General features: G+C 46.1%; 3 protein-coding genes across 10 annotated transcripts; 1 reads left to right on the plus strand and 2 right to left on the minus strand.

Moving 5' to 3' along the window:
- Positions 1-13,944: 13,944 nt before the first annotated feature.
- LOC149437435 (solute carrier family 22 member 7-like) lies at positions 13,945-48,750 on the minus strand. 3 transcript variants are annotated; one of them, XM_089660922.1, is made up of 10 exons: positions 48,285-48,737; positions 44,611-44,714; positions 42,879-43,033; positions 39,684-39,852; positions 38,801-38,924; positions 37,188-37,294; positions 31,611-31,825; positions 29,371-29,473; positions 18,170-18,376; positions 13,945-14,667 (listed from the first exon to the last, which is right to left on the minus strand). In XM_089660922.1, exons 1-10 carry the CDS (start codon positions 48,660-48,662, stop codon positions 14,478-14,480), a joined length of 1,752 nt encoding a protein of 583 aa, XP_089517048.1. In that variant the 5' UTR covers positions 48,663-48,737; the 3' UTR covers positions 13,945-14,477. The 3 variants fall into 3 exon arrangements, with proteins under 3 accessions (XP_089517048.1, XP_089517050.1, XP_089517049.1); XM_089660924.1 differs by lacking the exon at positions 48,285-48,737 and adding an exon at positions 45,303-45,371; XM_089660923.1 differs by lacking the exon at positions 18,170-18,376 and having other exon boundaries at positions 48,285-48,750.
- A 42,075-nt stretch (positions 48,751-90,825) lies between these two features.
- Positions 90,826-241,159, minus strand: TTBK1 (tau tubulin kinase 1). Of its 6 annotated transcripts, XM_089660925.1 has the most exons (17): positions 241,065-241,149; positions 196,935-196,961; positions 187,280-187,303; positions 159,239-159,397; positions 157,282-157,429; positions 147,768-147,841; positions 144,046-144,186; positions 140,283-140,387; positions 135,994-136,059; positions 135,722-135,814; positions 131,978-132,103; positions 123,756-123,910; positions 122,401-122,620; positions 120,877-121,049; positions 118,247-118,781; positions 98,242-99,758; positions 90,826-92,345 (listed from the first exon to the last, which is right to left on the minus strand). In XM_089660925.1, exons 2-17 carry the CDS (start codon positions 196,947-196,949, stop codon positions 91,922-91,924), a joined length of 3,975 nt encoding a protein of 1,324 aa, XP_089517051.1. In that variant the 5' UTR covers positions 196,950-196,961; positions 241,065-241,149; the 3' UTR covers positions 90,826-91,921. The 6 variants fall into 6 exon arrangements, with proteins under 6 accessions (XP_089517051.1, XP_089517054.1, XP_089517055.1 ...); XM_089660928.1 differs by lacking the exon at positions 196,935-196,961 and having other exon boundaries at positions 241,065-241,155; XM_089660929.1 differs by lacking the exon at positions 196,935-196,961 and having other exon boundaries at positions 241,069-241,112.
- A 22,920-nt stretch (positions 241,160-264,079) lies between these two features.
- On the plus strand, positions 264,080-276,673 carry DNPH1 (2'-deoxynucleoside 5'-phosphate N-hydrolase 1). The gene is made up of 3 exons (XM_089660934.1): positions 264,080-264,284; positions 272,866-273,048; positions 276,504-276,673. Exons 1-3 carry the CDS (start codon positions 264,095-264,097, stop codon positions 276,623-276,625), a joined length of 495 nt encoding a protein of 164 aa, XP_089517060.1. The 5' UTR covers positions 264,080-264,094; the 3' UTR covers positions 276,626-276,673.
- The last annotated feature ends 11,685 nt before the right edge of the window (positions 276,674-288,358 follow it).

A 288,358-nucleotide genomic window follows, 5' to 3' on the forward strand; every position in this document is an offset into this window, starting at 1 on the left:
TTGGGCAAGGACACAGGGGCCCCATGATCCCCTATTGCCCGGGGGCCCCATGAGTTGTCAGTCTGCCCCTGCTGCTCATATATAAACATGTAAAAGGTGTAAAAAAACAACAGGCAGAGGGCAATAATTAGATGTTTTAATGTGTATTTTATGTATTTGTTTTTTGTATAATGGTTGTTTTAACATGAATCCTTGATTCACCTTGCAATTGCACCTATGGTTGGACTTTGTACAAGCCACCATTGTGGCCTTTGAGTTCTGGAAAAAATATTATAAGAAACCTATATTGCCTACATCATTTCTAAGTAAAACTCTCACTTTTGTGGTACATTTGAGATCCCCTTTCCCCTCTCCAGCTTATGGTGACTTATTTGCTTATTGCCAGACCAAAGTATTGTCACGGGTGGGGCAAGATAGGTGCCATATGTACATAAGTACTCTCAGAAAGTCAGTATATTTGTATTACATTGCTCAATTTCACTTTGACCACATTCTATGCCTGTTGGATCTTGATTTTGGCCTTTCTTGATACGTAACATTTCTTTTCTTGCTTGTGCTGTTGGGGAATGGCCTTCTTAAAATCAGATAATCCAGGGCTTAAAATTGCAAGGCAAATATTCGTTTTGCTAAGTGAATATTAGTAAAGTGAACAACCAATGAGTAGGATATTCCTTTACAAAAATGTTTGCATATTATCTGGCTGATTAGTCTCTTTCATCCTTAACAAGTGACAATAAACTACAAATTTACAGAGCTACTATCTTTACTTTGTAACCACGGAAAGTCATGTTTTACAATCAATTGCAGTGCTAGGAAAAAGAAAAAAAAGAGTCAAGTATTTTCAATATTAAAACATTTGTACAAACATGAGTTGTCAGTCTGCCCCGCTCCCTACTTAACACTCCACATCCACAGGGACAATCATTACTTCCTGCATTCAACCACACTACTATAGCCGAGGTTGCTAAACTTTTTTCTCACGCACACCTAACCTCGTGCCCCCTGGACCCTGTTCTGTCCCAAATGCTATGGTCACCCTCTAGCTCTATCCTACACTTTCTAACTCACATCTTCAATCTCTCCCTCTCTTCCAGCATCTTCCCCAATTCTCTACAACAGGCACTAGTGACCTCCATAGGTAAAAAGCCCTCACTAGACCCCACCAACCTTAACAACCAACAACCCATCTCCTTACTCCTGTTTTCCTTCAAACTCCTTGAACACCTGGTCTACAAAGAGCCGAGCAACCACCTCACTGAGAATAACCTTCTTGACCTCCTTCAGTCTGGATTTAGCTCTCAGAACTCCATGGAAACTGCTCTCTTCAAACTTACAAACGATCTATTAATGGCTAAAACCAATAGGCACTATTCTGTACTTCTACTCCTGAAGCTCTCTGCTACCTTTGACACAGTGGATCACTTGTTCCTCCTAAAAATACTCTACTCCTTTGGTCTCCGTGACTGTGCTCTTTGTTGGTTCTCATCCTACCTATCCCACCACACCTTCAGTGTCACTTACAATTCTATGTCCTCTTCCTTTCTCTGTTAGGGTTCCCCAAGGTTCTGTTCTGGGACCCCTCCTATTCTCAATCTATACCTCCTCTCTGGGTCAATTGATTGCCTCCCATGACTTTCAATACCATTTCTATGCTGATGACACCAAAATCTCTTTACTCCTCAGCTCACTCCATCAGTCTTCCCATATATCACTGATCTACTAACAGACATATCAGACTGGATGTCACACCACTTCCTGAAAATTAATCTATCCAAAACTGAGCTCATAATATTCCCTTCCCTACGTCCCTCTTCCACTGACTTCTCTGTCCAAATTAACGGCTCAACCATCAACCAGTCCCCACATGCCAGGGTGCTAGGTGTAATCCTGGACTCTGAACTATCCTTTCGGCCCCACATCCAATTGCTGTTCAAAGCTTGCTGCCTCAACCCCTGCAACATCTCCAAGATATGCCCCTTCCTAACCAATGACACCACAAAGCTTCTGACTCACTCCCTGGCCATCTCCCACCTTGACTACTGCAAATCCCACCTGGCTTACCTTTGCATAGGCTATCCCCCCTAAAGTCTATTATGAATGCTGCTGCCAAACTCATCCATCTTACCAACAGTTTAGTGTCTGCCACCCCTCTTTGCCAGTTCCTCCACTGGCTCCCGCTCACCCAACCAATAAAATTTAAGATACTTACAACAATTTTTAAAGCCATCCACAACTCAGCCCCAACAAAATCGTTCCCTTCATTCCTCCCAAGACCTCCACCTCTCTAGCTCTCTTGTCAACTCCTCCCATGCTCACCTCCAAGATTTCTCCAGAGCCGCTCCCATCCTCTGGAACTCCCTTCCCCAATGTGTCTGACTATCTCCATCTCTGTCCACTTTTAGATGATCCCTGAAAACTCTTCAGAGAGGCCTATCACCTAACAACTGTACATGTATTTGGTCCGTCATCCCATCCCCAACAGCTATTACCTTTTGTATCTCTCAACCCTCCCTCTTAGATTGTAAGCCCTAACGAGCCCTCTGAATCCTCCTGTATTCATTTGTACTGTAATTGTACTGTCGGCCCTTACGTTGTAAAGTGCTGCGTAAACTGTTGCCGCTATGTAAATCCTGTATGATAATAATAAGGGACAACTTTTCTAGGGGGTTCTTTCTCTCTCTCTGGACTCTTGTCCATAGGGAAAATGTGTTATACTCTCTCTTCCAGGGGTTCCTGCCCATATGGAGAGAGTGCTGAGCTCTCTCCCTTCGGAGTTCCTGCTCTCAGGGGTCCTGTGCTGAGCTCTCTCTTTCTCCTGGGCTTGGGGTTGGTTTGCAGACTTCTCTCTCCTAGACTGCTGCTCATAGGGATGGTGTGCTGAGCTCTCTCCCCCTCCTGTGTTCCTGTCACTAGGGTTTGTATGAGGGCTCTCCCTTTCTCCTGGGCAACTGCTCATAGGAATGATGTGCTGAGCTCTCCTCTACCTCCTGGGCTCCTACCCATCGGGATAATGTGCTGAGCACCCACTCTCCTAGATCCCTGCTCATAGGGATGGTGTGCTGAGCTCTCCTTCCTGGACTCCTTCCCCTGGGGATGGTATTATGAGCTCTCTCTTTCTCCAGGGCTCCTGGCCATAGGGACCGTGTGCTGAGTTCTTTCTCCCTCCTTAACCTATGCCCATAAGGATGGTGTAGTGAGCTCTCTCTCCCTTTTGGGCTCTGGCTCACATGGGTTGTGTGTTGGATGCATCTCTCCTTCTAAAAATATATTATAGAAGTAGTACCATGGCATTGAGTACCTGTGTACTCCCCCAGTTAGAGAAAGCTGAGGAGTGACTGGATGAGTGAAAGGTGAACACACTACCTTTCTCAGCTGTCATGCCTTAGGAGATACAGTCAGGTCCATAAATATTGGGACATCGACACAATTCTAACATTTTTGGCTCTATACACCACCACAATGGATTTGAAATGAAACGAACAAGATGTGCTTTAATTGCAGACTGTCAGCTTTAATTTGAGGGTATTTACATCCAAATCAGGTGAACGGTGTAGGAATTACAACAGTTTGCATATGTGTCTCCCACTTCTTAAGGGACCAAAAGTAATGGGACAATTGGCTTCTCAGCTGCTCCATGGCCAGGTGTGTGTTATTCCCTCATTATCCCAATTACAATGAGCAGATAAAAGGTCCAGAGTTCATTTCAAGTGTGCTATTTGCATTTGGAATATGTTGCTGTCAACTCTCAAGATGAGATTCAAAGAGCTGTCACTATCAGTGAAGCAAGCCATCATTAGGCTGAAAAAACAAAACAAACCCATCAGAGAGATAGCAAAAACACTAGGCGTGGCCAAAACAACTGTTTAGAACATTCTTAAAAAGAAGGAACGCACCGGTGAGCTCAGCAACACCAAAAGACCCGAAAGACCACGGAAAACAACTGTGGTGGATGACTGAAGTATTCTTTATCTGGTGAAGAAAACACCCTTCACAACAGTTGGCCAGATCAAGAACACTCTCCAGGAGGTAGGTGTATGTGTGTCAAAGTCACCAATCAAGAGAAGACTTCACCAGAGTGAATACAGAAGGTTCACCACAAGATGGAAACCATTGGTGAGCCTCAAAAACAGGAAGGCCAGATTAGAGTTTGCCAAACGACATCTAAAAAAGCCTTCACAGTTCTGGAACAACATCCTATGGACAGATGAGACCGACATCAACTTGTACCAGAGTGATGGGAAGAGAAGAGTATGGAGAAGGAAAGGAACTGCTCATGATCCTAAGTGTAGCAGGCTCCTTGTACAAGAGGATTCAGAAGGAATCACATGTTCAGCAGTCGGTCCTTTCTCTCTCTCTCTCCTATTTGTAAAACCTGGGCATTCTGCCAAGTTCATGACTCATCCACTACACAGCAAAGAACGCCGGGAGAGGGAGGGAAGCAGGAAGTGAAGGGGAGAACAGAGAGACACAAGGCTGGAGAAAAGACAGGGACATGTGGAGCCCGTCCAAGCAGAGGAGGAGGCACTACAGCACCCAGCGCGGATAGAGGGACCCTGCTGTGTGTTCAGAGTCTAAAGAGCTGTCCCCCTGGAGAGAGTAAGACACACCATTTACACTTTGCATATAGACTGGGACATCCGCACCCCACTGCTGGGATCTCACCCATCCGTGGCCCTGTGCAAGCCACAGATCTCCCTGCCTGCTTTGCCCCTCACCACCAGTGTAATTGAGACTGTCTGCCCCGGGGACTGACACATACTGGGAGATTGCATTCTGCGACTGCCCCTGGTCTTGGGGTGCTTTGTGTTGCGTTTAGACACTGAGGTTTGACCCTCTCAGCCCAGAAACTTAGTGAAATTGGATGTAACCCACACCAGCTGAAACTCCAAGAAGCCTTCAGCTGCTATTTACTTCATTGTAAGGACTAAACGTGCACCAACTAGAGCTCCACCGTTACAAGGACTAGAGTGGGGGAATCTGGCTTAGTAGCCTTATTAGAGGTACCTCTTTATTGCATTCTGTTCTGACTCTGAGGTGATTTTTGGCTAACGCCCCTCAGAAGCAGAATCATACACCGGTGTGGGTAATACATTTCATTGATAGAGTATAAGTAAGTTTATTTGTTTGATATCAGTTGTATTCTGCTTAAAGTGCAACTCTGCCATCCGGAGACTCTTGGCTGTGAAGCCCTCTAGTGGCAGACCAAATTTACTGCATTGCATAAAAGAAGAAAAGTAAGTTTTGAAGTTGAAAGGGGAACCCCACCCCTCTGCACTGCATTTCATTCTCCATAAAATTGTTCTTGTTTCATTTAACCCTGTGTCAGCAAATTTCTTGGCGGGGTATTTGCTATTCATTACCAGTTGTGCCAGAGGGATTGGGTTTGCTTAGGGTTGGATCTATTGAGCGCAGAACCCATAATATATTCCAGCTTGTCCCAAGGGGCAGTGCTACACGTGGGGGCTCGTCTGGGATTCTTGCTGCTCAATTACCCAACAACCACTCAAGCAGTGCCCTATACCAACTCCTAAGATGGACGTCGCAGCCGCGACCAAGTGGTGCAGCAGGGAAAATGCTTGCCCAGAACGGAGTGTAGTGGTCGAGTTCCCCAGAGAAATGGGGACCGAAGAACAGATTACCAAGATAGTGAATGCACTACCCACAGAGGGAAAGAAAACGTGGGTGATAGATGTGATACCCGCCTCAGACACCACCCTGGCATATGCCCTGCTAGAGTGGAAGAAGGGGATCCCTGACAGTTTCCAAGGAGCCAATATCCAAACAGAGGATGGGACAAGGCTCCAGTTACTTCAGTTGAACACCCCCGGGCCTAGTTGTGCAAAACCTGAGAGGGAAGAACCCCTGTCCCAGACACCTCTAGCCACCATAGGCCCGGAATTCCTCACTGCATTGGGGGACTTAATGTTTAAATGCCGCAAAGACCCCTCTCCATACACAGGGATGTATCGGAAGCTCCGATTCTTCTCGGGTAGGCAACCAATACCTACCGGGGAGGATGGCTTTGAAGAGTGGCTAGACCAAGCCATGCAAGCACTAAGTGAATGGGACATTCCTGAGGCCCACAAGAAACAGAGGATTACGGAGAGCCTAAGGGGCCCTGCATTGGAGGCCATTCGCAACCTAAAACTTAGCAAACAGGATTGCACTGCTCAGGACTATCTAGATATTTTACAAGATGTATTTGGGCGTACTGAAAAGGCTTCAGACCTCATCTATCAGCTAGAGCATACCTACCAAAATGAAGGGGAGAAACTCTCCAGTTACATGGGACGTCTAGACAAGATAATATACCAAATTCTGCTAAAAATGGGAATAGGCCCTGAAAGAGTAGATGAGGTTTGGGCGCAACAAGTCCTACGGGGAGCCAGGCCCCTAGACCCCATTGCTATTCTATTACGAACTCGGCGAGATGGTGGCCTCCTGAACTATCCAGACTTGATCCGGACTGTGAGAGAGGAGGAAGCCATGTTGGATGACAAAGAGAGACAGTCAGACTCTGTTGTAGGGGTCCGGGTAGTCAATGTGGGAGGTGACACCCCTGAAGTTGAACTCCTTAAGACTCAGGTGTCCCAACTAATGGAGATGGTGACCTTACTAATGGCAGGACCGTCGGGTTTAGCGAGAGAGACGAGAGCAGTTTCTGAAAACCTGTCAGGAGTTGCCCCAACGCAAGCAACTAGTCCCACCATTCAAATGATCTGCTTTAATTGTGGAGGGACCGGACATGTCAGGAGAGTCTGTCCGAGCCCCAGGAAGCCTGAAGCTAAGCGCCAAAAACCGGCGGAAAACTTCAGAGGGCCCTGGTGAAGGAGCAACCCAGGGACCCCACCACCGTAGCTAGCTCCACTCAACCAAGTAAAAGGGGGGCGAGGAGAAAATCTGGTCCTATCCAGAAGGACCCCGCCATCTCTTACAAACAGCCTAGGGAAAATGCCACTTCACCTCAGGGAGTCAGTGCACACCTCAAACCTGGGAGTCAACCACGGCTTAGGCCGAGCCAAAACTCCCCCAGGAGGGGAGTAAGGATAAGAACTGCAGAACAGAAGAATACGGCTACCTGTTCACCACTTCCTGAGAATTTAGTGGGACCCTCCCCTGTCGTCCCGATTCAGGTAGAAGGGATTTATACCAGGGCTCTTCTGGACACCGGAGCCCAAGTAACCCTTCTGTACCGAGACTTCTATGACAAGCATCTGAAGCATTTGCCATTGCAGAAGCTGGAAGACCTGGAAATATGGGGCATAGGAACCCAGAAGTTTCCCTATGATGGTTACCTATCGGTCAGACTAACTTTTGATCCTTCCATGACAGGGAAGGCTGAGACTTTCGAAGCCTTAGCCGTCATCTGTCCCCGGCCGCCTGGGGCCAATAGGAGTCCCCTAATCATAGGGACCAACACCAATCTCATCAGAAGGCTGTTGGCGCCATTGGTCGAAGAGCCCAATGATCAACCCACTTCTGTACATCCCATGCTGAGGCAAGCATATCAGCGCCTGGTACAAGAGAGGAGAGGCCCAGCGGAAAGAATAGGGAAGATATGGCGCCTGGATCAACATGAGAAGGTGCTACAACCCGGAGAGGTGGCGTGTTTACAAGCATCAGTCAAATTGACCTGGAAGCAGCCAGGCCCCTTCATTGTCCTTGAGGCTGGTGGCTGTGAAGAGAACACAGGAGTGGAGATCTTCCCGGAGGTAGTGTCAACAAAAGCGCTACGGAGGAGCCACGGAAAGGTTTCGGTCAGTGTTCATAACCCAACTGCTGCCCCAGTGAAAATCCCAGCTCGGGTGCTGTTAGGACATGTGGATCCTGCAACCCCAATCTTGCCCACTGAGCTAGGGGACGGAAGAGAGAAAGAAATCCCTGTCGATGCGTTTTACCCAAGGAACACCCCCCTTTCCCCGGAATGGAGAGAGAGAGCGAAGAATCAACTCCTAAGGTGGCGGGCTGCATTCTCCAGAAGTGAGTTCGATGTGGGGTGTGCAGAGAGTGCCCATCATCGGATTCGGCTTCGAGAAGACACCCCATTCAGGGAAAGGGTTCGACGAGTTCCATTGGGAGATTTGGAAGACCTGCGTGAGCAATTGGCAGAGTTGAAGAGGACAGGCATCATCAGAGAGTCCCGAAGCCCATACGCCTCTCCGATAGTGGTGGTCCGGAAGAATAACGGATCTTTGAGATTGTGCATCGACTACCGGACGCTAAACCGAAGAACTGTTCCTGATCAGTATACCACCCCCAGGATAGAGGATGCTTTGCAAAGCCTATCAGGGGCAAAGTGGTTCAGTGTCCTGGACCTGAAGAATGGGTATTACCAGATCCCCATGCACCCGGAAGACCGAGAAAAGACAGCGTTCATAACCCCAATAGGGTTCTTTGAATTTGACCGGATGCCTCAAGGTTTGTGCAACTCTCCAGCCACCTTTCAAAGGCTGATGGAGAAGACGGTGGGTGACATGAATTTAATTGAAGTACTGGTATACTTGGACGACATCATTGTGTTCGGGAAGACCCTGGAGGAACATGAGGAGAGATTGGAGAAGGTGCTCAAGAGACTTCATGATGAGGGACTGAAGTTGTCTTTGGAGAAGTGCCAGTTTTACCAACCCTCGGTCAATTACCTGGGTCATATCGTATCTGCCGACGGAGTGGCCACTGACCCCAAGAAGCTGGAAGCTGTCACCTCATGGCCAAGGCCCACAAATGTCACAGAGCTTAGATCTTTCCTGGGGTTTTGCTCCTATTATCGCAGATTCGTCCAGGGCTTCGCTCGGATAGCCCGCCCACTCAATGAACTGCTCAGAAACGAAGAAGACAATGATGATGCAGATCTTTCTAGACCTGCGAAGCCAGCAGTGGGACCCAGGAGGCCTAGGGAATCTATTCAAGGACAATTGACAACCCAGTGTGAAGAGGCCTTTGAACGGCTGAAAAAGAGTCTAACCACCGCCCCAATCCTGGCCTATGCAGACCCAGCCAAGCCGTACGAATTGCATGTGGATGCAAGTAGAGATGGGTTAGGGGGAGTCCTCTATCAAGAACAGAATGGATGCTTGCGACCTGTCGCCTATGTGAGCCGGGGTTTGGCGTCCGCTGAGAAGAACTACCCCACCCACAAGCTTGAATTCTTGGCCTTGAAGTGGGCAGTAGTGGACAAACTTCGAGATTACCTATATGGAGCAGAATTCGTGATAAAAACAGATAATAACCCCCTCACATACATTCTCACTACAGCTAAGCTGGATGCTGCTGGCCACAGGTGGTTAGCTGCCTTATCGGAGTTCACTTTCAGCCTCAGTTATCGGCCAGGGATTGGGAATAGGGATGCAGATGCCTTATCCCGAAGACCTCACTGTTCCAAGGATTCCCCAGAAGAGTGGACTCAGGTGCCCTCTGAAGGGGTACGAGCCTTATGCCAAGGAGTGGAACACCGAAAAAGAGGTGGGTCCAGGGCAGAAGACATTGGGATTTCGGCGTCTGGCGTTCCCAGGTGTTATTGCAATGTCACCCAGGTTGGGGGTGAAGGCCTGCCCAAACTTTCCAGGAAGGATCTGCGAAGAGATCAGTTGGAAGACCCCCTCTGTGGCCTAGTATTGAAGACTTTAGAAAGCAAAAGCCCTGATGTGCTTCTTACATCGTCAAGGGAGGCCCGGCGGCTACATCGTGAGTGGTCTACCGAAGGGGCCCCTCTGATGATCCTGAAGAGAAATGGCAGCTTATTTTGCCCGCAAAACACAGAGAAACGGTGCTGACTGCTCTCCATGATGACCATGGCCATCTGGGACCAGAAAGAACCTTTTGTTTGGTAAGAGACCGCTTCTACTGGCCCTGCATGCGGACAGAAGTTGAAAGTTACTGTCACTCCTGCATCCGATGTATTCAGAGGAAGACTCTGCCTCAACGAGCTGCCCCAATGGGCCACCTTCAAAGTCAGGGACCCATGGAGTTGGTGTGCATTGACTTCCTGTGCCTGGAGTCAGATCAGAGTGGACAGGGAAATATCCTGGTAGTGACTGACCATTTTACCAGGTATGCCCAGGCTTTTCCTGCTAGAGATCAGTTAGCATCAACTGTGGCAAAGATTTTAGTAGAAAGGTTCTTTGTGCATTACGGACTACCACAACGTATCCACTCAGACCAAGGGAGAGATTTCGAGAGCAATCTCATCAAGAGACTCTTGAGTCTACTAGGCATCCAAAAGTCGAGGACTACTCCATACCATCCTCAGGGAGATCCTCAGCCAGAGAGATTCAATCGTACCCTCCTGAATATGCTCGGGACTTTGACTTCAGTGCAAAAGCAACACTGGAGTAAGCATGTAGCAGCCATCGTACATGCCTACAATAGCACTGCCAACGATGCTACAGGATACTCTCCTTAACGGCTGATGTTCGGCCGGGAAGCCCGACAGCCAGTAGACTTGGCTTTTGGAACCTCTGTAGACCATACCTCTGCAGCTTCCCATAGAGGATATGTGGACCGCCTAAGGAAAAGCCTGAAGATTGCTTATGAGAAGGCTCAAGCCACCTCAGACGCCAGGGGTCAGAGAAACAAAGAGAACTTTGATCTCAGAGTGCGAGTACAGGACTTACAATCTGGAGACAGAGTCTTACTGAGAAATCTGGGTATCCCTGGAAAACACAAGTTGGCTGGTCGGTGGCGATCAGAGCCCTATGTCATCTGCAAACAATTGCCTGGATTGCCAGTTTACCAGATTCGACCGGAAAAGGGTGTTGGCCTACTCAAAACCTGGCACCGCAACCACCTTTTGCCTTTGTCAGATGCAGTCCGTCTACCATCACAATCTGATCCACAGTCTACCCCCTCAACTTCTCAGAGGACTAGACCTGTGACCAGGTCACAACCCACACCACCTCCTGCAGATGAAGAGGACAGTGAGAGTGAGGAGGTAGGGACAGATTTGCTGTGGCCATCTGACATTTCCGAACCCACCATTCCTTCTTCCACTGGAGTGACTGACGTAGTTCCTCTTAGGCCAGAGGCTCCTGAATTTGTGCCTCAGGCCCAACCTGCAGAAGACTTGCAAGAACCTGAAGACTGGTGGTCCATTGTTGATGAGGGAGAAGATGTGGAGGAAGCTGAACTGGGAGAGACAGAGAGCGTCGAGCAAGAAGCGAGGGTTGATGAGTCAGTAGTGTCAGAACCAACATCGGAAGCAACGCCAGAACCATTGCTAGAGCCCAGAGAACAGAGAGAGCGTAGAGTTATTCAACCCCCAAAGAGACTGACATATGATGTGTTGGGTGAAAACTCTGAGGAAGTAGTACATGCTTCTCAAAGGAATCTCGTGACGCCTGGTTCTCCTACAGCAGTTTCGGTAGAGAACAGCCCCAACTCACCCCCTGGCACATCTGGTTGGGCCATTCCCATTAGTGTGGCCTATGGGCAGGACAATCCTCACTCTGCTACATGGTGGGAGGTTCCTCTGCCAGATTCTTATGCAAGTGTGAATAATTTAATTTCCTGTGTGTACTAACTTTGCTTTTTCTCCGCGTGTATATACAAAGCATGTAACAGGTTGTTTTTACTGCTGTCTTTGGAGGACCAAAGCTTCTCTGGTGGGGGGAGTGTGTAGCAGGCTCCTTGTACAAGAGGATTCAGAAGGAATCACATGATCAGCAGTCAGTCCTTTCTCTCTCTCTCCTATTTGTGAAACCTGGGCATTCTGCCAAGTTCATGACTCATCCACTACACAGCAAAGAACGCTGGGAGAGGGAGGGAAGCAGGAAGTGAAGGGGAGAACAGAGAGACACGAGGCTGGAGAAAAGACAGGGACATGTGGAGCCCGTCCAAGCAGAGGAGGAGGCACTACAGCACCCAGCGCGGATAGAGGGACCCTGCTGTGTGTTCAGAGTCTGGTGAGCTGTCCCCCTGGAGAGAGTAAGACACACCATTTACACTTTGCATGTAGACTGGGACATCCACACCCCACTGCTGGGATCTCACCCATCCGTGGCCCTGTGCAAGCCACAGATCTCCCTGCCTGCTTTGCCCCTCACCACCAGTGTAATTGAGACTGTCTGCCCCGGGGACTGACACATACTGGGAGATTGCATTCTGCGACTGCCCCTGGTCTTGGGGTGCTTTGTGTTGCGTTTAGACACTGAGGTTGGACCCTCTCAGCCCAGAAACCTAGTGAAATTGGATGTAACCCACACCAGCTGAAACTCCAAGAAGCCTTCAGCTGCTATTTACTTAATTGTATGGACTAAACGTGCACCAACTAGAGCTCCACCGTTACAAGGACTAGAGTGGGGGAATCTGGCTTAGTAGCCTTATTAGAGGTACCTCTTTATTGCATTCTGTTCTGACTCTGAGGTGATTTTTGGCTAACGCCCCTCAGAAGCAGAATCATACACCGGTGTGGGTAATACATTTCATTGATAGAGTATAAGTAAGTTTATTTGTTTGATATCAGTTGTATTCTGCTTAAAGTGCAACTCTGCCATCCGGAGACTCTTGGCTGTGAAGCCCTCTAGTGGCAGACCAAATTTACTGCATTGCATAAAAGAAGAAAAGTAAGTTTTGAAGTTGAAAGGGGAACCCCACCCCTCTGCACTGCATTTCATTCTCCATAAAATTGTTCTTGTTTCATTTAACCCTGTGTCAGCAAATTTCTTGGCGGGGTATTTGCTATTCATTACCAGTTGTGCCAGAGGGATTGGGTTTGCTTAGGGTTGGATCTATTGAGCGCAGAACCCATAATATATTCCAGCTTGTCCCAAGGGGCAGTGCTACATAAGCATACCACCTCATCAGTGAAGCATGGTGGTGGTAGTGTCATGGCGTGGGCATGTATGGCTGCCAATGGAACTGGTTCTCTTGTATTTATTGATGATGTGACTGCTGACAGTCACTCTGAAGTGTTTCAGGCAATATTATCTGCTCATATTCAGCCAAATGCTTCACAACTCATTGGACGCTTCACAGTGCAGATGGACAATGACCCAAAGCAGACTGCAAAAGCAACCAAAGAGTTTTTTAAGGGAAAGAAGTGGAATGTTATGCAATGGCCAAGTCAATCACCTGACCTGAATCCGATTGAGCATGCATTTCACTTGCTGAAGACAAAACTGAAGGCAAAATGCCCCAAGAACAAGCAGGAACTGAAGACAGTTGCAGTAGAGGCCTGGCAGAGCATCACCAGGGATGAAACCCAGCGTCTGGTGATGTCTATGTGTTCCAGACTTCAGGCTGTAATTCACTGCAAAGGATTTGCAACCAAGTATTAAAAAGTGAAAGTTTGATTTATGATTATTATTCTGTCCCATTACTTTTGGTCCCTTAAGAAGTGGGAGGCACATATGCAAACTGTTGTAATTCCTACACCGTTCACCTGATTTGGATGTAAATACCCTCAAATTAAAGCTGACAGTCTGCAGTTAAAGCACATCTTGATCGTTTCATTTCAAATCCATTGTGGTGGTGTATAGAGCCAAAAATGTTAGAATTGTGTCAATGTCCCAATATTTATGGACCTGACTGTAGATACCAAGACTCCATTAAAACTTGACTCCCTAAGGATCCAAAGTTTACGATGTCTGCTACTTGCCAGCATAGTCTGTGGGAATGCAGAGACTATCTGGATGAGGATCAGAAGCCAGCCTACATTATGACACAGAATGTGAACAAGATATCTTGTGTCCTTCACCCTACTCCCCATTTGGAGTATAGCCAACCAATTGATGATTTTCTACAAGTTTTCTGCAAACTGACTGGCACTCAAGATATTTCTTCTAACACCCAGATAAGACTCAGTCCTGAGGTGATGTGCCTGGAAACTACAGCAGAGTAAGTGGAGTGGGATATCCCAATGTGGCCTATTATCCATCAGGATCATGTTCTTCATGGTCAATACCATTACACATTTTTTAAATCATTAAATACAGCCAAGCAACAGACAAATTAATAACCAATATGTATTTATTGTTTGTTTTTACCCAATTAATAGTATGCAAACGTATTTAAAAAAAGAACATAGACTCGTTTCTGAATAGCAGAGCCTCTGGTGCCCCGAACCTCCCCAGCAAACCACATGGGAAACCCCAACGTCTGGGGGCAAACCAAACCAGTTCCCACCCTCCACCTGCTTTGATGCAATGCTCAGTAACCAATCACCAGACATGAACACCCCCACATGTGAGACCATACCCTGCTAAATGCAAATATCTACTATTAAAAATATTGGCATATTACCCCGTGAGGGCAAAACTCCAGATCAGATACAGTGTAGGGCAACTGACTGATGGGCTCTGTATGTTCGGTTTTACTTGTATTTTCTAACCTGACCAATAATAGGAATGTTGGGACTTCTTCTCACGCCTCTGACAGCGCCATTCCCCAGCGTAGGGGTCGGAGTTACTATATGCTTCTTCTATATACTATACTTCATCTTTATAATGGTGAACACGATAACCGTGAGATGAGAGTTTTTCTGGTCATGTCCGCAGTGCTGGCTCATCACCATGAATGGGTGAGGAGAGGTTGGTGAAGGTAGAGCTGGTGGGAGGTGACAGGTCCTCGTTGTCCGGGACAGGTGGACATCTAGCATTGACACTTTCCCCGTTCTCCAGTAACACCTCTTTGTGTGCCTGCAAGCCATTGAGATGGATGGTGGGATCCCCAAATCTGCCGAATGATAATAAAATAAGAGTCATATAACATCCGAAGAGATGCAAAATTCAGACTGGCCAGATAGAAAAGAGACAAAATCCAAGGAAATGAACCCCCCACCTGATGTTTGCTGTCACTAACAATGTATGCCGGGACTGAATATGAAACAGTAACATGGGTTTTCTCTTCTAGGACATCACCAACATCTTGCTGGTGAGAGATGACCACACATGTTATGATTTGATTGTACAACCTCCTTTAGATGTACCAAAACTATAATACTGTAAAAAGTAATAACTACTGTATATGAAATGTGGTCTCAATACCCAATGAAGAGGAAATTCCTTCCTGTGTCCTCCTGTCCTGGTGACCTACATTCTTCTCATTTTCAGGCTTGGTGTCATAGGGACAGAAAGTGAAGTGGAATCTTTCCTGTAAGGGCATTAGCAGCAGACAAGATGCCCTTTGTTAATAAAAGTGAACCTGAAGTGACGTCATCAAACATTCTAAAATAACGTATTACACAGCAGTGAGTACCATGCCATGCCAGGACCAGGGGCGGACTGAGCATTTGGAAACTCGGGCACTGCCCGAGGGCCCGTGGTCAGTAGGGGGCCCCGTGAGATGCCCCTGGTACCTTTTTCATAGGCTTTTTGAGTTTGGGCAAGGACACAGGGGCCCCATGATCCCCTATTGCCCGGGGGCCCCATGAGTTGTTAGTCCGCCCCAGGCCAGGACAGACCTTTCCATGGTGATTCCCGCAGTGCTCCCACAGCATCAATCCTCTTTTAGATTTTTTTCTAAAAAGTATCCAGAAAAGTTCTGAATTTTGGCAGCTGGATCAGAGAAGAGGTGCTCCAAACCGTAGATGGAGCTGGAGTTTACAGAGCTCAACTGCTGCAGGCACTCTGGAGCCATAGCTACAAAAATTTGAGCACTGCAATCCATATGTCATTATTAAATTTTTACTAAACCATCAACAGTACAATCAGTCTGTAGATGCAGTAAAGCGTGCTTGTTATACTCACTGTGGAACCTAAGGGGTTAATCCTCTGCACTGTGTAAAAAGGCTGTTTGATCCTGTCTTCTCTGATCCTCCCCTTCTACTGTCCCCAATCTATCTGATAGTACAGAGCCTTGAGGGCAAGCTGTACATGCTCAGGTTGGGGTGTACTGCTATTGAGGTTTTTCTAATTCTTGGGAGGGTGCATGTGATCAGCACAGGGCCAATCAGCGCTATCCAGACAGAGGGTTAGGGGATATGCAGCCTCATAGGACAATCAGGGAAGAATGATACAATCAGGGAAGAATGATACAATCAGGGAAGAATGATACAAGCTTTAACCAGTGCTCTGCTGGGCACTGATAGAAGTCACAAGACTAAAAGTACAAACGAAACCAGCTCTCAAATCTTCATGCAGACTAGAAGGAATTCTGAATGTCAAACGTTGAAGTGCAGCCCTTCAAAGATCGGGAATCTTGGTACTGGTGAACAAAAGCAAACAAGGGCGCACTCTCATTGTGCATTACCGTGGTACACCATGTATTTATTAAAAACATATAGATATACTCACAAACCAAAAGGGAATAAAAACAGAGCAGGTAGTCCGTAATGACAGTCCAATGGAAAACTAGATGGGATAATCTAACGCGTTTCGGGAGACGAACTCTCTTCTTCAGAGCCAAACTATAGACCTGCTGATCCAACATATATAGGCCAAAAAATGGTAAAGAGGACTGAAAACACAACCCCCCCCCTTTGCACACATGACTGCCCAATCAAATATAAGCCAATCAAAACCACCTCCAGCAAAAAAAATAATAAAATAATCAAGTGTATATTCCGAGAGATAAATAAATAATAATGATTAACAATAATAAATAATGAATGAATGAACTTTACTCACATATAATGCCAGAGGATACATAGATGAAGGATTTGTACAATGGGACTCAGGCCAGAATTTGTAATATACTGTATCACGAGGTGAACTAATGCTAGCATGTGGTAATTGATGTGTGCCCAATAGAATAGCGTGGTGTCTGTGCTACTGGCATGAGTCCCATTGTTCATTCATTCATTCATTATTTAACTATTTATTATTGTTAATCATTATTATTTATTTATCTCTCGGAATATACACTTGATTATTATTTTTTCTTTTTGCTGGAGGTGGTTTTGATTGGCTTGTTTCTGATTGGGCGGTCATGTGTGTGTGTGTGTGTGGGGGGGGGGGGTGTTGGGGGGTTGTGTTTTTAGTCCTCTTTTCCATTTTTTGGCCTATATATGTTGGATCAGCAGGTCTATATTTTAGCTCTGAAGAAGGGAGTTTGTCTCCCGAAATGCGTTAGCTTATCCCATCAAGGGTCTAGTTTTCCATTGGACTGTCATTACGGACTACCTGCTCTGTTTTTATTCCCTTTTGGTGTGTGAGTATATCTATATGTTTTTAATAAATACGTGGTGTACCACGGTAATGCACGATGAGAATGCGCCCTTGTAAGTCACAAGCCTGCTCCAACTGCTGATGAGAAAAGGTATTTCGCAGTTTATATTTACTAAAATAATTTCTATGTCCTGTGTACATTGGGAGACCAGATATAGTGAATGCAGGGTCCGGGGAGAGCGGATATAGTGAATGCAGGGTCCGGGGAGAGCGGATATAGTGAATGCAGGGTCCTGGGAGAGCGGAAATAGTGAATGCGGGGTCCGGGGAGAGCGGATATAGTGAATGCAGGGTTCGGGGAGAGTGGATATAGTGAATGCGGGGTCCGGGGAGAGCGGATATAGTGAATGCAGGGTCCGGGGAGAGTGGATATAGTGAATGCGGGGTCCGGGGAGAGCGGATATAGTGAATGCAGGGTCCGGGGAGAGCGGATATAGTGAATGCAGCGTCCAGGGTTTAGTAACACTTTAAGCTGACCATACACCAGTAGAAAATTTTTGAAAATGTTCAGTTTCTTGAATATTCGTTTGATTTTCTAATGGTTAATGGTGTCAAATTGACATTCATTTTCAACAGTAAGGTAAACATAATGGACATTTTTTCTCAAATAAAATTGTAACTGTGCATATTGGTTTTGTACTGAAAAAAATTGTACATATTGTAGTGAGACCTGTTTATTACATTTGGGATTCCACTCCAGTAGCAGGTCTGGATGAAATGTTTAAGCCTTTTAGGCCATCTTTACCTAGGAGCAGGGGCGGACTGACGTATTACACAGCAGTGAGTACCATGCCATGCCAGGACCAGGGGCGGACTGAGCATTTGGGAACTCGGGCACTGCCCGAGGGTCTGGGGTCAGTAGGGGGCCCCATGAGATGCCCCCGGTACCTTTTTCATAGGCTTTTTTGAGTTTGAGCAAGGACACAAGGGGCCCCATGATCCCCTATTGCCCAGGGGCCCCATGAGTTGTCAGTCCGCCCCTGCCTAGGAGACTGCAAACACCGCCTTTAGCTCTGCACAGAACAATGCAGACACCACAATAACATCTCATCTTCAAGTGACATGGGTACCTGTGCAGCTCTACGTCCTGGATGGTCTCCGGCAGCTGGAGGTGAGAGGTCTCTGTTAGGAGGAAAGCCGCTATACCAGACACCAGGGACATAAGGCTGAACACCACGGGGGGAAGGAAGAGCCAATTATCTTCCAGAAGAATGACCAGAGGGGCCAGAGAGCTTCCCAGGCGGGTCATAAAGGAGCAGAACCCAAGGCCGGTCTGCCTGTGCGGAGAGAGGAGAGGTGTCAGCATTTCTGAGATCTAAGGATGGCACATACTACATACAGCAGATCATGGTTGGTGGAGAATGATGGTTGCTTGGACTGTGCATAATATTTATGCGTTGTGTCACTACACCTTCCTTCTTCTCTGTAAAGCTGGCTCATTTACTTCGTCCTTTTTCTGGGCAGGTTCTGTTCCTAGGATAGCTAAGTCAACTTTACAATTGTCCCTCTCTTGGAGGCAGGGGCAGACTGACCATTTGTAAACTCGGGCACTGCCCGAGGGCCCGGGGTCAGTATGGGGCCCCATGAGATGCCCCTGGTACTTTTTTCATGGGCTTTTTTGAGTTTGGGCAAGGACACAGGGGCCCCATGATCCCCTATTGCCCGGGGGCCCCATGAGTTGTCAGTCTGCCCCTGCTTGGAGGGTTAAGTATTGCCTTGCTTTCAGAAATACTACTGGGCACATGTACTGTTCACGGTGCAATGGTGGTTTTCTCAAATGGTCAATTTGGAGGCAGCCATTCTAGGTTCATATTCGGCACTGAGCAACTTGGTGTGTCTGGGCCCTAGATCTATGCTGCACATGGCGCTTTTGATGCGCATCAAAATCCAGGTGTGGGGGCAAGTGATGGCAGTTATTGGTGAGTCCAGTACTAGCTCTCCTCACACTCCATTGTGGGCCAACCCCACGATGCCCTATTTGCATTCTATACCTGACCCTGGTGTGTGGGTTAGATTTGGTATAAAAATATTGAAACATATTATGCCAGCTGGGCAGCTATTTCCCTTTAACAGTTTCAGGGAAATTTTCCAACTACCCTCATGTATGTTCTTTGGGTACCTGCAGTTACATGATGTACAAATGCAATTCCCCTCTGGTGACTCTGGTTTCTTATAAGATAGAGATGTTTCTTATTACTAGTAATGCGGATAGGATCCTCTCTTCGTTATATCTCTGAATTTGTAGTGTGGGTACTGCTAAGGTGTCTCACTTATTTCATTCTTGGAAGAGGGAAATTCCCACATTAACTGAGGGGACTGGGATGAGGGGGTCCAACATTACATTCTCACAGTTATTTCAGCTAATAACAGATTAATGTAGCTAAACTTTATCCATAGGGCATATTACACCCCTCACCTCTCAACTCCTCTCTTGGATTTGCCCTACGCCAGGGGTTCCAAACTCAATTATATTGCGGGCCACATCAGCACTGTGGTTGACCTCAAAGGGCCGGTTGTATCAGTATGAATTGATGTCCAGAACACCCCACCCCCTTACCTCAGATGTGAAGAAACCCCCCACCATAAGAAGTCAAGAGTCCATCACCCTCCCTTACATCGCAGTGCACCTCCTTACGTTGTGCTGCTGCTGGGAAGCAGCTGGGGGCAGAGGTGGGAATCAGATGGTGCAAGATCTGGAGGAGGATCAGAGGAGGGCTAGAGTCAGCTGTCAGAGTTTGCTGAATGCTGAGACCAAGGGAAGGCGGAGATGAGGGGGTGCTACACAGGCTCCACAGAGAGGCGCAGGATCTGTAAGAATTCTATCCTCCTCTCTGAGGGCGACTGCTGAGACAACATGGAGGCTGAGACAAGAGGGGTGCTGCGGCTGCAGTAGAGGTGCAAGGGCCACATGAAATTACCTGGTGGACCGGATTCAGCCCACGGGCTTTGTGTTTCACACCTGTACCCTACGCAGTCAGCTAGTTGTCCTAAATGCATACAGGATGTGGGTATGTTCGTTTCTATACATAGTATGGTCATGTCCCCTTACACCCTGTTCCAAATTATTATGCAAATTCTATTTAAGTGTCACAAAGATTAAATATTTTGTTTTTCAGTGTAACTCATGGATGGCATTGTGTGTCAGGGCTCTTTTGATCACTGAAAACAATCTCGGACACCTGTGATAATTAGATTGGCCGGTGAGCCCAATTTAAGGAAAAACTACTAAAGGACGGAGTTCCACATTATTAAGCAGAGCACCATTTTCAAGCAATATGAAGAAAAAGGATCTCTCTGCTGCCGAAAAGAGTGAAATAGTTCAATGCCTTGGGCGAGGTATGAAAACATTCGATATTTCACAAAACGTCAGCGTGATCATCGCACTATTAAGAGATTTGTGGCTGATTCAGAGCACAGACGGGTTGGTGCAGATAAAGGCACATTGAGGAAGATTTCTGCCAGATCCATGCATCGGGTCAAGAGAGCAGCTGCTAAAATCCCATTACATAGCAGCAAACAGATATTTGAAGCTGCTAGTGCCTCTGGAGTCCCACGGACATCAAGGTGTAGAGTCCTCCAGAGTCTTACAACTGTGCATAAACCTTCTATTCGGCCACCACTAACCAATGCTCCCAAGCAGAAACGGCTGCATTGGGCAGAAAAATACATGAAGACTAATTTTCAAACAGTCCTGTTCACTGATGAGTGCCGTGCAACCCTGGATGGTCCAGATGGATGGAGTAGTGGATGGTTGGAGGACAGCCACCCTTTTCCAACAAGGCTGCGACGTCAGTAAGGCAGTGGTGGAGTCATGTTTTGGGCCGCAATCATGGGAACCCCTTTAGGGTCCCCGAAGTTGTAAAGATGACCTCTGCAAAGTATGTGGAGTTTATGACTGACCACTTTCTTCCCTGGTACAGAAGGAAGAACTATGCTTTCCGTAATAAAATCATCTTCATGCATGACAATGCACCATCTCATGCTGCAAAGAATACCTCTGCATCAATGGCTGCTATGGGGATAAAAGGAGAGAAAGTCATGGTGTGGCCTCCATCCTCCCCTGACCTCAATCCTATTGAGAACCTTTGGAGCATCCTCAAGCAAAAGATCTATGAGGGTGGGAGGCAGTTTACATCCAAACAGCAGCTCTGGGAGGCTATTCTGACATCTTCCAAACAAATTCAAGCAGAAACTGTCCAAAAACTCACAAGTTCAATGGATGCAAGACTTGTGAAGCTGCTATCAAATAAGGGGTCCTATGTTACAATGACGTGACCGGTTCAAATGTTTAAAAAGGTAAAATGTTGTTAAAAGTTTGATTGAAATAGCTTTTGATTTCAGTAAATATGCTGCAAACACAACAAATGTAAACAGTTCTTTACAATCTATAAAGTGTTTTGAAATTTACTGTGCGGAATAATTTGGAACAAAAATCCTGTTATCATTAGGAGGTTTGTTCAATAAAATGTGAATTGTACTCTTATAGTTGTAACATGAGAATTATGCCGTCTGTTATTTACATCAATTATTTTGGGAAATGAGAAAAATATAATTTGCATAATAATTTGGAACACGGTGTATTTAGGGCTCCTGGATGGAAGTGGTGGCTGATATAAATACAAAAAACCCTTTGTGTTTTATGCTAGGCAGACTATTCTTTCTAAATGGAAGTAACCTGATAACCCTACTGTCTCCCAGTGGAGATCCCTGATCGACTCATCCCTACCTCTGTATAAGCTCACATACATAGGCCGTAAGTGCCACAAAAAGTTTGATAAAATCATGGCTCACTGGATGGAGGCTAGGACTCTGACACTTTGGGGTTTATTTACTAAAGCTGGAGAGTCCAAAATCAGACTCCCTTCTGCATAGAAACCAATCAGCTTCTAACCTCAGCTTGTTCAATGAAGCTTTGGCAATGAAACCTGGAAGCTGATTGGTTTCTATGCAGAAGGGAGTCTGATTTTGGACTCTCCAGCTTTAGTAAATAAACCCCCTTGAATCTTTGACATTGGGCCTGTTTGCTTAAAATGTAGCTGAAGCAGTACTTACTACAGTGTGGTATGGTGTGGCAGGGTGTTCAGAGCTTTTTGGGTGCCCCTATTTTAACATTCCTGAGAGGATAATTTGGTTCCAGTGATGGTGCCCCTGCTTTTGTTTCCCTTTCCCTTCCAGGCAACCTTAACCGCCTCCTTTTCCTGTGACTCACATCTGAGATGCTGGTTGTCCTAATGTTTGCAAAGGCTAACAGTTGTTCCCCTACTTTTGAAAGGTGGGGCATCTCCTCACGCTAAAGCAGATTAGTCTGAGGGTTTTAGGATATGGAAGGTCAGGATTTATAGATGAACCAGGGGCCAAACTTGCATTTGGATTTGGAATCTGAGGCCTGGGAGTAGTGAAAACGACAGATGATGATGATGATGATGATATCCAAGGCAGCTCCAAAGAGATGTCCCTCAAAGGAAGCTTTTTTTTAATGTAGGTTCTGCAGTACAACAGTTAATCCAAAGAGTCCTCATCCTAATAGGAGGCCAATCGGGGAGATGAGATGGAAGTTCCCCAAAAATCTGTCCACATTGTAGTTTAAGGCCGCAGGCATGAGCACGAGATGCTCTTTGATCAAGGGATTCACTGCCATAGTGGTCAGGTTTTTTCTAATGGCCCTAGCCTAGTCAGCTAGGGTCTGAACAACTAATGTCACTGCCAAAACAGGTTGCAATGCAGGTGCTGTCAGAGAGAACAGTGTTCTAGCAAGGGTCATCTATTGATGGGATCCATAAAAACAGGTGCATCCTCCACAGGGCTGGCCAACTCTTTGTTAAGATGGGATACTGCAAAATCCACAGAGGGGGTAGTCCATTTTTTTTTTTTAAAACAAAGTTCTCCTTAAATGGGTACAAACCAGATATACGTTTGGGATGGACAAACATCTTGTCAGAATTCCTCCAGCTACCATAAAGGAAGACTGAGAAGAGAACAGCGGGTTTACCAGAAAGATCTCTCTTAGGAGCGATAAAAGAGCCTATTCTGGGGACAGCACTGGTAGAAGCTACAGGCCGATCTTCAAGTTTTAAGGAATTGTGAACTACTGCAGTGGTGTCTGTAACAGCGTATACCCAGAGATGGACGCGGTTCAACCATTTTGGTTTCAACCTCCATCTTGGCAAAGGGGTTAACTGTCCTGACACATATATTTCTCCCTTGTCCTTCCACCCCAACCCTCCCTCTCACTGAGAGGAGACATCTGGCCAGTGTGTGTATGTGTACTGTTTATGGGTCACTGGCCGGCCAATGCATCTCAGCTAGGTGCCGAGCTGTCTGTGAAAGCTGTATCCTTTCTCACCTAGGAAGAGATAGGACCAACTTTCCCAAGAGAGCTGGAGTCTCACTGGCCAAAGTACCTGTGTAATTTCACACCTCGTGAAGGGATAGCAGAGCCTTCCCAGGAGTTGAAAGGGACTCTGAGCTAATAAACCTAGCTCAGCGTAGGTGACAGAATTAGATGAACACTTCTCAAATCAATTTTTCCCTTATGTCTTATATCTTGAAATATGAGAGACTTACATAAAAAACGGACACCTCGTCAGATGGCCAATAAGCAGGCAAACAGTTTGATGGGTCACTCGCTTATCTCGGACCATCAGGGAAGCCGAAACATAGAACTCGTGAACCATGCAATATATTTCTTAATTCATATCTAAATAATCCTCAGACTTGTCTGCATAATAATATACCTGCGGGTGGACTGTCGCTTGTGCAGATTGAAAGTTATGGACCAGAATATGAATTATGAAAGATGTGGGCTCCAGTTTAGGGTTCCTCCTGACGATCCCTCCCTAAACAGGGGATTGGTCTTTTACTTCAGGACCACCCCCTGCTGGGAAACTTTAAAGCAGGCCGTCAAGCCTAGGAGTAGTGAGTTGAAGAATTCTCCCATCTTTACCATCGTAACATAGGGAGATCAAAAAGCACCCTTCTGCTCAGAAACGTGATCTGCTTACATCCAAGGCTTAATGGCAAGTAACTTAACCCTTTAACTTCTCCCTGTTCCTTTGCTGTGCTATTTTCTATATATATATATATATATATATATATATATATATATATATATATATATACATATACAGTGGGGATCGAAAGTTTGGGCACCCTAGCTAAAAATTTGTATTAATGTGCATAAAGAAGCCAAGGAAAGATGGAAAAATCTCCAAAAGGCATCAAATTACAGATTAGACATTCTTATAATATGTCAACAAAAGTTAGATTTTATTTCCATCATTTACACTTTCAAAATAACAGAAAACAAAAAAATGGCGTCTGCAAAAGTTTGGGCACCCTGCAGAGTTAATATCTTGTACTGCCCCCTTTGGCAAGTATCACAGCTTGTAAACGCTTTTTGTAGCCAGCCAAGAGTCTTTCAATTCTTGTTTGAGGTATCTTTGCCCGTCTTCCTTACAAAAGTCTTCCAGTTCTTTGAGATTTCTGGGCTGTCTGTCACGCACTGCTCTTTTAAGGTCTATCCATAGATTTTCAATTATGTTGAGGTCAGGAGATTGTGAAGGCCATGGCAAAACCTTCAGTTTACGCCTCTTGATGTAATCCCCCGTGGATTTCGAGGTGTGTTTAGGATCATTATCCATTTGTAGAAGCCATCCTCTCTTTTACTTCAGCTTTTTCACAGATGGCATCAAGTTACCATCCAAAATTTGCTGAAATTTTATTGAATCCATTTTTCCTTCTACTCGTGAGATGTTTCCTGTGCCACTGGCTGCAACACAACCCCAAAGCATGATTGATCCAACCCCTTGCTTAACAGTTGGACAGAGGTTCTTTTCATTAAATTCTGTGCCCCTTCTTCTCCAAACGTACCTTTGCTCATTCCGGCCAAAACGTTCAATTTTAACCTCATCGGTCCACAGAACTTGTTTCCAAAATGCATCAGGCTTGTCTATATGTTCATTTGCAAAGTTCAAACGATGATTTTTGTGGTGAGGACATAGAAGAGGTTTTCTTCTGATGACTCTTCCATGAAGACCATATTTGTACAAGTATCTCTTTATAGTGGAATAGTGTACCACAACTCCAGTGTCTGCCAGATCTTTCTGGAGGGATCGTGCAGTCAAACGTGGGTTTTGAATTGTTTTTCTCACAATGATGCGAGCTGTTCTGTCTGATATTTTTCTTGGTCTTCCAGATCTTGCTTTAACTTCCACTGTTCCTGATGACCGCCATTTCTTAATTACATTCCAAACAGAGGATATTGACATCTGAAAAAGCTTTGCTATCTTCTTATAGCCTTCTCCAGCTTTGTGAGCGTCAACTATTTTCAGTTTCAGTTTTCTAGACAACTGCTTAGAAGAACCCATGGTGCTGATTGTTGGGGCAAGGTCAGATGAGTCTGGGCATTTAAAACCTTTGAGATTGACATCACCTGGTCTTCCCAGACGATGATTGAGAACAATCCATGACACTGGCAGGTCTCAGCTTTGTAAAGGGGGCAGTGCATGCTATAAATTCTGCAGGGTGCCCAAACTTTTGCAGATGCCATTTTTTTGTTTTCTGTTATTTTGAAAGTGTAAATGATGGAAAAAAAATCTAACTTTTGTTGACATATTATAAGAATGTCTAATCTGTAATTTGATGCCTTTTGGAGATTTTTCCATCTTTCCTTGGCTTCTTTATGCACATTAATACAAATTTTTAGCTGGGGTGCCCAAACTTTCGATCCCCACTGTATCTTAGTTACTGTCAGGGACCCCAGATGTGTCCACTATCGCGCACGGGTCTGCGTATGCGTGGTATGCCCGGCCGCACTAGCGTGCGAGCATTGGGACCTGGGCACCTGCAACGGCAGTTGCGCATGCACACTTGCAGACGCGTGCCTGGCACCAATCAGGGTGCAGGGCGCCCTATTTAAAACAGGTCAGGTCTGTGCTCTAATTGCCGTATGGTCTTACCTGTATCCTGTGTTCCTGATTTAAGATTGCTTTGTTGCCGACCCTGCCTGACCTTGATGTGCTGATTGTTTCCTGCTCTGATCCCTGGCTTGCCTGACCATTCTCCTGTCTAATCCCACACGTTTTGATCTCCTGTTACCGAACCCGGCTCGTGACCAGTTTATCCTTCTGTCTACTGTCTTGTACCGTGCTGCCTCCACCGCTACCAACCCGGCCTGTACGACTCTGCTCGTTCTACCTCCTTACATCAGGCTCTCACCTGCTATACACCTCTGGCAAGCGCTTCTACCACAGCTGGGTGCACCCAGGGGCCGCGACCTGCTTTCGGCCTGCTCCAAGTCCATCCCCACCATCAGGGGCCATGGTCAACAAGCAGGTCAGGGATTAGATTCCGCGCCTTGGGGAATCCCGGTCTGTGGAACGCTAGAGGCTACTGCCGGCAGGTCCCTAACAGTTACATCTTCCCTGTAAATATTTTTATTGCATCTGTTTGACACTTTTAGTAATAAATCTCTCTTTCTGAAAGTGTTGAACTCTTTCTATAGCTCTTAATTGCAATTTACGAATCCCTGCCTTTAAAGAGAAGCTACTGTTTGTTTTACCCCTCTGTATAACAGGCCTGTATTATGACCAGGTTATGCATTATATCAACCATCATAGTGTTATAGCTGAACGCCAAGTTTCCTCTTTCTCTGATCAAAAAGGAGGTGGTGGCAGTGTGAAGGGGTTAATTGCGTAATTAACCTGACTCAGTAACAATCGATTCAAGCTGCTGGCACATCGATCGGTATCCATTAGCTGGAAAATCGTTGTGCAGGGTGCAGCTGGGTGTGGCATTTTTAAGCAAGTCACATCGCGGTTGTAGATCGGTTAGCCCTTTGGTCACAAGTTTGGTGAGAAGGTCTGGGGTCTGACGCCGCGATCGTGACAGTGCCTGAAATAGTCTCTTTGATTTGGGAGTACTGGCAGAAGTCTGGGACATCTCTGGTGTAGGTTCGTCCTTTAAGGACTTAAAAGACTTAGCATCAGAGTCTCAGTGGCTAAAGACTCAGAGCCTGATGGCAGATCAGACAGATTCTGCAGGGGAAGGCATTGAAGCATGCTTTTGGCCTCAAAGTCAGCACTTAAATGTTCTGTTTGGACAACGAACTCATGCAAGACTACAGTGAAATCCTCCCAGGATAGAGCTGAGGAGGCGGCCATGAGGAACACTCTGGGGATAGCACAGAATCTAGCATAAGGCAAAATTCCAAACCATCGGTGTCAGGCATCTCAGGGGATACACAGTAGGCAGTACCAGTTCTGTGTAGAATCAAACATGTTGCACTGCAAGGTCGAACGCCAAGTAGCTCAAGGTACAACGCTAGGACTCACATACTCATAAACTTGGATGCTGGGTAGCATTTAGGCGTTTATGCTGCAAGTAGCTAGTGTTGGTTATGTATTGAGATGAGGCACTGAGAAAAACAAAAACATCCTTCCTGTACAGCTAGTATATCATTAGAGTGCCCTCTATAGTTCAGAGTGCATAATACATGCTGTTGCACTTCCAAAACCTAGGTCATTGTAGGAGGGCAACAAAGATGCCACTTGTGATCAGGAGCAGCAGTGGGAAAATGCTTCCTCAATGATGAATGATGGGTCTGCATGTACGAGATATTCCACCCGCTGGATGACGTCAATGCTCAATACCTCAACGTGAATCCCTTTTGGGATAAGAATAATGGAAAGAGAGCATCAAGAATCAGCAACAGGGATGGCCAAATCTGTGTAGCTACACCCAGACCATATATATTTAAAGTAAGATGTATTAATAGTAATACAGAAGATGCCCAAGTAACAGCAAACAGTAAACATGAAGATATAAGTGAACCAACAACCCAGTGACAAAATACCTAACTAATTGACCTAACAGAACAACAGAAATCCTAACTATCAAACTAACTATATACAAATAGGGAACACAGGAAAGCAGGGTAAAACTGGAGAAGAAGGGAACATATAAGAAGGGGAAGCCAAACTGGGATCAGGAACAAGGTAGAGTAGGAACAAGGTAGCAGGGTTCCGGATAAAGATACAAAGTAGAGAGTATGATAAAAAAGCAGAAACGATATAGCGGCTAGCAGTATCTGGTAGCAAACAAAACACTGGAGCAAGGTGTATCAGCAGAAGAGGGACTAAATACCCTCCAGTAGCCAGCATCAGGTAGCGACTGATTACTGGGATCTGCTGGCTGCTGGGTGACATCTACTTGTGGACATAGAACTATAACCTTGGGAAGAACAGTTCCACCAGCAGGTGATCTAGGTCCTGACAGAGGGAGATTTAACAACGCCTATCAGTGCTAGCAATGGGGCAATTTCTGGTGCTCAGCTTGCGCGGCCTACTTACAAGGTCAGTCTTCAGAGACAAATTCATGCTAATGCAATGCCGGCGGCTTGGGACCTCAGAAAAGCACATAGGGTTGCCACCACATTCCTTTAAAACTGAACACATATTAATTACACAGGTTCAGTGGCTGATTAAGGTGGTAATTAAACTCACTTTGTACCTTTTCTGCATTAAATTAGTCACAGAACCTATGCAATTAATGTGTTTGGGTTTAAAAGGTACAGGTGGCAACCCTAAAAGCACACCCTTGCTAACATGGTACACTCAGGACTTGAAAGCACCACAATGGAGAGCCTAGTGTCGAAAGCAACATTTCAATGTAATGTCCAGTCTGGTGGAGTCGGGTGGAGTCTGGGTATGGCCCTCAAAGTCAGCATTAGGAAAGGCCAGTGCAGGTAGCTGAATATAGAGACCAGCTCAGCAGCGATGTAGTGAGCAATCTTGATTGAAGAAAAAATATCTAGTAAAAAATTTAAAATTTTCACAGCAAAGAAACAATGTCCATCCTCCCAGGACACTAGCAAAAAACTGAGGCATGCAGGGAGTAGGAGTGGTTATCCTGGGCTTGCCACTGTTCATTCCTTCTATAGGTGGCAGAATAACCCAACAGTCTCTAAATTCCTGTGTCCCTCAATGGATGGGAAACAAACAAGGATTCTATTGAAACAATGACATTTGTTTATGATACGCAGAGCACATAGTAAATTAAATGTCATCCAGTTGGGGTTCATTGTGTATGGTAAACAGATATTTATATATTTCCGATTCTGTATGTACTGTTCCATTTTCTCTATTATCTTGATAATAAAAGTTGTTTGGATGTATTTTCTTTCTGGGAAAATCCAAAAAAGATTGCAGAGAATGTTCCTCCCAGCCCCTGCCCATCTCCCTAATACTGTCCTGATGCAGTGTCAATGAGTTACCTGATGACGGTTGGGTAGAGTTCGGCGGTAAAGAGGAACGCGGTGGTAAACGCAGCTTCTGAGAACCCTTTTCCCAGGGTGGCCACCAGGGTTTGCCAATTACCTGAATCAAAGGGGAAAAAAAGCCAATATGTGCCGAAATGAATTACGTAGGATGGCAAAAGCAGAAACAATATAACGGCTAACTGGTTGCAAACAAAACACTGGAGCAAGGTGTATCAGCAGAAGAGGGACTAAATACCCTCCAACAGCCAGCATCAGGTAGAGACTGATTCCTGGGATCTGCTGGCTGCTGGGTGACACCTGCTTGTGGTCATGGAACTATAACCTTGGGAAGCACAGTGCCACCAGCAGGTGATCTAGGTCCTGACAGAGGGAGATTTAACAACGCCCATCAGTGCTAGCAAAGGGGTAGTTTCTGGTAAATGAAGCTTCTGAGAACCCTTTTCCCAGGATGGCCACCAGGGTTCGCCAATCTCCTGAATCAAAGGGGGAAAAAAAGCCAATATGTACCTAAATGAATTACATAGAATGGCAAAACATATTTAATTTTGGATAGCATGGAGATGGATTAGAACGTCTGCCAGGTTTTGATTGCTGTCTGTGCCCATGTTAGGGAGATTCCCTCTCTCTATTTGTCCTTTTTTTAACATAATTGAAAGTGAAAGTAGAAGAAACCCCCAAATTTTGGGTTGTTCCCAGAACAGGAATAGAGGGGAAATATTCCAATGGGGACAACCAGGGATTCCCTCATTTTACAGGGAATTCCTCTCACATCCTATTGTGGCTAAGGGACAGAACCTGAAAGGAACTCTCCTCAATGGGACACAGATAGCAAAAAAAAATAAAACTGACGGGGGTTATAGCTTTCTCTTACTCTATTAAAATTTGTTTTAAAAAAGTGTTGCCTTTAGTTCTACTTTAACCACTTGCCGTCCGCCTGCTGTTTATAAACGGCAGGACGGTGGCACTCCAGGGGTGGCTTGCCGTTCATAAACAGCACCCGCCATTTCTAGCTGTGCGCGCTCCCTGGGAGCACGAAGCACCGCGATCTGGTGCCCGCTGTGTCCTCTGGACACAGTGGAACACCGATCGTTAGACGGGACCTCTGTGTGAGGTCCCGATCACGTGATCACTGATTGGCCAATCAGTGATCACATGCAAAGTAGTAAGGAAGATATGACTTGTGACATCATTGCTTACTACGTGTGAAATCTGTGAATGATCACAGAGGTCACATGGTACAAGGCTAGTCACAACACCCTTGTACCATGTGACAAGCTGTGACCAATCACAGCTCACTCAGTAGTTCTCAATGGCTGCAAAAATGCAGACAGAGAGAAAGAGAAATGATTGCTTTTACATCCTATATGGGTGTAAACGCAATCACTGTAAAAAAAAAAAAAATCTTCATCACCCCCCACAAGTAGTACAGTGTCACCATGGTGACAGTATGTAAAAAAAAAAAAAAACATAAATAATAATATAAAATAAGTAAAATAAAAATGGAAAAGAAATGTTTAAAAATTATAATTTTTGGTTATAAACTAATTTGGCTTTTTTTTTTTTTTTTACTAAAAAGATAACAGAATACATTTTGGCCAGGATTTATGATGAAAAATTATTTGCAAAATTTTATAAGAAAAATTTCAAAAATTTTGGACTTTCATTTACATAGCAAAAAAAAAAAATCCCAGTGGTGAATAAATACCACCAAAATAAAGCTTTATCTGTCTCAAAAAAATGGTACAAAATGCATATGTGTACAGTGTTGCATGACCGCACAATTGTCATTCAAAGTGTGATAGCGCTGAAAGCTGAAAATTGCCCTGGACAGGAAGGGGGGGAAGTATCTGGACTGGAAGGGGGTGAAAGTGTCTGGACTGGAAGGGGGTGAAAGTGTCCGGACTGGAAGTGGTTAAGGTACCTACTGAACCTACTGTAAAATGAAATTCCACTGCAAGGTGGCACATGCAATCATGATGGTGCATGTTACATGTGACTCGAATGATGTTGCCTGATGGGGTGGAGCACTGAAGTTACAAGGCAAGGTGCAGCAAATGATTATAATTAGATAACATGGCAGGCTGGTTACCTGGCAGGGTGGAGCAGATTATTATAATTGATTGCATGGCAGGGTGGAGCCCAGAGTTATAATAAGTTGTACAGTATATGGTAGTGTTACACACAGTTGTAATGAGATTACATTCCAGGGCGGAGAACACAAACAGTGCAGTTACCTATAGGGATGAGGCAGGTGAGGGCGATACAAGCAGCGGTGATGATCAGCGATCCTCCTTGGCACATCTTACGTCCAATTCGATCCAGCAGCAGATAAAGGCCAAGTTTGGCCGGAAGCTCAATTGCCCCAAATATGAAATGTGTGAGGAACGGACTCTGCCCGAATCCAGTGACATGGAAACTGATCCCGTAATAGCTGAACGCCACACCGAACCTGCCGAGACACCCCTGGGAACTGAGTGGGGGGGACACTGACTGAGCAGGACACCAACTAGGTGGACACTGGTGGAGGAGAACAGTGACTGAGGAAGACACCAACTAGGTGGACACTAGTGGAGGAGAACAATGACTGAAGAAGACACCAACTAGGTGGACACTGGTGGAGGAGAACACTGACTGAGTAGGACACCAACTAGGTGGACACTAGTGGAGGAGAATATTGACTGAAGAAGACACCAACTAGGTGGACACTGGTGGAGGAGAACACTGACTGGGAGGACACCAACTAGGTGGACACTGGTGGAGGAGAACACTGACTGAGTAGGACACCAACTAGGTGGACACTGGTGAAGGAGAACACTGACTGAGTAGGACACCAACTAGGTGGACACTGGTGGAGGAGAACACTGACTGAGTAGGACACCAACTAGGTGGACACTGGTGAAGGAGAACACTGACTGAGTAGGACACCAACTAGGTGGACACTGGTGAAGGAGAACACTGACTGAGTAGGACACCAACTAGGTGGACACTGGTGGAGGAGAACACTGACTGAGTAGGACACCAACTAGGTGGACACTGGTGGAGGAGAACACTGACTGAGTAGGACACCAACTAGGTGGACACTGGTGGAGGAGAACACTGACTGAGTAGGACACCAACTAGGTGGACACTGGTGGAGGAGAACACTGACTGAGTAGGACACCAACTAGGTGGACACTGGTGGAGGAGAACACTGACTGAGTAGGACACCAACTAGGTGGACACTGGTGGAGGAGAACACTGACTGAGTAGGACACCAACTAGGTGGACACTGGTGAAGGAGAACACTGACTGAGTAGGACACCAACTAGGTGGACACTGGTGAAGGAGAACACTGACTGAGTAGGACACCAACTAGGTGGACACTGGTGGAGGAGAACACTGACTGAGTAGGACACCAACTAGGTGGACACTGGTGAAGGAGAACACTGACTGAGTAGGACACCAACTAGGTGGACACTGGTGGAGGAGAACACTGACTGAGTAGGACACCAACTAGGTGGACACTGGTGGAGGAGAACACTGAGTAGGACACCAACTAGGTGGACACTGGTGGAGGAGAACACTGACTGAGTAGGACACCAACTAGGTGGACACTGGTGAAGGAGAACACTGACTGAGTAGGACACCAACTAGGTGGACACTGGTAAAGGAGAACACTGACTGAGTAGGACACCAACTAGGTGGACACTGGTGGAGGAGAACACTGACTGGGAGGACACCAACTAGGTGGACACTGGTGGAGGAGAACACTGACTGAGTAGGACACCAACTAGGTGGACACTGGTGGAGGAGAACACTGACTGAGTAGGACACCAACTAGGTGGACACTGGTGGAGGAGAACACTGACTGAGTAGGACACCAACTAGGTGGACACTGGTGAAGGAGAACACTGACTGAGTAGGACACCAACTAGGTGGACACTGGTGGAGGAGAACACTGACTTAGTAGGACACCAACTAGGTGGACACTGGTGAAGGAGAACACTGACTGAGTAGGACACCAACTAGGTGGACACTGGTGGAGGAGAACACTGACTGAGTAGGACACCAACTAGGTGGACACTGGTGGAGGAGAACACTGACTGAGTAGGACACCAACTAGGTGGACACTGGTGGAGGAGAACACTGACTGAGTAGGACACCAACTAGGTGGACACTGGTGGAGGAGAACACTGACTGAGTAGGACACCAACTAGGTGGACACTGGTGAAGGAGAACACTGACTAAGTAGGACACCAACTAGGTGGACACTGGTGGAGGAGAACACTGACTGGGAGGACACCAACTAGGTGGACACTGGTGGAGGAGAACACTGACTGAGTAGGACACCAACTAGGTGGACACTGGTGGAGGAGAACACTGACTGAGTAGGACACCAACTAGGTGGACACTGGTGGAGGAGAACACTGACTGAGTAGGACACCAACTAGGTGGACACTGGTGGAGGAGAACACTGACTGAGTAGGACACCAACTAGGTGGACACTGGTGAAGGAGAACACTGACTGAGTAGGACACCAACTAGGTGGACACTGGTGGAGGAGAACACTGACTGGGAGGACACCAACTAGGTGGACACTGGTGGAGGAGAACACTGACTGAGTAGGACACCAACTAGGTGGACACTGGTGGAGGAGAACACTGACTGAGTAGGACACCAACTAGGTGGACACTGGTGAAGGAGAACACTGACTGAGTAGGACACCAACTAGGTGGACACTGGTGGAGGAGAACACTGACTGAGTAGGACACCAACTAGGTGGACACTGGTGGAGGAGAACACTGAGTAGGACACCAACTAGGTGGACACTGGTGGAGGAGAACACTGAGTAGGACACCAACTAGGTGGACACTGGTGGAGGAGAACACTGACTGAGTAGGACACCAACTAGGTGGACACTGGTGGAGGAGAACACTGAGTAGGACACCAACTAGGTGGACACTGGTGGAGGAGAACACTGACTGAGTAGGACACCAACTAGGTGGACACTGGTGAAGGAGAACACTGACTGAGTAGGACACCAACTAGGTGGACACTGGTAAAGGAGAACACTGACTGAGTAGGACACCAACTAGGTGGACACTGGTGAAGGAGAACACTGACTGAGTAGGACACCAACTAGGTGGACACTGGTGGAGGAGAACACTGACTGAGTAGGACACCAACTAGGTGGACACTGGTGAAGGAGAACACTGACTGAGTAGGACACCAACTAGGTGGACACTGGTGGATGAGAACACTGACTGAGAGGACACCAACTGAGGGACACTGACTGGGAGGGACACTAACAAGAGGGGACACACACTGGTAGACACCAACTGGGGCAAGACTAACTAGGAGGACACTAAGTAGAGGACACCAACAGGGGCAACACTAACTAACAATTAGGAAGTATAAAACCTAACTAGAGTGAATATATATATAAAGTGCAGCGCTAAGTAAACAAAGTGCAGTAATAATCAGAAAAATGCTTATAAATTAATGTCCATGTAAATTAAATAATTGAATAAATCCACAAGAATAATGTTCATTGAGTGTCCATACAGACAGGAAGTTCCATGTAGGAGGAAGCAGAGAGGAGACGTTGCTGGAAGTGGCAGCAGAGGAGAATCTGGACAAGGAGGATGCGGTTCACTAATTGATTGTTATAATGACGTCCTTGCCGGGCGATATTGGTGTCTGTGCTGCTGTAGTGGCAGCAACTAACTCTGGGAGTTTGCAATTCACTGGGGGGATGGTGGTGGTTATTCACTATTGAATGATACCGTCTACAATCAAGCACACTCCTTTAGGGCGGTGGATCGACACTCATTGAACATTATTCCTGTGGCTTTATTCAGTTATTTAATTTACATGGACATTTATTTATAAGCATTTTTCTGATTATTACTGCACTTTGTTTATTTAGTGCTGCACTTTATATATATTCATTTACGTTGGGTTTTATACTTCCTAATCGTGTCAGCTGCTTTACTTTTGGCAGTCAGCATGGATATATTCTTGTTTTCATATTATTTGACTAACTAGAGTGACACTGACTGGGAGGGACATTAACTAGGAGGTTACCAATTGGGGGGACACTTAGTAGGGGGGCACTGATGGAAGGACAAAGACTGGGGGGGGGCACTGACTGGGAGGATACCAATGGGGGGGACTGACTGGTGGGGACACTGACTTGTGGGGCACTAACTGAGAAGATACTGTTTAGTAAGACACCAACTGGGGGAGAAGCAGTTACGGTGGAGGCAGCAAGGCCAGTGAGTTATCAGATGGGAAAGGTCCGATGAGCAATCACCATAAAACCTAACTCCACTAACCATCACAATCTCATGTCTGTGGTTTGTGGCAGATGACCCCCCAGCACAAAGCTCTTTATGGGACATTTTTGCATGGGTCAACCAATCTGCCCTATCACTACTGCCCTTGTCCAGATAATCTGCCCCAACACTACAGCCCTTGTCCATATAATCTGCCCTAAGACTACTGCCCCACCCAGATAATCTTCCCCCAAACTACTTACTGCCCTTGTCCAGATAATCTGCCCCAACACTACTGCCCTTGTCCAGATAATCTGCCCCAACACTACTTCCCTTGTCCAGATAATCTGCCCCAACACTACTGCCCTTGTCCAGATAATCTGCCCCAACACTACTGCCCTTGTCCAGATAATCTGCCCCAACACTACTGCCCTTGTCCAGATAATCTGCCCCCAAACTACTGCCCTTGTCCAGATAATCTGCCCCAACACTACTGCCCTTGTCCAGATAATCTGCCCCAAAACTACTGCCCTTGTCCAAATAATCTGCCCCAACACTACTGCCCTTGTCCAGATAATCTGCCCCAACACTACTTCCCTTGTCCAGATAATCTGTCCCAACACTACTGCCCTTGTCCAGATAATCTGCCCCAACACTACTGCCCTTGTCCAGATAATCTGCCCCCAAACTACTGCCCTTGTCCAGATAATCTGCCCCAACACTACTGCCCTTGTCCAGATAATCTGCCCCAACACTACTGCCCTTGTCCAGATAATCTGCCCCAAAACTACTGCCCTTGTCCAAATAATCTGCCCCAACACTACTGCCCTTGTCTAGATATTCTGCCCCAACACTACTGCCCTTGTCCAGATAATCTGTCCCAACACTACTGCCCTTGTCCAGATAATCTGCCCCAACACTACTGCCCTTGTCCAGATAATCTGTCCCAACACTACTGCCCTTGTCCAGATAATCTGCCCCAATACTACTGCCCTTGTCCATATAATCTGCCCCAACACTACTGCCCTTGTCCAAATAATCTGCCCCAACTCTATTTCTCCTGCCAAGATAATCTGCCCCACCTCTATTGCTCCTGCCACGATAATCTGCCCCAACACTACTGCCCCTGCCAAGATCATCTGCCCCAACACTACTGGCCTTCCCCTTATATTATCTTCCTCCTTCATCACTGCTGCCCACACTCAGATAATCTCCCCCAATTTCTACTGCCCCTGCCCCCAGATATTCTGCTCCATCACTTTTGCCCCCCTAAATAATATGACATTACTACTGACCCTACCCCTACCAGATAATCTGCTTTACCACTACGCCCCACCCCCAGATAATTTGCCCCATCACTACTGCCCCCTCTCATACACACATCTTCCTAGATAAGTGGCAGCATTTACCACCAACAGCTACAGTACATAATTTTAGAAACTGCCTAAACAACCCATTCAATTTATATCCTCACTGTGGGACTGGGGGTGTGGGGGAGGTATGCAGGGTAACAATGATAGAAAGCCACGCTGGAAGAGGCGTCACGGCACATACCACATGATCCCCAGACACAGCGTGTTCTTCCGCAACTGCTCTGTCCTCACCAGATCCCAGAAAGTGTATTTCTGACTCTCCGTCACCATCACCGTCTTTTGAAGGACCTGGAGGGACAACAAGTCACTGTTGATAGGGCTGACATTTGTGTCCCCTTGCTAGATGGGGTCCTGGGGAAAGGAATTCAAGGGGCACAAGTTATATTGAGCTCTCACACAGTAACAGTAAGTAGTGCCCTAAGATCTGATTTCATGCAGCCTGTTTATTCTGGCTCTGCTTCTCTTTGGGAGCACTCTGGCAATCTACTGGATTGATTGAGTGCTCCCAAGGACAGGCAAACACAGAATGAGCAAAAAGTAAAAAAAAAATCCCTGTTTCTGTCAGTGCTGCTTTATTCTACTCTTTCACTTCTGGTGTTCTGTAGACTGTTATGGTCAGATAACCCCTAATAGGACATTAAAATAATATGGAATATGGGATGTAGTGATGGAGTTTGGGGTTAGATCATGGATGAGGGCTATGGAAATGATCAGAAAATGTGGTGTTTCATCTCTAATGAAGGATTGTAGACCTGTGTGGTGTATATCGCCTTAAGAGTTCCTTCCTTCAGAACAGGGGTCACCAAACTATCTAAGCAAAGGGTCAGTTTACTGTCCTTCAGGCTTTATGGGGGCTGGACCGTGCCCAGTGGGTGTAGAAAATGCCCCTGCATCAGTGCCCCATCATTGGTTTTAATGGGAGGAATAGTGCCTCATTGTTGATATTAATTATTATTATTATTCAGTATTTATAAAGCGCCAATAGTTCGCTAAGCGCTGTACATTACAAAGGGGGACAAGAACATGTGACAGAACAATAACAATACAATGCAAAACATGAGGGGATTGAGGGCCCTGCTCCTTGGAGCTTACAATCTAGAAGGGAGGTGATGGTGGCACAGGAGGAGATAGCTGTGGGGGATGGAGTGGTAGGAAGAGTGGAGGAGGTCGGCAAGTTAGCAGGGGCTGGGGTAGGCTTCCCTGAAGAGATGGGTTTTCAGGGTGCGCCTAAAGGAGAGGAGAGTAGGTGATAATCTGATGGGTTGGGGCAGGGAGTTCCAGAGGATGGGTGACACCCTGGAGAAGTCCTGGAGGCGGGCATGGGAGGAGGAGACCAGGGAACTAGAGAGAAGGAGGTCTTGTGAGGAGCGGAGTGTGCGTGCTGGGTGGTACTTGGATATTAGGTCAGTGATGTAGTTCGGGGCAGTATGGTGGACGGCTTTGTACGTCAGTGTTAGGATTTTGAATTTGATCCGTTGCGCAATCTAAAGCCAGTGGAGGGATTGGCAGAGGGGGGTGGCGGAAACGGAGCGGTTGGAAAGGTGAATGAGTCTGGCAGCCGTATTCAGGAAGAATAGTGCCCCATTGATGGTTCAGTAGGGAGAACGGTGCACCATCATTGATGTCATTTGATGGAATAGTGCCCAAGGGCCAGATAAAGGCAATCAAAGGGCCACATCTGGCCCCCGGGGTGATGTTTGGAGACCACTGATTCGGAGTATTAGGCATTGTTAGTAAGGGAGCAGGTAATGGTGAGAGCCCTTTCCCCATTATCAGCCTGTGTCGAGGGTTTACCTCTGGAGAGATGTTTGTCTTGAAGTTTGGTCTTCCGTTCATCTCTGCACATTGGGACAGGTATCTGTGAGCTCCGATAGCATCTTGTTTGGTCAGAAGCCAGCGTGCAGATTCTGGGACCCACCTACGAAGAGAACGATTATTCGTTATATTTCTGCCCAATCTCTTCCAATAGCGGCCCTTTTTCCCTCTCGCATTATGTATCAGTTTGGGTTCACACTACACCAAAAACCTCCCCCCCTTGTAATTCCCACTAGACACGTGCGACTTGTTTTGTTATGAATCAAAATTCAGACAAAACCTCCCTTATTTGGAGATTCAGACGTATTCGTAATGAATTTCAATGAATCTGAAAAAAATTATATCTAAACAAATGATATGAATTGAAATTCAAAAATTAATTTGAATTCGAAAAGGAAACCCTGAAAAAAAATACAGTAAGGGAAAAAAGGCAAAAGAGATGATGATTCCTACTTAGGCTGCTTTATAGAATATATTATAATAAAAAAATAAAAGAATAGAAAAGAACAGAACAGAATAAAAGAGAATAATAGAATATAAAAGAATAGAACAAAATAAAACTGAATAGAATAGAAAAATAGAACAGAATAAAATATAAAAGAATAGAATAAAAAATAAATAGAATAAAACAGAATAGCATAGAATATAAAAGAATACAATGGAAAATAGAAGAGAATAGAAAAAATAGAACAGAATAAAATAAAAAAGACGAACGAATCTGAAACAAAATACATGTTTCTGTCGTGCAGATCTCTAATTCCCAGCTGTCTGTGCTGAGTCTGTCCAGAGCTGGGAAGAGTTAGGATTTCATTGCTGTCATGTGGGCAGATAGTTGACCTGCACAAAAGCACCACATACTCACCACCACGTTGCGATACCAATCAGGCAGGGGGCAGAGGTGGTCAATAACAGCCATCGCCAATCTCTTATCAGATAGGCCAGGAGCGCCAGGATCATGTAACCCACTGTCCACGAGAGAGTACTGATGGTGCCACAGAACGTACGATGAGCCACATCCGTCCACTCCAACACTGAGCAGAAGGAAATCAGAATACAATCTATTCAATAATGTCCACAGATTAGGAAGAGCCCAAGAAGGAACAGCTAAGGAGGCCACAGAACAAAGCTAACTTCAAGGTCTCTGCTTACCACATTAGGCCTGTATAGAGGAAATGTCTTCAAGCCTAGATAATATAAAGAGAGAGGAGTACTCCCTGTCTGTATTACATAATACTCCATGGTCCTCTTCTCCTTCTACTATGGCTACTTCTTTATAGCCCCTTCTTTTATCTCTCATATGGTCCTCTTACCCCAGTTCAATTCTCCTCCTGTCATCTGCCCCCCTTAATATCCCAGCTCCTCTTCAACCATTCCTCCTTGGGTAATTTCCACCAATCTCCTCCTTTATGTTCTCCAGTCCATCTCTCCATTCCTGTTCTCTCACTCCATCTCTGTTCTGATATTCTGCTCCTTGTGCCACACTTCCCATGCTATCTGATCCATCCCTTGGTGCTCCTGCTCCCTACCCATCTATAGTCACTGCTGTCCACCTTCACCTAACATATGAATGTGCCCTATGCTTCCACCTGGACTGTTCATACTTGTGACTCCTATCTTTGTACATTTATATCAGAGATCCAAACAGTTCCTTTCTGGAATCCACTGATGGAAATGGTGGAGTCAGAGTCCTGAGTGAAATGTCATCTGACATTTAAGTCCATTTTGTGCTATGCTCCACCCCTTTATTCATAGGATCCCCCTTAATTCAGTGTGTTGGCTGGTGCAGAATGTGAACCTTGGAGTAGTCTGTCATTGCTGCCAATGGAAGGGAGGAGCTTATACATGACTCTTTGCACCCTGCTGCCCAAAACAACCCCTCACACAAACACCCAGGAAATCTGAAAGCATGGGATCCCTTACTATATATTAATGGGCATTTCACATCTAAGTGATTTCTAGTTTTCATAAATTTTGAAATAGCAAATTACTGTTTAAATATGTAGCACCCTCCTGGACAAGTGCTAGGTTAGGTAAAGTTAGTTCTTGGGTGTGACACAAGTGACTTTTGGGGGTGGGGGGACCTCTGTATCATCTTCCCAAATTCTTATGTTTAAGTGACCCTGTGCCTGTTAGGGTGCAGGGTGTGTATGTGAATGTCTATTGTGTATTGGTGTGTTGTCCTTTGTTCTCGGCCACATGGCTGTCTATTGTCCTTTTGCCATGTGCTGCCCCATTGTTCTGAGTCTTGGTTGGATGGGGAGGGGTGATGTGTTTCCTGTAGCCCTCCCCACTGATGGGGTGGGCTGATGATGTGTTTCCTGTAGCCCTCCCCACTGATGGGGTGGGCTGATGATGTGTTTCCTGTTCCTGGTTGTGTTTCCTCGCCCTGTGTATATAACTTGTTATGTGTGTAAAATAAAGTAGTTGACTTCCTGTTTTAAGAAGAGTCGGGTGCTGTCTATTTCCTGAGGGATTTCAAGGGTGTGGTCCGTGGATGGTGTTCGGACAAGGAAGCTGCGGTATAACGGAATATACCCAAGTGTGGTCTGGGGTCCGGTTCCGTTACATTGGGTCACTGTAATCACTTGAGTTGCAAGTGATTATTTTGGTCTGTTCTGTGTCTCACTAGCTGCAGAGTTGACTGCTTACCCTTGTCTGTCTGGAGGGTTCTGGAAGACAGTGGACTAGGAGAACCCAATGAAGACAATGAACCAAAAGCGATTTCTCCTGCGCTCCGGGACCCAGGCCGGTGGTGAGTAGATGGAATCAAAACTGCAGAAAAGCAACCACCGGAATATACAAAGTCGTGCAGCTCCAAAACAAGGCTGGGGAAGCCCGAAGAAACTGTGAAGTGAAACAACAAGCTCTGAGGAAGAAGGCATGACCTTCGAAACGCGTCAGCTGTACTGAGTGCCTACCCCCATGATGGGATTCGTGCTGGCCTCTTGCCTTTGAAGTCCCTTGGTGGACTTACATGCCTGTTTTTATTCGCTGTTTGTGAGTACCATTCTTTTATGAAATAAATTTTGGTTACTGAGGTAATGCACAAGGTTGGTGCGCTTCTTGTTGTTTCACTTCACTGGGAGTATGAAGAGCCATGGACTTTGAACAGAAGGGCTCTTGTCCTAGAGGAGGAGATCCCAACCTGGAGGGCTGCTTCCCTTCTGTGCAGTTCTGCAATACTTCTATTGCTCATCGAGGTCCCTGCTATGCTAGCTGGGGAGGGGCTATACTGCTGAAATTAGTTGGAGCTGACAGAGGACGTCTTGTACAGGATCTGGTGTGAAGAATTCACAGGAGAGGTGTCTGGAAGATATTGGAAGGAGGCATCCAATTATCCAAGGACATTAGTGAGTTCAGACCAGTGTAAGAGATCCCGCTGTGTGCTGCTACTATCCATCTTGCGTTAGAGTCAGCATTGCTTAAAGGGGACATTGTTCATGGTGTCCTAGTATAGCTCAAATATTTGTTGCTGCTTGGACTGTGCTCAGATTCGTCAGGAGGAAGATTAGGGTCCTTCGGTTACTTCTTAATATTGCTAGAGTATTCCACAGTTACCCTTTACCCATCCAAGTTCACATTCTGCAATAAAACATCGAAAAAGCATACCCCTAGACTGATTACAGAGTCAAAAGAGTGACTGTGTTCTTGGCTGCTGGTACATCTACTGGGAAAGAACCTTAAGACCAAATCAACGGGCCCTTTAGGGGGTGAGCACTACAAATACAAGATTCTTGACAATTAAAATTGAAAATTAAAATCTGATAATTAAAGAATTACTAAAATGTTGTACCGATGTCAGATTAACTAGTACATTGTAATCTGGAGATCCAGGGTTAATTTTTATCCATTGTATTTGCTGCCTGAAAAACTCTGTCGCAGTAGTGTCTCTTTCTCATACTGTATATCTAGTCTTCCATTTAAATCCAATTCCCAGCAGGAGAAACAGCAAATGGAAATCCAGATTAGTCACCACATCAATGATTCACATGTACTAAAACTGTGATGGAGCTATGGAATAGAGATCACACCTTCTAAGAGAGAATGGAGCTCATACCTAGAGTTAAAGAGACGAGAGTTAGTCCCATCAGCCCAATTCCAGTCAGCAATCTGCACAATGAGAACATAATATAGGATATAGAGAATGCCGACATGACCCCGAATATGGCGCTCACCAGGAACGACAAGAGCAAAATCTTCTTACGCCCAAACCTGTGAGAGGAAGAGTCACAGATCAATGGGTCAAAGTCACCATAGGTCCAGGCACAGACATTTGTCATCAGGCCAGACAAAGTCAGCCATAACAGTTTAGAGACAAGGTCCTTTGGCATCCTAGGTAAAAAGGACATAGTACACCCCACCCCATCTCCCCTTTTCCAGATTTCTGTATACAATAAAAAAATTAAAAGCGCCCCAGACCTAGTCATCAGCATTGTGATTTACTATGATCTCCTATGACCCACCATGACCTGCTGTGACCTAACACTTGCCATGACTATGACTCACTTTGACCTGTCATGACTCACCTTGATGTTCATCTGCCATGACCTGATGGAACCTGCTATGACCTGTTATGATTCACCTTGACCCAGGGGTGGACTGACCATTCGAGCACTCGGGCACTGCCCGAGGGCCCAGGGTCAGTAGGGGGCCCCATGAAATGCCCCTGTTACCTTTTTATAGGCTTTTTGGGTGTGCTTTGAGTGTGGGCAAGGACACAGGGGCCCCATGGTCCCCTATTGCCCGGGGGCCCCATGAGTTGTCAGTCCGCCCCTGCCTTGACCCCATATATTCTGTTATGGTTCACATTGACCTGCTGAGACCTGGTGTTTCAACCTCTGTCCAGCCTGAAGCCCTTCTGAGAAATTTCAGTTCCCTACTCCTGACCAGCCCACTCTAACTTTTCTGGAGTTCAAAGCATACTAGAAACTTTCCTGCTGCACATTTAAACATACACAAATGGTTGAGGAACTTTCTTCCGGGATGCTATCATTTCTCTGACTATACCAGCAATGGGCAAACTACGGCCCACGGGCCGTATACGGCCCGGCGGACCTTTTAATCCGGCCCGCGGAGCGTGATACTGTCAGGATGGCTGTCAGGATGTGTGTAGGCGGGGCAGCGTGACGAACGTGAGGGGAGCTAGGCTCCTCTCACAGTCCGCCTTGAAGACCGGAACGGCGCGGGAACACGGCGAGAGGAACGCGCGGAGCAAAGGTAAGTAAATTGACACAGGGGGGACTTGGGGACTTAATATGAGGAATGAATTACTATATAAGGGATGAATTACTATGGGGGATGAATTACTATATGGGGGATGAATTACTATAGGGGATGAATTACTATATGGGGGATTAATTACTATGGGGGATGAATTACTATGGGGGATGAATTACTATGGGGGATGAATTACTATATGGGGGATGAATTACTATATGGGGGATGAATTACTATATGGGGGATGAATTACTATGGGGGATGAATTACTATGGGGGATGAATTACTATGGGGGATGAATTACTATATGGGGGATGAATTACTATGCTTACTATGGGGGAATATTACTATACTTACTATGGATGACACATACACATCATTCATCTACTCTTGGTCCGGCCCCCAGGTCCAATATATGAACCCATTGCGGCCCTCAAGTCAAAAAGTTTGCCCACCCCTGGACTATACTATTACCTTCTCACTGAAACTCATAGAGGATGCATGGTACTGGGCTTCTTCTGAGGACCACGCCAGACAGACACAAGAAGTGATCACCTGTACTGTCATCTCACCTGTCAGACAGGAATCCACAGGTGAGGGATCCAATAGTTAGACCGATGAAGAAGAATGTGGCGGCCGCTTGATTTAACCATTTCCTATCACACACCAGATCCCACTGCAAGAGAAAGACAACTATGTTATATCATCCACATGTAATTAGATGTCCCAGAGAGTTCCCTGAGGTTTGGTTGCTTTAGTTGCACTTTTGTGGAGATATTGTGTTTTATTGTGGAATCATTGTGTGCTAATTATGGCTGCCGTGCTGAACTAGTAAATTCTGGGAAGCAAGGGTTAACACTGTTGGACAGGTTTTCCTGAATTTCTCAGGAAGAGTACTGCCCCCTGATTGGGATCACTGAGTACCCTGAGGGTTGGACTGTTCAGGATGTAGTCGCCACTCTGTTGCTCTGCACCCCCTTGTGGGAGCCCACTTGGGGTTCCAAGGGGTATAGATTACAAGGACTCATAGCTATCACTTAAGGATAATCACTACCAAGTTATGGATTTACTGCCAAAAATGAACTCTTGCCTTTTCTAAGGACTCGTATGGATTTAATGTACTTTCTCGGCTGTTAAAGGTATGACTACCTCATGGGACAAAAGGGAACACCAGGGTCACACTAAAGGGCACTGAGGGAAAATTTGTACAGGGCTATGTGTTAAAGATTTCTATAAGAACTGTTAATTTGTTACTTTTACTTACTTCAGTATAATATCTTTTTTGTTCATCTAATCTGTCTTGTATGAAGTCATGCATGGCATTCCAAAGAACACGGCTTACAATAGAGAAAAAGAATAGTTAGAGAAGATACAGTACAAAGGTCTAAAAGCAGGGAAGCTGTCCTAAGGAAGCTATATCGCCATTGCTAATGACTTCCATACTTGTGCACAAAACAGAACTTCACTCTCTCCATCAACATGGACTATTTGTAATCCTTACGCTGCTAGCATTAGTAAATTGATAAGAAGGTATGTCATATTTACTTGTTTTAATTTTTTTTTACATTTCTTTAGTCATTTCCTGGTTTCCACACCTAGGCATATGATGTCATACATCCCGGCAGTCTTCAGAAGTGGAGGGAGGGCTCTCAGCTCAGCCTATGCCTGAGCTAAGAGCAGATGGATTCCAGGAAGTAAATGATACATGAATCATTTGCCCTTATTCAAGTAGGCCACTGCTAGAAATGCTAGGAGGTGTTTTTCAAGGTGATTTCTCAGCAAAATAAAGCATGGAGACATGGATGGATGGGGGAGTTGGCTTTGAATATTAAAAATGAATTAAATAGCTGTACAGTTCCACTTTAAGCAGCCAACCAGCCAGGAAGTGGGTGACATGGAAAGGGTGATGAAGACTCTGGTAGTGAAGGGATGTTATGCTTGCCCACTTCTCTAATGGCTGGTACCCCACATACTAGGACTGATCTTGTGGCACGGGGCATCTAGGGACTTAGCTTGGGAGTCACAAGTGAAGTAGTGAGGCTTCGGAAAGGAGAACAAGCATGGGTTGATTAGAAGTGTGCTGCCTGTATCTATTAGCAACATATGGATCGATGTCAATGAGAGTGAGGTGATGGGATTGCTGGGTTGGGGGAGAGCAGTACATACTCCATGGTACTTGCTCATAAATGCTGCACAACTAAAAAGAGAGAGTGTACTGTGAGGTGTAACAGGAGCAGGGGCGGACTGACAACTCATGGGGCCCCCGGGCAATAGGGGATCATGGGGCCCCTGTGTCCTTGCCCAAACTCAAAAAAGCCTATGAAAAAGATTCCAGAGGCATCTCATGGGGCCCCCTACTGACCCCGGGCCCTCGGGCAGTGCCCGAGTTTCCAAATGGTCAGTCCACCCCTGAACAGGAGTTATGTCTGCATTGAGTATAGAAGTTTGGCCATGGATTACAAAGAATTAACAGCGTTAACATATCTGAGGAGTCTCTCTTTTAATCTAGAGCACTGCCTTAACACCGATTTCATGTGACCACAGCCTCTGCCCACCACTGGGGGCACTAGCAAGATCTCGCCCTGGGTTCCCTATTGGGGCAAGTTTATCCCTGCACATACGTAGGCACATTCACAAACACTTGGCGGGGTGCCCAGAAAAGACTCAGATCATCAGATTTTTCTCATCAACAGACACTGAATGTGGCCCCCCGGGAAGGACCCCTTGTTAGACTCATCTATAGACGTGAGACAGGGCCCCCCAACAGACTCATTTCATCCACAGACATTGGAAAGAGGCCACAGGAAGATTCCCTCAGTAGACTCGCTGTATTGCAATTGGGAAGGGCCCCTCGTCAGACTCCTCTCATGCACAAACACCACCCAGCCTCCAGGAAGGGTCCCAATCAGACTCATCTCAGTCCCTGGACAGTCTTCAGGAAAGACCCTTGAATAGACTAAACCACAGACCCTGGACAGTACCCAGTAAGGACCCCTCATCATACTCCTTTCATCCACAAACACTAGACAGTCTCCAGGATGGACTCCTATTATCCGACCCATCTCAGCCACAGACATTGGATGGTCTCCAGGATGAGCCCTAATGGAAAATTCCTCAGACACTGCATATTACCCAAGAAGGATGCTTCATCAGACTCATTATTATCATCATAAAGCCTCCAGTCTGCTTCATGAGGCTGGGGTATATCTGCTGTATAAGGACTTGCTTGTATACAATGCATACAATGTCCCTTATAAAGGAGGATAAGACTATTCTGTCCTGTGTGTCCAGCTAAATTCTGTAGCCAGGTGATCTCCAAGATGTAGGTAGTTGAAGCCCAACTCCAAGCAAAGCTTTCCTTTTAGCGCTGTAGTCAGGAAGGTCTCTTCTCTATCCAATACTCCATATATCTGGGGCAGCAGAGTAGCTAAATGGTTAGCACCTCTGCCTAGCAGCACTAGGGTCATTGGCTCAAATCCCAATCATGACACCACCTGCCTGGAGTTTGCATGTTCTCCCTGTGCCTGCATGAGTTTCCTCTGGGCACTCTGGTTTCCTCCCAAACTCCAAAGACATGCTGGTTGGTAAATTGGCTCAAGTATGTGTATGTATGAATGTGAGTTAGGGATCTTATATCATACACTCCTTGAGGCTTAGGAACTGATGAGAATGTACAATATATATATATATATGTAAAGCACTGCATAAATTGAAGGTGCTACAGGGGTTGCAATTGCAACCCGGCCCCATGCTACATGTGTACACCTGGATAGGAGGAGCAATGTATAGGAACCAATCTCTCCATGTTCCTCCTGCAGTTTTGCCACTGGGCTCACAGGGAAGGTCCCCAGCCAGGAGTCAGAGAGCCCTTCATGGTTTCTTGCACCGGGGCCCTAAAGGTTCTAGTTACGCCACTGGGTGCTATATAAGTACCTGTAATGAATAAATTAATAATATCTGGAATTGAGCTTTTATTACAACTACAAACACATTAACCACAGCACAGATTTGACTTCCTGATTATCTCTCCCTCCACCAACAGCTCCCATTTTCCCAACTGTCTTTGTTCCAGTCCCCCTACCCTCATTCCCTGCCCCACTATTATCTCATTCTTCTCTTGTGAATTGTATATGGACATAATTGCACCATTCATTTAATGTTTGTTGGTTGGTTTTGGATATGACGACACATGGCATTTGAAAATTATACAACATACAGTATTTTACATGATCAAAAAAGTTTTTACCTGAGTGACCGTGGTGGAAGAGAAGGTGGACCGGTCATACTCCCAGCCCTGGTCACAGCTCTGCACATCAGATCCATTGATGGTCTCTTGGGATCTATTGAGGATCAGGTGAGACTGTGGCTGAGGATACATCTTACAGGAGCTGAAGGTTCCATCTTGGGCCTGGGGAATGTTGATGATCAGAAGGTCCTCTTGGCTCAGGTTCCCAGGGTTCCTCTGGGTAGAGATGGCACAGTGGTGGGGCGGTACTGCTGAGATGAAGATATGTAATAAGAAATGGAGTGGAAGAATGATACGGGGAAGGCAGAGGATCAGGAGAATGACTATCTGGAATTTTCCAAAAACACCAACTTCTGAGAGGACATCTTCAAACCTCATCCTGCAGATTTCAGGGGGGAAGTCAGAATGCCACCAATAGGAGTTTGTGGAAACATATGAAAGAAGTTGAGGCGTGACTATCAGAAGCAGATCATCCCAAAATAATTGAGTTTGTGTTCTTAGAAGCTCTCATCCACAATATTGTCTTTATTTAATGCACACTGGCAGCACTTAACTCATTTTCAGTAGTAAAAGGCTGGAGAGTATACATGGGTCATGGGACCTCCACTGTACAACACAGCACCACATTGTTCACTGTAGGGATGTGCAGCACTATAGCGCATAAAGGCTTCAATCTAAGCAACCATTTAGGCTGCATTTGACAGTGCAATGCCACATTGACCGTAGGGAAACTGCCAATCAAATCAACAATCCGATCATGGCAATATTTAAGATAGTTCAAATGGTTTTATTCATCCTTAAATGTTTTGAGTGAAATAAATGCTTAAAGGGATATTAAACTATCAGTTTTTTTTCCAGCAGCTAATTTAAAGTTGACATCCAGGCTAAACCTAAGCAGTCTTAAAAATACTTCCCCCCTCCAACACCTATGCTAACTAAGTTACCTATTTTCAGCTTGCTCCAGTCTGGTCTTGTGACTCGAATCCTCTGTGTCAGTCAATTGCGGGTGCAGGGGAGAGGAGGGAGTGCCAACAATGGGTGGGCCATAGAAGCTAGGGTTGCCACCTCATCCCTTTGAAACCGAACACATATTAATTACAGAGGTTATGGGGCTGATTAAGGTGGTAATTAAACTAACCTAGTGCCATATCTGCAATAAATTAGCCTCATAACCTGTGTCATTAATATGTGTTTGGTTTTAAAGGGATGAGGTGGCAACTCTAGTGGAAGCCTATGGGAGACATCACTGCTCCCAGGCATGCCCAGCCATTGTTGAGCGCTCTCCTCTCCTGGCTGAAAATAGGTAAGAATATACACTAAATTGCCAAAATTATTGGGACGCCTGCCTTTACACGCACATGAGCTTTAACGACATCCCAATCTTAGTCCGTAGGGTCTAATACTGAGTTGGCCCACCCTTTGCAGCTATAACAGCTTCAACTCTTCTGGGAAGGCTGTCCACAAGGTTTAGGAGGGTGTCTATGGGAAGGTTTGACCATTCTTCCAGAGGCACATTTGTGAGGTCAGGCACTGATGTCGGCCAAGAAGGCCCAGCTTGCAGTCTTCACTCTAATTCATCCCAAAGGTGTTCTATCGGGAAGAAGGCCAGTCAAGTTCCTCCACTTCAAACTCGCTCCTCCATGTCTTTATGGACCTTGCTTTGTGCACTGGTGCACAGTCATGTTGGAACAGGAAGGGGCCATCCCCAAACTCTTCCCACAAAGTGGGGAGCATAAAATTGCCCTAAATGGTTTGGTATGCTGATGGCTTAAGAGTTCCCTTCACTGGAACTAGGGGGCCAAGGCCAACCCCTGAAAAACAACCCCACACCATAATCCCCCCTCCACCAAACTTTACACTTGGCACAATGTAGTCAGGCCAGCACTGTTCAAACCTAGGCACATCAATCGGATTTCCAGACAGAGAAGTGTGATTTGTCATGTCTCCACTTCTCTAGAGTCCAGTGGTTGTGTGCTTTACACCACGGCATCTGACGTTTTGCATTGCACTTGGTGATGGAAGGCTTGGCAGCAGCTGCTCGGCCATGGAAACCCATTCCATGAAGCTCTCTATGCACTGTTGTTGGGCTCATCTGAAGGCCACAAGTTTGGAGGTCTTTAGCTATTGACTCTGCAGACAGTTGGCGACTTCTGCGCACTGTGCGCTTCAGCATGCACTGACCCCGCCCTGTCATGTGACGTGGCCTACCACTTGGTGGCTGAGTTGCTGTTGTTCCCAGTTGCTTCCACTTTGTTATAATCCCACTAACAGTTGAGCGTGGAATATTTAGTAGCCAGGAAATGTCACGGATGGACTTATTGCACAGGTGGCCACCTATCACAGAACCACGCTTGGAGTCACTGAGCTCCTGAGAGCGACCCATTCTTTCAAAAATGTTTGTAGTCTGCATGCCTAGGGGCTTGATTTTATACACCTGTGGACATGGAGGCGATTGAAACACCTGAATCCAATGATTTGGAGGGGTATCCCAATACTTTTGGCAATATAGTGTACATCATTCTTACACAGGTTCATCGGCGTAGATGTTAGGAGAGGGGATGGAGCATTTTTAAGTTAGGTTTAGTCACAAATGACATAGACCTCCATTATGGAATTGAAACCCCTGCCAAGTTTTACTTCCTTCCTCAGAGAGATCTACCCTCACCTCCTGTCTGGTAAAAGGTCAGCAGGACAGGAAGTATGTTGAAATTTGTCCTCTCTGTCAAGCAACCAATACAGCTGACGCTCATTCATGTTCAAATAATGCTCATCCTCGTGCAGCTAATGCTATGTTCCAGCATACAGGCAAGTTCAGGCCACTAACCAACATGCGCTGACATGTCTATGTGTGCCAGCATGCATCTGCACACACATCCACATGCATTGGCACATGCCCATGCACACCCAATCCTGGGAATGGTGCCAATCTGTCTTTTTAAAGGTGGCCCTGATGTGTGCTAATTTCTGGATGTTCTTCAGCTTCACCATTACCTTTTTTCCTGTGCTGCAGCTCTTGCTGACTGTCCTCCCTTTCCTGACCTGGCTTGCTCCTGACTTGCTCTGTGGATTCTGGATACTGATCTCAGCCTGTCTCTGATGACACTCTTCCCCAGGGGCGGACTGACCATTTGGAAACTCGGGCACTGCCCGAGGGCCCGGGGTCAGTACGGGGCCCCATGAGATGCCCCTGGTACCTTTTTTATAGGCTTTTTTGAGTTTGGGCAAGGACACAGGGGCCCCATGATCCCTTATTGCCCGGGGGCCCCATGAGTTGTCAGTCCACCTCTGCTCCTCCCTCTACCTTGGTACTGACCTCGGCTTGCTGCCTGACTACGCTTCCTCCTGCCTTAAAAAATAAGTTCACCTTAAAAAAATATTAAATGCACACTTTTTGGTAGGTAAAAAAATGTGCATTTATTATTTTTTATTTGGAACCTGTAAAGCATTGCACCCACAATCAGCAGATGCCATGCAGGACTCCTGCAGACTTGTCAGTGTTTCTGTCTGCTCATACCTCATACAGACAGGCAGATACAACCTGACCGGAAGACAGAATGAACTACCAGAGCGCTCAACAGCACCATGGTAGTTCACTGAGAACTACAAGCCAACAGCCACAGAGGCTGTCGGTAGTTGAATATATAAAAAAATATAAGCGAGCACATATAATGAGATCTTATAGGTAGTGTTATGCCTAGTAGTCGTTAGTACTGTAGGGTATAGGTAATAATTTATATATTCATAAATTCACACAAAAAGAGAGTATAAAAGCAAATTCAAAAAATATGTTAAATTATGTAAATGAATGAATTACGGATAAATGTTCAGTCTGCAGAGGTCAGGGGACACTGGGCAAAAGGAGCAGAACAGTCACACAAAGTCCTGCATTAACTTTTTTTCCTGTGCCTTAGTGGAAAGAAGGTCTTAGTGCTAATGGGAATCCAATTTAGGTGTCAGGAATCTGGCTTCATCATGGAATTTGAAGGCTGCTGGAAAATAACTCAGCAGGGCTTCACTGTGAAAGAGCACCCCAAAACCCCCAATCATGTGCCTACAGAATTTGAGGACACTGGGAGATAAGTCAGGAGAACTGAGAGATGAGCCCAAAGCTCCAAGAGATGGGACTAGAGTAGCTGACAGATGGACCAGAGATAATAAAAGATGGACCATGGGTTGTAGTAGGTGATGGAACCAAGAGATAGACCAGAGGCACTGATAGATGGAACAGGGGCACTGGAAAATGGATCAGAGGTAGTGAGAGATGGATCAGGGGCATGGTAAGATGGAGTAGAAACACTGAGAGACAGACTGAAGGCACTGAGAGATGCACTGAGGGTACTGAGAGCTGGACTGGATGCACCAGGGACTTACTGGAGGCACTGGTATGAAGGCACCGAGAACTGAACCAAAGTTTATTAATGTCTATAAAAAACAGAATATATTATACACCACCATAACAGGAAGAGTGAATGCCATTGATTGTCTTATGACAATGGCACTTTAAATGGTTGGGATATATTAGGCAGCAAGTGAACATTTTGTCTCTGAAGTTGATGTGTAGAAAGCAGAAAAAATGGACAAGTGAGTGACTTTGACAAGAGCCAAATTATATTGGCTAGAAGACTAGGTTAAAGCAACTCCAAAACTGCAGTTCTTGTGGGATGTTCCTGTTTTGCAGTGGCCTGGACCAAGAGTGGTCCAAAGAAGGAAACTGCCAAACAAGAGTCATGGACAGCCAAGGCATATGGGTCCGAACTAACAGATAAGCTACTGTAGCTCAAATGCTGGTTCCAATAAAAAGGTGTCAGAATGCAAAGTGCATAGCAGTTTGCTGTGAATGGGGCTGCATAGCCGCAGACCAGTCAGGGAGCCCATGCTGACCCATGTCCACAGCCAAAAAGCTCCTACAATGGGCATGTGAGACTAAAGTTTTTAATTTGTGGATGGTAGGGTGCATTGTTGTCACTTACCTGGGGAAGAGGTGGTACTGGGATGCACTATGGGAGAAAGCCAAGCCAGCAGACATAGTGTGATGCTTTGTCTAGTGGAGTCCATGCCTCGATGGGTCAGGGCTGTTCTGGTGGCAAAAGGGGGACCTACTCAATATTAGTTGGTTGGTCATAATTTTATAGCTGATCAGTGTATATGTACATAGATAGTGTCATGTGATTTTTCAGATACACACACCTATTTGTTTCAAACAAGCTCCAGTTTCTCATCTGGGGAATTTACTGAGGGCACTGATAGGTGAAATGGAGGAACAGAAAGATGAGCTGGGGGCACTGCAAGATGGACTGAAGACACCAAGAGATGGAGTAGGTGCACTAAGATGTACCAGAGGAACTGAGAGATAGACGGGGGTACTGAGGGATGGACCAGGGGTAACAAGAGATGGACCAGAAGTACTAAGACATAACTGAGGCACTGAGAGAAAGACTGATGGAAATGAGAATGGAACCAAAGGCACCAAGAAAAGGATTAGAAGCACTCAGACATGGACCATTGACACTGAATGATAGATGAGAGGCACTAAGAGATGGCACCAAAGGCTCTGGGGGACAGGCTAGAGGCATTGAGAGAGGGGTCCAGAGGCATCAAGAGAAGGTCTGGAAGCACTAATGCATGAGAGGCAATGAGAGATAGACCTGAGACAAGAACCGGAGACACTGAGAGATGAACCAGGGGCACTGAAAGATAAACCAGAGGCACTTACAAATGGATCAGATGTACCAATAGATGGACTGAAGACACAGAGACAGACCAGAGGCATTGAAAGATGGGTCCACAGGCACTAAGAGATGGTCTGGAGGCATCGAGGCATGGGAGTGATAGACTGCAGGCACTGAGAGATGAACCAGAGGCACCAAGAGATGGCCTGCAGGCCCCACAGATAGACAGAAGGCACAGACAGATGGACCAGAGGTACTTAGAGATAAATTGAAGATACCAAAAAATGGACCAGGGGCCCTGACAGGCAGACCAGACACACTGAGGGATATACCAAATACATTAAAAGATAGTTCTTAGGTGCCGAGAGATAGAGTGGGACGGGGGCACTGAGAAATCAACCAGATGTATTAAGAGATGACCTGGGTCCAACAGATGAACTGAAGGAACTGAAGGATAAAGCCTCAGAGAGCCTGAGAGATGGACCAGATGGACTGGAAGCAAAAGGAGATGGATCATGAGCGCTGAGAGCTTGATGAGAGGCACTGAGAAGTTTTGGCAAGAGTAGAAGATTACCAACATCGAAGAGTGATAGATAATGAGTGACAGAATGTAGAAGAGGGGAAAAAAGCAAGTACACTGAGGTCAAGAGCATTAAAAATGAAAAAGTAACCAGCAGATTTGTACCCATCTGACTACATCCCTTCACTTCAACATTGAAACTTTCCATCAACCATGGAAAATGCAGACATTTCCATGAAAAGATCTCACTAGGGCATGAACCCCCTTGCTTTCCACAGACTTGTGGCAGTTGCATGACATAATATCAGTTCTTGTCTAGATGATGCAGATAGTTTAACCCCTGACATGCTGAGCATTGGCTGCTGATGAATTGGGACATTGCTCTGAGGACAATCAGTGTCACACTACCATAATCTGATCATTGGGTGGAAGCCAAATGTCATAATCAGTTCATTTTATGTGGCTACAGGGAAGAAACATGGACAGATTATCTCCTGTTCATAGGATTCACACACATACATAGGGCACTAGCAGCCAATCAGCATGTGAGATGGGATGGTACATGTTTGCATGGACGGGGAGCAGAACATTTTTTAATGATGAATGAGATCTACCATCACGTAAAGATACACATTCCTCCACATTTCTTTATAAGTACCAAGACAGATTTTTGTGTGAACATTCGTATGAAATTTGAAAACAATTTTGTACCAGAGCATTCAGAGACCCTCATGAAGTCAACTGTTTTTTTCTTGAAGACCCTTAAACCTTTCATCTGGACGTGCTACTTCCCAAATGTATTAACTGATTTATTTTCTTGCTTCTGAAAGCACCAAAGAATTATGCAAAGCCAAGCTGATTTAGATTTCCAAGTATATTTTTGATCTATCTATCCATTCAGTTGTATCTGACCCTCGGCGATTGCATGGACCGTCACTCTTAAGTGACTTTTTCCATGAATTCTCTTAGCAGTTATTTTACAGGGTGGGTTGCCAGGTCTTTCCCCAACCCCCACCATGCAGGAGATCCCACATGGCCAGGGATGAAACTAGGACAATTTAGACAGGAGCCAATTAACCTACCAGCATGTCTTTGGAGTGTGGGAGGAAACTGGGGTACCCGGAGGAAACCCACACAAGCACAGGGAGAACATGCAAACTCCATGCAGGAGGTGCCAAGGTTGGGAATTGAACCCATGACCCAATTACTGCAAGGCAGAAGTACTAAGCCACCGTGCCACCCATATTTTTGATACTTCTTATATTTTCATAGCACATTACAGTAAGTACGATTTGTCCCAGCTAGGGACCACATTAAGGTCTTGTTTACGCTTGTGGTTGGGGGGATGGTAAAAACATGTGGTTGAGCCACCTTTTTACTACCTCCTCCATGTTAAGCTGCAAAATTAATGGACGGGGTGCACAAATGGTGCGGCCGTGACACTATACATTGCAGTGCGGTAAACCACTCCTTGTCAACTTCCGTGGGAAGAACTGCCCCTGAACGCAACCACAACGCAGTCACCCCACAAAATTGCACGTGCACAATGCACGTCGTTAAGGGGCAGGGGCGGACTGACAACTCATGGGGCCCCCAGGCAATAGGGGATCATGGGGCCCCTGTGTCCTTGCCCAAACTCAAAAAAGCCTATGAAAAAGGTACCAGGGGCATCTCATGGGGCCCCCTACTGACCCCGGGCCCGAGTTTCCAAATGCTCAGTCCGCCCCTGGGCAGTGGTTTGGGGTTTTAGGGCATATGAGATCCCCCCCGTATCCTGCCCCCAGCACACACACTGGTCTCTTCCCTGTATTCCACCCCCAGAAGACACATTGGTCTCTCCCCTCTATACCACCCTTAAGACACACATTGATCTTTCTCCTTTATCCCACCCGCAGCAAACATATTACCTCAGTTTCACACTGCTGTGAAAGCACGCCAAAGAAGGCCTTTTGCTGCAGTTTTAGAAAATGCACCAAAAACACACATCCTAATAGAAAGTCTATGGAAAACCGTGGGTTAGCGGCACGAAAATCTTGGGTGCATCAGCGATGCAGCCAAACCTCAGCACAGCAGTGTGCTTTGTATTAGGAAGCGTGTTTTTGGAGCATTTTCTGAAAGCGCACCAAAGAAGCCCTTTTACTGCGCTTTTAGAAAATGTACCAAAAATGTGCAACCTAATAGAAAGTCTATGGGAAGCCGTGGATTAACCACACAAAACATGCAGGTACACCTGTGCTGTGTTGTCCCCTGTATACAATCTTTAGGACACACATTGGTCTTTCCCATGTATACCGTCTTTAGAATACACATTGGTCTTTCCCCTGTATATACTGTCTTTAGGACACACATTGGTCTTTCCCCTGTATACCGTCTTTAGAATACACATTGGTCTTTCCCCTGTATACCGTCTTTAGAATACACATTGGTCTTTCCCCTGTATACCGTCTTTAGAATACACATTGGTCTTTCCCCTGTATATACTGTCTTTAGGACACACATTGGTCTTTCCCCTGTATACCGTCTTTAGGATACACATTGGTCTTTCCCCTGTATACCGTCTTTAGGATACACATTGGTATTTCCCCTGTATACCGTCTTTAGGACACACATTGGTCTTTTCCCTGTATACCGTCTTTAGGATGCACATTGGTCTTTCCCCTGTATACCGTCTTTAGGATACACATTGGTCTTTCCCCTGTATACCATCTTTAGGATACACAGTGGTCTTTCCCCTCTATACCATCTTTAGAATACACATTGGTCTTTCCCCTGTATACCGTCTTTAGGATACACATTGGTCTTTCCCCTGTATACTGTCTTTAGGACACACATTGGTCTTTCCCCTGTATACCATCTTTAGGACACACATTGGTCTTTCCCCTGTATACCTGTCAAGGTCCTACCTTTTCCCAGAGGTTATGTTACTCCATGTGCTTGCATCCATCTTGGATTTCTGCTGAGCATGATGGGAATCTTTTATGCCTTCAGGTCTCTGAGGTCCATCCCCCAGAGGGGTGTGGCTGAGTACATATAAGCCTAGGATCTGCACATGCTCTTTGCACTTATGTCTTTGTCTTGCTACAGCTCTGTGTATACGCTCGTGACTCTTCTGGTATTTTGACTCGGCTTGTGACTAAGATCATTCTCTGTGTTTCCCTTCGATCTGACCTTCCGTTGCTGAACCCGGCCTGTGACCTGTGATTCTCTGTCTACTGTTCTGTACTGTTTTGTCCCGTTGTTGTTGACCCGGCTTGCCTGACTACGCTATTGTCATTCTCACCAGCTACACGCCATTGGCGGCGGCCATTACCGCAGCCGGGGTGTCTCGGGGGCCGTGACCTGGTTCCTGGCTGCATCAAGTCCATCCCCACCATCAGGAGCCCTGGTGAAGGGCAGCCTGGGACTTAGACTCCGCGCCCTGAGGTACTTCGGTCTGTTGGTGGTGGTTTGTTGTCAGCCAGTGCGTTACCCTGCCACTAGGCCTACCTGTCCGTTCCACAGCCCTGCCCTGACATTACACAAGTGCCATGAATCCTGACGGTGCAGGTACGCCTTCACTTCCAATGTTGGTCGCCAGACTGAATCAACAGGATCTCCTGTTGGATCAGTTCGCTCAGGCGTTGCAAACTCTGCTGGCACGCACCGCGCACCTTACTCCTGGTGTTATTAGGCCGGTTGTCACTCCGGTGGTCGCTCCCGCTGCTGTTCCGCTTGTTGCGCCTACCGCCGCGGCTGCTGCGGCACCCAGAGGTATGACTGGTTCAGCCCCTCTTCCACGGCGCTTTGGGGGTGAGCCGAGTCAGTGTCGTGGGTTCCTCAACCAGGTGGGGATTTACTTTGAATTAATACCCCACGCTTTTCCGACTGAGAGGTCAAAGGTGGGTTTCCTAATATCGCTACTCTCAGACAAGGCATTGGCCTGTGCGAATCCCTTATGGGAGAGGAATGACCCAGTGATTCACGAGTTTTCCGGTTTTGTCGATGCCTTCCGTAGGGTATTCGACGTACCGGCTCGCTCCGCCTCGGCTGCCAAGCTGCTCATGTCTATGCATCAGGGTTCACGGACCGTGGCCGAGTACGCCATAGAGTTTCGTACCCTGGCAGCAGAGGTGGGTTGGAACAATGAGGCTCTGGTGGCTGCGTTTTCTCAGGGTCTTTCTGATGCATTGAAGGACGAGATCGCAGCCAAGGAATTGCCTGTGGAGCTGGAAGCACTAATTTCCTTCCTGATCCTGATTGATACCAGGCTCAGGAAGAGGCCTTCACTCAAGGAACGCCTGCGGAGGCCTTCAAATCGACTGGCACCTGCGTTTTCTGTCCCACCCATTCCTTCCTCTCCTCCCACGCCTCCTGGGGATAGATTGTCTGGTGGTGAGCCCATGCAGCTGGGGTTTGCTCGCCTTTCCGAGGGAGAGCGGGCCACTCTGCGTCGGGAGGGTTGCTGCCTGTACTGTGGTCTTGGTGGGCACTTTCGGCAGTCCTCTCCGGTCCGTCCGGGAAACGCTCGCACCTGAGATCCTGTCGGGGACAGATCTTGGGTGGAGTCTCCTCGTCCCCGGCGTTCCGCAGAGATAAGCCACTGATCACCGTTGTCCTCTCTTGGGCGGAGGGCTCGGTGACGGCCCAGGCATTGGTAGATTCTGGGGCCGGTGGGTTGTTTATGGACAGCTTGTTTGCTGCCCAGCACTCCATTCCCCTGCAGGCTCGAGTTACCCCATTGGTTCTCGAGGCGATAGATGGCAGGCCCCTGCAACCACCGCAGGTTACCCACGAGACTATGCCAGTTGAAGTAGCTATTGGGGCTGTTCACAGGGAGTTGGCCTGTTTCCAGGTGATTTCTTCTCCGCACTGTTCGGTGGTTTTGGGGTATCCCTGGCTCCAGATGCACAATCCAACCTTCAATTGCCAAACTGCCGAGATTCTCTCGTGGTCTCCACAGTGTGGGGCCGGGTGCATCCGTGGGCCGGTTAAGGTGTTGTGTGCCTCCTCGGACTCTGCGTTGCCCACTGATTATGGGGAGTACCAGGACGTGTTTGATAAGGTACGCACTGGTGCCTTACCTGCTCATCGTCCTTACGACTGCGCCATATCCTTGCAACCCGGTGCCACTCCTCCACGTGGCAGGGTGTATCCTCTCTCGGTTGCGGAGAATAAGGCCATGGAGGAGTGCGTTGTGGATGCGCTTTCCCGGGGGCACATTCGTAAGTCTACTTCCCCAGCAGGAGCGGGCTTTTTCTTTGTAAAGAAGAAGGGTGGTGAATTGAGGCCTTGCATTGATTATAGGGGTCTCAATCGAATCACCACTAAGAATGCATACCCGATTCCCTTGATTACTGAGTTGTTCGACCGCCTTAAGGGGGCAACAGTCTTTACCAAACTTGACCTTAGGGCGGCGTACAACCTCGTACGGATCAAACAGGGGGATGAGTGGAAGACCGCGTTTAACACCAGAACCGGTCACTACGAATACCTGGTGATGCCCTTCAGGTTGTGTAACGCGCCCGCAGTTTTTCAGGAATTCATAAATGATGTCCTTCGTGACTTGTTGCAGCAGTGCGTGGTAGTTTACTTGGATGACATCCTGGTTTACTCTGCCTCCATGGAGTCCCATATCCAGGATGTCAAGCAGGTGCTGCAACGATTACGTGAGAACGAACTTTTTTGTAAACTTGAGAAGTGCGAATTCCATCGATCCCAAGTTGCCTTTTTAGGCTACATCATTTCTGCGGAGGGATTCTCCATGGACCCTCAGAAAGTTTCGGCGGTTCTGCAGTGGCCTCGTCCCAATGGTCTTCGGCCCATTCAGCGCTTTTTGGGTTTTGCCAACTACTATCGGAAGTTCATCAGGAACTTCTCCACGCTGGCAAAACCTCTCTCAGACCTAAACAAGAAGGGCAGTAATCCTCACGAGTGGCCATCCGAGGCCATCGTAGCTTTTGAGGCTCTGAAATCCGCCTTCGCTTCGGCTCCGATACTGTCTCATCCCAATCCTGGATTGCCCTTCGTCCTTGAGGTTGATGCATCCGAGACGGGAGTAGGCGCTCTCCTGTCTCAACGTCGGTCGCCCGATGGACCCCTACTTCCCTGTGGGTTCTACTCCAGGAAGCTTTCCTCTGCAGAGTGCAACTACCAGATTGGAGATAGGGAGTTGTTGGCAATCATTCTGGCTCTCAAGGAATGGAGGCACCTGCTCGAGGGCTCCGCGGTTCCGGTCCTCATTCTTACCGATCATAAGAACCTGACTTATCTTTCAGAGGCCAAAAGATTGACACCCCGTCAGGCCAGATGGGCCTTGTTCTTGTCGCGGTTCAACTATGTGGTCTCCTATTTGCCTGGTTCCAAGAATGTCAGGGCTGATGCATTATCGCGGCAATACTCTGAGTTGTCCAGGGAGGACTCTGAGCCAACCTCGGTCATACCTCCTGATCAGATCCTGGCTGCCATTCATACCAGTCTGACTTCTCCCCTTGGGGAGCAGATTTTGGCGGCTCAAACTGACGTTCCTCCCGAGAGACCGGAGGGTAGATGTTTTGTACCCGAGGGGTTGCGCACCCGTCTGCTGCGTACCTACCATAACTCCAAAACTGCCGGGCATCCGGGGAGGAACCAGTTGTCTTGGGTCGTCTCTCGGTTGTTCTGGTGGCCAACTCTACGTGCCGACATCGCCTCTTATGTAGCGGCATGTTCGATCTGTGCCCAGAATAAATCTCCACGGCATCTTCCAATGGGTCTTCTGCAACCCATTCCCAATGGGGAGCGTCCTTGGTCACACCTGGGCATGGACTTTATTGTAGACCTCCCTGTGTCTCGGGGTCATTCGGTCATTCTCATGGTCGTCGATCGTTTTTCCAAAATGTGCCATTGTATTCCACTCAGGAAATTACCAACAGCGCAAGAATTTTTCGCCTGCATGGGTTGCCCAAGGTGATTGTCTCGGACCACGGGAGTCAGTTCGTGTCCAGATTCTGGCGCGCCTTCTGCTCCCAGTTGGGTATTAGTCTCTCCTTTTCTTCAGCCTACCACCCGCAGTCCAATGGGGCTGCGGAGTGTTCCAATCAAGCCTTAGAACAATTCCTTCGGTGTTATATCTCGGACCATCAGGATGATTGGGCCAATCTCCTGCCTTGGGCAGAGTTTGCCAGGAACTCTGCGGTCAACTCCTCCTCCGGGATGTCCCCCTTCATGGCCAACTATGGGTACCAACCCGCGGTATTACCTGAGAGGTTCTCACCACAGGACATTCCGGCTGTGGAGAACCATCTTGCTGCCCTGCGTTCTTCATGGGGGCAGATCCAGAGGGCTTTGAGGGACTCGGCTCAGCGTCAGAAGTTCCAGGCTGATTGCAGACGGTTGCCCGCTCCTTCATACCAGGTCGGCAATCGGGTGTGGTTGTCTACTCGTAACCTCAATCTTCGGGTGCCCACACCAAAACTAGCTCCCCGTTTTGTCTGTCCTTTTCGCATCCTCCGCAAGGTGAATCCGGTGGCCTATGCCCTTGCCCTTCCACCTGGGATGCGGATCTCCAATATCTTTCATGTATCACTGTTGAAACCTCTGATCTGCAATCGCTTCACTACCTCTCTGCCTCGGCCCCGTCCCATTCGGGTTGACGGTCATGAGGAGTATGAGGTGAGCCGCATCCTGGACTCTCGATTGGTGTGCGGCCGATTACAGTTCCTGGTTCATTGGCGCTGTTATGGTCCCGAGGAGCGTTCCTGGGTTCCTTCCGCGGATGTCCATGCTCCTGCCCTCCTTCGCGCGTTTCATACCCGCTTTCCTCAGAAACCTTTTGTTGAGCCGCGGAGGGGGAGGGGCCCTTGAGGAGGAGGTACTGTCAAGGTCCTACCTTTTCCCAGAGGTTATGTTACTCCATGTGCTGGCATCCATCTTGAATTTCTGCTGAGCATGATGGGAATCTTTTATGCCTTCAGGTCTCTGAGGTCCATCCCCCAGAGGGGTGTGGCTGAGTACATATAAGCCTAGGATCTGCACATGCTCTTTGCACTTGTGTCTTTGTCTTGCTACAGCTCTGTGTATACGCTCGTGACTCTTCTGGTATTCTGACTCGGCTTGTGACTAAGACCATTCTCTGTGTTTCCCTTCGATCTGACCTTCCGTTGCTGAACCCGGCCCGTGACCTGTGATTCTCTGTCTACTGTTCTGTACTGTTTTGTCCCGTTGTTGTTGACCCGGCTTGCCTGACTACGCTATTGTCATTCTCACCAGCTACACGCCATTGGCGGCGGCCATTACCGCAGCCGGGGTGTCTCGGGGGCCGCGACCTGGTTCCTGGCTGCGTCAAGTCCATCCCCACCATCAGGGGCCCTGGTGAAGGGCAGCCTGGGACTTAGACTCCGCGCCCTGAGGTACTTCGGTCTGTTGGTGGTGGTTTGTTGTCAGCCAGTGCGTTACCCTGCCACTAGGCCGACCTGTCCGTTCCACAGTCCTGCCCTGACAATACCGTCTTTAGGATACACATTGGTCTTTCCCCTGTATACCGTCTTTAGCATACATATTGGTCTTTCCCTTGTATACCGTCTTTAGCATACATATTGGTCTTTCCCCTGTATACCGTCTTTAGGATACACATTGGTGTTTCCCCTGTATACCGTCTTTAGGACACATATTGGTCTTTCTCCTGTATGCCGTCTATAGGACACACATTTGTCTTTCCCCTGTATACCGTCTTTAGGACACACATTGGTCCTTCCCCTGTATACCGTCTTTAAGACAAACATTGATCTCTTCCTTGCACTATATCACCCCCAGCACAGTTTCTCCCCTCTATCCCAACCCCAGCAACCGTATTGCTCTCTCCATTGTATCCTGCCATTAGGACACACATTAGTGTCTCTCCTGTATTCCACACCCAGTACACACATTGCTCTGTCCCCTGTATTTCACCCCCAGCATATACATTGGTCTCTCTCTTGTATATTACCCCAACATACATTAGTTTCTTCCCTGTATCCAAACCCCACCAACCACATTGCTCCCTCCCCTGTACCTTGCCATTAAGACACACATTAGTATCTCCCCTGTATTCCACCCCCCTGCACACACATTGCTTTCTACCCTGTATCCCACCCCTAGCACAGACATTAGTCTCTCCCCTGTATATTACCCCCATCACACACATTGGTCTCTCCCCTGTATATTACCCCCAACCAGGGGTGGACTGACAACTCCTGGGGACCCCGGGAAACAGGGGATCATGGGGCCCCTGTGTCCTTGCCCAAACTCAAAAAAGCCTATGAAAAAAGGTACCAGGGGCATCTCATGGGGCCCCCCGCTGACCCTGGGCCCTCGGGCATTGCCCGAGTTTCCAAATGGTCAGTCCGCCCCTGCCCCCAACATACATTTGTTTCTTCCCTGTATTCCACCCCAAGGACATACATTAGTCTCTCCCCTGTATCTCACCCCCAGCACACACATTGCTTTCTTCCTTGTATCCGACCCCTAGCACACACTGTGGTCTCTACCTTGTATATAACCCCCTTGCACACAGGTGCTGTATACTGGTGGTGTATCTCCTGGGGTGTATGCGATCGGTCTGCATAGCCATGTTTTTCCAAGCCTTCTCACTTTCTCCATGTAATGGCCGATTATGGATTTGGATACCAACATTTTATTTCCCTACCTAACATACAACTACTGCTAAAAGGCAAACACAGCGGAGAGCTGCTGTGTTCTTTCCCAGTGACAGTAGTAGAATATAGTATGGATGGCCTTAGGGGCTTAGGATGTAGACCACCCTGTAACAGATGGTTGCACGCTCTACTTATGGACCTTCTTAAAAACATATAGAATTTGTTCCTACCATACTTCATTTTAATTTTCCTTTCTTCCTTTACTTGGTGCCGGTGACGAGAGTCACTTTGGGTGGGGGGCCCATGGAACACAGCTCGTTTTGGAGAGGTGGGGAGACCCCTATCTCAGCTCCCCATATCCCTCTTATGTGTAAATCACCCTGTGCCTGTTAGGGGTACAGGGTGATCTGTCCTAATATTGGGGTGGGGGGTTGTTGATTGTTTAATGTCATGTGGTTGCATCCCATTGTTCTATTGTGTGTCTTGCTTGGGAGCAAACTATTATGGGATGTATGTGTTTATGTGTATCAGCTTAGTTGGGGGGGGGGGTCACCAGCAGCCCTCCCTCCTTATGGGACTGTCTGCTGGTGTGAAGTTTGAATACCTGTATGTCTCTTGTTATTAAATGTAGATTGCCCCGCCCTGTGTCATTATGCAGGGGGAGGGGGATTGTCCCCTGAGTGTATATAGTTTGTATCTGTGTTCAAATAAACTTGTTATCACGTACCTGGTGATGGAGACCAATGGAGAGAGGGCTTCCCTTGCGACTCAACTGAGAATGGGACAGCAGGAGTCAGGACCAAAGTTGCATAGGTCACCTGTAGGAGTGCTGGTTGGTGGTCCACTCAGAAGCACAGCTGGTGCATGGAGATAGGTCTGCAGACAAGAGGCGCCTGTGCGTGGTGTGCAAGCCCTTCCGGGATTTGGATGTTTACTGGGTAGTCGGTTCAAGCCAAGGTCAGGTACCAGGTGGGAATTAGAGCCGACATAGTCAGATGGAAAAGCCAAGGTCATTCACAGAGGAGCGAGAGAGTATCCGTAAGCCAAGCCGAGGTCAGATCAGGGGTAAATCAGAATAGACAGGTCCAGGAGCAAGCCGAGTCGGTAACAGGAAATCACAAGACAGAAACACAGGAACCGGAAACAGGGCACGGGGAGCCAGAGATCATCTAGCAACCAAAGGAAGTGATGAGCCTCCTTATAAAGGCCGTCTGGCACCAGACTGAGGCTGATGTGTACTCCTGCGGCCATGTAGAGTATTGGCAGAAATGCCAGATCTTCCAGAACTCCTGCCGTGGACAGGACCCTGACACTAGTCTACCTCCTGGTTTACTTCAAGACTGGTGTCGTCTAGTCTTGTATGGCCGGCTGTGATGTCTGTTGTCGGATGAAGCGGTATTCTAACGGAAGTACTCAAGAGCAATCTGGGTCGGTTCCATTACAGTGCCCTTGATATGTGCGTTTCCACAGTCACCATGGAGTAAATACACATCGTGGATGCAATTCCACACCCCCAGCTGCTTTTAAACTCTTGACTTAATATCTCCTGAGGAAGTGGTCTTGACTGCGGAACATATTGAGGAACCTTGGATCCCTCCGACAGTGCATCCCTCGACATCTGGAATAATCATCATAGCTTGATGATATATTTGAATTTAGGACCAATGATCTATAGTATATTAAGGGGGACCTAGTTATATGGAGGAAGCATTAGCAAATGTTTTGTTTTAGTCTAAATCAGTGGTATTCAAACTTTGGCCCAAGGGCCAAATGTGGCTCTTTGCTTGCCTTTATCCGGCCCTTCAGACACTATTTCTCCATCAGTAAACTGTGATTTTATTAAACTGATAATTATACTCACAAACAATGAAGTAAATCAAGCATATAGGTCCTCAAAGAAACTTTAGGAGTGTAGAACCAGTGCAAATCATATCACAAGGGTAGACTCTCAAATTAAGGCTGACGTGATTCGAAGGGGGGTCCCTTCTTCAGCAGAGCTCTGATGAAGAAGGGACCCCGTTTGAAACGCGTCAGCTTACTTTGAGAGTCTACCCTTGTGAGGTATACCCTTGACCCCTTGAGTATAATTCTCAATTTAATAAAATCACAGTTTACTGAGGTAATGCGCAAGGTTGGTGCGCTTTCTTTTTGTTTCACTTTTCAGTACTGGTCGGGCTTCCCCAACCTTGTTTAGAGCCACACAACCTTCCATGCATTGGTGGTCGAATTTTCTCAAGCTCTGTTTCCATTCCTCCACCCTTGCTCTGGGTCGTAGAGAGCAGGAGAGGCTGTTTCTGTTTCCACTATTTCTCCATCCATTGACACCAACGATGGGTCACTATTCCTCCCACAGACACCAATCTAGGGGCATTGCTTACATCCACTGACACAGAGGCATTTTCTCCTTCCACCAGGCAAAGCCAAGTCCCCTGCAGTCTGAAGGACAGTAAACTGGCCCTCTGTTTGGAAAGGTTGGAGGCCCTTGGTCTACTGTAATGATGCTTCTTATCTATGTGTTGTTTCCTTAAAAGCTTTGTGAAATTTTACTTATATGTGTGTGTGGTCCTTGAGGTGCCAATAAAGTCCACTTGCTTTTTTTGAGTATCTCTGTTTCCTATTTCACCCCCAGCACACACATTGTTCTCTCCCCTGTATCCTGCCCTTAGGGCACACCTTGGTATTTCCCCTGTATCCCACCTCCAACACACATATTGGTCTCTACCCTGTATCCTCCTTCCCCCAGTACACACATTGCTCACTCTCCCATATGCACCATTCAGCACACACATTGGTCTCTCCCCTGTATCCCACCCTCGACATACATTGGGCTCCTTCCTGTACCCCACCCCCAACACACACATTGTTCTTTCCCCTGTATCCCACGCCCAACATACATTGGGCTCCTTCCTGTACCCCACCCCCAACACACACATTGGTCTCTCCCCTGTACACCACCCCCAACATACATTGGGCTCCATCCTGTACCCCACCCCCAACACACACATTGGTCTCTCCCCTGTATCCCACCCCAACATACATTGGGCTCCTTCCTGTACCCCACCCCTAACACACACATTGGTCTCTCCCCTGTATCCCACCCCAACATACATTGGGCTCCTTCCTGTACCCCACCCCCAACACACACATTGGTCTCTCCCCTGTATCCCACCCCCAACATACATTGGGCTCCTTACTGTACCCCACCCCTAACACACACATTGTTCTCTCCCTTGTATCCCACCCCCAACATACATTGGGCTTCTTTCTGTACCCCACCCCCAACACACACATTGTTCTCTCCCCTGTATCCCACCCCCAACATACATTGGGCTCCTTACTGTACCCCACCCCCAAAACACACATTGGTCTCTCCCCTGTATCCCACCCCAACATACATTGGGCTCCTTCCTGTACCCCACCCCCAACACACACATTGGTCTCTCCCCTGTATCCCACCCCAACATACATTTGGCTCCTTCCTGTACCCCACCCCCAACACACACATTGTTCTCTCCCTTGTATCCCACCCCCAACATACATTGGGCTTCTTCCTGTACCCCACCCCCAACACACACATTGGTCTCTCCCCTGTATCCCACCCTAACATACATTGGGCTCCTTCCTGTACCCCACCCCCAACACACACATTGTTCTCTCCCTTGTATCCCACCCCCAACATACATTGGGCTTCTTCCTGTACCCCACCCCCAACACACACATTGTTCTCTCCCTTGTATCCCACCCCCAACATACATTGGGCTTCTTCCTGTACCCCAACACACACATTGTTCTCTCCCTTGTATCCCACCCCCAACATACATTGGATTCTTTCCTGTACCCCAACACACATATTGTTCTCTCCCTTGTATCCCACCCCCAACATACATTGGGCTTCTTCCTGTACCCCACCCCCAACACCCACATTGTTACGTCCCCTGTATCCCCCCCCAACATACATTGGACTTCTTCCTGTACCCCACCCCCAACTCACATATTGTTCTCTCCCCTGTATCCCACCACAACATACATTGGGTTCCTTCCTGTACCCCACCCCCAACACACACGTTGTTCTCTCCCTTGTATCCCACCCCCAACATACATTGGGCTTCTTCCTGTACCCCACCCCCAACACACATATTGTTCTCTCTCCTGTATCCCACCCCAACATACATTGGGTTCCTTCCTGTACCCCACCCCCAACACACACATTGTTCTCTCTCCTGTATCCCACCCCAACATACATTGGGTTCCTTCCTGTACCCCACCCCCAACACACACATTGTTCTCTCTCCTCTATCCGCCTTCAGCACATACACTAGTGATGGTCTCTCCCCTGTATTAAACACCCAACACACACGTTGATCTTGCCGCTCATCTCATACCGCACTCCACTAACACCCGGTGCCCATCACATACTTCATTTATCTGTCACCCGGTGTCCATTACATACTGCGCTCATCTCCCATCCTGTGTCCGTCACATATTTCACTCCTTTGCCATTCTGCATCCATCACGTACCTCATGCAGTTTTCATCACATACTGTACTCTTCTGTCACCCTGTGTCATCTCATCTATCAACCTGCATCTGTTATATAGCACACTCCTCTCTCATTCTTTGTCTATCACATAGCCCACGTTTCTCTCACCCTGTACATCACGTGCCGCACTCCTTTATAACCCTGTGTTCATCATATTATGCACTCATCTCTCCCCTTGTGTCCCTCATATACCACACTCATCTCTCAACCCATGTCCCTCACATACAGGGGCGGACTGACAACTCATGGGGCCCCGGGCAATAGGGGATCATGGGGCCCCTGTGTCCTTGCCCAAACTCAAAAAAGCCTATGAAAAAGGTACCAGGGGCATCTCATGGGGCCCCCTACTGACCCCGGGCCCTTGGGCAGTGCCCGAGGTTTCCAAATGGTCAGTCCGCCCCTGCTCACATACCATACTCATCTCTCCCCCTGTGTCCCTCACATACCATACTCATCTCTCAACCCGTGTCCCTCACATACCACACTCATCTCTCCCCTCATGTCCCTCACATACCACACTCATCTCTCCCCTCATGTCCCTCACATACCACACTCATCTCTCACCTCGTGTCCCTCACATATCACACTCATCTCTCAACCCGTGTCCCTCACATACAAGGGCGGACTGACAACTCATGGGGCCCCCGGGCAATAGGGGATCATGGGGCCCCTGTGTCCTTGCCCAAACTCAAAAAAGCCTATGAAAAAGGTACCAGGGGCATCTCATGGGCCCCCTACTGACCCCGGGCCTTAGGACAGTGCCCGAGTTTCCAAATGGTCAGTCGGCCCCTTCTCACATACCATACTCATCTCTCACCCTGTGTTCCTCACATACCACACTCATCTCTCCCCCCGTGTCCCTCACATACCACACTCATCTCTCACCCTGTGTCCCTCACATACCATACTCATCTCTCACCCCGTGTCCCTCACATACCACACTCATCTCTCCCCCCGTGTCCCTCACATACCACACTCATCTCTCACCCTGTGTCCCTCACATACCATACTCATCTCTCACCCCGTGTCCCTCACATACCACACTCATCTCTCCCACCGTGTCCCTCACATACCACACTCATCTCTCCCACCATGTCCCTCACATACCATACACATCTCTCAACCCGTGTCCCTCACATACCACAATCATCTCCCCCCCATGTCCCTCACATACCACACTGATCTCTCCCCGTGTCCCTCACATACCACACTCATCTCTCCCCCCTTCTCCCTCACATACCACACTCATCTCTCCCCTCGTGTCCCTCACATACCACACTCATCTCTCCCCCCGTGTCCCTCACATACCACACTCATCTCTCCCCTTGTTTCCCTCACACACCACACTCATCTCTCACCCTGTGTCCCTCACATACCATACTCATCTCTCAACCCGTGTCCCTCACATACCACACTCATCTCTCACCCTGTGTCCCTCACATACCACACTCATCTCTCCCCCCGTGTCCCTCACATACCACACTCATCTCTCACCCTGTGTCCCTCACATACCATACTCATCTCTCACCCCGTGTCCCTCACATACCATACTCATCTCTCTCCCCGTGTCCCTCACATATCACACTCATCTCTCAACCCGTGTCCCTCACATACCACACTCATCTCTCCCCTCATGTCCCTCACATACCACACTCATCTCTCCCCTCATGTCCCTCACATACCACACTCATCTCTCCCCCTGTGTCCCTTACATACCACACTCATCTCTCACCTCGTGTCCCTCACATATCACACTCATCTCTCAACCCGTGTCCCTCACATACAAGGGCGGACTGACAACTCATGGGGCCCCCGGGCAATAGGGGATCATGGGGCCCTTGTGTCCTTGCCCAAACTCAAAAAAGCCTATGAAAAAGGTACCAGGGGCATCTCATGGGCCCCCTACTGACCCCGGGCCTTAGGACAGTGCCCGAGTTTCCAAATGGTCAGTCCGCCCCTGCTCACATACCATACTCATCTCTCACCCTGTGTTCCTCACATACCACACTCATCTCTCCCACCGTGTCCCTCACATACCACACTCATCTCTCCCACCATGTCCCTCACATACCATACACATCTCTCAACCCGTGTCCCTCACATACCACACTCATCTCCCCCCCGTGTCCCTCACATACCACACTGATCTCTCCCCATGTCCCTCACATACCACACTCATCTCTCCCCCCTTCTCCCTCACATACCACACTCATCTCTCCCCTCGTGTCCCTCACATACCACACTCATCTCTTCCCCCGTGTCCCTCACATACCACACTCATCTCTCCCCTTGTTTCCCTCACACACCACACTCATCTCTCCCCCCGTGTCCCTCACATACCATACTCATCTCTCAACCCGTGTCCCTCACATACCACACTCATCTCTCCCCCCGTGTCCCTCACATACCACACTCATCTCTCCCCCTGTGTCCCTCACATACCACACTCATCTCTCCCCCTGTGTCCCTCACATACCACACTCATCTCTCCCCCTGTGTCCCTCACATACCACACTCATCTCTCCCCGTGTCCCTCACATACCACACTCATCTCTCCCCCCTTGTCCCTCACATACCACACTCATCTCTCCCCCCGTGTCCCTCACATACCACACTCATCTCTCACCCTGTGTCCCTCACATACCACACTCATCTCTCCCCTTGTTTCCCTCACACACCACACTCATCTCTCACCCTGTGTCCCTCACATACCATACTCATCTCTCAACCCGTGTCCCTCACATACCACACTCATCTCTCCCCCCGTGTCCCTCACATACCACACTCATCTCTCCCCCTGTGTCCCTCACATACCACACTCATCTCTCCCCCCGTGTCCCTCACATACCACACTCATCTCTCACCCTGTGTCCCTCACATACCATACTCATCTCTCACCCCGTGTCCCTCACATACCATACTCATCTCTCTCCCCGTGTCCCTCACATATCACACTCATCTCTCAACCCGTGTCCCTCACATACCACACTCATCTCTCCCCTCATGTCCCTCACATACCACACTCATCTCTCCCCTCATGTCCCTCACATACCACACTCATCTCTCCCCCTGTGTCCCTTACATACCACACTCATCTCTCACCTCGTGTCCCTCACATATCACACTCATCTCTCAACCCGTGTCCCTCACATACAAGGGCGGACTGACAACTCATGGGGCCCCCGGGCAATAGGGGATCATGGGGCCCTTGTGTCCTTGCCCAAACTCAAAAAAGCCTATGAAAAAGGTACCAGGGGCATCTCATGGGCCCCCTACTGACCCCGGGCCTTAGGACAGTGCCCGAGTTTCCAAATGGTCAGTCCGCCCCTGCTCACATACCATACTCATCTCTCACCCTGTGTTCCTCACATACCACACTCATCTCTCCCACCGTGTCCCTCACATACCACACTCATCTCTCCCACCATGTCCCTCACATACCATACACATCTCTCAACCCGTGTCCCTCACATACCACACTCATCTCCCCCCCGTGTCCCTCACATACCACACTGATCTCTCCCCGTGTCCCTCACATACCACACTCATCTCTCCCCCCTTCTCCCTCACATACCACACTCATCTCTCCCCTCGTGTCCCTCACATACCACACTCATCTCTTCCCCCGTGTCCCTCACATACCACACTCATCTCTCCCCTTGTTTCCCTCACACACCACACTCATCTCTCCCCCCGTGTCCCTCACATACCATACTCATCTCTCAACCCGTGTCCCTCACATACCACACTCATCTCTCCCCCCGTGTCCCTCACATACCACACTCATCTCTCCCCCTGTGTCCCTCACATACCACACTCATCTCTCCCCCCGTGTCCCTCACATACCACACTCATCTCTCCCCGTGTCCCTCACATACCACACTCATCTCTCCCCCCTTGTCCCTCACATACCACACTCATCTCTCCCCCCGTGTCCCTCACATACCACACTCATCTCTCACCCTGTGTCCCTCACATACCACACTCATCTCTCCCCCTGTGTCCCTCACATACCACACTCATCTCTCACCCTGTGTCCCTCACATACCACACTCATCTCTCCCCCTGTGTCCCTCACATACCACACTCATCTATCCCCTCGTTTTCCCTCACATACCACACTCATCTCTCCCCCCGTGTCCCTCACATACCACACTCATCTCTCCCCTTGTTTCCCTCACACACCACACTCATTTCTCACCCTGTGTCCCTCACATACCACACTCATCTCTCACCCTGTGTCCCTCACATACCACACTCATCTCTCCCCCCGTGTCCCTCACATACCACACTCATCTCTCCCCCCGTGTCCCTCACATACCACACTCATCTCTCCCCCCGTGTCCCTCACATACCACACTCATCTCTCCCCCCTTGTCCCTCACATACCACACTCATCTCTCCCCCCGTGTCCCTCACATACCACACTCATCTCTCACCCTGTGTCCCTCACATACCACACTCATCTCTCACCTTGTTTCCCTCACATACCACACTCATCTCTCACCCTGTGTCCCTCACATACCATACTCATCTCTCAACCCGTGTCCCTCACATACCACACTCATCTCTCACCGTGTCTCTCACATACCACACTCATCTCTCATCCTGTGTCCCTCACATACCATACTCATCTCTACCCCTGTGTCCCTCACATACCATACTCATCTCTCTCCCCGTGTCCCTTACATACCACACTAATCTCTCTCCCTGTTTCCCTCACATACCACACTCATCTCTCACCCTGTGTCCCTCACATACCACACTCATCTCTCCCCCTGTGTCCCTCACATACCATACTCATCTCTCTCCCCGTGTCCCTCACATATCACACTCATCTCTCAACCCGTGTCCCTCACATACCACACTCATCTCTCACCCTGTGTCCCTCACATACCACACTCATCTCTCCCCCCGTGTCCCTAGCATACCACACTCATCTCTCCCCCCGTGTCCCTCACATACCACACTCATCTCTCACCCCATGTCCCTCACATATCACACTCATCTCTCACCCTGTGTCCCTCACATACCACACTCATCTCTCACCCTGTGTCCCTCACAGATCACACTCATCTCTCCCCCCCCCCCCCGTGTCCCTCACATACCACACTCATCTCTCCCCCCGTGTCCCTCACATAACACACTCATCTCTCACCCTGTGTCCCTCACATATCACACTCATCTCTCCCCCCCCCCGTGTCCCTCACATACCACACTCATCTCTCCCCCCGTGTCCCTCACATACCACACTCATCTCTCCCCCCGTGTCCATCACATACCACACTCATCTCTCACCCCATGTCCCTCACATATCACACTAATCTCTCACCCTGTGTCCCTCACATACCACACTCATCTCTCACCCTGTGTCCCTCACAGATCACACTCATCTCTCCCCCCCCCCGTCCCTCACATACCACACTCATCTCTCCCCCCGTGTCCCTCACATAACACACTCATCTCTCACCCTGTGTCCCTCACATATCACACTCATCTCTCACCCTGTGTCCCTCACATACCACACTCATCTCTCACCCTGTGTCCCTCACATACCACACTCATCTCTCACCCTGTGTCCCTCACAGATCACACTCATCTCTCCCCCCCCCCCGTGTCCCTCACATACCACACTCATCTCTCCCCCCCCCCCCCGTGTCCCTCACATAACACACTCATCTCTCACCCCGTGTCCCTCACATATCACACTCATCTCTCACCCTGTTTCCCTCACATACCACACTCATCTCTCACCCTGTGTCCCTCACATACCACACTCATCTCTCACCCTGTGTCCCTCACATACCAAACTCATCTCTCACCCCGTGTCCCTCACATACCACACTCATCTCTCACCCCGTGTCCCTCACATACCACACTCATCTCTCCCCCCGTGTCCCTCACATACCACACTCATCTCTCACCCTGTGTCCCTCACATAACACACTCTTCTCTCCAACCCGTGTCCCTCACATACCACATTCATCTCTCCCCCGCGTGTCCCTCACATACCACACTCATCTCTCACCCTGTGTCCCTCACATACCACACTCATCTCTCCCCCCGTGTCCCTCACATACCACACTCATCTCTCACCCTGTGTCCCTCACATAACACACTCATCTCTCACCCTGTGTCCCTCACATACCACACTCATCTCTCACCCCGTGTCCCTCACATACCACACTCATCTCTCACCCTGTGTCCCTCACATACCACACTCATCTCTCACCCCGTGTCCCTCACATACCACACTCATCTCTCCCCCCGTGTCCCTCACATACCACACTCATCTCTCACCCCGTGTCCCTCACATAACACACTCTTCTCTCCCCCCGTGTCCCTCACATACCACACTCATCTCCCCCCCCCCCGTGTCCCTCACATACCACACTCATCTCTCACCCCGTGTCCCTCACATATCATACTCATCTCTCCCCCCCCCCGTGTCCCTCACATACCACACTCATCTCTCCACCCCCGTGTCCCTCACATACCACACTCATCTCTCACCCTGTGTCCCACACATACCACACTCATCTCTCACCCCTTGTCCCTCACATACCACACTCATCTCTCACCCCGTGTCCCTCACATATCATACTCATCTCTCCCCCCCGTGTCCCTCACATACCACACTCATCTCTCACCCTGTGTCCCTCACATACCACACTCATCTCTCCCCCCGTGTCCCTCACATACCACACTCAACTCTCACCCTGTGTCCCTCGCATACCACACTCATCTCTCACCCTGTGTCCCTCACATACCACACTCATCTCTCACCCCATGTCCCTCACATACCACACTCATCTCTCCCCCCGTGTCCCTCACATACCACACTCATCTCTCACCCTGTGTCCCTCACATAACACACTCTTCTCTCCCCCCGTGTCCCTCACATACCACATTCATCTCTCCCCCGCGTGTCCCTCACATACCACACTCATCTCTCACCCCATGTCCCTCACATATCATACTCATCTCTCACCCTGTGTCCCTCACATAACACACTCATCTCTCACCCTGTGTCCCTCACATACCACACTCATCTCTCACCCCGTGTCACTCACATACCACACTCATCTCTCACCCTGTGTCCCTCACATACCACACTCATCTCTCACCCCGTGTCCCTCACATAACACACTCATCTCTCCCCCCGTGTCCCTCACATACCACACTCATCTCTCACCCCCGTGTCCCTCACATACCACACTCATCTCTCCCCCCCCCGTGTCCCTCACATACCACACTCATCTCTCACCCCGTGTCCCTCACATATCATACTCATCTCTCCCCCCCCCCCGTGTCCCTCACATACCACACTCATCTCTCCCCCCCCGTGTCCCTCACATACCACACTCATCTCTCACCCTGTGTCCCACACATACCACACTCATCTCTCACCCCTTGTCCCTCACATACCACACTCATCTCTCACCCCGTGTCCCTCACATATCATACTCATCTCTCCCCCCCGTGTCCCTCACATACCACACTCATCTCTCACCCTGTGTCCCTCACATACCACACTCATCTCTCCCCCCGTGTCCCTCACATACCACACTCATCTCTCACCCTGTGTCCCTCACATAACACACTCACCTCTCACCCTGTGTCCCTCACATACCACACTCATCTCTCACCCCGTGTCCCTCGCATACCACACTCATCTCTCACCCTGTGTCCCTCACATACCACACTCATCTCTCACCCCATGTCCCTCACATACCACACTCATCTCTCCCCCCGTGTCCCTCACATACCACACTCATCTCTCACCCTGTGTCCCTCACATAACACACTCTTCTCTCCCCCCGTGTCCCTCACATACCACACTCATCTCTCACCCTGTGTCCCTCACATAACACACTCTTCTCTCCCCCCGTGTCCCTCACATACCACATTCATCTCTCACCCCGTGTCCCTCACATATCATACTCATCTCTCACCCTGTGTCCCTCACATACCACACTCATCTCTCACCCTGTGTCCCTCACATACCACACTCATCTCTCCCCCCGTGTCCCTCACATACCACACTCATCTCTCACCCTGTGTCCCTCACATAACACACTCATCTCTCACCCTGTGTCCCTCACATACCACACTCATCTCTCACCCCGTGTCACTCACATACCACACTCATCTCTCACCCTGTGTCCCTCACATACCACACTCATCTCTCACCCCGTGTCCCTCACATACCACACTCATCTCTCCCCCCGTGTCCCTCACATACCACACTCATCTCTCACCCCGTGTCCCTCACATAACACACTCTTCTCTCCCCCCGTGTCCCTCACATACCACACTCATCTCTCCCCCCCGTGTCCCTCACATACCACACTCATCTCTCCCCCCCCCCCCCGTGTCCCTCACATACCACACTCATCTCTCACCCCGTGTCCCTCACATATCATACTCATCTCCCCCCCCCCCGTGTCCCTCACATACCACACTCATCTCTCCCCCCCCGTGTCCCTCACATACCACACTGATCTCTCACCCTGTGTCCCACACATACCACACTCGTCTCTCACCCCTTGTCCCTCACATACCACACTCATCTCTCACCCCGTGTCCCTCACATACCATACTCATCTCTCCCCCCCGTGTCCCTCACATACCACACTCATCTCTCACCCTGTGTCCCTCACATACCACACTCATCTCTCCCCCCGTGTCCCTCACATACCACACTCATCTCTCACCCTGTGTCCCTCACATAACACACTCACCTCTCACCCTGTGTCCCTCACATACCACACTCATCTCTCACCCTGTGTCCCTCACATACCACACTCATCTCTCACCCCATGTCCCTCACATACCACACTCATCTCTCCCCCCGTGTCCCTCACATACCACACTCATCTCTCACCCTGTGTCCCTCACATAACACACTCTTCTCTCCCCCCGTGTCCCTCACATACCACATTCATTTCTCCCCCGCGTGTCCCTCACATACCACACTCATCTCTCACCCCGTGTCCCTCACATATCATACTCATCTCTCACCCTGTGTCCCTCACATACCACACTCATCTCTCACCCTGTGTCCCTCACATACCACACTCATCTCTCCCCCCGTGTTCCTCACATACCACACTCATCTCTCACCCTGTGTCCCTCACATACCACACTCATCTCTCACCCCGTGTCCCTCACATACCACACTCATCTCTCACCCTGTGTCCCTCACATACCACACTCATCTCTCACCCCGTGTCCCTCACATACCACACTCATCTCCCCCCCGTGTCCCTCACATACCACACTCATCTCTCACCCCGTGTCCCTCACATAACACACTCTTCTCTCCCCCCGTGTCCCTCACATACCACACTCATCTCTCCCCCCGTGTCCCTCACATACCACACTCATCTCTCCCCCCCGTGTCCCTCACATACCACACTCATCTCTCACCCCCGTGTCCCTCACATACCACACTCATCTCTCACCCCGTGTCCCTCACATATCATACTCATCTCTCCCCCCCCCCCGTGTCCCTCACATACCACACTCATCTCTCCCCCCCCGTGTCCCTCACATACCACACTCATCTCTCACCCTGTGTCCCACACATACCACACTCATCTCTCACCCCTTGTCCCTCACATACCACACTCATCTCTCACCCCGTGTCCCTCACATATCATACTCATCTCTCCCCCCCGTGTCCCTCACATACCACACTCATCTCTCACCCTGTGTCCCTCACATAACACACTCACCTCTCACTCTGTGTCCCTCACATACCACACTCATCTCTCACCCCGTGTCCCTCGCATACCACACTCATCTCTCACCCTGTGTCCCTCACATACCACACTCATCTCTCACCCCATGTCCCTCACATACCACACTCATCTCTCCCCCCGTGTCCCTCACATACCACACTCATCTCTCACCCTGTGTCCCTCACATAACACACTCTTCTCTCCCCCCGTGTCCCTCACATACCACATTCATCTCTCCCCCGCGTGTCCCTCACATACCACACTCATCTCTCACCCCGTGTCCCTCACATATCATACTCATCTCTCACCCTGTGTCCCTCACATACCACACTCATCTCTCACCCTGTGTCCCTCACATACCACACTCATCTCTCCCCCCGTGTCCCTCACATACCACACTCATCTCTCACCCTGTGTCCCTCACATAACACACTCATCTCTCACCCTGTGTCCCTCACATACCACACTCATCTCTCACCCCGTGTCACTCACATACCACACTCATCTCTCACCCTGTGTCCCTCACATACCACACTCATCTCTCACCCCGTGTCCCTCACATACCACACTCATCTCTCCCCCCGTGTCCCTCACATACCACACTCATCTCTCACCCCGTGTCCCTCACATAACACACTCTTCTCTCCCCCCGTGTCCCTCACATACCACACTCATCTCTCCCCCCCGTGTCCCTCACATACCACACTCATCTCTCCCCCCCCCGTGTCCCTCACATACCACACTCATCTCTCACCCCGTGTCCCTCACATATCATACTCATCTCTCCCCCCCCCCGTGTCCCTCACATACCACACTCATCTCTCCCCCCCCGTGTCCCTCACATACCACACTCATCTCTCACCCTGTGTCCCACACATACCACACTCGTCTCTCACCCCTTGTCCCTCACATACCACACTCATCTCTCACCCCGTGTCCCTCACATACCATACTCATCTCTCCCCCCCGTGTCCCTCACATACCACACTCATCTCTCACCCCGTGTCCCTCACATATCATACTCATCTCTCCCCCCCCCGTGTCCCTCACATATCATACTCATCTCTCCCCCCCCCGTGTCCCTCACATACCACACTCATCTCTCCCCCCCCGTGTCCCTCACATACCACACTCATCTCTCACCCTGTGTCCCACACATACCACACTCGTCTCTCACCCCTTGTCCCTCACATACCACACTCATCTCTCACCCCGTGTCCCTCACATACCATACTCATCTCTCCCCCCCGTGTCCCTCACATACCACACTCATCTCTCACCCTGTGTCCCTCACATACCACACTCATCTCTCCCCCCGTGTCCCTCACATACCACACTCATCTCTCACCCTGTGTCCCTCACATAACACACTCACCTCTCACCCTGTGTCCCTCACATACCACACTCATCTCTCACCCCGTGTCCCTCGCATACCACACTCATCTCTCACCCTGTGTCCCTCACATACCACACTCATCTCTCACCCTGTGTCCCTCACATACCACACTCATCTCTCACCCCATGTCCCTCACATACCACACTCATCTCTCACCCTGTGTCCCTCACATAACACACTCTTCTCTCCCCCCGTGTCCCTCACATACCACATTCATTTCTCCCCCGCGTGTCCCTCACATACCACACTCATCTCTCACCCCGTGTCCCTCACATATCATACTCATCTCTCACCCTGTGTCCCTCACATACCACACTCATCTCTCACCCTGTGTCCCTCACATACCACACTCATCTCTCCCCCCGTGTTCCTCACATACCACACTCATCTCTCACCCTGTGTCCCTCACATACCACACTCATCTCTCACCCCGTGTCCCTCACATACCACACTCATCTCTCACCCTGTGTCCCTCACATACCACACTCATCTCTCACCCCGTGTCCCTCACATACCACACTCATCTCCCCCCCGTGTCCCTCACATACCACACTCATCTCTCACCCCGTGTCCCTCACATAACACACTCTTCTCTCCCCCCGTGTCCCTCACATACCACACTCATCTCTCCCCCCCGTGTCCCTCACATACCACACTCATCTCTCCCCCCCGTGTCCCTCACATACCACACTCATCTCTCACCCCCGTGTTCCTCACATACCACACTCATCTCTCACCCCGTGTCCCTCACATATCATACTCATCTCTCCCCCCCCCCGTGTCCCTCACATACCACACTCATCTCTCCCCCCCCCGTGTCCCTCACATACCACACTCATCTCTCACCCTGTGTCCCACACATACCACACTCATCTCTCACCCCTTGTCCCTCACATACCACACTCATCTCTCACCCCGTGTCCCTCACATATCATACTCATCTCTCCCCCCCGTGTCCCTCACATACCACACTCATCTCTCACCCTGTGTCCCTCACATACCACACTCATTTCTCCCCCCGTGTCCCTCACATACCACACTCATCTCTCACCCTGTGTCCCTCATATAACACACTCATCTCTCACCCTGTGTCCCTCACATAACACACTCATCTCTCCCCCCGTGTCCCTCACATACCACACTCATCTCTCACCCTGTGTCCCTCACATAACACACTCACCTCTCACCCCGTGTCCCTCACATACCACACTCATCTCTCACCCCGTGTCCCTCACATATCATACTCATCTCTCCCCCCCCCCCGTGTCCCTCACATACCACACTCATCTCTCACCCCGTGTCCCTCACATATCATACTCATCTCTCCCCCCCCCCCCCACGTGTACCTCACATACCACACCCATCTCTCACCCCTTGTCCCTCACATACCACACTCATCTCTCACCCCGTGTCCCTCACATATCATACTCATCTCCCCCTCCCCGTGTCCCTCACATACCACACTCATCTCTCACCCTGTGTCCCTCACATATCATACTCATCTCTCCCCCCCCCCCCGTGTCCCTCACATACCACACTCATCTCTCACCCTGTGTCCCTCACATACCACATACTCCTCTATCAGTGTGTCCATCACATAATGTACCCGTCTCTCACCCTGTGTCCCTCACATACCACCAGAGGTGTAACTAGAACCTTCAGAGCCCAAGAAACTATGAAGGGCCCCCCTGACCCTCTCCCTTCCCTCTGAGTCTGGGGACCTTTACTCCAATTGAGGTCCCTTTATAACAGCCCCGCAGCAGGAACATTTCACATGTCCTGCAGCACGCCCCCTTCCTGCCGCTTTGGTTGCCACCTTTTCTTCAAGCCAAACCCAAACACTATAGTAGCGCATGGAAAAATTTTTTGTGAATAAATAAAATTTCTAATCATACGGATTTCATTACAAGAGTCCACAGAGTCCCCCTTTACACTGGAATCCACAGAGTTCCCCTTTACTATACATCTGAATCTGCAGTTTCCCCTTCACATCTGAAACTGCAGAGTTTCCCATTTACATTTGAAACTGCAGTTTCCCTTTACAGCTTAATCCAGAGTTCCCCTTTACATCTGAATCTGCAGTTTCCCCTTTACATCCGAATCTGCAGAGTTTCCCCTTTACATCCGAATCTGCAGAGTTTCCCCTTTACATCTGAACTCTCAGGGTTCCCTTACACTGTAAAGGGTCACTCTACAGACTCTGGTGTATAGGGAGAACTCTGGGGACTCTAATTTAAGGGAGAACACTGAGAACTCTGATGTAAGGAGGGAACTCCGATGTAAGAAGGAATTCTGCAGACTCTGGTGTAAGGGGAACTCTGATATAAGGGGGTCTCTGATAACCAGAGCCCCCACTTACATAAAAGTTCCCAGCACTCCCATTTAATCAGGGTTTCTAGAGCCCCCCTATGCCAGAGTCCACAGAGCCACCCACCATCAGAGTCCACAGATCCTCCTACCATCAGAGTCCACAGAGGCCCCAACCACCAAAGTCTTCAGAGCCCCCCTACATCAGAGTCTGCAGTGCCCCCTACATCAGAGTCCACAGAGGCCCCAACCATCAGAATCTGCAGAGCCCTCCACCATTAGAGTCTTCAGAGCCCCCCTACATCACAATCTTCAGTGCCCCCCTACATCAGAGTCTGCAGTGCCCCCCCCATCAGACTGCACAGCCCCCTATATCAGAGTCTGCAGAATTTCCACTTTCACTGTAAGGGAGATCAGTGTAGACTCTTGAGTGTAAAGGGAAGATATGATTTAAGGGGGGGGGGCCTGATGTAAGGGGGATGCTGTAAAGGGAAACTCTGATGTAAGGGGGTCTCTGCTCACCAAAGCCCCCCCCCCCCCCCACAGTGTTCCAACCCTGGTAGTTCCGCTACCACACTCCTCTATCACCCTGTGTCTATCACATACTGCACTCCTCTCTCACCTTGTGCCTATCACATACTGTACTCCTCTCTCACCCCGTGTCTATCACATACCGCACTCCTCTCTCACCCCGTGTCTATCACATACCGCACTCCTCTCTCACCCTGTGTCTATCACATACCGCACTCCTCTCTCACCCTGTGTCTATCACATACCACACTCCTCTCTCACCTTGTGCCTATTACAGACTGCACTCCTCTCTCACCTTGTGCCTATCACATACTGCACTCCTCTCTCACCCTCTATCACATACCGCACTCCTCTCTCACCCTCTATCACATACTGCACTCCTCTCTCACCCTGTGTCTATCACATACTGCACTCCTCTCTTACCTTGTGCCTATCAGATAGCATTCCTGTCTCACCTTGTGCCTATCACATACTATACTCCTCTCTCACCCTCTATCAAATACCGCACTCATCTCTCACCCTGTGTCTATCACATACTGCACTCCTCTCTCACCCTGTGTCTATCACATACTGCACTCCTCTCTCACCCTGTGTCTATCATATACTGCACTCCTCTCTCACCCTGTGTCTATCATATACTGCACTCCTCTCTCACCCTGTGTCTATCACATACTGCACTCCTCTCTCACCCTGTGTCTATCACATACCGCACTCCTTTCTCACCCTGTCTATCATATACTGCACTCCTCTCTCACCTTGTGCCTATCACAGACTGCACTCCTCTCTCACCTTGTGCCTATCACATACTGTACTCCTCTCTCACCCTCTATCAAATACCGCACTCCTCTCTCACCCTGTGTCTATCACATACTGCACTCCTCTCTCACCCTGTGTATCACATACTGCACTCCTCTCTCACCCTGTGTCTATCACACACTGCACTCCTCTCTCACCCTGTCTATCACACACTGCACTACTCTCCCAACATAGTGCAGAATTACTAAAACTGGTTTACCCGTACATAGTAACCAATCAACTTCTAGTTTTTTTTCCTCTCAACCTGTATCTATCACATACTGCACTCATCTCTCACCCTGTGTCTATCACATACCGCACTCATCTCTCACCCTGTGTCTATCACATACCGCACTCAACGCTCACCCTGTGCCTATCACATACCACGCTCCTCTCTCACCCCGTGTCTATCACATACCGCGCTCCTCTCTCACCCCGTGTCTATCACATATCGCACTCCTCTCTCACCCTGTGTCTATCACATACCACACTCCTCTCTCACCCCGTGTCTATCATATATCGCACTTCTCTCTCACCCTGTGTCTATCACATACCACACTCCTCTCTCACCCTCTATCACATACTGCACTCCTCTCTCACCCTGTGTCTATCACATACTGCACTCCTCTCTCACCCTGTGTCTATCACATACTGCACTCCTCTCTTACCTTGTGCCTATCACATACTGCACTCCTGTCTCACCTTGTGCCTATCACATACTGTACTCCTCTCTCACCCTCTATCAAATACCGCACTCATCTCTCACCCTGTGTCTATCACATACTGCACTCCTCTCTCACCCTGTGTCTATCACATACTGCACTCCTCTCTCACCCTGTGTCTATCATATACTGCACTCCTCTCTCACCCTGTGTCTATCACATACTGCACTCCTCTCTCACCCTGTGTCTATCATATATTGCACTCCTTTCTCACCCTGTCTATCATATACTGCACTCCTCTCTCACCTTGTGCCTATCACAGACTGCACTCCTCTCTCACCCTGTGTCTATCACATACCACACTCCTCTCTCACCCCGTGTCTATCATATATCGCACTTCTCTCTCACCCTGTGTCTATCACATACCACACTCCTCTCTCACCCTCTATCACATACTGCACTCCTTTCTCACCCTGTGTCTATCACATACTGCACTCCTCTCTCACCCTGTGTCTATCACATACTGTACTCCTCTCTCACCCTCTATCAAATACCGCACTCATCTCTCACCCTGTGTCTATCACATACTGCACTCCTCTCTCACCCTGTGTCTATCACATACTGCACTCCTCTCTCACCTTGTCTATCATATACTGCACTCCTTTCTCACCTTGTGCCTATCACAGACTGCACTCCTCTCTCACCTTGTGCCTATCACATACTGTACTCCTCTCTCACCCTCTATCAAATACCGCACTCCTCTCTCACCCTGTGTCTATCACATACTGCACTCCTCTCTCACCCTGTGTATCACATACTGCACTCCTCTCTCACCCTGTGTATCACATACTGCACTCCTCTCTCACCCTGTGTCTATCACACACTGCACTCCTCTCTCACCCTGTGTCTATCACACACTGCACTACTCTCCCAACATAGGGCAGAATTACTAAAACTGGTTTACCCGTACATAGTAACCAATCAACTTCTAGTTTTTTTTCCTCTCAACCTGTATCTATCACATACCGCACTCCTCTCTCACCCTGTGTCTATCACATACCGCACTCATCGCTTACCCCGTGTCTATCACATACCGCACTCATCTCTCACCCTGTGTCTAGCACATACCACACTCCTCTCTCACCCCGTGTCTATCACATACCGCACTCCTCTCTCACCCCGTGTCTATCACATACCGCACTCCTCTCTCACCCCGTGTCTATCACATACCGCACTCCTCTCTCACCCTGTATCTATCACACACTGCACTCCTCTCTCACCCTGTGTCTATCATATACTGCACTCCTCTCTCACCCTGTGTCTATCACATACTGCACTCCTCTCTCACCCTGTGTCTATCATATACTGCACTCCTTTCTCACCCTGTCTATCATATACTGCACTCCTCTCTCACCTTGTGCCTATCACAGACTGCACTCCTCTCTCACCTTGTGCCTATCACATAGTGTACTCCTCTCTCACCCTCTATCAAATACCGCACTCCTCTCTCACCCTGTGTCTATCACATACCACACTCCTCTCTCACCCCGTGTCTATCACATACCACACTCCTCTCTCACCCTGTGTCTATCACATACCGCACTCATCTCTCACCCCGTGTCCATCGCTTACCCCACTACATTCTCACCTTCTGTCTATCACATATTGCACTCCTCTCTCACCCCGTGTCTATCACATACCGCACTCCTCTCTTACCCCGTGTCTATCACATATCGCACTCCTCTCTCACCCTGTGTCTATCACATACCACACTCCTCTCTCACCCCGTGTCTATCATATATCGCACTTCTCTCTCACCCTGTGTCTATCACATACCACACTCCTCTCTCACCTTGTGTCTATCACATACTGCACTCATCCCTCACCCTCTATCACATACTGCACTCCTCTCTCACCCTGTGTCTATCACATACTGCACTCCTCTCTCACGTGTCTATCACATACTGCACTCCTCTCTTACCTTGTGCCTATCACATACTGCACTCCTGTCTCACCTTGTGCCTATCACATACTGTACTCCTCTCTCACCCTCTATCAAATACCGCACTCATCTCTCACCCTGTGTCTATCACATACTGCACTCCTCTCTCACCCTGTGTCTATCACATACTGCACTCCTCTCTCACCTTGTCTATCATATACTGCACTCCTTTCTCACCTTGTGCCTATCACAGACTGCACTCCTCTCTCACCTTGTGCCTATCACATACTGTACTCCTCTCTCACCCTCTATCAAATACCGCACTCATCTCTCACCCTGTGTCTATCACATACTGCACTCCTCTCTCACCCTGTGTCTATCACATACTGCACTCCTCTCTCACCTTGTCTATCATATACTGCACTCCTTTCTCACCTTGTGCCTATCACAGACTGCACTCCTCTCTCACCTTGTGCCTATCACATACTGTACTCCTCTCTCACCCTCTATCAAATACCGCACTCCTCTCTCACCCTGTGTCTATCACATACTGCACTCCTCTCTCACCCTGTGTATCACATACTGCACTCCTCTCTCACCCTGTGTATCACATACTGCACTCCTCTCTCACCCTGTGTCTATCACACACTGCACTCCTCTCTCACCCTGTGTCTATCACACACTGCACTACTCTCCCAACATAGGGCAGAATTACTAAAACTGGTTTACCCGTACATAGTAACCAATCAACTTCTAGTTTTTTTTCCTCTCAACCTGTATCTATCACATACCGCACTCCTCTCTCACCCTGTGTCTATCACATACCGCACTCATCGCTTACCCCGTGTCTATCACATACCGCACTCATCTCTCACCCTGTGTCTAGCACATACCACACTCCTCTCTCACCCCGTGTCTATCACATACCGCACTCCTCTCTCACCCCGTGTCTATCACATACCGCACTCCTCTCTCACCCCGTGTCTATCACATACCGCACTCCTCTCTCACCCTGTATCTATCACACACTGCACTCCTCTCTCACCCTGTGTCTATCATATACTGCACTCCTCTCTCACCCTGTGTCTATCACATACTGCACTCCTCTCTCACCCTGTGTCTATCATATACTGCACTCCTTTCTCACCCTGTCTATCATATACTGCACTCCTCTCTCACCTTGTGCCTATCACAGACTGCACTCCTCTCTCACCTTGTGCCTATCACATAGTGTACTCCTCTCTCACCCTCTATCAAATACCGCACTCCTCTCTCACCCTGTGTCTATCACATACCACACTCCTCTCTCACCCCGTGTCTATCACATACCACACTCCTCTCTCACCCTGTGTCTATCACATACCGCACTCATCTCTCACCCCGTGTCCATCGCTTACCCCACTACATTCTCACCTTCTGTCTATCACATATTGCACTATGTTCTCACATTGTATCAGTCTCATTCCACACTTATCTGTCCCCTGTGTCCATCACATACTGCACTCCTCTCTCACCCTGTGTCTATCACATACCACACTCCTCTCTCACCCTGTGTCCATCACATACTGAACTCCTCTCTCACTCTGTGCTCATCTTATACCACTGGCAGGGCTGGAATCTGAACCCACGACCTCTGCTGAATCTGACAGTAGCTCTTCTTGTTGATCCACCTGAGAGGTTGGACAGCTCCCTGTCTCATCTCTTAGAACAAGCTTGCTTTGTCTCTGGTGAACCCTGAACTCTTTCCTTATTAAAGCCATGTCTCTGCACTTTCTGATTTTCACGTTTGTGCGCTCTTTAGCCAATATCTTGCTGTTGTGCGTCCCTGCAGCTGTCCTATCTCCACTACCACTCGTTACCAACCTGTCCTGTTCCTCCATTATGCTTCCAATTAATCCCAACCTGCAACTACTTGGGACTGACCTTTGGCTTGATGATTACACTTTTGTTTGATCCCTACCTACTATATCTACTGCTGGACCCTCACTCCTAATGAGGACTATAACCTGGTACCAACACGCAGCAAATCCCATCTCCGTGATCAGGAGCTCTGGTGACTACCGGTTCGTGCTTAGACCCCGCACTTTGGGTGAGCCCGTGTCATCTGCCAGGGTGGCCTGCCTGTGTGTGTAACCAGCTGGTTGGTGGAGGCCTCTCTACTTCTATAGTTATTGGTCTCCGACCCTGAAAACCACATTCATCTCTCACCCGACCCTGACAACCACATTCATCTCTCACCCGACCCTGACAACCACATTCATCTCTCACCCGACCCTGACAACCACATTCATCTCTCACCCGACCCTGACAACCACATTCATCTCTCACCCGACCCTGACAACCACATTCATCTCTCACCCAGTGTACATTAAACACAGCACTGCTCTCGCCTAGTGTCTATCACATACAACACTCCTCTCTCACTCAGTGTCTATCACATACAACACTCCTCTCTCACCCAGTGTCCATCACATATACAACACTCCTCTCTCACCCTGTGTCCATCACATATACAACACTCCTCTCTCACTCAGTGTCCATCACATACAACACTCCTCTCTCTCTAAGTGTTCATCACATACAACACTCATCTCTCTTACTGTGTCCATTACATATACAACATTCCTCTCTCATCCAGTGTCCATCACATATACAACACTCCTCTCTCACTCAGTGTCCATCACATATATAACACTCCTCTCTCACCAAGTGTTCATCACATACAACACTCCTCTCTCAACAAGTGCTCATCAAATACAACACTCTCACCCAGTGTTCACATACAACACTCATCTTTTATACTGCGTCCATCACACATGCAACACCCCTCTCTCATCCAGTGTCCATCACATACAACACTCCTCTCTCACTCAGTGTCCATCACATACAACACTCCTCTCTCACTCAGTGTCCATCACATATACAACACTCCTCTCTCACCCAGTGCCCATCACATACAACACTCCTCTCTCACTCAGTGCCCATCACATACAACACTCCTTTCTCAACAAGTGCGCATCAAATACAACACTCTCTCACCCAGTGTTCATCACATACAACACTCATCTTTTATACTGTGTCCATCACATATGCAACACCCCTCTCTCACTCAGTGTCCATCACATACAACCCTCATCTCTCATACTGTGTCCATCACATACAACACTCCTCTCTCACCTTGTGTCCATCACATACAACACTCCTCTCTCACCTAGTGTCCATCACATACAACACTCCTCTCTCATACTGTGTCCATCACATACAACACTCCTCTCTCACCTAGTGTCCATCACATACAACACTCCTCTCTTACCCAGCATCCATTACATATACAACACTCTTCTCTGACCTAGTGTCCATCACATACAACACTCCTCTCTCACCAAGTGTTCATCACATACAACACTCCTCTCTCGCCAAGTGTTCATCACATACAACACTCATCTCTCTTACTGTGTCCATCACATATGCAACACTCCTCTCTCACCTTGTGTCCATCATATACCACACTCCTTTCTCACCTTGTGTCCATCACATACAACACTCCTCTCTCACCCAGTGTCCATCACATATACAACACTCCTCTCTCACCCAGTGTCCATCACATATACAACACTCCTCTCTCACCCAGTGTCCATCACATATACAACACTCCTCTCTCACCCAGTGTCCATCACATATACAACACTCCTCTCTCACTCAGTGTCCATCACATACAATACTTTTCTCTCACCAAGTGTTCATCACATACAACACTCATCTCTCATACTGTGTCCATCGCATATACAACACTCCTCTCTCACCTTGTGTCCATCACATACAACACTCCTCTCTCACCTTGTGTCCATCACATACAACACTCATCCCTCACCCTCTATCACATACTGCACTCCTCTCTCACCCTGTGTCTATCACATACTGCACTCCTCTCTCACCCTGTGTCCATCACATATACAACACTCCTCTCTCACCCAGTGTCCATCACATACAACACTCCTCTCTCACCCCGTGTCCATCACATACAACACTCCTCTCTCACCTTGTGTCCATCACATACAACACTCCTCTCTCACCTTGTGTCCTCACATACAACACTCCTCTCTCACCCAGTGTCCATCACATATAACACTCGTCTCTCACCTTGTGTCCATCACATACAACACTCCTCTCTCACCCAGTGTCCATCACATACAACACTCCTCTCTCACCTTGTGTCCATCACATACAACACTCCTCTCTCACCTTGTGTCCTCACATACAACACTCCTCTCTCACCCAATGTCCATCACATACAACACTCCTCTCTCACTCAGTGTCCATCACATACAACACTCCTCTCTCACCCAGTGCCCATCACATACAACACTCCTCTCTCACCCAGTGTCCATCACATACAACACTCCTCTCTCACCCAGTGTCCATCACATACAACACTCCTCTCTCACTCAGTGTCCATCACATACAACACTCCTCTCTCACCTTGTGTCCATCACATACAACACTCCTCTCTCACTCAGTGTCCATCACATACAACACTCCTCTCTCACCCAGTGTCCATCACATACAACACTCCTCTTTCACCCAGTGTCCATCACATATACAACACTCCTCTCTCACCCTGTGTCCATCACATATACAACACTCCTCTCTCACCCAGTGTCCATCACATACAACACTCCTCTTTCACCCAGTGTCCATCACATATACAACACTCCTCTCTCACCCAGTGTCCATCACATACAACACTCTTCTCTCACCCAGTGTCCTCACATACAACACTCCTTTCTCACCCAGGATTCATCATATACTTTAGTCCTTTTTCAGAGACAGTCAGAGAGTCCAGCTCTTAGATAGCAGGCTTTATTTGATGACATAATGGAATGATTTCATGTAATAAGAAGCATTATATAGTATGCTCTTCCCCACAATCTGTGATGCTGTGTGAGGCGAAGAGACCTCCAGTCCTCCATCGGTCTGTGATACCTCCCCCATGACATGCGTGTGGGGTCGGCTAGATACAGGTGTGGGGCTTATACATTCTGGTTGCAACGTGTAAACAGATTGGTTGAGTCCTTGGACCCCATAAAACCTCTGCTCAGTTCAAGATCTTTTCATTCTAGAACATGAAAACTCCCGAATCTGAAATCACGGACACATTGTGCTGCGCTATGGTATATTGAGGTGCTTTCTAGTTAACAGTGTGGTATGTGTGCAATGGTCACAGCTGTGTTTTCCCATCTGCCCAACCAAGCTCTGGAACTCAGCCGTCTCCTATATATCACTGCCTCCCCACAAAAATAGTTACAAAACTTTTGACAAGGCAAAATGACCATTGGGACAATTTTATAGTGCTTGTTCTATCATGTCAGAATTTGGGGTACCCCTGGGTCATGTGACTCTATACATTAAAGCCCTGTAATGTCTTTTTTTTATGTCTGTATGCATAGCATTAACACATACTATATATTTATAGTACACCAGCGTACGTAAGGATTATGTTTAGTAGTTTCTTGGCGCCAGTAGAAGCCTTGGAATACAATGACTGGTGGGAGTAGACACGTGAGGTCTACTCCCGAGAAGTCTTGGGGTGAGACCTTGCCAAGGCAATGACGATATTACCGTCGAATGATGATTGTGTCACTGCCCTTTAGCTGGAGATCTGTAGAGTCCGAGTTTGCGGCTTCGCTCAGTGGATTAGGGCGGATAATCTATAGTGCTTACAGGCATTCGTTCAAAGAAATGTTGTAGATACACCCAGCCTTGCCAAATCAAAAGAAAAAGAAAATGGCTGCACCCTGGCTAGAAATGCTTTCCTGCTTGTGGGATCCGTCTCTAGCACGTGTGTATTGCGTATTACGGGTTGAATGAAGCACAATGTTCCCTGACTGAGCCGGAGCGACGGTAGATTTGGCTCTTCACCGGATTCTGTGCCGCCGCCCATTATCTTCCCGATCCTCTGGCGTCACTAGTGCCCTGCTGTGCTTTGGTCGCCAAGTTTGGCACTTGGACCTTCAGTCTCTGTCCCTTCCTTGTGACAGCAGGGGTTGCTGGGCACTCTCCCGGGACCTGCGCTCGGGCCTGAAGTTTAGGAGGAAGGTGTACTCGGGAAGTTGTGGCAACTGGTCTTCTCTGTCGGGATGGAGATGGGCTTTCAGTTCTGGAGAGGGACTGGCTATGAGGAGAAGCGCTGAGTGTTCGGGAAGGGACCACTGGGCTTCTTGGTGGCCCACGGCTGACCCTCCTTACATTGGTTCTCGAAGGTGTAGGACTGGAAAGCGGGGGTAGCCGCATATGAAGTGCTTTGGGTTTGTGGTCAGGAGAGAGGCCAATGGCGGCACACGTGGCTGCTCGTGGAAGCGGATACCTAAAATGAACATTGAATGATGTAAGTTGAGAGACAATGAAAAACCGCACCGACAACAGATCATATACCGTGTGAATAGAAGTTACAGGTCCTCTCTCTTTTCAACAATGAAATTCAGACAAAATCCATTTTTATATTGAGACCTACAGGGGTTAGACAAAAAAAATGGAAACTCTACATGATCTGCAGGTGTGGAATGGCCTGTTTCTCGTTGAAAGTGGAATTTATGTAACATTCTTTTGCTTCCTCTGTGTGAAAAAAATGACTGCAGAGCTCAATCTTAGTCCTGTGAAGACTGAGATTGAGCTCTAAATGGTTTACAAATGGATGCCATTTACAACCATGCACATACTAATGAGGATGTGATTTAGTGCCGGCGAACCACAATTTCACACTCTATTATATGTGGCTCACAAGTTACTCTTATTCATATAGTTTGTGAGATTGAGCTCTGCAGTCACTTTTGCAGAGCTCAATCTTAGTCCTGTGAAGACTGAGATTGAGCTCTGCAGTCACTTTTGCAGCAGTTGTTTTCTTATTTCAGGTCACAATCCTGTGCAATGTCCTTTCGTTTCTTTCGCTCCGTTAACCACGTCCGCCGCACTTATGCAATATCAGACGACGTTTTCACGGAAACTGTATATAACCTTTGATACTGGACCTCGCCACACGGCAAATAAATCGGCAACTTCAGTCACAGAGAATGTTACATCACTTCTGCTTTCATCACCAAACATACTGTCATTTTCACACCTGGAAATTATATAGTGTTTCCATTTTTTTGTCTAACCTCTGTATCTTTCCTATTCTTTGTCCATGGTACTTCGTACACCTATTCTATGCTTAGTACAGATAACCTCTTTTATGGTGTAAAGTCTTCAGGAAAACATAGAGAAGACAACCTGATTCTGCTGCTAACGACAAGTCTATATGACAGAGCAGGGGCGGACTGACCATTTGGAAACTCGGGCACTGCCAGAGGGCCCGGGGTCAGTAGGGGGCCCCATGAGATGCCCCTGGTACCTTTTTCATAGGCTTTTTTGAGTTTGGGTAAGGACACAGGGGCCCCATGATCCCCTATTGCCCGAGGGCCCCGTGAGTTGTCAGTCCGCCCCTGTGACACAGAGAACAATATAAAGAAGGTAAGATGTCGCCTTCAGGGTCCCCTCACATGCCTTTTCCATCTTTGCCAGAGCCAGGAACCCTGAAACATGTAATGAGAGGTTATATTGATCAAACTGAAGGAACCACTCTGGTCCAACCTTAGTACCTTTACCTGGCGGCATGCTTGCTCCAGGTCAAAGGGGGTTACTTACTAAAACTCGAGAGTGCAAAATCTGATGCAGCTGTGCATGGGAGCCAATCAGTTTCTAACTTCAGCTTGTTCAATTAAGCTTTGACTATAAAGTCTGGAAGCTGATTGGTTGTTATTCAGAGCTGCACCAGATTTTGCACTCTCCAGTATTAGCAAATAACCTCCCAATGTCTAACAAGGTAGTTAAAGCGGGGCTCCACCCAAAAGGGGAAGTTCCACTTTAAGCATTTGTCCCCCGCTCCCCATTAAGGATTGGCACCTAGGGGGAGCGGATACCCGAATTTGACAGATACCCGCTCCCACTTCCGCTGCAATCGCCTAGGCCAGGGGTAGGCAACCTGCGGCTCTCCAGCTGTTGCAGGACTAAAGTTCCATCATGCCTCTGCAAGTCATAGCTGTAACTGTCAGTTTTGTAATGTTGCAATGCCTCATGGGAAATGTAGTTCCACAACAGCTAGAGAGCCGCAGGTTGCCTACCCCTGGCCTAGGCGATCGGAAGCGGAAGTTGTCCTCCCCTCCCTCCCTGTAGTCTTCTGGGCGGACTGACCATTTTGAAATTCGGGAACTGCCCGAGAGCCCGAGGTCAGTAGGGGGCCCCATGAGATGCCCCTGGTACCTTTTTCATAGGCTTTTTTGAGTTTGGGCAAGTACACAGGGGCCCCATGATCCCCTATTGCCTGGGGCCCCATGAGTTGTCAGTCCGCCTCTGAGCCAGTTATCATTTTATTCATTGTATTGTGACAGCAGTGGATGCCACTGTCAGAATACAACGCCCATCCACCTAGTCTGTGTCAATGAACGAATCGGTGTATATTCCTTCGTTCAGCCTGTCTAACCATTTAGGGCCAGCTTTAGGATAAAGAGGAAACTCACCCTGTGCATGTAAAAAAATGCATTAAAAACAGCAAAGACATCCTATACCTATGCTGCAAGTATGAATGCTGTCCATGTTTCTATTCATGGGCTATCAGCCTTTGAAGTTTTCACCTGTTTCTAGTGACACCAAGGCTCACATGGTGTCACTCAACCCCTTCTTCAAATTCTCTACCTTTGATTTGTGCTGTGGAAGGAGGTAGTCAGGCACAGTAGCAGAGATCTTTTATTTGAGGATGTAATGCTGAAGTGGCTTCAGGGCACCTGTCCCAAAGCATGATGGAAGCCTGCCAGGGCAAAGAATCCAGGCCATAGACTAGTATATGGTGTCAAACTGGCGGCCATCCAGCTGTTGCCAAACTACAAGTCCCATGAGGCATTGCAAGATTGACAGTTACAAGCATGCCTCCCAAAGGCAGAGGCATGATGGGACCAGGGGCGGACTGACAACTCATGGGGCCCCCAGGCAATAGGGGATCATGGGGCCCTTGTGTCCTTGCCCAAACTCAAAAAAGCCTATGAAAAAGGTACCAGGGGCATCTCATGGGGCCCCCTACTGACCCCGGGCCCTCGGGCAGTGCCCGAGTTTCCAAATGGTCAGTCCACCCCTGGATGGGACTTGTAGTTCACCAACAGCTGGAGGGCCACAGTTGCCCACCCCTGACCTAGGGTGATTTGCATGCAAACGCAGTCTGCCAAGGAATGCCCACTCCTCCAGACTGACCTTTGCAGTTCAAGTCATTTTGCTATTTGTATAACTCCTCCTAAGAGCCAGGCCGCTGTTTGTGTCAGCGCTGAGGACCTTTGAGAGAAGTACTGAGGCAGGGTGCTGCAGGGGCGGACTGACAACTCATGGGGCCCCCGGGCAATAGGGGATAATCGCAACAGCTGGAGGGCCACCAGTTTGACACCCCTGCACTACTAGAATGTAAGGTGCATGCTGCTGCGCCAGGTGGGTCCACCACATAGTCCTCTTCACCTCCATTGTATTCGGGTGCAAGCACCGCTCGTCCAGCCATGCGGAACATATGCAATGGGATCCAAAGGGCTGCACACTTGAAAACGGCTTTCCACTGCGGGAGCAAGGAAACACCATCAACGCGTTTCGCACTACTAGCACTATTGTCAGGGCAGGAGCTGAGGAACGGACAGGCAGGCCTAATAACAATGTAACGCACTGGCTGACGACAACCACCACCCACAGACCAAAGTCCCTCAGGGCGCGGAGTCTAAGTCCCAGGCTGCCCTTCACCAGGGCCCCTGATGGTGGGGATAGACTTGACGCAGCCAGGAACCAGGTCGCGGCCCCCGTGACACCCCAGTTGCGGTAATGGCCGCCGCCAATGGCGTGTAGCTGGTGGAAAGGACAATAGAGTAGTCGGGCAGGCCGGGTCAACAACAACGGGACAAAACGGTACAGGACAGCAGACGAGAATCACAGGTCACGGGCCGGGTTCAGCAACGGAGGGTCAGATCAAAGGAGAACACAAAGAATGGTCGAGTCACAAGCCAAGTAAGATTCCAGGAGAGTCACGAGAGTTAGAACAGAGCTGTAGCGACACAAGACACAAGTGCAAAGAGCATGTGCGGACCACAGGCTTATATGTAATCAGCCACACCCCTTTGGGGGATGGACCTCAGAGACCTGAAGGCATAAAAGATTCCCACCATGCTCTGCAGAAATCCAAGATGGATGCCAGCACATGGAGTAACATAACCTAGGTAGGACCTTGACAACTATTAGGGCAAAACGCATTGACGGTATTTCCTTGCTCCCGCAGTGTCTACTGTCGCTGTATGTGGCGTTTTAATGATCATCAATAAAGTGGAAGCCGCTCTCAAGTGTGAAGCCCTTTGGATCCTTTTGCATTTGTTTCACTGGTAGAATTTTTAGTATGGACATTTGTGCGAAAATTCTCATCAGAACATTATTAGAACATTCCTTCACTTGTAGGGCAGGGGGACCTCACAAGGGAATCTCACAGTTCCTTGAGAGGTTAATACTGTTTAATAAGATTTTTTTTGGTTCTAACTAGCTGGAGTGTGCTCGGGAATTTTTGTGTTCTATCGGGCAGAAAGTTTATGAATAGCTTGGTGTTGCACCTGGGTGGGGAACATCTCTCCATTCCGAATGCTCTATGGATGTTTTGGTGGAACAGGACTGGCTTTTTAGAATGGGACTAAAGCCAACCATACATTCGAATTTCAAAAAGAATTTTCTTTCCAAAGTCTTTTCTAAGAATTTTCGTTCGAATTTCGCATCATTAGTTGGGCTACAGCAAAGGCCGATTTTCGAGTGACCAGCGAATTTGAGTGATCGGGCATGTTGGAAATTTTTTAACAAATTTCTCATCAATGATGGAAGAATCATTCGAGAAATGTAATTGAAAAAGAAATGAGCGTGAGCTGTGACCTGGAAAGAAACAATTCTTGGCCACGAAAATTCTTTTCTGTACCAACAAAAGGTGAAATTAAAGGCTTGGTTGGTTGAATTTTGAAATCAATGGTGGCGCCATCGGATTACAAAATGCACGAATTTTCAGATTTGCTAAAGAAAATTTGTTTGGAGTTCAACCAGGGGCGGACTGAACATTTGGAAACTCGGGCACTGCCCGAGGGCCCGAGGTCAGTAGGGGGATGAGATGCCCCGGTACCTTTTTCATAGGCTTTTTTGAGTTTGGGGAAGGACACAGGGGCCCCATGATCCCCTATTGCCCGGGGGCCCCATGAGTTGTCAGTCCGCCCCTGCTCCTGTTACACCTCACAGTACACTCTCTCTTTTTAGTTGTGCAGCATTCATGAGCCAGTACCATGGAGTATGTACTGGTCTCCCCCAAACCCAGCAATCCCATCACCTCACTCTCATTGACATCGATCCATATGTTGCTAATAGATACAGGCAGCACACTTCTAATCAACCGATGCTTGTTCTCCTTTCCGCAGCCTCACTTGCCCGGGGGCCCCATGAGTTGTCAGTCCGCCCCTGACTTCAACCCATGTATGGCCTGGATTAGGCTGGCCATACACTATACAATACAATAAAAGCCAGCCATACCCGGGTCGAATTCCAAAATAATTTTCTTTCAAAAATATTTTCTGATAATTTTCTTTCGAATTTCGCACCATTGGTGGGCCACAGCAACAGCAGAGTTTCGAGCGACCATTGAGTGATCGGGCATGTTGGAAATTTTTTGAAACATGAACAAATTGCTAATCAATGATGGAAGAATCGTGTGAGAAATGTAATTGAAAAAGAAATGAGTGTGAGCTGTGAGCTGTGACCTGGAAAGAAAAAATTCTTGGCCACGAAAATTATTTTCTGTAGCAACATAAGGTGACATTAAAGGCTTGGTTGGTTGAATTTTGAAATCAATGGCGGCGCCATCGGATTACAAAATGCACGAAATTTCAGATTTGCTAAAGAAAATTTGTTTGGAGTTCAACCCGTATATGGCCTGGATTAGGCTGGTCAAATTACGCGGGTCAAATTTCGAAAATCTTTTCTGAGAATTTTCGTTTGAATTTCGAGTATAACATACTTCATATACAGACTGACTTTACTGTTGTGTGTTTAGTAACATGGTAAGGGTCTAATTTTCAAGTCTGAGCGGAGCCTACCTTTACCTTTATCCTTATCATATATTCGGTCATGATATTGCTGTACATATTAAATCTGTGGTGTTACAAGACCTCCCGGAATTTCCTTACCTCTGTGCCACTGCAGGTTCTTTCAGCTTGTTGACAGTTGCAGAAGGTGGGAGCAGAGAACGCATATCCTTTATGGGGGTGATGGGACGAGGGATTCTGCTTCTTGCATTACATGTCATCTCTTCCTTCCTCATGGAGATTGCTTTTTCCTTAACCATTTTCCTTGGGATGGAATCATCTGACTCATGTGTGTCTTCCTCAGATCCTGTGGTGGACAGTGTTTCTGATGTTCTCCTTCTATCATCACTAGAAGACGCAGAAGATGAGCCTGCTGAGGCCAGCCTCTGCAACCGAATCTGCCTCTTCTCCATCACAAGGCGTGCTAGGTCTATTTGCTTCGTTCTCTTGTGGAACCTTTCTTTGGCAGAATTTGACATCGACTTATCTGATCCTGTATCTTCCTCCGACAGGAAGACAGGAATACGACTTCTGAAGCGAACCCCCATAGCTTGGGTCACAGTCTTGCTGGTGCCAACATCAGCTTCATTAAGGCGATCGGTGGAAAGCACAATCTTTTCCTGCTCGTCATCTTTGAACACAAGGTCTGCGGCGTCCTTCCCCAACAGCTCTTCAGACTCACTAACTCCATTAGCAGCAAGTTGGTTGTCCTGAAACTCCGCTTCAAAGTTTACGTTTATCGAGACTGCGTAGCTGTCAACTTCGGCTGTTTCTACAAAAGAGTTCATGGTACCAATATCTTTCTGCACAGCAAACTCTTCAGATTCCTCCTCAATAATGGGCTCATCCAACTGCCCATGGATGGTACTCTCCTCGAGCCTCATCAGCTGCCCAGTGGAAGACATAACATTTAGGTGTGTCTTTTCAGCAATGTGAACAAATGTGCGTTCAACTTTGGTAAAAGGGGAGGAGGCGGTGGCGGCGGCAGCTGCGCTTGGTGGTTTTGGTTCTGATTTCAGAATGGAAGATAAAGTCCCTGGCTCAGAGACATCTAACTGACTGCCAGTAGGCTGGGGCTTCTCCCCTTGGGGGGTCAGCGCATTGAGAGTTCCCAAATCAACGTCCGGCATCAGTTCATTGGTAACCGGTGACTTTTTCATGTCTCCAGGGGAAAACAGTACTAAGGTCTTTGATCCTTCTTCTAATTCTAGGTCATTCTCTGCTGTGGAAGCTCTGCCTTTGGAATCCTTTTGATCATCTGCTAGTAGTGTAGAGGGAGCCCCTTCCTGACTGCGTTCTGTGCTCTTCTGACTGACATCGCTACTTGACCCACTATGGAGATCGATGTCCTCGCCTAGAAACTCAACCTCTTCTTCCTCCTCTTCTGTCTCTTCCTCAGCCTCCTCCTCCCTTGGGTACTTGCCATTGATGATGATGTGGGGTTCTGGGGGATGCATGGCTGGCAGGACCACACTGGAGAAGTCCACCTTCTTTATTCTGTGAGGAACACGTAGCATTTCCTTACTATCAGAAATATCTTTCTTGAAGTCTTGATACGACAAATTTAAAGGCACCACCTTGGGCATTCCACTAATATCAAAGTGCTTCAGGCTGAAGATCTGTGAGAGGAAACAAATGAAAGACCACATGATGGAAGAAGAAATGTTATTTTACCAAACTATAACATGCAACAAAGAACCCTGGAATCTGGAATTTTTGTGTGTGCTAAAGTATAAAAATGGATGAAAAACACTAATCGTTCACTTTATTAGGTACACCTTGCTAGTGCCAAGAAAATCTCCCCCACACCATGACACCACCACCACTACCAGCAGCCTGAATCATTGATACAAGGCAGGATGGATCCACCACACCATGACACCACCACCACCACCAGCCTGAACCGTTGATACAAGCCAGGATGGATCCACCACACCATGACACCACCACCACCGGCCTGAATCATTGATACAAGGCAGGATGGATCCACCACACCATGACACCACCACCACCGGCCTGAATCATTGATACAAGGCAGGATGGATCCACCACACCATGACACCACCACCACCAGCCTGAACCGTTTATACAAGGCAGGATGGATCCACCACACCATGACACCACCACCACCAGCCTGAACCGTTGATACAAGGCAGGAAGGATCCACCACACCATGACACCACCAGCCTGAACCATTGATACAAGGCAGGATGGATCCACCACACCATGACACCACCACCAGCCTGAACCGTTGATACAAGGCAGGATGGATCCATGCTTTCATGCTCTTTACATCAAATTCTGACCCTACCGTCTGAATGTCGCAGCAACCAGTCTGCCCATTCTCCATTTAATCTGCATGGCAACACTTTCGATATACTGCCCAATCAACACAAAGGTAAACACAAGAAGCTGTAAAGCTGAACCATGAAATAGGGGTGTCTCCCTCTAGCTTTGCAGAGTAGTGTGAATCAGAAGGCTGACTGAACTGAATTACAAATTTTGACAGTAAAACATTTTACACATATAGAGAAAACACTGACGGGTCCATGGTGCATTAATATTATTTGTGCTGGGAGGTGGGGGGAGGGGGGAGAAGAAGATTTGTTCTGGGGGTTGGATTTGTGCTAGGGAAAATTTGTACTGTGGGGGAGGGATTAGAGGATTTGTACTGGGAGGTGGGATTTGGGGGGTAGAGAACTTGTGCTGATGGGCAGGAAGGTTTGGGGAATGAGAAGATTTGAGCTAGAAGGGGGGATTTGGGGAGGGGGAGGATTTGTGCTAGGAGGGAGAATTGGGGATGAGGGGATTTGTTCAGGAAGGTCGGATCTGGGGAGGAGAGGATTAGTGTTGGGAGGGGGCATTTGAGGGTTGGATTTGTGCTAGGGAGGATTTGTACTGGGGGGGATTAGGGAGTGGAGGATTTGTACTGGGAGGTAGGATTTGGGGGGGGGGGGGGGAGAGATAGAGAACTTGTGCTGATGGGCAGGAAGGTTTGGGGAGTGATGATTTGTGCTAGAAGGGGGAATTTGGGGAGGGGGAGGATTTGTGCTAGGAGGAGAAATTGGGGATGAGGGGATTTTTAAGAAAGGTGGGATCTGGGGAAGAGAGGATTAGTGTTGGGAGGGGGGATTGGGATTTGTGCTAGGTGTAATTTAGGGGGAGATGATTTTTTCTAGACATGTATGTATGGTATGTGAGGATTTGTTCTGGTGGTTGGATTTGTGCTCAGGGTGAGGATTTGGAAGGGAGAGAAATTGTACTGGGGAAGGGGGGGGGGGTGTTGGGGGTAGTGGATTTGTACTGGGAGGTGAATTTGGGGAGGGGGGCTAGAGAATTTGTGCTTGGGGGGGGGGGGGATTTTTGGAATTAGATTTGTGCTGATGGGCAGGAAGGTTTGGGAAATGAGCATTTGTGCTAGAGGGGGGAATTTGCAGAGTGGGAGGATATCTGATAGAAGGGGGAATTGGGAATGAGGGGATTTGTTCAGGAAAGTGGTATCTGAGGAGGAGAGGATTAGTGTTGGGAAGGGGCATGGGGGGGGGGGGGGATTTTTGCTAGGTGTAATTTAGGGGGGAGATGATATTTTCTAAACAGTGGTATGTGAGGATTTGTTCTGGTGGTTGCATTTGTGCTTGAGGTGGGTTGGGGGGGATTTGGAGGGGAGAGAAATTGTACTGGGGATGGAGGGGGGGGTGTTGGGGGTAGTGGATTTGTACTGGAAGGTGGGATTTGGGGAGGGGGGCTAGAGAATTTGTGCTGGGGGGGGGAGATTTTTGGAATTAGATTTGTGCTAGTAGGGGGAATAAGGAATGGGGGGATTTGTGCAGAGAGGTGGGATTTGTGCAGAGGGGGATTTGGGGAGGAGAGGACTACTGCTGGGAGGGGAGGGGGGTTTATGGAGAAGAGTATTTGTGCTAGAATGTGGGATGTGGGGGAGAAGAGGATTTGTTCTGGGAGGTTACTCTCCCTGCACTCTGTACATTATATACACCTGCCCCAAGCATGTTGACCACTGGGTACTCCTTACCCCTGCACTCTGCGTATTCTGTAATCCTGACCCCTTCACTCTGCGTATTCTGTAATCCTGACCCCTTCACTCTGCGTATTATGTAATCCTGACCCCTGCACTCTGTGTATTATGTAATCCTGACCCCTTCACTCTGCGTATTCTGTAATCCTGACCCCTTCACTCTGCGTATTATGTAATCCTGACCCCTGCACTCTGTGTATTCTGTAATCCTGGCGCCTTCACTCTGTGTATTCTGTAATCCTGACCCCTGCACTGTGTATTCTGTAATCCTGACCCCTTCACTCTGTGTATTATGTAATCCTGACCCCTGCACTCTGTGAATTCTGTAATCCTGACCCCTTCACTCTGTGTATTCTGTAATCCTGACCCCTTCACTCTGTGTATTCTGTAATCCTGACCCCTGCACTCTGTGAATTATGTAATCCCGACCCCTTCACTCTGTGTATTCTGTAATCCCGACCCCTTCACTCTGTGTATTCTGTAACCTGACCCCTTCACTCTGTGTATTCTGTAATCCTGACCCCTTTCACTCTGTGTATTCTGTAATCCTGACCCCTTCACTATGTGTATTCTGTAATCCTGACCCCTTCACTATGTGTATTCTATAATCCTGACCCCTTCACACTGTGTATTCTGTAATCCTGACCCCTTCACTATGTGTATTCTGTAATCTTGACCCCTTCACTGTGTATTCTGTAATCCTGACCCCTTAACTCTGTGTATTCTGTAATCCTGACCCCTTCACTCTGTGTATTCTGTAATCCTGACCCCTTCACTCTGTGTATTCTGTAATCCTGACCCCTTCACTCTGTGTATTCTGTAATCCTGACCCCTGCACTCTGTGTATTCTGTAATCCTGACCCCTTCACTCTGTGTATTCTGTAATCCTGACCCCTTCACTCTGTGTATTTTGTAATCCTGACCCCTTCACTCTGTGTATTCTGTAATCCTGACCCCTGCACTCTGTGTATTCTGTAATCCTGACCCCTTCACTCTGTGTATTCTGTAATCCTGACCCCTTCACTCTGTGTATTTTGTAATCCTGACCCCTTCACTCTGTGTATTCTGTAATCCTGACCCCTTCACTCTGTGTATTCTGTAATCCTGACCCCTTCCCTCTGTGTATTCTGTAATCCTGACCCCTGCACTCTGTGTATGCTGTAATCCTGACCCCTTCACTCTGTGTATTCTGTAATCCTGACCCCTTCACTCTGTCTATTCTGTAATCCTGACCCCTGCACTCTGTGTATTATGTAATCCTGACCCCTGCACTCTGTGTATTCTGTAATCCTGACCCCTTCACTCTGTGTATTCTGTAATCCTGACCCCTTCACTCTGCGTATTCTGCAATCCTGACCCCTTCACTCTGCATATTCTGCAATCCTGACCCCTTCACTCTATGTATTCTGTAATCCTGACCCCTTCACTCTGTGTATTCTGTAATCCTGACCTCTGCGCTCTGTGTATTATGTAATCCTGACCCCTTCACTCTGTGTATTCTGTAATCTTGACCCCTTCACTCTGTGTATTCTGTAATCCTGACCCCTTCACTCTGTGTATTCTGTAATCCTGACCCCTTCACTCTGTGTATTCTGTAATCCTGACCCCTGCACTCTGTGTATGCTGTAATCCTGACCCCTGCACTCTGTGTATGCTGTAATCCTGACCCCTGCACTGTGCGTGCCGTGCACTCTATACACTGTATTATACATTACATTACCTCTGACCAAGCAGTTTATTGCCTTAGCAGTTGCTGGCTGCTAAGCAGTCCCTGACTATTCGAATGAAGTCCTTTGTGAAGGTCGGCTCAGACAACGTGTTGGATCTCTGTCTACATTCAGTGTATGCAAAATCATATGTAATGAAATAGTTTGTTAAAAAATGATGAGGCGCTGAGGTTCAGAAATGTCTGTGAGACTCCCGCCGATGGCGCAGTAATTAAAGCATATCTTACGGGTTCAAAAAAGAAAGCGTTTGTTTTATTTAACCATTCCCCTTTAAGCCCCTCCCACTGTTAGCATCATTTGGCCACGCCCATTGGTGGCTGCAGCACACTGAGCCTATTGCATTACTTCTCTACTTGGGGTGCCCCAAAGGTGCGCCAGGTCTTGTACAATCCTAGGAACGCCCCCCCGGCTGAGACATACGTTTTACTTTTTAAATGACACCAGTTGGAAGCAGTGTGTCTGCGGTACTGGTTCTGGGAAGGTGTTTTTTGGATCATTCCAATGTGTGTTGCAGCCTGTACACTTTTTTTTTCAGGCAGCTGCTACAGAACCAAAAACCTAAAGTGGACCCTGCGCTTTAGGCAAGGATTAAAGTGGACCCTGCGCTTTAGCCAAGGATTAAAGTGGACCCTGCGCTTTAGCCAAGGAATAAAGTGGACATTGCGCTTTAGCCAAGGATTAAAGTGGACCCTGCGCTTTAGCCAAGGATTAAAGTGGACTCTGCGCTTTAGCCAAGGATTAAAGTGGACCCTGCGCTTTAGTCAAGGATTAAAGTGGACCCTGCGCTTTAGCCAAGGATTAAAGTGGACTCTGCGCTTTAGCCAAGGATTAAAGTGGACCCTGCGCTTTAGTCAAGGATTAAAGTGGACCCTGCGCTTTAGTCAAGAATTAAAGTGGACCGTGCGCTTTGGCCAAGAATTAAAGTGGACATTGCGCTTTAGCCAAGGATTAAAGTGGACCCTGCGCTTTAGCCAAGGATTAAAGTGGACTCTGCGCTTTAGCCAAGGATTAAAGTGGACCCTGCGCTTTAGTCAAGGATTAAAGTGGACTCTGCGCTTTAGTCAAGGATTAAAGTGGACCCTGCGCTTTAGTCAAGAATTAAAGTGGACCGTGCGCTTTAGCCAAGGATTAAAGTAGACCCTGCACTTTAGCCAAGGATTAAAGTGTACCCTGCGCTTTAGCCAAGGATTAAAGTGGACCCTGCGCTTTAGCCAAGGATCAAAGTGGACCCTGCGCTTTAGCCAAGGATCAAAGTGGACCCTGCGCTTTAGCCAAAGATCAAAGTGGACCCTGCGCTTTAGCCAAGGATTAAAGTGGACCCTGCGCTTTAGCCAGGGATTAAAGTGGACCCTGCGCTTTAGCCAAGGATTAAAGTGGACCCTGCGCTTTAGCCAAGGTCTGCTTATTCTATGTGGGCCCACTCCCTCTTCTTCTGGGGGGGGGTGGGGAGGATAGTTAAAACATATACGAGGTGATATCAAAAAGTTTTGAGACTAGTTTTGTAACACACCAACAGATGGCAGCATAAAGCTGCACGCACAGTCACAGGGAGCACCGACCTTCATAAGTCAGTGTGCCAAAAGACATCGTCCTGCGTACATCAGGAGCTGTGCAACTGGTGCTATTCTGACCACATGCGTTACCACCAGCAGACGGCAGCATAAGGCTGCACGCACAGTCACAGGGATCACCGACCTTCATAAGTCAGTGTGCCAAAAGACATTGTCCTGCGTACATCGGGAGTGGTGCAACTGGTGCCATTCTGACCATGTGCTTTACCACGTCTGCTATTGTATCATGGACAGCAAGTAATAACAAAGAGCAAACTTGGATTTCTGTGTGAAACTGAGCAAATCTGCCACAGAGACATTTGACATCATTCGGCATGTTTACGGCGATGCGCAATTAGTCATTCACTCGCTTCGAGAGCGAAAACACATCACTGGAAGACGGCGAGAGATCAGGAAGGCATTTAATAAGTTCAACCCCCGAAAATGCCCTTTAAGCGAAGAAGAAGATCCAGCTCCAAGATCACCATTTTGACAATATTGAGGAGATCCAGTGATTTGCCCTGTTTCACTCAGAATTTCACGTTTGCTCTTTGTTCTAACTTGCTGTCCATGATGAAATAGCAGACGTGGTAACGCACGTGGTCAGAATAGCAACAGTTCCAAATGTCCCAATGTACACAGCACAATGTCTTTTTGCACGATGACTTATAAAGGTCGGTGCTCCCTGTGACTGCGTGTGCAGCCTTGTGTTGCTAACTGCTGCGTTTTACAAAACTAATCTCAAAACTTTTTGATACCACCTTGTACTTACGTTTTCCCAACATATCTAGTGCAGGGGATGAGGTTATCTTCCCAGTGATTAAATCTTGGGGAATGCTGAGGACCACAAACTTCGTCATTGCAGGATAGTCTTCTCATGAGATTTGGGATACTCATCATGACTTGTATGGAGGAAATCTTGTAAAACATTGGGACAGTATAAACCAAAAGATCATGGGGAGGGGGCCTAAAAGCAAACAAAAAGCCTCCACTGAACCATTATCCTAAAATGAGGTATGTTTTGGGAGTTGTGATGTAAGCGAGTCATACATATACCTCCTGTTATAGGAAGACCCTATTGTGCTTTACACTCGTCCAGTGGAGGTCTTTTGGTCCCTTTAACCCACCTTGACCATCACCGGTTTGATTATACGCTCAGCCTGTTCCGCAGATCCTTTAAGGACTGGGTGGGCATATGATGCTTACTCTGCTTCTCTCTCTTCAAACTCCCAATCATATACTGATTAGGAGCCCTTCATTTATATACAGTGAGGAACAGAAGTATTTGACCCCCCTGCGATTTTGCAAGTTCTCCCACTTAGAAATCATGGAGGGGTCTGACATTCACATTGTAGGTGCATTCCCACTCTGAGAGACAAAATGTAAAAAAAAATTCAGGAAATCCCATTGTATGATTTGTAAAGAATGTATTTGTCTCGCACTGCTGAACATAAGTATTTGAACACCTAAGAAACAGCAAGAATTCTGGCTCTCAAAGACCTGTTACTGTGCCTTTAAAAAGTCCACCTCTACTCCACTCATTAATCTAACTTAGTAGCACCTGTCTGAGCTCTTTAAAGATACCTGTCCACCCCACAGTCAGATGCCAACTACTACCATGGGCAAGACCAAAGAGCTGTCAAAAGACACCAGAGACAAAATTGTGGACCTCCACAAGGCTGGAAAGGGCTACGGGACAATTGCCAATCAGCTTGATGAAAATAGATCAACTGTTGGAGCAATTGTTAGAAAATGGAAGAAGCTAAAGACGACTGTCAGTCTCCCTCGGACTGGGGCTCCATGCAAGATCTCACCTCGTGGTGTATCACGGATGATAAGAAAGGTGAGGAATCAGCCCAGAACTACAAGGGAGGAGCTGGTCAATGACATGAAGAGAGCTGGGACCACAGTTTCAAAGGTCACTGTCGGTAGAACACTACGCCATCATGGTTTCAAATCATGCATTGCACGGAAGGTTCCCCTGCTCAAGTCATCACATGTCCAGGCCCGTCAGAAGTTTGCCAATGACCATCTGGATGATCCAGAGGAGGCATGGGAGAAAGTCAAGTGGTCAGATGACACCAAAGTAGAACTTTTTGTTCTAAACTTCACTCGTCGTGTTTGGAGGAAAAAGAAGGATGAGTTGCATCCCAAGAACACCATCCCTACTGTGAAGCATGGGGGTGGTAACATCATGTTGCTCAGCGACAGCCCCGAAGCCTGACAGATCTAGAGGAGATCTGTGTGGAGGAGTGAGCCAAAATCCCTGTTGCAGTGCAAACCTGGTCAGGAACTACAGGAAACGTCTGACCTCTGTAATTGCAAACAAAGGCTTCTGTACCAAATATTAACACGGATCTTCTCAGGTGTTCAAATACTTATATTCAGCAGTGCAAGACAAATACATTCTTTACAAATCATACAATGGGATTTCCTGAATTTGTTTTTTAATTCTGTCTCTCAGAGTGGGAATGCACCTACAATGTGAATTTCAAAACCATCCATGATTTCTAAGTGTGAGAACTTGCAAAATAGCAGGGTGTTCAAATACTTCTGTTCCTCACTGTATTACTGGATGTAAGGCAGCTTCCAGTGGTCCCATGGCATGTACCATGTTGTGTCTGATTACTACTCCAGATTGTGGCTCAGGTTTTAATGGTTGAGCCCTGTTCAGTATTGTAGACTCACTGGCAGCTTCATGTCCATAGTTTCATCAATGATGGTGGACCATTGTAGACCAATATGATACATGGGATCTGAACACAACTGGTAACAGTAATGAGACCAATTACCCAATATTCACATACTGATTGGGAGCACTTAGCTCACATATTACTGGGTATAGGGTAGCCTTCAGTGGAGCCATGGCATGTGCCGTATTGTGTCTGATGACTACTCCAGATTGTGGCTCAGGTTTGGATGGTTGGGCCCTGTTCTGTCTTGAAGACTCACTGGCAGCTTCATGTCCATAGTTTCATCATTGATGATGGACCATTGTAGACCAACATGACATATGGGATCTGAACACCCTTGGAAACAACAATGAGTCTAATTGTGGGAAATGTTTCAGCTAAGAACTGTCTGTATTACCAGCAACCAACCAGATTGTCGACAAACATGACACATGAAGGGTTATTTACTAAAGCTAGAGAGTGCAAAATCTGGTGCAGAACTGCATAGAAACCAATCAGCTTTCAGGTTTTATTGTCAAAGCTTAAATGAACAAGCTAAAGTTTGAAGCTGATTGGCTACCATGCACAGCTGCACCAGATTCTGACTGCACCAGTTTTAGTAAATCTACCCTATGGGATCTCAACACCCTTGATGACAGCAATGAGTCCAAGTAAGCAATATTCATATAGTGAATGGAAGCACTTCATTCACATATTATTGGTTGTAGGGCAGCTTCCAGAGGTCACATTGCATGTACCATGTTGTGTCTCATGACTACCTCAGATTGTGGTTCAGGCTTGGATGGTTGGGCCCTGTTCAGTCTTGTAGACTCACCAGCAGCTACAGGTCTATAGTTTCATCACTGATGATGGACCATTGTAGACCAACATGACATATGGGATCTGAACTCCACTGGTGACTGCAATGAGCCCAATAATGCAATATTCATACCGTATACTGACTGGAAGCACTTCAGTCACATATTACTGGGTGTAAGGCAGCTTCTGGTGGTCACGTCATTTATTGTGTTGTGTCTGATGACTACCTCAGATTGTGGCTCAGGCTTGGATTGTTGGGCCCTGTTCAGTCTTGTAGACTCACTGGCAGCTTCAGGTCTATAGTTTCATCACTGATTATGGATCATTGTAGACCACCATGACATATGGGATCTGAACACCACTGGTGACTGCAATGAGCCCAATAATGCAATATTGATACAGTATACTGACCGGAAGCACTTCATTCACATATTATTGGGTTTAGGGCAGCTTCTGGTGGTCCCATGTCATTTATTGTGTTGTGTCTGGTGACTACCTCAGATTGTGGTTCAGGCTTGGATGGTTGGGCCCTGTTCAGTCTTGTAGACTCACCGGCAGCTTCAGGTCTATAGTTTCATCACTGATGATGGACCATTGTAGACCAACATGACATATGGGATCTAAACACCCTTGGAAACAACAAATCTAATTGTGGGAAATGTTTCAGCTAAGAACTGTCTGTATTACCAGCAACCAACCAAATTTACCCATTTATTCTCCAGTTGGAATATTCCTGTGCAAGTTTGAACAAGACAATTCCTACTGAGACGTGCTGAAGAGTGATGCATTATGTGAATTTCACATTATCCAATGGTTCACATATATGACATGTGTCGATCTCAGGCATCATACGTGTTCGTTCTCCGTAATCACATGGGATTAGACCTGGTTTGGGTATCAGTCACACACTCAGTAATTTGCAATCTTTTATTATTGCATACAATACATTTCCCTTTCTGTGTCTGTTGACAATCAGACATTCACTCTCCTCTGTTATAGTTCTTCCGTTTCCGAAACGATTCCTCATTTAGAACTTTGGATATTGTAAAAAGTCTACTAAATAATTTACAAATTAAAAAAACGATAAGTGTGTAAATCCCCATCACATGGCGCTGCAGCCTGGGGCGTGGGGGTGGACACTTTACTGCCTGTGCAATAGGATGTGAGCACCAGAGAGTGGCAGCCAATCAGAATCCACACCACACCCTCAGGGACACCGCATCATGTAGATCTTCCAATAGGAACGTAGCATGCACAATACTTTCAAAGACAGTCACGCTGACAGGCTCATTATGTTGCCATAGAAACAGCACAACTTTGGAACGTTCCATTCAGCCACATTCTGTTGGGGGGGGGGGGAGTGGGGATACTAGCTCACAGTTTAACTTCAAGTGCACAATTTTCATCTTCCATTAGACCTTGATATCTAAGAAATTCAAGTTATCGAGTCAGGGGCACGTATATAAGGTTATGGCTGTCCACGGATTACATTGTCATCATGCCACGTGGCGGCCATGGCACTAGAGGCCTGTGCCACTAACACGACAACTCAACAGCAGCAGCATCAATTTAAAGTGAAAGCTCAGTGAGGGGAGAGGTGGATAACAGACACGGTCTCCCCTCCTCGTGTGAGGTCTGCGTGTGTATTTCGTCATACAACATATAACATTCCGGAGGCAGCGCAATTCCACGTCCTACAGACAGTCCACGGGAAAAGGATCCCGGGATCTCATCCTCCCACCGTGGGCAATATAAACACACACAGCATATAGCAGTACTAAGTATCAGTGCAAGGAGCTACGTAGAATAATAGGGAGGGGTTATATGGCGTGGTGGGAGGGGTGATATGAAATTATAGGAGGATGTATAGAGAATAGGGAGGGGTTATATGGCGTAGTAGGAGGGGTGATATGAAATTATAGGAGGAATTATAGAGAATAGGGAGGAGTTATATGGCATGGTGGGAGGGGTGATATGAAATTATATGAGGAATTATAGAGAATAGGGAGGGGTTATATGGCATGGTGGGAGGGGTGATATGAAATTATAGGAGGAATTATAGAGAATAGGGAGGGGTTATATGGCATAGTGGGAGGGGTGATATGAAATTATAGGAGGATTTATAGAGAATAGGGAAGGAGTATATGGCATGGTGGGAGGGGTGATATGAAATTATAGGAGGAATTATAGAGAATAGGGAGGAGTTATATGGCATGGTGGGAGGGGTGATATGAAATTATATGAGGAATTATAGAGAATAGGGAGGGGTTATATGGCATGGTGGGAGGGGTGATATGAAATTATAGGAGGAATTTTAGGGAATAGGGAGGAGATATATGGCATGGTGGGAGGGGTGATATGAAATTATAGGAGGAATTTTAGGGAATAGGGAGGGGATATATGGCATGGTGGGAGGGGTGATATGAAATTATAGGAGGATTTATAGAGAATAGGGAAGGGGTATATGGCATGGTGGGAGGGGTGATATGAAATTTAGGAGAAATTATAGAGAATAGGGAGGGGTTATATGGCATAGTGGGAGGGGTGATATGAAATTATAGGAGGATTTATAGAGAATAGGGAAGGGGTATATGGCATGGTGGGAGGGGTGATATGAAATTATAGGAGGAATTATAGAGAATAGGGAGGAGTTATATGGCATGGTGGGAGGGGTGATATGAAATTATAGGAGGATTTATAGAGAATAGGGAGGAGTTATATGGCATGGTGGGAGGGGTGATATGAAATTTAGGAGGAATTATAGAGAATAGGGAGGGGTTATATGGTATGGTGGGAAGGGAAATATGAAATTATAGAGGGAATTATAGAGAATAGGGAGGGGTTATATGGCATGGTGGGAGGGGTGATCTAGAATTATTAGAGTTATAAAGAATAACTGGGAGGTGTTATATGGTGTGATAGGAGGGGTGATATGAAAATATAGGGGGAATTATTTGGAATAATAAGGAGGGGTTATATGGCATGGTAGGAGCGGTAATATGGAATTAAAGGAGGAATTGTACAGAATAATAGGGAGGGGTTATATGGCATGGTAGGAGGAGTGATATTAAAATATAGGAGGAATTATACGAATATGGAGGAGTTACAGGGGTAATATAGGGGAGTTAGAGGGGTAATATGAAATTATACAAAATAATGGGGGGGGGGGCTATATAGCATGGCAGGACGGGTGAAATGGAATTATTTAAATTATACAGAATAACAGGGAGGAGTTATATGGTGTGGTAGGAGGGGTGATTTGAAATTATAGGAGGAACTATAGGGAATAATAGGGAGGATTTATATAGCATGGTAGGAGGGGTTATTTGGAATTATATGAATCATACAGAATAACAGGGAGGGGTTATATGGCATGGTGGGAGGAATATTATGAAACGAAAGGGTGGAGTTACATAATGTTCGAGGAGGGGTTATATGAAATGACAGGGAGGAGTTATATGACATTGAAGGAGGGGATATATGAAATAACAGGGCGGAGTTATATGACATTGAAGGAGGGGATATATGAAATAACAGGGAGGAGTTTTATGACATTGTGGGAGGAGTTGTATGAAATAACAGGAAGGAGTTTTATGAAGTTGTAAGAGGAGTTATAAGAAATAACAGGGAGGAGTTTTATGATGTTGTAGGAGGAGTTATATGAAATAACATGGATGAGTTATATGACATTGTAAGAGGAGTTATATGAAATAGCAGGGAGGAGTTTTATGATGATGTAGGAGGAGTTATAAGAAATAACAGGGAGGAGTTTTATGATGTTGTAGGAGGAGTTATATGAAATAACATGGAGGAGTTTTATGACGTTGTAGGTGGAGTTATATGAAATAACATGGGAGGAGTCATATGACATAGGAGGAGTTATATGACATTGTAGGAGGGGATATATGAAATAACAGGGAGGAGTTATAGGACATTGTAGGAGGAGTTATATGAAATAACAGGAAGGAGTTATAGGACGTTGTAGGAGGTGTTATATGAAATAACAGGGAGGACTTATAGGACAATGTAGGAGGAGTTATAGGATGTCGTAGGAGGTGTTATATGAAATAACAGGGAGGAGTTAAATGATGCTGTAGGAGGAGTAATATGAAAAACGGGGAGGAGACCTCACGCAGCATTGGTGCTAATGATGGAAAGCTCCCATTGGATAGGATGTCTACAAGGGTCTGTACAGAAGGACACCAGAGAACTAGAACTATTGTTTAAAAGCTTACTTTCCTTCCTGATCTTCCCTGATAAAAAGCTGAAGTAACACCCAAGCTCCACCCAGAATAAGGACCCCGGTGGCAGTGGGCAGGTCCAGACCCTTCACTCCACCTGTATGTCAGTGATAAATGAGCCTAGGCACAGGGGAGAACTACAAATCCCTGTGTGCTTCCTACCCATGCTGCGACCTATAGGTGAGCAGGCTGCCCAGATCTGCTGCAGCACAAGGCTTAGTACTGCTCTATGCTGCGGCTCGTTCCTTTCCCAGAAGACACCTCTGTATTGAGCCCTTTGTTATATTTAGGGCCTCCTTTGCATTTCGGGGTTTAGCGGGTAGGCACAGCGGGGTTGCTAGTATGGGGGCAGGCAGGTGGCGCAGGCTCAGGCGGTGGGGCATGCAATTCCTGTGCTCCGCCAGGTCTTCCTTCTGCAGTGCAGGTAGTCTCGCAGAGACCAGAAACTGAAAGAAGACAGCAGTCTCTCCTATTGCATGTGGCGCTGGCTTGGATCCACAGTTTGACAATGTCATCCGCTCAGCGTAAAAAAAAAAAAAAAAACTACGGTGCAACAACATGAAGCGGGCAGGTCCCATCGTCCCCTCTGTGTGGTGTCAGTTCCGGAGGATATGCTGAGACTGTGGTGTAGAAATGCCCCCGGCAGGGCTCAGTGCTGGTGAAGGGATGGTGGAGGACGGGAAGGGTTGGACTGAGGACTTTGGAGTCTCCAGGGATCGGCCACACACAGAGCACTCTGTGCAAGCAGAATGGAGCAGACTCATAAAGGGTTCGTTCTCTTCACCAACATGGGGATGAGAGAGGTTTACTGTGGGTGGGGGAGGAAGGGAGCAGAACTTTGCTGGGTACCTTGAAGAGGCGGGAAGCTCGCAGATGTCTTCAGATGGTTATATTGCATTTTAGATTCCAGGCTCTCGGCTACCTGATCATGGCTGTCCCTCCTCTGGCCCTTCATGCCTCCAGCCGTGGCACAACTATGTTTTGTGTGTGAAGCGTGCCCACACCTGTTGGAGCTGGGAGCGGGAGATGCGCAGCACAGAGGGCACCAGTCTGTGGTTGCCAGCTGGCAATGGTGGATGGCGACGGTGAGGCAGGCGTACGGGACTGCTCTCCGCGGAGCGGCTGCGCTGGATGAAGGTGCCTGTAGGATGTGGATAATGTTCTGTCTCCAGAGTTGAGGATGAGAAGACGGAAGACGCCAGTCTACGGAGGGGGCTGTACCTCGGCAGGGGGTGCTGGGAAAGCCTGTCCTCCTCCAGCTGAAAAACATCAAGAAGAGCGGAGGGAAAGGAGTCAGGCAATGTTGAGACTTGCTTCCTGCTTCTAGCTACGTGTGGCGTTAGTGCATGCTGTGGGCGTCTTCGGGGAGCACCCCCGTACCATGGGCCTGCACCACCTGCCCCTTCCCAATGGGCCTCCCTTGTGGAGGAAAATAAAGCTGTGTAGTTGGGAGGCTCTGAGGAACGGATTTTGCGGCAGTCAATATAAACCAGTTTACACAGTGCGGAAGAGATAAAGGTGGAGCGACACGGAACTGCACAGAGAAGTCAGGATGACTACATATTACAGGAACCGGATGGACTGTGCACTGGAGACACAAAAATCAGAATTAAAGAAAATGCCAGAACCCACCTGACCCACTGCAGAGGTGACTAAATGCTACTAAGGTCATCAAACCCTCCGCCATAGTCAACATACTGCTGAGGCTGCACTATCATCAAGGCTTGGTTCACACGGGCTTCAGCTTGTATAACAGCAGTGTGAACAGCAAGCCTTGACAAAACATGTACAGAGCTGTCAGCAAGCATTTTTGAAGCTATTAAAGCACCAGATTGTAAATGTTGAAGACAGATCTTAATGGGAGTGCTGACTGCCACTTTATGCAAGCTGCTAGCAGGCTTCAGCAGGAGTGTTGAAGCTTACTAGCAGCTTGCTTAAAGTGGCAATAAGCACTCCTATTAGGATCCTTGTTCAACATTTATAAACTGGAACTCAATGGTACTTTAAAAGCTTCAACAAAGCTTACCAAAAGCTCTGAAAATGTTTTATCAAAGCTTGCTGCTCACACTGCTCCTATACAAGCTGAAGCCTGTGTGAAACAGGCCAAACTTCCCAGTGTCACTAGTTTATATACCCAGGGTTCAATATACTCAGTGAGAACTACAGCACAGCGATGCAGGGTGATGGGGTCATTCCTGGTGCAGGGGGTCAAACGGGGTGGAGGAAGTTACGCTGAGTGAAGAGGGTCACCCTGGGTGCAAAGTGTCCTGTGGAGTGGGAGGTGTCACATTGAGTGGAGAGGGTCACCCTGGGTGGAAGGGGTCAAGCTTAGTGGAGGAGGTCATGTGACATGGAGGCTTGCACACCGCATTAAGTGGGTCATAACAGGTGAAGGGGGTCATGCCGGGTTGATGGGGTCACTCTGGGTGGAGGGGGGTCACATTGGATGAAGTGGGTCATACCAGGTGTAATGGGTCATTCCGGATTGAACTGGTCACCCTAATTTGAGGGAGTCACTCTGGATGGGAGGGTGACTCCAGGTTGAGGGGGTCACTTCAGGTGGAAAGGGTCACTACGGGTGGCAGGGGTCACACTAGAGTCTCTGGCTAACATGCAACCAATAACATGACGCGCACTTTTCTAAGTACAAATGGCGCTGTACGCAGTACATACTACCAGCCAGGAGCACCTTTCCCTCTCTAATGTTTTACATACAGAGAAGAAAGTTATTTAAAAATCTAAGAAGTCAGAACTGGAAGAATGCCAGAATGTAGAGACCAGTGTCCCTGATAGATAAAAAAGTAATACTATAAAATACTGCACCATAAACAGGCTGAATAATAATGATCCATTGTATAACACCCCAACTACAGATCCATCTGTCTCATAGCATCCACATAGAGAAACACTCCAGCCTACCATTCCCCGACTACCATGAGGGTTGGTGAGATGAGAAAGTAGACACTCTTCACGTCAAGCTTCTTCTATTCAGAATTTCTAAAGCTATCTACATCACCAAACCCATTTCCAAACTGCAACCCTAATCACTTGACTGCAGCCCTGATCACCTGACCGTAACCCTGATCACCTGACCCCAACTTTGATCACCCAACTGTAACCCTGATCACCTGACCGCAACCTTGGTTTCCTGACCACAGCCCTGATCACCTGACTGTAACCCTGATCACCTGACCCCAACTTTGATCACCCAACTGTAACCCTGATCACCTGACCGCAACCTTGGTCTCCTGACCACAGCCCTGATCACCTGACTGCAACCCTGATCACCTGACCCCAACTTTGATCACCTAACTGTAACCCTGATCACCTGACCGCAACCTTGGTCTCATTACCACAGCCCTGATCACCTGACTGCAACACTGATCACCTGACCCCAATTTTGATCACCTAACCAAGGCCCTGATCACCTGTCCCCAATCTTGATCACCCAACCATAACCCTGATAACCTGACTGCAACCTTCATCTCCTGATCACAACCCTGATCACCTGACTGCAATCTTCATCTCCTGATCACAACCCTGATCACCTGACTGCAATCTTCATCTCCTGACCACAACCCTGATCATCTGACTGCAATCTTCATCTCCTGGCCACAACCCTGATCACCTGACTGCAACCTTCATCTCCTGATCACAACCCTGATCACCTGACTGCAACCTTCATCTCCTGGCCACAACCCTGATCACCTGACTGCAACCTTCATCTCCTGATCACAACCCTGATCACCTGACTGCAACGTTCATCTCCTGATCACAACCCCGATCACCTGACTGCAATCTTCATCTCCTGACCACAACCCTGATCACCTGACTGCAATCTTCATCTCCTGACCACAACCCTGATCATCTGACTGCAATCTTCATCTTCTGACCAAAACCCTGATCACTTGACCGCACTCCTAATCACCTGACAGCAATCCTGATCACCTGACAGCAACCCTGATCACTTTACCACAACCCTGGTCCCTGATTACATCATGTGATCATCCCTACAATCTAGCATTACTACCATCTGTGCTTGAGATATGATTGCCCCTCCTTGTTCCCAGCATACCTGGCTCTCCCCTTGCTATCCTGGTGGGTGACCTGTAACATGACATATATGGTGCAGAGTTCAGGCTTCTCCTGTATAAATACGTATAGCCTCTTCCTATTTATCTCTGGTGGTTTTATATCTGTAATGGTACTCTAGGGCAAGATGTGATATTTCATCGGCATTCTTTCCAGTCCTGACTTGTCCTTTTCTGAGACGACCCATGTACCCAACCTGTTCAATTGCTTTTGGCACTACTCAAAGTAGAGGTGAAAGCATATCCCTGTGTGCCAGAGTATAGGGGGCAGGCCTGTGCTATTACCAATCCAGAGGGCTAATAAATGTAAAGAAGAAGGGATAGCCGCTACTTCCATCCAGCCCAGGTGAATAAACGATAAGTAGCGGCCTCAGCCTATGTGTCTCCACCAAACCAGGCATTCTGATGCATTTCGTTCTGCCCACCCTATGACTAAGCCCGGGTGGGTGGGGCCAAATGCATCAGGGAGCGTGGTTTGGTGTAAACATGTACGGTAAAGCTGCTCCTTATCATTAATTCACCTGGGCTGGTTGGGAGTTGCGGCGATCCCTTCCTTTTTACAACCCATGTACCCAACTTACACCTCAAACTCCACTGTACATGTAGGAACTCCCAATTGGCTTCTCATTTCATTTCTAGCACTCTGCCCGTGGACTGAGCTCCTCCTACGTCCAATATGTTTTCTGCAGCCTAAAGAATAGAATACTTCTGGCCTGGTGATTACATCACTATGCAATAGCAGCTGGTAATACTGTGACCACTCTCCTGTGCAGAAGTCCTAAATTGATGTGTACAACCTACAGCGATGGTGTGCAACCAGCAGTTCTATCAATAATGGTACCCATCTCACACTTTGGTCAGAATTAATAATAATCTCCCTTGTGCATCTGGCATAACGAGTCTTTACATATGTAGGTGAACATGCAGTTATGTTAGGTGTCATATGACATATTTTCCATCATCTCTTGACTTACCTGTCTCTGAGGTCCGCTGGGGTCAGACTCCCTCCTCCGTTGTCGTGATGCCGAATGGGAGTGTGATGGACTTGCAGGTGGAACATCCCCTCTGCCTTCAGAACCTTCATGTGGGGAGGAGGGCTCTTCCTCCGCTACAGTCTGCATGGTTCGAGGCCGAGCTTCATGCACTTTAGGCCTCACTGCACCATCTCCGCCCACAGTCTTTCTCCTCTCCTCCCCATCATCCAAAGGCCGGAGCTCCTCAGGCTCTTCATCTGTTGTCCCCGAGGTGGTTGGTTCTGCTCCTGGATGGAAGTCCTTCAACTCAGTCTCTTTGTCTATGATGACCCATTCCTTACTGTCAAAGTCCTCCTCCTCAGCAAGTGGGACCGAGCGAAAGGCATTACTAAGGGCTTCATGTTCTACCGATGCCGAGACTTCCATGCGGCCACTAGCTTGCCGGTCAACCTGACCCGTGTCAATGGACAACATTTGAGCAGGCTGCGATGAGCACGCCTGGCGAGATGGAGAAGCAGGGAGGTCCATGCGGGATCTGCAGGGCACAAATTACAGATGTAATTCTAGATACGTTTTATGCTACATAATGTTCAACTTTGTTAAAAGCTAAAGACCTGTCTTTTACAAACGAAATTCGGTTTATTTTATGATGATCAGTCAGTTATAAATGAAGAGGAAAACAAAACATTTCTATATCCACCTTTCCATAGTGATTGACAAAATGACTGCACAGGGCCTCTGATAATGGGGTAGCACTAGCCCTTCTGTATTGGGCCCGGGACCCATCAGTTTAAGAAGGGGACCTGGGCAGCTTTAGTTCCCCCTCCCTGTGGCACAGCTGGCTTCTCCCCCTCCCCCTGTTGCCGACCTGTCAGGTGCTCCAGGGGGAACCACAGGGGGATCGATTTCAAAAATTGACCCACCCCCTCCAATCACCCCTCTCCTGTCCAAGATCCTAATTGACAACTTTGATCCTCCCTCTTTTCTCCATGTGTTTACCATGCTTCAGTTTGTGAATGAACAGGGAGGAGAGGAGAGGAGAGGAGAGAAGAGGAGAGGAGGAGAGAGGATAGGAGAGGGGAGAGGAGAGGGGAGGAGAGGGGAGAGGAAAGGAGAGAATGAGGAGAGGAGAGGGGAGAGGAGAGAGAAGAGGAGGGGAGAGGAGAGAGGAGAGGGGAGAGGAAAGGAGAGAATAAGGAAAGGAGAGGAGAGAATCAGGAGAGGAGAGGAGGTGAGGGGAGGGGAGAGGAGAGGAAAGAGGAGGAGAGGAGAAGAAAGAGGAGGAGAGGAGAGGAAAGGAGAGGAGAGGAGAGGAAAGGAGAGGAGAGGAGAGGAGAGGAGAAGAGAGGTGAGGGGAGAGGAGAGGAGCGAGGAGGCGAGGGGAGAGGAGAGGATAGTGGAGAGGAGAGAAGAGGAGAGGAGAGAGAGATATGAATCTCAGACTGAGCCTTTAGACTTCCTTTGCCGAGGAAGATGAGTACTTTGGCTATTGGTGGCATCCTTGATGAGGGGATCCAGGGCAGCCCCGAAGAGGCATTGTCCTGTGAAGGTCATACAGAACAAACCACTTCATGCATGCGGCCTCTGCAGTCCAACACATTAGCCAAAGAGTCCTCCTCATGTACATGGATAGGAGCCTCCTATAGGAGATGATGAGGCAGGAGACCTCTAACAACTTGTCCACGTAGTAGCTCAGAGTTGCAGATGTATTCCACACACTGTAGGACCAAGAGTTTAAGGGATCACATCCTTTCAAATAACCTTGGATCAGTCAGCCAGGGTTTGACAGATCAATGTCATGGCCAAGACCCATTGCAGTGCACCAGAAGGTGGGCAGTAGAAGTAGACTGAGGATCAGAATTCCATGTGGCTCCTAAAAGCAGGAGCAGCATCAGGAAAATGAGCACGAAGCGTGTGTTACTCCACTCAGCGGATGGAGCCAGTGCTCAATCCCTCAGCCTTAACCCCTTTCCCGATAAAACCAGCAGTAATGGGAATTACTGTCCAGCAGTGCAAATAGTGAGGAAGCTCCGGATGCTTCACCCAAACAGCCTACTCAGGAGAGTGTCTTCAGAGACAGGGAAAATGCTGAAGCAATGCTTCACACCTAGCTTGTTACCAGAATGGGAATTGTGAAATGCGGAACTCATTGAAGCTCATATTCCAGGCTAGTTTTGCAATGTTTGGTCCAGCTGGGTCCAGGTATGACACTTCAACGTCAGGCTTAGGAAAGGCCAATACAGAGAGAGCTGCATACAGAGAACAGCTCAAACACTGACGCAGCAGAAATCTTGAGTGAACGAAGAATTTGAAGGAAAAAACAGGCAAAAACAGGTTAGATTTTTCTCAGCAGAGCTGAAGAAAAGATGTCCATCCTCCTAGATCACTAGCAAAAAACTGAGGCATGCCGATAGTAGGAGGGGTTATACTGGGCTGGCCTACAATGTATTTTTTGCCAGTGTCTAATCTTTCTGCAGGCGGCAGTATAACACAAAAGTACAAAATTTCTTGTCCATCAATGAATGAGAAAGAAAATCAATTGTAAGGTGTATATAAAGAAGCTAAAGGGCACTGGCTCTGCTTGATCTATGGAAGTCAAATCCCTATGTGTCAATGCTGTGGACTCCTACCTCCTCTCTGGAAGATCAGCTCTTTCTGCTGTAGATAGCCGTTCGGACTCAGGACTGTTGACGCGCCGGTAATGAAGAGAGCGTGCCTGTGTAGTGGGGGACTCGGGAGGAGCCCGGACGGGTGAGCTGGGACACCCATGCCGGCTGTGATCGTCTTCCATCAGGCACTGTGTCTGCAGAGGGAGGAGACCACATTCATTATTACACCCTGAGGATTTCTATCATTAGAAGCTCATGCAGTCACAAAATCTGAAACTAAGGATAGCAGAATCGCCTCACTTCAAGAACAATATCTGGAAATGTTTTCTGAAGGATCACATGATACCATCTCTGTATTTACCACATTGACAACTAGCTTTCATTCTATTGGCTCTGGGGGATCACATGACATCAACTGATGGCCAGCCTTCATTACAATGTCTCTGAATAGTCAGATGACATCACAGGATGGACAAGAGTCACCCTAATAGGGGTAAATGATCACATGACATCATCTGATGGCCACCATTCACTATGTCTCTGAATGATCACATGACACCACGGGAAGGTCAAAAGTAAATATAGGGTTCCTCCTGCGCTTCTATATGGTGATCAATATGTAGATAAGCGGCTTCATGCTATGGTGTACCTCTGCATGGTTTTCAGGTGTGCCAAGATGGCGTCCACGCCGGAAGTACGTCACCGCGTATCGGAACTATGTCACCGCGTACCTACGCGTTGCGTCACCATCGTCACGTGACTTCCTCAGGGTGCCTGGGTTCACTGAAGTTTTTTTAATTGCATTTTATATGTAAGCACTTGTCATTTTGTTTAGGAGATTTCTCCCCTAATTTAGGGATTCACGGATGTTTTGCACCAGTCTGTGTGTTTTTTATCTGTAAAATCCCTAGTAGGGATATTTTTGGAGGGTGGTTATTGATGTTATTATTGTTTTTTCACTATATGAGGTCCTGATTGAGGACCAGTTTGTTATTTCACGTTGCTTTGCACTACGTTTTTTGTGGCACTAATTAGATCCTTATTGGATCATATCACAATAGATTTGCTCATCTGCATGTTTATTTCTTTAATTTTCATATTATTATTATCACATATTTAGGTATATATATTTTTATTTAATATTTATTAGCACTACACTATTATTATTATTGTTACCACAGGAAGGTCAGTGGTTACTAATGGGGGTGAATAATCACATAACATCATTACATTGCCAGCTATGCCTACATTGGCTCTGACATTACACCATGGTCATCATTCATCGTGTAATCGCACGTCCTGGAAGGAGAACACGTTCCTTAATAGCTGCGACTGTACATTTGAGACTTCTGATTTGCACATTAAATTTACAGCATTTGTTAGTCGGAGAGGAGGGGAATAGCAGTTATTAAAATCGAGTGTATAGTATAGCCTGTATGCAGGTTGGGCTAGTAACCAAAGTCGAATTTACAGACCTCTCTAAATGGCTCTGGAGACAGGACCAAGAAAAGCACACTCTGAGCCGGCCCGTTCCTGTCCCCGTACCTTACTGATACTGATTCTTAGCTTATTCCGATTCACATCTGTCTCCTCCCAGACCTCGGTGTCATTGAAGCCCGTGTTGGGGACCTGTCCGGTGAGGTCTGCCGGCCGGCCGGGAAGGATGGGAGGGGCATTCTCCTGGTCGCTCAGGTGCTCCCCTTGTAGGACATCTTCGGTGTTCTCCCTCAACAAATCCCCTGGCACTGGAGTCACATTCACCACCCTGCATTCAGAGACAACAAGAGGTTCATTAAGATGACTACGTCTGAATAGTTGCAAAGATGGCAACACATATACATACATATGAGCAATTACTGATGACCGCTAATTATTCTCCCATTATTAACCACCTCTGTCCGGCCATTGTATATAAATGGCTGGACGGTGGCAGTGCAGGGTCGGGTGGCTGTTTATAAACGGTCTCCCCGCACCCTGCTTGTGCGCGCTCCCTGGGAGCGCGCAGCACCGTGATCCGGTGCCCGCTGTGTCCTCTGTGCGAGGTCCCGATCATATGATTGCTGATTGGCCAATCAGTGATCACATGCAGAGTAGTAAGCAAGATGTCACTTGTGGCATCATTGCTTACTACATGTGAAATCTGTGAATGAACACAGAGGTCACATGGTACAGGGCTATTCACAACAGCCTTGTACCATGTGACAAGCTCTGACCAATCACAGCTCACTCAGTAGTTCTCAATGGCTGCAAGAATGCAGCTAGAGATAAAAAGGAATGATATTCATCACCCCCCACAAGTAATACAGTGTCATCATGGTGACACTGTACTGCTAGGGTGACAGTATGTAAAAAACCCCAAAACATAAATAATAACATAAAAAAATAAAAAAAGATGTAAAAAAAAATGTTTCAAAATTATCATTTTGGTTATAAACTAATTTTTTGTTTTTTTACTAAAAAGATAACAGAAAAAATTTTGGACAAGATTTATGATGAAATACTATTTATTTGCAAACTTTTATAAGAAAAACATTTTTTTTCAAAATTTTTGGACTTTTTAATTTACATAGCAAAAAAAATAAAAATCCCAGTGGTGAATAAATACCACCAAAATAAAGCTTTATCTGTCTCAAAAAAATGCTAAAAATTCATATGGGTACAGTGTTGCATGACTGCGCAATTGTCATTCAAAGTGTGATATCGCTGAAAGCTGAAAATTGGCCTGGACCGGAAGGGGGTAAAAGTGTCCGGACTGGAAGTGGTTATGACTGTAGGACAAAGACTGTACCCATCTGTTTACTTGTTTTTCATTGAAGGTTTAGTGGGGCAGTTGACTAGATTAGTTGATTCCCACTCAGAGCAAGAAGACAAAAATGAGGAAAAAAAGACAAAAATCTCACCCAAACATGGCAGCTGTCTGCCGGGTGTTCTGCTGCGGTGGGGTGGAGGTGCTGGTAGACAGTAGGATGTCTGTTCCACCCTTCTCCCAGTCAAAGGCCTCATTCTCTGTGATTCCTCTCTCTTTCATACTGTTCTCAAACACAGACATAATCATCTGCAAAGGTACAAAAGGTTTCATTACACTCCGGGAAAAATATACATCACAGCACGTTCCTCACCAAAAAACACCGCTCTCTGTACATACATGTAACAAGCATGTACATCATTTGTAAAGATACACTTATGGTGCGAACACTGCTGCCAGTCTGTCTGTACGTCTGAAAGTGATTGTAAAGTATCTTTATATATATATATATATATATATATATACATATACACACAGTCAGGTCCATAAATATTGGGACATGGACACAATTCTAACATTTTTGGCTCTATACATCACCACAACGGATTTGAAATGAAACGAACAAGATGTGCTTTAACTGCAGACTGTCAGCTTTAATTTGAGGGTATTTACATCCAAATCAGGTGAACGGTGTAGGAATTACAACAGTTTGCATATGTGCCTCCCACTTGTTAAGGGACCAAAAGTAATGGGACAATTGGCTTCTCAGCTGTTCCCTGGCCAGGTGTGTGTTATTCCCTCATTATCCCAATTACAATGAGCAGATAAAAGGTCCAGAGTTCATTTCAAGTGTGCTATTTGCATTTGGAATCTGTTGCTGTCAACTCTCAAGATGAGATCCAAAGAGCTGTCACTATCAGTGAAGCCATCATTAGGCTGAAAAAACAAAACAAACCCATCAGAGAGATAACAAAAACATTAGGCGTGGCCAAAACAACTGTTTGGAACATTCTTAAAAAGAAGGAACGCACCGGTGAGCTCAGCAACACCAAAAGACCTGGAAGACCACGGAAAACTGTGGTGGATGACCGAAGAATTCTTTCCCTGGTGAAGAAAACACCCTTCACAACAGTTGGCCAGATCAAGAACACTCTCCAGGAGGTAGGTGTATGTGTGTCAAAGTCAACAATCAAGAGAAGACTTCACCAGAGTGAATACAGAGGGTTCACCACAAGATGGAAACCATTGGTGAGCCTCAAAAACAGGAAGGCCAGATTAGAGTTTGCCAAACGACATGTAAAAAAGCCTTCACAGTTCTGGAACAACATCCTATGGACAGATGAGACCGACATCAACTTGTACCAGAGTGATGGGAAGAGAAGAGTATGGAGAAGGAAAGGAACTGCTCATGATCCTAAGCATACCACCTTATCAGTGAAGCATGGTGGTGGTAGTGTCATGGCGTGGGCATGTATGGCTGCCAATGGAACTGCTTCTCTTGTATTTATTGATGATGTGACTGCTGACAAAAGCAGCCGGATGAATTGTGAAGTGTTTCGGGAATATTATCGGCTCATATTCAGCCAAATGCTTCACAACTCATTGGACGCTTCACAGTGCAGATGGACAATGACCCAAAGCAGACTGCAAAAGCAACCAAAGAGTTTTTTAAGGGAAAGAAGTGGAATGTTATGCAATGGCCAAGTCAATCACCTGACCTGAATCCGATTGAGCATGCATTTCACTTGCTGAAGACAAAACTGAAGGGAAAATGCCCCAAGAACAAGCAGGAACTGAAGACAGTTGCAGTAGAGGCCTGGCAGAGCATCAGCAGGGATGAAACCCAGCGTCTGGTGATTGCTATGCGTTCCAGACTTCAGGCTGTAATTGACTGCAAAGGATTTTCAACCAAGTATTAAAAAGTGAAAGTTTGATTTATGATTATTATTCTGTCCCATTACTTTTGGTCCCTTAACAAGTGGGAGGCACATATGCAAACTGTTGTAATTCCTACACCGTTTACCTGATTTGGATGTAAATACCCTCAAATTAAAGCTGACAGTCTGCAGTTAAAGCACATCTTGTTCGTTTCATTTCAAATCCATTGTGGTGGTGTATAGAGCCAAAAATGTTAGAATTGTGTCGATGTCCCAATATTTATGGACCTGACTGTATATACTTATGTTATACTTACCTGCTCTGTGCAATGGTTTTACATAGAGCAGCCCTGATCCTTCTAGGGTTCCCCGCCGGTGCTCCTGACTCCTCCTGCCTTCTGAGTAACCCCACTAGCAAGCCACTTGCTGGGGGGGTACTCCTGCAAGCTCAATAATGCATCTATTGACACACACAGTGCTGCTCATCCCCACCCCCGCCACTTGGTTTGACTGACAGCAGCAGGAGCCAATGGCTCGCACTGCTCTCACTGAGTCCAGTCTGATGCTCTCGGGCACAGCGCTGGATTAGGATTGGGCTCACATAGGTATTTAGGGGGGGGTCGGAGCTGTACCTAAAAGATTTTGTACCTTAATACCTTTACCCTTTACAACCACTTTAACTGTCTTTTGATGTATCACCCTCTATACACTGTATATGGGAGATTTACTAAAACTGGTGCACACAAAATCTGGTGCAGCTGTGCACGGTAGCCAATCAGCTTCTAACTTCAGCTTGTTCAATTAAGCTTTGACAATAAAACCTGGAAGCTGATTGGTTATTATACACAGCTGCAACAGATTCTCGGTGCACCATTTTTAGTAAATCTCCCTCCATATGATCTACTGTTGTGTCCTCTGATGTATCACCCCCTGTACACCTCTACTAGTCTGCCTGTTCCTCTTTCCTGTACTCCAAATTATCACCGCTTGTACACCTCTAACAGTCTATCAGTACCTCTCTCCTGTCCTCCAATGTATTGCCCTCTATAGGCTGCTAATAGATTATATGTTCTTCTGTCCTCTGATGTATCACCCCTTGTAAATCACGACTAGTGTGCCTGTACCTCTCTCCTGTACTCTGAAGTATCACCCCCTGTACACCACTACCAGTGTGCCTGTACCTCCCTACTATACTCTGAAGTATCACCCCTGTACACCACTACCAGTGTGCCTGTACCTCTCTCCTGTACTCCGAAGTATCACCCCCTGTACACCACTACCAGTGTGCCTGTACCTCCTTACTATACTCTGAAGTATCACCCCTGTACACCACTACCAGTGTGCCTGTACCTCCTTACTATACTCTGAAGTATCACCCCTGTACACCACTACCAGTGTGCCTGTACCTCCTTACTATACTCTGAAGTATCACCCCTGTACACCACTACCAGTGTGCCTGTACCTCCTTACTATACTCTGAAGTATCACCCCTGTACACCTCTACCAGTGTGCCTGTACCTCCTTACTATACTCTGAAGTATCACCCCTGTACACCTCTACCAGTGTGCCTGTACCTCCTTACTATACTCTGAAGTATCACCCCTGTACACCTCTACCAGTGTGCCTGTACCTCCCTACTATACTCTGAAGTATCACCCCTGTACACCACTACCAGTGTGCCTGTACCTCCTTACTATACTCTGAAGTATCACCCCTGTACACCACTACCAGTGTGCCTGTACCTCCTTACTATACTCTGAAGTATCACCCCCTGTACACCACTAACAGTCTATCAGTACCTTTCTCCTGTCTTCCAATGTATTGCACTCTGTACACCGCTAATAGATCATATGTTCTTCTGTCCTGTCCTCTGATGTATTACCCCTTGTACACCACTACATGTGTGCCTGTACCTCTCTCCTGTACTCCGAAGTATCACCCCTGTACGCCTCTAACAGTCTATCAGTACCTCTCTCCTGTCCTCCAATGTATTTCCCTCTATAGGCCGCTAATAGATCATATGTTCTTCTGTCCTCTGATATATCACCCCCTGTACATCACTACCTGTGTGCCTGTACCTCTCTCCTATACTCCGAAGTATCACCCCCTGTACACCTATCAAAGTCTATCAGTACCTTTCTCCTGTCCTCCTATGTATTGCCCTCTATGCGCCGCTAATAGATCATATGTTCTTCTGTCCTCTGATATATCACCCCTTGTACACCACTAACAGTGTGCCTGTACCTCTCTCCTGTACTCCGAAGTATCACCCCTGTATGCCTCTAACAGTCTATCAGTGCCTCTCTCCTGTCCTCCAATGTATTTCCCTCTATAGGCCGCTAATAGATCATATGTTCTTTTGTCCTCTGATATATCACCCCTTGTACATCACGACCAGTGTGCCTGTACCTCCCTACTATACTCTGAAGTATCACCCCTGTACACCTATAAACGTCTATCAGTACCTCTCTCCTGTCCTCCTATGTATTGCCCTCTATGCGCCGCTAATAGATCATATGTTCTTCTGTCCTCTGATGTATACCACTACCTGTGTGCCTGTACCTCTCTCCTATACTTCAAAGTACCCCCCCCTGTACTCCACGACCAGTGTGCCTGTACCTCTCTCCTATACTCTGAAGTATCACCCCCTGTACACAGGTCTATCTGTACCTTTCTCCTGTTGTCTGATGTAATACCCCCCTGTACACTACTACCAGTCTGTCTGTACCTTTTTTCTGTCCTCCAGTGTATCACCCCCCATACACCACTACCGCTCCATACTCTGGCTCTCTTGGAAACCCTGCCACGTTGGTGTTTGTTGCTTCCACTGTGTGGCCGTTTGTGGCCTTTGTCTCCCTCTGAAAGGTCCTGTGTCTGGCTTACCTCCCCTAAACTTGGTTCCTTTGAAGGGGAGGGTGGTATTTAGACCTTGTATGTGGCATCCCCCCAAGAGTCAGCGGTTGATATATGTGTGACAAATGCTGTGATGCCTCCATGGTGTCCCTGATGAAGCTTTGAACTGCGAAACGCTTCAGAACAGACCAGTGGAATATATCAGCGTCTATTCCATCTATGCATTTGTATTGTTTTTAATCTCATGTATCAAAGCCCTTGTAACTCAGGTGTGGTGGTTATGTATCATTCCACCATTCCTAGGTATCATTGGGCAGCGCAGTGGCTAAATGGTTAGCACTTCCGCCTGGCAGTACTTGGGTCGTCGGTTCAAATCCCAACCACAGCACCACCTGCCTGGAGTTTGCATGTTCTCCCTGTGCCTGCGTGGGGGTCCTCCGGGTTCTTCCCACACTCCAAAGACATGCCGGTAGGTGAATTGGCTCCTGACTAAATTGTCCCTAGTATGTGTATGTATGAATGTGAGTTAGGGACCTTAGATTGTATGCCCCTCAGGGGCGGGGACTGATGTGAATGTACAATATATATGTAAAGCGCTGTGTAAATTGATGGCGCTATATAAGTACCTGAAATAAATAATTCCACCATTCCTTTTAATGGACTTGAATAAATATTGTTTTATTAAATTGTCTTGTTAGTACGATGCCTTTAAAGTCCCCTATTTTTGGAAAGTAATTTCCTTTTTGTTGTCCTGGTACTATTTGGGGTGTGGCGTTGTACACCTATTCCCTGAGACGTGGTAATACTTTTTGTCCAGTTTATCTGTACCAATCCCCTGTCCTCCAGTGTATCACCCCCTGTACACCACTGCCAGTCCATCTGTAAACTCTCTCCTGCCCTCCAGATGTATCGCCTGCTGTACATGACCACCAGTCTGTGTAAATAAAACAACTACGCATTTACCGCCCTTTATCTAAAAAAGTAGCTACACCGATAAATTTAGAAATACACCATAAAGGCAGACGTGATACCTACAAAAGAAATCAAATGTCATATATACCATATCATTCAAATATTAAAGTATAGAAAAATACAGATAGTAGCGAGCGCTCATATAAGTAGCGGCTGGAACACTGAAGGAATCACACAATCCTCATATCAAAGTACTAAATAAATAATAGTGCAGCGCTGTCAATCATAAAAGTTCAATAATAAAAGATGCAAATAATATATATCCAAAAACAGCATCAAAGATAAATTAAAAAGGATGTAAAAGTTCAAATAAATCATCAAGTATGCAGCACCCGAAAGACACTTCCTCTGCTGTAATACGTATCACTGGTGAAGAAATAACAGAAATGCGCACTCACCGACCGCGCATAAAGGAAGCGCATGTGTATAATATATCCGTGGTATTAGATGGCACCGGATGGACAGCAGGACCCTCTCCAGGAAACAGATCATCCAACTTGGGTGAAGGAATGCAGCAGGACTCAGAGGTCTCCCTTAATGCCGGATAAACAGCCCTAGAGTAAAATGGCCGCCGGACCTCCTCGTGGTCCCGGTGGCATATGACGTCACACGTGCTGTCGGCTCCTCCTGAGGCCTGTCGTGCTACGGCACTTCATCATAGGTGTTGGCCTCCCCTCTGATAAAGTGCCGTAGCACGAAAGGTCTCAGGAGGAGCCGACAGCACGTGTGACGTCATACGCCGCCGGGACCACGAGGAGGTCCGGCGGCCATTTTACTCTAGGGCTGTTTATCCGGTCGGTGAGTGCGCATTTCTGTTATTTCTGGTGACCGGGGGGGGGGGCAAAGTGATTCCCTCAATTTGCAGGAATTTCCTCTCTTCCTGTTTTGGCTATGGGATAGGAAGTGAAGGTAGATACATTCAAAAGGACACAGGTGGCAAAAAAAAAAAATGACAGTTTATAACACTCCTTTACTCCATCCAAAATGCAAAAAATGTCTATAGTTCTGTTTTAAATATTATACATATATAATGTTACAAAGTAGGGAAAAAAATCCAGAACAAGATCTGAATAAAAAGAAAAAATGGGAGAGATTTAAACTAGTGCAAACAGAATTTGCTGCAGCTGTGCATAGTAACCGATCATAGTTACATAGTTAGTCTGGCTGAAAAAAGACAAATGTCCATCCAGTTCAACCATAGAAACCATTTTCATCCGACCCAATCCGACGGATGGAAGGGGAATTGGATCCCCATCCGTCCCTTTTTGATGGAGCAGATTGAATGTCGGTGGGTGTAAACGGACACATGTCTCCATAGAGGAGAATGGAGTCTCCGATTGGGTTCACCTGAAAAACGGGCAGGCAGACTCAACTGGAACGTCTATGTGAAAGAGCCCTAAGTTACCCCCAGAGTGTCCAACACCCTGTCCATCCAGTTCAACCATTAAAAAAAAAAAGTTATAATCCTACACCCACAGTTGATCCAGAAGAAGGCAAAAAACCCGGCAAAGCACGATCCAATTTTCTCCTGCAGGGGAAGAAATTCCTTCCTGATCCCCCGAGAGGCAATCGGATATTCCCTGGATCAACTATAAATGTTATATCCAGTTATATTCTGTGTATCCAAGAAAGAATCCAGGACTTTCCTACAGCAATCCACTGAGCTGGCCACAACCAACGCTGGAGGGAGTCTATTCCACATTTTCACAGCTCTTACTGTGAAGAAACCTTTCCGTATTTGGAGATTACATTTCTTTTCCTCCAGACGTAAAGATTCTAACTTCAGCTTGTTCAATAAGGCTTTGACAATAAAACCTGAAAGCTGATTGGTTTCTATGCAGAGCTGCACCAGAATCTGTTTGCACCAGTTTTAGTAAGGCTCCTTTCACATGAAGCGGATCCGCTTGCTCAGTGGGGGATCTCTCCACTGAGCAAGCGGATGCCAGCTCTGTGTCCACTCCGCTGCTGCAGAGCAGACACAGAGCTGCTCGCTCTCCTCAGTGGGTGGTCGGATGAAAACTGACTGTCTGTCCATTTTCATAGTTACATAGTTAGTCTGGCTGAAAAAAGACAAAAGTCCATCCAGTTCAACCATAGAAACCATTTTTATCCGACCCAATCCGACGGACGGAAGGGGAATTGGATCCCCATCCGTCCCTTTTTGGTGGAGCAGATTGGATGTCGGCGGGTGTAAACGGACACATGTCTCCATAGAGGAGAATGGAGTCTCCGATTGGGTTCACCTGAAAAACGGGCAGGCGGACCCAACTGGAACGTCTATGTGAAAGAGCCCTAAGTTACCCCCAGAGTGTCCAACACCCTGTACTCTGACATGTCCTTCTTTGATGATGGTGTTGTAATATTTGTGCTTTACAATTGTGATACCGACCTACAACCTATAAGAATCACACTCACCAGAGATGCAGACCCCCCCCCTACTTCAAGCTATAGGTAGGTCAACTGCACCTCCGCCATATAGGATGGAAGCACTAATCAATCCCCCACACATAGCAACATACCCCTCTTCTCCTCCATAGATGATGACATTCTAGATAAGCCCACATACAATGGAGACTCCAAAAAATATATTTCTATTCAATTTCCAGAAGTAGGAATCCTCAGTAGCCTACTGTCTATCAGTACAGTACCCCATGGGTGGCTAAGGCACCAATACCTGATAATCGGGCTTGGTGAAGTAGTCCAGAGAAGATATGTGCTCCAGGAAGAGGTGGAACTCGGAAGGCATGTGTTTCAGCAGCATTCGATGGTCATATTTCTCCTTAATCATCCCTACTTGTTCCTGGGGAGCGGAGAGAGTGAGTAGTCACACTGTGGGGATCATTGTCACAACATACAGGTCATACTGGGCAGCACAGTGGCTAAGTGGATAGCAATTCTGCCTAACAGTACCAGGGTCGATTCAAATCTCACCAGCTGCACCACCTGCATGGAGTTTGCATGTTCTCCCTGTGCCTGCGTGGGTTTCCTCCGGGTACTCCGGTTTCCTCCCACACTCCAAAGACATGCTGGTAGGTGAACTGGCTCCTGTTTAAATTGGCCCTAGTATGTGTATGTATGAATGGAGTTAGGGACGTTAGACTGTAAGCTCCGAGGGCAGGGACTGATGTGAATGTACAGTGCCTTTTAAAAGTATTCATATCCCTGTTTTTTTTTGTCGTAAGCCCAGCACCCTATGAGGATGTGCATAGCACGAAACGCGTCAGTGGGGCTACAGTATCTGAACATCTAGCCACCGCTGGTGGCCATCCTGAATTTTATATGGTCAGTGCCTCTTTTCTTTTAATCTTGATTTGTTTTGCACCTGTCTTGATGGAATAAAGTCTTCTACGGTATCACACTATGTGGTGTCCCTTATTGGGCTCTCTTTATTGAATCTGCCTTTAAAGGGACCCCTGACGGTGGTGCGCATCAAGGTTTTCTGAGCACCCTATCCAGACGTGACCAGAAGGTGTACAAGATCCTGACCCTATTTGGAAGCAGATGACCTGTGTTATACCTCATGAGACAGGCTAATCTCATATGCGTGTATTTACGCACGTGTGGTGAGTGCGCAATTTATTTATTTATCATCTGCCACCCCGGATTAGTTCTCCAAGCAACATCATTGGGATCATATCAGATCCTCAGGTGGGCTGTGTTCAATTGGGACATTTTATTCACATATATCCACTTTGTACACCACTAGGTGACATATGACTTTGCACAGTATTTTGGATTTTATACGTTTTATTGCTTGTTATGCTGCATAATATGTTCTAGCGCTGCACCTGATACTTACATATCCCTGTTTTTGTCGGCCAATAGAACAATTGCTCAGGCATGGAAGCGCCCGTTTGTCCCTCTTCAGGGGGTGCGGGACCGTATGACCACTGTGATGCTCCATGAACAGATGTTGAGTATTTGTAACGACTCCCAATGGAAATTTTTGAAAATATGGGAGCCGTGGTTGCAATATGCCCTTCCCACGCTCCCCCCGGCTAGTCTAAGGTTGTGATGTTGCTCGGTATTGGCGTTCCCGGGCCCCAGCTCATGGCCTTGTCAACGATTTCTGTTTGTTTTTGGTGTGGCGGTGGATAGCTGCCTTAGGTTTGAGTTATTGTCTGTGTCAGGAGCGGACTGACAACTCGTGGGGCCCCCGGGCAATAGGGGATCATGGGGCCCCTGTGTCCTTGCCCAAACTCAAAAAAGCCTATGAAAAAGGTACCAGGGGCATCTCATGGGGCCCCCTACTGACCCCGGGCCCTCGGGCAGTGCCCAAGTTTCCAAATGGTCAGTCCGCCCCTGGTCTGTGTTATACCAATGTTTTTGTCATTTATTAATAGCCCTGCGTGGTGCTCTGCTGCTGTTAGAGCGCTGTTTTCTTTATTTTCTTATGTGCCATTGATAGCCCCTGTGTGGGCATGTCTTGTTGCTCCTTTTTTTAAAAATGTTTATAAACAAATAAAAATCATTGAAATACAAACGTATTTATATCCCTTTAAATTTTGTACACTTTGTGTCGGTCTATCACATAAAATCCCAATAAAATACATTTACATATTTGTTTGTAACATTACTATTTTTATTATACAGGATTTATATATTATTATTATTATAATAATACAGGATTTATATATTATTATTATTGTACAGGATTTATATATTATTATTATTATACAGGATTTATATATTATTATTATTGTACAGGATTTATATATTATTATTATACAGGTTTTATATATTATTATTATTATAATACAGGATTTATATATTATTATTATTATTATACAGGATTTATATATTATTATTATACAGGATTTATATAGTATTATTATTATACAGGATTTATATATTATTATTATTATTATAATACAGGATTTATATAGTATTATTATTATACAGGATTTATATATTATTATTATACAGGATTTATATATTATTATTATACAGGATTTATATAGTATTACTATTATACAGGATTTATATATTATTATTATACAGGATTTATATATTATTATTATTATACAGGAATTATATTATTATTGTTATTATACAGGATTTATATATTATTATTATACAGGAATTATATATTATTAATATTATACAGGATTTATATATTATTATTATACAGGTTTTATATATTATTATTATTATACAGGATTTATATATTATTATTATTATTATACAGGATTTATATATTATTATTATACAGGAATTATATATTATTATTATTATTATAATACAAGATTTATATATTATTATTATACAGGATTTATATATTATTATTATTATTATACAGGATTTATATATTATTATTATACAGGATTTATATATTATTATTATTATACAGGATTTATATAGTATTATTATTATACAGGATTTATATATTATTATTATTATACAGGATTTATATAGTATTATTATTATACAGGAATTATATATTATTATTATTATTATTATACAGGAATTATATATTATTATTAAGGTCTAAGGTTTTATATATTATTATTATAAAGGATTTATATATTATTATTAACATTATTATTATTATTATACAGGATTTATATATTATTATTAACATTATTATTATTATTATACAGGATTTATATAGCGCCAACAGTTTGTGCAGCACTTTACAATATAAGGAAGACAGTACAATTACAATACATTTCAGTACAGAAGGAATAGGAGGGCCCGGCTCGTGGAATCTAAAGGAAGGGGATAAAATGTGAAAAATTTCAAGGGGTATGAATACTTTTTCAAGGCACTGTACAATATACGGTATATGTAAAGCACTGCGTAAATTGAGTGCCATATAGGTACCTTAGGCTAAGTTCACATCTGTGCGGGTGGTGCAGCTGCAAATCCGCATGAACATCCGTGCAGCCGCACCACCCGCACAGATGTGAACCTAGCCTAAGGTACCTATATAGCACTCAATTTACGCAGTGCTTTACTTGATTTGAATGGACTCCCGTGCCCCGTGACATGCAGGGAAGAAGTCCCGGCACTTCTTCTGAAAACGCAACCTCGGTTCCCAGTGCGGTTGCGATCTCCAGTGCGGGCGGCGTGCCATTAGAACTAATGGCACCCGCCCGCGGGTCCGCATTCATCTGTGCCGGTGGTGTGGCTGCAGATCTGCACGAAAAATCCGTGCATCCGCACCACCCGCACAGAGGAATGCGGACCCGCGGGCATGTGCCATTAGTTCTAATAGCACGCCGCCCACACTGGAAATCGCAACCGCACTGGGAACCGAGGTTGCGTTTTCAGAAGTGCAGGGACTTCTTCCCTGCGTGTCACGGGGCACGGGAGTCCATTCAAATGAATGGGCTCTTATGCCCACGCAAAACGCGGGCTGCATATATGTGAACCGGGGGGAAATAAATATTGCATGAAAGCGTGGCTCAGCTCTTACCTTGTCTTTGATCTTTCTCCATGGCAGCTGACCAACTGCAAATTCCACCAACATATAAAACAGGGACCACAAGTCGTCGTGTCTGCCCATCTCCTGCAGTCGGAGAAAAATATGAATGTTGTGAGACACTTAGGAAGGAGTAGAGAGACACAACCAGATGACGGAAGGATCTTATGAGCTCCAGCAGAAGACCAGGATCTCGGCGTGTGCGTTCATTAGAAGAAACGTGAATGGGCCACATCCACATTATCGACATTCCTGCTGTGACTTACCCTGTTCTTGTGTGCATTGACAGACGCATAGCGGACTGTTCCTCTGAATCCAGCGACATTGCGGGGCTGTCAGGGAGGAAGACACAAACACTCAGAGAAGGTGCAGCTCACATTCTATCCATTCACTAACAGCTTTTTAACCACTTCCCGACCGGCCGTTGTATATAAACGGCCGGACGGTGGCAGTGCAGGGGAGGGTGGCTGTTTATAAGCGGCCTCCCCACCCCCTGCTTGTGCGCGCTCCTATGGGAGCGCGCAGCACCGCGATCTGGTGCCCGCTGTGTCCTCCGGACACAGTGGAACACCGATCGTCGTACGGGACCTCTCTGCGAGGTCCCGATCATGTGATCACTGATTGGCCAATCAGTGATCACATGCAGAGTAGTAAGCAAGATGTCACTTCTGACATTATTGCTTACTACGTGTGAAATCTGTGAATGATCACAGAGATCACATGGTACAGGGCTATTCACGACTGCCTTGTACCATGTGACAAGCTGTGACCAATCACAGCTCACACTTTAGTTTTCAATGGCTGCAGGAATGCAGCCAGAGAGAAGGAGAAATGATTGCTTTTACAGCCTCTATGGGTGTAAAAGCAATCAGTGTACAAAAAAAAAAAAAAATTTCATCACCCCCCACAAGTAGTACAGTGTCACCATGGTGACACTGTACTGCTAGGGTGACATTATGTAAAAAAAACCAAAAACATAAAAAATATTAAAAAAAACAAAAATGTAAAGGAAAATGTTTAAAAATTATAATTTTTGGTTATAAACTAATTTGGGTTATTTTTTTTTTACTAAAAAGATAACGGGATAAATTTTGGCCAAGATGTATGATGAAATATTATTTATTTGCAAAATTTTATAAGAAAAACACTTTTTTTCAAAACTTTTGGACTTTTTCGTTTACATAGCAAAAAAAAAAAAAAAAAATCCCAGCGGTGAATAAATACCACCAAAATAAAGCTTTATCTGTCTCAAATCTTTTTTAAAAAGATTCATATGGGTACAGTGTTGCATGACCGCGCAATTGTCATTCAAAGTGTGATAGCGCTGAAAGCTAAAAATTGGCCTGGGCAGGAAGGGGGTGAAAGTGTCCGGCCTGGAAGGGGGGGAAAGTGTCCGGACTGGAAGGGGGTGAAAGTGTCCGGACTGGAAGGGGGGGAAAGTGTCCGGACTGGAAGGGCGGTAAAAGTGTCCGGACTGGAAGTGGTTAAGAGTTTTTTTCTTGCCTTCCTCTGGATCAACTGTGAGTGCCGCAAGGTTCTGTATATGAAGATTATTAAACTTGAAGGACTTTTTCAATCTTTTTTTTTTGTCTTTTTTTTTCAATCTGTAACTACATATTTACAGGTCCACTAATTGTTTTTCTTCCTATCATCTCTGGTATCCCAACAGCCCGCTGCCCATCCGACCGTACGGAAAATTAGAGTGTGAGTAATGAGATGACTGCGGTCCTCAGGACTTGGATTAAAAGACAAATGAATCCTAATCACTTATAACGAATAAAGATATAAACTATGTAATGGAGGAGAATGAAAGAATTTATAAAATCAAATGAATTTTAGCAAATAAAATCGAAGGCTGCAATGCTTGATGTGGAATAGAAGACCCATCGCAGTCCATTGTTACAGGGTTTCAGCCTGTGCTGACGGGTGACAATGCTGCATCGTTTTCTGTTTTCTAATGTCTTATGTACAGTAATCAGCGATGTTATTATCGGTTCAATGTGGTCAATCGTTTACACGTACAATAATCACCAGTGTCATCATCCGTACAATGTGAGCACATGATTGGTCAATTGTCCTACAGGTATACCTATACCCAATGTCGTTAGTAGCACAATGTAAGTACACGATCGGCTGTTCATCCTACACGTGCAGCAATCACCAATGTCATTATTAGTACAATGTAAGTACACGATCGGTCGTTCATCCTACACGTGCAGCAATCACTAATGTCACTATTAGTACAATGTAAGCACACGATCGGTCGTTCATCCTACACGTGCAGCAATCACCAATGTCATTGTTAGTACAATGTAAGTACACGATCGGTCATTCATCCTACACGTGCAGCAATCACCAACGTCACTATTAGTACAATGTAAGTACACGATTGGTCATTCATCCTACACGTGCAGCAATCACTAATGTCACTATTAGTACAATGTAAGCACACGATCGATTGTTCATCCTACACGTGCAGCAATCACCAATGTAATTATTAGTACAATGTAAGCACACGATCGGTCGTTCATCCTACACGTGCAGCAATCACTAATGTCACTATTAGTACAATGTAAGCACACGATCGGTCGTTCATCCTACACGTGCAGCAATCACCAATGTCATTGTTAGTACAATGTAAGTACACGATCGGTCATTCATCCTACACGTGCAGCAATCACCAACGTCACTATTAGTACAATGTAAGTACACGATTGGTCATTCATCCTACACGTGCAGCAATCACTAATGTCACTATTAGTACAATGTAAGCACACGATCGATTGTTCATCCTACACGTGCAGCAATCACCAATGTCATTGTTAGTACAATGTAAGTACACGATCGGTCGTTCATCCTACACATGCAGCAATCACTAATGTCACTATTAGTACAATGTAAGCACACGATCGATTGTTCATCCTACACGTGCAGCAATCACCAATGTAATTATTAGTACAATGTAAGCACACGATCGGTCGTTCATCCTACACGTGCAGCAATCACTAATGTCACTATTAGTACAATGTAAGCACGCGATTGATTGTTCATCCTACACGTGCAGCAATCACCAATGTCATTGTTAGTACAATGTAAGTACACGATCGGTCATTCATCCTACACGTGCAGCAATCACCAATGTCATTGTTAGTACAATGTAAGTACATGATCGGTCATTCATCCTACACGTGCAGCAATCACCAATGTCACTATTAGTAAAATGTAAGTACACGATCGATTGTTCATCCAACACGTGCAGCAATCACTAATGTCATTATTAGTACAATGTAAGTACACGATTGGTCATTCATCCTACACATGCAGCAATCACCAATGCCATTATTAGTACAATGTAAGCACATGATTGGTCGTTCATCCTACACGTGCAGCAATCACCAACGTCACTATTAGTACAATGTAAGTACACGATCAGTCATTCATCCTACACGTGCAGCAATCACCAACGTCATTATTAGTACAATGTAAGTACACGATCGGTCGTTCATCCTACACGTGCAGCAATCACCAAAGTCATTATTAGTACAATGTAAGTACACGATCGGCTGTTCATCCTACACGTGCAGCAATCACCAATGTCATGATCAGTACAATGTAAGAACACGATTGGTCATTCATCCTACACGTGCAGCAATTACCAATGTCATGATCAGTACAATGTAAGAACACGATTGGTCATTCATCCTACACGTGCAGTAATCACTAATGTCATTATTAGTACAATGTAAGTATATGATCGGTTGTTCATCCTACACATGCAGCAATCACCAATGTCATTATTAGTACAATGTAAGCACACGATTGGTCATTCATCCTACACGTGCAGCAATCACCAATGTCATGATCAGTACAATGTAAGCACACGATTGGTCATTCATCCTACACGTGCAGCAATCACCAATATTAGTACAATTAGCACAATGTAAGCACACTATCAGTACAATATGAGCACATGGTTGGTCAGTCATCCATCACGTACAGTAATCACCAATATCCTGCTCAGTACAAGTGTCTATTTGGTAGTCAGGCTGTGGTTGATGTCCACGAGGCTCCCTGTGTGTGCCGGACGTCAGTCTCACTCATCAGGCAATCTTCACCCTCTCACACACATTGCCGATGCTGCTTTCAAATGACTTTTTTTCTTTTATGTTTCAGCAAATTAATACAACTTTCAGGACACGGGATGCAAAATACCTCGAAAAAACTGCCAGTGATAAACATTTGCACCCATTGTAGCAAACATTACGAAATACAGGATGAAAAGAACATAAGAAAAAAAAAACAAAATCATGGAGGGCGGAGACTCACACTGCGCATCCCAGTCGCCAAAATTAAACGGCCGCACAATGGCTCGAAAAATAAACTGAAAAACAAAAAGAACAAAATGATGGAAACAAAATTCAACAACTTAAAATGATCAGTAAAATGACCTGGAAGGAGAAGATCACTCACACATATGGAGCTCACGTGAAAGGGTTACATGACAGGAGGATTCTACGGATATACCTGCCCCCCCCCCCCTCCTCGGATCACTTACCGGCCGCACCTCGCCTGTGGTGTTGGTATACTGCCGCGCCAGGCCAAAGTCCAACATGTAACACTTTCTGTAGGTGGATGGAAGTCGCCCCATGGCAAAGTTCGACTGTAGAGAAAGTATGCCAAGAAATCAGGATTACACCCGAGTGTGAGAACGGCCATATGTGTCCTCATGGAAATGCACCTACACCTAGTACCTCATCTTAGACCCAGTGATGTCATCACTGGGTCTCTATGCTTCTCAATGCAATGCAGGCAGATCCGGCTGGTGAGGGAACCAGCAGGGTGCTGTACATAGCTTTCTAAAAACATCACAGCACCCTGCCTCAGTACAGCAGGCTGGCTCTTAGGAGGAGTTATACAAATATCAAAATGACTTGACCTGCAAAGGTCAGTCTGGAGGAGTGGGCATTCCTTGGTAGACTGGGTTTGCATGCAAATCACCCTAGACCAGGGGTAGGCAACTGTGGCCCTCCAGCTGTTGGTGAACTACAAGTCCCATAATGCCTCTGCCTTTGGGAGTCATGCTTGTAACTGTCAGTTTTGCAATGCCTCATGGGACTTGTAGTTCTACAACAGCTGGAGGGCCACAGTTGCCCACTCCTGCCCTAGGTAATGCCCACATGTAAGACTGTGTCCATGATTGAAATAACTAAAATCCAATCAATGAAAGGGGCAGGTTAGGGACAGTCAGGCTGGAGAGAAAAGGGCTAGATGATGCTTGTGGTCCTCCAGCCAGGAAAGGATCGCACTGGATCAGACATACAGTGAGGAACAGAAGTATTTGAACACCCTGCGATTTTGCAAGTTCTCCCACTTAGAAATCATGGAGGGGTCTGACATTCACATTGTAGGTGGATTCCCCCTCTGAGAGACAGAATTTAAAAAAAAATTCAGGAAATCCCATTGTATGATTTGTAAAGAATGTATTTGTCTTGCACTGCTGAACAGAAGTATTTGAACACCTAAGAAACAGCAAGAATTCTGGCTCTCAAAGACCTGTTACTGCGCCTTTAAAAAGTCCACCTCTACTCCACTCATTAATCTAACTTAGTAGCACCTGTCTGAGCTCTTTAAAGACACCTGTCCACCCCACAGTCAGTCACACGCCAAATACTACCATGGGCAAGATCAAAGAGCTGTCAAAAGACCCCAGAGACAAAATTGTGGACCTCCACAAGGCTGGAAAGGGCCAGGGGGCAATTGCCAAGCAGCTTGGTGAAAATAGATCAACTGTTGGAGCAATTGTTAGAAAATGGAAGAGGCTAAAGACGACTGTCAGTCTCCCTGGGACTGGGGCTCCATGCAAGATCTCACCTCGTGGGGTATCACCGATGATAAGAAAGGTGAGGAATCAGCCCAGAACTACAAGGGAGAAGCTGGTCAATGACATGAAGAGAGCTGGGACCACAGTTTCAAAGGTCACTGTCGGTAGAACACTACGCCGTCATGGTTTCAAATCATGCTCAAGTCATCACATGTCCAGGCCCGTCTGAAGTTTGCCAATGACCATCTGGATGATCCAGAGGAGGCATGGGAGAAAGTCATGTGGTCAGATGAGACCAAAGTAGAACTTTTTGGTCTAAACTTCACTCGTCGTGTTTGGAGGAAAAAGAAGGATGAGTTGCATCCCAAGAACACCATCCCTACTGTGAAGCATGGGGGTGGTAACATCATGCTTTGGGGGTGCTTTTCTGCGAAGGGGACAGGATGACTGCACTGTATTAAGGAGAGGATGAATGGGGCCATTTATTGTGAGATTTTGAGCAACAACCTCCTTCCGTCAGTCAGAGCATTGAAGATGGGTCATGGCTGGGTCTTCCAACATGACAACGACCCGAAGCACACAGCCAGGAGAACCAAGGAGTGGCTCCGTAAAAAGCATATCAAGGTTCTGGAGTGGCCTAGCCAGTCTCCAGACCTAAATCCAATAGAACATCTTTGGAGGGAGCTGAAACTCCGTGTTGCTCAGCGACAGCCCCGAAACCTGACAGATCTAGAGGAGATCGGTGTGGAGGAGTCGGCCAACATCCCTGTTGCAGTGCAAACCTGGTCAGGAACTACAGGAAACGTCTGACCTCTGTAATTGCAGACAAAGGCTTCTGTACCAAATATTAACACGGATCTTCTCAGGGGTTCAAATACTTCTGTTCAGCCGTGCGAGACAAATACATTCTTTACAAATCATACAATGGGATTTCCTGAATTTGTTTTTTAAATTCTGTCTCTCAAAGTGGGAATGTCCTACAATGTGAATGTCAGACCCCTCCATGATGGCAGGGTGTTCAAATACTTCTGTTCCTCACTGTACGTTCTCCTCTACTTGTAATTACTGCTCCGTGGCTGTGTGAGGCTCCATGCACACGCTGGTAATGTTAGCTGTGTAAAGTAAAATGTGAGTTTATCAGCAATTTTTAGTATTTCTTTTTTTATACCAAAAAAAAGAGTAATTTTGTTTCCAAAAAAAAAAGAGGGTTTTTTTTTACAAAAGAGAGAGGGTTTTTTTACCCAACAAAAGAGAGGGTTTTTTTTTACCAAAAAAAAGAGGGACACCTATGCAATCCGATTCTAGTGCGGACCAAAAAAAGGGTCCTGCACCTTTTTGGTGCGGGTGTGGTGTGATTAGAGTCATGCATAATGTATGGCTCTGATCGCACCGCACATAAATCGCAGGTTCAGGTCAGGTTTAGATCAGGTTCAGGTCAGGTTTAATTCAGGTTCAGGTCAGGTTTAGAGCAGGTTCAGGACAGGTTTAGAGCAGGTTCAGGACAGTTTTAGAGCAGGTTCAGGTCAGGTTTAGAGCAGGTTCAGGTCAGGTTTAGAGCAGGTTCAGGTCAGGTTTAGTGCAGGTTCAGGTCAGGTTTAGAGCAAGGTGAGGTCAGGTTCAGATCACGTTTAAAGCAGGTTCAGGTCAGGTTTAGATCAGGTTCAGGACAGGTTTAGAGCAGGTTCGGGTCAGGTTTAGATCAAGTTCAGGACAGGTTTAGAACAGGTTCAGGACAGGTTTAGAGCAGGTTCAGATCACGTTTAAAGCAGGTTCAGTTCAGGTTTAGATCAGGTTCAGGACAGGTTTAGATCAAGTTCAGGACAGATTTAAAGCAGGGTCAGGATCAGTTTCAGGTCAGGTTTAGAGCAGGTTCAGGTCAGGTTTAGAGCAGGTTCAGGTCAGGTTTAGATCAGGTTCAGGACAGGTTTAGAGCAGGTTCAGGTCAGGTTTAGAGCAGGTTCAGGTCAGGTTTAGATCAGGTTCAGGACAGGTTTAGAGCAGGTTCAGGTCAGGTTTAGAGCAGGTTCGGGTCAGGTTTAGAGTAGGTTCAGGACAGATTTAGAGCAGATTCAGGTCAGGATTTTATCCTATTCACAACTGATGACATGTACGATTTAGAAATGGTTCCCATAGAAGTCAATAGCCTGTAATCTGCACCTGAACCGGACCGCACTGCTCAGAAATCGGACAGGACTATTTTTCAATCCACACTGAAACTGCACTGCCAGTGCACTGGACATATGTGAACAGGCACCATAGGAAGCAATGCTGTTTCACATGCCATGAGGATTGGATGCGGTTCAAATCGCATCCAATCCACATATATGTGAACTGGCACTAAAACACAGGGAGGTTTTCAGTTAAAGTAAGTGAAGGTAAACTAAATGTTAAAGATAAATACTCCTCAAAATATATAATCACTGAAAATATTTCCCTTCAGTGTCCCCAGCTGGAGAGAAGAAATGTTCTCCACCCTTATTTGTAGCATGGCTCTCACCGGTTTAATGTCGCGATGCAGGAAGCCCACAGAATGGATGGAATCTATTGACTCCAGGATCTGCTTGCCAAGGCGCAGCGTGGTGCTCATGGTGAAAGTGCCGCGAGGTTGACTTCTGCGCAGGTCTGCCAGATTCCGACCCTGGAATGAGAAGATGAAGCTGGAGTTCAGGGCCTAGCCTGTGCGGTGTCTCGTCTTTTGTGACATCACATGACCCAGCATACTTCTGCACCCCCGGGGGTTGTATGACTGACATTATACCCCACTGATAGCCCTGCATTACAATGGAGGCTCAGAGGTGACACCCTGCAACTCCAGACAGCTCCTATCCTGACAACAATGTCATTCCCCACCCATGGCTCTGCATTACAGGGAAGGTTGACCTCCTTCCATCCCACAGGTGACACCCTGACACTCCAGACAGCTCCTATCCTGACAACAATGTCATGCCCCACCCATGGCTCTGCATTACAGGGGAGGTTGACCTCCTTCCATCCCACAGGTGACACCCTGCCACTCCAGACAGCTCCTATCCTCCTGACAACAATGTCATTCCCCACCCATGGCTCTGCATTACAGGGGAGGTTGACCTCCTTCAATCCCACAGGTGACACCCTGCCACTCCAGACAGCTCCTATCCTGACAACAATGTCATTCCCCACCCATGGCTCTGCATTACAGGGAAGGTTGACCTCCTTCCATCCCACAGGTGACACCCTGCCACTCCAGACAGCTCCTATCCTGACAACAATGTCATACCCCACCCATAGCTCTGCATTACAGGGAAGGTTGACCTCCTTCCATCCCACAGGTGACACCCTGCCACTCCAGACAGCTCCTATCCTGACAACAATGTCATACCCCACCCATGGCTCTGCATTACAGGGGAGGTTGACCTCCTTCAATCCTACAGGTGACACCCTGCCACTCCATACAGCTCCTATCCTGACAACAATGTCATACCCCACCCATGGCTCTGCATTACAGGGGAGGTTGACCTCCTTCAATCCTACAGGTGACACCCTGCCACTCTACATGACTTCTATGGTCCTAAAAACAATATTATACCCCACTCACTGCTCTGCTTACAGTGGGGGCACATCAGTGACACCCTGCTGCTCCACACGGCTACTGTCCTGCTAACAATATTATAACCAGCAGCTCTGCAATACAGTGAAGGCCCAGCTCCTTCATCCCACACATGTGCCACCCGGCAGGGCCCATGTCCTGCTAGGAACAGTATTACTGCATTATAGTGGAGACTCATAGGTGACATCCGGTCATTTTACATGGCCGCCATCCTCCTGACAACAATATTATACCCCACCCACTACGCATTGTTGTTGAGGCTCATAGGTGACAACCTGGCACTCCACATAGCCCCTCTCCTCCTGACAATATAAACCCCACCAACAGATCTGCATTACACCTCCCTCCCTGCCACCCCACATAGCAATCATCCCCGGAAAACGATATTATGGCACCACCAATATGCTGTGTGTGGGATCTGGAGAAGAGACACGAAGTACATCCCAAATGTCTGGAATGTGGCCGACAGTTACTGAAGGAGCGGGATGTACGAGGCAGAATTAGGATCACACCCCATCCAATAATATACCTATAAATCAGCACCATACTGTAGTTTGTAGCATGTACTGTATATTGAGCATGTGTATCCGCCACCCTGGAGTACCTGTAACTGCCATTATAGCGTGTATGTTCAGTATGTGTACCTGACACCCTGGAGTACCTGTAACTGCCATTATAGTGTGTATTCAGTATGTGTACCTGACACCCTGGAGTACCTGTAACTGCCATTATAGTGTGTATTCAGTATGTGTACCTGACACCCTAGAGTACCTGTAACTGCCATTATAGTGTGTATTCAGTATGTGTACCTGACACCATGGAGTACCAGTAACTGCCATTATAGTGTGTATTCAGTATGTGTACCTGACACCCTGGAGTACCTGTAACTGCCATTATAGTGTGTGTATTCAGTATGTGTACCTGACACCCTGGAGTACCTGTAACTGCCATTATAGTGTGTGTATTCAGTATGTGTACCTGACACCCTGGAGTACCTGTAACTGCCATTAAAGTGTGTGTTTCAGCATGTGTACCTGACACCCTGGAGTACCTGTAACTGCCATTATAGTGTGTGTATTCAGTATCTGTACCTGACACCCTGGAGTACCTGTAACTGCCATTATAGTGTGTATTCAGTATGTGTACCTGACACCATGGAGTACCAGTAACTGCCATTATAGTGTGTGTATTCAGTATGTGTACCTGACACCCTGGAGTACCTGTAACTGCCATTATAGTGTGTGTATTCAGTATGTGTACCTGACACCCTGGAGTACCTGTAACTGCCATTATAGTGTGTATTCAGTATGTGTACCTGACACCATGGAGTACCAGTAACTGCCATTATAGTGTGTGTATTCAGTATGTGTACCTGACACCCTGGAGTACCTGTAACTGCCATTATAGTGTGTATTCAGTATGTGTACCTGACACCCTGGAGTACCTGTAACTGCCATTATAGTGTGTGTATTCAGTATGTGTACCTGACACCCTGGAGTACCTGTAACTGCCATTATAGTATGTGTATTCAGTATGTGTACCTGACACCCTGGAGTACCTGTAACTGCCATTATGGTGTGTATTCAGTATGTGTACCTGACACCCTGGAGTACCTGTAACTGCCATTATAGTGTGTATTCAGTATGTGTACCTGACACCCTGGAGTACCTGTAACTGCCATTATAGTGTGTATTCAGTATGTGTACCTGACACCATGGAGTACCAGTAACTGCCATTATAGTGTGTGTATTCAGTATGTGTACCTGACACCCTGGAGTACCTGTAACTGCCATTATAGTGTGTATTCAGTATGTGTACCTGACACCCTGGAGTACCTGTAACTGCCATTATAGTGTGTGTATTCAGTATGTGTACCTGACACCCTGGAGTACCTGTAACTGCCATTATAGTATGTGTATTCAGTATGTGTACCTGACACCCTGGAGTACCTGTAACTGCCATTATGGTGTGTATTCAGTATGTGTACCTGACACCCTGGAGTACCTGTAACTGCCATTATGGTGTGTATTCAGTATGTGTACCTGACATCCTGGAGTACCTGTAACTGCCATTATAGTGTGTGTATTCAGTATGTGTACCTGACACCCTGGAGTACCTGCAACTGCCATTATAGTGTGTATTCAGTATGTGTACCTGACACCCTGGAGTACCTGTAACTGCCATTATAGTGTGTATTCAGTATGTGTACCTGACACCCTGGAGTACCTGTAACTGCCATTATAGTGTGTGTATTCAGTATGTGTACCTGACACCCTGGAGTACCTGTAACTGCCATTATAGTGTGTATTCAGTATGTGTACCTGACACCCTGGAGTACCTGTAACTGCCATTATAGTGTGTGTATTCAGTATGTGTACCTGACACCCTGGAGTACCTGTAACTGCCATTATAGTGTGTGTATTCAGTATGTGTACCTGACACCATGGAGTACCAGTAACTGCCATTATAGTGTGTATTCAGTATGTGTACCTGACACCCTGGAGTACCTGTCTGTTTGTCTTTAGTAAAGCAACACCATAGTGTTCACCTTCAGTAGGTGTCCCTGCCCCCCATATGGGTAGCTGCCATTATAATAGGTCCATGCAGTATATGTACCCGAAACCCAGGACTACCTGTAGCTGCATCACCACATAGTTAAACTTCTCATTTCTTCCACAGCCGATGAACCGGCAGACGTGATCCTTCCCTGCAGAGACACAAAGACCCAACAGTGAGGAATCAACAGCCAGGAAATAGGCCCCCCCGGCCCCACACACTGAGAATGTTTACACAGCTTTTATGGAAGAGAAGCCTGAGGATCAGGCTGAGATCACACCTCCATCAAACAGGGATGAACAGCAGTGCAAATAAAAAAGCATATCATTTATTTATTATTTATTACATGTACTTATATAGCGCCATCAATTTACACAGCGCTTTACATATATATATTGTACATTCACATCAGTCCCTAACCCTCAAGGGGCGTACAATCTAAGGTCCCTAACCCTCAAGGAGTGTACAATCTAAGGTCCCTAACCCTCAAGGGGCGTACAATCTAAGGTCCCTAACCCTCAAGGGGCGTACAATCTAAGGTCCCTAACCCTCAAGGGGCGTACAATCTAAGGTCCCTAACCCTCAAGGGGTGTACAATCTAAGGTCCCTAACCCTCAAGGGGCGTACAATCTAAGGTCCCTAACCCTCAAGGGGTGTACAATCTAAGGTCCTTAACCCTCAAGGGGCGTACAATCTAAGGTCCCTAACCCTCAAGGGGTGTACAATCTAAGGTCCCTAACTCACATTCATACATACACCTACTAGGGACAATTTAGACAGGAGCCAAGTAACTTACCAGCTTGTCATTGGAGTGTGGGAGGAAACCGGAGTAACCGGAGGAAACCCACACAGGCACAGGGGGAACATGCAGACTCCAGGCAGGTGGTGCCGTGGCTGAAATTCAAACCAACGACCCGAGTACTGCCAGGTGGAAGCTCTAACTGAAGAAGCAGAGGAGGTTGTACTCCGAGTTCCTGGCTGTCCTCTGGCATCCTCTGGCTTCAAAACTTTGATACTCAAGTAATTTGCATATTTGTTCCATATTAGAGGCTCAAAGTACAGCAGCCACACAGTCAGCAATACAGCCAGGAAGATGGGATTTTCTGGAGCCTGAATCTGTCGCTCAAGTTCACCTTAAAAGAGAAGTTTTGGGGGGGGTTCCCGCAAGTTATACTTACCTAGGCGGGTGCAGCATTCGTTTGATGCTGAATCTGTCCCCCCCCCCGGATCTAAACGTAAGAACTCAGCGATCACATGACCGCTGATGGCTGAGTTCCCACCGTCGCTGTGAGCAGAGAGCAGTGACTGTCAAGTTACCGCTCTCTGCTCTGCGCACCCCTCCTGCGCTCACTGGCTGTGGAGGGGGCAGCTTCCTCAGGCTCTAAGCAGATTGCTGAGGGGCTGAGCCAGATGCCGCTCCAGACTCTGGGGTGGATCCCGGACTTTAAATTCGGGGTCTTTCCCCAGCCTGGACCGGCTGAATGACATCAGCCGACAGTGGGATTCAGCCCGCTGTCATCTGAAAACGGGTCACAGGAGTGCAGAACGATCTGCACTCCTGTCATCCACAGGAGTGCAGCCAAAAGAGCTTCGGCTGTACTTCTCCATCAAAGTATTCCTGTAGGGCTCTGTATACTGTACTCTTCACTGTATGTAGTCTATCTGTATACTGTATACTTCACTGTATGTAGGCTATCTGTATACTTCACTGTATGTAGGCTATCTGTATACTGTACTCTTCACTGTATGTAGGCTATCTGTATACGTCACTGTATGTAGGCTATCTGTATACGTCACTGTATGCAGTCTATCTGTATACTGTATACTTCACTGTATGTAGGCTATCTGTATACTTCACTGTATGTAGGCTATCTGTATACGTCACTGTATGCAGTCTATCTGTATACTGTATACTTCACTGTATGTAGGCTATCTGTATACTGTATACTTCACTGTATGTAGGCTATCTGTATACTGTACTCTTCACTGTATGTAGGCTATCTGTATACTGTACTCTTCACTGTATGTAGGCTATCTGTACTCTTCACTGTATGTAGGCTATCTGTATACTGTACTCTTCACTGTATGTAGGCTATCTGTACTCTTCACTGTATGTAGGCTATCTGTACTCTTCACTGTATGTAGGCTATCTGTATACTGTATACTTCACTGTATGTAGGCTATCTGTATACTGTACTCTTCACTGTATGTAGGCTATCTGTATACTGTACTCTTCACTGTATGTAGGCTATCTGTATACTTCACTGTATGTAGTCCATCTGTATATTGTATTTCTCACTGTATGTAGGCTAAGTTGGGCTGTGTACCTGTTATACAAGGGTTTTTTTTCTCTCCCTTTTTGTTTAACCTCCGTGGCGGTATGATTATTTCAGATTTTTGGTGCTCAAAGCGGTACCATTTTTTTGCATGGAAATATGTATTTTTTTATTGTAGGCCTGTAATTTAGGAGTAACTCCCTGAAATCTGTCTGAACAAGAGTCTAGTAAACATCCCGGGTATGATAAAACTTGAAACACGAAATCATAAATTATAATTTAATAAATAATCATACAAAAATAACAATATAATAATAATAAATGTAATTCAATAATATAATCAAACCAAAAACACTGAAATGTGAAATAGAGCGCCAAGTTCACACATCGCTGAGCAAAGTCGCAAAATTGTTTTCAGTGTCTGATGAGGAATTTCCCCCACGAATTCTGCAAGTGGTTCTGATTTACTATCGCTGTTCTCTAGCCGGTCTAAAACCGCTTTTGACCTAAAGGGACGCTTTTTGGACGCCATGGACGTTTCTCAGTTTCCAGGCAGAAAGAACAGTAAAAATGCAGGCAGGGCGCCGGACAAAGCACTCGGGACAAAATGTATGTGAAATGGTTTGATACAGGAATGTTATACTATGTAATAATCATTTAAAAAAAAAAGTCATTTTTTAAAATTTTCAAATTTGCCGGAATTTCCTGGCGCCCGTATGTCCCGACGTCACAGGGACAGGAACACAGAAGCCGCATGCCGGCATCAGCCGGAGGAGATGGCCGGGGACGCTGCAGGGGACGCATCGTGGGAGCGAAGGACAAGGTAAGCGCTGCAGTGAATCCCTGAGCAACGGCGCATGGTAAGCCTGAGTGTAGCTCGGGGGGGTTACCGCTTTTGGTACTGAAACTTTACCCCCAGCTACACTCGGGAGTACCGCTAGGGAGGTTAATAACAATAAAAATATACAAACATAAAATCTGCTGCGCTGCCTCTCCCAAAAACAACTTAAAATGATTAATTAAATAAACGAATGGACTTCCTTTGTTTAGTATGGAGTTCATTTATATATTTAAAATAGTTTTTTGGGAGAGGCAACGCAGCAATTTTTATGTTTGCACTCACACATTTGTTCACCGGTATACATTTGTGATTTTGCTAGCAGCAGCCAGTCTAATTGATCAGTCCTGTGCGCAGGTTATACTCACACATCTTTAAAAATATCTTTTAAAAAAAAGTGTTCCTGTAGGGCAGTGGTTCTCAACCTTTCTAATGCCGCGACCCCTTAATACAGTTCCTCATGTTGTGGTGACCCCCAACCATAAAATTATTTTCGTTGCTACTTCATAACTGTAATTTTGCAGTGGGAGGACTAGCGCCCCATCACTGATGTCAGTGGGAGGAATAGTGCCCCATCATTGGTATCAGTGGGAGGAATAGTGTCCCATCATTGGTGTCAGTGGGAGGAATAGTGCCCCATCATTGGTATCAGTGGGATGAATAGTGTCCCATCGTTGGTATCAGTGGGAGGAATAGTGCCCCATCATTGGTATCAGTCGGAGGAATAGTGTCCCATCATTGGTGTCAGTGGGAGGAATAGTGCCCCATCATTGGTGTCAGTGGGAGGAATAGTGCCCCATCATTGGTGTCAGTGGGAGGAATAGTGCTCCATCATTGGTGTCAGTCGGAGGAATAGTGCCCAATCATTGGTGTCAGTGGGAGGAATAGTGCCCAATCATTGGCGTCAGTGGGAGGAATAGTGCCTCATCATTGGCGTCAGTGGGAGGAATAGTGCTCCATCATTGGTGTCAGTGGGGGGAATAGTGCCCCATCATTGGTATCAGTGGGGGGAATAGTGCCCCATCATTGGTATCAGTGGGAGGAATAGTGTCCCATCATTGGTGTCAGTGGGGGGAATAGTGCCCCATCATTGGTATCAGTGGGGGGAATAGTGCCCCATCATTGGTATCAGTGGGAGGAATAGTGCCCCATCATTGGTATCAGTGGGAGGAATAGTGCCCCATCATTGGTATGAGTGGGAGGAATAGTACCCCATCATTGGTATCAGTGGGAGGAATAGTGCCCCATCATTGGTGTCAGTGGGAGGAATAGTGCCCCATCATTAGTATCAGTGGGAGGAATAGTGCCCCATCATTGGTGTCAGTGGAAGGAATAGTGCCCCATCATTGGTATGAGTGGGAGGAATAGTGCCCCATCATTGGTATCAGTGGGAGGAATAGTGCCCCATCATTGGTATGAGTGGGAGGAATAGTGCCCCATCATTGGTGTCAGTGGGAGGAATAGTGCCCCATCATTGATATCAGTGGGAGGAATAGTGCCCCATCATTGGTATCAGTGGGAGGAATAGTGCCCCATCATTGGTATGAGTGGGAGGAATAGTGCCCCATCATTGGTGTCAGTGGGAGGAATAGTGCCCCATCATTGGTGTCAGTGGGAGGAATAGTGCCCCATCATTAGTATCAGTGGGAGGAATAGTGCCCCATCATTGGTGTCAGTGGAAGGAATAGTGCCCCATCATTGGTATGAGTGGGAGGAATAGTGCCCCATCATTGGTGTCAGTGGAAGGAATAGTGCCCCATCATTGGTATGAGTGGGAGGAATAGTGCCCCATCATTGGTATGAGTGGGAGGAATAGTGCCCCATCATTGGTATGAGTGGGAGGAATAGTACCCCATCATTGGTATCAGTGGGAGGAATAGTGCCCCATCATTGGTATCAGTGGGAGGAATAGTGCCCCATCATTGGTATCAGTGGGAGGAATAGTGCCCCATCATTGGTATCAGTGGGAGGAATAGTGCCCCATCATTGGTATGAGTGGGAGGAATAGTACCCCATCATTGGTATCAGTGGGAGGAATAGTGCCCCATCATTGGTGTCAGTGGGAGGAATAGTGCCCCATCATTAGTATCAGTGGGAGGAATAGTGCCCCATCATTGGTGTCAGTGGAAGGAATAGTGCCCCATCATTGGTATGAGTGGGAGGAATAGTGCCCCATCATTGGTATCAGTGGGAGGAATAGTGCCCCATCATTGGTATGAGTGGGAGGAATAGTGCCCCATCATTGGTGTCAGTGGGAGGAATAGTGCCCCATCAATGGTATCAGTGGGAGGAATAGTGCCCCATCATTGGTATCAGTGGGAGGAATAGTGCCCCATCATTGGTATGAGTGGGAGGAATAGTGCCCCATCATTGGTGTCAGTGGGAGGAATAGTGCCCCATCATTGGTGTCAGTGGGAGGAATAGTGCCCCATCATTAGTATCAGTGGGAGGAATAGTGCCCCATCATTGGTGTCAGTGGAAGGAATAGTGCCCCATCATTGGTATGAGTGGGAGGAATAGTGCCCCATCATTGGTGTCAGTGGGAGGAATAGTGCCCCATCATTGGTGTCAGTGGGAGGAATAGTGCCCCATCATTGGTATCAGTGGGAGGAATAGTGCTCCATCATTGGTGTCAGTGGGAGGAATAGTGCCCCATCATTGGTATCAGTAGGAGGAATAGTGCCCCATCATTGGTATCAGTGGGAGGAATAGTGCCCCATCATTGGTATCAGTGGGAGGAATAGTGCCCCATCATTGGTATCAGTGGGAGGAATAGTGCCCCATCATTGGTATCAGTGGGAGGAATAGTGCCCCATCATTGGTGTCAGTGGGAGGAATAGTGCCCCATCATTGGTATCAGTGGGAGGAATAGTGCCCCATCATTGGTATCAGTGGGAGGAATAGTGCCCCATCATTGGCGTTAGTGGGAGGAATAGTGCCCCATCGTTGGTGTCAGTGGGGGGAGGAATAGTGCCCCATCGTTGGTGTCAGTGGGGGGAGGAATAGTGCCCCATCGTTGGTGTCAGTGGGGGGAGGAATAGTGCCCCATCGTTGGTGTCAGTGGGGGGAGGAATAGTGCCCCATCGTTGGTGTCAGTGGGGGGAGGAATAGTGCCCCATCGTTGGTGTCAGTGAGGGGAGGAATAGTGTCTCATCGTTGGTGTCAGTGGGGGGAGGAATAGTGCCCCATCGTTGGTGTCAGTGGGGGGAGGAATAGTGCCCCATTGTTGGTATTAGTGACACAAATGATGGGGCACTATCCCTCCCACTGACACCAATGATACTTACCTTGCTGACCCCTGCTCCAGCCTGGGCTCTCTCCCTCTCCCATCTACAGCCTGCATACCTGGCTGCAGCAGCAAAATTTGCACTTACCTGTCAGCTGTCTTCCTTCTCTGGCCTCTCTCTTCACTCGTTCCTGCAGCTCCCTCGATCCTCTTCGATCTCCGCGCGCTGCCGCTCGGCTCCTCCTCTCCAAGCTCCACCTTCTCGCCGGTGATTGGCCGCCTGTGTGCCTCTCCTGAGCTACAGTTCCGGTGGCCAATCAGCGGCGAGGAGGCGGTGACAGGGGCAGCATATCATCCCGCCCACACAACGCCGGAGACAGGAGCGGTGTCTCGGTTCCTAAGACCATCGGAAATATGTGTTTTCCGATGGTCTTAGGCGACCCCTGGGAAATGGTCGTTCGACCCCCAAAGGGGTCGCGACCCCCAGGTTGAGAACCGCTGCTGTAGGGAGACGAAAAAAAATAAAATAGTTTTTGCAAGAGACTATCGCAAAAAGAAAACCTTGTTTATCCTAAAATAAAGGTAAATGTCTTAGTTATCTTAAAGCAGAACTAAAGTAAAAAAAAAACACTTACCTCTGTTACCCTAAGTTCACATCTGTGCGGGTGGTGCGGCTGCGGATCCGCACGAAAATCCATGCAGCCGCACCACCCGCACAGAGAAATGCAGACCTGCGGGCGGGTGCCATTAGTTCTAATGGCACGCCGCCCGCACTGGAAAACGCAACTGTACTGGGGACCGAGGTTCCCATGCGGCCTGCGTTTTCCAAAGAAGTGCAGGGTCTTCTTCCCTGCTTGTCACGGGCACGGGAGTCCATTCAAATGAATGGGCTCTCGTGCCCGCGCAAAACGTAGCCCGCACGGCTGTATAGATGTGAACCGGGGGTAACAACAGTCCAGCCCTTGCAAGGTCCCCCTCGCTGGTGCCGGCGTCTTCTCCTTAGCTTCTTCCAGGTGCCGCTCCTTGGCTGCCTTGATTGGCAGGTGCAGGATGACTTCATGCCTGCGCATGCGCGGGAGTTATTCATTCCAACACACTGACCCTGCACTCAAATTTTAAACTGAGCTGCGCATGGGAAGATCAGTATACGTTCTGCAGGATATTTCAAACAAGTAGGCACGTTTATTTTATTGCAGAAGAGACATAGCACGTCTCTTCTATAATAAAGTGCCCATTCATAAATTTTTTTTAACTTTACAATAGTTCTGCTTTAAAATGATTGTAAACCCTTACATAACCATAACTGGAATTCTAAGTGCAAATTGGCAAAATGTACACCATTTATCAAACATCAAGACAGCGGACCAATCCGGTTGCGACTTCCTGCGGGTGGCTGTACTTCCAATCCCCAGCAGATTGTTTCCAATTTCACGGATTTCCTTTCACACCTTAACACCTGGTTTAAATATCTGCGGAACTGCGGTCCCCGTTTTGCACGGGCACAAGAGCCCATTAATTTGAATGGACCCCCGTGCCCCGGGGCACGCAGGGAAGCAGTCCCAGCACTTCTTCTGAAAACGCAGCCCACACGGGAACCTCGGTTCTCAGTTTCCAGTGTGGGCGGCGTGCCATTAGAACTAATGGCACCCGCCCGCGGGTCCACATTCTTCTGTGCGGGTGGTGTGGCTGCACAGATTTTTGTGCGTATCCGCAGCGGCATTACCTGCACAGATGTGAACCTAGCCTTAGGCTAAACCAGATCCCTTCCCTGTGACTCAGGCAGAGGTGTTTTTTCCAAGATCTCCGACTTCCTGGATTGTCCGAAGCAGCGCGGCTGGCCCCCAACGCCGGTGTAACCGAATCAGAAGTGCTTCAAACTATCAAATCTCTACGGTCCACCAAGTCCTGACAGCTTTTCAGGTCTCTATTACAAGAAATTTGCGACTCTGTTGGCGCCCTTTTTGGCTGATTATTTCAATGAGTTATGGCAGGGCTCTTTGCCCTCTCCGGATGCGCTCAGAGCTCGTATCTCAATGATTCCTAAGACAACAGATGTAGGAATCGCAAGCCTTTCGGCCCATTTCTCTTCTTGATGAAGATCTGAAATTATTGGGCAAGATCCTTAGTCTTCGTATCAATAAATATTTGCATAGTCTGGTCCACAGGGACCAAGTAGGTTTCAGCCCCGGGAGGCAGGCGGCTGATAATGTTCCTACAGTGGTCCACCTTATACACCTTCTACTACAGCAAAGAATCCTGGGATTCTTACTGTCTTTAGACATATATAAAGCTTTTGATTCTCTATCCTGGGAATATCTGCGGTTTGTGCTGTCTTGTTGGGGCTTTGGGGACTCTATTCTCTCTTGGATTCAAGCTTTGCATTCCTTCCCTTCGGCTTCGGTTAAATACGCTGGGTATTTCTCAGATCCCTTTCCTACTTGGCGAGGGACGAGACAGGGATGCCCCCTGTCCCCGGCGCTCTTTGTCCTGGCACTTGAGCCGCTGGCTTTAGCGCTCTAGGCTGACTGTAACATATCGGGTGTTCCATATGAGGGACTGGAATTCAAGTTGAACCTTTTTGTGCACAATGCCCTCTGGGACCTGTCATGTGTCGCAGAAGACACCGGACCATTCACAAAGCGCAGCGCTTCTCGCACATGCGCAGTGGGCACCCGGCTGTCACAGGAGCCGGCGCGGGAAGACTACAGTGCTGGAGCGAGGAACAGGTAAGGTCCTGCAGGAGAGAAGAGTTGAGCGGCCGGCCCGGTATTCTGACATGGTGGCGGCAGAAATACCAGACCGGTCGCTTTATATTCGCTCCATAAGACGCGCTGACATTTCCCCCCCTTTTTTGGGGGGAAAAAAGTACGTCTTATGGAGCGAAAAATACGGTAATTTATGTGCCATTGATAGCCCCTGCGTTGGCACACCTTTTGCTCTGTTGGTGTTATAGCACTTTTTATGTGCCACAGATAGCCCTGCGTGGGCGTGTCTTGTTTCTCAAGTCTTGTTGAAATGTTACAAATGAATAAAAACCATTGAAATACAAACATCAAGACAGCGGAAGAAGAAGACATGAGCACTGTACACACCCCACACAGAATGTTAGAGAATGGTGCTGACAAAGAATATCCCTAGATTTAGAACACATCAATGTGTACATTGGGCAGTTCATATGTTCTATGTTGGGTGACGCAGACAATGCAGAGAATACAGAGCAGCAGAGTGAAGAAGAATATGTCCCAACTGACCTTGCAACTTCTTTAACACGGCCACCTCCATCTTTAGAACTTGTTTTGGTTGTTGTGCTGATTCTACTTTTAAAGCGACGTTTTCCCGAGTCAGCAAATCCATCGCCTCGTAGATCTCCCCAAATCCTCCACCTCCAATTTTTTTCAGCTACAGGAAACACAACATTCCTTATATTATTGTCTGTATAGATGTCAAATTATCACTCGCCACCGATTACTCACTAACTCCCCGATTACTAAACATTATATACAGGTGAGATACACATCAACCTTTACACCATGGCACAAGGAAAGGCTGGGTATTGCTAGAACTGAGGGCACATCATGGCAAAGAGAAAGGCTGAGTACTATTAGAACTGAGGTTACATTAGAGTACAGGGAAAGGCTGGGGGTACAACCAGAATTGAGGGTACATTGTGGCACAGTAAAGGTGGAGACAGTGTCAAAATTGTGGGGCACACTATAGAGTGGGGAAAGGCTTGGTACTGGTAGAATTAGGGGCAAAATTTCAGTACTTGTTGAGTGAGTGTTACAACGTGGAATGGTATTTTTTGTTGGTATATGATGGCATTGTGAAGGAACTACAATGGCATTTTGAAGGAGTTTTGGGGCACACAATGGCATGGTTTTGGTACATTTGAGTGTACACAATGACACACTCAGTACTGTAATGTTTGAGGATACAACATAGCATACTGTCTGAGTAGATTTCATGGCACTGGATTATGGGCACTCAGTATGAAAATATCTAATCCTGTTGCATACAGAGAATCTTGGTGTTGGAGTTAGGGGTACCCCATGGCATAGTGAAACGCTGGGTATTGGCAACGTTGTGGACATGCTATAAATGACAAAATACATGTAGATACGGAAGCACACCATTGCATAGTGAGGGTCTCAGTACTGGTAGAGGTTAGGGTCTCACCGCTCCATCTCAGCACTGGTAAAGATTGAAGTCTAAACATGGCACAGTGAAAGCTTTAGCACTGGTAGAGGTTGGGATGTCATCATGACACAGTGAGGGTCTTAGTATTGGTAGTGGTTGAAGTTCACTCATGACACATTGAAAGCATTGGAACTAGAAGAAGTTAGGGTCTCTTCGTGACACAGTTGAGATCTTAGCACTGGTAAAGGTTGGAGTCTGAACATGGTAGAGTAAAAGCTTTGACACTGGTAGAGGTTGGGATTTCATCATGGCACAGGGAATGATCTTGGTACTGGTAGAGGTTTGGGGTCTTATCATGGCATAGTGAAGGTTCCAGTAATGATAGAGGTTGGGGTCTCATCGTGGCACAATGAAGATTTCGTTACTGGTGGAGCTTGGGGTCTCTTCATGGCACAGTAAAAGATCTCAGTACTGGTAGAGGCTTGGGGTCTTGTCATGGCACAGTGATTGATCCAGTAATTGTAGAGGTTAGGGTGTAATGGCACAATAAAGGTTTTGGTACTAGAAGAGACTGGGGTCTTATCATGGCTCAGTGAAGGTCTCACTACCAACATATGTTAGCGTCTCATCATGGCTCAGTGAAGGGCTCAGTACTGGTAGCGGTTGTGGTCTCACTACCATAAAGGTTTCAGAAGTGGTATAGGTTGGGGTCTCATTATGGCACAGTGAAGGTACTGGGACTGGTAAAGGCTGAGGGCCTCATATGGATACCCTTGTATGGGTTTGTTGGGATGTACCATGGGATACTGGATAGTACTGTAGAGTTAGGGCACACCATACCGATACAAAGAAACTTAGTGCTAATGGAGTTTGGGACACAGCAAAGTGAAAGACTTGGCAGTGGCAGAGTTTGTGGCACCCTCTAAAACAAAGCTGGGTACTGGTATAGCTGAAGGCCTTCATACGTTTCATGGGAGCTCAGCCTCCATCATGGTGGAAGTGTTAGTAGGTGATGCTCATATGACCCAAAGAACAGGACATTTTCTGGTCATTAGCCGCCAGTCTACTCACCACCTTCCAGCGATCCTTTACCACGTAGCTGACCGGCAGGATATCCGCTTGCTCCGCTCCTCCACTCATGTTTCCGTCGTCCCGGATAACAGCTGCTAGACACTGCATGGGCCACCCAGACAGGATCCGCCCTGCCCCCGACCTAATAGAGACATTGACCTGGAAGAAGAAGGAATGGTGTCACAGTGAGAGCAGATTGTGAAAAGGGAGCTCGTCCATGTCTGACCATACACATACAGATCATCATATTGTATACTGCCTTACATTTTATTTAGCACAGGTGGATACTACCTCACAGTGACTCTATTCCATTTCTGGCACTTGTCTCAGTGCATGCGGCCTCAGACTTTCATCTTTATTATAAAACACATTGACAGCACAGTCTGATACTGCAATACACACTAACACCCAAGGAGGAAGGCATGTCCTATTCTACAGGGCTGGTCTGTGCAGAAACCCAAAGATGCTATGACAGCTGCAGCGTGCCGTGTCTGAGCTCTGCTTGCCACAGGCTTTCTATTCTGGGCCGGTCCTGCTCCCCTGGGACCGCACACTGGACTGGCGGAGAGATTCTGAGAATGAAAGAGCCAAGATCAGCTTAATTCTACAGCCTTTATCATACTGCAGACACCTACACTATAAACAATGTATACTATAATACAAACTACACAGACCTGTGATATATAAAATGTATACTATAATAACCACTACAGAGACCTGTGATATATAAAATGTATACTATAATACAAACTACACAGACCTGTGATATATAAAATGTATACTATAATAACCACTACACAGACCTGTGATATATAAAATGTATACTATAATAACCACTACAGAGACCTGTGATATATAAAATGTATACTATAATACAAACTACACAGACCTGTGATATATAAAATGTATACTATAATACAAACTACACAGACCTGTGATATATAAAATGTATACTATAATAACCACTACAGAGACCTGTGATATATAAAATGTATACTACAATAATATAATATATATCATAAAGCTCTACAGAGACCTGTGATATATAAAATGTATACTGTAATAATACAATATATATCATAACGCTCTACAGAGACTTGTGATATATAAAATGTACACTATAAAACCCTCTACAGAAATCTCTGCTATATACAATGTATGCTGTAATGTAGACTACAGAGACCTGTGATATACATTATATTGCCAAAAGTATTGGGTCGCCGGCCTTTCCACGCACATAAACATTAATGGCCTCCCAGTCTTAGTCCGTAGGGTTCAATATTGAGTTGGCCCCGCCCTTTGCAGCTATAACAGCTTCAACTCTTCTGGGAAGGCCGTCCACAAGGTTTAGGAGGGTGTCTATGGGAAGGTTGGACCATTCTTCCAGAAGCACATTTGTGAGATCAGGCACTGATGTCGGGGAAGGAGGCCTGGCTCGCAGTCTCCGCTCTAATTCATCCCAAAGGTGTTCTATGGGGTTGAGGTCAGGACTCTGTGCAGGACAGTCAAGTTCCTCCACCCCAAACTGGCTCCTCCATGTCTTTATGGACCTTGCTTTGTGCACTGGTGGGCAGTCATGTTGGAACAGGAAGTGGCCATCCCAAAACTCTTCACACAAAGTTGGGAGCATGAAATTGTCCAAAATGTCTTGGTATGCTGGCGCCTTAAGAGTTCCCTTCACTGGAACTAGGGGGCCAAGCCCAACCCCTGAAAAACAACCCCACACCATAATCCCCCTCCACCAAACGTTACACTTGGCACAATGCAGTCAGGCAAGTAGTGTTCTCCTGGCAACCGGCAAACCCAGACACATCTATCGGATTGCCAGACAGAGAAGAGTGATTCATCACTTCAGATAACACGTCTTCACTGCTCTATAGTCCAGTAGCGGCGTGCTTTACACCACTGCATCCGGCGCTTTGCATTGCACTTGGTGATGTAAGGCTTGGATGCAGCTGCTCGGCCATGGAAACCCATTCCATGAAGCTCTCTACGCACTGTTGTTGTGCTAATCTGAAGGCCACACCAAGTTTGGAGGTCTTTAGCTACTGACTCTACAGACAGTTCTGCGCACTACGCGCTTCAGCATGCGCTGACCCCGCTTTGTCATTGTGGTCTTTCACTTTGTTTTTGTTTTGCTGAGTTTCTGTTGTTCCCAGTTGCTTCCGCTTTGTTATAATCCCACTAACAGTTGAGCGTGGAATATTTAGTAGCTAGGAAATTTCATGGATGGACTTATTTTACAGGTGGCCACCTATCACAGGACCATGCTTGAATTCACTGAGCTCCTGAGAGTGACCCATTCTTTCGCAAATATTTGTAGAAGCAGTCTGCATGCCGAGCGGCTTGATTTTTTTACACCTGTGTCCATGGAGGGGATTGGAACACCTGAATCCGATGATTTGGAGGGCGGGGCCAATACTTTTGGCAATATAGTGTATATACAATGTATAATAAAATACACGCTACAGAGACCTATGTAAAATCTATAGTATAAAACCCTCTACAGAAGTCTGTGCTATATATATACTGTGTGCACAATTATTAGGCAAGTAAGTATTTTGACCAAATCATCATTTTTATGTATATTGTCCAACTCCAAGCTGTATAAACATGAATACTTATTGGATTCAAGCATATCAGGTGATGTGTATTTGTGTAACGAGGGAGGGTGTGGAGAGATTTAACTGACTCTGAAAGTCAAAAATTATTAAAAGTCTTTCAGAGGGATGCAGCACTCTTGAAATTGCTAAGATATTGGGGTGTGATCACAGAACCATCAAACGTTTTGTTGCAAATAGTCAACAGGGTCGCAAGAAAAGAACTGCAACCTACCTGGAGTGCCCAGAAGTACAAGGTGTTCAGTGGTCAGAGACATGGCAAAGGTAACGAAGGCTGAAACTCGACTACCACTGAACAAGACAAATAAGTTGAAACATCAAGATTGGACCAAGAAATATCTGAAGACAGATTTTCCAAAGGTTTTATGGACTGATGAGATGAGAGTGACGGACCAGATGGATAGGCCCATGGCTGGATCAGTAACGGGCACAGAGCTCCACTTCGACTTAAGCGCCAGCAAAGTGGAGGTGGGGTACTGGTATGGGCTGGTATTATTAAAGATGAGCTAGTTGCAGGGGCAGACTGACAACTCATGGGGCCCCCGGGCAATAGGGGATCATGGGGCCCCTGTGTTGTTGCCCAAACTCAAAAAAGCCTATGGAAAAGGTACCAGGGACATCTCATGGGTCCCCCTACTGACCCCGGGCCCTCGGGCAGTGCCTGAGTTTCCAAATGGTCAGTCCGCCCCTGGCTAGTTGGACCTTTACGGGTTGAAGATGGACTCAAAATCAACTCCCAAACCTACTGCCAGTTTTTAGAAGACACTTTCTTCAAGCAGTGGTACAGGGAAAAAATCTGCATCTTTCAAGAAGACCATGATATTTACGCAGGACAATGCTCCATCTCATGCATTGAAGTACGCCGCTGTGTGGCTAGCCAGTAAAGGCCTTAAAGATGAAAGAAAAATTACATGGCCCCTTTCCTCACCTGACCTAAACCCTACTGAGAACTTGAGGGCCCTTCTGAAATGAGAGATTTACAGTGAAGGAAAACAGTGCACCTCCCTGAACAATGTCTGGGAGGCTGTGGTTGCTGCTGCACAAAAAGTTGATCGTCAACAGATCAAGAACCTGACAGACAACACGAATGGCATGCTTATGACTGTTTTTGAAAAGAAGGATAGCTGTATTTGTCACTGATTTTTTTTTGGAAATGTCAGAAATGTTTTTTTTGGAAATTTTTAATTGCTAGTTTATTTTTCTGACTTTAACAGATGCAAATAAACAAGTGAGATGGGAAAATGTTTTAATTTAGTTGCATAATAATTCTGCATACTAATAGTTGCACAATAATTGTGCACATAGATATTCTCCTAGGAAAGCCAAAAACCTCAATTTTACTTTCTTAACCACTTCCCGTCTGGCTTATGTACATAAACGGCCGGACGGGAGCAGTGCAGGACAGGGTGGCCATTTATAAACGTCCTCCCGCTTCCCTGCCTGTGCGTGCTCCCTAGGAGCACGAGGCACTGCGATCCGATGCCCACTGTGGCTGTACAGGACCTCTGTGTGAGGTCTCGATCATGTGATCACTGATTGGCCAATCAGTGATCACATGAACAGTAGTAAACAAGATGTCACTTCTGACATCATTGCTTACTATGTGTGAAATCTGTGAATGATCACCGAGGTCACATGGTACAAGGCTATTCACAACAGCCTTGTACCATGTGACAAGCTGTGACCAATCACAGCTCACACAGTATTTCTCAATGGCTGCAAGAATGCTGCCAGAGAGAAGGAGAAATTATTGCTTTTACAGCCTTTACGAGTGTAAAAGCAATCAATGTAAAAAAAAAAAGTCTTCATCACCCACAAGTAGTACAGTGTCACTATGGTGACACTGTACTGCTAGGGTGACAGTATGTTAAAAAAAAAACCCACATAAATAATAATATAAAAAAAAATAAAAGAAAGATTATTTATTTGCAAAATGTTATAAGAAAAACACTTTTTTTTTCAAAATGTTTGGACTTTTTCATTTATATAGCACAAAAATAAAAAATCCCAGTGGTGAATAAATACCTACAAAATAAAGTTTCATCTGTCTCAAAAAAATGCTACAAAATTCATATGGGTACAGTGTTGCATGACCGCGCAATTGTCATTCAAAGTGTGATAGCGCTGAAAGCTAAAAATTGGCCTGGACTGGAAGGGGGGTGAAAGTGTCCGGACTGGAAGGGGGGGAAAGTGTCCGGACTGGAAGGGGGGAAAGTGTCCGGACTGGAAGGGGGTGAAAGTGTCCGGACTGGAAGGGGGTGTAAGTGTCCGGACTGGAAGGGGGTGAAAGTGTCCGGACTTGAAGGGGGGGAAGTGTCCGGACTGGAAGGGGGTGAAAGTGTCCGGACTGGAAGGGGGTGAAAGTGTCCGGACTGGAAGGGGGGAAAGTGTCCGGACTGGAAGGGGGTGAAAGTGTCCGGACTGGAAGGGGGTGTAAGTGTCCGGACTGGAAGGGGGTGAAAGTGTCCGGACTTGAAGGGGGGGAAGTGTCCGGACTGGAAGGGGGGAAAGTGTCCGGACTGGAAGGGGGTGAAAGTGTCCGGACTGGAAGGGGGTGAAAGTGTCCGGACTGGAAGGGGGTGAAAGTGTCCGGACTGGAAGGGGGGGAAAGTGTCCGGACTGGAAGGGGGTGAAAGTGTCCGGACTGGAAGGGGGGGAAAGTGTCCGGACTGGAAGGGGGTGAAAGTGCCCGGACTGGAAGGGGGTGAAAGTGTCCAGACTGGAAGGGGGGGAAAGTGTCCGGACTGGAAGGGGGGGAAAGTGTCCGGACTGGAAGGGGGGGAAAGTGCCCGGACTGGAAGGGGGTGAAAGTGTCCGGACTGGAAGTGGTTAAATATTCAGGTTTGAGGTTTATTCACTTTTTGGACTGACCAAGAGCACTGTAGTTGTTCAATAATGAAATAAATCCTCAAAAATACAACATGCCTAATAATTGTGCACACAGCGTACAATCTATACTATAATACACACTACAAAGACCTGTGCTATATAAAATGTATAGTATAAAACCCTCTACAGAAATCTGCTAAAACCTGGAAGCTGATTGGTTTCTATACAGAAATGAGGCAGATTTTGCACTCTCCAGCTTTAGTAAATAAACCCCAATACATACTATAATATAGACAATGTATATTATAATAGCTACTACAGAGAACTCCAGTATATAAAGACAAACCAAAGTGTATTGGTAGCGTATCGCAAATACAGAGACCAGAAGTACACCTTCTATCCTCATAGGACTAAACGGGGGGCTGACGTGTTTCGGGGGGGGGGCCCGGCCCCATTCCTTGAAATCACCAGGGGTGGTATTACCCTCTGACATTCTTCCCCCTCTACATCCCTCCCCCTCAAGGGGAGGTGGGAGGTCTCATGTACCATTATATATTTGAGAAGGTGGAGATTGGTGGAAGGAATGGGGTAGTGCCCTGAAACGCGTCACCCAGTACGGTCGTCCATTTGGTCCTAAGAGGATAGAGGGCGCACTTCTGGTTTCTGCATTTCTGATACACTACCAATCCACTTTGGTTTGTGAGTATAGTTTGTATCAGGGGCGGACTGACAACTCATGGGGCCCCCGGGCAATATGGGATCATGGGGCCCATGTCCTTGCCCAAACTCAAAAATGCCTATGACAAAGGTACCAGGGGCATCTCATGGGGCCCCCTACTGACCCCGGGCCCTCAGGGAGTGCCTGAGTTTCCAAATGGTCAGTCCGCCCCTGGTTTGTATTTGTCACCTCTTAAATAAAGTCCTGTTGATAATACACTAGACGTTTGCACCCTGTTGTTTTGGTTGTTTGTGCAGTGCAAGATTCCCCGATCTGAGGAGGGCCACACTGCCATAACCACCCAGCCCGAGTGGTCATTTGTATTTGTACAACCCGATGTTGGCTTCTCTACCATTTCTTAGCGCTTAAGTGTCAAGTTTATACTTTTCGATGCATTATTCTATACAAAACATCACCAGTCAGCTCCATATACAGTATGCCGACTCTGACTCCATGGGACTAAGTAATCTCTTCTCAATCACATAGCAGTGCATTATGGGAAAAGGATACAACACCAGTAGCTGAGATCAGAAAAGCCTGGGAAGATCATCCATCTGATGGTCCTGTACCATGGCTGTGGTTTTACCAGGTATGGTGCTGGAAGACCCCACCTCATATGGAAAGCACGTGTATGCAACTTTGTATACCTACTGTATATCTTTCATTCCTTCATAGGAATCTGTCAGCCTATAACATTGTTGGCCAGCATACACCTCATGTTTCTCTCCTTGGTTCCTCCAACATTGTTAACAGAAGGCAGCAACACTCATTCCATATCTGAGTCAGTTATAATCAGAATTTATCAAAAGCACCCAGAGCACAATGATCCACCTGCAAGACGTGACTCTGGCTATCCTGGCCAAAAATCTGGACCTTATGGGGGACAAGGGAATTGGCTGTAGAATGGAGACAGACATGTCCAGCTGTGGTCACCCAATGACTTAGTCTGCCAACCCAAATGAGCTAATAGATACCAGCCTTGGATCTCGTAGATACTTTCCAGTGACTATCACACAAAACATTTTAAAGTGGACCATATCAGCTTGTCCATAGCTGGCGAGTAAGCAGCCACCCCTGGCATATACCAGGTAAATGTTCTCCATGGACCATATACAAGATGCACTGATAACTCTCAGCTGTTCCTTGTTCGGAAACCCAAGACTTCTTTTCCTCTGACTGCCCCTCTTTTAGATCTCATGTGCAGACTCTATAACTAGTTTAACCACCAGAAAAATATATATCTCACTAAACATTTTTTGCAACCTCAATATCACTACAATGGGATCTTCAAACACCAAAATTAAAGAAAATGAATGGCATCGAAGGGGTTCGTGGGGTCAATTATCCACAGTATTATCAAGGTGGGATTTTAATATTTTGTACAAAATTGTGTTCCTTTCCACTCTTGGATAGCCTTGTGTATTTATATACAAGGAACGGGGCGATACACAGAAAAAAAGGAGGGAAATGACGATTCTGTTCTGTAAGCTACCCATGACCACCATGACCACACTCCATGCCTGCTCACCTTCCAATACTATGTAACACATATAGACATGTAATGAATACATTTTTTGTGCCTACAGAATTATGAAATGTATTCTGATAATGAAATAAGATGTGGTGTGCAGCACAAATCCAAGCAGGGAAGTTCTACCACACCTTTGTGAACAGACTAAACCAGTGATGGCGAACCTTTCTGAGCCCAAGTGCCCAAACTGCAACACAAAACCAATTTACTTATTTCAAAGTGCCAACACTGCAATTAACCACTTCCCAACCGGGCACTTCTACACCCTTCTTGCACAGGCCAATTTTCAGCTTTCAGCGCTGTTGCACTTTGAATGACAATTGCACGGAATATTGTACCCATATGAAATTTTTATAATTTTTTTCCCACAAATAGAGCTCACTTTTGGTGGTATTTAATCACCACTGGGTGATTTATTTTTGTGCTATAAATGAAAAAAGAGCAAAAAATAATTTAAAAAAAAGGTTTTCTTTGTTTCTATTATAAAATTTAGCAAACAGGTAATTTTTCTCCTTCACTGATGTGCGTTGATGAGGCTGCACTGATGAGGTGGCACTGATAGGTAGCACTGGTGAGGCGGCACTGGTGGGCATTGATGATGCACTGATATCCAGGAATCATGGACACTAATAAGGAGCACTGACTGATAGCACCAACTGGAGGCACTGACATACGGCACTGACTGGCGGCACTGATGGGCATCACTGACAGACGGCACTGCTGGGCAGCACTGACAAATGACACTGTTGGGCGGCACTGATGACAACATGAAGAAAGTGCAACCAATAACCGGCAACTGTATTTACATTGGGGTTCAATGACACAGCTATTCACGTGATAAAAGGCCACTGTGATTGGCCTTTTACCTCATCACTGACAGTGCCGGGTGCGCGCCACTGGGGATGTGCAGGGGGCATGTTCTGGTAGGACGCCCATGGACGCCCTTCCAGAACTAGACAACCGTGCTGTAGCCGTCTTTCGGCTATAGCACGGTTGGCAAGCAGTTAATCTCACCTCTGGCAGTGTCAGTGTGGCTTCCAACCCGGCAGCTCATTCTCATCCAAGCCGAAAATGTTGCCTCTGGCACCGGAGCAATGTGGGAGCCACTTCCTCTCATCCACAACCATCCCCCGTGGTGCCAGATCCATGTGGGAGCCGCTTCCTTTAATCCACGCCCATCCTGATACGTCACCACTGGCACCAGAGCCACGTGGGAGCCGCTTCCTCTCATCCACGCCTACCCTGGCCCCAGAGACATGTGGGAGATGTAGTTCGATGGGGGGTGCAGTGTGGACAAGATCTGGATGGCCGGTCAGTGTGTGTGGTCCGTGTGCGCTCATCTTCCTGGAGTGCCCATTGAAATGGCTCTGCATGCCAGCTCTGCCATAGGTTCGCCATCACTGGACTAAACACAATCCACAGTGCAATCATCCTTTTTAACAGATATAAGAACCCTGAGGATCAGGATAAGAATTTTCAACCTTCCTGGTCGTGGAGCCAACTACTTTTTTCCTCTCATTGGCTGCACTTCCCATCAAAGCTGCTTTGGTAAGCCATTCCAGGATATATACAGTGCGGCCCTGCCTTTATACCAAGAGGATGTTGCTAAATGACTGCAGGTAATTTGTCTCTTAATGTGGAAATCAAGGCTGTTAAGTTTAAAATGGCGCCACCCCTCTTCTAACGCGCATACTAACTATCCTTGAAAAGGAAGATCCATATATTTACCTATTCTCAGAGCGCTCAGGTCCTGTCAAGTGATCTTCCAAGTCGGCTTCAGGGGAGAGGAGAGAGCGCCGACAACAGATGGTATACCTGGGCAATGACTTCACCCATAGGCTTACGATGGGCCATCCATTGTTGGATGTCACTCCTCTCCCTCAAGCTGGCCACAGGGAGCAGATCACATGAATAGGCAAGTATATGCATCTTCCTTTTACAGGGTAGTTAGTATAGGTGTTAGAAAGGGGGGATGGAAGCAGTTTTAAGTCTAGTTCTAACCTGGAATGCCACTTTAACTCCTATTACCTTGTCTGATGAGTTGAGAGCAAAACACATACTCACCCACCCAGTGAACACCCAGCTCTGTACTTCAGTAATCCACTGAAAGCTGCTGCATGTTGGATCCTTTGGGGTCATCTTGTGCCCTTACATCGTCATCTCCTGGGTCGAAGCAGCCAGCCGAGTACTCATACTACACACCTGCCATCTCATGCAACCACAACCACAATCTCCCGTATTCTTCATATGTCTGGGCTATGGGGTAGAGTGGCAAGACGGAAGCCTTTTCTTACATAGAAAAACATCCGAACCCGGCTAAATTTTAAAAACACATCTGAAGTCTCTCAAAAGCATGTGGGAAAATGTGTTCTGGTCTGATGAAACCAAGGTTGAACTTTTGGGCCATAATTCCAAAAGATATGTTGGGCGCAAAAACAACACTGCACATTACCAAAAGAACACCATACCCACAGTGAAGCATGGTGGTGGTGGCAATATGCTTTGGGGCTGTTTTTCTTCAGCTGGAACTGGGGCCTTAGTCAAGGTGGAGGGAATCATGAACAGTTCCAATACCTGTCAATACTGGCACAAAACCTTCAGGCTTCTGCTAGAAAGCTGAACGTGAAGAGGAACATAATCTTTGAGCATGACAACGACCCAAAGCATACATCCAAATCAACAAAGGAATGGCTTCACCAGAAGAAGATGAAAGGTTTGGAATGGCCCAGCCAGAGCCCAGACCTGAATCCGATGGCCAATCTGTGGGGTGATCTGAAGAGGGTTGTGCACAGGAGGTGACCTCGCAATCTGACAGATTTGGAGTGTTTTTGCAAGGAAGAGCGGGGAAATATTGCCAAGTCAAGATGTGCCATGCTGATAGACTCCTCCCCAAAAAGACTGAGTGCTGGAATCACATCAAAAGGGGCTTCAACAAAGGATTCATATAAGGGTGTGCACACTTATGCAACTGTATTATTTTAGTTTTTTATTTTTACTTCCCTCCACCTAAAATATTTCAGTATGTTGTTCAACAGAGTTGTACAGTTTATAGGTCACATTAAAGGTGGAAAAAGTTCTGAAATTATTCATCTTTGGCTCATTTTTTTTACATCACAGAAACCTGACATTTTAACAGGGGTGTGTAGACATTTTATATCCACTGTACCTAGGTGGATGCAGCATCACTCCGATGCTGCATCTGTCCCCCGCTGGCTCTAAGGGTGAGTTCTCACCACCGCTGTGAGCAGACAGTGTTGACCGTCAGTCACCACTATCTGCTCTGCCCCCCAGTGTTCAATGAAGCGCTGGGCTGTGGAGGGGAGGGAGCGGCTAGCTCAGGCTGTCAGCGCGTTGCTGAGAGGCTGCACCAGGTGCCGCTCCAGACTCTGGGGTGGATCCTGACCATATGGTCCCGGTCCTTCCCCAGCCTGGATCAGCTCTGTGACAGCAGCCAACAGAGGGCTTTGGCCCGCTGTCAAGCTGAAAACAGGGGAAAAAGAGCTTTGGCTGTTCTTCTCCTTTAAAGTGGTTGTAAACCTCAGACATGAAATATGAACAAAGCACATCCCTCTATAGTGTGTACTTGTGTCAATCCATTTCTTTCTGTTGCCTTGTTCCTCTGCTATCGGCAAAAGTCACTTCTGAAAAGTTTTCCTGACACAGAGAGTTAAAAAAAAAGTGAGCTCCAGCACAGCCTGTGATTGACAGCCTCAGCTTTGTTTCTGTATGCTGTGTAAAGGAAGGTGTGCTCCTTCCCTCCAATCAGCTCTCCTCACTGAGTGTAACTTCAGCTCCCCACCCTGTTTTTTGAAAGCTCAGACAAGCTCTATAAATTATGGACTTTGAATGGAGAAGAGAGGGATACAGATAAATAGGTACAACTTATGTAGGAGAATTTGCTTCATCTCTGTGTATCACCTGAGATCAGTCGTTTCACTGGGTATATGTAAGGATTTACAACCACTTTAAATATTATCTAGTCTGTAGTGTAGTGAGTTTACTAGAAATATTATGGTTGAAAAAGTTGGTGTTTGCATTAACGTCATTCATTTAGATCCACATATACATGCAAGTAAAAACATGTTACTATAGATATTTATGGTAGAAGACAATCTTTGTATCTCCCTTTTTATGGCCCCTTTCACACGGGCATTCCATATGTCTGTTATTTATCTGTCCGTTTACAGATGTAAAACGGACATCCATGTATTTCTAAGGACTAGCACTAGACTAGATGATCATCCGTTTACATCCATTAATGTCCGCATCCGTTAACATCTGTTTTTTTTTAAAGTAAGAAAACCCTATTTTTCTTCCGTTAAAAAAACAGGAATGGACGGAAAAGGAATGTAAATGGACAAAAAGGGATGTAAATGGATGAAAAACAGATGTAAATGGACAAAAAAGGTGTAAATGGACGAAAAACGGATGTAAATGGACAAAAAACAGATGTAAACGGACCAAAAACGAATGTGAACTGATGAAAAAAACGGAATGCCCATGTGAAAGGGGCCTATCTCTCCTGCCATAAAATCTTTCCCCCCTGCCTGCACATGCACTCTTCAGGTACTACCCTGATATTTGTTAGATGCTGGAGGTAAGAGCAGGGTTCCGGAATGGATGGACTCCCATGCACAAGCACTGGAGATACAGTTAGGTCCATATATATTTGGACATAGGCACAATTTTAGATTTTTCAGGTATTTACCAAAACATATTCAAGTTATAGTTCTATAATGGATGTGGGCACAAAGTACCCACTCTCAGGTTTAATTTGAGGGTATATACATCCAAATTGGAGGAAGAATTTAGGAATTATAGCTCTTAAGAGTAGCCATCCCGCTTTATTCAAGGGACCAAAAGTAATTGGACAAATGAATATAATCATAAATAAAATGTTCATTTTTAATATTTTGTTGAGAATCCTTTACTGGCAATGTCTGCCTGAAGTCTGGAACCCATGGACATTGCCAAAGACTGGGTTTCCTCCTTTCCGATGCTTTGCCTGAAGTCTGGAACCCATGGACATTACCAAAGACTGGGTTTCCTCCTTTCTGATGCTTTGCCTGAAGTCTGGAACCCATAGACATTGCCAAAGACTGGGTTTCCTCCTTTCTGATGCTTTGCCTGAAGTCTGGAACCCATAGACATTGCCAAAGACTGGGTTTCCTCCTTTCCGATGCTTTGCCTGAAGTCTGGAACCCATGGACATTACCAAAGACTGGGTTTCCTCCTTTCTGATGCTTTGCCTGAAGTCTGGAACCCATGGACATTACCAAAGACTGGGTTTCCACCTTTCTGATGCTTTGCCTGAAGTCTGGAACCCATGGACATTACCAAAGACTGGGTTTGCACCTTTCTGATGCTTTGCCAGGCTCTAACTGCAGCTGTTTTTTTATTGTTCTTTGTTTGTGGGTCTTTCTGCCTTTATTTTTGCCTTAAGCAAGTGAAATGCATGCTCAATGGGGCTGAGATCAGGTTATTGACTCGGCCATTGCAGAATATGCCACTTCTTTTCCTTCAAAAGCTCCTGGGTTGCTTTTGCAGTGTGTTTTGGATCATTGTCCATCTGTACTGTGAAGCGCTGTCCAATCAACTTTGCTGCATTTGGCTGAATCTGGGCTGACAGATTTTCAAGGCACTTTAAACACTGCAGAATTCTTCCGGCTGCTTCTGTCACATCATTAATAAACACCAATGACCCAGTGCCACTGGAAGCCATGCATGCCCATGCCATCACACTGCCTCCACCATGTTTTACAGATGCATGCGCTTTGGGTCAAGAGCTGTTCCAAGCCTTCTCCACACTTTTTTCTGGTACAGATTAATCTTAGTTTCATCCAACTAAAGAATGCTTTTCCAGAACTGGTCTGGCTTTTTTAGATGTTTTTTTGGCAAAGTCTAATCTGGCTTTTCTATTCTTCAGGCTTATTAATGGTTTGCACCTTGTGGTGAACCCTCTGTATTTGCTCTCGTGAAGTCTTCTCTTGATTGTAGACTTTGACAATGATACGCCCACCTCCTGGAGAGTGTCCTTTACTTGTCTGGATGTTGTGAATGGATTTTACTTTACCATAAAGAGGATCCTGCGATCATCCATCACTGTTGTCTTCCATGGACATAAATGCCTTTTTATGTTGCTGAGCTCACCAGTGCGTTCTTCATTCCCCAGAATGTACCAAACTGTTGATTTGGCCACTCCTAATGTTGCTGCGATCTCTCTGATGGATTTGTTTAGTTCTTCAAGCCTTACAATGGCCTGTTTCACTTGCATGGACAGCTCCTTTGAACGCATGATGTAGGTTCACAGCAATAGATTCCGAAAGCAAATACCACACTTAGAATCAACTCCAGACCTTTTACGTGCTTAATTGGTGAATAAATAATGAAGCCCACACCTGGCTATGAAATAGCTTTTGGTTCAACTGTCCAATTACTTTTGGTCCCTTGAAAAAGGGGGGATGGCTATTCTTAAGAGCTATAATTCCTAAATTCTTCCTCCAATTTGGATGTACATACCCTCAAATTAAACCTGAGAGTGTGCACTTTGTGCCCACATCCATTATATAACTATAGCTTGAATATGCTTTGGCAAATACCTGAAAAAAACTAAAATTGTGCCTGTGTCCAAATATATATGGACCTACAGTTGCAAGAAAAAGTATGTGAACCCCTTGGGATTATGTGGAGTTTTGCATGAATTGGGCATAAAATGTGCTCTGAACGTCATCTAAGTCACAACAATAGAAGAACACAGTCTGCTGAACATAATACTACACAAACATTAGATGTTGCCATGGTTTAATTGCACATAACATGTAAACATTCACAGTGCAGGGAGGAAAAAGTATGTGAACCTTTGGACTTAATAACTGGTTGACCCTCCTTTGGCAGCAATAACCTCAACCAAACATTTCCTGTAGTTGCAGATCAGACCTGCACAACGATCTGGAGTAATTTTGGACCACTCCTCTTCACAAAACTGTTTCAGTGTAGCAATATTCTTGGGATGTCTGGTGTGAATCGCTCTCTTAAGGTCATGCCACAGCATTTCAATCGGGTTGAGGTCAGGACTCTGACTGGGCAACTCCAGAAGGCGTTTTCTGTGCTGTTGCAGCCATTGTTCTGTTGAATTACTTGTATGCTTTGGGTCATTGTCCTGTTGCATCACCCATCCTCTGCGGAGCTTCAGTTGGTGGACAGATGGTCGTACGTTTTCCTGCAAAATGTCTTGATAAACTCTGGAATTCATTTTCCCATCAATGACAACAATCTGTCCAGGCCCTGAGGCAGCAAAGCAGCCCCAAACCATGATGCTCCCTCCGCCATGTTTCACAGTGGGGATAAGGTTTTGATGTTGGTGTGCTGTGCCTTTTTTTCTCCACACATAGTGTTGTGTGTTCTTCCCAAACAACTCAATCTTGGTTTCATCTGTCCACAGTATATTTTGCCAGTAGTGCTGTGGAACATCCAGGTGCTCTTTTGCAAACTTCAAACGTGCTGCAATATTCTTTTTGGACAGCAATGGCTTCCTCCGTGGTGTCCTCCCATGTACTCCATTCTTGTTTAATGTTTTCCTTATTGTAGATGTGTTAACAAAAATGTTAGCATGTGCCAGAGATTTCTGTAGGTCTTTAGCTGACACTCTGGGATTCTTCTTTACCTCATGCAGCATTCTGCGCTGTGCTCTTGCAGTCATTTTTACAGGACGACCACGCCTAGGGAGAGTAGCAACAGTGCTAAACTTTCTCCATTTGTAGACAGTCTGTCTTACCGTGGACACATGAACATCAAGGCTTTTGGAGATACTTTTGTAACCCTTCCCAGCTTCATGCAAGTCAACAATTCTTTTTCGTAGGTCTTCTGAGAGCTCTTTCTGCGAGGCATGGTTCACATCAGACAGTGCTTCTTGAAACCAGTAAACCCAAAACAGGTGTGTGTTTTTTAAGGGCAGGACAGCTGTCAGCAACACATCCAATATCACCACACTGATTGGAGTCAAGGTTGGCTCACTCCTGGCTCCAATTAGCTCTGGGGGAAGTCATTAAGCTAGGGACTCACATACTTTTTCCTCCCTGCACTGTTAATGTTTACATGTTATGTGCAATTAAACCATGGCAACATCTAATGTTTGTGTAGTATTATGTTCAGCAGACTGTGTTCTTCTATTGTTGTGACTTAGATGACGTTCAGAGCACATTTTATGCCCAATTCATGCAAAACTCCACGTAATCCCAAGGGGTTCACATACTTTTTCTTGCAACTGTAACTGTACATCCTCCTAGCCCGGCTAATCAAGGCGGGCAAACACTGCTGAAAACAGAGTGACGAGGGAGATCACAGACAGCAAAGCACTAGGGGGCACTGTACAAGGTAAGCGCACCATAATATGCATTTAGTATGGTAGGCCTGTTGGTTCAGGGAGTTATTCACTGTAGGCAGTCACTCTGTGGTCAGCAAAAGAGCCCCAAACATCACAATTTATAATTCATGTTTGGCAGATGGGGGTTTATTTACTAAAGCTGGAGAGTGCAAAATCAGACTTACTTCTAGGTAGAAATCAATCAGCTTCCAGGTTTTATTGTCAAAGTTTAATTGAACATGCTGAGGCTAGAATCTGATTGGTTTTTATGCAGAAATGAGCCTGATTTTGCACTTGTCAGCTTTAGTATATACACCCCATGGTGTCACAGATTAAACCATCATCTTTTCACCCACTTTTCACCGCAGTCAACAAGAATCTCTATCAGCTGAACCAAAAAGTTGAATTTTTGTATTATCCGCTTATTCTTCAGTGGTCCACTGGTGCTGCTTTCTGGCCCAGACAAGCCCCTTTACCATTTTATTTTTGTTTAACCATGGCTTTTTTTGCTGCTGCTAGACCTGACAAACCTGAACCTTGAGGTCTTCTCTTTACAGTTGAAAGTGAGATTTACTTCCTGAACCTTGAGATCTTCTCTTCATAGTTGAAAGTGAGATTTACTTCCTGAACCTTGAGATCTTCTCTTCATAGTTGAAAGTGACATTTAGTTCCTGAAACCTGAGGTCTTCTCTTCACAGTTGAAAGTGAGATTTACTTCCTGAACCTTCAGAAGATTCTGGCCCAGACAAGCCACTTTTTCTTATTTTGTTGGTTTAGCCATGGCTTCTCTTTACAGTTGAAAGTGAGATTTACTTCCTGAAACTTGAGATCTTCTCTTCATAGTTGAAAGTGAGATTTACTTCCTGAACCTTGAGATCTTCTCTTCATATTTGAAAGTGAGATTTACTTCCTGAACCTTGTGGTCTTCTCTTTACAGTTGAAAGTGAGATTTACTTCCTGAAACTTGAGGTCTTCTCTTTACAGTTGAAAGTGAGATTTACTTCCTGAACCTTGAGGTCTTCTCTTCATAGTTGAAAGTGAGATTTACTTCCTGAACCTTGAGGTCTTCTCTTCATAGTTGAAAGTGAGATTTACTTCCTGAACCTTGAGGTCTTCTCTTCATAGCTGAAAGTGAGATTTACTTCCTGAAACTTGAGATCTTCTCTTCATAGTTGAAAGTGAGATTTACTTCCTGAACCTTGAGGTCTTCTCTTTACAGTTGAAAGTGAGATTTACTTCCTGAAACTTGAGGTCTTCTCTTCATAGTTGAAAGTGATTTACTTCCTGAACCTTGAGGTCTTCTCTTCATAGTTGAAAGTGAGATTTACTTCCTGAAACTTGAGATCTTCTCTTCATAGTTGAAAGTGAGATTTACTTCCTGAACTTTGAGGTCTTCTCTTTACAGTTGAAAGTGCGATTTACTTCCTGAAACTTGAGATCTTCTCTTCATAGTTGAAAGTGATTCACTTCCTGAACCTTGAGGTATTCTCTTTACAGTTGAAAGTGAGATTTACTTCTTGAAACTTGAGAAGATTCTGGCCCAGACATGCCACTTTTTCTTATTTTGTTGGTTTAGCCATGGCTTTTTTGCTGCTGCTAGACCTGACAAACCTGAAACTTTGAAAGTGAGATTTACTTCCTGAACCTTGAGGTTTTCTCTTTACAGTTGAAAGTGAGATTTACTTCCTGAAACTTTAGATCTTCTGTTCATAGATGAAAGTGAGATTTACATTGACCATCTATAAGCTATGCTTGAGGCTGTTGTTCGGCGAAGCGCCAGTCACTCAAGCTGTCTTCTTTGGCAGTACACTTGCATTGGTTCCTGGCACAGACAAGCCACTTTTTCTTACTTTGTTGGTTTAGCAATGGTGTTATTGCTGCTACTAGACCTGTTCAACTTTGAGGACTTCTCTTCATAGTTAAAAGTAAGATTTACTTCAACCAATGATAAGCTGTGCTTGAGGCTGCTGTCCAGCGAGGCACCTGCCACCCAAGCTGCTGACTTTAAGGAACTGGTCTTCTGATTCTTAAATTACAATCTGGTGCCACGCTCCACTCACAATACAAATAATATAAATCAACTTAAATCATCTACAAATAAGTGTCCATATGATAATAGAATTCGTAGTAGTTTATATCCACTAAAGTGTGGCGATAAATGCTTCTTAGTACACCTCGTGCAATATATTCAAGCCAATATGTGTACACCTCCACCGGTTGTGCTCTCACCTTGTATATACAGTCATGGCTGAAATTGTTGGCACCCTTGATATTTTTCCTGAAAATCAAGTATTTCACACAAAAAAGGTATTGCATTAACACATGTTTTGCTATACACATGTTTATTCCCTTTGTATGTATTGGAACAAATATAAAACAGAGGCAGAAAAGCAAATATGACATAATGTCACACAAAACCCCAAAAATGGGCTGGACAAAAGTATTGGCACCCTTAACTTAATATTTGGTTGCACACCCTTTGGAAAACATAACTGAAATCAGTCGCTTCCTATAACCATCAATAAGCTTCTGACACCTCTCACCCGGAATTTTGGACCACTCTTCCTTTGCAAACAGCTCCAGGTCTCTCTTATTGGAAGGACACCTTTTCCCAACAGCAATTTTAAGATCTCTCCACAGGTGTTCAATGGGATTTAGATCTGGGCTCATTGCTGGCCACTTCAGAACTCTCCAGCGCTTCTTTGCCATCCATTTCTGAGTGCTTTTTGACGTATGTTTGGGGTCATTGTCCTGCTGGAAGACCCAGGATCTTGGACGCAAACCCAGCTTTCTGACACTGGGCCCTACAGTGCGACCCAAAATCCTTTGGTAATCCTCAGATTTCATGATGCCTTGCACACAGTCAAGGCACCCAGTGCCAGAGGCAGCAAAACAACCCCAAAACATCATTGAACCTCCACCATATTTTACCGTAGGTACTGTGTTTTGTTCTTTGTAGGCCTCATTCCGTTTTCGGTAAACAGTAGAATGATGTGCTTTACCGAAAAGCTCTATCTTGGTCTCATCTGTCCACAAGACGTTTTCCCAGAAGGCTTTTGGCTTACTCAAGTACATTTTGGCAAACTGTAGTCTTGCTTTTTTATGTCTCTGTGTCAGCAGTGGGGTCCTCCTGGGTCTCCTGCCATAGCGTTTCATTTCATTTAAATGTCGACGGATAGTTCGCGCTGACACTGATGCTCCCTGAGCCTGCAGGACAGCTTGAATGTCTTTGGAACATGTTTGGGGCTGCTTATCCACCATCCGGACTATTCTGCGTTGCAATCTTTCATCAATTTTCCTCATCCGTCCACGACCAGGGAGATTAGCTACAGTGCCATGGGTTGCAAACTTCTTGATAATGTTGCGCACTGTGGACAAAGGCAAATCTAGTTCTCTGGAGATGGACTTGTAACCTTGAGATTGTTGATATTTTGCCACAATTTTGGTTCTCAGGTCCTCAGACAGTTCTCGTCTCCTCTTTCTGTTGTCCATGCTTAGTGTGGCACAGACAGACACACAATGCAAAGGTTAAGTGAACGTCTCTCCTTTTTATCTGCTTTCAGGTGTGATTTCTATATTGCCCACACCTGTTACTTGCCCCAGGTGAGTTTACAGGAGCATCACATGCTTGTAACATTCTTATTTATCCGCAGTTGTGAAAGGGTGCCAATACTTTTGTCCAGCCCATTTTTGGAGGTTTGTGTGACATTATGTCGAATTTGCTTTCTTTCCTCCCTTTTTTTGTTTTGTCCCAATACACACAAAGGGAATAAACATGTGTATAGCAAAACATGTGTTAATGCAATACGTTTCGTGAGAAATACATGATTTCCTGGAGAAATATCAAGGGTGCCAACAATTTCGGCCATGACTGTATGACCAAACCGTTAAGTGAAGTCATATATACCATGTGTCCCTTAGGACTATGGTGGGATGGTTGTGCTGTCCAATGGATCTGGGTCTCCTTCACTGTCCTAGTTATCCTCCTCCATGAGATCAATGCCAAAAAAGATGTCCCAAACATAGTGCCTTATCCTTACAAAACATTTATTTATAAAATATGTAGTATTCCACTCACATGTAAGACGTATATTAGCGCTTTGTACAAAGTATCTCCCAAATAGTGCCGCTATCGATGTGTGTTTAATATTCGTTCATCTGCAGTCAGCTGAAAACTCTCACTACTATCTTCCGAGCGTTGTGACCTCAAAGCCCCTCCCCTATCTTTCATATATTGTCTTCTGATTCTGTTGTGGTTTTGGGTCTTCCAGATCTGCTCCTGTCAGTTTTCTCCAGTTCCCAAGTTCCTTTTGATGGTGTAGGAAATTCTACTAAATGACCATGTGGCTTTTCTTTGCAACTTCTTCAAAGGAAAGACTTACACTTTTATCTGCTTATTCTTCCATAGTCCACTGGCGCTGGTTCCTGGCCCAGATAAGCCACTTTTTCTTATTTTGTTTTGTTTAGCAATGGCTTTCTTTCTGCTGCTAGACCTGTCAAACCTGAACCTTGAGCTCTTCTCTTCACAGTTGAAAGTGAGATTTACTTCGACCATTGATAAGCTGTGCTTAAGGCTGCTGTCCAGCGAGGCACTTGTTACCCAAGCTGCTGACTCTAAGGAACTTGTCTTCTGATTCTTTTGTGGATTTGAGTCTCTCAGGCCTGCTCCTATCAGTTTCCTCCAGTTCCCAAGTTCTTTTTGATGGTATAAGAAACTCTACTCAATGACACTGTGGCTTTTCGTTGCGACTTCTCTTAAGGAAAGACTTAAACATTTATCTGCTTATTATTTAGTGGTCCATTGGTGTTGGTTCCTTGCCCAGACAAGCCACTTTTTTTTATTTTGTTGTTTTAGGAATGGCTTTCGTGCTGCTACTAGGCATGTCAAACTTGAACATTGAACTCTTCCCTTCACAGTTGAAAGTGAAAATTACTTCCTGAACCTTGAGGTTTTCTCTTAATAGTTGAAAGTGAGATTTACTTTGACCATTGATAAGCTGTGCTTGAAGCTTTTGTCAGGTGAGGCATCAGTCACTCAAGCTGCCTTCTTTGGCAGTACACTTTCATTGGTTCTTGGCCCAGACAAGCCACTTTTTCTTACTTTGTTGATTTAGCAATGGTGTTCTTGCTGCTTCTAGACCTGTCAAACCTGAACCTTGAGCTCTTCTGTTCACAGATGAAAGTGAAATTTAATTCCTGAACCTTGAGGTTTTCTCTTAATAGTTGAAAGTGAGATTTACTTCGACCATTGATAAGCTGTGCTTGAGGCTGTTGGCCAGCGAAGCGCCTGTCAACCAAGCTGATGACTCTAAGGAACTTGTCTTCTGATTCTGTTGTGGCTTTGAGTCTCTCAGGCCTGCTCCTATCAGTTTCCTCCAGTTCCCAAGTTCTTTTTGATGGTATAAGAAACTCTACTCAATGACACTGTTGCTTTTCTTTGCGATTTCTCTTAAGGAAAGACTTAAACTTTTATCTGCTTATTATTTAATGGTCCACTGGTGTTGGTTCCTTGCCCAGACAAGCCACTTTTTTTTATTTTGTTGTTTTAGGAATGGCTTTCGTGCTGCTACTAGGCATGTCAAACTTGAACATTGAACTCTTCCCTTCACAGTTGAAAGTGAGATTTACTTCCTGAACCTTGAGGTTTTCTCTTAATAGTTGAAAGTGAGATTTACTTCGACCATTGATAAGCTGCGCTTGAGGCTGCTGGCCAGCGAAGCGCCTGTCAACCAAGCTGATGACTCTAAGGAACTTGTTATCTAATTCTGTTGTGGCTTTGGGTCTCCCAGGCCTGCTTCTGTCAGTTTCCTCCAGTTCCCAAGTACCTTTTGATGGTTTTGAACGCTCAACGACACAGTGGCTTTTCTTTGTAACTTCTCTAAAGGAAAGACCTACACTTTTTAGAGTTTCTTACTCTGTAATTGACATTATTTTCCAGATTTTGGTATCCCGAAGGTTTTTGGCATCCTGAAGCCCTGCAGCTTTCAAACTGATAGCCTGTATAGAGGTATGAGCCAAAATCTGTAGGGTTCGTCTGCAGGAAAAAATAATAAATTCACTTTTTTTCTGCAGAAATATGTATTTATTTAGTAATCCAGCAATTTAACAACTCTTCCTAACCAGTTAAAATTTCTCAATTCCAAAAGCTTGTACTCAGGGGAATGCAAAACAACCCATCACTATTAAAACTGTGACCAATTTAACTTCATGAAGAGAAAATAATCCATCCTCATCCCGCAAGTCGGATCAATTACCTAAATCAAAATATTCCCATTTCAAATTATAACTGGGAATGTTATCAATCTTAAAAATATGTTTTAACCACCTTTTAAAGTCCATTATTGATTTTGCCATTACTAACTCATGTGATATGGCATTTTACTGCTTGACCAATCCAACAATAAAGGACTATTCTCATACCATCAGTGTATAATGTAACAAATATAATACGGGTTAACCCCCCTGGCGGTATTCCCGAGTGTAGCTTGGGGTTAACTTTCAGTACCAAAAGCGGTAACCCCGAGCTACACTCGGGAATACACTGCAGCGTTGCTCTGGGATCCCTCGATCACTTACCTTGTCCTGCGCTCCCGCGATGTCCCCCCTGCAGAGTCCCGGGCCATGTCCTCCGGCCGATGCCGGCATCTGTCTTCTGGGTTCTGTTCCCTGCGAGCGTCGGTGCGTACAGGGGATAGAACCAGTGGGAAATTAAAAAATTTATAAATATGACATTCACTAAATACACTAAAATCACATAGTATAATATTCCTGTATCAAACCATTTCACATACATTTTGTCCCGAGTGCTTTGTCCAGCGCCTGCCTGCATTTTTACTGTTCTTTCTGCCTGGAAACAGAAATATCCACGGCGTCCAAAAAGCGTCCCTTTAGGTCAGACGCGGTTTTAGACCGGCTAGAGAACAGCGATAGTAAATCAGAACCACTTGCAGAATTGAGTGATAATGATTGGTGGGGGAAATTCCTCATCAGACACTGAAAACGATTCTGCGACTTTGCTCAGCGATGTGCGAACTTGGCGCTATATTTCACATTTCAGTGTTTTTGGTTTGATTACATTATTGAATTAAATGTATTATTATTATATTATTATTTTTTATGATTATTATATTAGAATTTATGATTTTGTGTTTCAAATTTTATCATCCCCGGGATGTTTACTAGACTCTTGTTCAGACAGATTTCAGTGAGTTATTCCTAAGAGTTACAGACCTACAATAAAAAAACAACAAATTTCCATGCAAAACAATGTATCGCTTTGAGCACAGAAATACTGACATAATCAGACCGCTAGGGAGGTTAAAGCTGAATTCAAGGCACAACAGGATCATTTCAATATACACCTTAAAATATACTTGTTTGCAAGCACATATATTACCTTGTAAAAGTAACAGTGACATCATTAATATGCTGTACAGAGAGCAGAGCTGTAGGAGGGGTCCAGCAGGCCCCACCACTACAGGCTACCTGCAGTAAACTACAGGAGGGGCGGCGACAAGACCAGTCACCCTGCACAAGTGCAGCAGAGAAAGTCTTTATTACAGAGGCAAAGTTTCACACTGGATAACTGCACAGATCTGGAAGATCTTTTTGTTTAATTTTTTAAGACCTGTGTTATAATCATGTCAGGCTGGAGATATGTATACAATGTAATAGAATTGTATTATGATCATATCCAATGGTTGGTTATGTTGTAGGTATAGTGTTCTATGTATAGAGTTTAAAGAGTTAGTTCACCTTTACAGAAAAATGGGGGCAGCACAGTGGCTAAATGGTTAGCACTTCCGCCTGGCAGTACTCGGGTCGTTGGTTTGAATCCCAGCCACGGGACCACCTGCCTAGAGTTTGTATGTTCTCCCTGTGACTGTGTGGGTTTCCTCCAGGTACTCCGGTTTCCTCCCACAGTCCAAAGACATGCCGGTAGGTTTATCGGATCCTGTCTAAATTGTCCCTAGTATGTGTATGAATATAAGTTAGGGATTTTAGATTGTACACCCCTTGAGGGTTAGGGACTGAGGGTTAGCCACATCCTGGACTCTACTTCCTGATCCTACAGGCATAGTTTGCTGCTGGATGGCTGGATGTCCCACCTGGATCTAATTACCACACGATGAGTCTTTTTAACTGTTTATCTTGTAAGTGCAAATTTTCCATTGTTTACTAAATAAATGGTCAATACTGCACTTAGAGGCGCCTTCCTCTGTTTTTCTTGTTACCGATGTGAATGTAGAATATATATGTAAAGTGCTGCGTAAATTGATGGCGCTATAGAAGTACCTATAAAAAATAAATAAATAAAAAAATAAAATGTAAAGGTGAACTAACACTGGACACCCTCGTCATCCCCCATGGTACCCTCCATACTTACTTCCAGGGTTGCCAAACTGTCAGCACCCCCACAGACGGTCCCGAGGTTTTAAAATCCCTGCTCTTCTCCCTGAATCGCTTCCTGGATGGACCAGATTGATTCTGATTGTCTAGCACATGGGTGTCAAACTGGCGGCCCTCCAGATGTTGCAAAACTACAAGTCCGGTGAGGCATTGCAAGATTGACAGTTACAATCATGACTCCCAAAGGCAGGGGCATGATGGGACTTTTCGCAACAGCTGGAGGGCCGCCAGTTTGACACCCCTGGTCTAGCATCATCACAATGGATCAATGTGGTCCATCCCAGAAGCACTGCATGGAGAAGAAGGGGAGAAGAGCAGCTATTTCAAATTTCCTGGACCACTGGAGCGGCTGCGGGGGCACTGACAGCTCGACAACCCTAGGGGTAAGTACAGCGGGGGGTGGGGAGGTTTTCCGGTGTTAGTTCACCTTTAAATTTTTTCTGTAAAGGTCAATTAACACTTTAATAGAATTGTATTGTGATCATGTCCAATGGTCGATCATGTTGGGGGTGTAGTGCTCTATAGGTACAGTGTAATACAATAGTATTGTGATCATATCCAATGGTTTGTCATGTTGGAAGTGTAGTGTTCTCTGTACGAGGTGTGACAATTTAATTCCTGGAATGGACTGTAAAAAAAAAATATATATATATATATATTTGCTTACACTAGCAGCTGTTGTCACCTTCAAAGCAGTCAACTTGTGAAACGATGCAATTTTCTAGATGACTGTGCCACTGCCGGAAACATTCCTGGAATTTGTTTTCTGGAATGATGGGCAGTATCTTTGTTGCGGTGTGCTGGATGTCCAGAATGTCATCAAATCTGTGTCTTTTTAAGGCGCCTTTTAATTTTGGAAACAGCTAAAAGTTGCAGGGTGCTAAGCAGGGGCGGACTGACAACTCACGGGGTCCCCAGGCAATAGGAGATCATGGGGCCCCTGTGTCCATGCCCAAACTCAAAAAAGCCTATGAAAAAGGTACCAGGGGCATCTGATGGGGCCCCCTACTGACCCCGGGCCCTCGGTCAGTGCCTCAGGTTCCAAATGGTCAGTCCGCCCCTGGTGCTAAGTCAGGGGAATAAGTTTAGGTCAAGTTTAAGAATGGATTTATGGGCCAAGAACTCGAGAACACGTAACGCATCATGTGCAGGAGCATTGTCGTGGTGAAGAATCCACTTGTTAGGCCAGAGTTCTGGCCTTTTCCTCCCAACAGACTCCCATAATCTTTCCACATTTGCATCCATCCTTTTTGGCTGCCCACTTCTTGTGTCATTGTAGACATCTTCCCGCCCCTCCTTAAACCACCTATACCACTCAAAAACACTTAATTTCTTCATGGAATGTTCACCATAAGCCTTTTGTAATAGAGCTAATTTTTACACAATTTTTACACAAAATTTGATGTGAATTCGTTGCTCTAGATTCTTGTCACTCATTTTCCGCCAACAATGCAACGCACACGTGTTATTTAATCTACTGCTCCGTAAAGAATTGGTTTGCAACCCAGGCGAGTGAAAGTTAGAACATGTCAGAACACGCTTGAGTGTGATGTATGTTACTCACCCCCACTGTGCTACACTGTGGGCGACACGTCGATACATCATATAGAGTGTAACAGAATTAAATTACGATCCCGTCCAATGGATTGTCATGTTGGGGGTTTACTGTTCTATGTATTCAGTGTAATATTGTGATCATATACAATGGTCAGTCATGTTGTAAGTGTAGTGTCCTATGTATAAAGTGCAAAAGAATTGTATTATGATCTTGTCCAGTGGTTGGTCTTGTTGGGGGAGGGGGGGTAGTGTTCTATATATGCAGTGTATTGGATTATGATCACGTACAACAGTCCATCATATTGGGGGTTGTATTTATGTCTGTAAAGGCTGTAAAGAGCTCTGAGGAAGGGGGTTCAGCTCCCGAAACGCGTTAGTATTCCTATCAAGGACACAGCATCCTTGTGACTGTTTTTGTGGACCACACACACTGCTTTTAACCGCATGCCGCCCCGCCACTGTACATATACGTTTTAAAACGTGTGTTTTGTAAACAAATAGGGAGCGCGCGTGAGGCGCGCCGCCGCCCTATTTGTCCCGCGGTTCACCGCCGCAGATGTCAGTCGCCGGGTCACAGCCGCTCCTTAGCGGCTATGTCCCGGTGATCGGCGGCAAACAGTGACAGAGAGCACAGCTGCAGTAGCTGTGCTGTCTGTCACTTCCCTGTCAGCTCGAGGATGAGCTGATCGAGAAAGAACAGTTTCTCTTTCTCGATCAGCCTTGTCCCGTGGAGCACACACCCCCGCCCCCTAGTAAAACACTCCCCTCACTCCTATAACCCTTCCCTGCTAAATAAAGTTAACCCCTTCCTCCCCATTGCCATTAGTACAGTGTCAGTGTTTTTTTTTTTTGCACTGATCACTGTATTAGTGTTTTTGGGGATGTCAGTGACCCCAAGTCAGTACCCCCCAATGTCAGAATGTCCGCCGCAGTCCCGCCATAAGTCCCTGATTGCTGCCATAAGTCCCTGATCGCCGCCATTATTAGTATAAAAAAAAACCTAAAAATCCCAGTATCTTTCCCGCCATTTGTAAACGCTATAACTTTCACGTAAAACAATTAATTTACACGTATTGGGGTTTTTTTCAGCAAAGACATGTCGCAGAATACATTTTGGCAGAAATTTATGACTAAATTTGATTTTTGCATTTTTTTTTACTGGACATGTTTTATAGCAAAAAGTCCAAAATATTGTTTTTTTTCCTCAAAATTGTCAGCTTTTTTTTTTATAGCACAAAAAATAAAAACCGCACAGGCGATCAAATACCACCGAAAGAAAGCTCAATTTGTGGGGAAAAAAAGGATGTAAATTTAATTTATGTACCATATTGCATGACCGCGCAATTGTCCGTTAAACTAGCGCAGCGCTGTATAGCAGAAAAATGTTGTAAATTGCAGTATTTATACCATAGTTTGTAGACGCTATAACTTTCACACAAAGCAATCAATATACACTTATTGGGATTTTTTTTTACCAAAAACATGGAGCAGAATACATTTTGGCCTAAATTTATAACCAACTTTGAATTTACTATATATTTTTTATAGCTGAAAATAAAAAATATTGTTTTTCTTCAAAATTTTTGGCCTTTTTTTGTTTATAGCGTGAAAAATAAAAAGCGCACAGGTGATCAAATTACACCGAAAGAAAGCTCTATTTGTGTGAAAAAAAGGACGTAAATTTTATTTGGGTGCAGCATTGCATGACCGCGCAATTATCAGTTGAATTAGTGCAGTGCCGAGTAGCAAAAAGAGGCGTGGTCATTAAGGGGGGTAAATCCTCTGGAGCTCAAGTGGTTAATATCGTTGGTTTGTGAGTATACATCCATTTGTCCATTTAAATAAACACGTGGTATATCACGGTAATGTACGATCTGAGTGCGCCCTTGTCTGTTCTTTTTAACATAACTGTATTATGATCGTGTCAAGTGTTTAGGTCATGCTATATAGTTTTAAGCAGTTATAAAAGACCATGCCTCCCCAACCCTTTTTAAGAAACATGCCCCCTCCTTACTGTGCTCTTCTTGCCGTGGCTGGACTGGATTGAGCAGAAGTCCAGGAAACAGAAGGGAAGGAAGACAGACAGACAGACAGATGAAGTGAGATGAGGTACGGAAAATTCACTTATACATGCATAGTGCAGAAAACAGAAAGTGGCAGCATCCCCAATAGACAGAGAGACAAAAGCAAGTCAACCTTCAAAACATTACTCCAATACAATCTAAGGCCCCATGTACACGAGCCTACCATGACCGCCGGCCGCAGGAAAATGCAAATCTCTGCAAAATCACGGTACCGCTGTTGAAACGTTTTGCGTTTTCCAGAGGTTGGAACGTTCCTATCCCGAACAAGATTCTTCCGCGTTCAAGAGAGGGAGGTTTAACCTCACTTAAACGCGGCAGCTCCTAAGCTCTGCTAAAAGCCTATGTGTACATGGACACAGGCTTTTATGCAGTTGACCTTAGGAGCTTTGGCAAAAAAAAATGCCAAAGGCTCCTAAACTCGAGTTTGGGAGCTGCTCGTGTACATGAAGCCTAACACTGTTCTGCTGCTTGACAAGCAACCTTCAGCATATTACTGTTCTGCTTCTTATGAGTAAGGCCTCAACCTGTTACTGTCTAGACTTCACAAATTACCAAGAATAAGACACTTTTTTCAGAGGTGGCCTTGTCCTTCCTCTGAGTTGGATTCAAATTTGTCCCACAGCTCAGATTACTATATAAAACTGTTTCTTAGGAAACACTAAAATATGCAATTGTCACCATTATAAGGAATGACTTACACCTTCCTCTTACCAATGGCATCACAATTTTGTCCTACTTCTTATAAGTGACAAAATAATATAGAACAGTAGTAACATCCACAGAGGAAAGTACAGTCTAAATACTCGTAATTACTTTGTGGACTGGCTCTGTACTATATTAGTATTCCAAGAAGTAACGATGTCTTTCAAGTGGTGTTTTCTGTCTCAACAGATATTACAATATGATATAATCCTACATACTAAATGTTATGTGGTCCTACAGATGTCTTGTGGACACTTCAATGGGACATGTTCTTACAAACAGCTTATGAAATACTCTAATGGGACATGTTCCTACAAACGTCTTCTGAGATACTATAGTGGGACATGTTCCTACAAACGTCTTCTGAGATACTTGCTATAGTGGGACATGTTCCTACAAACGTCTTCTGAGATACTTACTATAGTGGGACATGTTCCTACAAACGTCTTCTGAGATACTTACTATAATGGAACATGTTCCTACAAACGTCTTCTGAGATACTACAATGGGACATGTTCTTACCAACATCTTCTGAGATACTATAATAGGACATTTTCCTACAGATGTCTTCTGAGATACTATAATGGGACACCTTTCTACAAACATCTTCTAAGACAATATACTGGGACATGTTTCTGCAAAAGAATTCTGAGATACTATAATGGGACATATTCCTACCAACAACCTACGAACGTCTTCTGAGATACTATAATGGGACATTTTCCTACAGATGTCTTCTGAGATACTATAATGGGACACCTTTCTACAAACATCTTCTAAGACAATATACTGGGACATGTTTCTACAAACGAATTCTGAGATACTATAATGGGACATATTCCTACCAACAACCTACGAACGTCTTCTGAGATACTATAATGGGACACGTTCCTACAAACGCCTTCTGAGAAACTATAATAATGGGACATATTCCTACAAACGTCTTCTGAGATACTACAATGGGACATGTTCTTACCAACATCTTCTGAGATACTATAATAAGACATTTTCCTACAGATGTCTTCTGAGATACCATAATGGGACATCTTTCTACAAACATCTTCTAAGACACTATACTGGGACATGTTTCTACGAACTAATTCTGAGATACTATAATGGGACATATTCCTACCAACAACCTACGAACGTCTTCTGAGATACTATAATGGGACACGTTCCTACAAACGTCTTCTAAAATACTATAATGGGACATGTCTCTACAAATGAATTCTGAGATACTATAATGGGACATGTTCCTACAAACATCCTACGAACGTCTTCTGAGATACTATAATGGAACATGTTCCCACAAGCGTCTTATGGGATACTATGCTGGAATATGTTCCCACAAATATCTTATGAGATACTATAATGGAACATGTTCCTATAATCGTTTTTTGAGTTACTATAAAGGGACATGTTCCCATAATTGTCTTATGAGATACTATAATAGGACATGTTCCTACAAACATCTTATGAGATACTATAATAGGACATGTTCCTACAAACATCTTATGAGATACTATAATGGAACATGTTTCTATAATAATTGTCTGAGTTACTATAAAGGGACATGTTCTTATAACCGTATTATGAGTATGAAATACTATAATAGGACATGTTCCTACAAACGTCTTATGGGAAACTATAATGGGACATGTTCCTGTAAATGTCTTATGGGCTACTAGAATGGGGCATGTTCCTTAAAACGTCTTATAAGATACTATAATGGGACATGTTTCTACAAAATTCTCATGAAATACTGCAATAGGACATATTCCTGTAAATACCTCATGAGATACTACAATGGGAGGACAGACGTCCCTTGAGTTATTACAATGGGATAGGGTCTGACACATGTCACATTGTGGTCCAATAGGCGATTCATGAGTCTCTGAAATGTGAAATAAACATCAGATGGGTCATGAAATATTACAAGTTGACATCATGGACACTGCAAAGGGACATAATTCTACAATTATGCCGTGAAATGGTACTATGAGTCATGTGCCTGCAGACATGTCATGGACACTACAAAGTCATATTGTTCTACAAAAATATCACGAGATTGTACAAGGTGACCTGTTTCTACAGACATGCCATAGACAATAGAAAGGGATATAATTCTACAAATATATACAACAAGGTGACATGGTTCTACAGACATTGCATGGGACAAGGCAATATGACAATTTTAGAAACATCTCATGAGATACTACAACATTGTCTGACAGATATGTCATAAAATATTCAAGACCAAAAATTCAACGTATTTGGGACATTTCTGGTGCCGTCCAAAATCAGCAATACAAAATATTCAATGAAATTTATATTTAATACAAACATGGTTAAAATGTCTTAATAAAATAGTGTACAACAATATAGATACATTATTCAAAAGGAATGATCAGCATAATAGTGTACGCCAGTGGTAATACAAGTCTTCTTCTGGAGTAGTTATGTCCTCTCTTTTGAGTTGACTCATACCACGAGATGTACAGTCTGACCCCGAAGGCATATATATACAAAGACCTTTCTGACATCTACTGTATGCCTCTATACTCCTGATGAAGCTTTCCAGCAAAACGCATTGTCTTGAATTGATCCATATTCAAGGTCACATGAATAAGTTGAACAAAGAAACCATGCATGGCATATGAGAAATTAAGAAGGTCAAGTCATTATAGGCTTTCGTTATTTGCTATGGGTCATTCCTCTTGAATTATGTAACTATGTTGGAGCACACAATTTTATTATGAAAGTTTAACCACATTTGTAATATATATACATTTTATTGAATATTTTATTTTGGTAATTTTTAGATGGTATCAAAAAAGTCCCATATATCTTGTAATTTTGGTCTTAATTCTGCTAAGGGATGAGGTGCCATAATTTACCCATCAATATACTTATATGAGTGTTGTAAGATACTGCATATGATAAGACACTACAATTTGGAGGTCGTCTGCACACAGACACCAACTCCGATTCATAAATGTGATTGAGATGGGTAAAAGACGGCTTCAGCTCCTGTTCTTTGCCTGTAGAGGATTCCTCAGCGCGTTTTGCCCTTTGAGGCTTAATCATAGAGTCCTACTACGATTAAGCCCTATTAAGGGTGAAACACGTCTGAGGAGTTCTCTACAGATGGAAAACAGGAGCTGAATCCAAATTTTCCCCATCTCATTCACATTTATGCAACAGGGAGTCAGTATCTATGTACAGACAGCCACTATTTTGTTGATGTCTACTGGATCCTGACAAGCCGATTCTGTCTGTCTTGCACCAGTGCTTTCACATGCTGATCCAAGTAACACTGATTTGGAGGGGCATTCGATACTGCCATGTGACACGGTTCTACAAGAGACTCTACATGTGAGGTCCTCCACAGGGTGCCGGCACACATCACATAATCCGAGAGTGGGCAAACCATAGGCTGGTCTTCTTTTTCCACATGCAGTTATTGGCAGACTCTGTCTTTTACAAGAATTTCCCTTTCATTGTAGATTTAGGCCATAACAGTGTGAAATTTTACACATGCAGAATGACCCTTTTTATCTGAGTGATCGGCTGTCAGGCTTTGCAGGAGCTGAAATATAAGCATGCATCAGTAAGCCAGTCCACCAGCTGGAGCTTGTAGTGACACAAGGAACATGGTGCAATGGCTGAGGCTCCTGATGTACTCTGAGAAGCTTTAAAACAGTGGCTTGTGGAGTGAAGAATATGCCCAGTACTGATATAGAGAGGCAGATTTCAGTCCTTTTAAAGCCATGCATCGTGATATGCGCAGATTCAAACCATGTGGCTCTTAGACTACATTAAGAAAGTATAGCTTAACACCCTTAAAATATGAAGCACAAACCCTTCTATTACTGCTCATGTTCCTGGTAGGAAAAGACTCTACCCTACTACTCTCTACAATCCCTTCTATTACTTCTTATTTCATGTTTTCGTTCACTTTAATTCCATCTTGTATCTCCTTTATTACTCCATCATGTATCTACTTAAGTACTCCACCATGTATCTCCTCTAATACTCCACCATGTATCTTCTCTAATACTCCACCATGTATCTCCTCTAATACTCCACCATGTATCTTCTGTAATACTCCACCATGTATCTCCTCTAATACTCCACCATGTATCTCCTCTAATACTCCACCATGTATCTTCTCTAATACTCCATCATGTATCTCTTCTAATACTTCACCATGTATTTTCTCTAATACTCCAATATGTATCTTCTCTAATATTCCACCATGTATCTTCTCTAATACTCCACCATGTATCTTCTCTAATACTCCACCATGTATCTTCTCTAATACTCCACCTTGTACCTTCTCTAATACTCCACCTAGTACCTTCTCTAATACTCCAACTTGTATCTGTAATAATACTTTTTTAACTGTAATGACTCATGTTCCTGGTAGGAAAAGACTCTACCCTACTACTCTCTACAATCCCTTCTATTATTTCTTATTTCATGTTTTCGTTCACTTTAATTCCATCTTGTATCTCCTTTATTACTCCACCATGTATCTACTTAAATACTCCACCATGTATCTCCTCTAATACTCCACCATGTATCTTTTCTAATACTCCACCATGTATCTCCTCTAATACTCCACCATGTATCTTTTCTAATACTCCACCATGTATCTCCTCTAATACTCCACCATGTATCTTCTCTAATACTCCACCATGTATCTCTTCTAATACTTCACCATGTATTTTCTCTAATACTCCACCTTGTATCTCCTCTAATACTCCACCATGTATCTTTTCTAATACTCCACCATGTATCTCCTCTAATACTCCACCATGTATCTTCTCTAATACTCCACCATGTATCTCTTCTAATACTTCACCATGTATCTCCTCTAATATTCCACCATGTATCTTCTCTAATACTCCACCATGTATCTTCTCTAATACTCCACCATGTATCTTCTCTAATACTCCACCTTGTACCTTCTCTAATACTCCAACTTGTATCTTTAATTATACTTTTTTAACTGTAATGACTCATGTTCATGGTAGGAAAAGACTCTACCCTACTACTCTCTACAATCCCTTCTATTACTTCTTATTTCATGTTTTAGTTCACTTTAATTCCATCTTGTATCTCTTCTAATACTTCACCATGTATTTTCTCTAATACTCCAATATGTATCTTCTCTAATACTCCACCATGTATCTTTTCTAATACTCCACCATGTATCTCCTCTAATACTCCACCATGTATCTTCTCTAATACTCCACCATGTATCTCCTCTAATACTCCACCATGTATCTTCTCTAATACTCCACCATGTATCTCTTCTAATACTTCACCATGTATCTCCTCTAATACTCCACCATGTATCTCCTCTAATACTCCACCATGTATCTCCTCTAATACTCCACCATGTATCTCTTCTAATACTCCACCATGTATCTTCTCTAATACTCCACCATGTATCTTCTCTAATACTCCACCTTGTACCTTCTCTAATACTCCAACTTGTATCTTCAATGATACTTTTTTAACTGTAATGACTCCAAGTTGTTTCCTTTTCCACTCCAATTAATCCCTGTTAGTCTACTAAAAACCCAAATCTTTGAACCCAGTGGTTGTGTGTCAGGCATGTATTACTATGATGGAGCTCCAGTGCGATTAAGGGTCTTGTGGTCCTTTCACCTAACATTTTCCATACTTCTGTTACTTCATACTTTAGTAACGTAAACACTAGTAAATGAAATAAGAGATGAAGGCAACTGACACTTGGAGGGAGATGACACTGCAGCTCCATCATGGTCATCATCATCAACAAATACAAAGTTCTCAATGGAGAGCCTACTTGGTTGGGCTGATGCTAGGATTTGTCAAACCCATCACATTTTATAACTACTGCCAGTTTACGGTATGACTTTGCTTTTATTCCAATGTAACATTACTCAAATTACTTTATACAAGTCCTATAGAAACAACCTTCTGCGTTCAAATGTGGTGCTCAGAGACTGATAGGTTTCCACTCTTCCAGTTTGTGTCTAAATGGCACCACCATGCTTTGCTGCCATCTTAGGACTGAAGGTATCCCATCATGCACAGCACTAAAAAAAAAAACAACAAAAAGAGGGCGCACCAGCCCAGCAGATTACCTTCATATATATTAATTCATAAAAGCAAATATTATACTTACAAACAACTGACAACTCATGGGGCCGCCGGGCAATAGGGGATCACGGGGCCCTTGTGTCCTTGCCCAAACTCAAAAAAGCCTACGAAAAAGGTACCAGGGGCATCCCATGGGTCCCCCTACTTACCCCAGGCCCTTGGGCAGTGCCCGAGTTTCCAAATGGTCAGTCCCCCCCTGGTCACAAACAGATTAGGTTAACATGCATATCAGGGAATTCCAAGCCATGACCGCCAAATCTGCAGCACCTAATCAACAGCATGGGATCCACAGCATCAGAGCAATGGTTCTGATGAAGAGGGGATTCCCCTCGAAACATACTAGCCACATTAGACCTGGATGGCCTCCTCCCATGCTGTTGATTAAGTGCTGCAGATTTGGCGGTCGTGACTTTGAATTCACTGATACGCTTGTCAACCTAATATGTTTGTGAGTATAATATTTGCTTTTATGAATTAAAAATGAAGGTAATGCGCCAGCCTGGCGTGCCCTGTTTTTGTTATTTTTTAGCGCGTTACGCAGGTCCTCCCTGGAAATTTTCATATTACCAATAGCTTTTCTTTCAGAATTTAGAACTTCTATTATTTACTATTGCTCCTCCTATTATTCCCAAAAGGTCTATATACTGTAATTCCTACTATTTTCCCCTATAGCTCTGTATAATTCCTCCTATTACCCCTATAGCTCTGTATAATTCCTCCTATTACCCCTATAGCTCTGTATAATTCCTCCTATTTCCCCTTATAGCTCTGTATAATTCCTCCTATTACCCCTATAGCTCTGTATAATTCCTCCTATTACCCCTATAGCTCTGTATAATTCCTCCTATTACCCCCCCCTATAGCTCTGTATAATTCCTCCTATTACCCCCTATAGCTCTGTATAATTCCTCCTATTACCCCTATAGCTCTGAATAATTCCTCCCATTACCCCCTATAGCTCTGTATAATTCCTCCTATTACCCCCTATAGCTCTGTATAATTCCTCCCATTACCCCCTATAGCTCTGTATAATTCCTCCTATTACCCCCTATAGCTCTGTATAATTCCTCCTATTACCCCTATAGCTCTGTATAATTCCTCCTATTACCCCCTATAGCTCTGTATAATTCCTCCTATTACCCCTATAGCTCTGTATAACTCCTCCCATTACCCCCTATAGCTCTGTATAATTCCTCCTATTACCCCTATAGCTCTGTATAACTCCTCCCATTACCCCCTATAGCTCTGTATAATTCCTCCAATTTTCCCCTATAGCTCTGTATAATTCCTCCTATTACCCCTATAGCTCTGTATAATTCCTCCTATTACCCCCTATAGCTCTGTAATTCCTCCTATTACCCCTATAGCTCTGTATAATTCCTCCTATTACCCCTATAGCTCTGTATAATTCCTCCTATTACCCCCTATAGCTCTGTACAATTCCTCCTATTACCCCCTATAGCTCTGTATAATTCCTCCTATTACCCCCTATAGCTCTGTATAATTCCTCCTATTACCCCCTATAGCTCTGTATAATTCCTCCTATTACCCCTATAGCTCTGTATAATTCCTCCTATTACCCCTATAGCTCTGTATAATTCCTCCAATTTTCCCCTATAGCTCTGTATAATTCCTCCTATTACCCCTATAGCTCTGTATAATTCCTCCTATTACCCCTATAGCTCTGTATAATTCCTCCTATTACCCCTATAGCTCTGTATAATTCCTCCTATTACCCCCTATAGCTCTGTATAATTCCTCCTATTACCCCCTATAGCTCTGTTTAATTCCTCCTATTACCCCTATAGCTCTGTATAATTCCTATTATCACCTATAGCTCTGTATAATTCCTCCTATTACCCCCTATAGCTCCGTATAATTCCTCCTACTACCCCCTATAGCTCTGTATAATTCCTATTATCACCTATAGCTCTGTATAATTCCTCCTATTACCCCCTATAGCTCTGTATAATTCCTATTATCACCTATAGCTCTGTATAATTCCTCCTATTACCCCCTATAGCTCCGTATAATTCCTCCTACTACCCCCTATAGCTCTGTATAATTCCTCCTACTACCCCCTATAGCTCTGTATAATTCCTCCTATTACCCCCTATAGCTCCGTATAATTCCTCCTACTACCCCCTATAGCTCTGTATAATTCCTCCTACTACCCCCTATAGCTCTGTATAATTCCTCCTACTACCCCCTATAGCTCTGTATAATTCCTCCTATTACCCCTATAGCTCTGTATAATTCCTCCTATTACCCCTATAGCTCTGTATAATTCCTCCTATTACCCCCTATAGCTCTGTATAATTCCTCCTACTACCCCCTATAGCTCTGTATAACTGGTTCTATTATTTCCTCCAACACTGTATAACTCGTCCTATTATTCCCTATACGTGTGGATATCTCCTCCTATCATTTTCTAAAGCTCTATATATCCCCGCAGCAAAGAGTCAGCTTCATGCATCCAGTAACTCCTTCCACTGCAAGTGGTCTCCGGTAAAAGCCTCCACCCATCCGGCAGTCAAGGAGTTGGGGGGCGTCAAAGCTCACCATGCACTGACAAGTGTGTAAGAACGTCCGACTTCCGATACATCAGATGTATCATTTGGGGTGATTGGGAATTGGCAGCGGTAGAGATGCCATTTATGAAACATGCCGGAGTTACCCATGTCTCTCACCATCTCGCTAGCGACTCCACAGCCGTCAGATGCTCACCTGATCGCGGCTCATTCAGCTTGGAGCCTGTGAAGTAGAACAAGTTGGGATTTCCATGGAAAGTCAAGAAAAAGGGGCCACAATTACCAGAATCATTTGCATTATAAACACATTAGAACCAAGAGTACAGCCCTGGACAGCTTTCGGTCAGATTTTTAAAAGGGCAAATAATACCCCGAGCTACCGATATATGTGCAAATAACGTAGTTAAACGATATATCTTGCCGCTAGATCACCGTCATGTATTCCCGCATCAACATGAAAAAGTGCAGTGCAACTAAATGTTAATACAAATTATAAATGCTCATACTAAAGACAATCACTGAACTTATATATTCATAATTTCACAAATCTTCAACTTTATTTTTTTCCCTTTTGATGACATGGGTCATGTGTCGAAACGCGCCTGTGGCGGAGCCACGTGACGCCATCACGCACTCCTGAAACCGGAAGTATACATGCAGTGATGCCGATGTTATTCCTTAAGAGGGTAATACCTGCTTTTTAAAGGAGGCAATATTATTGTGGACTGGATTGAAGTGATTTTGAATATGTTTTTAATAAAGGGGTGGTTTATTTGAATATATTACACTATGATGGGGATTTACTAAAACTGAAGCACTCAGAATCTGGTGCAGCTGTGCGTGGCAGCCAATCAGCTTCTAACATCAGCTTGTTCAATTAAGCTTTGGCAATAAAACCTGGAAGCTGAATGGTTTCTATACGGAAAGGCACCTGATTTTGCACTCTTCCGTTTTACTAAATAAACCCCCTATGAAAAGCTGTTTTATTTCTTTCAGCGATTATTGCTGAAGGGGAAGCTGTTCACATAGAGAGAATTGAAGACCATCTATTGATACATTTGGTGAATACCCAGAGGGGATACACACCCACGTTAAAGAGCAAGGAGCATAAATACCTAACTCTTTGAGTGGGTCATATACATAGGTAAGCAGCCTGTGTGGATGGTGAGTAAAAACACTGATGGTGGATATAGGATACGTACATAGATTTGTATGAAAATAACTCTTGCTGTCATATATTTGAATTTTGTGATTGATAGGCATAAATCAGAAGGTAAAAGATATTATCACATAGTGTGGTATATAGACATGTAAAGTGTTACTAAACCCCGGACCCCGCATTCACTATAGCCGCTCTCCCCGGACCCTGCATTCACTATAGCCGCTCTCCCCGGACCCTGCATTCACTATATCTGGTCTCCCAGGACCCTGCATTCACTATATCCGCTCTCCCCGGACCCTGCATTCACTATATCTGGTCTCCCCAGACCCTGCATTCACTATATCCGCTCTCCCCGGACCCTGCATTCACTATATCCGCTCTCCCCGGACCCTGCATTCACTATATCCGCTCTCCCCGGACCCTGCATTCACTATATATGGTCTCCCCGGACCCTGCATTCCCTATATCCGGTCTCCCCGGACCCTGCATTCACTATATCCGGTCTCCCCGGACCCTGCATTCACTATATCTGGTCTCCCCGGACCCTGCATTCACTATATCTGGTCTCCCCGGACCCTGCATTCACTATATCTGGTCTCCCCGGACCTTGCATTCACTATATCTGGTCTCCCCGGACCCTGCATTCACTATATCCGCTCTCCCTGGACCCTGCATTCACTATATCAGCTCTCCCCGGACCCTGCATTCACTATATCCGATCTCCCCGGACCCTGCATTCACTATATCCGCTCTCCCCGGACCCTGCATTCACTATATATGGTCTCCCCGGACCCTGCATTCACTATATCCGGTCTCCCCGGACCCTGCATTCACTATATCCGGTCTCCCCGGACCCTGCATTCACTATATCTGGTCTCCCCGGACCCTGCATTCACTATATCCGATCTCGCTGGACTCTGTATTCACTATATCCGCTCTCCCCGGACCCTGCATTCACTATATCCGCTCTCCCCGGACCCTGCATTCACTATATCCGCTCTCCCCGGGCCCTGCATTCACTATATCCGCTCTCCCCGGACCCTGCATTCACTATATCCGCTCTCCCCGGGCCCTGCATTCACTATATCCGCTCTCCCCGGACCCTGCATTCACTATATCCTCTCTCCCAGGACCCTGCATTCACTATATCCGGTCTCCCCAGACCCTGCATTCACTATAACCGATCTCGCTGGACTCTGTATTCACTATATCTGTTCTCCCCGGACCCTGCATTCACTATATCTGGTCTCCCCTGACCGTGCATTCACTATATCCGATCTCCCTGGACTCTGCATCCACTATATCTACTCTCCCCTGACCCTGCATTCACTATATCCGCTCCCCCACAGTACACACAACATGGAAATGCAATTATTTTGTAAATATAAACTGTTAAATACCTTTTCTCATCAGCAGTATACAGCAGTCTTGTGACTTCTATCAGTCTCCAGCAGAGCACTGGTTAAAGCTTGTAGGAGGAGTTTTCATTCTCCCCTGACTGTCCTATGAGACTGCATAACCCCTGACCCTCTGTCTGGACAGTGCTGATCACATGCACTCTCCCAAGAAAAAAACTGTCTAGCAATATACACCAAAGTAAGCATGTGCAACTTGACCCCAAGGCTCTGTTCTATCAGCAGATGGATTGGGGACAGTAGAACAAGGGGGGATCAGAAGAGAAGACAGGATCAAACAGCCTTTTTACACAATGCAGAGGATTAACCCCTTAGCTTCCACAGTGAGTATAACAAGCATGCTTTACTGCAGATACAGATTTATTTTACCGTTGTGGGTTTAGTAACATTACAATGAACACTCGGCCACTATAAGGTGGTTTACGGATATTTATCGAAAGCACAGACATTGCAAGCTGAAAATCTGTGGCATGGTGACGATTGTTTTTGGTATGAGTATTGATTATTTGTATTAACATTTATGTAGATAAGTTAGTGAGTGCACTCCAGTGAGCGGCAAATGCACTAAAAGGAACCACAAAACCTTTCCAACTGAAATTGACAAAATAAAAGTGCAGCGCTACAAACAATATCTTTATAGCAATTATGTTAAAATAACTCATGAGAAAAGATGATTGTCCAATGTAATAATATCAGATGTGGTAAGCAGTTCAATTATGAAAAAACTTCCAAAAACGTTGGTGTAATCCAATCCAATATCGAGGGATAGATAGATTGCCCGCTTACCAGAAGCGCAATCTCAATGCGCATGTACAGGTCACATGTAGCCGAGGTCTCATGCAGGCGCTGCTTGGTGGTACCCAGGTGGTCCCTCAATGATAAGAAGATATTGGTCTGGTCGGATCACACTGCTCCTTGGATCCACGCAGAAGCCTAAAAAAGCTGGGGCTGAGGTATGAGGTATGAGGACTCAGTGCCAGATATAAGAAGTAAAGGTACTCATAGTGTAGTATTTTAAAATAAAAAATGTATTAAATCCAATGTGAAAAAATCAAATAAGGATTACAAAGCACATGCCTGCAACCTGTAGCCAGTAGAAGAGGCTGTAAAAAAACATCTAAAACACTGACCAGTGAAAATCAAGGGTTGGCCGCCGGACCTCCTGATCCTCCTGATCCGGCGGCGTGACGTCAAGGCGTGCGAAGGCTCCTCCTAGACGCGTTTCGTGTCAATACACGTCTACAGTAGGGGTGATGCCATTGGCAGTAGGGGTGATGCCATTGGCAGTAGGGGTGATGCCATTGGCAGTAGGCCAATGCGCGTTTCGTGTCAATACACGTCTACAGTAGGGGTGATGCCATTGACAGTAGGGGTGATGCCAATGGCATCACCCCTACTGTAGACGTGTATTGACACGAAACGCGTCTAGGAGGAGCCTTCGCACGCCTTGACGTCACGCCGCCGGATCAGGAGGTCCGGCGGCCAACCCTTAATTTTCACTGGTCAGTGTTTTAGATGTTTTTTTACAGCCTCTTCTACTGGCTACAGGCTGCAGGCATGTGCTTTGTAATCCTTATTTGATTTTTTCACATTGGATTTAATAAATTTTTTATTTTAAAATACTACACTATGAGTACCTTTACTTCTTATATCTGGCACTGAGTCCTCATACCTCAGCCCCAGCTTTTTTAGGCTTCTGCGTGGATCCAAGGAGCAGTGTGATCCGACCAGACCAATATCTTCTTATCATTGAGGGACCACCTGGGTACCACCAAGCAGCGCCTGCATGAGACCTCGGCTACATGTGACCTGTACATGCGCATTGAGATTGCGCTTCTGTATTAACATTTAGTTGTGCTGCTCTTTTTCAGATTCTTATGTCTAAAATAAGTTGCCATACACCCAACATACACTAGAATGGGTCCATAGAAAAAAAAAAAAACCTTCAAATGCCAGTCGACAGGAAGGTTGTTTATGTCATCAACTGTGCCGACAACTTTTGTTATGCCAATATATTTAAATCTCACTCCTCTGAATGCAACGTTCAGGACGCGCACTTCTCTCCACGGAGTAAATATTAACGTCACTACATTTATATGACATCCAAAATGTCATCATTAACAAAGAACTTAAATATGTCACAATATTCTACGATGACATTGGTAAATCACTGATGTTCCAATCCATCCTATGCAATCAGGGGGTGTATTTACCACAAGGCAAACAAGGCATTTGCCTAGGGCGGCATTTTTCAGGGGGGCACCCCAGAAGAATGGGGACATGCAGCACAGGGACCAGGTGGGATCTGAGAGAGGCTGCAGGCTGTATGCAGCGCCTGACTGTTATTCCCGAGGATATCTGGAGCTGTGAAGGTGAGTGTCTTTCTCTCTCCCCAGAAAGGGGGGGTGGAGGTGGTTGTATGTTGGTGGAAGGCTCTCTCGGGTGGGGGTGGGGGGTAATGGTGTATGTTGGTCAATGTCAGGCTATCTCCACGGGAAGGGGGGGGGGGGGGGGGTTGGGGGTAGGATTGGTGGTGTTGGTCCATGCCAGGCTCTCCCCCCTGGGGTGGGAGGGGAAGGGGGGGCTTCGATTTTTTTGTTGCCTAGGGCAGCACAAACCAAAATACACCACTGTATGTAACTGAGGTTAGCAGAAAATCAAAAAGATGTTTAGTAAGATAAACCCAAATAGGAAAATTAGGACCTGTATGGATGACTCCATGGTGGCTCCAATAATGAGGAGGATCTTACGAGCTGCCAAAAAGGGAATAAAACGAAACGAAAAAGCAGCAAGCACCGAAAAGTGTTCCACCACCTATGTAAAATAAAGAAAATAGATAGTGCTGCTCTATAACTAACCCCTAATTCATGGTGTAATGCAGGCCATAGATGGGTCAAAAATCATCCGAAAAAAAATCTTCCGATTTTCGCACCGTTAGTGGGTTAATTGGTCGACCGTTTTTCGGGGATTTGGCACATTTTTTTTATCGGTGAAGTTGGAAAAAAATCGGCCAATTTTGTAGATCGGCCAATTTTCCCAGCAATGATGGGCAAATCGGCCGATCTTTTTACCGATAAAAAATCTGTGCATGAGCCATGACCTGCAAGAAGAAGAAAAGAAGAAGAAGAAAAAGAAGAAGAGGAAGAAGAAGAAGAAGAGGAAGAAGAAGAAGAAAAAGAAGAAGAAAAAGAAGAAGCAGAAAAGAAGAAAAAGAAAAAGAAGAAGAGGAAGAAGAAAAAGAAGAAGAAAAAGAAGAAGGGGAAGAAGAAAAAGAAGAAGAAAAGAAGAAGAAGCAGAAAAAAAGAAAAAGAAGAAGAAGAGGAAGAAGAAGAAAAAGAAGAAGTAAAAGAAGAAGAAAAAGAAGAAGCAGAAAAGAAGAAAAAGAAAAAGAAGAAGAGGAAGAAGAGGAAGAAGAAAAAGAAGAAGAGGAAGAAGAAAAAGAAGAAGAAAAAGAAGAAGAAGCAGAAAAAAAGAAAAAGAAAAAGAAGAAGAGGAAGAAGAAGAAGAAGAAAAAGAAGTAAAAGAAGAAGAAGCAGAAAAGAAGAAGAAGAAAAAGAAGAAGAGGAAGGAGAAGAGGAAGAAGAAGTAGAAGAAAAAGAAGAAGAGGAAGAAGAAGAAAAAGAAGAAAAGAAGAGGAAAAAGAAGTAGGAGAAGATATATTTTATATGAAAAGTCTTGCGGTTGCAACAATGTATCTATTTGTATCAGAATAAAAACATCTGTATCTGAAATGGATACAAATGGATACGTTATTGCACCCGCAATATTTTTTCATGTCAAATATAATAGCGGAGCTCTCTGCAGGGACAGAAGTAATTAAATGCCGGCCGTAGACGGGACGAAAATTGGCCGATTTTTTTTACCATTGGTGGTAACGTCGGCTGATCGAAAGACAGATTTTCCCTTTTTTTTTATAAAAAAACGTCCGGTTTTCGATCCATCTATGGCCTGCATAAGAAGAATATTAAATACATAAATCAGTAGAAGTAAATAAGTAAACATCCGACAGAGCCTCAATCGAACCGTAAGATGAACACCCAACAGGGCATCAATATACCTCTATGGCCTATCCTAATAAAGGAGAAGACCTGCTAACCATGGTGCAAAGTGACACAAAAAATAAAAATAAAAGTGACACAAGAAAAATAAATAACTTTATTTTATTTATATTTTTTAATAACTTCCTTTTTTATTAAAAACTTTATTTTTTTAATAATTTTATTTTTTTTTAATAACTTTATTTTTTTTTAATACCTTATTTTATTCCTAGATTGTAAGCTCCAAGGATCGGGGCCCTCCTATCCCTCTTGTATTGAACTGTATTGTCTCCCTTTATATTGTAAAGCGCTGAGCAAACTATTGGCGCTGTATAAATCCTGTATAAATTATTTTATTCATAGAGTGACGCACTATCACGGTTTTATACAGTATTCACATTTTTCACTGTAATTTTCACTTTTTTTGTAGTTGGTATATGGGTATGATATTGTATTTATTTATTAAGGTAATGCACTATATATTTAGGCGCATCTGAAAACCTATCTCCTCAGGGAAGCCTACCCCGCCCTCAGCTAATTGCCGATCTCCTCCACTCTTCCTACCACTCCATCCCCCACAGCTATCTCCTCCTGTACCACCATCCCCTCCCTCCTAGATTGTAAGCTCCAAGGAGCAGGGCCCTCGATCCCCTCGTGTACTGAATCGTATTGTTACTGTACTGTCTCATGTATTGTCTCCCATTGTAATGTACAGCGCTGAGCGAACTGTTGGCGCTATATAAATCCTGTATAATAATAATAATATGAGTTTTCTTTCTTTTTGAGGCACATACTTTCCTTTTGGGAGCCATTGGAGGGGCTCGATACCAAAGGATCTGAAAAGTTGCATTTTTTTGGATACAAGGATTGGAATGACTTTATTTTGGACACGAGTGACTTATAATTTTGATAAGAATTTTTATTTTATCAATAATAATTTTATTTTATTTATTTTAATTTTTTGGATATTTTTGGGATCATTTATCATTTAATTTTTGGGGTTTATTATATGTATATTTGTTTACAGATTTGGGGATATTTATTTAACATATTAAAGTTATATTGTTGGTTTGCACTTTCAAGGGTGCAAGTTAGATCTTCTATGTTAGAGGGTGTAGGTAATATATATTTGTTTGGTTGATACAGTAGCTCTAGATTTATATAAATCCTGTATAATAATAATTTTAAAAAACTTTATTTTTATTTTTTTGTGTCACTTTGCACCATGGTTAGCAGTTTTTATACTTTATTAGGATAGGGCGTAGATTACCTATTGATGCCCTGTTGGGTATTCATCATTACGGTTTGATGGTGGCTCCAAACACTGATAGGTGGTCTGATATTACGAAATGATCCAACAGCTGAAAGGTTGTATCTACATATTTGATACGCACAATTTCTCCTCTATCGTACTGTGCACAGCTACTGTAAAATGTAGGCATCACCTCACTTGTCGATCTTCACTCAGTACCAAGGAGTAGGGAATATGGCATGGTATGGACCTTAATGATATCTTCAGCACATCCCAAGGTGGCCTCAAGGTATCTACCCTCGTCTGATAGCCTGATCGCTGTCAATCCAGCAAAGAAGATTGGACAAAAGGGTGAGAAATTTCTATAGGCAGCCTAATTATTCAACCGCATGAAATATATGTTACAGTACAATCAAGTCCACAGAAAATAACAAAAGTATAATCTAAGGCAGCCTTCCTCATCCAGGGTTCCTCCAGAGGTTGCTAGGGTTTCCTTGCTCAAGGTACAATGTCTGCCTTTCAAAAAAGTAACCAGACACCAACAATCTTTTCAGCTATCTAAGTAAGTGGGTCCTTTTCCCACTAAACACAAATGTAAGAGGGTCTCTTTTCCCACTAACCACTAATGTAAGAGGGTCTCTTTTCCCACTACCCACTAATGTAAGAGGGTCTCTTTTCCCACTAACCGCTAATGTAAGAGGGTCCTTTTCACACTAACTACCAATGTAAGAGGGTCCTTTTCCCACTAACCACTAATGTAAGTGGGTCCTTTTCCAACGAAACACCAATGTGAGTCCTTTTCCAACTAAACACCAATGTAAGAGGGTCCTTTTCCAACTAAACACCAATGTAAGAGGGTCCTTTTCCCACTAACCACCAATGTAAGTGGGTCCTTTTCCCACTGACTACCAATGTAAGTGGGTTCTCTTCCCACTAACTACCAATGTAAGAGGGTCCTTTTCCCACTAACCACCAATGTAAGTGGGTCCTTTTCCCACTGACTACCAATGTAAGTGGGTCCTCTTCCCACTAACTACCAATGTAAGAGGGTCCTTTTCCAACTAACCACTAATGTAAGAGGGTCTTTTTCACACTAACTACCAATATAAGAGGGTCCTTTTCCAATTAACCACCAATGTAAGAAGGTCCTTTTCCAACTGAACACCAATGTAGGAGGGTCCTTTTCTCACTAACCACCAATGTGAGTCCTTTTCCCACTATCCACAAATGTAAGAGGGTCTTTTTCCCACTAAACACCAATGAAAGAGGGTGCATTTCCCACTATTCAACAAAGTAAGAGGGCCCTTTTCCCACTAACCACTAATGTAAGAGGGACTTTTTTCCCATTGACCACTAATGTAGGAGGGACCTCTTTTCCCACTGACCACGAATGTAAGTTACTTTTTTTCCCATTGACCACTAATGTAAGAGGGACCTTTTCCCACTGACAGTCAATTTAAGAGGGTACTTTTCCCGATGACCACCAATGAAAGAGGGTTTCTTTCCCACTAACCACCAGTGTAAGAGGGTGCCTTTCCCACTGAAACTATACAACCAATTCTGGAAGAATCTAGCAGCATCTGGAGAGGCTGCATGAAACCAACACACACAACTGACAATAACTATCAATGCAAGCGGGTCCTTCTCTCACTGACTACCAATGTAAGAGGGTCGTTTTCCCACTGGCCACCAATGCAAGAGGGCACTTTTTCCACTAAACACCAAAGTAATAGTTTCCTTTTCCCATGGACCATCAATGTGAGAGGGTCCTTTTCCCACTGGCCACCAATAAAAGAGGGTCCTTTTTCCACTGACCAATAAAATACGTAGTTGGGGATTGTATGTCATAAAGCAACGGATGATAATGTAATTGTTTCCTTTTCCCATGGACCACCGATAAAAGAAGGTCCTTTTCCCAATGGCCACCAATGCAAGAGGGTACTTTTTCCACTGACCACCAATGTAAGTGTGTCCTTTCCCACTGACTACCAATGTAAGTGGGTCCTCTTCCCACTAACTACCAATGTAAGAGGGTCCTTTTCCAACTAACCACTAATGTAAGAGGGTCCTTTTCCAATTAACCACCAATGTAAGGTCCTTTTCCAACTGAACACCAATGTAAGAGGGTTCTTTTCTCACTAACCACCAATGTGAGTCCTTTTCCCACTATCCACAAAAGTAAGAGGGCCCTTTTCCCACTAACCACTAATGTAAGAGGGACTCTTTTCCTATTGACCACTAATGTAGGAGGGACCTCTTTTCCCACTGACCACGAATGTAAGAGTTACTTTTTTTCCCATTGACCACTAATGTAAGAGGGACCTTTTCCCACTAACAGTCAATTTAAGAGGGTGCTTTTCCCGCTGACCACCAATGAAAGAGGGTCCTTTCCCACTGACCACCAATTCAAGAGGGTTTCATTCCCACTAACCACCAGTGTAAGAGGGTCCTTTTCCCACTGAAACTATACAACCAATTCTGGAAGAATCTGGCAGCATCTGGAGAGGCTGCATGAAACCAACACACACAACTGACAATAACTATCAATGCAAGCGGGTCCTTCTCTCACTGACTACCAATGTAAGAGGGTCGTTTTCCCACTGGCCACCAATGCAAAAGGGCACTTTTTCCACTGAACACCAAAGTAATAGTTTCCTTTTCCCATGGACCATCAATGTGAGAGGGTCCTTTTCCCACTGGCCACCAATAAAAGAGGGTCCTTTTTCCACTGACCAATAAAATACGTAGTTGGGGATTGTATGTCATAAAGCAACGGATGATAATGTAATTGTTTCCTTTTCCCATGGACCACCGATAAAAGAAGGTCCTTTTCCCAATGGCCACCAATGCAAGAGGGTACTTTTTCCACTGACCACCAATGTAATAATTTCCTTTTTCCTCTGACCACCAATGTAATAGTTTCCTTTCCCCATGGACCACCAATGTAAGAAGGTCCTTTTCCCACTGGCCACCAATGTAATAATTTCCTTTTCCCTCTGACCACCAATGTAAAAGGCTCCTTCCTCTCTTTGACCAGCAATATAAGAAGGTTCTTGTCTCACTGACCACCAATAAAAGAGGGTCCTTTTCCCACTGACCAATAAAATACGTAGTTGGGGGATTGGATGTCATAAAGCAACGGATGATGATGTAAGTGTTTCCTTTCCTCATGGACTACAAATTTAAGAAGGTTCTTTTTCCACTGGCCACCAATGCAAGAGGGCACTTTTTCCACTGAACACCAAAGTAATAGTTTCAGTTTCCCATGGACCATCAATGTAAGAAGGTCCTTTTCCCACTGGCCACCAATGCAAGAAGGCACTTTTTCTACTGACCACCAAAGTAATAGTTTCCTTTTCCCTCTGACCACCAATATAAAAAGCTCCTCCCTCTCTTTGGCCAGCAATGTAAGAAGGTCCTTCTCTCACTGACCACCAATAAAAGAGGGTCCCTTTCCCACTGACCGATAAAATACGTAGTTGGGGATTGGACTTCATAAAGTAACGGATGATAATGTAATTGTTTCCTTTTCCCATGGACCATAAGTGTAAGAAGGTCCTTTTCTCACTGGCCACCAATGCAAGAGAGCACTTTTTGCACTGACCACCAGTGTAATAGTTTCCTTTTCCCATGGACTACCAGTTTAAGAAGGTTCTTTTCCCACTGGCCACCAATACAAGAGGGCACTTTTTCCACTGACCACCAATGTAATAATTTCCTTTTCCCTCTGACCACCAATGCAAAAGGTTCCTCCCTCTCTTTGACCAGCAATATAAGAAGGTTCTTCTCTCACTGACCACCAATTTAAGAAGGTTCTTTTCCCACTGGCCACCAATGCAAGAGGGCACTTTTTCCACTGAACAACAAAGTAATAGTTTCATTTCCCAATGAACCATCAAAGTAAGAAGGTCCTTTTCCCACTGGCCACCAATGCAAGAGGGCACTTTTTCTACTGACCACCAATGTAATAGTTCCCTTTTCCCTGACCACCAATATAAAAATCTCCTCCCTCTCTTTGGCCAGCAATGTAAGAAGGTCCTTCTCTCACTGACCACCAATAAAAGAGGGTCCTTTTCCCACTGACCAATAAAATATGTAGTTGGGGATTGTACGTCATAAAGCAACGGATGATAATGTAATTGTTTCCTTTTCCCATGGAACATCAGTGTAAAAAGGTCCTTTTCCTGCTGACCACCAATGCAAGAGGGAACTTTTTCTACTGACCACTAATAGTTTCCTTTTCCCTCTGACCACCAATGTAAAAGGCTCCTCCCTCTCTTTGACCAGCAATATAAGAAGATCCTTCTCACACTCACCACCAAAAAAGAGGGTCCTTTTCCCACTGACCAATAAAATATGTAGTTGGGGATTGTACGTCATAAAGCAACGGATGATAATGTAATTGTTTCCTTTTCCCATGGACCATCAGTGTAAGAGGGAACTTTTTCTACTGACCACCAATGTAATAGTTTCCTTTCCCCATGGACCACCAATGTAAGAAGGTCCTTTTCCCACTGGCCACCAATGTAATAGTTTCCTTTTCCCTCTGACCACCAATGTAAAAGGCTCCTCCCTCTCTTTGGCCAGCAATGTAAGAAGGTCCTTCTCTCACTGACCACCAATAAAAGAGGGTCCTTTTCCCACTGACCAATAAAATACGTAGTTGGGGATTGGACGTCATAAAGCAACGGATGATAAGTTGACTGTTGACGATTAACAATGACCTTGAAGTGAACTCAGACAACAATGATTCCATTTCTGCTGATGACATGAAACTGTACAAGATACAATAACAAAGGAGGATGTGAAGCATCTCTGGAGGGATCCGGCATCACCAGTCAAGGCCGCGTGAAATCAACTGACGCAATTCATTTCTGCATGTCAAGTCCAGGATTTGCGTTCAGTTTATTGTTTATTTTAATGAAAGACGATGGGCAGGAATATAATATTCATCCAGGTCAGATAGTGCCCATCGTCTTTCAGCCGGTACGGAATTCGCAGCGGTTTCTGTGCGAATTCCGCACCGCATCACAATCGCACCCCGTTCATGCGAACTGCTGCGGATGTGTATGTTAACGACGGTCCGCAAAACGCGGTGCGATGTGCAGAATCGGATCGCATGGGTGTGAACGCCTATGTTATCCGATTCTAGCGCGGACCAAAAAAAAGGTCCTACACCTTTTTGGTGCGGTGCGATTTGAGCCATACAAAATGTACGTCTCCAATCCCACCGCACAGAATTCGCATGCGATTTGCACAGGAATGCGGAATGTGAGAATCACGTGATATGCCGCACCGCACAAGTGTGAGCCCGGGCCCAGAGGCAGAAAAGGATTAGTAACCAGCACAACCCAAATTCTAGACACAAATGCGTGATAAATGCAAACTGTTACTAATTAAGGCTGAACTCCGGGCACAAAAACGGGCATCTGAATATATTCTTCATTAGCCACAAAGGATGTAAATCCACTTTATGATCACCAAATGGCTTTGCAAACCCAAATGTTACCTTGTAAAAGTAGCAGTAACATCACTACTGTGCTGGACACAGACTGTGCAGAAAGCAGAGCTGTGGGAGGGGCCCAGCAGCTCCTCCCACTACAGACTGCCTGCAGAAAACTAAAGGAGTGGGCGGAGACAGGACCAGTCACCCAGCACAAGGAGAGAGAGCAGCAGTGACTGGTCTTTATTAACCCCCTGCCTACCGGGCACTTAAACCCCCTTCCTGCCCCCCGGGCACTTATTCCCCCTTCCTGCCCAGGCCAATTTCCAGCCTTTAGGGCTGTCACACTTTGAATGACAATTGCGCGGTCATGCAACACTGTACCCATATGAAATTTTTATCATTTTTTAGTGACAGATAGAGCTTTATTTTGGTGGTATTTAATCACCTCGGGGTTTTTTATTTTTTCTTAAACAAACCAAAAACCACTGAAAATTTTGAAAAAAAACATTTTTGTTGTCTTAGTTTTTGTTATAAAATTTTGTAAATAAGTGATTTTCTCCTTCACTGATGTGTGTTAATGAGGCTGCACTGATAGGCACTGATAGGCTGCACTGATGGACACTGATAGGTGGCACTGATGGGCACTGGTAGGTGGCACTGATGGGCATTGACAGGCATCACTGATGGGCACTGAAAGGCAGCACTCATATATGGCACTGATAGGAGGCACTGATAGGCGGCACTGACTGGCACTGTTAAGTGGCACTGACTGGCACTATTAGGTGGCACTGATAGGCAGCACTGATGGGCACTGATAAGTGGCACTGATGCACACTGATAGGTGGCACTGACTGGCACTGATAGGCAGCACTGATAGGTGGCACTGACTTGCATTGATAGGTGGCACTGGCTGGCACTGATGGGTGACACTGAAAGGCAGCTCAGATGGGCACTGATATGTGGCATTGATGTGGCACTGAAATATGGCACTAATGTGGCACTGATGGGCACTGGCAGGTGGCATGATTGAGCACTGAGAGCTGGCACTGATGAACACTGACAGGTGACACTGCTGGGGCTACACAGCTCATCAGGGCACACTGATCCTCAGTGCTCTGATGATCATTGTACATTTCCCCTCCGAGGAATACCAATTACCCGCTCTTCTCTCCTCTCCTCTGTCAGCGTGACAGCTCGTGGGGAGAGAAATGCAGATAACCGGCATTTCCCTGTATACATGTGATCAGCTGTGATTGGACACAGTTGATCACATGACCGAGCTGACATCTTCGGCTCTTTCCGTTGATCAGTGATCCTCTGTGTCCCTCCACCGATCGCCGCACTGCGCGCTCCAGGAGCCGCGCATGCGTGGTTAGAATGGGAGGACGTCATCTGATGTCTTCCCAGAGCGAAAGAACCGCCTTGCGTCCGTCACATTACTATATGGCGGGTGGGAGGCGTTAAAGGTCCTGCACACAGGTTTCACACAGGATCACTGCACAGATCTGGAAGAAATACACAAAGTACACCAAGACTGAAGAAGAATACACGATGAATGGATTTAGGTAACATTTCCTATTCTGGAATCCAGCTTTAGGACCATAAGGTCTTTCTGAGCCCAGGTTCACACTGATGCGGTGTGGAATTCGTACCGGTTTCAGTGCGATTGCCGCACCGCATTATAATCGCACCCTGTTCATACGAATCACCACATGTGTATATTTGAAGTTAACGACACCCCAAAATGAGTTCGCAAAACGCGGTGCGATGTGCAGAATCGGATCGCATGGGTGTGAACTAAAAGGGCGGACTAAAAAGGGGTCCTGCACTTTTTTGGTGCAAATGCGTTGTGCCGCACACCGCACAGGAAATCGCATGTGATTTGTACAGGAATGCGGTGTGGTTCCTGTGCGAATCACATGTGATGTGCTGCACCGCATCAGTGTAAACCCGAGCTAAAAAGAGAATAAAAGAGAGTGCTCTCTCCTCGTGCATTACCGTGATAAATAGAAAATGTATTATAAAATCACAAATGTATACTCACAAACCAAAAAAGGTCATAAAAACAGAGACAAGGAGCCAAAGATGACAGTCGCGGACAGTGAAGGTCCTTGGGTGAAATGTGCTAACGCGTTTCGGGAGTCGAACTCCCTTCCTCAGAGCAACGCGTTAGCACATTTCACCCTCTGCTGTCCGCGACTGTCATCTTTGTCTCTGTTTGTATGACCTTTTTGGTTTGTGAGTTTTTATGACCTTTTTGGTTTGTGAGTTTTTATGACCTTTTTGGTTTGTGAGTTTTTATGACCTTTTTGGTTTGTGAGTTTTTATGACCTTTTTGGTTTGTGAGTTTTTATGACCTTTTCGGTTTCTGAGTTTTTATGACCTTTTCGGTTTGTGAATTTTTATGACCTTTTTGGTTTGTGAGTTTTTATGAGCTTTTTGGTTTGTGAGTTTTTATGAGCTTTTTGGTTTGTGAGTTTTTATGAGCTTTTTGGTTTGTGAATTTTTATGAGCTTTTTGGTTTGTTAGTTTTTATGAGCTTTTTGCTTTGTGAATTTTTATGACCTTTTCGGTTTCTGAGTTTTTATGACCTTTTCGGTTTGTGAATTTTTATGACCTTTTTGGTTTGTGAGTTTTTATGAGCTTTTTGGTTTGTGAGTTTTTATGAGCTTTTTGGTTTGTGAGTTTTTATGAGCTTTTTGGTTTGTGAATTTTGATGACCTTTTTGGTTTGTGAGTTTTTATGACCTTTTTGGTTTGTGAGTTTTTATGACCTTTTTGGTTTGTGAATTTTTATGACCTTTTTGGTTTGTGAATTTTGATGACCTTTTTGGTTTGTGAGTTTTTATGACCTTTTTGGTTTGTGAGTTTTTATGACCTTTTTGGTTTGTGAATTTTTATGACCTTTTTGGTTTGTGAGTTTTTATGACATTTTTGGTTTGAGAGTTTTTATGACCTTTTTGGTTTGTGAATTTTTATGACCTTTTTGGTTTGTGAGTTTTTATGAGCTTTTTGGTTTGTGAATTTTTATGACCTTTTTGGTTTGTGAGTTTTTATGAGCTTTTTGGTTTGTGTATTTTTATGATCTTTTTGGTTTGTGAATTTTTATGAGCTTTTTGGTTTGTGAGTTTTTATGACCTTTTTGGTTTGTGAATTTTTATGAGCTTTTTGGTTTGTGAGTTTTTATGACCTTTTTGGTTTGTGAGTTTTTATGACCTTTTTGGTTTGTGAATTTTTATGAGCTTTTTGGTTTGTGAGTTTTTATGACCTTTTTGGTTTGTGAATTTTTATGAGCTTTTTGGTTTGTGAGTTTTTATGACCTTTTTGGTTTGTGAGTTTTTATGACCTTTTCGGTTTGTAAATTTTTATGACCTTTTTGGTTTGTGAGTTTTTATGACCTTTTTGGTTTGTGAGTATGCATTTGTAATTATATAATAAATTTCCTATTTATCACGGTAATGCACGAGGAGAGAGCGCCCTCTTTTATTCTCTTTGTTGTCAGCATTAAGACTCCCCGATCTATTGATCTATTAGCCACAAAGGATGTAAATCCACTTTATGAGCACCAAATGGCTTTACAAACCCAAATGTTACCTTGTTAAAGTAGCACTACTGTGCTGTACACAGACTGTGCAGAAAGCAGAGCTGTGGGAGGGGCCCAGCAGCTCCTCCCACTACAGGCTACAGAAATCTACAGGAGTGGGCGGAGACAAGACCAGTCACCCAGCACAAGGGAGAGAGAGCACCAGTCACCGGTCTTTATTAAAGGCCCTGCACACGGAGACAGGGAGCCGAAGATGACAGTCGTGGACAGCGGAGGTCTGTGGGTGAAATGTGTAACGCGTTTCGGAAGTCGAACTCCCTTCCTCAGAGCGCAGGAAAGGAGTTTGAAACGCGTTACCACATTTCACCCACGGACCTCCACTGTCCACGACTGTCATCTTTGTCTCTGTTTTTATGACCCTTTTTGGTTTGTGAGTAGGCATTTGTCCATCCATCAGACTGTCACCTACTCTCCTCTCCTTTAGGAGCACCCTGAAAACCCATCTCTTCAGGGAAGCCTACCCCGCCCTCTGCTAATTGCCGATCTCCTCCACTCTTCCTACCACTCCATCCCCCACAGCTATCTCCTCCTGTACAACTCTCCCCTCCCTCCTAGATTGTAAGCTCCAAGGAGCAGGTCCTCGAACCCCTCATGTATCGCATTGTATTGTTACTGTACTGTCTCATGTATTGTCCCCCTTTGTAATGTACAGCGCTGAGGGAACTGTTGGCGCTTTATAAATACTGTATAATAATAATAATAATTTGTGATTTTATAATAAATATCCTATTTATCACGGTAATGAACAAGGAGAGTGCGCCTTCTTTTATTCTCTTTTTTGCCATCATCAAGACTCCCCGATCTATTGAGGGCTGCACCTCAGCGAGTGTCTGATTCCGTGTTTTCTGTGTAGCGTGAAGATCTGAGCTCTGGTTTTGGTATATGTTGAACACGGGCTAAATCTAAGGCTCCATGTACACGGGACACTTCTGAACGATGGAAACTGACTGCTGGAAAACGTAGGTTAAAAAACATCTGTTTAGCTGCGTTTGCATAACGCGTTTATGCGCGTTTGCGTTTAGAAGCGTTTTTTAAAGATAAGTACAGGGGATCCTCCCAAATGCCCAGAATGCACTGAAAAGTGGTAAATTATTAACTATTTCAGAGAAATACAGAGAGTAGAAGCAGAGACAGCAGTATTTGTTGAGATTAGCTTAGGTGTGAGTTGCTCATTAACATTTCTTTTGTTTCCAAGGGTGGAAAAGGTGTCTGGTGGAGGGAGTCATTAAGGCCACCTGGCAGGGGGTCTTCATGAGGAATTTGAGGTGTGAATGGTCATTAACATATCTTTTGTTTCCAAGGGCGGGAGAGGTCTGAGGTGTGAATGGTCATTAACTGATCTTTTGTTTCCAAGGGTGGGAGAGGTCTGAGGTGTGAATTGGTCATTGCAATGTGTGACAAGCTTGGTAGGAACATCCTGTGTTCAGTGTTTTGTCCATCTGAGTACCTTGAAAACGCTTTGCATGCATTTTTCATTATGAAAAAAGACTCTAGACAGCATCGGGAACTGAAAGAGTTAAACAAAAATTTTCAAACGCAATTTGCCGTGTTTAGCAGCGTTTAGCCACGTTTACACGCGTTTTGCGTTTGAAACGCTGATAAAATCGACTGCTGAACGTAAGTTTTCTGCGCAAAAAAAAAAAGGACTGTAAACTCAAATGCTTGTAAATGAAGATGTGTACACGGACACATAGGAAAACATTAGGGAGGGTTCAGGGGCTGCAAAAAAAAACGCTGAACAGCTCCTAAAGGTGAGTTTATCAGCTGCAGTGTACATGAGCCCTAACCGCCAATGACATCAGACATACAAGTAACAACACCACAAAGGCAAGTTATTCAACCACAGAAGACTTTAGACCTGGAAAAGCCAATTCTTTCATGAATTACTAAGGCGGGACAAGAATATTTTTGGTTCTCTTTAAACTTTTGTTTTCTCTCCCTCTTCATATATGAAGTTATTTCTCGGAAATGGACCTTAAAAAAAAATGCTTGCTCCCTATAAACTAATGGCTGCTGACACCTTCATAGTAGTCCCCTTGTAAAGTGATGCACCTTTCTAGATGACTGTACCACTGCTGGAAACATTCCTGAAATTGGTTTTCCAGAAAAATGCGCTGCGATGTCCGGAAAGGCCATCAAATCTGCGTCCTTTTAAGGCATTTTTTAACTTTGCTGAAAGTCGCAGGGTGCTAAATCAGGGGAATAGGGTGGTTGGTCAAGTTTCAGAATGGATTTCTGGGACAGGAACTGGCGAACATTTAACTTATCTTGTGCAGGAGCACTGTCGTGGTGGATAATCCACTTATTAGGCCAGAGTTCCTGTATTTTCCACTGAATAGATTTCTGTAACTTTCATTTTCGACATTTGCATCTGCATTGTTTGGCAGCCCACTTCTTGAGTCTTCCCACTCCTCCCACTTGATTTCTTGATGGAATGTTCACCATAAGACTTTTGCAACAGAGCTAAAGTTCCAGAGCTCAAGTTTCACAACATGATCGCTGTGAAAGGCTGTCACAGAGCTACAATGCACAATCCCAATGCACACATTCCTGTGTTAGAGATGGCTGTATATGTAAGCAGGTGATGCAGCGACCATCAGTTGGAACCGAGAACGGTCATAGAAGAATGCCACCAGCACACCATGGATCTCCAGTGTGGGTCCAAAGCTTTAATTAGCAATCACAGTGTTATAGCACGAGCAACGTTTCGGAGCCTTGCAGAACCACTTCATCAGGAATGTGATGTGCCTGATGAAGGGGTCCTACAAGGCTCCATAACATTGCTCATGCTGTGACAATGTGAATGCTGAATAAAGCTTTGGACCCACACTGGAGATCCATGGTGTGCTGGTGGCATTCTTCTCCTCTGGCTGCCACAGAGATCACATGATTGGAAGCCCATCTGTTAGCAAACAGTGACCGGGAGATGAAGGTAACTGCTCGGTCAGTGTGTTGAAAGTGTAGTGGATGGCACTGGCTGCTGTGGGGCCCAGTGAGGTGACTTTGAAGCTGAAGGGAACACGTGATGGTAGTGTCTGGCAGTGGGCCTACTGGGCAAAGTGCCTGGGGGAGCAAAGCACTTTCAAAGATAGAGGAATCAGAGAAGAATTCCACCAGCACACTGTGGATCTCAGATGTGGGTCCAAAGCTTTATTCAGCGTTCACATTGTTACAGCAAGAGCAATGTCTTGGAGCCTTGAAGGACCCCTTCATCAGGCACGTCACATGCCTTATGAAGGTGTCCTGCAAGGCTCCGAAATGTTGCTCTTGCTGTAACAATGTGATAGCTAAATAAAGCTTTGGACCCACATCGGAGATCCATGGTGTGCTGGTGGCATTCTTCTCCTCTGACTTTCACAGAGATCACATGATTGGAAGCCCATCTGTTAGCAAACAGTGACCAGGAGATGAAGGAGAAAGCTCGGTCAGTGTGTTGAAAGTGCAGGGATGGCACTGGCTGCTGTGGGGCCCAGTGAGGTGACTTTGAAGCTGAAGGGAACATGTGATGGTAGTGCCTGGTAGTAGGCCTAGTGGGCACAGTGCCTGGGGGAGCAAAGCACTTTCAAAGCTAGAGGAGCACAAGCAAGGCAGCAGGAAAGTTTGGACCCTGAGATCATCACAGAGGACAAGGGGGCGCTCTTTACGTCTGGAGGAAAAAAAATGTAAATCTCCAAACACGGAAAGGTTTCTTCACATTGAGAGCTGTGAAAATGTGGAATAGACTCCCTCAAGAGTTGGTTGTGGCCAGTTCAGTGGATTGCTGTAGGAAAGTCCTGGATTCTTTCTTGGATACACAGAATATAACTGGATGTAACATTTATAGGTAAAGTTGATCCAGGGAATATCCGATTGCCTCTCGGGGGATCAGGAAGGACGTTTTCCCCTGCAGAAGCAAATTGGATCGTGCTTTGCTGGGTTTTTTTGCCTTCCTCTGGATCAACTGTGGGTGTAGGATTATAACTTTTTTTTTTCTATGGTTGAACTGGATAGACTTTTGTCTTTTTTCAGCCAGACTAACTATGCAACTATGTAACAATGCATTTTTTTTATTATACAGGACCAAATGAAAGGAGGGGACATATTATTGAAATTTCATATTTTCATTAGGGATGCACCGAAATTTCAGTGGCCAACACGTTTCGGCCGAAAACGCCCCTTTCGGCTGTTGGCCGAAATGAAAAAATGCACCAATACAGGCACCGAAAAACTACCCTCAACGCCACCACCTGGTAGTTCTCAGCCTTATATTGAGAAACCATCGATCCCGGTGCTGGGCATAGAGATGAGTGAAGGAAAGATGGCCGCCACTCTCTATGCCCTTGGCCATTTTATTTTAAAGCATTAGATCAATGGTTTTTTTTTTTTATCCAATGCTTTACATTGCAGAGGAGAGATGTGGGGTCTTATTGACCCCATATCTCTCCATAAAGAGGACCTGTCACTAATTATTTCTATCACAAGGGATGCATGCATTTCTTGTGATAAGAATAAAAGTAATTAAATTTGTTTTTAAGGGGACAGTGCAAAGAGGTGAACGCATACGTAGGCCATGCCCACATATGTAAACGGTGTTCAAACCACACACATGAGGTATCTCCATGAACGTCGGAGCAATGGCAATAATTCTGGCACTAGACCTCCTCTGTGACTTTACACTGCTAACCTGTAGACATTTTCAAAGCATCACCCATGGAGATTTTTTAGTACCGCAGTTTCATGCCCTTCCATGACAGCATGACATGTTGGGTATCTATTTACTCGCCGTAACATCCTTTTTCATATTTTACAAACAAACTGGGGTATATATTGTTTTTTTTTAATCAGTGCATTTTTTTCCAAAAAATATAATATTTGGCACCAGAATTTTCATTTTGGTGCACCACTAATTTTTATGTGTGCTACATGTGACTGAGGCTGTGCTATTTTATAATGTTTTAAAATTTATGTAAAAGAGAGAGAGTGCCTAGAACAGAAGAAAACCTGCTGCTCAGGTGTTGCGGAATGACATTCATCAACAGCAGCAATGCCAGTGCCCATGGTGTCTTGCTGTCCACCATGTTGGTGAGGATGATAGGTCTGACCTCAGCACAAAGCGCAGAGAGTTGAATCTGTCCAAACTTGGACCAGTCGCCAACACCAGCTGGTGAGTATTCCATTGTCCTTGTTCTTAAAGTTCATGTTCACCTGGAGTTGTCTGCACAGTCAGGGGTTCAGGCGCAGAGAACAGTAGCTAAAGCAGGAAAAAAGAGGCACCCACCAATCAGCAGGATAAATAAACAAGCAGGTCACCCCGGTGAATGACACGGGCATCTAAGCACTAATCAGTCTTCACCAGAGCTCCTGATGGTGGAGATGGGTTTTGCTGCATGTTAGAACCAGGTCTTTGGGATCACCCAAAGGTTGGTAATGAGTGGTAGTGGAGAAAAAGACAAAGGAGCAAGATATTGGCTGGAGAGAACACAATAGTCTTTCAAATAAAAGTGCAGAACCATGGCTTAAATCAGGAAGTTCAAGGGTTCAAAGTTCACCAGAAACAAGAGACAAGGCAAGAGGGTCTGAAGGATTAGGCGGGGAGCTGCCTAGCATCTCAGGTGGCTCAGCAAGAAGAGCCACTGCTGGACGCAGCAGAGGTTGTGGGTTCAGATCCCTGTCCTCTCATTTCTGTTTATTTTTTCGTTCATACATACATACATTCTGCTCCGCCTTGATAAAGATGAACTATGATCCATCAAAATGCTGCACAGAATAAAACTCCTCTTGTTTGGACAGATACTCCTGCTCAAGACCCATGAGTAAGTCTATTACTTCCTCTTTATCTATTGATATTACTTTGCTACAGTCCCGAGGCGCCCTTTAAAATTACAGACAATCCCCGAGGCGCCCTTTAAAATTACGGACAGTCTCAAGGCACCCTTTAAAATTCTGGACAGTCCCGAGGCACCCCTTAAAATTATGGACAGTCCCGAGGCGCCCTTTAAAATTATGGACAGTCCCAAGGCACCCCTTAAAATTATGGACATTCCAGAGGCACCCCTTAAAATTATGGACAGTCACAAGGCGCCCTTTAAAATTATGGACAGTCCCGAGGCGCCCTTTAAAATTACGGATAGTCCCGAGGCGCCCTTTAAAATTATGGATAGTGCCGAGGCGCCCTTTAAAATTATGGATAGTCCTGAGGCGCCCTTTAAAATGATGGACACTCCCGAGGCACCCTTTAAAATTATGGACAGTCCAGAGGCACCCCTTAAAATTATGGACAGTCCTGAGGCGCCCTTTAAAATTATGGACAGTCCCAAGGCACCCCTTAAAATTATGGACATTCCAGAGGCACCCCTTAAAATTATGGACAGTCACGAGGCACCCCTAAAATTATGGACAGTCCTGAGGCACCCCTTAAAATTATGGACAGTCCTGAGGCACCCCTTAAAATTATGGACAGTCCTGAGGCACCCCTTAAAATTATGGACAGTCACGAGGCACCCCTAAAATTATGGACAGTCCTGAGGCACCCCTTAAAATTATGGACAGTCCCGAGGCACCCTTTAAAATTATGGACAGTCCCAAGGCACCCCTTAAAATTATGGACAGTCCCGAGGCGCCCTTTAAAATTATGGACAGTCCCAAGGCACCCCTAAAATTATGGACAGTCCCAAGACGCCCTTTAAAATTATGGACAGTCCCAAGGCACCCCTTAAAACTATGGACATTCCAGAGGCGCTCCTTAAAATTATGGACAGTCCCGAGGCACCCCTTAAAATTATGGACAGTCCCGAGGCGCCTTTTAAAATTATGGGCAGTCATGAGGCACCCTTTAAAATTAAGGACAGTCCCGAGGCGCCCTTTAAAATTATGGACAGTCATGAGGCACCCCTTAAAATTATGGACAGTCCCGAGGCACCCTTCAAAATTATGGACAGTCCCAAGGCACCCCTTAAAATTATGGACAGTCCGGAGGCGCCCTTTAAAATTATGGACAGTCCCGAGGCACCCTTTAAAATTATGGACAGTCCCGAGGCACCCTTTAAAATTATGGACAGTTCCAAGGCACCCCTTAAAATTATGGACAGTCCCGATGCGCCCTTTAAAATTATGGACAGTCCCGAGGCACCCCTTAAAACTATGGACATTCCAGAGGCGCTCCTTAAAATTATGGACAGTCCCGAGGCACCCCTTAAAATTAAGGACAGTCCCGAGGCGCCCTTTAAAATTATGGGCAGTCATGAGGCACCCTTTAAAATTAAGGACAGTCCCGAGGCGCCCTTTAAAATTATGGACAGTCATGAGGCACCCCTTAAAATTATGGACAGTCCCGAGGCACCCTTCAAAATTATGGACAGTCCCAAGGCACCCCTTAAAATTATGGACAGTCCGGAGGCGCCCTTTAAAATTATGGACAGTCCCGAGGCACCCTTTAAAATTATGGACAGTCCCGAGGCACCCTTTAAAATTATGGACAGTCCCGAGGCACCCCTTAAAATTATGGACAGTCCCGATGCGCCCTTTAAAATTATGGACAGTCCCGAGGCGCCCTTTAAAATTATGGACAGTCCCGAGGCAAACCATTCTAAAATGTGAAAAACTATTCTAATAGTTTTATATAACGCAGCAACATCCACACATGTAGGACACCCAACATAAGAGGTGATTTATTCTTCCAAAGCAAGTACACTTTTGCACACTGGTACTGCCTAGTATGCCCATGTTTCTCTTCTCCCTCAGTTTTTCTCCATCACTGAGCTAATGTGACCCCAGCACTGACAGAGAGGGGCGGGGGAGGGTCAAACTAGGATGCTGTGCACACAGTTGACATCTGCCTTATCCACTGACGATATAATTGGTTGTCAGGATACAGGCGGCTAGAAGGTCGTAATGGCGCACAATGAAAACCTGTGGCTTTGTGTAACTAAAAGGCAGGCTTGTTCCACCCGCTGGATTGTATACAAGTTTTGGTCAATTTTTAGACATTTTGCCAAGGCACCCCTGAAGAAACCTCAAGGCACAGCAGGGTGCCTAGGCACCCTGATTGAAAAAGGCTGACTTAATAATATGAATGTTATCATGGCAGTCAATGAAGAAGGTATATTTATGATTACATCTTTTTTTTTGGCATTCCCCCAACTGACTGCTACCCAGGATCACCTTCCCCAAATTACACTAATGGTCGATGGCACAAAAATGGATGCCAGTTAATAAGACATTTTTTCCATACACACCCTGTCCTATGTTGCTTGGTATCTATGCTATTTATTTATTTATTTCAGGTACTTATATATCGCCGTCAATTTACGCAGCACTTTACATATATATTGTACATTCACATCAGTCCCCGCCCCCGAGGGGTGTACAATCTAAGGTCCCTAACTCACACTCATACATACACATACTAGGGACAATTTAGACAGGAGCCAATTAACCTACCAGCATGTCTTTAGAGTGTGGGAGGAAACTGGAGTACCCGGAGGAAACCCACGCAGGCACAGGGAGAACATGCAAACTCCAGGCAGGTGGTGCCGTGGTTGAAATTTGAACCAAGGACCCGAGTACTGCCAGGCGGAAGTGCTAACCATTTAGCCACCGTGCTGCCCATGAACACTTGGGGGGCATTTTAATAACGCTGGTAATGTTAGCTGTGTAAAGTCACGTTACAAATGCGAGTAGTTCAGCGCTTTTTAGTGTTTTTGTATTAGCGTTTTTTCACGTTTGCGGTTTTTACAGGTTTTTTTAGCAAAAAAAATTTTTTTTAAGTAAAAAAAAGTCCAAAAACGCTGGCTTGCGGCACTTTACTGCGTTTTTCAGCATTAGGGCTCATGTACACTGCAGCTGATAAACTCAGATTCAAGAGCTGTTCAGCGTTTTTTCCAGCAGCCCCTGAACTCTCCCTAATGGTTTCCTATGTGTCCGTGTACACATCGACCTTTAGAGTCGTTAACAGGCAGTTGAGTTTACAGTCGTTTTTTTTAACGCACCAAGCTTGCGTTCCGGAGTAGATTTTACTGGCGTTTCAAACACCAAACATTTGTAAACGCGGTTAGCTGAGTTTATAAGCGTATGCGTTTAGAAGCGTTTTTTTGTTCCATATCCAGATGCTGTCCAGAACCTTTTTTCATCATCAGAAATGCATGCAAAGCGTTTTCCAGGTACTCAAATGGACCCGGTACACCAGCGCAGTCAGTTCCAGGTTTCGCGTGAAGGAAAAAATGATAGAACGTGCCGCAATATGCTCATGATGGGATCCATTTTTCAGCGTTTTTTAGCTTTTTTTGTATTAGTATTTAGCAGTGTTTTGCGTGTTTTTTGCGTTTACGGTTTTTAGCGTTTTTTATTTACCAACAGGCGGCACAGTGGCTTAGTGGTTAGCACGTCTGCCTTGGAGTAAATGGGTCATGGGTTTGATTCCTGACCATGACGCCTCCTGCATGGAGTTTGCATGTTCTCCCTGTGCCTGCGTGGGTTTCCTCCGGGTACTCCGGTTTCCTCCCACACTCCAAAGACATGCTGGTAGGTTAATTGGCTCCTGTCTAAATTGTCCTAGTTTCATCCCTGACCATGCAGGATCTCCTGCATGATAGGGGTTGGGGAAAGACCTGGCAACCTATCCTGTCCATGCAATCGCCAAGGGTTGGATAAGACTGAATAAATAGATAAATAATGGATAGATAGATATTAGATAGATAGATAGATAGATGATTGATTGATAGATAGATAGATAGATAGATAGATAGATAGATAGATAGATAATAGATAGATAGATAGATAGATAGATAGATAGATAGATAGATGATAGATAGATAGATAGATAGATAGATAGATAGATAGATAGATAGATAGATAGATAGATAGAGAGATAGATAATAGATAGATAGATATAGAATGGATAGATAGATAGATAGATAGATAGATAGATAGATAGATAGATGATTGATAGATAATTGATTGATTGATAGATAGATAGATAGATAGATAGATAGATAGATAGATAGATAGATAGATAGATAGATAATAGATAGATAATAGATAGATAGATAGATAGAAAGATAGATAGATAGATAGATAGATAGATAGATAGATAGAAAGATAGATAATAGATAGATAGATAGATAGATAGATAGATAGATAGATAGATAATAGATAGATAGATAGATAGATAGATAGATAATAGATAGATAGATAGATAGATAATTGATTGATAGATAGATAGATAGATAGATAATAGATAGATAGATAATTGATTGATAGATAGATAGATAGATAGATAGATAGATAGATAGATAGATAGATAGATAGATAGATGATAGATAGATAGATAGATAGATGATAGATAGATAGATAGAAGGATAGATAGATTTACCAACAAAAACAATTTTTTTTAAGCAAAACAATTTCCAAAAGCGCTGGTTTGCCGCGATTTACCGCGTTGGAGCATTTTTCCAGCTATAAAACTCCTCTAGAAACTCACTAGTTCTGTTTTTTTTCCAGCCAAAAACATCCCAGCCAAATTACGTTGATTCCAGTCTATGTGTGTATGGACACCTAGGATAACATGCTGGGGGGGGGGGGGGGGGTTTACTGGCTGTAGAAAAAAACGTCAAAAGCCAAAAACAGCCGCTGTAAAACGTCCCGTGTGGGGGAGGACTTTGGGTGTGCAAGCCTTATTGTACTGACGGGGTCTCCCGGCCCCCCCTATGGGGGCTGCACATTATAATATTGCCAATTTCATCTTTTCGCAGCAGCAATAGTGGTGGAACTCCCAGAGGGGAATACTCGGTTGTCACCTCTGCAGGAAATCTCTTTGCAGCTATTGTAGACTGTCTATCCAGAGTAAAAGGAGAGCGGAGCGTTCATTGTGGCTGCGCTAATGGATACGGCCAGAAGAAAAGGTGCTGATGCAACTGACCTCTATCCACACGCATGGCTCAGATCCCAGATACCTCCAGGACACCACAGAAGGACTCCATTAGGCCAACAGGACTTGTGTTCTAGATACGCCTTCATTGTGTACACGGCACTGAAACATTTACACCTGACAAAGTATGGAGAGCAGTGGCGTCCCTAGGCAGGAGTGGGGGGGGGGGGCGCCGCACCAGGTGACACCTACCGCACGGGGTGACACCGGACCCGCTCCGCGAAAAGGTAAGTTGTAAAGCAAGCCGACGATCCCCGCAGGATGGATCGGATCTGCGGATTGAGCATAATGGATTGGAGTCCGATCCATTATCCTTCCCAATCCGCAGATCCGATCCATCCTGCGGGGACGACACCGGACACCTCTCCTGAAATTTGTATAATTTGTTTTCACACCCATAGAGCTTTCTTTCGGTGGTATTTCATCACGGCTGGGATTGTTAGATTTTACGCTATAAATGAAAAAAGAGCAAAAGAATTTGAAAAAAAAAAAAGTTTTTCTTTGTTTCTATTATAAAATTTTGCAAACAGGTACATTTTCTCCTTCAATGATGTGCATGGATGAGGCCGCACTGATAGGCAGCACTGATGGGCACTGATAGGCAGCACTGATGGGCACTGATAGGCAGCACTGATGGGCACTGATAGGCAGCACTGATGGGCACTGATAGGCAGCACTGATGGGCACTGATAGGCAGCACTGATAGGCACTGATAGGCAGCACTGATGGACACTGATAGGCAGCACTGATGGGCACTGATAGGCAGAACTGATGGACATTGATAGGCAGCACTGATGGATACTGATAGGCAGCACTGATGGCCACTGATAGGCAGAACTGATGGACACTGATAGGCAGAACTGATGGGCACTGATAGGCAGCACTGATGGGCACTGATAGTCAGCACTGATGGACACTGATAGGGAGCACTGATGGGCACTGATAGGCAGCACTGATGGGCACTGATAGGCAGAACTGATGGGCACTGATAGGCAGAACTGATGGGCACTGATAGGCAGCACTGGTGGGAATGCACGAGGACTAAAAACGTCCAGTGTGCATGAGGACTAAAAACGTCACGTGTGCATGAGGACTAAAAACATCACGTGTGCATGAGGACTAAAAACGTCACGTGTGCATGAGGACTAAAAACGTCCCGTGTGCATGAGGACTAAAAACGTCCAGTGTGCATGAGGAATAAAAATGTCCAGTGTGCATGAGGACTAAAAACGTCCCATGTGCATGAGGACTAAAAACGTCCCGTGTGCATGAGGACTAAAAACGTCCCGTGTGCATGAGGACTAAAAACGTCCCGTGTGCATGAGGACTAAAAACGTCCCGTGTGCATGAGGACTAAAAACGTCCCGTGTGCATGAGGACTAAAAACGTCCAGTGTGCCTGAGGACTAAAAACGTCCAGTGTGCATGAGGACTAAAAACGTCCAGTGTGCATGAGGACTAAAAACGTCCAGTGTGCATGAGGACTAAAAACGTCCAGTGTTCATGAGGACTAAAAACGTCCCGTGTGCATGAAGACTAAAAACGTCCCGTGTGCATGAGGACTAAAAACGTCACGTGTGCATAAGGACTAAAAACGTCCCGTGTGCATGAGGACTAAAAACGTCCAGTGTGCATGAGGACTAAAAACGTCCAGTGTGCCTGAGGACTAAAAACGTCCCGTGTGCATGAGGACTAAAAACGTCCCGTGTGCATGAAGACTAAAAACGTCCCGTGTGCATGAGGACTAAAAACGTCCAGTGTGCATGAGGACTAAAAAACGTCCAGTGTGCATGAGGACTAAAAACGTCCCGTGTGCATGAAGACTAAAAACGTCCCGTGTGCATGAAGACTAAAAACGTCCCGTGTGCATGAAGACTAAAAACGTCCAGTGTGCATGAAGACTAAAAACGTCCCATGTGCACGAGGACTAAAAACGTCCCATGTGCACGAGGACTAAAAACGTCCCATGTGCATGAAGACTAAAAACGCCCCATGTGCATGAGGACTAAAAATGCCCCATGTGCATGAGGACTAAAAATGTCCCGTGTGCATAGAGGTTTACATATGACGGCTCCAGTCTATCGCACTTGTTACAAGTTTGCCCACAGTTCCTGTAGGGTGCTGCAGTGGATTGGTGGATGGCACCACCATGCCGTCACAGGAAGATAACGATCTTCACCAGCACACCTAGGTATAGTGACAATCCTGCCCTTTATTCATCTATAGTAACAGGCATCACAGGCCGCCGAAAAACATGAAAGACACTTGAACATGCATCAGATTATCAGGACGCAGACTGAAGGTGTATGCAAATCTACTGATTAGGCAGCAATCCCTAATTCATCTCTGCAGCTTATAAACATTGTGGAAAAATTAATCTTCAAAATTCACAACAGAAGACCTAAATACCCAGCATCTCTCCTTATTCTCTATGGAGAGCAAAATCTTGGCAGCCCTGCCACCCCTGGAATACACATTGACATTTTGAACCTGATAATCAGGCTACAGACTGAAGGTCAAGAGCCCCTTCAAATCAACAGATTGGCAAGCACTGTAGGGGCCCCACTATTCACACACAAAGGAGACACCTCTGAAACTACCAATCCCGGGGCATAAAATGGAGTCGTTTCCACAGGAACCCATCGAGTTTCCTCTTTCCTTCAGTAAAGTGGAATTAAGAATCTGATTGGCGGAGCTCCACACTCCTTTGTTGCCTTCACAATCCTGGTGTCCGATCAACCTGAATGAAGCCTGTCAACAACGTCACAGCCTGACTGGTGCCCATCCTTTCTGATTTCGTAAACGCTTCAATCAACAAGTTGGATTTGCAGAAAAATCATATCACGTCTCATGTCTCGGCCTTTTTCCTGTTGTTTATGGAATGTCGATCAAAACAGCAAAAACAAAAAAAAACGGTAACATCAAAAAGTGAATATACCCCAATCTAGAGCAACCTAGTCTGCCTAAAACTGGACTCTGGAAATGAGACAAAATCTACCCCTGCAATGGCCCCGCCCCCACACTACAAAGGTTAAATGCTTGTTTCGTCAAATGCCACCTCTAAAAGAACCACCAAACAAAAGAATACCACACCCTCCTTAACATCACCGTGCACCCCCTTTGGGGGAAGAGCCTGAAAGCAGAAAGTTCAGGGTCTGGAGGAGGACCAGAGGAGGAGTGGAGTCAGTTACCAGAGTCTGCTGAGACCAGGGGAGGCAGAGACGAGGGGGTGCTGAAGCTGGCCGGAGAGGTGCAGGATTTGGCACCAGAGTTCTATTCTACTCTCTGCTGCCAACTGCTAAGACAAGGTGGGGGGCGGAGACAAGAGAGTACCTGCAGAGGAGGTGCAAGGGCCACATGAAATGGCCTGGAGGATCGGATTCAGCCCGCGGGCCTTGCGTTTGACACCTGTGTTTTAGGGGATGTGTAGCCAACTTCCAGGAACTCTCTAGCTGGCCTTCAATATTTGTATACACCGGAGTACATGAAGTACACAATATACAGGATACATTGCTTTTGGATGATTTACAATGATCAGTCAAATTAAAGACCACAAGGAGGCCTGATAGGAAAAAATCAACTCAAGGGGTCTCCTGGCATCCCAAACTACCAAAGGGTGACATGTGTTAAGTTGCCCAACAGCGGAAAACTTTGGAATCTGTTAAATTTTTTTCCCCTGGGGGTCTCTTGATTTCCGACCAGTAGGGTACACTTAGCTTCTGGAGGTACGACTTCAGAATTTCTTTAATGCTATCTGGATCCATGAAAACGCCTTACCTGTACCCTGCTGGTCAGAAACCAAGAGACCTAACCAAAGACTTACTGTCTCAGAGCACCTCACCACTGTACCTTGTTGGTCAGAGATCGAGAAACCCAACCAAAAACAAACACTCCAAGAGTACTCCAACACCGTACCCTGTTGATCAGGCATAGAGAGAGCTAACCAGAGACTAACATTCTGAGAGAACCTCACCACTGTACCCTGCTGGTCAGAGATCGAGAGGCCTAACCACAGACCAACACTCCAAGAGTACACCACCACTGTACCCTGTTGGTCACAGATCGAGAAGTCTAACCACAGACCAACACTCCAAGAGTACCCCACCACTGTACCCTGTTGGTCAGAGATCGAGAAGTCTAACCACAGACCAACACTCCAAGAGTACCCCACCACTGTACCCTGTTGGTCAGAGATCGAGAAGTCTAACCACAGACCAACACTCCAAGAGTACCCCACCACTGTACCCTGTTGGTCAGAGATCGAGAAGTCTAACCACAGACTAACACTCCAAAAGTACACCACCACTGTACCCTGTTGGTCAGAGATCGAGAAGTCTAACCACAGGCCAACACTCCAAGAGTACCCCACCATTGTACCCTGTTGGTCAGAGATCGAGAGGCCTAACCACAGACCAACACTCCAAGAGTAACCCACCACTGTACCGTGATGGTCAGAGATCAAGAAGTCTAACCACAGGCCAACACTCCAAGAGTACCCAACCACTGTACCCTGTTGGTCAGAGATCGAGAGGCCTAACTACAGACCAACACTCCAAGAGTACCCCACCACTGTACCCTGTTGGTCAGTGATCGAGAAGTCTAACCACAGACCAACACTCCAAGAGTATCCCACCACTGTACCCTGTTGGTCAGAGATCAAGAAGTCTAACCACAGACCAACACTCCAAGAGTATCCCACCACTGTACCCTGTTGGTCAGACATCGAGAGACCTAACCAGAGACTAACATTCTGAGAGCACCTCACCACTGTACCCTGCTGGTCAGAGATCGAGAGGTCTAACCACAGAACAACACTCTAAGAGCAATTCAACACCGTACCCGGTTGGTAAGAGATAGACCGAACCACCAACAGTCTGAATACACCTCACCAGAAAAACCTCCATTGTACCCTGCTAGTCAGAAATCAAGAGACCTAATGAGAGCCCAACAGTCTGAGAACACCTCCACACTGTTTTCTGTTAGTCAAAGATCCAAAGACCTAACCACCAGAATCTTTACTCTAGGATTTTGTTTTCTATTTTTGGTCCCCCATCTGCTGAGATAAAAAAAATTTCCCAATTTCTACTTACCCTCTCAATGCTCCAGCGCCATCCCTGGCTTCCTTTTCAGTCCAGAGGCTGGGGTCCGCTTCAGGGCAGAATGACACACTGTCATTGCGCCCATATCTTATGAACCCAGCCTGTTATTTGCAGCCCCCAGAGGGGGCGCCTCATCCCACAGTATTTAGGGACTGAGGGTCGTCACTTATTTCTGGAAAAGTGCATGCCAGTGATAGAAGAAGAAAAACAAGCTGCAGTGATATCACCAGACCAGCAAAAAGACTTGAACGAAAAAGGTGTGTACAGGTAGAAAACGAAAATATGGGGGGGGGGGTAAATCTACAGGGAATGGGGAGTTGGTGGGGGAATCCCACTTTAAGACGGCTATGGAAACGGAAACTGTAAACGTAGCCAGTACTTCAAACTACATGCAATTCCACACTATACAAACTACAGTATCCAAACTTACTGATCAAGCAGCAATCTCACATTCATCTCTGTAGCTATAAGCATTGTGGAGAAATTCATCTTCAAAATTCACAACAGAAGACCTAAAATCCCATCTCCTCTCCCCGTTTCTATGGAGAACAAAATTTTTGCAGCCTGCCATCTCTGCAGTAAAAACGCACAACAAGTTCCTCCCTCTATTGGGAACACACAGTAGATGCTCCTGTCTAATGGAGAAATATAGAACTAATAGTAACACACAGGACTTGGTGCTCTCCAATAAAAACACACAGCAGTACGGCCCTCTCATAGAAACACATGGGAGCAAACAGTGGTGCTACCCTCTAATGGAAATAAGTGCCCTCTAATGGAAACACCCAGCCAGTAGTGCCCTCTAATGTAAACACCCGCCAGTAGTGCCCTCTAATGGAAACACCCAGCCAGTAGTGCCCTCTAATGGAAACACCCAGCCAGTAGTGCCCTCTAATGGAAACACCCAGCCAGTAGTGCCCTCTATTGGAAACACACAGCCAGTAGTGCCCTCTAATGGAAACACACAGCCAGTAGTGCCCTCTAATGGAAACACCCAGCCAGTAGTGCCCTCTAATGGAAACACCCAGCCAGTAGTGCCCTCTAATGGAAACACACAGCCAGTAGTGCCCTCTAATGGAAACACACAGCCAGTAGTGCCCTCTAATAGAAACACCCAGCTAGTAGTGCCCTCTAATGGAAACACCCAGCCAGTAGTGCCCTCTATTGGAAACACACAGCCAGTAGTGCCCTCTAATGGAAACACACAGCCAGTAGTGCCCTCTAATGGAAACACACAGCCAGTAGTGCCCTCTAATGGAAACACACAGCCAGTAGTGCCCTCTAACACATGGCAGGTGCTGCCCTCCATTGAAAACACTCAGCAGGTGCTGGAAACTATAAGAGACCCACTGAAACTGATTTTTGAGTATTTGTTTTGATTTTTGAGGATCAATTAGTTCACAGTACATGGAGCTAGAGAGGTCAGGGATGAATTGTTTTTCGTGCTTGTTAAGAATATATAAAACTTTAATTTTCATAAGTCTGAGCACAGTCGCATTTTAAACTAACGGAAGGCATCAAAAGAAGACATCTACGACATATTATGAGAACAAAAACCACAATGTGGTCTAAGTAATGAGCGGCGCATAAAGTGACAGTTACAACCTTGACTGAATGGCATGCTATGGGACCATCCACCATACTGTTCCCCATATGGGGACCATCCACCATACTGTTCCCCATATGGGGACCATCCACCATACTGTTCCCCATATAGGAACCATTCACCATACTGTTCCCATATGGGGACCATCCACCATACTGTTCCCCAAATAGGGACCATCCACCATACTGTTCCCCATATGGGGACCATACAACATACTGTTCCTCATATGGGGACCATCCACCATACTGTTCCCCATATGGGAACCATTCACCGTACTGTTCCCCATATGGGGACCATCCACCGTACTGTTCCCCATATGGGGACCATCCACCATACTGTTCCCATATGGGGACCATCCACCATACTGTTCCCATATGGGGACCATCCACCATACTGTTCCCCAAATGGGGACCATCCACCATACTGTTCCTGATATGGGGACCATCCACCATACTGTTCCCCATATGGGGACCATCCACCATATTGCTACACATTTCAGCCAGTGATCGGTTGTTGCCAACATCTCAGTCCATCCAGGATATATGAGACAAATGAAAGACACCTGTATTATGGAAAACCTCTATGTCTTGCAACAAACTAATCTGAAGACTTGAACTGCCTGTCATTGGTCAGTTGTTAGACCCCTACATGGCCCGGTTATCATAAGTGCTGCCCTTTTCATGGCATCTCTGGATTTTATCAGACAAACAGATGATAAATATACCACAGTTACCACAATTTTAGGGTAGCACCATATGGAACTGATAGTCAGACTTGGGTAGGCAGTAAATTGACTTCTCTGCTGGGTTCCTGAATATTCTGGAGACTATCAAGGTGTTGGTCCAAAGCTGGTGTCCTAATGATGTACTGAGTTTACAGGCCACCGGGGATGGTGACACCAACACTAGATGATGTAATGGCCACAGTGGTGGGGCAGAACTAGAAATTCTGGTGGAGATATATACACCATTGTTGTCTCCAAAACATATTGGATACCAAAATGAAAATCAATTCACCAGTTTGTGCATAAAAAAAATAAAATATCTGTTCTTGACAGAGTTGGCATATCAACGAAATCCACAAACTGAGATGAAACTACATAAAAAAAATGAAAGATGGCATAGGTTTCCATTTCTGTAGTATAGAACGATTCCTACCACACTGAGCTTCTGGAGGTACAGCTTCAGAATTTCTTTAATGCTTTCTGGATCCATGAAAACTCCTTACCTGTACCCTGCTGGTCAGAAACCAATAGACCTAACCAAAGATTTACTGTCCCACTGTACCCTGTTGGTCAGAGATCGAGAAACCTAACCACAGACAAACACTTCAAGAGTACCCCAACACCGTACCCTGTTGGTCAGAGATCGAGAGACCTAACCAGAGACTAACATTCTGAGAGCACCTCACCACTGTACCCTGCTGGTCAGAGATCGAGAGGCCTAACCACAGACCAACACTCTAAGAGCAATTCAACACCGTACCCTATTGGTAAGAGATGGACCTAACCACCAACAGTCTGAAAACACCTCACCAGAAAAACCTCCATTGTACCCTGCTGGTCAGAAATCAAGAGATCTAATGAGAGCCCAACAGTCTGAGAACACCTCCCCACTGTATTCTGTTAGTCAACGGTCCAAAGACCTAACCACAGTTCACTATCCTGAGAGTACCCTGCTGATCAGACATTGAGAGACCTAACCAGAGACCAACATGCTGAGAGCACCTCACCACCGTACCCCATTAGTCAGAGGTAGACCTAACCTCAAACAGTCTGAAAACAACTTCACCAGAAAAACCTCCATCATAAACTGCTGGTCAGAAATCAAAAGACCTAATGAGAACCCAACATTTTAGGAACACCTCGCCACTCTATCCTGCTAGTCAAAGAACGAAAGACCTAATCATATACGAATATTCTGAGAGAATCGCACCACTGTATGTTGCTGATCAGAGATCAAGAGAACTAATCATAGATCAATATTCTGAAAGCACTTCACCACTGTACCCGGCTGGTCAGAGATCAAGAGACCTAACCAGAGACCAACATTCTGAGAGCACCTCACCATCGGACCCTGCTGCTCAAAAATAGGCCTAACTACTACCAGTCTGAAGCACCTCACCCGAAAAACCTTCCCTCTGTATCCCACTCTATCCTAACCATAGACCAACATTCTGAGGGCACCTCACCACTGTACCCTTCTACTCAGAAGTCAAGAGAACTAGTCATAGAACAACGTTCTGAGAACACCTCATCACCGCTTCCTGTTGGTTAGAGATAGGCCTAACCACTAACAGTCTGAAGCACCTCACCTGAAAAACCTCTACTGTATCCCGTTGGTTAGAGATCAAAGTACCTAACCAAACGCCAAGTCTGAGAGCATCTCAGCACCATACACTGCTGGTCAGAAATGGACAGACCTAACCAGAGAGCTAGTTTCAGAGTACCTCATGACTGTACCTCATCTGCTGTTTCAGAGATCGAGGGATCTATCCATAGACCAACATTCTGAGAGCTCCTCACCACCACCCTGTTTGCCAGACACAGACCCAACCACCAACAATCTGAAAACTCCTCACCAGAAGAAGCTCCATCATATCCTGCTGGTTAAGAATCAAGAGACCTAATAAGAGTCCAACAGTTTGAGAACACCTCCTCATTATATCCTGTTAGAAGATCGAAAGACCTAACCATAGACCAATATTCTGAGAGCACTGCACCACTGTTCCCTGCTGTTGTTCAGAGATCGACAGACCTAAGTACCGACCAATATTCTGAGAGCTTCTCACCACTGTTTTCTGTTGATCAGAGATAAGCTTATTCAACAAAAGTCTGAAGCGCATCACCTAGAAAACCTCCACTGTGCCCTGTTGGTCAGAGATCGAGGGACCTAACTATATATCAACAGTCTGAGAGCCCCTTAGCACCATGCACTTCTAATCAGAAATGGACATACCTAATAAAAGAGCAACAGTCTGAGGGCACCTCAGCACTGTAACCTGCTGGATTAGAGATCGAGGGATCTAACCATAGACCAACAGTCTGAGGGCACCTCAGCACTGTAACCTGCTGGGTCAGAGATGGAGGGATCTAACCATAGACCAACAGTCTGAGGGCACCTCAGCACTGTAACCTGTTGGATGAGAGATGGAGGGATCTAACCATAGACCAACAGTCTGAGGGCACCTCAGCACTGTAACCTGCTGGATGAGAGATGGAGGGATCTAACCATAGACCAACAGTCTGAGGGCACCTCAGCACTGTAACCTGCTGGGTCAGAGATCGAGGGATCTAACCATAGACCAACAGTCTAAGGGCCCCTCAGCACTGTAACCTGCTGGGTCAGAGATGGAGGGATCTAACCATAGACCAACAGTCTGAGGGCACCTCAGCACTGTAACCTGTTGGATGAGAGATGGAGGGATCTAACCATAGACCAACAGTCTGAGGGCACCTCAGCACTGTAACCTGCTGGATGAGAGATGGAGGGATCTAACCATAGACCAACAGTCTGAGGGCACCTCAGCACTGTAACCTGCTGGGTCAGAGATGGAGGGATCTAACCATAGACCAACAGTCTGAGGGCACCTCAGCACTGTAACCTGCTGGGTCAGAGATCGAGGGATCTAACCATAGACCAACAGTCTGAGGGCCCCTCAGCACTGTAACCTGCTTGGTCAGAGATCGAGGGATCTAACCATAGACCAACAGTCTGAGGGCACCTCAGCACTGTAACCTGCTGGGTCAGAGATCGAGGGATCTAACCATAGACCAACAGTCTGAGGGCCCCTCAGCACTGTAACCTGCTGGGTCAGAGATCGAGGGATCTAACCATAGACCAACAGTCTGAGGGCACCTCAGCACTGTGCATGCTGGTCAGAGATGGGGAGACCAAACCAGGGAGCAACAGTTTGAGATCACCTCAGAACAGTGCTTTACTAGGTCAAAGATTGAGAGACCTAACCAAAGACCACTAGTCTGAGAGCACCTGTAACCCACGAAGACTAACAACGACATCTGTCAAGTGGTTTTGCCCAAGAAAAAAGGGTCTCCATTGTCCACCTCCACCTGAATGGGTGTGATGAGGACTAGTTGGTGACATGGCTAGTCATGTGTGATGAGGACTGGTCGGTGACATGGCTAGTCAGATGTGATGAGGACTGGTTGGTGACATGGCTAGTCAGGTGTGATAAGGACTGGTCGGTGACATGGCTAGTCAGATGTGATGAGGACTGGTTGATGACATGGCTAGTCAGGTGTGATGAGGATGGGTCAATGATATGGCTAGTCAGGTGTGATGAGGACTGGTCGGTGACATGGCTAATCAGGTGTGATGAGGACGAGTCAGTGATATGGCTAGTTAGGTGTGATGAGGACTGGTCAGTGACATGGCTAGTTAGGTGTGATGAGGACGAGTCAGTGATATGGCTAGTTAAGTGTGATGAGGACTGGTCAGTGACATGGCTAGTCAGGTGTGATGAGGACTGGTCGGTGACATGGCTAGTCAGGTGTGATGAGGACGAGTCAATGATATGGCTAGTTAGGTGTGATGAGGACTGGTCAGTGACATGGCTAGTCAGGTGTGATGAGGACTGGTCGGTGACATGGCTAGTTAGGTGTGATGAGGACTGGTCGGTGACATGGCTAGTCAGGTGTGATGAGGACTGGTCGGTGACATGGCTAGTCAGGTGTGATGAGGACTGGTCGGTGACATGGCTAGTCAGGTGTGATGAGGACTGGTCGGTGACATGGCTAGTCAGGTGTGATGAGGACTGGTCGGTGACATGGCTAGTCAGGTGTGATGAGGACTGGTCGGTGACATGGCTAGTTAGGTGTGATGAGGACTGGTCGGTGACATGGCTAGTCAGGTGTGATGAGGACTGGTCGGTGACATGGCTAGTCAGGTGTGATGAGGACTGGTCGGTGACATGGCTAGTCAGGTGTGATGAGGACTGGTCGGTGACATGGCTAGTCAGGTGTGATGAGGACTGGTCGGTGACATGGCTAGTCAGTGACCTGAGGACTGGTCAGTGACAGGATGGTTGGGTGTGATGAGGATCAGTCTGTGACTAGACAAGTTGAGGATCAGTCTGTGACTGGACTAGTTCACTGTAAGGAGGATTTGTCAAAGGACTAGTCAGAGTAAAGAGGACTAGTTGAGTATGATGAAGACTAGTTAGTAACAGGACTAATCAGGTGCTATAATGTCTGCTCAGTTACAAGTCAGGTACCATCAAGTCTGAGACTAGTCAGAGACATGACTATACAGGTTTGATGAAGCTTGTTTGGGTGTGAAGAGGGACTGTCAGTGACAGGACTAGTTGGGTGTACTGAGGACTGGTAAGTGACATGACACATTAGATGTGACAGGGACAGGGTGGTGTGATGACCAGTCAGTGAAAGCATTAGTCAAGGATGATGAGAACTTGTCAGTAGACATAACTAGTAGGGTGTACTGAGGATTTGTCAGTGACAGGACTAGTAATGTGTGATTAAGGACTTCCTGGATGTAATAAGGCCTGGTCAGTGACAGGACTAGTAATGTGCGATTAAGGACTTCCTGGATGTAATAAGGCCTGGTCAGTGACAGGACTAGTAATGTGCGATTAAGGACTCCATGGATGTAATAATGCCTGGTCAGTGACAGGACTAGTAATGTGTGATTAAGGACTCCATGGATGTAATAATGCCTGGTCAGTGACAGGACTAGCAATGTGTGATTAAGGACTTCCTGGATGTAATAAGGCCTGCTTAGTGACAGGACTAGTAATGTGTGATTAAGGACTCCATGGATGTAATAATGCCTGGTCAGTGACAGGACTGGTAATGTGCGATTAAGGACTATCTGGATGTAATAATGCCTGGTCAGTGACAGGACTAGCAATGTGTGATTAAGGACTCCATGGATGTAATAAGGCCTGGTCAGTGACAGGACTAGTAATGTGTGATTAAGGACTCCATGGATGTAATAAGGCCTGCTTAGTGACAGGACTAGTAATGTGCGATTAAGGACTATCTGGATGTAATAAAGTTAGTGATAGGACTAGTTAAAAGTGATGAAGACTGGCCAGTAACTGGAACAGTTAGGTATACTAAGGTCAGTGACAGGTTTAGTCAGGTGTGATGAGGACTGGTCCATGACAGATTAGTTGGCTGTGATGAGGACTGGTCAGTTATGGGACTAATGGGGAGTGACAAGGACAGGTCAGTGACAAGACAAGTCTGGTGTGCTGAAAACTGGTTTGGTGTGATGAGGACTAGTTTGGTGTGATAAGAACCAGTCAGTAACAGGGTTAGGGGGGTGTACTCAGGACTGGCCATTGACAGGACTAGTTGGCTGTGATAAGGGATGGGCAGGTGTGATAAGTCCTGGTCAGTGATGGGACAAGTTGGGTGTGATGAGGACTGGTCGGTGATAATATTAGTCAGGTGTAATGAGGACTGGCTGGTGGTGATAGTGACTGGTCTGTCATAGGACTAGTAGGGTGAGATAAGGATTGGTTAGTGACGGGACAGGTCAGGTGTGATAAGAACTGGTTGATAATGACTGGTCTGCCAAAGGACTAGTATGAGAACTGTAATAAGAACTGGTTGGTGATGATAATGACTGGTGAGATGAGGACTGGTTAGTGAGAATACTAGTCAGGTGTAATGAGGACTGGTTAGTGAGAATACTAGTCAGGTGTAATGATGACTGGTTGAGTTTGATGAGGACTAGTTGGGTGTAATGAGGATTGGTTAGTGATAATACTAGTCAGATGTAATGGGGACTGGGTGGGTGTGAGGAGGACTGGTTGGGTGTGATGGGGACTGGTTAGGTGTGATGGGGACTTGTTGGGTGTAATGGGGACTGGTTAGGTGTGATGAGGACTGGTTGGGTGTGATGAGGACTGGTTGGGTGTAATGAGGACTGGTTGGGTGTAATGAGGACTGGTTCGGTGTGATGAGGACTGGTTGGGTGTGATGGGGACTGGTTGGGTGTGATGGGGACTGGTTGGGTGTGATGGGGACTGGTTAGGTGTGATGGGGACTGGTTGGGTGTGATGAGGACTGGTTGGGTGTGATGAGGACTGGTTGGGTGCAATGAGGACTGGTTGGGTGTTATGAGGACTGGTTGGGTGTGATGAGGACTGGTTGGGTATCATGAGGACTGGTTGGGTGTGATGAAGACTGGTTAGGTGTAATGAGGACTGGTTCGGTGTTAGGAGGACTGGTTAGGTGTAATGAGGACTGGTTGGGTGTTAGAAGGACTGGTTGGGTATAATGAGGACTGGTTGGGTGTTAGGAGGACTGGCTGGGTGTGATGAGGACTGGTTGGGTGTAATGAAGACTGGTTGGGTGTAATGAAGACTGGTTGGGTGTAATGAGGACTGGTTGGGTGACAAATGGTCCTCCCTCTGATCTTTAATCATCTTGTTTGACTATCAGTCCTCTCCTCCAGAACTGGTCGGGTGTTATGAGAACTGGTTCGGTGTGATGAGGACTGGTTGGGTGTGATGAGGACTGGTTGGGTGTAATGAGGACTGGTTGGATGATATGAGGACTGGTTGGGTGTGATGAGGACTGGTTGGGTGTGATGAGGACTGGTTGGGTGTGATGAGGACTGGTTGGGTGTAATGAGGACTGGTTGGGTGTAATGAGGACTGGTTGGGTGTAATGAAGACTGGTTGGGTGTAATGAAGATTGGTTGGGTGTAATGAGGACTGGTTGGGTGACAAATGGTCCTCCCTCTGATCTTTAATCATCTTGTTTGACTATCAGTCCTCTCCTCCAGAACTGGTTCGGTGTTATGAGAACTGGTTGGGTGTGATGAGGACTGGTTGGGTGTGATGAGGACTGGTTGGGTGTGATGAGGACTGGTTGGGTGTAATGAGGACTGGTTGGGTGTAATGAGGACTGGTTGGGTGTAATGAGGACTGGTTGGGTGTAATGAAGACTGGTTGGGTGTAATGAAGACTGGTTGGGTGTAATGAAGACTGGTTGGGTGTAATGAAGACTGGTTGGGTGTAATGAGGACTGGTTGGGTGTAATGAGGACTGGTTGGGTGTAATGAAGACTGGTTGGGTGTAATGAGGACTGGTTGGGTGTAATGAGGACTGGTTGGGTGTAATGAGGACTGGTTGGGTGTAATGAAGACTGGTTGGGTGTAATGAGGACTGGTTGGGTGTAATGAGGACTGGTTGGGTGTAATGAAGACTGGTTGGGTGTAAAGAGGACTGGTTGGGTGTAATGAAGACTGGTTGGGTGTAATGAGGACTGGTTGGGTGTAATGAAGACTGGTTGGGTGTAATGAAGACTGGTTGGGTGTAATGAGGACTGGTTGGGTGTAATGAGGACTGGTTGGGTGTAATGAAGACTGGTTGGGTGTAATGAGGACTGGTTGGGTGTAATGAGGACTGGTTGGGTGTAATGAGGACTGGTTGGGTGTAATGAAGACTGGTTGGGTGTAATGAGGACTGGTTGGGTGTAATGAAGACTGGTTGGGTGTAATGAGGACTGGTTGAGTGACAAATGGTCCTCCCTCTGATCTTTAATCATCTTGTTTGACTATCAGTCCTCTCCTCCAGAACTGGTCAGGTGTTATGAGGACTGGTTGGGTGTCATGAGGACTGATTGGGTGTTATGGGGACTGGTTGGGTGTGAGGAGGACTGGTTGGGTGTAATGAAGACTGGTTGGGTGATATGAGGACTGGTTGGGTGTAATGAGGACTGGTTGGGTGTAATGAAGACTGGTTGGGTGATATGAGGACTGGTTGGGTGTGAGGAGGACTGGTTGGGTGTAATGAAGACTGGTTGGGTGATATGAGGACTGGTTGGGTGTAATGAGGACTGGTTGGGTGTGAGGAGGACTGGTTGGGTGTAATAAAGACTGGTTGGGTGTAATGAAGACTGGTTGGGTGTAATGAAGACTGGTTGGGTGTAATGAGGACTGGTTGGGTGTAATGAGGACTGGTTGGGTGTAATGAAGACTGGTTGGGTGTAATGAGGACTGGTTGGGTGTAATGAGGACTGGTTGGGTGTAATGAGGACTGGTTGGGTGTAATGAAGACTGGTTGGGTGTAATGAGGACTGGTTGGGTGTAATGAAGACTGGTTGGGTGTAATGAAGACTGGTTGGGTGTAATGAGGACTGGTTGAGTGACAAATGGTCCTCCCTCTGATCTTTAATCATCTTGTTTGACTATCAGTCCTCTCCTCCAGAACTGGTCAGGTGTTATGAGGACTGGTTGGGTGTCATGAGGACTGATTGGGTGTTATGGGGACTGGTTGGGTGTGAGGAGGACTGGTTGGGTGTGAGGAGGACTGGTTGGGTGTAATGAAGACTGGTTGGGTGATATGAGGACTGGTTGGGTGTAATGAGGACTGGTTGGGTGTAATGAAGACTGGTTGGGTGATATGAGGACTGGTTGGGTGTGAGGAGGACTGGTTGGGTGTAATGAAGACTGGTTGGGTGATATGAGGACTGGTTGGGTGTAATGAGGACTGGTTGGGTGTGAGGAGGACTGGTTGGGTGTAATAAAGACTGGTTGGGTGTAATGAAGACTGGTTGGGTGTAATGAAGACTGGTTGGGTGATATGAGGACTGGTTGGGTGTAATGAGGACTGGTTGGGTGTGATGAGGACTGGTTAGTGACAGGACAGGTCGGGTGTGATGATGTCAGTAGATCCCGGTGCCCGGTATGGGGCGGAGGGTCGGGTCTCTCCGATAGATTCCTGCACAGTGATTGGGGCGTCAGAGGCGGCTCGGGTCACCTCGTCTTCCCCTCCCCCTCCCAGATGTCAGTACAATAGGGCGGCACTCACCTACCGGGCGGTGTCCGGCGGGTGTCCCGGGTCCCCCCGGAGCTGTCCCTGGTGCTGCAGAGGAGCCGGATACTCCCACAATGCACCGCGACCACTGCACTGACGTCACAGCCTGCAACACACCCACTGACACAACAATGTCACCGTACACCGCCACAGTACACGGGGCCGACATACCTCCCCTCTCCGTACACCGCCACACTATACATCCCCGCCATACTACACAACATAGTCCTCTCCTCTATAGATATCAGTCCTCTCCTCTATAGATATCAGTCCTCTCCTCTATATATCAGACCTCTCCTCTATATATCAGTCCTCTCCTCTATATATCAGTCCTCTCCTCTATATATCAGACCTCTCCTCTATATATCAGTCCTCTCCTCTATATATCAGTCCTCTCCTCTATATATCAGTCCTCTCCTCTATATATCAGACCTCTCCTCTATAGATATCAGTCCTCTCCTCTATAGATATCAGTCCTCTCCTCTATATATCAGTCCTCTCCTCTATATATCAGACCTCTCCTCTATAGATATCAGTCCTCTCCTCTATATATCAGTCCTCTCCTCTATATATCAGTCCTCTCCTCTATATATCAGTCCTCTCCTCTATAGATATCAGTCCTCTCCTCTATAGATATCAGTCCTCTCCTCTATAGATATCAGTCTTCCTCTATAGATATCAGTCCTCTCCTCTATATATCAGACCCCTCCTCTATATATCAGTCCTCTCCTCTATATATCAGTCCTCTCCTCTATATATCAGTCCTCTCCTCTATATATCAGACCTCTCCTCTATATATCAGACCTCTCCTCTATATATCAGTCCTCTCCTCTATAGATATCAGTCCTCTCCTCTATAGATATCAGTCCTCTCCTCTATAGATATCAGTCCTCTCCTCTATATATCAGTCCTCTCCTCTATAGATATCAGTCCTCTCCTCTATATATCAGTCCTCTCCTCTATATATCAGTCCTCTCCTCTATATATCAGTCCTCTCCTCTATAGATATCAGTCCTCTCCTCTATATATCAGTCCTCTCCTCTATAGATATCAGTCCTCTCCTCTATATATCAGACCTCTCCTCTATATATCAGTCCTCTCCTCTATATATCAGTCCTCTCCTCTATATATCAGTCCTCTCCTCTATAGATATCAGTCCTCTCCTCTATATATCAGTCCTCTCCTCTATATATCAGTCCTCTCCTCTATAGATATCAGTCCTCTCCTCTATATATCAGTCCTCTCCTCTATAGATATCAGTCCTCTCCTCTATATATCAGACCTCTCCTCTATATATCAGTCCTCTCCTCTATATATCAGTCCTCTCCTCTATAGATATCAGTCCTCTCCTCTATATATCAGTCCTCTCCTCTATATATCAGTCCTCTCCTCTATAGATATCAGTCCTCTCCGCTATAGATATCAGTCCTCTCCTCTATATATCAGTCCTCTCCTCTATATATCAGTCCTCTCCTCTATATATCAGACCTCTCCTCTATATATCAGTCCTCTCCTCTATATATCAGTCCTCTCCTCTCTATATCAGTCCTCTCCTCTATAGATATCAGTCCTCTCCTCTATATATCAGTCCTCTCCTCTATATATCAGTCCTCTCCTCTATAGATATCAGTCCTCTCCTCTATATATCAGTCCTCTCCTCTATATGTTGGTCCTCTCCTCTATAGATATCAGTCCTCTCCTCTATAGATATCAGTCTTCTGTAGATATCAGACCTCTCCTCTAGATCAGTGTTTCTCAACCTTTTTTCAGGCAAGGCACCCTTTATAATCCTGCACAATCTTGAGGCACCCATTACAAAATAAAAAAAAAAGTAACTTAATAGTTTTATATAACACAGCAACATCTGCACATGTGGGACACCCAACGTTAGAGGGGATTGATTCTTCCATAATAAATACACCTGAGCACACTGGTACTGACTAGTATGCCATTGTTTCTCTTCTTGCTCAGTTTCTCTCACTCAGCTAATGTGACCCCAGAGCTGAAGGTGGACAATGTCCTTATCAACTGATGACATCATTGGTTTTTCATTTCCTGTAGATATAAGCCCTCTCCTCTAGATAGAAGTCCTCTCCTCTAGATGGTAGTCTTCTCTAGATGGTACTCCTCTCCTCTAGATAGTAGTCCACCCCTCTAGATAGTAGTCCTCCCCTCTAGATAGAAGTCCTCTCCTCTAGATGGTAGTCTTCTCCTCTAGATGGTACTCCTCTCCTCTAGATGGTACTCCTCTCCTCTAGATAGTAGTCCTCTCCTCTAGATAGAAGTCCTCTCCTCTAGATAGAAGTCCTCTCCTCTAGATAGAAGTCCTCTCCTCTAGATAGAAGTCCTCTCCTCTAGATATTAGTCCTCTCCTCTAGATGGTAGTCTTCTCCTCTAGATGGTACTCCTCTCCTCTAGATGGTACTCCTCTCCTCTAGATAGTAGTCCTCTCCTCTAGATAGAAGTCCTCTCCTCTAGATAGAAGTCCTCTCCTCTAGATAGAAGTCCTCTCCTCTAGATAGAAGTCCTCTCCTCTAGATATTAGTCCTCTCCTCTAGATGGTAGTCTTCTCCTCTAGATGGTACTCCTCTCCTCTAGATGGTACTCCTCTCCTCTAGATAGTAGTCCTCTCCTCTAGATAGAAGTCCTCTCCTCTAGATAGAAGTCCTCTCCTCTAGATAGAAGTCCTCTCCTCTAGATAGAAGTCCTCTCCTCTAGATATTAGTCCTCTCCTCTAGATGGTAGTCTTCTCCTCTAGCTATACTGTAAGTTCTCTCCTATAGATATTAGTCATTCCTCTACATCAGGGGTGTCAAAACTTTTTTCAAAGAGGGCCAGATTGGATGAAGTGAACATGGTGGAGGGCCGAACATTTTTCCAAACATTCTTTGAACCATTACAATTAAATGCAAATAAATTATTTTATGCCAAGTTACCGTATTTTTCGCCGTATAAGACGCACCTAGGTTTTAGAGGCAGAAAACAGGAAAAAAAAAATTCTGAAATAATGGACTGCAGACACAGTACAGGAGATGACCAGAGACTGCGGACAGCACAGGGATGACCAGAGACTGCGGACAGCACAGGGATGACCAGAGACTGCGGACAGCACAGGGATGACCAGAGACTGCGGACAGTACAGATGACTGCTGACCTTTGGGGAGGTGGGGAGCGGGTACCTGAATTTGACAGGTACCCACTCTTACTTCCGCAGTTGTTCTTTGATCTTACCTGTTCCTCGATCCAGCCGTGCGCTGTCTTCCCGGCTTCTGTAACGGCGCTCGGCATGACAGCCGGGTGCCCAGTGCGCATGAGCGAGAAGCACTTGCGCTTTGTGATTGGTCCGATGGCTTCTGGGATCTGTCATGTGTCCCAGGTACCGCCTTACCATTCACAAAAAGCACCGCTTCTTGCGCATGCGCACTTGGGACCCGGCTGTCATGCCCAGCGCCCACACTACAGAAGCCGGGAAGACAGCGCGCCGCTGGATAGAGGAACAGGTAAGGTCCCGCTGCAGAGCTGAGCGGCCGGCCCGGTATTCTGACACGGCCGCGGTGGAAATACTGGACCGGCCGCTCCATATTCGCTCCATAAGACACACTGACATGGAGGGCCGTATTCAACCGACCCTCGGGCCGTAAATGGCCCGCGGGCCGGACTTTGGACATGCCTGCTCTATATAATAGTCCTCTCTTCCAGATATTAGTCCTCTTCTCTAGATACTAGCTTTCTCCTATAGATACCAGATTCTTCTCTAGACATCAGTCCTCTTTAGATATCAGTCCTCTTGTCTAGATATTAGTCCTCTCCTCTGGTTAGTAGTCCTCTCCCCCCTCCCTTCTCTAACTCCCTGTGCCTTCCTCTCTTCTTCTCTTTCACCTACTTGATACTTTGTTTCTAATGTTCACAATGACACAAATATTTTCAGTAGAAGAAAATAGCTTCGTGATGTGGAATCTGTGCTCTCACGTCACATCCCACTGTGATGTTTTATCCTGCGTTGTACATCATTTAAATATGAAAAGAATGGAATAAAAAAAAAATTCTTCTCTGATAGCCCATCCTCATCTCTGATAATTGGTATTATATTCCTCTTCTCTAGTTCTTTCTTCTAATTATTACTCCTCTCCCCTGATTATTAGTCCTTTGCTCTGATAATGAGTCCTCTCCCCTGATTATTAGTCCTTATCTATTAATATTAGTCCTCTCCGCTGATAACTGATCATTACCTCGGGTTATATTTTCCTTTCCTGTGATAACAAGTCCTCTCCTCTGATATTTAGCTCTCTCCTCTGGCTATTAGTCCTTATCTCCCATAAGTAGTCCTCTACTCTGGTTATTAGTCCTCATCTCTGGTAAGTAGTCCTCTCCTCTAGTTGTTAGCACGCATCTCTGATAAGTAGTCCTCGCCTCTAGTTGTTAGTCCTCATCTCTGGTAAGTAGTCCTCTTCTCTAGTTGTTAGTCCTCATCTCTGATAAGTAGTCCTCTCCTCTAGTTGTTAGTCCTCATCTCTGATAAGTAGTCCTCGCCTCTAGTTGTTAGTCCTCATCTCTGATAAGTAGTCCTCTTCTCTAGTTGTTAGTCCTCATCTCTGATAAGTAGTCCTCTCCTCTAGTTGTTAGTCCTCATCTCTGGTAAGTAGTCCTCTCCTCTAGTTGTTAGTCCTCATCTCTGATAAGTAGTCCTCTCCTCTAGTTGTTAGTCCTCATCTCTGATAAGTAGTCCTCTCCTCTAGTTGTTAGTCCTCATCTCTGGTAAGTAGTCCTCTCCTCTAGTTGTTAGTCCTCATCTCTGATAAGTAGTCCTCTCCTCTAGTTGTTAGTCCTCATCTCTGATAAGTAGTCCTCTCCTCTAGTTGTTAGTACGCATCTCTGATAAGTAGTCCACATCTCTGGTTATTAGTCCTCATCTCTGATAACATCGGTAGCAGGGTGACTAAATGGTTAGCACTTCCGCCTGGCAGTAACTAGGGGTTGTTGGTTCAAATCCCAACCACGGCACCACCTGCCGGGAGTTTGCATGTTCTCCCTGTGCCTGCGTGGGTTTGCTCTGGGTACTCCAGTTTCCTCCCACACTCCAAAGACATGCTGGTAGGTGAATTTGCTCCTGTCTAAATTGTCCCTATTATGTGTATGTATGAATGTGAGTTAGGGACCTTAGATTGTACGCCCCTCGGGGGCGGGGACTGATGTGAATGTACAATATATATGTAAAGTGCTGCATAAATTGATGGCGATATATAAGTACCTGAAATAAATAATAGTAATGTACAAAAACACCATAAAATACCTAATTTTTTGGTAAGATATAAAAGATGAATTTAAACCGAGTAAATAGATACCTAACATCACGGCACCACCTGCCTAGATTTTGCATGTTCTCCCTGTGCCTGCGTGGGTTTCCTCCGGGTACTCCAGTTTCCTCCTACACTCCAAAGACATGCTGGTAGGTGAATTGGCTCCTGTCTAAATTGTCCCTAGTATGTGTATGTATGAATGTGAGTTAGGTACCTTAGATTGTACGCCCCTTGAGGGTTGGGGACTGATGTGAATGTACAATATATATGTAAAGTGCTGCGTAAATTGATGGCGCTATATAAGTACCTGAAATAATAATTAGTCCTCTCCTCTGGTTATCAGTCCTCTCCTTTCCTCCCTGTGACTTTCTCTCTTCTTTCATGCTCTTGATACTTTGTTTCTAATGTTTACAATGACAGAAGTAATTTTGGTAGAAGATATTTCTAGATTTGGATTCTGTTGCCTTATGTCACACACACTGACATTTTTTCTATATTGTACATCATTTAAATATAAAGAATGGAATAAAAAAATAGTCTGCTCTGATAACTAGTCCTATAAGTCCTCTCCTCTTGTTACTAGTTATCTCCCCTCCTAATAATTATTAATCCTCCTCTCCTAATATTAATCCTCTTCTTTGATTTTCAGTCCTTTCCTCTATAAACTAGTCCTCTCCCTTGATTATTAGTCCTCATCTGTTACTCTCCTGCTAGTATTAGTCTTCTCCACTGATAGTTAATCCTCTTCTCTGATATTTATTAATGTCCTCTGGTTATTAGTCCTTTCCTCTGATAAGTCCTCTCCTTTGATAACTAGTACTCTCATCTGATCATTAATTTCCTCTTCTGATTATTAGTCCTCCCCTGTGATAACTAATTCTGTCCCCTGATTATTCCTCCTCAGATTATTAGTCATCGCCTCATAATATTAAACCTCTCAACGTATTATTAGTTCTGTTTTATATCTAGTCCTCTACCCTAAAAACCAGTTCTCTGCTCTAGGTATTAGTCCTCTGTTCAGATTACTGCTACTCTCCTCTGATTATTAGCCTCTGAAGACAAGTCTTCATGATTACTAGTCTTTCCTCAGAATATTTATCATCTCATATTATTAATACTCTCCTCTGGTTATTAGTCCTCTGAATATGTTCCTCTCTTCTGATTATTAGTTCTCTTCTGTTAATATTAGTTATCGCTGTCTGATATTAACCCTCCATTTTGATTACTAGTCCTCTCCTCTGGTTATTAGTTCTTTCCTCTGATAAATAGTTCTCTCTGATTATTTGTTCTCTTCCCTGATAACTAGTCCTTCTCTGATAACTAGCCTCCTCCTGTTATAAGTAGTCCTTCTCTTTGATTATTAGTCATTTCCTGTAATAACTAGTCCTCTTCTCTGATAACATGTTCTTTTCTGATAACTAGCCTCCTCCTGTTATAAGTAGTCCTTTTCTTTGATTATTAGTATTTCCTGTAATAACTAGCCTCCTCCTGTTATAAGTAGTCCTTCTCTGATAACACTGTTCAACAAGTAAAAAGTTTTGGGCATAAAATTAGCTAATCTTACATAATTTTGGGGTGCTGAAAACGAAAATGACCCTAAAAAATGTTGATTGGCTCTAGTTTCCATGATATATTCACCCATCTAATGACGTAAGCCATTCAAAATTATGACGCAACTTCAGCTGCATATTGCGCAATTGATACTGGTGACCAATAGAAAATTGCATGTATACTGAGATGATGCAATATTAGCCTTTAATTGCATCACTTCACTGCATAAAAGCTGCAGTATCTGTAGCTGATTGTAGTTCGACAGCGTCTTTACATTTCGTTTTATGCTTATATAGGCTACTCAGTAATGCCTCGAACTTGTGTGAATAAAGCAGATAATTTCTGCTATATCTGCGGTGAAATAACTTTTATCTCACAAAAAAGGAGGATAACAGGAATGATTAAGAAAGCCTACAACTTGTATTTTGGCTGCAAGATAGGAGACCAGGACAAGAGCTGGGCACCACATATATGCTGCAATTCTTGTGGGACGGCACTGGAGCAATGGTTGAATGGAAAAAAGGCATCTATGCCTTTCGCTGTGCCAATGATTTGGAGAGAGCCAACAGATCATGTTAGTAATTGTTACTTTTGTATGGTGCCTCCAATTGTAAAAGGGCTAAATAAGAAGAAAAAGTTATCTGTGCACTATCCAAATATTTCATCGGCAATACGTCCAGTTCCTCATGGAGAGGGGCTACCAATTCCTAAAGCACCAGAATCCTTCGTGGTTGAGTCAAGTGAGGAAGAACCTGAAGCGTGTAGTCACGTGCAGTTGTAAGAGATAGCCCTTTCCTCGAATACAAGAGAAAAGCCAAGAGAAGCAAAACCGACACAAACTGAAGACAAAACTAGTGAGAATCCTAAGTATAAAAATGATTCAACTTAGCTTATGGCTATAATTTTTCTTGGTAATCCTATGCAATATATTATGCCATTTAGGCTGTTATGTAGTCAATATCACTTGCTTTATATTTGTGGAAAGACATCTATCTATATAATTATTGTGCATTATGTAGTCATTACGCCTATAGTAGAAAACTTTCCGTTTACAGAAAAACTAGAGCCAATTGACAAATTTCATTGTTATATTTGAACTCAGAATGTGAAATTCATTAAGAAATGGATCCTTTTGTTTCCAAAACTGGCAAAAAATAAAAATTTGTTGAACAGTGTAACTAGCCTCCTCCTGTTATAAGTAGTCCTTCTTTCTGATTAATAGTTCTCAACTCTGATTATTATTCCTCTCCTGTTGACATCAGTGCCTTCCTTCTAATATTAGTCCTTTCCTTTGATTATTGGTTCTGTCCTCAGATAAAATATTTCCTCTGATATTTAGTCCTCTGCTCTGGTTATTAGTCCTCTGTTCTGAAAATGTGTAATCTCCTTTGATAACTAGTCTTCTCCTTTGAGTCCTGTCCTGTGATAATTAGTCATCTCTTCTGATTATTAGTCATCTTCTATTAATATGTATGCATTTATCATAATATTGTTCTCTCCTGTGATTATTAATCCTGTTCCCTAATAACTAGTCCTCTCCTCTGATATTTAGTCCTTCCCTCTGGTCATCTCCTTTAACAATTAGTTTTCACCTTTGATAATGATTACCTCCTCTGATAGTTATCTCATCTGGTTTTTAGTTCTTTCCTTTGAATAATATTCTTTGCCTCTGATAACTAGTCCTCTCTTCTGATTATTAGTCTTCTCCTCTGGTTATTAGTACTGTGCTCCTTTAACTAGATCTCTTCTGTGATTATTAGTACTGTCCTATGATAATTCCTATGATACCTACACCTTTACACTGAAACTAGTCATTTCCTCCCGTTATTAGCCCTTTCCTCTGAAAACTAGTATTTTCTTCGTAATATTCACCCTCTTCTTGAATTATTATTCCTCTCCTGAGATAATTAGTCATCTGCTCTGTTTACTAGACCTCTCCTCTAATTATTAGTCCTCACCTCTAGTTATTGACTTTCTGCTCTGATAACTAGTCCTCCCTGATTATTAGCCCTTACCACTGATAACTATTCTTCTTAAACAATAGTCCTTAACTAATAATATTCATAATCACCGCTGGTAACTAGTAGCCTCCCTAGATTATTTGTTTTTGCCTCTTAATTTTGTTATTCTATTCCTAATTTTAGTCATCTCCTTCTTAATACCAATCTTCACCTACTAATATCAATCCTTTTCTTTTGATAAAGAGTCCTCACCTCTGATAACTAGTCTTATTCTCTGATTATTAGTTCTCTCCTCTTAATATTAGTCCCCTTCTCCTACTTCTCTGATCATTGCCCCTCTCTTGAGATAATTAGTTATCCTCTTTGATCACTTGTCTTTTCCTGCTATTATTAGTTTTCTCTCTGAATAATTAGTCCTCTCCTTTAATCATTGATCCTCTGTTCTTATAACTAGTTCTCTCCTGCAAATAATAGTTCTCTTTTTGATAACCAGTTCCTTCCTCTCCTTAATATTAACCCCCGCCTGATTATTAGTCTTTTCCTGTGTTAAATTGTCCTCTCCTCACTATAATATGCCTTTCCAGATGATATTTGTACTCACCCCTGATAACTAGTTACCTCCTCTGATTATTAGTTCTTTCCTCTTATGATTAGTCCGCTCTTCCTAATATTAGTTTTCTCTTCACTTATTAGTCCCCTTCTCCTATATCCAGTCTTCTTCTTTGATATTTAGTTTTCTCGTTTGGTTATTAGTTATCTCCTCTGAATATTAGTCTTCTCTTCTGATAGCTAGTCCTCTCTTCAGATCATCAGTTTTATTTTGTGATAACCAGTGATCTTTGTTTTCGAGTCCTTTCTTCTGATAGGTTTCCCCTCTTATTATTAGTTCTCTGCTCTGATTATTAGTCCTCACCTCTGATAACTAGTCTTCTCCTGTTATTATTTGTTTTCTCTACTGATAGCTAGCCTTCACCTTTGGTTATTTTTCATTTACTCTGATAATAAGTCTACTTCTGTGATTATTACTCCTTCCCTCTGATAATTGATGCTCTCTACTGGGTATTGGTCTGCTGCTCTGATACTTATTCTTCTCCTGTGATTATAAGTTTTATCATCTGATAACTAGTGTTCTCGTTTGGTTATTAGTCCTCTCGTGTTAACATTAGTCCTACTTGCAATATTAGTCATCTCCTCTGATAACTAGCCTTTTTCTCTGATTATAAGTCCTCTTCTCTTAATATTAGCCCTCACCTCCTAATATTAGTCCTTTATTCTGATATATAGTTATCTCCCTTGATTATCTGTCCTTGCCTCTGATAACTAATCCTCTCCTCTAGTTATTGGTCCTCCGTACTTATAACTAGTCCTCTTCTGTGATTAATAGTCCTATTTTTTGATAACTAGTTCTCTCCTTTTCTTATTAGTACTCCTCTCTAACAGTTTTATTAGTCATCTCCTCTGATAAATAGTTTTCTCCGCTTATTATTAGTTCTCTACCCTGATTATTATGATATGTCCTGATAACTAGTCCTCTCATTATTAGTGGTCCTCTCCTCTAATAACTACCCCTATCCTATGGTTAGTAGTCATTTGCTCTGATAATGTGGAGCTGATAATGTGTCCAGAGTGGAGCTTTGGCTGGGGTTTGAGGCGTTGGCGTAGTCAGGCAGACCGGGTCAGCAACAAATCTTGGCCGCAAGGTACAAAGTCAGAATCCAGTAGCGTGGTTGGAAGCAGGCAGGGTCATACACAGACTGGCAGAGCAATGTAGAATCGTCAGACAAAGAGAGTAATAAAAGGATCAGGCAAATGTGTAAGTCCAGAAGTTCAGTAGTTTAACAGTACAGCACACACTCAGGGAAACCGATCCAACAAACTGGCACAGTCCATAGGAAGTCCTGTAATTTAAGCTGATTGTGGATTGATTGCAGCTGGTAGACAGGTGGGGCTAGAGAATACTAGGAGGCGAGGTACTATGCAAGGTGTATACTGCAAGATTCAGGTTCCGCAGTAGCAGAGCGAACACAGCCACAACCCAAAGACAAGAGGACCCAAATTTAATCCCAGGCACATGACAGATACAGTGAAGGAAATAAATTATTTGATCCCCTTCACAAAACATGACTTGGTGGCAAATCCCTTGTTGGCAATCACAGAGGTCAGACATTTCCTGGAGTTGGCCACCAGGTTCGCACACATCTCACGAGGGATTTTGTCCCACTCCTCTTGGCAGATGTCTCTTCAAGTCTTTAAGGTTTGGTGGCTGACATTTGGCAACTCGAACTTTCAGCTCCCTCCACAGATTTTCAATTGGATTAAGGTCTGGAGACTGGCTAGGCCACTCCAGGACCTTCATTTGCTTCTTCTTGAGCCACTCCTTTGTTGCCTTGGTCGTGTGTTTTGGGTCATTGTCATGCTGGAACACCCATCCACGACCCATTTTCAATGCCCTGTCTGAGGGAAGAAGGTTCTCATTCAAGATTTGATGGTACATTGCCCCGTCCATCGTCCTTTTGATGCGGTGCAGTTGTCCTGTCCCCTTAACAGAAAACCACCCCCAAAGCAGAATGTTTCCACCACGTTTCACAGTTGGGATGGTGTTCTTGGGGTCATAGGCAGCATTCCTCCTCCTCCAAACACAGTGAGTTTAGTTGATGCCAAAGAGCTCGATTTTGGTTTCATCTGACTGCAACACTTTCAAACAATCCTCCTCTGCATCATTCAGATGTTCAGTGGCAAACTTCAGACGGGCCTGGACATGGGCTTTCTTGAGCAGAGGGACCTTGTGGGCACTGCAGGATTTCAGTCCTTGTCGGCGTAGTGTGTTACCAATTGTTTTCTTGGTGACTGTGGTCCCAGCTGCCTGGAGATCATTGACAAGATCCTCACGTGTAGTTCTGGGATGATTCCTCACTGTTCTCATGATCATTGACACTCCACGAGGTGAGATCTTGCATGGTGCACCAGATCTAGGGAGACTGACACTTGTTTTGTGTTTCTTCCATTTGCGAATGATTGCACCAACTGTTGTCACCTTCTCACCAAGCTGCTTGGCCATAGTTTGGTAGCCCAGTCCAGCCTTGTGTAGGTCTACAATCTTGTCCCTGACCTCCTTGGACAGCTCTTTGGTCTTTGCCATGGTGGAGAGTTTGGAATCTGATGGTTTGATTGCTCCTGTGGACAGGTGTCTTTTATACAGGTAACAAAATGAGATTAGCAGCACTCCCTTTAAGAGACTGCTTCTAATCTCAGCTTGTTACCTGTATGAAAGACACCTGGTAGCCAGAATCCTGCTGAATGATAGGGGATCAAATACGTATTTCCCTCATAAACATGCAAATCAGTCATCATTTGTTGTACATGCATTTCTTTTGATTTTTTTGTTGCTATTCTGTCTCTCAGTGTTCCAATACACCTACCATTTGATTTTTAGACTGATCATTTCTTTGTGAGTGGGCAAACATTCAAAATCAGCAGGGGAGCAAATACGCATTTCCTTTAATGTAACTACAGTTAGGGCCATATATTATTTGGACACAGGCACAATTTTAGTTTTTTTAGGTATTTACCAAAACATATTTAAGCTATAGTTATATAATGGATATGGGCGGACAGTGCACACTCTCAGGTTTAATTTGAGGGTATGTACATCCAAATTGGAGGAAGGGTTTAGGAATTACAGCTCTTAAGAGTAGCCATCCCCCTTTTTCAAGGGACCAAAAGTAATTGGACAATTGAATCAAAAGCTGTTTCATGGCCAGGTGTGGGCTACTCCTTTTCTTTTTTTCTTCATCAATTAAGCAGGTAAAAGGTCTGGAGTTGATTCTAAGTGCGGTATTTGCATTTAGAATCTATTGCTGTTAACCTACATCATGAGTTCACAGGAGCTGTCCATGCAAGTGAAACAGGCCATTGTAAGGCTTCAAAAACAAAACAAATCCATCAGAGAGATCGCAGCAACATTAGGAGTGGCCAAATCAACAGTTTGGTACATTCTGAGGAAAGAGGAACGCACTGGTGAGCTCAGCAACATAAAAAGGCATGGATGTCCACGGAAGACAACAGTGGTGGATGATCGCAAGATCATCTCTATGGTAAAGAAAACCCATTTACAACATCCAGACAAGTGAAGGACACTCTCCAGGAGGTGAGAGTATCATTGTCAGAGTCTACAATCAAGAGAAGACTTCACGAGAGCAAATACAGAGGGTTCACCACAAGGTGCAAACCATTCAACGCCAACCACTGACTACTAGGTTGGGGTCCTCCTGAAGAAAGACCCACAGGCAGAGGAAGGAGAAAACTAATGATTATATATCCTCTCCCTAGACTTCAGGGAAGGCCCAAAGACTGGCACCCTACCATCCTGGTGAGTGAAAAAAAACACACACAAAGTGCATTGACAAACATGGAGAGAAATAAATAAAAAGTGTCATTCTATATACAATGACTAGGCCTGGTCTCGGCCAAATGGCCTACCTCATGAGACGATGTGCAGAAAAAAATAAAATGACGTTGTGGCCTAGTGCCTGTTCTCACAGGGGGAGCACCCCCAGGTTACCACTCTAAGGTGGCGCTCAACGCTGCAGGCTCTCTGCCTTTCCAGCCCTCCACCAGACCAGGTAGCACTGCTCAAATCAGGAGACACTGGGCCCTTTAGGTCCCTCCACACTAGGGAACTGACCTCCACCTTACTCAGTGGACACAATTTGGGTTCCTTCCCACGGGGGGGCCCTCAGGACCCCCGTCATGCCAGCAGGGGTACTATACAGCCAGCCATTCCTGCCAATCGGTCAGAAAGACAGAAATTACTACTGAAAGCAGCATGTTATCAGAAAAGACTGTACATGGGAAGCTCTTGGACTTTCCAGAATGACAATGACCTTTAAGGCGCAAGGCCAAGTTTATCCTACAGTGGGTACAGCAGAAAAAGCTGAAGGTTCTGGAGTGGCCATCAGTCTCCTGGCCTTTATATTATCCGAGCCACTCTGGGAAGATCTCAACATGTGGTTCATGAAAGATGACCAAAGACTTTGCATGGCCTGGAGGCATTCTACCAGGATGAATGGGCAGCTATACCACCTACAAGAATGCAGGCCTCATAGACAACTTTTACAAAAGATGCCACACTCCCATTGATCCTAAAAGAGGCAATAGACAGTATTAACCCCTTAACGCCTTTAAGAGGTTTCTGAAGCTGGGAGACGGGGTTTCTGATCATGTGAACACTGTGATTGGCTGTCACATTATCGGAAAGCTCCTGATCGCAAGTAGAGATTGGGAGTTTTCCATTAGCCATTGGTAACTGTGCTGTGAGGGCGGAGGGTGCATGCACTTGGCACAGCTGTTTACATTCTGGTACGCATATATTAAGGCCCACCGGCTGAGAGGCAACAGGCTGGCGCAAGGAGGTTAAGGACGAAGGGGATGCAGGCATTTGAACGGGTCATTTCATTTGTTTACTTGTCTCCACGTTTGTGCCATTCTGTTATGACCTGCAGTTGAATAAGAATCACATAACAGATATGGGTTTTGCCGGCTCACTCATGTTTTCTTTAACCCCTCACCCACAGGGCACTTCTAACCCCTTCCTGCCTACCGGACACTTCTACCCCCTTCCTGCCTACAGGGCACTTCTACCCCCTTCCTGCCTACCGGGCACTTCTACCCCCTTCCTGCCCAGGCCAGTTTCCAGCTTTCAGTGCTGTTGCACTTTGAATGACAATTGCGCGGTCATACAACACTGTACCCATATGAAATTTTTCTAATTTTTTTGTGACAGATAGAGTTTTCTTTTGGTGGTCATTTAATCACCTCTGGGTTTTTTATTTTTTCTTAAACAAACCAAAGACCACTGAAAATTTTGAAAAAAAAACGTAAATAAGTGATTTTTCTCCTTCACTGATGTGCTCTAATGAGGCTGCAGTGGTGGGCACTGATGAGGAGGCACTGATGGGCATTGACAGGCATCACTGATGGGCACTGAAAGGCAGCACGGATACATGGCACTGATAGGCAGCACTGACTGGCACTGATAGGCGGCACTGATGGGTGGCACTGAAAGGCAGCTCAGATGGGCACTGATATGTAGCATTGATGTGCACTGGTAGGCACTAATATATGGCATTGATGTGGCACGGATGAGCACTGACACGAGGCACTGATGGACACTGACAGGTGGCACTGCTGGGGCTACACTGATCATCAGTGCCCTGATGATCAGTGTACATGTCCCCTCTGCAGAAAGCCGATTACCGGCTCTCCTCTCGAGCTGTCAGCGTGACAGCTCGAGAGGAGAGAAATGCCGATAACCAGCATTTCCCTGTTTACATGTGATCAGCTGTGATTGGACACAGCTGATCACATGACCGAGACGACATCTTCGTGCTCCCTGAGCCACACATACACGGTGAGAATGGGAGGACATCATATGACGTCCTCCCAGAACGAGAGAACCACCTTGCGCCCGTCATTGGACTATATGGCGTGCAGGAGGTGATTAAAAATGGTACATACATTATATTACCAATTCTCCAAGGGGATACAAAAGTTTGAGCACAACTGTATACACCTATTTATTTTCAGGTTGCTCCAGTCCGGTCATGTGGTCCCATGTGTCAGGGAGTGCCGCCAAACAGCTGGGAATACCTGGGAGCCATGGCCAGTGCTAGACTATGTTGAGCCCTAGGCAAGACCAGCTACTTGCACACCCCCCCCCCCCCCAAAAAAAAATTTTGACAGAAAATATTAAATCAACAAAATATGAAACTGATAAATGTCTTTTAATTCGCAAAAATAAGTGCCATAAGATGTCACCAGCACCAATAATACAGACAAAGTCAGTGTCCCGGACGGACTGTATCTGTGGCTGGCAGTGGCAGGGGGACAGTTGCAGTGAGTGGAGGATGATGGATCCACACTCTGACAGATCCCAGGCTGGAACCCCCCAGAGGGGAGATAAAGCGCTGTGACAGCAGGCAGCTGAACTGAGCGATCCCACACAGTGACAGATCAGACACAACACACCATCACCAACACTGACACAGATCAGCAGGCACTAGAAGAGCAGGCTGGGGGATAGTGATGATGTCATCACTCACTGACACTTTGCGCATGTGATGGATGGCTGGCTGGGTCACACTCAGACATAAGACATCAGAGTCAGACATTACTTTCTTCCGCAGGCGCAGCTCTGCCTCTGCTGATGACTGGCCTGAAACTCCACAGTGACCAGCAGCTGCTGGCTGGCTTGCACTAAGAGACTGAGTCTGAGAGGAACACTCGAAGGATCGGACGCAGCCCGTTTCACCGGCCATCCTGTATTCCTGGAGCCCGGCATCTTCAGTGTGGGCACCCGGCTGTGGAGCTTGCGGCTTCGCATGCGCGAGTAGCACTGCACTTCATGAATGGTCCTGTAGTCTTCTGGGACCGGTCACGTGTCCCAAAAGACTACAGAGAGGGAGGGAGGACACCTTCCGCTTCCGATCGCCTAGGTGATTGGACCGGAAGTGGGAGCGGGTACCTGTCAAATTCGGGTACCCGCCCTCCAAAGGTGCCAATCCTTAATGGAGAGCGAGGGAGCAGTCCTTAAAGCGGAACTTACCATTTTGGGTGGAGCTCTGCTTTAACCACTTCCTGTTCTTAGGATATCCATGGACATCCTAGGTTTGAGTGGTTGTACCAGGATCATTCCTGCAGTTACAGGCATCATCCCGATATTAAAATTTACAGCCAGCAATTCTCTTTAATGCAGAAATGATTTGAATGGCGAAACAGCCACTTGATTACTTCTGCCAGCAGTATAAGTAGGTCCTCCCCCCCCGCCACCTATCTCAGGCTCACCTGTCCGATCGTGGAGCCCGGGACCGCTGTAACCGGAGGCAGCGGCGGCATTACACAGAGAGAGGAACTGATGTTGTTCCTCTCTCTCTGTAACACTGGAAACGACAAGATTTCATCACTTCCGGTTTTGGCTTTTTGTTTACCTGGCCCTTTGCGGCCAGGAAAGCAGCCGATCAGACCAATCTGTATCTGATCAGCTGCATTGGAGCCCAGAGGAGAGATTTGGGGTCTAATAGACCCAAGATCTCTCCATAAAGAGGACCTGTCACACCATTTTCTTTCACAAGGGATGTTGTTCATCTCTTGTAAAAGCAATAAAGTTGATAAAAAAAAAATAAAGTGACAAAAAAAAAAAATGTTTCAAATAAAATAGAAAAAGTATAACATTTTTACTTTAAAATACTTTCTGTATTTCTGTGGTAGTATCCGGGGCGGTTGGGAGGACCGGGCTCTGCATGAGCAGAACGTCCGTGAGCTACAGCGATATGGAATGGTGCTGACCGAGCACATCGCCCGACCGGAGAGCTTTAAAGCCGGTAATGGCAGCCGAACCTGTCCTGTCACCTGCAGGGCTCCGACAGGATGGCGGCTCCCTGGTGACATCACATGGGGGCTCCAGTCTCCATAAAGAGGACCTGTCCCGCCCTATGCTTTCACAAGGGATGTTGTTCATCTCTTGTGAAAGCAACAAAGTTGATAAAAAAAAAAAAATGAAGTGGCAGTAAAAAAGTAAGTTTTAAAAAAATTATAAAGTATGAAAAAAAATGTTTTAACCACAAGCCTACCGGGAAGGGGGTTCCTGCCCAGGCCAATTTCCTCCTTTCAGCGCTGTCGCACTTTGAGTGACAATTGCGTGATCATGCAACACTGTACCCATATGAAGTTTGTATCTTTTTTTTGTGACAGATAGAGCTTTATTTTGGTGGTATTTAATCACCTCGGGGTTTTTTATTTTTTCTTAAACAAACCAAAAAATCACTGAAAATTTTGAAAAAAAAAACTTTTTTTCTTAGTTTTTGTTATAAACTTTTGTAAATAAGTGATTTTTCTCCATCACTGATGTGCACTAAGGAGGCTGCAGGGATGGGCACTGATAGGTGGCACTGATGAGGAGGCACTGATGGGCATTGACAGGCATCACTGATGGGCACTGAAAGGCAGCACTGATACATGGCACTTATAGGTGGCATTGATGGGTGACACTGAAAGGCAGCTCAGATGGGCACTGATATGTGGCATTGATGTGCACTGGTAGGCACTGATATTTGGCACTGGCACTGATGAGCTTTGACACAAGGTACTGATGGACACTGACAGGTGGCACTGCTGAGGCTACACTGATCATCAGTGTTCTGATGATCAGTGTACATGTCCCCTCCGTGTAAAGCCGATTACCGGCTCTCCTCTCCTCTGTCAGCGTGACAGCTCGAGAGGAGAGAAATGCCGATAACTGGCATTTCCCTGTTTACATGTGATCAGCTGTGATTGGACACAGCTGATCACATGACCAAGCCGACATCTTCGGCTCTTTCCGTGATTGGTGATCCGCTGTGTCTGAGGGACACAGCGCACCGCCGATCGCTCCCTGAGCCGCGCATGCACGGTGAGAATGGGAGGAGGTCATATGACATCTTCCCAGAACAAGAGAACCACCTTGCGTCCGTCATATTACTATATGGCGGGCGGGAGGTGGTTAAAGCACCCCACGCTTATGTGGTAGTATTCTGTATTACCGTGGTAGTATTCGAGGCGGTCAGGAGGACCTGGCTCTGAATTAGCGGATCATCCGGGAGTTACAGCGCTATGGGACAGTGCTGACCGCGCATATTACCTGAACGGAGATCTCTGAAGCTGGTAATGGCAGCCAAACCTGTCCTGTCACTTGTAGGGCTCCATCAAGATGGCGTCTTCAAGGTGACACCATGTGGGAGCTCCAGTCTCCATAAAGAGTACCTGTTACGCCCTATGCTTCAAATTAAATAATAAAAGTATATATATTAAAAAAAAAAAAAATGTAACGCACCCCCCGTGCTTACGTTCAAATCTGACCGCGTACGTAATTCTCACACACCTACGTACACTTGTGAGGTATCGTCGTGAACATCAGAGCGAAAGCAATATTTCTGGCCCCAGACCTCCTGTGTAACTCTAAACTGGTAACCTGTAAAGGATTTTAAAGCGCTGCCTATGAAGATTTTTAGGTACTGTAGTTTGCCGCCATTCCACGAGCGTACGCAATTTTAAAGTGCACCATGTTAGGTATTTATTTACTCAGTGTAACATCATCTTTTACATTTTAACAAAAAATAGTTATTATATTGTGCTTTTTGTTCAAAAAAATTAATAATAGTATATTTCTTCCTAGCAAAATTGTGGTTGAAAATTTGCTGTGCAGGTGATAAAACTTGCAACACCCACCATTTCATTCTCTAGGGCCTTTGCAAAAAAATAATCATAATAATAATGTTTGGGGGGGTTCTAAAAAATTTTCTAGCAAACAAAATAGATTTTTACATGTAGGAGAAAAGTGTCAGAATTGGCCTGGGCAGGACGTGGTTAAAATAAACGACTATAAATATAACCATAACCGGTTACATAAACAACTTTTTTATCTATGAAAATACCTTTTTGGCAATGGCTCACAGAGTTCTAGTGGTCTTCTCCCGATTACTAGTCCTCTTCTCCACATCATTACTGACCTCCATAATAATCCCCTTTTACTCAGTATTACTAGTCCCCCAACTACACTGCTCAAAATAATGAAAGGGACACTTTATAATCCGAGTCTAGCATCCGGTCAATGAAACTCCTGGGATATTGATCTGGTCAGGTAAGTAGCAGAGGGGGTTGTTAATCAGTTTCAGCTGCTTTGGTGTTCATGAAATTAACAACAGGTGCACTAGATGGGCAACAATGAGACGACCCCCAAAACAGGAATGATTTTACAGGTGGAGGCCACTGACATTTTTTTCACTACTCCTCTTTTCTGTTTTTCACTAGTTTTGGCTTGGGTCAGTGTCACTACTGGTAGCATGAGGCCATACCTGGACCCTACAGAGATGCACAGGCAGTCCGACTCCTCCAGGATGGCACATCAATACGTGTCATTGCTAGAAGGTTTGCTGTGTCTCCCAGCACAGTCTCAAGAGCATGGAGGAGATTCCAGGAGACAGGCAGTTACTCTAGGAGAGCTGGACAGGGCCGTAGAAGGTCCTTATTCCATCAGCAGGACCGGTATCTGCTCCTTTGTGCAAGGAGGAACAGGATGAGCCCTGCCAGAGCCCTACAAAATGACCTCCAGCAGGCCACTGGTGTGAATGTCTCTGACCAAACAATCAGAAACAGACTTCATGAGGGTGGCCTGAGGGCCCGACGTCCTCTATTGGGCCCTGTGCTCACTGCCCAGCACCACAGAGCTGAATTGGCATTTGCCATTGAACCCCAGAATTGGCAGGTCCACCACTGGCGCCCTGTGCTTTTCACAGATGAGAGCAGGTTCACCCTGAGCACGTGACAGACATGAAAGGGTCTGGAGAAGCCGTGGAGAACGTTCTGCTGCCTGTAACGTTTCAGCATGACCATTTTGGTGGTGGGTCAGTGATGGTCTGGGGAGGCATATCCATGGAGGGATGCACCTCTACAGGCTAGACAATGGCACCCTGACTGCCATTAGGTATCGGGATGAAATGCTTGGACCCGTTGTCAGACCCTACGCTGGTGCGGTGGGTCCTGGGTTCCTCCTGGTGCGGTGGGTCCTGGGTTCCTCCTGGTGCGGTGGGTCCTGGGTTCCTCCTGGTGCGGTGGGTCCTGGGTTCCTCCTGGTGCGGTGGGTCCTGGGTTCCTCCTGGTGCGGTGTGTCCTGGGTTCCTCCTGGTGCGGTGTGTCCTGGGTTCCTCCTGGTGCACGACAATGCCTGGCCTCACCCTGAGCACATTTGAAAGACGTGAAAGGGTCTGGAGAAGCCATGGAGAATGTTCTGCTGCCTGTAACATGGTTCAGCATGACCATTTTGGTGGTGGGTCAGTGATGGTCTGGGGAGCCTTATCCATGGAGGGACGCACAGACCTCTACAGGCTAGACCAGGGGTGGCGAACAAGTTAGACACAAAGAGCCAAAATTTTAAACTGTGAAAGTCAGAGAGCCACACCACGCAGTGACCTGCCAAAACAGACAAACACTCACACAAAAACACATAATTAAAACCATATTATTCACCATAACACTTTCTTCCCCTTACAAAACAACAATGTGTTCATTTCAAGGTAAGTGTCCACCCTCAACACACACATCAAATGCAACTTAGCCAGAGTTAACACATCAACTACCCTGGAGGTTGCTGTGGCACCTGTCTCTCTCTCCCTTCTCTCTCTCACTCTAACACACAAGTATACAAAAAAAAATTCTGAACTAATGGACTGCAGACACAGTACAGGAGATGACCAGAGACTGCGGACAGCACAGGGATGACCAGAGACTGCGGACAGCACAGGAGATGACCAGAGACTGCGGACAGCACAGGGATGACCAGAGACTGCGGACAGTACAGGAGATGACCAGAGACTGCGGACAGTACAGGAGATGACCAGAGACTGCGGACAGCACAGGGATGACCAGAGACTGCGGACAGCACAGGGATGACCAGAGACTGCGGACAGCACAAGGATGACCAGAGACTGCGGACAGCACAAGGATGACCAGAGACTGCGGACAGCACAGGGATGACCAGAGACTGCGGACAGCACAGGGATGACCAGAGACTGCGGACAGCACAGGGATGACCAGAGACTGCGGACAGCACAGGGATGACCAGAGACTGCGGACAGCACAGGGATGACCAGAGACTGCGGACAGCACAGGGATGACCAGAGACTGCGGACAGCACAGGGATGACCAGAGACTGCGGACAGTACAGATGACTGCTGACCTTTGGGGAGGGGGGGGGAGCGGGTACCTGAATTTGACAGGTACCCGCTCTTACTTCCGCAGAGTTTTTGTTTGATCTTAGCTGTTCCTCGATCCAGCTGCGCGCTGTCTTCCCGGCTTCTGTAATGGCGCTCGGCATGACAGCCGGGTGCCCAGTGCGCATGAGCGAGAAGCACTTGCGCTTTGTGATTGGTCCGGCGGCTTCTGGGATCTGTCATGTGTCCCAGGTACCGCCTTACCATTCACAAAGAGCACCGCTTCTTGCGCATGCGCACTTGGCACCCGGCTGTCGTGCCCACACTACAGAAGCCGGAAGACAGCGCGCCGCTGGATAGAGGAACAGGTAAAAATAAGAGAAACATGAAACTTGGCAAAGAGCCACAATATACAAAATATGATAAGAGGCAAAGAGCCGCATTAATTTTGGCCGGGAGCCGCACGCGGCTCGAGAGCCGCGTGTTCGCCACCCCTGGGCTAGACAATGGCTCCCTAACTGCCATTAGGTATCTAGATGAACTCCTTGGACCCCATTGTCAGACCATACGCTGGTGCAGTGGGTCCTGGGTTCCTCCTGGTGCAGTGGGTCCTGGGTTCCTCCTGGTGCAGTGGGTCCTGGGTTCCTCCTGGTGCAGTGGGTCCTGGGTTCCTCCTGGTGCACGACAATGTCCGGCCTCATGTGGGGAGAGTATGCAGGCAGTTCCTGTAGGATGAAGGAATTGATACCACTGAATGGCCCCCACGCTCGCCTGACCTAAATCCAATAGAACCCTTCTGGGATGTCATGTTTCGGTGCATCCATCAGGTTGCACCTCAGACTGTCCAGGAGCTCAGTGATGTCCTGGTCCAGATCTGGGAGGAAATCCCCCAGGACACCATCCGTGGTCTCATTAGGAGCCTCCCCCGATGTTGTCAGGCATGCATACAAGCACGTGGGGGCCATACAGACTACTGAGGACCATTCTGAGTTGCTGCAATGACATTTCAGCCAAATGGACTCGCCTGCTGCATCATTTTCCACTTTGATTTTGGGGTGTCTATGAATTCAGTCCTCTGTAGGTCGATAATTTTCATTTCCATCAAGCGATGGGGCGTCCTTACGTTCCTCACCCATCCCCCGTCCATGTCAGTATAGAGATCCAGCAGGGGCGGACTGACCATTCGAACACAGCCCGAGGGCCCGGGGTCAGTAGGGGGCCCCATGAAATGCCCCTGGTACCTTTTCATAGGCTTTTTTGGGTGTGTTTTGAGTGTGGGCAAGGACACATGGGCCCCATGATCCCCTAGTTCCGGGGGCCCCATGAGTTGTCAGTCCACCCCTGAGCAGGAGATTCCCCCCCATTGAGATTTGATGGGTTTTCAGTGTTCCTGTCATTTTGTTCAGCTGTGTAATTGCACTCCCTGCCCTGAGGAGAACATAAAGTCACCTGCACCCTGTGAGGAGAGCAGTCATATGACCCCCTCCCCGGCTCCTCATTGGCCGGTCTGCTCTCAGGCGGGAATGTCTCTGTCGGTGTATTTCTGTGGTAGTATTCGTGGTGGACGGGAGGACCGGGCTCTGTATGAGCGGATCGTCCGGGAGTTACAGCGATATGGGACGGTGCTGACCGAGCATATCGTCCGACCGGAGATCACTGAAGCCGGTAATGGCAGCCGTACCTGGCCTGTCACCTGTAGGGCTCCGACAAGATGGCGGCACCCTGGTGACACCATGTGGAGGCTGCAGTCCGGGTATATATCGCCCGGGGAGCGGAGATCAGAGGGCTGTATGGGGGAGGTGGGACATGACAGCTGGGGGCTCCTAGAGCTCTATAGGGGAGGAGGAGCTTGGCAGAGAAGGGGGGTATTGGAGCTGTATGGGAAGAGGGAGGGGACACGTGACAGAACTGGGGTACATAGAGGTCTGGGGAGGGGCTGGGAACAAAATGTCTGGGGGTTCATAGAGCTTTGTAGGGGTACAGGACAGATCTGGGGGTTCATAGAGCTTTTTGGGGGTACAGGACAGATCTGGGGGTCATAGATCTATATGGGAGTACAGGACAGATCTGGGGGTCCGTAGATCTATATGGGAGTACAGGACAGATCTGGGGGTTTGTAGATCTATATGGGAGTACAGGACAGATCTGGGGGTTTGTAGATCTATATGGGAGTACAGGACAGATCTGGGGGTTTGTAGATCTATATGGGAGTACAGGACAGATCTGGGGGTTTGTAGATCTATATGGGAGTACAGGACAGATCTGGGGGTTCGTAGATCTATATGGGAGTACAGGACAGATCTGGGGGTTCGTAGATCTATATGGGAGTACAGGACAGATCTGGGGGTTCGTAGATCTATATGGGAGTACAGGACAGATCTGGGGGTTCGTAGATCTATATGGGAGTACAGGACAGATCTGGGGGTTCGTAGATCTATATGGGAGTACAGGACAGATCTGGGGGTTCGTAGATCTATATGGGAGTACAGGACAGATCTGGGGGTTCGTAGATCTATATGAGAGTACAGGACAGATCTGGGGGTTTGTAGATCTATATGGGAGTACAGGACAGATCTGGGGGTTCGTAGATCTATATGGGAGTACAGGACAGATCTGGGGGTTGTAGATCTATATGGGAGTACAGGACAGATCTGGGGGTTGTAGATCTATATGGGGGGTAAAGGACAGATCTGGGGGCCCGTAGATCTATATGGGGGGTAAAGGACAGATCTGGGGGCCCGTAGATCTATATGGGGGGGTAAAGGACAGATCTGGGGGCCCGTAGATCTATATGAGGGGTAAAGGACAGATCTGGGGGGTCGTAGATCTATATGGGGGTAAAGGACAGATCTGGGGGGTCGTAGATCTATATGGGGGGTAAAGGACAGATCTGGGGGGTCGTAGATCTGTATGGGGGGTAAAGGATAGATCTGTATGGGGGGTACAGGACAGATCTGGGGGTTTTCAGATCTATATGGGGGTACAGGACAGATCTGGAAGTTCATAGATCTATATGGGGGGGGTACAGGACAGATCTGGGGGTTTACAGATCTATATGGGGGGTACAGGACAGATCTGGGGTTTCATAGCGATGCAGGAGGACAGGTCTGGGGGTTTATAGAGCTTTGGGGGGTACAGGACAGATCTGGGGGTTCATAGAGCTGTATGGGGGGTACAGGGTGGAGCTTGGAGGGGTCGTAGAGCTACAGTGGGTACAAAAAATAATCACATTTTGTTGCTTTGCAGCCAGAAATGAAGACAGACACAGTTTTTGTTTTAGCCAGCTGTATTTACTGCAACTTATAACATCCAAGTGAAAGAACACCAACATGTCAGAAAAAAAAAATTCAGAAACAGAATCAGAGTTGAAAAAGGGATTCCCCCCCCCCCCCCCTTTCCTCCTAAAAAATGACTTGTAAACTCAGTCAGGTGTAGCTAATCACCTTCTCAGTGGCACACAAAGCCATTTGACATTCATCTGTGATCAGCAGGGGGTCATTGTGATTGGCTCAGCATAAAGAGCTTTCCTGGAGCATTTCAGTCCCTGGTAGTGTAACTGAAGCAAACAATCAGCTATGGGTGGCAAGGCACTATATCTGGGATCTCCGGCATAAAGTTGTGGACAGGCACAAGTCAGGCGATGGATAAAAAAAAAAATACAGAGGCTTCCTCAATGCCTAGAAGTGGAGTGAAGTCTATGATGAAGTGGAAGGTATTTGGTACAACAAGGACCCTCCCTGGATCAGGACGTCGCTCCAAACTGGATGGAAGAGCCAGGAGGAAACCGGTCAGAGGCGACCAAGAGGCCTCCTGCAACTCTGAATCCGTGTCAGGAATTGATGATACAGAGTGGTCATTGTAGTCATGTGACACCAAGATCACCAATCCTCCACAAATGGGGCTTGTATGGGAGGGGTGCAGGAAAAAAGCCGCTCCTCAAGAAAGCAGTCACCACTGAGCTTTGCCAAAACAGACCTTGACCCCGGGTTCACACTGATGCGGTGCGGAACTTGCAGCGGTTTCAGTGCGACTTCTGCACCGCATCAGAATCGCCCCCCGTTCATTCGAACCACTGCGGGTGTGTATGTTAACAACCCCCCCGAAAGTGGTTCGCAAAACGCGGTGCGACGTGAAGACTCGGATCACATAGGTGTGAATACCCATGCGATCCAATTCTAGTGCGGACCCAAAAAAGGGACCTGCGTGTTTTTGGTGCGGGTGCGGTGTGATTAAAGCCATACAAAATGTACGACTCCGATTGCACACAAATCACGTGATTTGTACAGGCATGCGGTTACTGTGCGAATCACTGCACCACACCGATGTGAACCCAAGCTGAAGATTCTGAGGCCACATGGAGAAAGAGGTTCTGGTCAAAGGAGACGAAAATGGAATGATTTGGCTTCAACACTAATTGATCCAGGGAATATCCGATTGCCTCTCGGGGGGGGGGGGGGTCAGGATGGAATTTTTTCCCTGCAGGAGAAAATTGGATCGTGCTTTGCTGGGTTTTTTGCCTTCCTCTGGAGCAACTGTGGGTGTAGCATTATAACTTTTTTTTTTTTTTTTTTTTTTAATGGTTGAACTGGATGGATTTTTGTCTTTTTTCAGCCAGACTAACTATGTAACACTAAATGGTATGTCTGGCTGGAAATCCAATCCAGCTCACCATCCAAATCCCACCATTCCTACAGTACAGCATAGAGAGGGGAATATCCTATTATGAAGGGGGGGGTGGTAATATCCTGTTATGGGGGGGTAGTAATATCCTGTTATTGGGGGGGGTAATATCCTATTATGAGGGGGGTGGTAATATCCTGCTATGGGGGGTGGGGGATATTATCCTGTTACGGGGGGGAGGGTAATATCCTGTTATGGGGGAGTGTAATACCCTTTTGTGGGGAAGGGTAATATCCTGATATGGGGGGGGGGGGGGGAGTAATATCCTAATATCCTGTTATGGGGGAGGGTAATATCTTGTTATGGAGGGGGGGGGAGTAATATCCTATATCCTGTTATGGGGGAGGGTAAGATCCTGCTATGGGAGAGGGTAATATCCTGTTATGGGGGGGGGGGGGGGAGAGTAATATCCTGTTATGGGGGAGGGTAATATCCTGTTATGGAGGAGGGGGGGGGAGTAATATCCTATATCCTGTTATGGGGGGGGGGGGGGAGTAATATCCTGTGGTGGGGGAGGGTAATATCCTGTGGTGGGGGAGGGTAATATCCTGTTGGGGGGGGGGGGGGAGTAATATCTTGTTATGAGGGGGGGGTAATATCCTGTTATGGGGGAGGGAGTAATATCCTGTTATGGGGGGTAATGTCCTAATCTGCTATGGGGGGGTAATGTCCTAATATCCTGTTATGGGGGGAGTAATATCCTGTAATGGGGGGGCAGTAACATCCTGTTATGGGGGCTTCTCTGCAGCCGGGACTGGAGCACTTGTCAGGATAGAAGGAACATGAATGGGGCAAAATCCCGTCTCATTGTGGAGGAAAATCTGCTGCTCTCTGCTAGAAAGTTGTCCATGGGAAGGTGGTTTACCCTCCAACATGACAATGACCCAAATCACATGGCAAGAATCCCCCCCAGTGATTGGAGGAGAAGGGGAATGTCCTTGCATGGCCGAGTCAGAGTCCAGACCTAAACCCCTTTGATAATCTGTGGAATGACTTGAAGACTGCAGTCCACAGTCACCATCAAATGTAACTGAACTGGAGCCGTTCTGCAAAGAAGAGCAGATAAATATTACAAAATCTAGATGTGCAAAGTTACTCAACAGACTAAAGGCTGGAATTAAAGCAAAAGGGGGTTCAACAAAATACAGACACAAGGGGGGGGGATCCTTTTTCCAACTCTGTGATTCTGTTTTTGAAAAAAAAAAACATTCTGACTTGTTCTATCTTTCATTTGGATGTTATAAGTTGCGCTGAGTAAATCCAGTTGGATAACACAAAAATTTCATTTCAGGCTTCAAAGCAACAAAATGTGAGTATTTCAAAAGGGGGGGGCATTCTTTTCTATACACATTGTTTACGGGGTAGAGGATGGGGGTGGGATGACAGATCTGGGGGTTTATAGCTCTCTATGGAGGGGACATGACAGGGATGAGGGATCATAAAGGTCTTTGGGGGATGGGGGGCTGTGTGAAAGAAATGTGGCTCATAAAACATGGAGGTGAACATGATATCTGGGGGTCATAGAGGCTCTATAAGGGGACATGTAAAAATAGGGGGCTTATCAAGCTCTATACGGGGAGAGATGGGAGTCATAGATTTCTGTAGAGGGAGGCTACATAACAAAGCTGGGGGTCATAGTGTTCTTGAGGTAGGAGGGGGTAGCATGACAGTGCTGGGGGCTTTTGGAGCTCTATGGAAAGGGGGTTCACAACTGAGCTGGTGGCTGACTATAATTTATTGGGATTACAGATCTGGGGGAATGACAGATTTTGGGATCTATAGTTCTCTGTGATGGTGGGCATGACAGTGATGGGGGTCTTAAGGGAGGGAACCGCATGACAGAGCTGGGGGCTCATAGAGCTCTATGGGGGAGGAAGGGGTGCTACATGACAGAGCTGGATCATGGGGGGTCTATGAGAAGTATGGCCGTGCGGAGGGATAATAGAACTCTATGGAGGAGTGCTAAATGACAGAGCTGGGCGTCAGAGTTCTTGTGGGTGGGGAGGACAGCATGACCGTGCTGGGGGCTTTGGAGCTCTAAGGAAAGGGGGTTCATAACTGAGCTGGTAGCTGACTATAATTAATTTACTGGGGTTATAGATGTGGGGGAATGACAGATCTTGTGGTCTATAGCACTCTGTGATGGGGGGCATGACTGTGATGGGGGTCTTAAGAGTTCTTAAGGGAGGGAACAGGATGACAAAGCTGGGGGCTCATAGAACTCTGAGGGAGGAAGGGGGTGCTACGTGACAGAGCTCGGGGGCTTATAGTGCTCTATGGGGTAGGAAGGGGGTGCTACATGACAGAGCTGGATCATGGGGGATCTATAAGGGGCATGGCCATGCGGAGGGATAATAGAACTCTATGGAGGAGTGCTAAATGACACAGCTGGGGGTCATAGAGTTCTTGAGGGTTGGGGGTAGCATGACAGAGCTGGGGGCTCATAGAGCTCTATGGGGGAGGAAAGGGGTGCTACATGACAGAGCTGGATCATAGGGGGGTCTATGAGGGGCATGACAAAGCTGGGGGCTCATAGAACTCTATGAGGGAGGAAGGGGGTGTTACATGACAAAGCTGGGGGCTTATAGAGCTCTATGGGGGAGGAAGGGGGTGCTAAATGACAGAGCTGGGGGTCATAGAGTTCTTGGGGGGGGGGGGGGTAGCATGACAGGGCTGGGGGCTCTTGGACCTCTAAGAAAAGAGGGTTTCATAACAGCTGGTAGCTGATAGAGATTTAATGGGGAAGGGGGGAAGAAAGTTTGGGTTTCTAGAGCTCTATTTGGGTGGAGGAATGCCGCAGAGCCCCCAATATGAGGCAAGGCAATTTGAGGGTCTGCAGGTTGTGAGCAATGTTCATGTTACACCCCCAAAAGGACGGAATCCGCTTTTAAGCGAACTCATATTTGTAAGTTTCATGAGACTGACCTATGTGGTGAAAGGATCCACGTCTTCTACTCTCCTGGGTGAGGGCCAGGCTGTTCCTCAAGCCAAGGCCAAGGGGGTCGCCACTTTTAACAAACGCATTAAGTTCTAATGAGGGTTATCTTTGGCTAGTAGATGTACGCTGACCTCTCCCGGGAAGGATGGTCCTCCTGTCCCCGTAGCGTACGCTGACCTCTCCCGGGAAGGATGGTCCTGCTGTCCCCGTAGCGTACGCTGACCTCTCCCGGGAAGGATGGTCCTGTCCCCGTACCGTTCGCTGACCTCTCCCGGGAAGGATGGTCCTCCTGTCCCCGTAGCGTACGCTGACCTCTCCCGGGAAGGATGGTCCTCCTGTCCCCGTAGCGTACTCTGACCTCTCCCGGGAAGGATGGTCCTCCTGTCCCCGTAGCGTACGCTGACCTCTCCCGGGAAGGATGGTCCTCCTGTCCCCGTAGCGTACGCTGACCTCTCCCGGGAAGGATGGTCCTCCTGTCCCCGTAGCGTACTCTGACCTCTCCCGGGAAGGATGGTCCTCCTGTCCCCGTAGCGTACGCTGACCTCTCCCGGGAAGGATGGTCCTCCTGTCCCCGTAGCGTACGCTGACCTCTCCCGGGAAGGATGGTCCTCCTGTCCCCGTAGCGTACGCTGACCTCTCCCGGGAAGGATGGTCCTCCTGTCCCCGTAGCGTACGCTGACCTCTCCCGGGAAGGATGGTCCTCCTGTCCCCGTAGCGTACGCTGACCTCTCCCGGGAAGGATGGTCCTCCTGTCCCCGTAGCGTACGCTGACCTCTCCCGGGAAGGATGGTCCTCCTGTCCCAGTACCGTACGCTGACCTCTCCCGGGAAGGATTGTCTTCCTGTCCCAGTACCGTACGCTGACCTCTCCCGGGAAGGATTGTCTTCCTGTCCCAGTACCGTACGCTGACCTCTCCCGGGAAGGATGGTCTTCCTGTCCCAGTACCGTACGCTGACCTCTCCCGGGAAGGATGGTCTTCCTGTCCCAGTACCGTACGCTGACCTCTCCCGGGAAGGATGGTCTTCCTGTCCCAGTACCGTACGCTGACCTCGCCCGGGCAGGATGGTCCTCCTGTCCCCGTAGCGTACGCTGACCTCTCCCGGGAAGGATGGTCTTCTTGTCCCCGTAGCGTACGCTGACCTCTCCCGGGAAGGATGGTCTTCCTGTCCCCGTAGCGTACGCTGACCCCTCCCAGGAAGGATGGTCTTCCTGTCCCCGTAGCGTACGCTGACCCCTCCCGGGAAGGATGGTCCTCCTGTCCCCGTACCGCACGCTGACGACCTCTCCCGGGAAGGATGGTCCTCCTGTCCCCGTACCGCACGCTGACGACCTCTCCCGGGAAGGATGGTCCTGCTGTCCCCGTACCGCACGCTGACGACCTCTCCCGGGAAGGATGGTCCTGCTGTCCCCGTACCGCACGCTGACGACCTCTCCCGGGAAGGATGGTCCTGCTGTCCCCGTACCGCACGCTGACGACCTCTCCCGGGAAGGATGGTCCTGCTGTCCCCGTACCGCACGCTGACGACCTCTCCCGGGAAGGATGGTCCTCCTGTCCCCGTACCGCACGCTGACGACCTCTCCCGGGAAGGATGGTCCTCCTGTCCCCGTACCGCACGCTGACGACCTCTCCCGGGAAGGATGGTCCTCCTGTCCCCGTACCGCACGCTGACGACCTCTCCCGGGAAGGATGGTCCTCCTGTCCCCGTACCGCACGCTGACGACCTCTCCCGGGAAGGATGGTCCTCCTGTCCCCGTACCGCACGCTGACGACCTCTCCCGGGAAGGATGGTCCTCCGGTCCTCCTGTCCCCGTACCGCACGCTGACGACCTCTCCCGGGAAGGATGGTCCTCCTGTCCCCGTACCGCACGCTGACGACCTCTCCCGGGAAGGATGGTCCTCCTGTCCCCGTACCGCACGCTGACGACCTCTCCCGGGAAGGATGGTCCTCCTGTCCCCGTACCGCACGCTGACGACCTCTCCCGGGAAGGATGGTCCTCCTGTCCCCGTACCGCACGCTGACGACCTCTCCCGGGAAGGATGGTCCTCCTGTCCCCGTACCGCACGCTGACGACCTCTCCCGGGAAGGATGGTCCTCCTGTCCCCGTACCGCACGCTGACGACCTCTCCCGGGAAGGATGGTCCTCCTGTCCCCGTACCGCACGCTGACGACCTCTCCCGGGAAGGATGGTCCTCCTGTCCCCGTACCGCACGCTGACGACCTCTCCCGGGAAGGATGGTCCTCCTGTCCCCGTACCGCACGCTGACGACCTCTCCCGGGAAGGATGGTCCTCCTGTCCCCGTACCGTACGCTGACCTCTCCCGGGAAGGATGGTCTTCCTTGTCCCCGTACCAGAACACTGCTCCAGCCTCAGAAATTGCTGTGTGAGATCAGCCATGCCTTGGAAGCTCAGCCTTTGTGCTCCATAGTGAAGCTCATTTCCAGGCAGTGAGTGAGCGGAGGTGGTTACCAGCATTGATCTGAGGTTGTGCTCCTGAATTATGAAGACCACACATTTGCAGTCTGGTACCGGCCTTGTGCCAAGCTTGTATCGGTTTGTGTTAGAGACGGATCGATATCAGGATTTGGGGAAACTGCGCGTGCTGATCTCCTGTGTCGTCTGTTGTAGGGGAAGATGCTTTTGAAAAAGGAGACAAGTTCATCCACGACAGAGATGTTAAGTGGCTTCAACAGGCCGATGTGGTGGTGGCAGAAGTGACCCAGCCGTCCCTGGGTGTCGGGTATGAGTTGGGCCGGGCTGTGGCAATGAACAAAAAGATCCTGTGCCTATTCAGACCATCTTCTGGACGAGGTGAGGAATGTTTATACAGGGTTTGTTTCTGTTTAGTTTTCTTTTTTTTAGTCCCTTTCCCTTATGTTCACCTGGTGATCTGGCCAGTAAGTCTGTTAGAATAACATCCACTCTTGAAGATGTAGCTGTTTAGAGGGCTGGGACAAACCAGTTATCACGGTCAGGGGTGCTTACAATGATCAGCTTTTATTTACTTATGTAAAACCTTTATCCTAAGACAGGGGTGTCCAAACTTTTTTGGAAGAGTGCCAGATTTGATGAAGTGAACATGTGCGAGGGCCGACCATTTTGCCCGACATTCTGATGAACCATTAACATTAAATGCAAATGAACTATTTTATGCAAAAGTTTATTGAAAACGGCATACTTTTCATTTTGTGACTTGGATGACAAATCTAAACAGGTGTTAAATCACTCTGCCAGCACAGGGAGAAGGAAAGCCCAAATCTCGCGAGATCTCGGAGGTCGCGAGATTTGGGCTTTGTTTCTCCTTGCACTGTCTGATGACATCAAGCGATCCTGAGCACCAATCCATTATAGCCCAAATTGATACCGTATTTTTCGCTCCATAAGACGCACCTGACAATAAGACGCACCTAGGTTTTAGAGGCGAAAAACAGGAAAAAAAAATTCTGAACCAATGGACTGCAGACATAGTACAGGAGATGACCAGAGACTGCGGACACAGTACAGGAGATGACCAGAGACTGCGGACACAGTACAGGAGATGACCAGAGACTGCGGACACAGTACAGGAGATGGCCAGAGACTGCGGACACAGTACAGGAGATGGCCAGAGACTGCGGACACAGTACAGGAGATGGCCAGAGACTGCGGACACAGTACAGGAGATGACCAGAGACTGCGGACACAGTACAGGGGATGACCAGAGTCTGCGGACACAGTACAGGGGATGACCAGAGACTGCGGACACAGTACAGGGGATGACCAGAGACTGCGGACACAGTACAGGAGATGACCAGAGACTGCGGACACAGTACAGGAGATGACCAGAGACTGCGGACACAGTACAGGAGATGACCAGAGACTGCGGACACAGTACAGGAGATGACCAGAGACTGCGGACACAGTACAGGAGATGACCAGAGACTGCGGACACAGTACAGGAGATGACCAGAGACTGCGGACACAGTACAGGAGATGACCAGAGACTGCGGACACAGTACAGGGGATGACCAGAGTCTGCGGACACAGTACAGGGGATGACCAGAGTCTGCGGACACAGTACAGGGGATGACCAGAGTCTGCGGACACAGTACAGGAGATGACCAGAGACTGCGGACATAGTAAATAATGGTAAATGGTAGCCCCAGTAGTAATTCCCTGTGCACCACCTGGGATCACTCGGCCCACGTTCCGGACCCCACAGATGAGCTGCCCAATATATAACTTACGGCCCTCCACTAGCGATTCTGCGAACGCCACTGAGGACTCCAGGGATCTGTCGAGCGGGAATTGACGTCATCAGCCGGCACACAGAGAAGGAAAGCAGAAATCTCACGAGATCTCGGACGTCGCGAGATTTGGGCTCTCCTTCCTGCACCAGCTGATGATGTCAAGAGATCGCTGGAGTCCTCAGTAGCTTTCAGGGAATCACTACCGGGGGCCGTAAGTTATGTATTTGGGTAGCTCACCTGTGGGGCCGTTTCAGTCCGGAACGCGGGCCGGACTTTGGACATGCCTGTCCTAAGAGGATCAACACTGTTGCTGTACCTGCGTGTAAAGTGTGAGCTGGAATTTGGCTTCAGTTTGTTAGTGTATCTACAGTGGGTATAGAAAACCATCCCCCCACCTTTACAATAGTCATTTTGTTGCTTTGCAGCCTAAAATGAAGACGTACAGTTTTTGTTTTATCCAGCTGTATTCTCTCAATCTCTCTATTCTATTCATTCTCTCTATTCATTCTCTCTATTCTATTCATTCTCTCTATCTCGTCGTATCCGACCCTTGGCGATTGCATGGACTGTCATCTGTAAGCGACTTTTTCCATGAATTCTCTTAGCCATTATTTACAGGGTAGGTTGCCAGGTCTTTCCCCAACCATGCAGGAGGATGAAACTAGGACAATTTAGACAGGAGTCAATTAACCTGCCAGCATGTCTTTGGAGTGTGGGAGGAAACCGGAGTACCTGGCGGAAACCCACGTGAACACAGGGAGAACAATCAAACTCCATGCAGGAGGCGCCATGGTTGGGAATTGAACCCATGATTCGATTACTGCAAGGCAGATGTGCTAACCACTAAGCCACTGTGCCGCCCATTTACTTTATAGTGTAATGTATAACATCCAAGTGGAGGATAGAACACCAACATGTCAGAAGATGGGGAAAAAAAAAAGCTTTGCTCTGGGTGTCAAAAAAAAATTTTTTTTTTCTTTCTATTATTTAAAAGAGAAGTATGGGCAAACTAAAAGTCATACGATTGGGGATTACATCTACTTTAAGCACTTGCTGCCAATCAACTTATGGATATGTCCTTGACTTTAAAGCGGAGTTCCACCTGAAAGAAGAAAAAAAAAAGTCAGCAGCTACAGACTTTTAAAATACAGCCACTTACCTGTCCCTCGGTCCAGCGGTGTTCTCACCAGGGCTGGTTTCATTGGCCGTCTTCTTGCGCCAGCATCTTTAGTGTGGGCACCCAGCTGTGACAGCTTGCAGCTTTACCTCAGGTGCCCGCTGCGCATGTGCGAGTAGCACTGTGCTTTGTGAATGGCCCCGTAGTCTTCTGGAACCTGTCACGTGTCCCAGAAGACGGGGGGGGGGAGGGAGGACAACTTCCACTTCCGATCGCCTAGGTCAGGGATAGGCAGCTGTTGCAGGACTACAAGTTCCATCATGCCTCTGCAAGTCATATCTGTAACTGTGTTTTTTAATGTTGCAATGCCTCATGGGAAATGTAGTTCCACAACAGAGAACCGCAGGTTGCCTACCCCTGGCCTAGGTGATCGCAGCGGAAGTGGGAGCGGGTACCTGTCAAATTCGGGTACCCGCTCCCCAAAGATGCCAATCCTTAATGGGGAGCGGGGGACAGGCTTAAAGTGGAACTTCCCCGTGTGTGTGTTAGTATATGTTCGGGGGTTCTCATTTTCTAGCAAAAAATACTGATTGTTACATGTAAACAAAAAAGGGCCAGAAATGGTTTGGAGCTGAAGGGGTTAAGTAGCGTCTGGTGTAACGGCACTAAAACTTATGGCCAACTTCAGGCAAGCTGGTTGTGCTGTACACAACCCGAGAGCCAGCAAGTCCTTATCACAGGGAAGTGTGGGCACCTGGTAAGTGGCTGGAGGCTCATTGGGCTCAGATGAATTGTCTGTACCTGAGAGCTCCATCCTTCCTTCCCTCTGCAGCCTTTTATATGAATGATTAGCCAACGCTGCTGTGTTCTTGTATCCCATATTCATTCTCTGCTATCACCTTGTGCTCTTCTATTTCTAGTACTGTCGGCAATGATTCGGGGTGCCCAAGACGGACACTCGGTTCTTGTTAGGGACTACAAGCCTGACGAAATGGAAGGAATGCTTTCAGAATACTTTACTGTCACCTTCCCATCATTGTGACTCAATACCTGCAAATTGTGTGATTTAATAAAAGGATTTTTTTTTTTTTCCTGACTTTTCTTCTTATGTGTCGCATCAAGAATTAGGAGATTTGCAGATCAATATTCCAACATGCTTGTTCACAGGATAGTAAGCAGAATCTTGCCATACATCAGATGCGTGGTCTCTGGGGGGGGGGGGTGTTACCACCCATTCCTGAATGGCTGAACTGCCCTATACGGTTCAGTAGTCTGACTGTCATGATCAACTTGAAAATTTAGCCTCAAGTGCAGCCCGCTGATGCTTTGAGAGCAATAGCAACAATAGCTGGCATGGTTGTGTGTTCAGGTGCATTGTGTCAAGTTAGGAAGCCCATTTGAATGACCTGTAATGCACCTCAAAGCCCAATGCTTTTGGTCCTGATGCATTTTTTTTGCAGTGTATCTTAACCCCTTTGCGCCGGCCGCACACAAATGTGCGGCCTCCCGGCGTCTGGGCCTAGAGGCCGAGCGGCCACACATTTGTGTCCATGTAACTAAATACATATGTGCTGAGAGCGCGCGCCCTGCGCGCTCCCAGCACACAGGTGTGGTACTCACGGAAAGGTCCCGGTCCGCTCTTTCGAACGGGACCTTTCCCGATCATGTGACCGCCGTGACGCGTCATCACGGCGGTCACATGATTCCTAAGCCACGCCCCAACTGCCCCGCCTCCCGGCGTCTGAATCTCTTAAAGGGCCGGGAGGCATCGGCGGGAAGGGGTTAATGCACATTGTAGAGGACGTGTGAGTAAATTAAACCTCATCCTTGGTGTCGGAGGCAGTAGTAATAACATTCAGTGTTGGTGTCAGTGGATGCAATAATAACCTCCAGTGTTGGTTGGGACGGGCGCGGCATCAGACCTCAGCCCTTCTCACCAACTTGTGACCGAAGGACTAGCCAATTTAAAACCGCGCTGCCACTTGCTTAACAATGCCACTCTCAACTGCACCCTGCTGCACCCTGCACAGAGATTTTCCATCTCACTGGACTACAATCTGTGTCAACAGCCTGAGAGCGATTGTTACTGGGTCAGGTTAATTACGCAATTAACCCTTCACACTGCCACCACCACCTTTTTACAGAGAAGGAGGAAACTCACTAATCTTAGCAGTAACACTATGATGTTTGAATAATCATCTGTATACACACTGTCATCGCAGGCAGATGTATCCAGAGGTTTTAAAACACACAGTAGCACTCTTCAGAGACAGGGATTCTTAGTTTGCATTAAAGAGCTTTAGAAACACTTCAACACTTTTCAGAAAATACAATTTATTACTAAAAAGGTCAAAATGGTGCAACAAAAATATTTACAGAAAAGATGTAACCCATATAGAGAGATGAAGGAAGAAGGTAGAATACTTGCAGAAGTCCTGGTTTAAGCAGAGTCCAAGTGTCCTGAACAAAAGGGTGCCTTCTCTCCCAAAGTTGGTTCCTGATGTTAAAAGGGAGAATCTCTTCATCTTACTCCCTAGGCATGACAGCCTTTTTTTTTTTAGGAACCCAGCAGGGTGTCTCCCTTCCTGGGACAAAGCCCACTTGATCTAAATGTATCCATTCAGGCATTGACTTTTAACCTCGTAGCAAGCACCTTTGTGAACAGTTTTGTATCTATATTTAGAAGTGATATAGGTCTTTAAGCTAGCACATTGTGAGCGATCCTTTCCTTTAGAACGATCGTTTTTTTATGCTTGCAGCGATTCTGCTCTTATTCCCATTCCCTCTCCTAAGGCATTCATAGATGTACAAAGTTTAGGGACCAATAGGTCTCCCAATTTCTTATAATACCCCATGGTAAACCCGTCGGGTCCTGGGCTCTTACCTCCTGCTGTGTTCTTCAGGGCATCATTTCTCCTTGGAAATCACATGGTTCTAAAGACACTCATTTTTCTTTTGATATTTTTGGCAGGTCTGCTGCTTTTTTAGGTATTCCAGCCGTTTTCCCCTCTTCTTCCTCTATACCTTTCGGGTACTTGTATTTTACATCATACAGCTTACTATAAAATTTTTGGAACGTTTCAGCAACGCCAGTGGTGGAGTAAACCAGTTCTCCTTTTTCATTCTTAATTTTTTCAATATTTTTTTTCCTTAAGTCTTTTCATCAGATATTTTCTTGGCTTATCCCCCCACTGATATCTTTCCTTTGAAACCCTATTGAAAATCCTCCTCGATTCCTGTTCCACTAGGTCTTTTTAAGTATGAGCTTCGAGTAAACCTGTGTCCTGTCTCTTTTTATGTGCCTGTTCTAATCTATACAATTCCTCCATCCCCTCCTTTATTTTTCTCTCACAATCTTTCTTTTTTTGCTCCGGCGGCTATCAGAACCCGGTGCGGTAACACGTGGTGTCACCCCTCCAGAGAGGTAGGAATGGGGCGGGAACCTCTAGTGCTCCTGCGGCTATCAGAATTCCCTTCACATACGCCTTATGTGCTTCCCAAGTGGTGGCCACAGAGACTTCCTCAGTTTCATTTAGCAGAAAAAAACTTGGTCTATTTCCTTCCTTAACCTTCTCTCCATCGCAGGGTCCTGTATAGACGTGTCATTTAGTTTCCACATTGCCCTTTAATTCCATTCTCCTCCTACCTTTAATCTCTCCGTGGCAGGAGCATGAGCCAAGATAGACATAACTTCTATATTATGTTTACCCAATGAGTCCAGTTGTCTATGCTCGATCATTAGATAATCCAACCGTGAGTACGATCTATGCGCCAGAGAGAAAAAGGTATCTCTTTCTCTGGGATGTTTCACCTTCCATGTATCTATTAACTGATTTTGATGCAGAAGCGTCACTAGGGTTGGTGTGACCCAGTGCAGTAACACGTGGCGTCACCCCTCCAAAGAGGAAGGAGCAGTGGTGGGAACCTCTAGTGCGATCCTCCCATGGTCCTGTCTCAGGGAGGTGATCAGCAGTCCAGGGGATCCGTATATGGGGTCTTGGAAGGAGATGAGATCCGGAGGTCGGTATTCATACAGTACTGGGCAGGAGGAGGGCTGAGTCTGTAGCCAGGAAGGAGGGGAGGGTGTCTGTGCAGGCAGCCCGTAGTCCAGCGCTGGGAGCCCCGTACAGATCCGCACACTCTCCGCTCTACAGCCCATCCTGCTGCAGCTCCAACTCAGTCAGATGCCTTCCCATTGGCTTCGGCGTGGCTGTGTCCTAGCCGCTGATTGGCTGAGCACTCCCACCCAGCGCTGGAAGTTTTGTTAGTTGCGGAGTTGTAGTGAGGAGGGGGAGGCAGGGATGGCCAGGGGCAACTGTCACTGTGCTGGGATCACCTCCAATAACTGGCCAGGATGTTCAGAGTCCTGAAGCTCTGCTGGCATCCTGCTCCTGCATCCCCTGGTGGTATCACCTAGTGTGGCCCACACCCCCCTAGGGGCGCCACTGCTTTGATGTAACCTCTATTTCAACATTCTTATTTTTTTTTTTTTTTACCTCCTCCTCTCTGTGCATTCGATGACATCTCCATCCATGGATCAAGACAAAAATTAAAGTCTCCTGCCAAGACCAGAATCTCCCTCAAACTCCATAATTTTCCCCAACACTCCATACAAAAATGCTTCTGGATTTTGATTCGGCCAATAAATATTAACCAAGCTATATCTTTGTCCCCGTATTTTCCCTCTTAAGCATAGAAACCAGCCCTATGGGTCCACCAATCTCTCATCCAAATCAAAACTCATGTTTTTGAGAACCTGATCACTACTCATTTAGCCCTCTTTGTTGGTGAATCTACATAGTACCATGTTGGATAGTACCTCGAGTGTACTTTAATGTTAGTATCATATGATAAATGTGTCTCTTGTAAGAATACATCTGCGGTGAGTTGGTGAACTTCCCTAAGTATCTTAACCACTTCCCGACCGGCCGTTGCATATAAACTGCAGGGTCGGGTGGCCGTTTATAAACGGCCTCCCCGCACCCTGCTTGTGCGCGCTCCCTGGGAGCGCGCAGCACTGCGATCCGGTGCCCGCTGTGTCCTACGGACACAGTGAAACACCGATCGTTGGACGGGACCACTGTACGAGGTCCCGATCATGTGATCACTGATTGGCCAATCAGTGATCACATGCAAAGTAGTAAGCAAGATGTCACTTGTGACATCATTGCTTACTACGTGTGAAGTCTGTGAATGATCACAGAGGTCACATGGTACAGGGCTATTCACAACAGCCTTGTACCTTGTGACAAGCTGTGACCAATCACAGCTCACTCAGTACTTCTCAATGAGTGCAAGAATGCAGACAGAGAGGAGAAATGATTGCTTTTACATCCTATATGGGTGTAAAAGCAATCAGAGTAAAAAAAAAAAAAAAAATCTTCATCACCCCCACCAAGTAGTACAGTGTCACCATGGTGACACTGTATTGCTAGGGTACCAGTATGTAAAAAAAAAAAAAAAAAATACTAATATAAAAAATAAAAATGTAAAAAAAAAATGTTTAAAAATTATAATTTTTGGTTATAAACTAATTTGGATTTTTTTTTTTTTTACTAAAAAGATAACGGAATAAATTTTGGCCAAGATTTATGATGAAATATTTATTTGCAAAATTTTATTAAAAAAACACTTTTTTTCAAAATTTTGGGACTTTTTTTCATTTACATAACAAAAAAAATAAAAATCCCAGCGGTGAATAAATACCACCAAAGTAAAGCTTTATCTGTCTCAAAAAAATGGTAAAAAAGTCATTTGGGTACAGTGTTGCATGACCGCGCAATTGTCATTCAAAGTGTGATAGCGCTGACAACTGAAAATTGCCCGGGTCAGGAAAGGGGTGAAAGTGTCCGGCCTGGAAGGGGGGGAAAGTGTCCGGACAGGAAGGGGGGGAAAGTGTCCGGACAGGAAGGGGTTAAGTCTTTTTAGTGGGAGAGTTCAAACCCTTCCCATTATATGTCGTAAAATTGATCGTGCTCTTAGCCATCTAGTATTTCTGTTCTTTTTCTTGCTCAAAGGGAAAACGATATAGACTACCCATCTCATGGACCTTCCTCACATCACCCCGCCGACTCTAACCCTTACCTAAATTACTAAGAACCCCTTGGCCTGTATATTGCCCTGAAATCTGACGTGGAATTCCCCCCACTAGTGATTCCTGATTTGGGGTAACACTCTGAACATGGGCTCCGACTCCCAGCTATCAGCATGGGGTTTAAGTGTTAAATATCCTGTTTGGCCTCCCAACGCCCCGCCATCTCTACTTATCTTCCCCAAAGACCTGCTGGGAACACGGGTGATGGGGAGGGGGAGAGACAGTGAAGAGAAAAAAAAAAAAGGGGAGGAAAGAGGAAGACAATTCATCCCCCAGAACCCCCTATCCCTCTCCCCCCCCACTTCCCAATTTAGTCTATTTTTTTTTATTTACTGGCTGCCACTTCACTTTTTTTGATCTTACACTTTCACTTGACCCCTCCGACCGCCCCACAATTCCCACATTCTGCAGTTCTAATTTTTCACAAAGTTCGCTAAATTCTTCTGGCAGTCTTGGCCTTGCTGAGTTCCCGTCTTTCCACCCGATCAGACATGCCGAGGATCTGGGGCTAGTCTACCTGTCAATGGGTTAAACACCTTTATTTTTTCATGGAGGTCCTCTTCCTGTGTATCCTCAGGGAGGCCCCTAATCCTTAGATTATTTCTTCACTCTTTTCTTGGTTCTCCAGTTTAAATGACAGCTTCCTCTGTTCCCTTCGCATCTCCTCCCAATGCATTTCTAGATCACAGATCTGCTGAGCCTGTGTGTCTGTTTTCTCCTCCACTTCTTCCACCCTTGTTAACATTCGTCCAAGATCCGTACCCCCGGTTCACATCTATGCAGTCGTGCGGGCCGCGTTTTGCTCGGGCACGAGAGCCCATTCATTTGAATGGACTCCCGTGCCCGTGACAAGCAGGAAAGAAGTCCCTGCACTACTTTGGAAACCACAGCCTGCATGGGAACCTCGGTTCCCAGTACGGTTGCGTTTTCCAGTGCGGGCGGCGTGCCATTAGAACTAATGGCACCCGCCTGCGGGTCCGCATTTCTCTGTGCGGGTGGTGCGGCTGCAGATTTTTTGTGCGGATCCGCAGCGGCACCACCCGCAAAGATGTGAACTTAAGGCAAGGGTAGGCAACCTGCAGCTCTCCAGCTGTTGCTGGACTCCATCATGCCTCTGCAAGTTGTAGCTGTAACTGTCAGTTTTGTAATGTTGCAATTGCTCATGGGAAATGTAGTTCCACAACAGCTAGAGAGCCGCAGGTTGCCTACCCCTGACCTAGGGTTATGAATCACTGCCATTTATTTTTTCATAGAAAGTTCCAGTTTTGCAAACATTTCCACCATCTCTATTTTTGTGGGGATTTGAGATATTAGTCCCTGTTGTTTCAGGACATTTTGATCATTTACACTGTCATTGTTTATACATTCTTTAATCTGATTTTCTTCCTGTACTTCAAATGACAATCTAGACTGCTCCCCATCACACTTTCTGCTTCTTTCCTGTTGCTCCGGACATTGTATCTCTGACCTTTTTTCCTATAATGGCAACTATTTCTTTATTGTGCTAGTATTTGTGTTGGATTGCAGGGTTTTTCCACCCCCACCTTTAGTGGATCTGTTCTTCATATTAGCTGCAGGTTTTCCACTCAATGTTGAAAATACAAAATTCTCACACCTACAGAAGACCCGTCCTCCTTGTTCTTCTACAATGACTTTTACAGTACCAAATAGCATTTATTGCACAAACGCTGTTAGCAGCACTACTTGGCCCCTGAGAAACCCTGGCTCCTTGATCTTCTGACCACCCAGCCCCACTGCTCAGGTATATAATTAATAACAGAAGAAAATAGCCCGCTGAGCCTGGGGTTGTGGATTAGTCTGTCTCTATGTGCTCTTCTATCCCATTCGGGATCTCATGCTCCAGTTTGCGGAATCACCTGAGCGGGGGTCTGGGCTCTGGCGCTGTCCTGATCTTCTTTAGATAGGACTAAAGCGAACACATCTAACATCCAACGTGTGAAATTTCCTTTCTTGGTCACACGAGAGGTTAGAACAAAATGAAGGTAAAGTAATTTCTTGGTCTCGATGAAATCTCAAGGCCATCTTGGGTAAGAAGGCCAGGTCCGTCCTAAACATAACCATATCCACAAAAATCTGGAAGAAGGGGGCCCTAATTGATAAGGCTTCCAACTCACTCTCCTTGCTGTAGTAACCACTACAAGGAATACTATCATGAAGGTCAGGATTTTGAGGGAACTTGAATCCAGGGGTTCAAACGAAGGGCCTGTCAGCACATTAACCTCCCTGGCGGTATTTCCGAGTGTAGCTCGGGGTAAAATGTCAGTACCAAAAGCGGTAACCCCGAGCTACACTCGGGCTTACCGTGCGGCGCTGCATAGGGAGTCCCTGCAGAGCTTACCTTGTCCTGTGCTCCCACGATGCGTCCCCGGCCGATACCGGCTTCTGTGTTCCAGTCCCTGTGACGTCGGGATGTACGGGTGCCGCCGCCACCAGCGGCGGGAAATTTGAAAATGTTAAAAAATTTCATTTTTTTCCAAACAAATTTTACATAGTAAAACATTGCTGTTTCAACCCATTTCACATACATTTTGTCTCGAGTGCTTTGTCCGGCGCCCTGCCTGCATTTTGTCTGTTCTTTCTGCCTGGAAACTGAGAAACGTCCATGGCGTCCAAAAAGCGTCCCTTTAGGTCAAAAGTGGTTTTAGACCGGCTAGAGAACAGCGATAGTAAATCAGAACCACTTGCAGAATTGAGTGATAATGATTCATGGGGGAAATTCCTCATCAGACACTGAAAACAATTCTGCGACTTTGCTCAGCGATGTGCGAACTTGGTGCTATATTTCACATTTCAGTGTTTTTGGTTTGATATTATTGAATTAAATGTAATATTAGTATATTATTTTTTATGATTATTTATTAATTTATGATTTCGTGTTTCAAATTTTATCCTCCCCGGGATGTTTACTAGACTTGTTCGGACAGATTTCAGTGACTTATTCCTAAAAATTACAGGCCTACAATAAAAAAACTACATATTTCCATGCAAAATAAAGTTGCCACTTTCAGCACCAAAAATCTGAAATAATCATACCGCCAGGGAGGTTAAGCACAATCGTCAGATTCCACTTTGGAAAGTGCCTTTCTCTTACTGGCTTTTGTCTGGTCAAGGACTTGAAGAATCTTGCCACCAGCTCATCCCTGGCTAAGGGATACTCCAGGAATACACTAAGAGCCGACACTTGGCCTTTCAGTGTACTCACCGCTAGCCCCTTGTCAGCCCCCACCTGCAAGAATTCCAGGACTGAAATTAAGCTATATGTTTCTGAGGAAGGCCGAGCACACCATCTGTTAAAGAGCTTCCAGACCTTAAGGTAGATTGAGCAGGTCTCCTCTCTTCTATTTAGGAGGGTGGATACTACCCTAGCTGAAAACCCCATGCTCAGCAGCTGGTCCTCAGAAACCAGGCCACTAGGTTCCATTTGTCTACCTGGGGAGAAAGGACCGGACCCTGAGAAAGCAGGTCATCTCGGTATGGCAATATCCAAGGAAGGTAGATGGCCAGGGTCAAAAACCAAGCCTGTGTGGGCCAGTGCAGGGTTATCAGGATCAGGGAAGTTCACTTGGATCTGAATTTTCTTAGAACTGCTGGCCATAAGGAGACTGGGGGGGAAGGCGTAACACAGGGGAAAGTCCCATTGCTGCGCTAGTGCATCCACTACCAACACCTCATCCCAATGGTTTAGGGAGAAGAAAACCAGGACTTTGCTATGATGGCTTAGTAGATCTCCCAACTGAGCACCCATTCTGATTCCCTCAGCTGCCTTCTGCTGAGAAAGTCTGCTATTTGGTTTATATTCCCCTTCAGGTGGACGGCAGATAGGGAGGCTACATTGGTTTCGGCCCAGGTGAGCAGTTCGAGGCCAGGGACCACAGAGTTTTGCTTAGAGTCCCTCTCTCTGTCTGTTGACATATGCCATGACGGAGGAGTTGTCCGAGAGAGCCCGCACGTGTTGTCCATGTAGCTGCTCCTGGAAGGCCACAAGGGCCTGCAATACAACTTTGAGTTTTCTGTTCGAGGATCTGCCCCTCTCTTCTGGTATCCAAGAACCCTGTGCAACGGACCCTTCTAGGTGCCCTCCCCAACCTCTGGTGCTCACCTCCGTTGCAACCTCCATGGAGATGGGTAATATGTATAACGGGGTATCTGTACCAAGGAGTCCAAAGGCTCCTGCCAGTGATCCCACACGCCTGGAATGAACAGCTGGAGGGGCTGCAAATGCAAATCTGCCCACTGCATTGCCGGGATGGTTGAGGTTAGCAGGCCCAACATCGACATGGACTCTTTTAGGGACACAGCCTGGTTCCCTAGCAGCTGCCTGATTCCCCTATCCAACTTTAGGATTTTCTCCTGCGGTAGAAAGGTTTTCTGAAGGGTGGAATCCAGATACACCATCCTTTGCGCCAGGACCAAATTTGACGTGGCTAAGTTTATTAGTCAGCCTAAACTCTCCATCTGTCTTATCACCAAGGTTATGTCCCGCGTCAGCTGTTTGCAAACATGAGATTTGTCCAGGTAAACCACCAGCAAGACTGCCCTTAGGCGAGGAGGAAAGCCCAAAGGGCAAGGCTCAGAACTGTAGGTGAAGGATTCCCCTGGGGCCCTGTACCACCAACCTGATTCATTTATGAAAGGCATCTGCAATTGGAATGTGTAGGTGGGTGTCCCTTAGGTCTATTGTGGCCAGAAAGCAGTTGGGGGGAGAGAAAAGACCTGACTGAGAAAAAAGAAGCCATATGTAATCTCTTGTATTTTGTGATGTCGTTAAAGGGCCTGAGGTTCAGAATGATCCTGTACTTCCCTGAGGGCTTTCTGACCACAAAGATGTGGGAATAAAACCCCTTGCCGATCTCTGCAGAGGGGACGCTGATGAAAACCCTCTGCTCTCCCAACTCCTGCAAAGAAGAGGGTAGAGCCGAGGTCTTCTCTGCACATGTTGGGAGCTCTGTCACTAATAACCTCTGTGGCAGCAGTCTCCAAAATTCCAGGCAGTACCCCCTTCTCACTATACCCAGGATAAAGGGACTGGAGGACACTGCTTCCCATTGTGGGAGGAAGACCCCCCAATCTTTCTCCCACTGGGGGAACAGTCATTGCAATTTTTGGGGCTGCTCAGGATGATGGAAAATTGCTCCTCCCCTGCCTCTTCCATTTTGCCCCCAGGCCTTTTTTATACCTCTGGCCTAATGGCTTGTACCAGCTTCTAGGGACGAAATTTCCCCCCTGCGCCTGGAGATTTTTCTTAAGAGGAAAGGACTTTTTCTTGTCTGCGGTGCAAGCCAGCACCATCTCAAGACTCAGGCCAAAAAGAAGATCCCCAGTGAATGGGATGCCACAGAGTTTAACCTTGGAGACGGTGTCCCCCTGCCATGTCTTAAGCCACAGGGCTCTGAAGGCAAAGTTAGGGCCAATGACCTCGCCATCATCCTGACTGACTCCACTGAGGCATCTGCAATATAGCCCACCCCCTGTAGTAAGGTCTGGAAGGAGGCTAGTATCTTGTCCTTCGGGGATCCTGCCACAATATGGGCCTGTAGCTGTGCAAGCCAATATTCCATGTTCCAAGTTACCACTGTAGTGACCACGGCAAGCTTTAGGTTGGATAGTGTGAGATCCCAGGACTTTTTAAGAAGAGAATCCACCCTTCTGTCCATGGTGTCAGACAAGACCCCCCCCCCCATGTCCTCAAAGGCAAAATCCATTTTCCTGGCTACCTGAGAGAAGGCCGTGTCCAGCTTGAGGCTTTTATTCCACACCGTATATACATCCTCGTCAAACAGGAACCTGCGTTTGAGAGATTTAGCAAAGAAAGGTTTTCTCTCCAGATCCTGCCACTCCCTCTTTATGGATTCTACTAGCACAACGTGGACAGGGAAAACTCTGCTTTTGTTCCTCCATTCCCTGATACATCTGATATCCAAAGTAGCATAAATGACTCCAAGCAAGTCAACAACCTCCTCCAGGGACAACTTTTATCTGGAGGCGCCTCTGGACTCGCTCGAAGGACCCTCCCCTTCAGAGCCTGCCTGGGAATCCAAGTCCAGGGATGGGTCCTCCTCCACCGGCTTGGTTCCTGGACCCCCCACCTAACCACTGGTTTGTGTGAAAGCCTTGATTTGTTGGGGGGGGGGGGGGGGGGGGAGTGAGTTAGTGTCTGAGGCATAGATAAATTCTCGACCAGAGATCTAAAAGGAATCAAATGTAGCCACCAGTTCCCTAACTTAACCAGGTACCCCTGGGAAGGAGCTTCCTCCCTGATCAGGCCCTCAATACAAGACGCACACAGCACCTTCGTCCAGAAGTCTTTGAGGGTCACCCTGCATGAGGGGCACTTGATTTTAGCCGTGTGATGTGGCTTGGGGTTCTCACTGGCTTTCACCTGCAAACAGCACACAGCAATGGGACTCCCATTAACCATAGACAAGGCTGGCCTCCCACCCTGGCAGGGTGTGGGAATCTCCTAAACAGAGACCCCCTGCTCTAGTCCCTTCAACCACCAGAAGGGCTGAGGACACCCCCTGGAGCTAGGGGCCAATCAGAGGGAATAAAAGCTCCTCTAAGCCACCTGAGGCTTGCTGGTATGTGCATCACCTGGTCCCAGTGCCTCTGCTCCGGCCATGGCCCAAGGTGGTGGTGGTCTGCCTTGAAGCCCTGTGGCAC

This window comes from Staurois parvus, unplaced genomic scaffold (assembly GCF_062004578.1).
Source record: "Staurois parvus isolate SC_StPar_1 unplaced genomic scaffold, SC_StPar_1.0 ptg001288l, whole genome shotgun sequence".
NCBI classification, from domain to species: domain Eukaryota; kingdom Metazoa; phylum Chordata; class Amphibia; order Anura; family Ranidae; genus Staurois; species Staurois parvus.

Excerpts from the sequence above, each read along its gene's own strand:
- LOC149437435 (XM_089660922.1), bottom strand. The coding sequence starts at position 48,662 with ATGAGGTTTGAAGATGTCCTCTCAGAAGTTGGTGTTTTTGGAAAATTC. Across the intron at positions 39,853-42,878 it reads TCTCGTCTCTTTAACTCTAG|TGTTGGAGTGGACGGATGTG; the intron begins GTATGAGCTCCA and ends CCTTCTGCTCAG. Across the intron at positions 29,474-31,610 it reads CACCTGCCTCATCCCTATAG|GTAATTGGCAAACCCTGGTG; the intron begins GTAACTGCACTG and ends CCTTTGATTCAG.
- TTBK1 (XM_089660925.1), bottom strand. Across the intron at positions 147,842-157,281 it reads CGTGTTAAAGAAGTTGCAAG|GGAAGGATCACGTCTGCCGG; the intron begins GTCAGTTGGGAC and ends GTGTCTCTGCAG. Across the intron at positions 122,621-123,755 it reads CAGACAGCTGCCATGTTTGG|GGTGGTGAATGTGACTCCAG; the intron begins GTGAGATTTTTG and ends CTCTGAATGCAG.
- DNPH1 (XM_089660934.1), top strand. The coding sequence starts at position 264,095 with ATGACCCCCTCCCCGGCTCCTCATTGGCCGGTCTGCTCTCAGGCGGGA. Across the intron at positions 264,285-272,865 it reads ACCGGAGATCACTGAAGCCG|GGGAAGATGCTTTTGAAAAA; the intron begins GTAATGGCAGCC and ends CGTCTGTTGTAG. Across the intron at positions 273,049-276,503 it reads CAGACCATCTTCTGGACGAG|TACTGTCGGCAATGATTCGG; the intron begins GTGAGGAATGTT and ends TTCTATTTCTAG.